Genomic DNA, 263,325 nt, shown 5'->3' with positions numbered 1-263,325 from the left:
ATACTCACCAAAACAAGAGCTGCACAGACCTCAGAAGAGCACTGCTGAGGGTATATTCTCACTTTTAAATCCATCCATAAACTTGGGAAGACCAAAGTATTACAGATCACAGGATACTCAGCAAATATACCCAAGTGTACAACACAGGGTGAGTCGTTGTCACATGGGAGACTTTTTGAAGGAAGTAACTGGACACAAGTGTTTATCTGAGGTTTGGGATCACTCTGCTGAGCAGCACGATATTTACCTACGTGTACTGCAACGCCCATTTACCTGACTAATCCATCAGGTCCTCTTTCAATGAGACAAATGTTAAAGGAAAAGCACTGAATATTTCTGCATTTCATCCGGGTTTTGTACTCCCTCAATCAGTGTTCCACTATAGATTTCTGGAAAGTATTAACAAATACATAAAGAACACTAACAAACAGAGCAACCAGTGACATGCAGCCTTAGAGGTGTCAGTCATTATTAAACCTTTAAATGAAAGTGTCCATGAAGTGCCACATTACCCTGTTTTACCCTTTGTCACACTTACTGAGGGAACGTAAAGGTGAACCAGAACCAGTTCTTCAGCAATTTAAGTATCACATACAGCAGCCTGTAATGCATACCCACAGATGGGCCACTCAGTATTTACTTTCTTTAGTTTGCAGCTTTCTTTGTTTCTTAACTTTCTGTCACTCCCTAATGGATACCCAGATACCCAGTTATCTCAGACTAGGCAGAGGAAGGTCATTGCTGTGAGTTTTCTGGTAGATGAATGACATGAATGCGAGATGTTTGGATGGCATCTGCTCCACAGTCACAGCCCCCAGTTTTCATCTGGGGACACTGGAGGTTTCTGTTATACAAGAAGGGCTGGCATTTATTTGGGGCCACATCATCATTCCTGGCATGTCTCCAGGCAGGTCCTTATGCAAACAACCAGCATCTACTTGGAATTTGCATTAACGTTTAACTGAAAAGCTGTTTCGGAAGACACCTGTTTCCACATCTTTGGGTTCTCCCTGTAACCAAACATCTCCAGGCTGGTTACGTGAGTGAAGGTTGCAGCTGGGCGTGATTCAGAGCTGCACATCTGCATTTAGTATTGACTTAAGTAACTGAGGGCTGCTGTGAGCAAACTGCGCATCCCAGATCCAAAGACCCTTATGTTCTTGCAGCGCCATTCCTTCTGCATTTAAATCAAAGCTCACTATGGATTCAGGAATGGATTTAAGCCAATGAGGGACAGGAAAATTTTGCATAACTTTCTCCAGCTGTTAGTGGAACTCGTGAAATCACACCTCATGCCAACAAGTACCCTCCTGAGCCAGCCTCAGCAAACTCCCATTCCAGCCAGCCAGAACTTACCTGGGTCTGAACTAAATGCACTGCAAAGTCCCCAGAAATGATGTGACATGCCATGCTTGGGTGTTAATCCATGGGACACAGCCAGCAGCATGAAATGCCAGCACCACGCCATCGATTCAGCTATTTCTGGAACCCTTCTGAAGCCTGCAGAGAGGACTGTAGGACCACTGCTCTGGGAGGCAGTTAACCCACATGATGGGTGAAGTTAAGAGATAAGCAAGTGAAGATACGCCAGCAGCAGTGCAGTATCACCCCTCACGGCTCCAGCTCTAAAGTGCTTCCTCTTCCCAATGTCACACTGCAGGACCAAAAAGCAAGCAGTTCATGGCTTTTCTCTTTCTTTATTTTTCCCCTAAAAACAAACAAACAAATGAACAAACAAAAAACTAAACAAAAAATAAAACCCAAAAAACAGTTCAATTTTCATTGTTTTAAAGGTAGGAAGAAGTGCCTTTTTAGCTCAGAGCAGTGGAGAAAAAAATCATATCATATTCCTGCATCTAACCATATTAACTGGAAAGGAAAAATCCCCTGCAGTTTTCAGAGAACCAGGCAAAACCAGGACTCTATAGCCAGCCTCTCTCCTCTTTAACAGATCCATGCTTCAAGGGTATTATACTACTCTAAAAAGTGGGTAAATAGAGGTAGAGAAGTGAGGGACTGCATAGTGACAACAGAGACAAAGGTGCTTCAGGATTGCAAGTTCTGGCTCAAAATGCCTGACCCCATTGCTATCGAGTATGAAACCACTTGGGTATTTTAAATGTGCTGCAACACCTTCACAGGGTAGTTCTGCTTTTTTTCTGATGCTTCTGGTGCCATTGTGGTCCCAGGGAACCCACGTGCACACGGCATCCTGGTCCCTTGGGGGACATGGCTGGCCAGGGGGGGCTTTCTAAGAACAAACTGGTGAGGGAGCACACTTGTTCCCCATGATTGCTGAACAAGATAGCTGTGGCATACTTAGGTGTCTAAATACTGATTTTCTTGCAAACAGCCAGCAATTGCATGGCCCCTTCAGGTGGTGGTTCCACCACTTATCTGCATTTCCTTGGGTGCCCCTTACCCAGCCATCACATGCCATGATGCATGGCTACTTATGGCTAGTTGCCTTATTATTTGTTGTAAATATTCATCATTGCATACTATGTTCACTGAAATTACAGCCTTTCAGGGAAGGGGTAGAGAAGGTTTGGGTGGTGTCAGTGGCTGAACTTCAGCAATTAAAACTTGCTTCATCGAAATTGGAGCACAATGAGCTTTCCCTGCCAGCAGCAATTAGAATAAGCATTATCAGATTACTTTCTGCAGCAATAGCACTTTGTTATTTTCCTTCCACAAGGGGCAGGGAAATGTCATCAGTGGTGGGGGTGCGATACCTGTCACAGATCTACTCTTGGCAAATAGGTATATTTCTTATAAACTCCTCAGAAATGCTTGATTCCAGTTTTTTGAAAGATTGTTTCATTTTTACTCTGAATTGCTTTCCCGTCTTCTAGTTCCTGACACAGCAACTTTTGTGAGGCTAAACCTGCACAGTAAAGCTCTCCTGAAGCTTCATTTAGCAATGACAAGGGATGCTGAGATTCCTTGGGAGAAATCTGAGTGAAAACCCTCTAGAAACAGAGTACATTCCAGTGGGGGGGGGAACACAGGCAAGGGTAAGTTTTATTGTGTTTAGGTCAGTATTGATATTAGTGTGAGTACTTTGAAGGCCAGTATTTATTTCCATGAACTATTGCTAGCAGGAAGCAGCAAAGTCCTCCCACCTGCCTTAGATGGGGAAAAGCATGTTATTCTTGAAACACCAGTCTGACTTTTCACGTTTGCGCTCTAAGTCCCACTACGTTTTTAAAGCCCTAAAGACATGATGCTGCTCATTGCCCAGCTCCTTTGGCTTACTGGAAACTGAGCCTCACCTTTCTACACTGCAAATGCAAGCCTCGGACCTTTTAAACTGCTGATGATATACTTGCTATCTTATTTTTGGGAGGCTTCTGGTGACTTCAGACACAGTCACGAGCCTTTGATGACTTTACTGGCAAACTTTAGAAGGCTCTCATAAAAGGAACACCTTTGACTTCAGGTTGCAAAAGACAGAGATCACTTCAGGAGATTACAGCCCCCACACAAATAGGCTTGTTTAGGGTGGTACCACTATTAATGACTTTACTGACTGAGACAACACTCTCACAGCGATAGTCTGGGCAAGCACTGGTTTTAATTAGGAGCACTCAGGCTTGTTAAGTGACCAAGTATGGTACTGAGTCACATCACATGAAACGGTATGGAGACTGCTTAGGGCCATGCAATTAAGTCTTTGCTTTTAAGACCTTTCCTAAGAATGATCCCCTGGGAGAAGGAAGCCAACAGGGCATGTGGCATCACAGCATGCTGTTCAAGTGGGTACCACAAACATGTCTGATCACAGGCTAAAGAGGAGGATTTTGTGGACTGCTAAGGACAGACATGCTGAAATATTACTTCAGTGGAAACACATGGCCACAAAAGGAGTTTCTTCCATTCTCACACAGTCCCTAAAAACCTTAACACTGGCAGCCCTTTAAACACTACACTTTAGTTTGGGATTTTGTCATTCGACGTAAGTGGAAGCAGTGCCTTCAGACAGTGACCTTACAATAGTCTCCCCCTGACTCTGCACAGAGCTCTAAATGAGTAGACACTGTGCTGAGGTGGATGTGGAACAGTAGGAGCAGACCTGCCTTGTCCCTTGTTGCCCTCCTGCCCAGGATGCCCACTGTAAGCCATTTGCTCCAGGAGGCCTCCTGCCTTACTCGCTCATTGCTGCTTAGGGAGGAGGAAGTGACGGAGCCAGTGAGCCTCGGTTCCTGGTTTGGGGGAAGATGTCTTCTGGGAGGTGTAGTTCCCAGGAAACATGAATCCGCAGCCTTCCTCAAAAGGCAAGCCAGAAAAGCTGGCAGCCTCTGACTGTTTCCATTGCTCCACTGCAAGGGAAAATGTGTTGAAATTAAAAGAGGGAATTTTTTATAGGCAACTCTGTGTGGAAATAAGCAGACTGCAGTCGGAAAACTCAAACTCGCTTAGGAGAATTAGACACAAGGAAGAAAATCTTTCTGCCTTGATGAGAGTTGGAAAAGAATGGTATTTCCTGAACTTTGCAGTCAAAGGGAAACTAGCCCTGACGTTCACTGGGAGATATGAAGGCTGCCTAAGGAGAAAGCATTGGCTGGCCAGAGACCCAGGCACAGCTAACCCCTCATGGTTGAAGGGGGGTGAAAATATTCTTGCAGAGTTGAAGAAAGGAGCTTTGTAAAAAGAGTTGGAGAGTTTGGACCCCAACCTCCACCTGCCCAGCAATGGCAAATAGCTCCTGTGCCTGATGCTTTTGCCTAGGAATGAGCCTCTGGGGCAATGCACGCTGCAGAGCTGTAAAACAGAATCTGCAGGTGCTGCTAAAAGAGCCTGTTGGTATGAACTAAGGATTACTGACAAAAAGTGTACAGCAGTTGTTTGTGGTTTACATATGTTACCACAGTGCTTGTGTACTGAAAGAGGTGGAGGAACTGTTTCTAAGGATGACTGTGGAGAACTGAACACTGCACAGAAGTCAGGCTGACAAATCAAAGAGCAGACAAAGAGTTTGCCCAAAGTTTCAAATACTGTTTTGGGGAAAGTGGTTTATATTTTCATTCTGAAGAATTTGTCCTTGTTTGTAAGAAGAAATGCAGTGTTCTGGCTATGCAAAAATCAGTACAATATGTACTGTGGAAAGTTTGAATGCAGTATCTAAAAGTCCTGGAGTGGACTCCATCTCATTAATCACTCCATCCACTAATTAATCACTGTTAATTACCCTGCCCAAACATTGGCACAGCCACCAGCCATGCAAACCCAGACCCTTTGCTCCCTGGCTCTTGCAGGAAAGCTGTATTTATATACATGCAACTCAGCTACAGAGGCCTTGGTTTGGTTACTGACATTGGTTCACATGCGTCTGCTTCAGCATGTCCTCTGCAGCCTCTCTGCACTTGGTCAGAGGGCTCCGTACACACAGAGCCATCTGGGAAACTGCTATTACTTACCCTGCTCTCCTGGTTTGGGGCACAGCATCGATGAGAGTATTGCACTTACAAACTGAACACTAAATAACTGCAAATAATAACTAGCAAAGACATTTATGAGCTGAGTGGGGCCCTAGGACAATAAAGGATTGTTGATGGTAGCTTACTCATTATCATCTGTACATATTGGCAGTAAAGCTGACGCGAGCAGTCAGAATCAGTCTTACAAAGACATCTTAAACATTACTTTGCACTTTACAAATTTAATTAGCCCTTTCTCCCTCAAGCAGCACGATACAAAATATGTTTCCAGGTAAAGTAGCCATTTTCTAGATAGAGAATTGGAGAGAACATTAAAGAAAAAAAAAACAACAAAAAACAAACCAAACAACCCGTGCCTAAATTAAACCTCCTGTTCTCATTTTCTACATGGACATTTTGGCAATTACTCTTTCTCTGAAAGGAGCAATCTTTATGTTTAGTGCCATAATTCATGGTCTTCTAAACCAGAACACTGGTAAATGAATTCTTGAAAGATGGAATTTAAGCCAAATCCCCCCATCTTTCTCTGGACCTACCAGGCTGGCATAAGTTTAGACAGCAACAGTCATATTTTCTTTTTCAGGAATAAGCTGTTGTGGTCTCTGGTTCTTCTTCCCCATGGCTGGCAGGTCCACAGGGCTCTTGCTTTTTAGGGAGGGGACATCTTGTTTTATAGGAGAGTGCTGAACGAAACTCTAAGTATGATAACAACATGTAGCCCAGAAGCAGCTCCTGGCCAAAGCATCCCAGAAATCAGAGCTGGCCACAAAGAGTTTGGGTTGAAGCAGCAGCCAGGCAGGGCAAGACACGGCAGAGGCAACAGCTCTGAGCATCCTGGTTAAGTTGCTGTTGAAATCATGGTTTTGGGATGCCTGTAGCCAAGTCTAGAATGTTCCCAGATAACAAACCCAGCCAAGGCACAGCACAGCCTGGAGCACCCTTCAAGGTCTGGGTTTCAGCAGGAAAAGCTATTAGTTTGTGTTGGTACATTGACTTCTACATGAAGGTAACCTGCGCTGTTAATGAAACGCAGCGTCTGGTTTCCAGAAGAACCTGGTAACTGAGTAATTCTTTTTGTTAAGTGTACTACTCAAATAGAAATTTATGGATCTGATTTCCTGCAGTTAGGAAGCTGAAAATCAATCAGACCAGCATACAAATGAAAAGATTGAATAAAGAGTTCGGTTATTTTACCAGTAACTCAGCTTGTCTTTCCCAGAAAGGAAATGTTTCATGTATCCCATGACACCGTCCCACCATGTAGTTTTCCTGGGGTCCTGATTTTCCCAATATTTTGATGCCTATCCCCAGTTTCTGGTGGCCAGTTAATTATTGAGTATATCATCTCAGAGGTAGCATTAATACCTTCCCTGCTCAGTAGTGTCATATTTCATGTGTAAGTGCATCTCTGCCATGTCCAGAAGGTGCTGAGCAAGAGCTGTCATCCAGATGCTGGAGATGCTCAACAAAGATGCTCCTCAGATGAGTTGGTAGCTCTGTGCAGCTCTGCTGCAAGAGATCTAAGGTGCAAGAAGACAGATATGGAGTTAAGGCTGACCTCCTGAGCCCATAGCTTACCTCTTCATCCTGCAAGCTGGACTGAAGCTTTTTTTACAGCAACACCTGCTCTGGGTTTAAGGACCCCAAGTGATAATGGTTCCATCATCCTCACTCAGAAACCGCTCTCCCTAATCCTTTCACCTACAGTAATTCAGCTTTCAAAGCTGAATATTCCTGTATCAGCCTTTCCTGTGAGATCCTGTTACAACTTCTTTTTCATACATAGGGACCTGCTCATACCTGCTTTCCCCTCACTGGGCTGCATTTGTGAACAAATCATCACTCTACTGCATGCACAGTTCCCTGCATGTAATTCCGGGGGGGTGGGGCGTTTAAAATGAAAGCATGGAAGTGCCTTATGAGATCATTGGATACAGGGTGAACAGGACCAGGAAGTAGGCCACCCACCAGCATCAGCTCATCCCATGGGCACTGCATGACCACCCCAGGGACACTCTGGTTTAGCCCTCCAGTGGTACAGGGACAGGAAGGACACAGGCACATTTGCCTTCTACAATGAAAGAATCACCAAAAGATCTGTCTTTTGTCGATAAAAAGGCAGCCAGAGAATTGCCCTCTCCCACGAGCCCCAGCGCTTAGCCCATGAGATAATACAGGCTGGCCTTTTCTCTGCAGCTGTATTGTTTCAGTGCTTGGAAAATAGCAGCAGGCTGAGCAATGAGTCATCTGTCACTAGATGGGGTTAAAGTAATTTCCGTTTTCTGTTGCCATGGGGAAATCAACGTCCTAAGATTTGTCCTTTCTCCCACTCAAACACGTGGGAGTAGAAAGCCTGAAACCCAGCAGGGCTAAACACTTTTGGGTATTTTTTATATATCCCCCCCCCCCCCCCCTTATAAACAAACTTCCCTCCATGGCCTTGCAGCTGACAGCCTGTTCCCGGAATCGTCCGGCTAACAATGTCATTCCCCTTGGATTGCAAAAAATTCAGAAGCAGAGTTTAAGTAAATATTTGACATTCATATAGGAGTTGCTTCATGTTATCACTTGCAAGAGGCTCTGCTGCTTGTAGAGTTTTACATGTACATTTGAGGGGCTTATAAACTTGATATTAATAAAGTAAATGAAACTAGCAGCTCACCCAGCACTCAGAATATAGTGTAGGACAGAAACAGGAAAGAGGAAATTGCAGTAAATACCGTTTAAAAGCCTTACTAATGTATAGCTTGTATGAGTAGCAGCATAGCAACATCTAGTGTTGATCAGGGATATAGCTGAAAGTTATCATCATACTTCATTAATGGCACTTTGATGAAATCTGCAGACAGGTTTTTCCTGGACCTGCACCCCACCACCCAGCCACAACCTCAGCTTCTTCTCCCTTGTGTTTCATAACCTGTCAGTTCTTCATGCTCTTCGTTAGCTTTGCAGAAGTCATCTGGTAACTCTCTCGGTCTGTCTAGTTCATTAGGAAAATTATTGGGGTTGAATTTAAGAGCTGACTTAATAGATCTACCTGTTTAAATGTGATTCAGTGCAACAGTGGCCAAAACTTTTAGCATCTGAACTGAAATTAAGAAAGCAGTTTCTACCTGACAGCTGATCGTGTTACCAACTGTATCGTAAAACCCAGGACCAATTAAACACTGCTGTCAAATGGTAGAGCGCCCAAAATTACCCCTTTCCCTAGAAATGAGCATGCAAGTGTAAGGCTGCAGTGCTAAGTGGTATTTCAGAGGAGGCTGTGTTTTCACTCTCCTGTATTACCCTGCAAATACAGAGATTACTGCATTATGCACAGTTTAAGATAATCTATAGAAAAACTGATTGGGGTACGTTTTGAATCTATCACCATATCCCATTGTAGACACTTAGTTTAAAAAGACACCTGGTGCTCAAAGTTAAGTTCCTTGCTATCTAGCTCTTTTGTAGTTACGGATTAACATTAGTTTAGTTTTGGTTAGCTAAATTTAGTTAAACTAATCAACTTAACCTTAGTTTAGGTTTAATTATTTTTAGTGGCTTTGTTAAACTCTAGCAGCTTTTTTTCACATAAGCAAGGTTTTATATCAGGGCTCACTGAGCCTTACTTTAATAAAATAATTTGTCTCCTTTGATTACAGCTCCTATTACACGGAGTTTGCTTCATCTTCAGCAAAATAACATCCTTTGGCTTTTCTCAAACAAAACAAAATTCATGAATGGCTGCTTTCCAAATCGAGCTCTGTCTTGCAACACCCTGTGAACAGATTTTTGCCACATTTAAGTTTATTACATGATCTAATTAGCATGAATGTGTAGGTGTGTGGAATGCACTGGGGGAGAGGAAAAATACGAGTGTACAAAATGCTCTTATACAATTTGCTATGGGGACACGCTTATTAAAGGCAGAGACCTGGATCACACTCCGAATACTTTTCAGGAGGATCTTGGAGTGAGCACTTACTCAAGGAAAAAGAAAGGATGTTCAGATCTATAGCAGAGGCAACGGGTCAAGAGTGAGGAAGACTGACTACCACCTGATTTTTGTGACTTAAAAATACAATTAGTTTTAAAAAGATATTAGTTCTATACTCACATTTGTTGCTTTTGGCTCCATACAAAACAATTCAGTAAAATTCAATGCATGACTGAAAGCTTGGACTGCAAAGTCGTCAGCTACACTAAGAAGCTCGCTCTTCATTGGAAAATGAAATGCAATTTCTTATTAGTAGCAAGAAAATACAGATGTTAAGCACTCCAGCCGTGAGAAAGGCGTTAGGGTATTTGAAACATGCAGCCAGACCAGAGATCAGAATTCTGCTTCATGTTATTAAGACATTCACAACACCCTAACCAAATTAAACAGAAAGCTAAGTAACATAAAACTATCAGGCTTTCATTCTTCTCCATGCATAAAACGACGTTTTAAAGTTATGTGTGATGTTTCAGAGCTTTTAAAGGGGTCAAGCACTAGGCGCATCTGGCATGCTGATCTTCTCATTCAGGAACATGAAGTCATCCTGAGAGTTACATTACTGAGTCAAGAACGTGTAATTTTCCACATGTCACTTTACTGACTTGCACGCTGAACAGACATTATTAGTAATTTCATTGAAGATTGGACATATTTAAGAAAATTGCAATTGTGTTTCAATTTAAGTAGAAGTGGAATAGTGTTTGGTAAAGAGCGATGAAGATATTTGGATAAACACACTCCACACAGCCTGCTGTGCTATGCCATAAATCAGTTCAGTGCTAAATACCACCTGATGGGGTCAACTGGGTACTAAAGGATCTTCAGAGGTGTAAGTTTAATGGTAGAATTACCACCTGTTAAATTTGTCTCTTTGCTTTCCCCAGCTGTGCAGAGGGGATGTGCTATCACAGCAGCCCAAGGAGCCACCATTGTGCAGGCTGGTTTACCCCGAAGGGTGACCGTCCCTTTCAAGTGTCCTTTAGGAGGATGGGGATGTGCACTGAGGCACGTGGTGGTACCCAATGCCAGCCTGGCTGGTGGCAGCACTCCAGCAGGGCGGGGGGGCGCATGAAATGAGTTTGATGGTTGCCAGCAGTGTGCCTCAGGGACTGCATTTTGTAAGGTACACAACACGATTGCTTTGGCTCTTGCAATCAAAATATTTGCTGTGTCAGGTAGGGAGAAACAGCGCTCCAGTCTGATGAGCAGTGGGAGGCACCTGGCCCTAATCCCTTTGAAATCAAGGACTTTCCCCCTGAGATGCCCAGGAACAGATCCTAGGAGTGACCTGCAGCCTCCAAAGTGCCTCTCAAAGCTCTCAGTGCCCTTATCTTTCCCATTTGGAGCAAAGACACCAACAGCATTAGCTGTGCCATTGTCTTGGTTTCAAGTTACAAGCTAGAGCCTATTCCCTCTAAATTTCTTTGTTACAACCACACTACATCAACAATAACTCTCCCCAGGCAGAAGGTGGTCCTGTTCTGGAGGACACCTACATGTACTGCAGAGGCTGCTGGCAGCCAAGGATCTGGTATCATTATACTGTGATGGGCAGGTCAGCACTGGAAACAACAACCCCAGTTGCTGTCAGCAAGTTTCTGTCTCTCTCTGCACTGGGAAGCAGTCTGTCCTCTTGGGAGGGAGCATGAAGGAGTAATTCAGAAATCACAGGATGGGCTTTCTGCAGCTGAAAGTAAAGGGTAACTAGTCTGGAAAAAAAAACCCAACAAAACACCCAAACATATTCCTGAGGGTGAAGGGGCCTTATTTACCACACTGTAATACCTCCTGTTTCTGTAGGAACATCTGAAGATAAACAGAATAGTGCTTCATTGTGCCAGGTAAACAGCTTTCACATGCCATGGCTACAGTCTCTAAGGAGCTTCTGTTTATTATGAACAGTCTCTGCCTCAGCTTTAGCTAAAAAGCCTTGCTGTGAATCCAGGAGGGAGAGGCTCACAATGAAAATGAAGAACTTGCATGAAGTTACCAAAGGAATACTTACTGCCTTTGGGATTATAACACTTTTTTTTTTTTTTTTTCTGGAAGTTTTGCCTTTTTCCCTGCTTTTTCTTGTAAGCCCTAGTTCTTCAGAGGGAGTGTTTGCCTCACCAGTCCCATTTGGAATGGAGCTTTGGTAGGCAGAACAAAAGCATTACCAAAAGAAAGGTGTTAGTGATGCTACAGAGACTTTAAAAAGTCAACTATGTCTGAATTATTTATTTCCTAACTCCTTAAACTATCTTTAAACAGAGAAATGCTTGGAAGTATGTGAAACTAAAGTGAAAGGCTTCCTGGAGGCTCTTGGTAAGATTTAAATTTGCTGTAAATATTGGTGTATTGATTATTAGCATGACCTGAGAATTTTTAATTCCACTTTACAGGGAAAACTCCAAACTTTCTCATTCTGAACCTAATTTGGATTGCTGACGGGGTATAATTGTAAATTAACATCCCCAAGGTTATGATGGTGTAACAGAGATCATCGTTTAGCTCTTCTCTTTTGTTCATTTCCTCATCTTTTGCATTTCTAAAGGGATGTTGTAAGTGATGCAATGAGACAAGTACAACAGCTTTACAGGGTAGGCATGGAACAGCTCAGGGACAGCTGAGGTAGGCATGGGACCATGAAATCCTAATCCTTCTCACTGAGAGCATGAGGCATAGCTGGTGCTTCCTCATGAAAACCGGGTGGTAGCACAACATCAAAACCAACAAGGTTTTCAGAGATGAGATCCTGTAGCTACAAGGGTTAAGAGGTGCTGGTGGCCCAGTGGCATCACGTGAAGAACTGCAGAAGCTGAGTCAAAATAGAGCTTGAAGGAAGAGTAAGTCTTCCGCTCTCACCAGAATGGTCAGAGGAGGAAGATCTCCAGGGAAATCTTTCCTTTGGTTTTCCAGTGGACTTGATAATATTGTTGGGATTTGAATGATAATGATTTAGTCCTAGATTTTATACCCATGTTATTCCCACTGCATGACTGGTAAATCACGAACCTTTTTTTTGTTTTAATCCAAAAGGAAAGAGAAAACTTTTTGTTTGTGGCACTGTCATTTTTGATGTCTTCATACCAAGGATTTCACTACAGCACTTTATGGCTTTCCTACCCTTCCATCAACCTTGGGATGTTTATTTTTCTTCAAACATAGCTGTTTGCAGCATGCTAACAAGAACTGAAGCTCTTAACACCTCTATTTGTTTACTGAAGACATCAAAGCTTTTTTTTTTTCCCCCCAAGCCGTCTTTGAGTTGGTACAATCTGCAAACAGCCATGTGAAACCAATGTGTGCTTTGTACAGAGCAAAATAAAACCACAGAGCACTGAAGATACAGATATTTACTTATCTGAGATTCTAATTTTAGCTCTGCTTCATCTCTCATACTCAGCTTCTCAAGCTATTTGTTCCCGACAGCCCTGCAGTTTCAGCAGGCCCTCCTATTGCCTTCAAGCTGGGTGGAAGAACACGACTACAAACATGGGCAATGGCAGGCATAGCAGCTAATCCAAAACAAATATTTTGTTACATTTATGAGCAGATGTATTTCCTTGTTTTCCTTTAATGGAAACCAGCACTAAATTTTTTGCTTTGGGTCCTGTCAGCTTTCGATTCAGACCCAGGTGTGGGTGCTGGGCAATACACAGTAGATGAACTGACAGATGCTGGTGGCAAATTAAGTAACAAGATCTGATGAAAATATGTCCTAAGAAATACAGAGGGATCCTCTTTACGGATTTCCTAGATGCGTTGAGGCTATTTTAAGGCCAAACAAACTCCCACTCCTTACAATGTAAACAGGATTACTCCTTGTATGGAACATAAGGCAGCTTAAACATCACTGAACATCACTGGTATTTCCAGTCATACTTCAAATATAGCCTTGCTCCAAACATGTATCCCATATGTTCAGAGCCCAATGGCAGTCTTTAGAGAGCATCATCTATTGACAATATGTCACGGGAAGTGTCTCCAAGGCGGACAACCTAAAGTCTCTCCATAGAGGAAGACCCACTAGAGTGGTACCAACAGATCATCCCCCTAGGAGTTATTCAGCTGGGCAACTATGGTATGGACAGCAGTGAAGAAGAGGGCAACAAATGAGGACAGGACAAGGACTAAACAATAGGGATTTTATTCTGCAAGGAAGGAACTTGTCCCAAGGTGCGTTGGCTGAAGATTACAGAGCAGGAAAATGCCCAAGGCTTTCTGGGAATCGGGAAGAGTGACGTGCAAAGGCAGTGGGGGTCAGTAAGGCAGACCTGTGTGACCAAAGTACAGGTAATGAGAAATGCTGACTCCATTGTTTGGGGAGGGATGGTACGTTAAGGGCATTTTCAGCAACATAACTTACTTTTTAATTACCTGGCAGTGGGTGTAGTTTCCCCCATCACAGCAGCGGAAGACATGCTGCATGACCTGGTGCAAGGAGGAGACCCATGCAGGAGGGGCTGGATGGGAAGAGGATGTGCTACTCAGCAGCTCTTAACCCTGAAAACACCAAAAGATGATGCAAGGGGAAAGCAATACAAACCATTCTCCTTTCACCAACTCTGAACGAAGCAAGCAGTGCTGGTACAACAAGGTGCAGCCAAAGGAGCTGTAAGCATGTGGAGGACAGCAGTTTTGGCCACTTGACTCAGGGTGCTGCTGAGCTTAGATATTGATTCTGCCTCAGCAAGGCAGGGTTCAGACTCCCAGAGGTAAGAGAAAAAAGGAGCAACTGCTCCCCAGTCCCAGGGGAGTGGGGACAGAGCCAGGCTGCTCCTCCATTCCCAGCAGTCAGGTGTCTCCTGCAGAGCACTTTCAGAGTCTTGCCTCAAGAAATAAAACAAAATGGCAGAGCCTTAAATAAAAAATAATAAAAAAAAAGGTTTTAAGCCCATCCAAATTCCAACTTTGGGATAGAGTGTAAAATTTCCTGCCAGAGAATTTAAAACAAACTGGAAGCTGATCATCTACTCATTTAAACGATGTGCCTGGAGCTAAACCAGCAAGGCTGAATAATCTCTGCATTGCTTTCATCCTTCTTCAATTTTTTCTTTGTTCCACCAGCCACATGTGCTTTAAGTGTAAATTGAAGTGCTCTTAGCTGGAAAAGCAGATTGTGAAAAGGGCTTGGCCCTCATCTTGTAATTCAGCTTCAGTATTACAATTACTCTTAATAGCACTCTTATTTTGTTGTATTATTTATTCTGGCTTAGAACCCTCTAGGATCCCCTGAAGGCTTTTTTTTTCCTGGTGGATTTAGCCAACATCCACTCATGAATCCAGATGTTTTTGCTTTTATCCATGGGAATTTAATGGTATGGATATGCCAAGATTATAACTTCAGGCTCAGCCTCAAGACAAGTATTTTTCAAATTCCCTAAATCACAAATGGAAAATGCCATGAAAAACCTGGGCCTTACTGCATTTACCATGCCAGAATAGAAATCAAACCACAGGACAATATTGCTCAAGGTTCTGGATCTGTGCTGATAGTCTCCTCCATTGCACCAGAAATTGCAGCTGAGATCATGCTGTTTTCTGTGTTCTCAGACACAGATTCTTGCCTTTAGCACATCTTCAGCTCTTTCCATTCAACCAGCCTGAAGTTAGGAGCAAAGATACATGTGGGTCCAAGATGCTTACATTGGAAAAAAAAAAGATTACTCACTGCAAGCTAGAGTTACTGCTCGTGTATTTAAATGAAAATGTGCCTGTGTATGTCAGCTCATCATTACCACTAATACTCTCCCCAGTCAAAACTGGTTCTGAAATAAGGGCAGTGATGAAATGTATGCTGTCCTGATGGGGACCTAGTGAATAGCACAAGTGTCTGCTGTGCTTTGACAGCACTTAGGAAGAATAACCAACCCCAAACTTATTCCTTCTCCAGAGGGACAAAAGCAGCATGAAGCAGACATTAAAATAACCTTAATAACCTTCCTTTCCGTACTGCCTGGGGTTTCCTTCAGGCACTCCCATTTGTGGTGTCCTGGGTTTCTTCCCTGCTCCCCATTTGTCAGGGGGAAAATCCTGATTGAATTTGCTGTGTAGTGGTAAACAGAGCCAGCGTGGAGGGTGGTGCAGAAGGCATCCCCTGTGGTGATAGCCGCATCTTTCCAAGTGCTCAAGGTACTTAAGGAACGCAAGAGCAAACACAGGAGATGCATAGAACAGTTTTCATTGGCCTTTTGGCAACAAACAGTAAATATCATCTGTGGCCATGCCGTGCACAAAAAGGATGCAAGAACTCATTATGCTTGAGTCCACACAAGGCAAGTTTTAGTTTTGCCTCCAGTTCCCAACTGGCTTTCAATGTGCATCACCAAGGCTCTGGTTCTGCCCTGGCTGAGCACAGTCCTACCCCTTTCGCAACCACTCTCTGTGCACAGAACCAGGGAGAAACACAGGGCCCCTATTCCAGCCTGGTAGAGAAGAGCTCTTTCCGCTCCTCAAGAGGCTCAAGCCCAGCAGCTAGTTATTGCATGTTTTAATAGCATTAGCTCTATACCTGCAGAGTTGTTGGATCAAAGGAAATTTAAATTATTCCTAAAAGCTCCTCGAAGGCTTCCCCCAGCATGGAAAAGCCTCTCAGCTGGCACACAAGATAGACCCGGTTCCATAGCAAACCCCTCTGGGGCAGGGATGTGCCAGGACAAGAAAGAGGTGCGAGAGCCAGAGAGTACATGCCGAGGGCTGAGTACCCAGTATCAAGACAGCCTGCACTGGCTCAAGCAGCAAAGTTTTTTACCTACTGACCCCAGAGCTGAGCTCAACCATGCCAAAATCCTGCTGCATGAAGCTGCTGAGGGCAGGGTAGGTGGTAACTCAGTGCAAGGGGCCATCAGTCAGGGTGCCTAGTCTAGGAGTCCCTATAGTGTTACATGCAGGAGGCAGCAGGGAAGCAGCAGTGTTAATTTGAATGATACATTTGAAGGGCTTTTGTAGTACCGTGGATCAAATGTGCTGTGCAGCGCTTGCAGAAGATGCACATTAAATATCCCACCAGCACAGTAGCTCTGCCAGCTCCTATCACATTTTCTCTTTTATAATGAGGGACTTTGTATTCAAGTATGCAGCTTAAATTTTAAAGGTCACCCACTGTATGTAGATGTCATACAAATTGCAGAAGTATACCTGTTCCAGTTTATTGTTCTAGTATTTTTAACAAAACATGGTTTTAATGACTTTGCCTTCTCAAAAAACCAAACAAACTCAACAACAAAACAAAACAACCCCCCAGAAACCCTGTATTTTTCTTTAATAAGATCATGACACTCAAGCTACTAATTTTCCTTACCATCACATCCGCTTTTGGACACAGAATAAAGGAGATTGAATAGAAAAAACAGTTGGCTTTTTTCCCCCAAGTTGGAAATGAAAAAATAAGAAAAAACCTGAGCTCTTCAGCTTCTAACTTGTTTAAAAAAATTCTCTCAGCAGGTCAGAAAAGTGATAAAATGCTTTTGTCTCTGTTTCCCCGGGAGGCTGGTTTTGCCTTCGGCATACTGAGCATCATGGGTGCCTCAGTGCAATTTGCTGCTGCCATTGCATTTCCTTTCCTCAGCCCATACTGCTACTGCTTGCTTGCTGGGATTGCTCAGATCGGACACCTGGGTTATGCAGTCCTGTTCCCCTTTCTCTACACTGCCTTTCCAAACCTCTGCAAAGACCCACAGTGTTCTGAGTGGCACCACCTCAGCCTGAAGGTACCAGCAAATACTGGAGCTGTGCTTGAGTTCAGCTATGTTCTGTGCATCTTTGGTTTTTGTGCTGGCTTTTGTGAGACTGCTCCAATTTGGACATTTGAACATGAGCAGCCGTCTTGACAGGGTAGGTGGATGCCACCAGTAATGCTGTTAAAGGCAGCCGTGAAGGCGGCACAGATGTTCAAGGACAGATGTTGAATGCACTCACATCAGGATCAGTAGCGCCCCTGAAACCATGTGCATCATTCCATTAAATTACTTTATAAACCAGTAACTTGGCCCTTTGTACCCATTACATCCCAGTGCCAATTCAAGTAAATGGACACACCTTTAGCATACGTAGCCTGGGCCTCTGAATTTAAAGGCTGAGCAAAATTTTATGGAAATTGTACAGTTTGCTTTTGACACTGCAGAAAGCAGAACCCAAGGGTTTGCCTTTCTGGTTTTTCATAAGACTGTGAATGTTGCACTACCATTAATGCAAGGAGACATTAAAACCTGCGCAGACATAGACCTGTCACCTGAAAAGAAAACAAGATGTGAAAGATAATCATCATCCAGAACATACCATCTCTGCTCCAAACACAGCCATAGAGCCTTAGGCAGCAGCACCTTGACAGTGTGGGAGGATGAGAGGCGAGGACAGGAGGAGGAACAGGCCTTTGGGTGATGCAGAACATAGCCAGAGCCGAAGGACCAAGAGGCATAGCACTGATATCCAGCCCTGACATACCTCCAGCTCACACACCTTGGAGGACTCACTGGTGGCTCAGACACTGGCAAATTTTGCTGTGCTGAGGAATACCTCACCTTCTGTACATCCAATCCCTTTTTTTTTGTTTTCCTTCCCTTTCACCTTTGTTTGAGGCTAGTCTTGAATCCCACAAAATAACTGTGTTTCCATGACAACAGTCCAGCAGTGGGCTCCTCTAGAGCATCTGAAGAATCAAAACATGGCCAATGTTTCCTCCTGCTCCAGCATCACACCCCACAGTATGATGGCCCCATTCTATCACCTCTCCTCATGCTGAAGAAGATTGCAGACTGCTTTAGGCAGAGCTCTGTCTGCTTTGGCATTACTGGCATTTACTGAACGATACGTTACACTGCCCAAGTGATGTACAAGGAGGTACCAGACCACAGTTCCAGCTAATGGCAGAGAGAAAGGCCAAGAGGGTCTGCGGTCTAAAGGACTGGACAGCTGCTGGATTTTGTAATCCCCTGAGCTTTACTAATAAAGATTCATACATTTCATTCCCTGCATAGTATTTCTCAGAGGATATGAAATGATCCTGCTTTGCTTCCAATAAACTGCATTTCTCTTATCTCCCTTCAGCAAAGCCCTGCTGAACCCAGCCCAGCAGAGCATTCAAAGGGCCCCACCAAGACCAAAAGCATCCCAAGATGCACCCTCTCTCTCCTCATGCAGGGCAGGATACCAACCCATTTGCAGAATCAGGCCTTGCTTCCCCAAGCGTTTTCTCCTGTGGTATCTTGCTCAGCTCCAGCTGAGTGCCCAGCTGATCCCCTACTCTTGAGGCTGTTCCAAAACCCCATCCCTTCCCTGTGGCACTTCTGTCTGCCCTCAGACCAAGATTTATGAGGGTTATCCATGGATGCGGTTGCAAGAAAAATCCAAAAGCTTTCATTACAACACCACAAGCAGCACAAGAAAAGCAAAATGCCCTTTGCATACCTGATCCTTACTGAAGGGGTATGAGCAGGACACTCGAACACAGACAGCCAGCTGAGAAGTAGGACCTGAGGAGGCAGCATGGATGCATGCCAACCTGACAATGGGGTTTCATTTAACAAGCGCAGATTTAAGTGTGGAAATCAAATATGAAACAGTCGTAGCCAGCATTGTCTGCATTCTTGGAGTGGCACTAAACTAGCAGAAAGAAAAGAACTGAGACACTGGCCCAGACATGCTCCAGCTGTCTGCGACTACCTCTTCCCTCCTCCACTGAATGTAACTATTCAGCTTGTTTTCATTTCATTACTGGATGTTATTTTTGCGACTTGGGAAAAGAATAGAAAAGGGAGGGGAAAAAAAATGTCCTTAAAATGCTTTTGGGTTTATTTTTATGAGTTAGACCGTTTCTTTCCTTTTTATCAGATATAAAGTACAGACTTTTAAAAGCTCACAAGGCCTATGGTATTATTAGTTAAGTATTTGTCTCTCAGATAAGGTCCTTTACCTTAGGGGCAGCAGCATTTGTGTTGCTGTAGCTGTTCATGTAAGTTGTACTCATTTGGTACTGAGCAACATGCAATTAAATAGCCATATAAAACACCTGCAGGGTGAGCAACAGATGCCTACAGGTAACCTTAAATTTCATGCACTCACTTGCCAAACCTTTCAGCCCTAGCCTTATAACTCCTCATTTGCATGTGGGAGCAGGCCAGTCCCTTTCCTCTGTCACTGTGGGTAGGTAAACAAGAGGCACTCTACCAGGCACAGAGCAAATCGGGCTTTTAATGAGCTGGTTAAAAGCCTGATGCTGCAGATCACTTAGCGGGAGTGCTTCTCACAACCCACCACAGGGTCAGCCCTTCCCCAGCCTCCCTTCCCTACCTTCCTCTCAAGAGCACAGCTTATCCATTTTTAATGTTAAAAAGAATTCACATCCAAGATCTGATAATGATTAATTTTCCCTCTTTTTATGCCAATTTTGCTTGACAGGGAAATGCACCACCCGCCCACCCCCCCACCCCCCCTGGGGACAGTTCACCCTATGAAAAAGTCAAATATTTGCCAAACAAAGAGCCAGGATTATATAGCTTCCCACTGAGCATAGTGGGAACTCTCAGTTTGTGCTGGACTTCTCTGGAGAAATCTTCCCTCTGTTTTAATGCTGACACGCTTCAGCACAAGAGCAAATCTTCAATGGCCCTTCAAGGGAGAAGCAGAATCAGAGTGTTTCTTGCCATTTTATCTATCTTCCTCTTCAGGACAAAGGCATATACGCTAACCCAAGAGCTCAATACCTTTTGCCCACTCCTGCAGTATACATGGCAGAAGAAAGTCTGATGTGCTTTAATGCAAGATGTCCCTCCAAACATGTTGTTTTGTGACAAACAAAGCAGATCAGTAATTCTGAATTTGGATATTTAAGCTCCAACTAACATTTCTGAAGTGCATGTGCAATAACTGCTTACTACATTGCTTCCTAATGAACAGCACTGCTTTAGGGAATCACGTGGATAGGGTAAGAACCCAATCTTTACCTTATCCCACCCAGTACCCCACCCAGCAAGCGGAGAGCCCTTCCTATCTCCTGCTCCATCACGATCCATCCTGGGCCTGTTAGACATGAGCACGACACTCACTAGCAGTACTGGAGGCATCGAGCTCGGTAATACACTCCACAAGGCAACAAGCCAGCCCTGCCTGGCAATTCTGGGGCCTAAAGAAGTTTTAAAGAAGACTGGAAGATGGGAAAGAAACTTTGGAACATTTTTTTTTTTAAATTATGTTCTTTCCATTTTATGGTATTCAAATTAGACAATTCCTTTTTCACCCAAACTGTTTACCTTCTAGTAGTTTTTAATATTTTGCTTAATGAAAATTAATTCTCATGCTAGAATCTAATTTCCATTCATTAGGGATAAGAGATGATGATTTCGAGCAATGAGTTTCTCCATATCCAGAAAACCTAAACATATGCTCAACACCAAGCCCATGAACAACTCCATTTACCTTAATGCATGCTTATCTCTAAGCATGTGCTTAAGTGGTTTGTTGGCAAAAGCTAGAGTGCTTATCCCTTTCCAGATGACGTATTTAATATTTACCAGTAATAATCTACTCAACAACTGTAAACACCAGGAAAAATAACCCCACAACAAAATCCACACACATTGAATCCTCTCAGAGCATTTGCAAATATGATTTCTACATTACCCAGGAGGGTCAAACTGTTCCATGCTCAAAGGCTTACCCCCAAAGCCATCGGAATCAGTGGAAGGGTGTTGACCAGTTACACCAGTTTGGGGATGGGATCCCCTGTGAGCAGAAACACCTTTTCTGTTTTTGGCACGGTGGCTAATAGAGATAACAAAGGCTCTATGCTGACATTAAGAAAATTTGTTTTATGTATTGACATCCTGTTAACCTCCAGGGCACTTAAAGGAAGCTATTAATTTAAGAGTTGCGTCAGAAAGATATGGTAAAACATGTATTGCTGAGCAACGAAGGAAATCTCCAAGCCTAATGTCAGCATTAACACCTGCACAGGACAGCACTGACTGCAGGGTTCTCTGTACAGATCATAAATTTAAAGAATCTGCCCTTGACAAGGAGAAAGTGCTCAAATCAAAGTGGTAGCAGCTGATACAGATTCCAGATACAGGCTTTGGTATCTGCCTCCACCATGTCCTCAGCAGCAAGGTGCCCCTAGATCCTACATGTCCTTCCAGTTTAATTTCATACAATCACAGAATGGTTAGGGTTGGAGAGAAACTCAAGATCAAAATGGATGGATTAATCCTCTCCCACCACCTGGAGGTAAGAGGCTGCACACAGTGTCTTATCTCACCTTGTTGTCAAGGGTTCTCAACCACTCTAAAGAACCAGAAAAGTTACTATTAAGCCTGAGCAATGCCTTAATTGTTCTGCAATTATATTTGACTGTAGATGGTACCTTTCTTACTCTCTGACTTATATCATGCATATATGCAAAGGCAAAAGTGGAAGGTAATGGTAAGACATTTACCTAAAACGAGTGACCTAAAAGTATAGAAAGATATAAAGGCCCTGACTCAACAAAATACTTCAGCGCATTTGATAGTAGCTTTCTTCTTGAAGTGACAAAGGGGCCAACAAAGAGAGGTACAATATTGGACCTTGTTCTCACCAACAAGGAAAAGCTGGTGGGGAATGTGAAGCTCAAGGGCTGAGCTGCAGGAATCATGAAATGGTGGAGTTCAAGAGCCTAAGGGCAGCAATACGGGCACACAGAAATCTCACTATCTGAACTTCAGGAGAGGAGGCTTTAGCATCCTCAGGATTCTGCTTGGTAGAGTACCATGAGATAAAGTCCTGGAGAGAAGAGGGACCCAAAAGAGCTGGGTAATATTCAATGGTCACCTCCTCAAGCTCAAGAACGTTGCACCCCAACAAAGAGGAAGTCAGGCAAAAGCGCCAGGAGGCCTGCATGGATGAACAAGGAGCACCTGCACAAACTCAGACACAAAAAGGAAGCCTACAGAGGGTGGAAGCAAGGACAGGCAGCCTAGGAGGAATACTGAGAAATTGGCTGAGCAGTCAGGGATCAGGCTAGGAAAGCTGAAGCACTGAAAGTATTACATCTACCCAGGTCAAGAGCAACAAAGAAAAGCATCTGTAGCTATGTCAGTGGTAACAGGAAGACTAGGGAAAATGTGGGCCCTCTATGGAAGGAAACAGGAGACCTGGTTACCTGAGACATGGAGAAAGCTGAGGTACTCAATAAATTATTTGCCTCTATCTTCCCTGTACAGAGCTCCAGACACTGCCCAAGTTGCAGAAGGGAAAGGCAAGGACCAAGAGAATGAAGAAACACCTACTGTGGGAGAAGATCAGGGTCAAGAACATCTAAGGAACTTGAAGGTGCACAAGCATGGACAGTGGGATTGAGTGCCTCAGCAAGTTTGCCAGTGACACCAAGCTGTGTGGTACAGTCAACAAACTGGAGGGAAGAGATGCCCTCACAAACCTCAACAAGGCCAAGTGCAGGGCTCTGAACCAGGGCTGGGGCAATGCCAAGCACAAATACAGGCTGGGCTGCGACTGGATTGGGAGCAGCCCTAAGGAGAGACCTGCAGGTGTTGATTGACAAGAAGCTCAACACAACCCAGCAATGTGTCCTCGCAGTGCACCGCCTCCATTCATCCAGTCTCCCCATCTGTCTCCCACGCAAACATCCTTTCCCCAACTCTACTCCCCAGTCTTCAACCCCTGGCTCAGGGTCAGCACCATCCTTTAATCCTTTATCCTGCTGCTTACAGTTTTCATCCTAACAAGAAATGGAAAGTTCCTTACAGCTTCAGCCAATTTAACCTCCTAAATTCTCTTTGCCCAGAGAGACAATAACTGTGGTTCAAGCCAAGATACTATCTCTTCCAGACAAGGGAAGTCTGGCAACCCTGATAGCTAATGACCTACGTAAGCCTGTGTTACAATTTCACTTTCCATAATTCAACTACAGTTTTAAACTGTGTGGAAATGCTATATAGTATTTATGGAAACATTAATGTTACTTAGATTTTGGAAACAGTAATGCTGTTTTCTGTGGTATTGGTTAACCACAGTCTTGAACTATCATTCACTTGATAAAGTTTAGAGATGCTTAGAGACATTCCTACCAAAATAGAAAGGAATAATTTGTGAGGCTTTTCAGACAACAGAATCACTCCTGAGCCTGGCTTGCTCCTCTCATCTGGCTGCAGTCAGTGCAGGTGTCCATCTGAACACAGCAGATTGCAGAATTAAAGCCTAAACCTGTATTAATTTGTCAGGCAACATTAGAGCAGCTGACTGTTGGCTCAGCTGAACTGAGTGCTTTATGGCAGGTAATCAGCACGCTCCTTCCCAACAACCTTTTTAATCTCTTGGGTTTCTAGTCAGCAGTTCTGCTCATGAGGGCAGCAAGCATACAAAAACTATTTTCTCTGCAAGTGTTATAATTTATTTCAATGCAGCATGCTTCTTTATTGAACTGTCGTTGTGCACAAATGAGTTGTCTGAGTAATTAATACTGCAGATAAAGATGTAGTAATGAAGATGCCACATAAGATTCTGCTATAGCAGATCCAGGTGACATTACCAGTCTGCCACCCTTTTCCAGCCCTTCAAAAATGTGATGCCTCCTTATCAGGACAGACCAGGACCTAAATAGAGCTACAGAACTGAGACACAGGGTATTTTGCTTGTTTAAAACCAACAACAACAAAAACAAACAAACAAACAAACCCCCAAAACCCACACACAAAAAAACCCACAAACAAACAAACAAACCCCCCAAAAAACCCAAAATAACCATGCAGCTCCACTGCTGGTAGCAACAAAGAAAGCAAAAATTAAGTGCCATCAACTCGTATGCTGACCAAAGCAAAGGAGACCAAGCAGCCCTCCAAAATAACCCAGCTAGTGTATGGCTGTAAATGGTAGAGCAGGAAGGGTGATAACAGTGTAAAGGTTTGTGAAGGGAAGGACAGGATCCAAATGCCATTGATAAACATTCGATGAAGAAGTCTGACCACAGATCACTTGCTCCTTGCACAGATGGAGGGGTTTAATACTGGTAAATAAGTGAAGCCAAATAATCCTTATACAGGAAAAGCACTAAGGAAGCTGTGGTTACCAAATATGCAGTGCTTACAGATTTCACTGCAGGCTTGGAAACATGGGCTTAAGAAAGTAGCAGTTAAGGGACATATTTTTCAATCATGTAAAGTGCAATTGTGTTTCTTTGTGCACAGAGAGGTTATACGAGTCCACATTCCCTAAGCCAGGCTCAGAGCACGTCTGGTTCTGCTGGGGGAGACATGCGGGTGGTTCACCACCACACAAGGCTGCCCACCTGGCTGCAGCGCTGGCTTCTGGGCCAATCCTGACATAGCCACCCCACTCCAAGCTTCTAGGTTTGACTTGCATTGGAAAACATCAGACATTAACCCAACTGTGCAGGTACTAATAACAGAGAAGAAAACATCATTGAAGCACCCTCATCAACTGTTTCCTCCTCAGGACACCTGATTTATTACTGACAAAGTGCTTCCTGCAGTGTGTTAACATCCGACTTGACTGCAAATGCCTCTCAGAAGTAAGGAGTTGTTCATCTCCACATCTTTTACCTTCAGGGCAGTTTAGGTTAAAGTCAAACCACATGAAAGGAGACTGTGTTTGCCTGATTTTACAGCTCTACAAAAATTGCCTTTTTATCAAATTGGATGGAATTTTTTGTAACTGGCTCCAATAATTAATTGGAAACTATTCCAAGAACAAATAAGTGAGCATGCCACAAACTGTATAAGGAGGAAAGACTACAGAAGAAATTAAAGGAAGACATTTTGGTGGCAAAGATCAAAGAAAAGGCATTAGTTAATAGCCATATTTTCTTATGACATGAAGACCTCCCTTTGAAGGCAACAGCTGATGAATAAGAATCTGATGAAGCTGATCCCTATAAACTTCCTTTGAAACAAGGTATATGTTCATGCTCCGAAAGAAAATAAATTCAAAACACTGGCATTATTATGCATGTCTGCCAAAATCTCTTTTAGTTACAGTAACTTCCCTATTGTCTGAGTAGCCTTCAAGGAGAAAAACATGCATCTACTCCACAGATTAAATAAACAATCCCATTAAAAAGTTGGTGTAACATTTTCTTTTTCAGGCAAGTTACAGCTATGAGATTTATCTCAATCCTACTGAAATCTTCAACTTGGGCTTCAGTTCAGCTAATGATTGGCCAATTCATGGGAGTTCAGACCTAGCAGAAAACCAAGATGCCAAGAGAGCTGGTACTAGAGTGCCTGGCTGTAACGTGTCTGCCTTCTGGGGTGAATTCCTATCCACTCCAGTAACACTGAGTTACTGAGGTCTTCATACATGACAGAAATCATGTACTTCACAGAAGTCCTAAAGCCCCAGATGTTGAGCTATGCAACACACAGAAGCAAGAACAAAGGGGGAAAAAGCAGGTACAGGATAGTAAAGTTTGAAATCCTGGCTCTTTCCACAGCTAAAAGACCTAGAGGGAAGCTTTAGGGTGGCACTGACTGAGAACAGTCCTGTGCCCACCTTGGGTGAGTGCTTAAAGCTGCCCTTGGGGAGGACTAAGCAGATCATACTCTTCTTTTAACTCCTAACTGCCAGCAAGGGGACTGATGATGCCAACATTTACTGCAGGCTAGAAGCTAAAGCCAAGCAACTGAGAAACACAAGCATTATACCCTCAATTTCTTGAATGGGGAGAGTGTCAACAGCAGCTGAATTCTGCTTAAAGAGTAGGGAGGAAAGGCTGTTTTGGGACACTGGTACCTCTGTTCTTATCAGAAACCTACTCTCAGCTTCAGTAATGACCGTTTTCAGCAGAAGAATCATGCAAGGTGAGAAGTTCCCACCTTGAATCCTGGCACTGATCTTATCACCTGGTGGAACAAAAACTGTAAGTAAAACTAACTCTTATGTGGGAGGACTACCTCAAGGCCCATCTCAGAGGGCTTAAATAGATCCTTATAGGATTGTTTCAAAAGGGAAGTTGACACACAGAATTCTTTCCACAATACCAACATCAGCTATTGCCTTGCTGTTTGGGCTGGGGCTTTAGCCTGCGAAACTAACCCAATCTATCTAACCAAACTAACCAAATCTATTCCTACATGCAGCCCAGTGACTAACTGGGCTGAACAAACCCTTAGTAATCTAATTTCTACCCAAAAGTGGGATGTGCTGAGCCCTGAAGGGATCCACCTCCCAGCTGAATGGGGGCACAGGGGAGTTGATCTCATGAAGCTCTAGGAAAATTCCTCAGGCTGGAACGCCTGCCTTGGTTGAACTTGCAGTTAACTTCAGCAGATGTGTCCTAGCTACCTTTTATAAGTGGAATATAACTACACAGAATGGTTTCTTCAGTGCAAAGGCAGTTTAACGATTTTTGCCACAGTCCACAGCTGTCTGGGCTGCTGGCACTGGTACAGAAATGCTTTAGTCTGAGAAAATACTCAGAAAAAGAACCTCAGAACAAGGGCAGAAGGTAGTACAGTTCAGCTTGGATTACCTCACTGACTGATAAAACTCCCAAAACAGCTGCATGATGTAACGAGAGTATAAAATACAGCTGAAGCACGTGTAGATATGGGCAGATCTGAAGTGGATGGGTGCCCTGCAATAACTTCCCAACAAGTCTGCTTGTTTTGAGACTAAATACTGTCTCTTGGTCTGAATCAGAAACGCACCTCTACTGTCTTCATCTTTCCCCTCTGTTCTTAAGCACACTGGTGTTTAAGGATGAGGTGTGTCATGAGGTACCCGAGTCACCTTAACAGCTCAGTGTCACCAAAACAGGCAGCGCTGCTTCCAGACAGATTTTCCTACAATTTCCTTGCACCTTGCCTTTCTAACCCCTTGGCAAGATGATTCAGCTTGCTAAACCATCCAAACTATTTAGTCCTGTGCTTTCAGAAGGCTCCTGCCCTACCCACGCTCCAGCAAAAGTATGCGACACGCATACAGCTGGTGGACTGGCTCCAAAACAAACGCAGCTTGGCTAGCATAAGACATACAAAAAGCTAGACAAATAATACATACCTCAAGCACATTTCCCTACCGTTGTGGGATTAAAATCCCTCCCTGCATGACTAGCCCTTTTCTCTGACGCTTCCTCCTTTTTGTTTCTGTAGGAGATCCCTGTAAAAAATGAACAGTTTACGATGAGAGCATTCCTGCCTCTCCCTCCCTCACCTGCCTGCTTCTCTTGAAAAGATCAGAATGCCCATTTCCCCACACCCCATTCCTTTTTCCTAAAAATACTTCAGAGAAAACCCCTTTTTATTTCAAAAATCAGCCTCCCAACATTTTTGCCGGTGAGCTTCAATACAGAGTATCAATAAGGCCTGGCACCCTCATAAAAACCTCAGGCCCGCCTCCAGCACCTTGTCTCCGCGTATCCTAGGCAAATCACCAAAGTTCAGTGATGTTTTTTGTCACCCCAGGACTAGGTGCAAATGTTGGCTTTCCCTAAAAATGTAAGGAAAAGAAGAATTCTTCTTCAGAAGAAAAACAGGCCCCAGATCCCAAACGGAGTTTGAGCTGGACACGGCTGCAGACACCCCTTACCGAGCTCTGCCAAGTGAGACTTCCCAAATTATCACAGGAGGCTCATACGTTTTATTTTATGGCGTGTGCCATCATCATCCTTCTTCCCAAGTGGAGGTTTGTTTTTGCTGGGAATGTGTTAAGTCTCACACATGTTGCTGTTATTGTGTGGCTTTCCCTTCCTCTCAGAGCTACTAAGCTCAGGAAGTCCTATATTCAGGTAATAAATATTACAGACTGAATGCAGTCAGGTATAGCAAGAGTATTAGAAAAGCCCCAGATAAACCTTCAGTGTCAGACATCTGTCTGTACTCACTGGGGGCCACTGACATAGGGGCTTGGAAAAAGAGAGTAAAAAAGATGAATATATTGGGTTTTATTAGTCTACACACACCAAGAAGGCACCAAAATACTGGGCTGAATTCATGAGGCTATCTAAAAGCAGATGTGCAGAAATAGCTCTGTGTTGAAGGATTCCCACAGATAGTTAGACAAATGCTTTATAAAAGTACTACCAATAAAATCAAAGTGAAATGTCTGTGTTGATACACTGAGCTCACATCATTAAGTAACAGTGCTATGAGGTTAGTGTAAAGAGATTCTTTTGTTTCAATCTAAACTGGAAGAGGTCTTTACAATTTTAAGAAGCCTGAAGGACTCTTTGGGAGACTCAGATACTAATAGCTCACTACAAATGTAACTACTAATTCTTTGTTGTGCTCTAGGCTCTAACTGACAGCATTGATAAAGGATCAAAGATTACATTTGTCTAAGTCACTTTTGTTGTCTAGTCACAGTTTTTGAGGACAACATTCAGATTTCAAGTAATGTCTGCTAAATTCAGAGGGTTTGGGGACTGAACTTTGGGGTAATATTCATCATAGAGCAGGGAACAACTAAAACATGAATTTTAACTTCAAAGTCCATTCCCATTCCTCCTTTCCATGGCAATGTTGTTGAGATTACAACTATGACAATTCAGAAGGGAAAGCATTTTCTTCATTTCCCCTCTAGGAACATGAAAGAGCAGAGGTGACTTTGTGCTCCACAGTGTCTGGCCACCAAACCCTCTCCCAGATGGTCCAGGAGGATGACAAACAGGTGACAGAGCAGCTGGCACAGTGGTGAAACACCAAGAGCATCATTTCGGCAACTGAGCCAGCAGCACAGCCCACCAGATCAGAGGAGAAGGTCTCACTTGCTGTGCCCCACATTTCAAACCAAGGTGACATTGCATCCTCTAGTGTCTTAGAAACTGTGCAGGTGTTCATGAGGGCAGAAATACATCCCTTCTCACAGTAATTAATATTGTAACTGTGGAACACATGCAAAGCTGCAGAGACAATTATTCAGAATTTCACATTCTTGGTAGGACAAGTGTAAGCAATGTAGATGGGTTTGTTAAACCCTCCCCAGTCATGCCACAGTACTATTTTCTGGAGAATTTCTGAGGTGAAACCTCCTATTTGGCTATTATATGAGCATCAGCTGCAAACATATGGAAACCCCCCATAGCACCACAAGTCCTTCAAAGCCCACACCTCTAATTAAACAGGATGCTTGTTCCCAGCTGAAGCAGAAGGGCTCTGGCTCTCATGCCAGGGAGCTAACAGGGCCTGGCTGCCAGGATGGTGAGACTCACAGGGCTCATCTGCACTGCATAATGGAGTCCCACAGAGGCACTTGCTTGCACAGTAGTCTCTGGACACAGTTAAAATGTGAGCTATGTTTTGCTGGGGATTACCATGTTGTTACTGGTTCCCCTGACAGCATCAGCTCCAAAGTGTAGATACAGCCAAAGGGAGCCCTTAAAAAATCCAGATGCACTCCTCAGCTTTAATGAGTTTTCCTTTCCCCAGAATATTACTATACATTTTCTACAGTGACAGCCATGAGTCAGATACTTCAGCAGAGAAGAGGATCAGTTTGTTTGGTGTGTGCTTGCATTTTTCAGCTGAATACATGAAACCATGAATAGAACACTTGGCCCTCAGTAAATCTTTTAATGGATACTATATGAATATACTACACAGTACATAGCAGCCTCTTGCCATCTAAGTGACTTAATAGTTATGCTAGTAAGGAAAATTAAATGTAACAATAAGTATCTTGACCCATTAAAAGGGATTTACAGGAAACCATAATAAAGTTTTGCACAAGATTTGACCCTGGACTGGTTCAGATAACCTCTTCCCCAGTACACCTTCCTTTAAGCACCAGAAAAGAGCTTCCACATGGACAAGGGGTGTCTAGGAAAAAATAAACAGACAAAGAGGCATTTATATGAAAAAGCACTTAAATAATCTAATCTCTGTAGCTAATTTAAGAACTCCTAGGGAAAGAGAATGTACAGATAAGAAATCTTAATGAGGTCAGGCCAAAAATCAACACATGATCAGCAATCAAATGCTTGTTGACTGCTGCCTGTTCATTATACGTGATGAGTTTGACAGTTTCTCAAGAGGGGACACCATTACAAAAATGGTAAAAAAATTCCACTATAAAACCCACTGAGCCAGTATTAAAGTCTTCGTAAACAGTGGAAGACTGGTAAAGCATTGTTAGCCATTGCTAAAGTATTGCTAAGCAACCCTTTATCCTCCTTAGGACTGGATTAGCTTCATCATGGCAATAACTAACAGCCCTTCATCCTTGCTTGCAATGCTTAGCTTGAAGTGCTATGTAATTTTCTTTGAAACTCAAGTGACAGTTGCCACTCTAATTCCCAGCCCCTGCCGAGGAATGGGGGGAGATGCATGTCTGCAGGAAAACCTGTCTGCAGCTCCCAGCAGCTTCAGAAGCCAGGCTGCAGGGCACAGCAACTAATTCATCTTGAAAGACAAGCAATATTTATTCATCCTCAGCCCTTAGTTCTTTGCTGATTGTAATCAGCAGCTGTTATCCCTCTTTAGTACTGATTTAAAGCAGCCCAGCCTTACTCTCGCCCAAAGCTAGGCTAGTTACTGTCAGGATTTCTACTAAAGTTCTGTTTAAGTGCAGTAAAAGACTGAAACCAGTAAACTTCTGGGAATGGACCTCACTCAACTATTACTCCAAGTTAACAACTTACTTCTAGGCATTGCTAGGATTTTTTTTTTTTTGTATGTCATTTACATCTGTATCATCTCAGTGAGACTTCCAAAATGGTCCTTCCTGGGATATTAGTGATAAATCACCTAGCAGAGTGAACTCAACCAGTGTATTAGCTCACCCAGTCTAGCCAGTCCCCAAAGGAAGACAAGAGTAATGAGGGACTTAACCTGCCTCACCCTGTTCTGAACCCCAGTGTGGTGAGGGGTCAATTAGAGACCAGCACCAATAAATTGATACTACAGGAAAGCCAAGGAGCTTAAGAAAAACAAGCTACACAAGTGTTGCAGGTCTTCCTTCCTGTGGTCACAGGTGCTGGGTGAAGCAGCATTCAGCAACCCATCCACTTTCCCAGACTACAGCCACAAAGGGTGGGAAGCTCCCAGACACCTTCCCAGCCTTCTTTTGTCTCATCTCAATTTCATTCTCAGATTACCACAGCTATACTAGCAATAGCACTTCTAAGCCTACCTGTGCTTTAACAAAGGTACAGCCACTTTTTCTTTAGTCTAACAGATGTGGTCTGTCACCAGCTAGACCCACAGTGCAGCTTTAATGAGTTGCTAGAACTTACTCATGTAGCTGTCTGCTTCAGTTGGTAAAATAATAATTTCCTGTGAGCTAGAATTGCTTGTTTACTCCAAAAGTTCAAGTCTAAACCTACAAGAGATGTCTGCTAAAAGTAATTTTAATAGCAGAAAAAAATCAGGTAGTAAGAAACATTGCTTTTCAGTGAAAACATGGTGACATTACAGAAACATGTCTTCAGATATTGTGGCTGTGTCAGCACGACCATATCAGAACAGAAAAAAAGTTGCCATCTAAATCAGAACAGATAATGTATCTGTTAGTTTCGACTTAGGAAGAGCTCAAAAAATTGATGCCCTTTCTCAGAGACTAATGTCTGGGGCAGATGGCATCAGCTCACATGCTCCTATTCACAGAAGTAAATAGGAGCATGTGAACTGGTATGTTCTTGCAGGATTAGTAGGACTACCATTAACATCATAATCTAGGGGAACACATTGTTTAAGGAATTAATCTCTCAGCTCATAAAGAAAAAGGGTTGTTTTTTTCCCCTTTGTTTCCTGAAAAGGCAATAAACATAGACAACACATAAAATGGTTTAGTTTCGTTACAGCAAAAGCTCCAGCTGCTCCCAGAGGAAAGGGAACCAAAGGTAATCCCAGTGGGGGTACTGCCTCACACCCACAGCACCTCAGCTCTGCAAAGAGAACCATCAACAGACCCAGACCCAACAAGGGATGAGTGGGTCTAGGGGCCACCCAAGAAGCCCAAGGAGATAAAACCAGATGAGTTACAATGCACATATAAGGTGTCATCCAGGAGACAGCTACTTACGGTGTCAGTCTAAGCAGCACAGGCAGCAACAGGGCTCCAAACCAGCACTCCTGCAGCATAGCTCAGGCAGAGAAAAGAGAAGCAAGTTCTACGCTGAGCTTAAATAGAGTCCAGGGCCTATGGTCAGGGTGTGGGTGAGGTCTCAGGTGTGGCTGCTCAGAGCCATTAAATCCAGACAAGGCCCTGACACATGCATCTGTTGATGACATTAAACACGGTGCATGAAGCCATATCGATTTATTCTGAAGGCTGACAAGAATCATATATCAGAACTTCTCCCAAAATGTCCCTATGATAAAGTCCCATGGCTCTGCTGCACCATGAAACGCTGGCCTGGCAGCAGGCAGTGGCAGTGCTGTCAAACTCTAAGGATCTTTTTTTTTTTTTTCCCTAAATTCCCAAATTTCCCAGGTTAATGCCACCTCACTCAGTTTAAAACCTAAGCCTCCTTCAGTTGCTTTGGCTGTCTCACACACCCTGGGACATAGCTTAGAAGAACAGAAACGCCTGGCGATAAGCAATCAGGTTTGAATAAGTGCACAATAAATTTATTTTTCCTAAAATCCAGCATGTATAGACAGTGTAGCCCACCCTTCCTTTCATATCTTCCCTGTCTGGGGCTGAGTCTTCTTCCTTATCTTCAGTGAGCAGTTCTGACATTCTCCAGATATGCACATGAGGTCATGCAGAGACTTTTTGGCCAAGTACCCTGCTTATCCACAACACTTGCAAGTAAAAGAGGTTGGGGACATCTTCCCATATTTGAACCAAAGGGAGAGCTTTATCTCTGCAGGAGCCCCAAAGACACAATACAAGTGTTTGCCTTGCACTGTTTTGCTCCTTAACAGCTCCCTTACAGCTTTCAAGGGAATAGATTGCAGGGCTGTGCCAAAACTGGCAGCTTCCTGGAGAATTTGCAGCAGACAACTTTAAACAGGTTGAAGGTAAAGAAGACACCCAGTAAAACATGAATCACAGTGAAATGGAATACTAAAGCAGAAGACTGGGGAAACTGTGTGCTAAAGAAATGGTTTCTTTGGCATAGCCAGGCTGGGGCTTTTTGCAAATAACACTGATTGCTAATTAAACTGCTCCTACTCTTTATATTTTCTTTTCATAAACTTGCTTCTCTCTGATATAGAGACAATGAGGAACTCGCGTTTTCCTAATGTGCCAAATTGTGATCTCAGTGAAACTGGTGGAAATGCATATAAAACATTCCCTTAGGAGAATGGGAATTGTGGGGTTCGGAAAAGAGCCCCAGTCACACAAATGGACTTTCATTATTTGGTATGTGAGTTCATTATACGTGGGTTCAATTATATTTCATCAGTGAAGAGAAAATAGCCTTTTCATCTAATGTATCTAGTTGAGTTGAATGCTAAGCACATCTGACACAGCTTTTTGGGGAAAAAAAAAAGAGAAAATAAGAACAGTAGCTATGTGAAAAAAAAAACAAACAAAAAACCCAAAATGACTAAGGCATCTCGGTGCCTCAGTGAGTTCCCTTTTCTCACGGAGCCATCGGATAAAGAAGTGAATGAAGTACAGTAGCTTAACATGCACCGCATGAGTGTGTGCGGTGCCACATTTGCTGATTTACTAACTCGTTTTGTTTAAGGGGCACTTGAAAGGCTTTGACATTTACAGCTCTGTAGGCAAATGTGAAAGGAAAGAATAAATGCTGTATCTCCAAGCTCCCAGCTGCTGGTAAATGTCTACTCAAAGTGCCAGCAATCCACATGAAATCAGGAGGCACTCTCAGCCACAGAGCTTCCCAGGTTTGTCTGTGAACACTATTAGAGCAAATACGTCAACAGTCAGCAGGGTTAAAAATGGAAATCGACCTCTCAGTGAGATGTGAAGTCTCTCAATGGAAAGTTGTAATGCCTTTACCAAGTTTTCTATTCAAATGCTGTGCAAGCTGGATTCAGAAAAAGAGCCCAGAGCCTGCGGTTAGCAGCCATGTATCAGTTACCAAGCATACATCGGGTGTCCTAAGATACTTAAGTCAAAGGGGTTTTAGGATGCTTTCCTGAACTTGAATTGCAAGGACAGTTTTGTTTCTATGTGAGTCTAGCATTATACAAATGTTTATTCTACTTTATGTCTCCTTCTTCACAAAGGCCTTACAGCTTTCAAGGTTGTAACACACACAGACATACTAGGAGCAGGACATGCAAGTCTCCTGAAGTTTCAAATACTGTACTCAGCAGTGTTATTTTTCACATGTATAGCTGTTACATTTTGATTTGTCAAGCCCAAAAGCTTTTTCTCTTTCTAAATCAATCAGTGGCAGCCATTTGACAGCATGGTTATTTTGAAGCTCTTCAATTCAGTCTTAGCAGCCTTGGTGTTGGATTTGTTGGTACAGCATAATTTTTCTACTCTGCCATGCGATGCAGCCTCTGTTTGTCTGCTGCTTGCTGACAGGCAGCACTTTAAGAGTCTGAAGTTGTCCCTAAATCCAGTTATTCTTTGTCAGTTCTTCCTGCCTGTTTGGTAGGACCCTGCCTATTCAGTTAGGATTTTTCATCCGCATGAGGAGTAGCATGGTAAAAACTGAAGGAAGCAAGGGAAGAAGCAGGGTGGAGCAGGAGGTTAAATGAAATGGGGAAGAGGAAAAAGCAAAGATAGCAATGGAGAGGGAAAGTTGTGAAAAGATACAAAGGGAATACAGTTATTAAGACCAGCAGGGAGTGAGAGAAAGATGATGACAACTGTTTTCACAAGAGGGATGGTGTGGTGCTGACCCTGGTAATGTGTAGACTGAGATATTCTGTACAGACTTTTCATATGGTCTTGCTCAATTGGAAACCTACATACAGAATAATTCCTTGCTTTTTCTTCCCATGGACCTCAGAACATAGTGGAAAAGAAAAAGGAGAAAGTCGTATGCTTGGATGTAATCCACAACTAGAAAGCACTGCTGTTCTGTAGTTTAGACATGGTCTGTTTTAAACACATTCAGACAGACAAGAAATGGAAGGCAGCCATACTCTCTGCCATGCTAGTTTGGAGAATTAATCTGAAAGACGTTTTAAACACAGTTTCAGAGGTCACTAATAATATCCATTCTTCCAGTTACACTTTGTCCTCTCCATCATCTCAGACTCATGTGAAAGACAAACTCCTAATCAAAAGTGTATGTAAATTTGCACTCCTCTTTCACAAGCAAGACCTCTGCTAAAACCACTCAACTACAAAACTCATTCAGCCTTCCACAGACTAGGAATCATTAAGATCCATTACTTTCTCCTGCATTCACATTCACAATGCCTACAGAATCAGTGTTGGAGGGATGCCATGGGGTATACAGGCATGTGTTCACCATCCTTTCACTTGTCCCATGAGGAAGGGTCACTGCATGCTGAAACAGCTGATCCCTGGTTTTAGTTTTTCAGCCTCACGATCTGGTCCCCACCCCCTGCCTTTCCTGTGTGCGGGGGCTCTGTGGAAGGTAATTCCACTTAACTGGTAACTTTTGGGGAGCATCAAGGGTGAAATTCATTCGCTTCCTTAAAACTGCCAAGACAAATCCTCCTGTTTCCCATCTCCCCCAAGAGAAGACAACAGAGGTCTTTGGGAAAGTACATGGCTCTTGTAGTGCCAGATACAGAACTGGTGAGTTGTTATATTGGAAAGTGTTGCAGAAAAGTAGGATATTTCATTTATACATACATAGTATTGTTTAACAAGTAAGGATAAATTCCCCAGAATTGTTTGCTGAAATATGAATCACATATAGCTTGGATTACTGTTAGAATATTCACTTTATTTCTCTTCTTAGAGGTTCATATTTATCATGTCTTATGCTCAAAATATTTTTAATTATAAAAAAATGCTGTCAACATATTCTTTTGAAAACTAAAACAATGCAGTGGAAGAAAGGCTGCTTTCCTCATTTCCTAGCTCATATAAATGACTATTGCCATTCTGTGAGAATGCCTTTTGAACAGTTGATCACTGCCACCCACCATGCACTCATCAGTTCTGATTCCCTCCATGCACAGATCAATTCCTTAGGCTTTATATTTCTTGAAAATCTGACATTTTTAGATTGGAGATAAGGTCAACACCGCATTCCTTGCCTCAGATGATGAGTTTCCAGGCTTGATTCATGTTGACTTCTATCAGAAGAGAATATAAAATAGAATTGTAACAGGCCTGCAAGAAAAAATAAATTAAGCAAAACAAATCATTCTTTTCTTCTGCTCTGATGCTGGCAATAAACATCACTGTAGCTGTGAAATGCAAATGAGTAAGGGCTTTCACTCACTGACAGCAGACATCACATCACCAGAGAGATGGCCTTGAGATCCCTGCCAGTCGCAGTCACAAGCCATCCCTATGGCAACTGAAGCAGGCTCTGCATGGAAGAGTAATACTGGGAAAAGGCTTACTTAATATTCTCTAGCAGCTGAAAATAACAGAAAAGTCAGCACCACAGGGGCAGCCTGGTTTCTGCAGATCACATCAAGGGCTTTGTCCCCCACAGGCAGTAAGGACAGCTACAGGGTGACAATTCAGCTGAGCTGGGGGGACATACAACTTGACGTCCAGGGGTCTTGGCCCTTGATTATCCTGGCTCAGATTCTGATTGTAACACAGAGTGACCTTAATATGGCTCACATACACAAATTTCCTTCCCATTGAAAGGAAAATACAGAGAGAATCCTGAAACTTGGGCACTGAGTAGACAACACACCCAGGCTGAGGAGCTGTTTGAAAGCTGTGAAGCCCATGTTCTTCTTTCCAGATATAGGCAGGGGACTAAAACTGCTTCCAACACATCCTTTTGCAGTCTGCTTTCTACCCCTTAAGATAAAGGCCTTTTCAGAACAATGCAAAATTGCTGAAATGCTGCACACTCTCAGAACTTCATGAGCAGGAAAAGAGAAGGTACAAGGGCAAGCGCAGCAACTAAAATCTGTTACAGGCTGACGTTGATGATAGAAGTTGCTGTTGAGAACTAGAAGAGTGGTCCCAACACGTGATGCCACCACTCTTCAGGGAACAAAGGTCTACCTTCTTTCCTTGTGCCTTCAAGCTCTTACAGCCAGTAATTGCTTCTTTCATGTCTCCAGTTCAATTTTGAATAACAAGCTCCTACATGGACCCCTTGTTTTATCAACATGTACCTCTCATTTTTGTATTTTTCATTAGGAATGATTATAGAAAGGTGAGCATCATTAAAAGAGTAGAAATATAGCAAAATTTATGCATTAGAAGCAGAAACAACAGACAGGAATTAATTGAACCTTAATAAGGAAACTGTTAGTTGCTCTAAATATCTTAAATGGAGGTTTAAATAAGGTGGAAGCTTAAATTTACAATCATGTTTCAATGTCATTTGTAGTCAATATCAACAGGAATTAGCTATTTAGAAGCAAGACAAGTTTAGCTATGGGAAAAATCTACAGAAGAAAAAAGAAGAAAAAAATCTATCAAGCTGAAGTATTTGTAGCAATTTAAAATCAAGAAGTGAGATGAGAAGTGTGCCAGTCACCACTACTGCTCTGGAGCTGTCCCTCCACTCACAGAGCAGCACTGACCCAGCAGGAAGGCAGCTGGTTGTGTGCTTATCGTGCTCCTAGCTCAGCCTTGCTTTCTGCAGGCTGCAAGAAATCATGGAGAAATTGTGACTGGCCAATAATGAGAACAGTTGAAAAGAAAGTACTGAATTAGGTAAGGAGCCCAGACGCATTACAAAAGGAAATGGAGAACTAGTATAAGTAATCTTCAGTGAATCACCAACCGGAGCAGCCATGGAAAAAGAGTTTATTATCTGATAGTTACAAGTGTTGGGGAGGGACTGGATCACCAGAGGACATCTGCACAGTGTTTTCATCAGCCTAATTGTGCCAACATTAACATTAGCCAACAGGAACTGAGCTCAATGTATTAAATAAACTTTGCCAGTATTAACCTGTTAAAACTCTCTGCTTGACTGAGCCAAGTTCTTCTTCAGCCCACCTGGAGCAGCATATGGCACCACCAACCAGATTAATCCTTTTAATCCATACATTGTGGCAACTTGTAATGAGATACAGAGTTTTCCACTGATTCTAATTCAACTCTCGTCAGTCATGGTTTTCAGTCGCTGCTGCCTCATGGAAGGCTTTTCTGAAGTTATTCCAGTTACTGTTGTGACTTCATTTCCTCGTAGACGTGTGATTACCATCGTGGTTGGCAAATTGGCTGGTAATGTCAGCAGAGTGTCTGAGGCTGAGTGGACCCCAGAAGTGGAGTATGAAGGCTCCAGGTCAGGACACAAATAGCAGGATAACAGCAAATGCAACTCCAGAGACATTTTCCAGAAACGGATCTGTGTAGGCTCTCATTTTTCATAGGAGAGCCATGCATCTCTGTGTCTTTTGTTACACGTATCTCAAGGTGCACCCTTGGCTTGGTCTACCAACCCTCCTCCTCTCATTTCAGTGATAAGTAGAGGTGTGCTCACAGGGAACAGAAAATGGAATTAGATTTTTCTGGATCTGCTGTTTTCCTTCTCTAATTGCTGGTTTATAATAAAGATAAAAAAGGTCTTTCTTCAAATGGCAAACCACAGAGCTCTGCTGTGAGCTGAGGTCAGAGAAGAAAATGGGGCTTCTCTTGAGTAGAGAAATTATTCTCAAATGCCATCTATACCTGTTACAATTTAGTTCAGTGGTCTCACACAGAGGTGCAGCCTGTGTGCAGCGAGACATCCTTCACAGGAGAAGCTTTGGGTGTGAGGACCAGCTTGGACAAACTTAGTTATCTGTGATGTTAAGTAGAGAAGGAAGTCGGCAAGGAGGAGAAGCAAATATTGAATCTGACTTCACTGTCCTTCCCAGAGAAACAGCTTTCTCCTCTGTGGCCAGGACTGGCACAGGCAACTTCCTTCCTAAGTCTTGGTTTTCTTGGCAAAAACTGTTTTATTGAGTAATTTTTCTCCCAATGGGTCCAAGCCCTGACTTGTTTCAAAAGTATTTGGCAATATCTTTCTCATCATCCTTTTTGTTGCCTCTGTGTTCTGGGGCTGCTCATGGGGTGATGCATTGCTGCTGGGTGACATTTGAAGACATGTTACTGACAGGAACAGAGAGCCACAGTGATTTCCTGAGGTGAAACTTCTTGCTAATCTGTGTGTGTCTGTGTTTGTGGATGTGTTGTTTCTTATTTTTCTTTGGTTTTCATGTGATGTCTCAGCTGTACAAATTACATCACCATCACCCTGATATAAATTCCAGTTATTCACACTCCAGACAGCCCCGCTGCTCACATCTCAGAGCCGGAGCTGAGGAGTTTCTAATGGTCTCACCCCAGATTCAGGTACTTGATCCAAGCCCATCATCTCTCAAAATTAACGGCTATGTATATAGATAATTTTGTAAACCATTTTAAGTATACATGAAGGAGAAAAATCTGAGCTCTTTTTTCAGGTGACATGTTTCAGACTTAATTTAATCTCTGTAAGTGAGCCTTCAGATATGATTTTCACTTTCCTTGAAAAATGTTCCCACAAAGGATATGTTTTATTCTTGACTTGACCAGGGCTCTGGTGAAACAAGGGTGGTGTTATGAGAGGCCGAGATCACATAACTAGGGGTAAGAGCAAAGGCTTTGTACATTGTCTGATGTTCAGTGAAAAGCAGTGGACAAAAAGAATATGTCAGATGCTCTATGTAAGCAGTGTCAGTGAGCTGACAAACTCTCCTGTATAGCAGCTTCCACAGCAGCTAACCTATAAATAGCCTTTAAATTGGAAGAGGGACTCAGTTCTCAGCAGCAAAAATAAGAGGACTCTTTCATAACTGAATTCACTGCACAGGTTTATATTTAAATGATAAATCAAGATGGTAGTGGTTTATATTTATATGTATCATGTATTGTATGTACAAAAATCTAAGGTGGGGAAAATGGCAAAAAAATGACGTTTTATTTTTTAATGTTTGCAACACAATTTAACATGATAAAACACAGTTTCCAGCCCTCTGCCACTTTGCCCCACATCTCTTCCAGCCCAACCCCATTAAACCCCACTAAACCCCTAGTCTCAGCCACAACCCTGAAGAGCCCCTGAGACAGACACCAAGACACAGAGATTAAATCACACAGAAATCAGAAGTCACCTCATGGTGAACTTGCTAGCTGAGAGATTCATTAAGACTTTAAGGACAAGGTGTATTAGGAAAGTCAGAAAACGTTTGGGAAAGCCAGAAGAGAGTTTCTTTAGGTTTATGTTGCTTGAGCATGGCATGGCTGCAGCATTTTGAATGTCTACGAAACTGCTGTGTCTTAAAGAAAACATTGGGCTGGTGGCTGAAAATAGTGAAGAAAAAATGGAAAAAATTATATATTACCATATTGCCAGAATAGTATTGACTGAACTAGTATTAAAGAGTATTGAACTATTGATTGACAGAAAGTATAAACTTGAGCACAGTGTAAGATACACTATGATGTGCATGAGAAGATATATTCATAGTCTTACCATCACTAACTGCACAAACAACACGCTACAGCACCCACAGCCACTAACCCACCATATATACTGTTCCATGCATACCGTCAGGATGTAGTGTGTGCCATAAAGAAAAATGACAATAACAATAATAAAATTATTAATATACAATAATAGATTAAAATAACACACTTTTTCACATGTAGACAGGTTGGTACAGAATTAGGAAAGTAAGTTGAAATGTCAAAGTCTGCCAGAGTGAGCTGGTGGTAACAAGATGAGGGCTAAAAACTGTCATGGATAAAAATCTTAAATGCTTTTCACTGCATTCTTCCAGGAACCAAGGCAGGCTGGGAATGAAGCTGCAATAATCAAAAAAGGCAGTATGCAAGCTAAGAAGAAGCTGCTGAATGAGAGCTGTTCTATGGCCATGTTCATTTGTAACTATAGTTACATGTTATAGTTTCATGGGTTTTATTGTCTGTACATTGCAATACAATGGATTTTCTATGGAAAAAGAACATCAACCTGGAACTGAAAGCCCAGAGAACTGCAAACATGCTGCACTAGTGGCACTGACTGTTTAGAATACAAACTACATTTCTGCTTTGGCTGCAGATCAAATTGTGGGGAGTTCAGGTCATTTCTCTTTCTGTCCAGACAAGTCTTCCATTTCTAGCTAGCTGTTGGCCTTACCATTTCCATCTCAGAGTTGCTAATACAGCAAAGTCTTCTGTAAAATACTTTAGATTTGCTGTCATTACTGCCTCTGTAGTTTGTCACTTGCAGCCCGTTGCTCACAATCTTTCCCATTCTGAGAGACTTTTCATAACAGAGATGATGGGTCAAATCCATTTTCTTACAGGCAGCTTGTCATGTTAAAATTCACGGTGTCATGATTGTCATCCATTTCTTCTGAGTATTATAGAAACCTTTGGCATTCCTTTGAATGCTCAGCCCTCAGACCCTTGCATGCACTTTACCCAACTTGGTAATGCAACAACAGTATCAACACTGCCATTATGGCAACAGTACTTTAAATGAAGAAGAGAATTCAGTACTGCATCAGTAGGAAAAAAGAAAAAGACTTATTTTCTTAATTTGATGTGTGGTGTGGGATGTTGACCTATGAATGAAAGCCAATAAACTTTCCTTCTTTGCAAGTAGAACTCTTATTATTTCATTTACTGTTAATTATTTTTATAAATGGAAATATCACAGAGGTACTACTGAGAACAGAGATATTACAAAAAGACATAAAGCAAGTATATGCTTTTTGTAATGTTCTTAATTAAAGTTGTAAAATTTCAGACTAGAAAATTTCCACTTGACTCACATTATTAAGTACAGGACTGTATGTTCCCATGGCTCAGGAACCTTAGTAAATATATCATTAGCGGTCCACACATACAGAATGAATAGTTTGATGTTGGTGTTCTTATTTTGAGCAGCTTAACACAGTAATGATACAATTGCCATTATTTTTTCATAAATGTTGTTGTTGCTCCTGCCACAGTATATTGTGTGATCAGAGATGAAAAAGGAAGGGATTCACATGATTGTCCATGATTCAGATTAAGACTGGCTTTCCATACGACCACATTATGGAAAGCTGAATACCTTCTATGTGTATATGTATGTATATATATACATATACACATAAAACGTATACGTGTTACATATATATAATATATAATAAAAATATAACACATGCTCTGTAACCTTAACAGGCAACTCAGACTCATTTCCTTGAGCCTATGTGTTAAAATCACACAATATTTTCCTGTTTTTTTTAATGGAACATGAAACATACCAGTAAGAGAAAAAATAAAAGATATTAGGCCTTTTGGAAATTTTCTGTTCTAGGAAGAGGTTAACACTGTACAGCATAACTTAAGCCAAGTCTTTTACTGGATCTCAGAAGCATGAATATATGGACCTGTGTGAAGTGCAAATTGTTGACTATGCCTATCTACAGGTGCTACAATTCCAGTCTATTGATCTGTTGATACATGTTTCATCTTAAGAACTTGGTCCTCATCTACTTGGATATTAAAAACCTCATTATATCGCTGTCCCTCTAGGCACAATAGTTGCTGAGGTTGGTACACTGTATGGTGGCTCCACACTGCCAGTAAGTTGTTAATGCATACATTCAGGTGTAGCTTCACATGATATAGAAAAAAAAAGACCCCACTCTCCATCAGTGGTGACAGTGCTGTCAGTGCTTTAGTAAGCTTTGTTGGATCTGAGTGACACCACCTGGGACCTCCACCCCACACCCAAGGCCCAGTAGCTCTATTTAAGCTCAGCCTGAGGCCTAGAACTGTGTTGGAAGGCTACAAGGTTTATATCTTCATAATGCTGCTACCTGTTTGCAGCACTTAGTCACCTTGACTGTAACCTGGAGACTGATTGCTTAACTTCAGTTTGCCTTGCTGCTATGTGTCTGCCTGGCAGCCACTGGATCTGATCTTAGCCCTGACATATGGGCTGGCTTATTTACCTGCGCTCATCACAGTGATATTGCCTGATGGTCTTGGACTCCTTCTTGGTTGAACCTGCCCTACTCTTCTTGCTCAGGTACTGTGGAAATGGGCTGTGGCTGAAGAGGTCTTGCTGGCCATGCTGTCCCACTTGGTATCCATCCTTAAGGAGCAGTAGGCCCTTGCTTCACTGGAAAGTAGTCAAGAGCAAATATTAATATAAAAAGTAACTGAGTGGGCATAAGGTGATGATAAAGTGGTATTTCCTCAATGCAATCCTTCAGTCTCTGACCATTTTAACCAAATTTGGTGCCTTTATATTTAATAACTGTAAATTAATTTCCCTTATCTAAATTTCTCAAGTCTTCCTTTGAACCCATGTAATGCTTTAACACCCATGGTGTCCTGTAGCAAGTTCAGTGACATAATATATGAAGTGAAAAGCAATATCATCTTTGTTTTGAACCTCTTATCTGCTATGACACCCATCACTTCTTGAAGTGACTTCATGGAACAAACAATTCATATTTACATTCTGCATGTCACTTTACACTGTAGACTTCTATTGTACTTCTTAGGCATCTCTTTTGGGGGCCAGAGAGTCATAGCTATTTATTCCATATTTGCATACAAAAAGGGATGTAGCCAGGAGTGTGTGTGCTTGCCCTTCTGCTTATTAGTACTGAAATTAAGATATGAGGGATGCTTAAGAATGCATGCTTGCATGGTTTTAGTAATTCAGTATATATTCATCGCTATGGGTTTAAAGTCTTACAAGCTCTGTTATGCTAAGCCGACTGAGAAAAGTGCAATGGTATAGCTTGTTTACAGATGTCTTGGCAGCCCTGCAGAGCAGCATTTAGGGAAGTACCCGTTTCTCCCCAGTCAATAGGGCTGCTCTGTTGAGATGCATTGTTCCTTTCTACTGTTACTATGTAAGTGAAAATAATTTAGAGAAGAAATAACACAAAGTTTTTAAACTTTAATAATTGATCTGTAAAATGTAAAATCATTGGTTTTGCTAGTAATTGGTTTCTGGTCTCTACAAAGTATTCCAAGTGCAGGACACACAGGGTTTGTAATTAAAACTAAAAAGGGTATAGACTGTGCTGGACAAAGAGCAGCTATTCCATTGTGCTGCCATACATATATCAAGGTTAGTTTATGGAGAATGCAGCGCAGACCAGATTTTCAAGCTGGATACTGAATAGGTTGGAAAAAAGCTTTTGCTTTGGGAGCTGCTCTTATTGGAGCCTGACCCTAAAGGATTAAGAAAGACTGTCTCATCTGTGCAGCCCAAACTGTTCCACATGAACACATGCATTGGGAAGGAGGTGATGGGAGATGGGTTAGCAATCAGCAGTGTGCTCCTGGTGGGGACAAACAATGCTCTCTTCCTGCTGGCAAAGAATGAGGAGAGGCAGGACAGATCTGTCGGCCTGTGCAGATTGTGTGTCATAGTAAATATCCACTAACATTCCAAAGGAAAAAAAATAAGACTTAGGAAAGAACCTATTTGCCACTGTAAATTTAGCTTCATGACTGAGCTGTGTCACATGAGCTCAACAGATCTCACAGCCTGAGGCTGCTGAAAGACCCCTTTTTCCAGTGACTTTACAACTGTGTAAGTTAAAGTAACTGCTTCCTATTCCTGTTAGTGATGACCCACAGCTCCTAAAAGGAGTAGGACCTTTCGCCCTGCTCCACTCCTGACTGCTGTTGCCAAGCTCAGACTATTAGTCTGTTTCTTCTGAGACACTTCAGATAAAGAAGAATATCCAGTGACTGCTAGCATGAAAATACTTTGCAAATGTGAATACAACTGCTTCCTGACCCTGGTGAGCAGGGCTGGTTTTGAGGTATTCTGCAGAAAAACCTGTGGATATGGAAGAACTATTGCTTCCTTCTCCATCATCTGACCTGCATTCACTAGCCAAACTAACGTACACAGGAGGTTAGAGCCATGTTATGATGCTGAAGGTGAACTCCTGTTTCTTGTTAGTTAATAGTAGCTAATGATGAGGGGAAAAAATAGTGCTATAAACAAAACTGCATCCATGGTAACATAGGCATTCACTCTTGAACTTGTTGAAATAGGAATAATTAGCTTTTTTCTTCAGTTCTTATATTTTAAAAGCTTACACAGGCAAACGTGGGTGTGTTCTGACAATAATCAGCTGAGTCAGAAGTCTTCAAGGAAGCTTGTAATGAAGTTCTAGGAAAGACCTTCCTCTCTTATAGTTAAGTTCTTATATTCAGAATGCGATGTGAATTGCTCAGTGCAAGGCTTGAGCTTTTTGGGCTATTATCAAAGAGTTCTATGCAATTGTTTCAAAGGAAATGCTTTTCTTATTGCCTTTGACAATAAAAATTAAGGGACCCGAGCTTTCATTTGCTGGAATACATGAATGTGCAAGTCTTACCAATCTAATTGGTTACAGCACTTCCCACCAGGGACTGTGCCACCAGTCTGGTTATATGATCCCTACAACTATACCAGATAAAGACTTTTGTTCTGTTTTAGAGTAAAAAATGAGCACAAAAATCAATTTGTTCATGTTGGAATAGGAAGTGAATACATACTGATGGGTTATAGCCTGGTTCCCCAGGCTACATTCTCCTTCCCCAGTTGTTAGGTGGGCTCCTTGACTGGAAACCAGATGGAGACATGTTGGGAAATATCTCCTTGCAAAGGCTACACTTCTGTGTCATCATATTAGGAAAATAAGATTACAACACTTCCAAATGAAGGGCTTGTTCTGAGAGACCTACGCTTAGGGGCCACAATGTGAATCCACACTTCCAAATGCACTAATACACCAATGGCTGAAAGCACTAGCAAGACTAACAGCAATACTACTAGTATCTACAGAGCAATTTGAAGTATATATCTTACTGTTTTCAGAGTGCAAGATCTGTATCCTCAGGTAACTGAGGATCCTGGAAATACACAAATTAAATTTGGGCTCAGGACTTTAATTTGGCTCTGTACTTCACTGACCTGAATAAAGTAAGAGTATGAAGAAAGTCATCACTTGGCTCAATAAGCTTACACAGTTCCTTACAGCCTTTATCATCCAGACCTCCTTATCTTGCTCCATCTGCTCCAGTGATATTTTTAGTACACATTCACTGTACAGTTTTTCCAGTCTGGCTCCCTGACCCTTTGGTCTCCTAACAATGCAGCTGCAGTAGAAGTGGTGCATGCGACGGCTGCCAGTGAGTGGGATTTTTTCCAGATCCCAGAATAACCCCCAAATTTGGCCAGTCTTGTCCCCTTGGAGCTTTTTTTTAACAAGTCGGGCTGGGAGGTTTTCTCTGTAAGGCTGTTTTAACCTAGAAATGGCTACAGCTCAGCTTTGAAGTTAACACTTCATTAAGATTAACTGGGGAAGTTCACACCTCTGCTGGGAGTTTGTCTAGCAGACTCTGTGAGGCAGAAGTCAGCTGATTTACACACTGATGCCTGGCTTTGTAGCTGTAAAAGCAAGGGCAGAGGCTGTGTTAAAGAACAGTGCAAGACCTGAAAAATGACCCTGCTTCCACAGGCTGGGCTTCTCCTGATCTTAATACAGTGAATGGATGCTGGTGACAAATGTCTTGAAATTGCACTACTATTTTAGGTGCCAATCTCGGGGCATAAATGACTGGGGATATATGATTAAATCTTATATTGCTGGTGGTGGATAAACAAAGCAGTACATTTTTCCATTTGGCTACTCCTGCCTGATATAAGCTGATTATTCACTACAAGGAAGAGAAGAGAAACTGGGCTGGCTCCTGCTGACACACAGGCTGTGTCCAGTGAACTGTGTCCATGGGAGAGGTCTCTAGGAGGATGCAGGGGGAGGAGGAAGAGCTGTGTAGTTCTGTCTCTTCCCTTTGTGTCAGGCCACATGATGGGAAGGAAGAACCCGGCAGCATGTCAGGTCCATCAGGACCAGGAAAGCTGACCCTTTTAGTCTCTGGACTTGGCAGTGTTAGGTTTATAGTTGGAGTTGATGATCTTAAAGGTAATTTCCAACTTAAATGATTCTATTATTATTCTTGGTGCTTTTGAACCTGTGGTGTTTGCAACAAGCAGAAATCTAAATTGGAAACAAATGGAGTATGGTTTAAATCTCTTGCTATGGAGGAAGTTTTTGAAAAGCAGTATCTGTCAATGTTTTTTATGGGGACAGAAAGAGGGACCCTCTCCTCTTCGCCCAGGTCAGTGTCCTAGAAAAGGAGCACAAATCCATTCAATTGCCCTTGCATCATATTTGTGAAGGAAAATGGGTTGAAATCTCTAGCGGCATTTCCATCCTCCCCAGCCCTGCTGTTGCCAGCTGCCCCTTGGTGGAATCCTGATGTGCAGTTTGGTGTCATGCATCAGTGCAGATTCTCAATGGTCTCTGTTAATGTGCCAGACCTTAGGCTGTGCAGTGCCGATAGGCGAGCTGTCAGCTCTGCTGCGAAGGCAGCAGCCTACAGCAGCAAGGTAGCACAAGTCTTCATGGCTTCCTCACCTCTGTCTTCTTTCTCCTTGTGATGATTCTCTTGGATCAACAAACCTTCAATGGTTGATTGAGGTCAAATAGTCATTTATTGAGGATTCCTAGATGATGGACAACCAGAGCTGGGATGACCCCAGGTAAAAGAAAGCCTCAAGTGGATGCTTCACCTATACATTATCTCAAAAGCTACGAGTTTGCATACCTCTGGGGTACACATGACCAGCTGTGACAATGTGTTTGTCCTAAGCAGGACAAACAGCTGTGTCCAGTAATGTCTTAGAATCACCAGTTTTTCTGATGGAGCCCTCCAGTAGAATAGCACAACGTTAACACCAGCCCTTGGGAAAATCTGCGATGAAGGCTTTTTAACTTGCCAAAGTACAGAGGAACAGTGTATCAAAGCTATGCTAGTACTGGGTAGAGCATTGTAAACAGGTCAGATGTTTGAGTGGGTCAAAGTTCATGTTCAGAACAGTTCCTGCCCATGATCAATTTTCATTCTTAGGAGCAGATGAGTTGCAAAGTCCTATACAACAATGCAACCACAGCTGAAGTGGTTTAAGTGAACTCTTCAATCTAGCAGTGATTACCTTCCACAGTAATGACAGTGCAGCACTTTCCATAATATCTCCTCAGAATTTTAAAAGGGTTATGATTAGCTGTGATATGACAAAATAAACAATGGTGTGCAGTGTTTGCATAGCAGCTTTCATACTTACTTCTTTGTGCAAGATAATCTTGTGGCCTGAAGCTAGGAGAAACATCCCTTGTAGCACAGTCAGCTTCTTTGATACATCTTTATCTTTTCACTGTGTTTATTGCTGGCAGAAAACAAGAGTAAATGTATAGATAAACTTCATGGTCTTATCATCTTGGCTAGAGGGGTAATCCTGACTCTACTCATGTAAACAGCTAAATTCCTTCTGATTCCATTTGGGTCAGGGTTTCATCTCTTTGAGTAAGTTTTTCCCCTTCTATTTGCAGTCCTTGAAGTAATTACAGACTGCTGTCTACCACCTGCATTCCACCAGGCACAGGGATTGCAGCTGGAGGCCCAACAGTGAGTGCAAGGACAAATTCAGTCCTTCTAAACTTTCAGATCTTTAGGCATTTCTGGGGCAGGGAGTGTAGAGGGATCCATGAACCAGGGGCTGAAAACACATCAGAGGGAGCAGCTGGGGCAAGTCTGGCTGGAAACTCATCATCTGTGGCTGCTAAACCAGGCACAGTTCAGCTGTGCTACCAGTGAAGCCTGAAGGCTTTTATCTGATGTTAGAGACACAGCAGTGAGCATTACATCATTACATCTTGGAGTTCTAGTACCTTAATCTTGTTTCTATGGTACCAGTACCTGGAATCTTCAGAAAAATAAAATGATACAATCAGACAGCCACTGTCCTACTTCTATGTGCAAGTCCTCTGTTGTGTTATGGATTCATCTCTACTAAGGGTGTCTGTAGTTCTGTAAAATGGTCTTTGGTGTCTATGGCTCATAGAGGTGGAAATACAACATGTACATTTGTAACATGTATATTTCCAAAATAAGTATTTTATTTTTCGGGACAAGTGTTTGTACAGATGAAGGTTAAGATACTGGCTGTCCTGGAACTGCAAATCTCCTCTTTGTTTACAGGTAAGATATAGTTGAGACATCTTCAGCACAAACCACCCTCTCATTGACCTTAGCTTGCCAGTGCTCCCAACCATGATCCAATTCAATGGAGCCTGGGCTAACGTAAGTCCTTATTAATTTGTCCATAAGACTCCAGGTTTCCTTAGTGTAGCAAGAGGCCCTGTACAACCCACAGTTCCATCGGAGTTTTAAATTCTCCTTTTTGATTTACTACCATCTTCTATCCAAAGTTATACTGGAAACAGCTTTCAGCAGTGAAACTACTCACATGGATATATCAAAGGGTCTTTTTATAGAAAAAATGTTTTACTACATAAAAACAGTAAGAAAGACTGGCTTTTTAGGAGAAGTAGTGAGCTTTACAAGTACCCCCTTTTTCTTAATGATTATGGATGCTAACAGTACAAATAATGATTGCCACTGCCTTTGAGACTCTATTTGTGTTTTGGTACCATATCTTTAATTTAGAAGGACTGGAGACCATGTAGTTGTATCTGTACCTCCATTGCTTGGAAACTGAAGTACTGCTAATTTTAGAAACAAGTTAGCCAAGTGCTTGATGAAAGATGTCAGTTAAGGATAAACAAAAAGTAATGTCCTATGTAAAATGTCCTTGGAGATGTAGGTTTAGCCTCCTGAATTTGAATTCATGAGAAGCATCTGGCTGTTGAGTAAGTTTAGACATAGCTATTTGCAAGTGAGGCTGTGGGGTTTACTAACCCAGGCTGGGTTAATAAAATTAAAAGATCTTTTCTGGCCTGCAGGAGAAGACTTTGATCAAGGAAGAAGTGTCCTGTGTACACAATCTATCAGAAAGACAGCACTTGCCCAAACAATACCCTTGGAAGCATAATGGGTGAACATCTTGCTTTTAGACTCCCTGGTGAAAACGGTCTGTAGGATTGCTTACAGGCGTTCCTACTGGGGCAACCACAGACGCTTAAGTTAGTGGAAAAGTCTCTTTCTGTGCCTTCTGTCTGGTGGGCAGTAATGCACTTCACTCAAAGTTCTTTCAATTTATGGGGCTACAGCAGAACTCAAGAAATATGACAGAAAAGTTGATTACTCTTTCTTGAAGATCAGACAGAAGGGAAGAGTACTGCCAAACTGAAATGACAGGTTGTCCAAACAGAGTCTTTAAGATGGTTTTCTTATTTCCAATTGTAAAGAATGAAAACAGTGGTGAAGGAGACTAGGGTTTCTTTTTTGGCTCAGTCAGCTAACCTAGACAGGTATGTCTGAAGTCAGTCAGTTAGAGTAGCAAAATTCCTGGTTGGGGCTCTTGGAAAGCATTGCAGAAGCAAAGCCAGATTATTTTGATAGAGCTTGTGTTATCAGAAATGGTCTGGAAAGAACATGTTAAGATCTGGGTTTGATTTATTCTAGGAGCTAGGGTTCCAGTTCAAATCAAAATTGGGATTAAAATGGACTAGAGTATTAAGCAGGAGATTTCTAGCTTCAAATGATAGAAACAGTGAGAGATCTAGCTGGCTTTGGTGATAGGCCAGGTTTTTAAATCACCTTGCTTTTTGCACATCTCCTCTTACAGTTAACTGAAGACACACTGTGTCACATATATGCAGCATAAATTTCTATTGGTAACATGTCTTATCCTGAGAAATTACACTCTTTTCCCTGTAACTGAGACAAAGAAGCTCCTTTCTTTGACCCCTGACATCTCCCTTTCAGGTCCTGTCAAACAATCTGGGTCTAATTCGAATTCCAGTGATGTGGAATAACCTGAAATTTTGCTTACCTTAGTGAATGAAAGGTTAATTCTGTACATGTATGTTTTATACTGTATGCTAGTTAAAGGCATTTTGCAACACAGATGATGAGGGATTTTCAAAAATACAAGAGAGGTCTGTATGTTATTTGTTTTAACTTTTCCTTTCAACTCTTTTTTCATGGAGTTCCCAGATGACTGCACACACTTGAATGCAGAATCTGTTTAATCTAGTTTTAGCCTTCCTTTTCCTGTTTTGCTGTTTACTTTTCGTTCCATGCCAGTAGCTATTGAGGCAATACTGTGGGTCCATTATTTGTTTCAGGCGTCTTGGAATATGTGTTGGCTTTGCTCTATGTGTGCATGCATGAGGGAGAGGGAATAAACATATATGTGGCCAATTAGTTAGTACACTTAAATTAATGAAGAGCAATCTATGAATCTCCTTTTTCTGAGAATTTGGAAATACCGAGAACGTTTGCCATGTAGCCTTCAAAAACTTCCAAAGCAGCTATAAGGTCACAGTCTAATACTCCCTTCAGTATAATCACGTCTTCTCTAAAATATTTCCCAACTTGATCTTCAGTATATGGAACAGGAGGGCAGAGGGGGAACAGCAGTGTTTACTACCAAAGTGCAAAGACAAGGAAGAAAATTAAACCCACAAAAAAGCAAATCTTTTGATCTCTGCTTCATTTTCCTCATTATGAACGTAACAGCAGTTACGCTTTAACTAAACACTGAGTTTATGGACCCATGTTTCTGTCTACAGATAAGGGAAGGTCAAGAGGAGCTAAACTAATGCTGTCTTTGCTCTTGCAGATTTTCCTTGAATTGGGACACCCAAACAAGTCAGTGGCAGTCTAAACAGCATGAGTGATTGGGGTGTGTTTATCCTTGTAGTAGGTAGAATATGATCAAAGATGTCTGCTCTGGATATACACAAACTTGATAGGAAAGAGCCCCAGTAATACCACAGGTAAAGGGGCCTCTAGGATCCATGAAACTTGAAAATTAAAAAACACTGTAAAAACAAGAATAGCAAAGAACAGCAAAAGTAACCCAGTTTGAAGAGCTTGGAAGGAGGTGTAGGGGGAAAAAAAATGCAGGGGTTTATAAGTCCTTGTTTTGTTTTTTTTTATTTTTAGCTCTTGAATTACGAAAAAACCCTCAGAAGTCAGAAAAGCTGCAAATGAAAGGAGGAAGGAGGACTAGGAGGATGTCTCTGCTCTGTAGGAAAGTGCCTCTCTCAAACCACCCTCTAGAGAAGGGGGAGAAACTCCTGCTTCCAGCAAGGTTTCTGGGTTTTTTTCCACAAAATAGACTCAATTTTGCTCTGTCTCTGTCATCATAACTGAACTTACTGATTCTTACCCATCAAAATGGTTCCTTGTCCAGTTGATAAACACATCTATCATTCAATAACTCTACAAAGAGATCGCATCCTCTTCATCACATTATACAGACCTGCTTTGTTTTCTGTAAAACCTAACAGAGTGAGCTGAGCTTGCATGGTGTCCTGATAGCCTACCATTCCCTAAAGGATGTCTTGAAGGGTCATTCCAAAACAATGACCTGTCAATCTTCATCCTCCAAGTGGGGTGACTTAAATCCTCAGAAAACTCATATGCACCAGAAAAGAGTTGAGGTATGCAATGAGAAAGTCAAAGAAAGACCAAAGGTCCCAAAGAAAAAATAAAATATGACCTAGTCTGTAACTAGCACTGACATAATCTGAGGAAAAAAAATATCTTCCTTTCTTTCTACGCTTTCTTATAAAGCACAGAAAAATACTGTAGACAGATTCTACCCTCCCTGAGAATACTGAGACATAAACAAACAGCCTGGTACTGGACATTAAGGAGAAGTTACATTAGGGCAATACCCAAAGGGGAATAGCTCAAACAGGTGTTATGTATTGAAGAAGTAAGGCATGTCCCTTATTATGGCTGGTCATTTATAATTTAAGTTCTAAGTACACAACTAATTCTGAACTAGTTCAAAATAAAAGGAAAATAAAAAATAATAGTTCCTGATAAGTCAGTGTGCTGGCTCTGAGTGACATTGGCTATGAACATGGCTGGGTGAACAGCAGTGAACTGAATATAGTTTGTGCACTGACAGGTCATTTCAGACAGTCCTGCAGTTAAGCAACACTCTTCACCCTAGGGAAGCTTCTCTTCCAAACACTTCCATTTTTCCACATGGAATTTCTTTCAAAGATGTTGGCTGTTTTCAGCAGTTTTTCTTCAGCTTTACTCTTTTTGAAGACTCAGGGATGTTGAGGGAAGCTGCTGTATTAATTTTCTCAGATGTTTTGCGTTCTGAAAGGGTTTCACCTGCAAAGAATTTATCCTGATGAGGAATTAATTCCAAAGAACTGTATATAAAGTGAAGGATTCTTGGTGGTTTCTCAGGCACACGAGCAATTCTGAATGGAGATCTGTTAGGGTGTTCTGGGTATTTGCATGTCAGCATACAGAAAAAGCAAGCAAATGCAAATGAATGTTCCTGAAAACAGCAGTGGAAAGCAAATGTGGTTTTTATTTTTTACACACCCTAAAGAGACCTTGTTATAAGGATCACGATAGTAAGAGCCCAATACCAAGAGACAGAAGTACTAAGCTTCCAGAGCAGGAGATAACTGGCTGGTTCACAGCAGTAGAATTGGGGACCCTTCCCCCCCCCCCCAGTCAGAACTGTACCCCAGGCCAGGACTCTATCACCAGTTGGCGCTACCATCAGCTTACCATGTGCAGTATGGTTCACAAATATATAGTAAGACAGCTAACATAAAATAGATGAACCACTAATACTATCAGATGAGAGATTCATTATTAGATTTCATCTACAGGAGAGAGTTTGTGGGCAGGGTGAATACTGGACAGATGGAGGATTTACCAAGTATCAGGATAAATAAGCTGAGCAGAGTGGAGGGCTAAGAGGCAGCAGAAGAACTAGCAGAGTTCTCAAAAAGGACAAATAATGGATAGAGGTGGCCAAGATGAGGACGATGAGGCACTGGACCAGTTTGCCCAGAGAAGCTGTGGATGCCCCATCTCTGGAAGTATTCAAGGTCAGGTTGGACGTGACTTTGAACAACCTGATCTCGTTGAAGACGTCCCTGCTTATTGCAGGGGGGTTGGATTAGATGACCTTTGAAGGTTCCTTCCATACCAAATTATTCTATGAAGTACACAAAAAATATGCAGCTTCTGCTGTGTAAAGACAGCAACTATTTATACTTGTTGTCTACATACAGCAAGCTAGACCCCCATGACTGGATTCTTCTTGCTTAGACTCCTCTGAGACCCTTGTTTTATTTTAGTTGTATCTCAGCATCCAGAAGCATTTAAACCTTAGAAAACTGCTTTAGTTGTCTAAAATTGGAATTTGGCTGCATATATCTGACTGCAGGAAGCCTTCCTGAACTGCAGTGTGTGGTTTGTGCACATATGCATGTGAGTGCATGCATGTGCTCATCAGGGAAGCAAAAACAAGGAACTGAGGCAGCAGACACATGACTCTGTGTGTGTGAGATTGGTAATATGACCCCAGTATTGCTGGATTATCAGCAAGTTTGGATCTTCATTCTGCAGCAGCTGGGCTACCTCCCAGCAGAAAATGCTGCAGGCAACATTTATGCTTAGTAGTTAATTATCCATGGGAGCAGGTAAGGGATTAGTGATTAGGCAGGGTTTCATGGCTGTCAACAGGGTGAACACTGTAGCTGCTCAGAAGTATTTAGCAAAAGAGGAAATAATATAGCTTTTTCTGCTCTAAATCACAAGTCCCTTGCATTTGAACTGAAGGAGAATTGTCTCCCTTTGGAATCTGGTATGTGACTTGCCTGAACGAGATGTGCTTCAAAGTTATGATGCTGCATGTATTTGACAGCAATGTTGGTTTAATGCACTAGCTGTCCTGCTCTTCTGTCCATGCTTGCCTCAGTATTGTTGCCCACCACCCCTGCCTTTGGTCCACAGCTTCTTCTGCCATCTAAAACCAGTCATGCAGATTACCTGGTTGGAAGAATTAAAAATAAACCCAAACATTTTTAGGAATGCTGCTTTTCAGGCAGATCAGTTTCCCCAGCTGATTCACAGCATTGATGTAAAAGCCATGAGGACCAGCACAACTGAGAGAGCAGACCACAGAGGTACCAGCTAGCAGTGGGGGGCATCAACAACTTAACGGAATTGCTGTCAAAGACTCTGCAGCATGCACCTATAGCTGGAGCTGTAGTTTGGGGAACAAAGCTCTGTCTAACCCAATTTGTATTCTGGACAATGCAGAAACACCACACGTTTAACTGGATTTTACCTCTGTCTTTGAATTAAAGTGCAGACTTAGGTTTGCATCTTTCACCCAAAGAAATGTTACGAAGCAGTTTGTTTCTGTCAATGTAATTAATCAAGAGATGGCAAAAGATCACTGTTTCATCCTAGATTTGAAACCCCATTCAATTGCTCTTCTCTGGCCTGTCAAGGCTCTGCTACATGCTGTGTGTTCTGCACAGTGTATGGTCTCTTATTTTTAGCTATAGGTGGTAGCAACACAGTTGCTTTAAAGAAATCCCACTTACAATGTCCATTAGTCTTTGAAAGCAATTGGGTGTTAACAAGATTATCTTAAACTGCCTAAAATTTCTTCTGCTCCCACTTTCTTAGTTTTCATTCTCTTAGCCTTTGTCCCAAGTAAAGAACTCCTATCATTTAATGGATTTATCACAAAAACATATGTACTTGTTTTTCTCTTCTTTAGTAATGTCTTTTGGCTTGCTCTTCCAAATGTAGCATTTGCATCATTCACTTTAAATACTTCCTCCATTCCCTGATTAACAAAGAATCATAGAATAGAATCAAGTATGCTGGAAAAGACCTTTATGATCAAGTCCAACCGTTACCTCAGGACTGCCGAGACCACCACTAAATCATGTGACTGAGGGCAAACTGATCTCACTTCAAGATCTCCCCTCCTAACTGACCCTCACGGTGATCCCCTCACATCCCATGGCTGCCCCTGCTTTCCTGTCATGGCCATCCTCATATCCCATGGCTGCCCCTCATGACCTGTGGCTGCCCCTTCTCCTCCCTCACAATCTTCCTTCACATCCCATGCCACCCCACAGGTAAGTTTCTGTTTAGCTAAGTTTTGGATCCAGAATTTACAGATTGCAAGAGTTTTCTTTTAAATTCAGTGAATTATGCTTAAAATACTTGGGTGCATTCTTTCTATTACTAAAGTAAAGCAATAAAGTCAATTGATGAATGGAACTGAGCAGTTTTCAGGATCAGGTTCAAGCTTTTGAGAAGAAACGAGTGACTGAGTCTCCAAAGAAAAATAAAATTATCTGAAAGTCACATCTTTCCCCAACAAGAGTATCTAGCTGCTGCTTTTCTCTTTCCACATGTACCATATACAAGAAATATAATGTAAGATACTGGCCTATCTTCAGTATTTGTTGAAGTTAGCATTCTGTTCATCACTGGCATTTTTTTTGTGCCAGACAGAACTATGTTTTTTCCAAGTAACTCCATCTTGGACCCTGGTCCTGCATGTGCTTACTTGATTATTCTGAATACTTCAGAGTACTCTTATAACTCTCTCATATAATGAACTGCCAAGTCTATTTTGCATATGTTAATCTCAGGGTAAAGTTAAATATAAAAACATACCCCAGTGCTCTAAAGGATTGATGCATTTTCAGGTTAATCTCTGAGGATTTTAGTGCCATTCAGAAGAAATTTTCCATATCAGTTCAGTATTGCTTCCAAGTAGGTATGTGCTTTTATGAGTTTATATGAATTCCATTACAGAAATGCCAGGGTCAGTATTTTATAGTTTCAGAAGAACCAAAACACCAAAGGACTAAGGGAGTGGTGTGATGACACAATGCATTTTTTTTTGGAGAGGGACAGGGACAGGACAGGTTTCAAAAGTGCTGCCATATGAGACTATTTATATGGTCTATGCTCCCTCTGCCAGTTCCAGTTTAGTTTAAAAATTCTGCTGGATTAACTTTGAACAGCTAGGCTTTATGCCAGATGTCAGTCACTTCCATCCCAGCTATACATTGAATCCCAGAGCAGATGCAAAGTTAGCCTAAAGGTGTCGCGTTGACACGAACTGTATTGTGTGCTCTGACAAATTCAGCAGGCATGCCTGTTCTGGGATAAATCTGCTGAGAAGAAATTTGGGAGTACACGGATTCAGTATTACTGCTCATGTAACCATGGCTTCACAACGTTGACTGAGATGTGCCTCGTGGTAAGGGAGACTGGCTCTCCTAGCATCTTTGCCCCTTCCCATTCTTATTCAGCAGCAAGCAGAGCTGGGAGAAAACAGAAGTTATGAACACAATGGACGTAGACTATGAGACCCTGAGGATAAATTAATCTTTGACCCATCAGCCCCCGGATGACTTGGGACCTATGCAGACACCATTTCACATCACTGCTTATCACATCTGTGGTCTGCCAGGGTGCAGTGCAGTGAGGCAGGAGCTGAGACAGAATGCTGCTTGTATTGCCTTGCTCATAGTAGTTTTGTCTCCCTTAGTAAAAAATAATTCCAGGTTTTGTTGATCTTTAGGGCAGCCTGCTAGATCTTCACTTTGTTTAAAAAAAATGTTGAAGGTGGGTAGAATTTGGGTGTGATTGTGTGACAGAGCATGACGGAGAGGTTAAGCCTTGCAGTTTATTGTAGATAAAAGAAGCAACAGAATTGTAAAATAAGCACTAGTTTTTAAATCATTCTAGCCAGAGGCACAGTTAGCAGAAGAGATTTTTCCAAGGCCACACCAAAACATTTATATTCCAGACTCAATTATTGATCAGCATGAAACATACATTTATATCAGGCATCACCTTTAAAGTCTGCTGAAGTTATAAATAAAAATGTGACTGCTTTTCAAAGTAACACTTTCAGTATTTCCATGCTGTTTTGGGGGAAGCTCTGGGAAAAGTCACTGATGGAGAGGAATCTGAGGTGAAATTTTCTTAAATTCTTCAATGTTGGGTTGTTTGGGGTTTTTTTGTTTTGTTTTTGGTTGGGGTTTTTTGGATAATATATTGTAACTTGATGATAATTTTTTTCATAAGGGCCTCCCACATGGCATAAAGGATCTTGCTTTATTGCAGATCTATAGAGCTTTTGAGGAGATTTGTCTTTCTTTGAAAATCACCATGCTTTGCCATGATGTTTTCAAAGAGGACTTGTACTTTGGCACGACTGGGCATCTCCATTCAAAAATAGTCAGTGAGCCTTCTGCTTCCACCCTGTCAGCCAGGGAATCAGAGGTGCTCACTGATGGCTAGGGGGAAAAATAAGATATTGTCTGCTTGTATTTCTGCTGCATTTGTAAGTAAAAATACATTTAGCAAAATCCTGAGGGGAGGAGGAAACCACAAGTGCACGGCAAAATGGCTGAGGCTCCCCTGGATAAGAAGCACTAGCAGGAAGGCTGGGATGAGGGCTAGCTTTTCCCTAGCCTCTTGCTGGGATTTATGGTAATCCTGTGATTCCAGCTTCAGAGGGGTTGATGACTCCTTTTGTTGTTTTAAAGTTTGTGTATTCATTGTATGTGTTATGAAATTGCTGTGAGGGTTTTTTATCTCCAAAAAGCCAGGCTTCTGAGACACTGGTGGTTCTGTGGCACTTCCTAATTACAGGTATGGAAACTCCTGAACTTTAACAAGCAGTGTTATCTAAGTAGTTTGTTTTTGTCTTGTTTTTTCCAGGTGATTAAAAAAAAAATTATTTTGGGGAAAAATCAGTAATAATGATTGTTTGAAAGGCTTATCTTTAATGCTTTACTGTTGCAGAGCAAACCTGCTGAATCACTGGTAACAGTTTAAATCAAGTTTCTCATCCATTTCCCTGTATACAAAAATCTCCACATTGCACATGTAATTATCATTAGATAAGGTTATTCTATTTAAAGGCTATGAAAAGAAGAAAAATCCTTCAACTTATACCCTGCTTTAAAATTCATGTTAATTTTTGACATCACTGTTTGTAGCATGCAGTATGAAGATTCCCAGTGTGCAGGAAAAGGCTTTCATGATACTGCTAGAGAAGTAAAAATAAAGAGCAGAAACTCCTTAGGAATTCACTAGAAACCTTGGAGTGAGCTAGGAATAAAACCCCCATTTCTTTCCATTTGGCAAGAAAAATAAATGTTTACCTACTGAAGTGTTTATTTCTAAATTGTCAGGTGTGGCTGCCCTTTACAGGAAAGCGGGTGCATGACTGGCAAGGCAAAATAAAAAATTAACTGACAAAATAAATAGTGTGAAGAGGAAGGAGATCTAGCACAGAGGAAAAGTACTGTGATAGAAAAGGGCAATGGATCAGGAGAAGCTTGCCGGTATGTGCAGAAATCAAAACATCTGATTATGTTTTGTTTTTTTTTTTACAGTGAAAAGAAACTATTAAGCACATTTTAAGTCATTCCTGCTTGTATTTTCTCTCCCACTTCTTCCTTTGTAGTGGTGCTTTCAGTTGTGTGGTTTTCTGGTTTTTTTTTTTAAGGAGAAGAAAGAAGATAAACTGCTAGTTGTAAATAGTGCTGCAGGGGAAACACTGGGGATATAACCACCTAATTATGAATTTCCTGAATGTGCAACATGACTAGGAGCAACTGGACAGGATTGGTGCTGTATGTTTCATCTCCAGCTGTTTCACAAATACCAATCTACAAAATCTCCCAAGAACAGCTTTTTTTTTTCATGGCCCTGCTTTTGGCTTTAACAATGCAAGCAATAGTGCTTTGTTTTCTTTAGAGCCTGAACTGAAACAAGAGCTTTCAACAAAACAAAACCAAAGCAAACCTAATGAGCCAAAGAACTGTAGAGTGTTAAGGAGACTTAGCTGAAATATTGGTTAAATATCAAAAGGAACATCCTTCTTGCTGGCAAAAGGGGAACTAACACTGCAGAGATGCGTGATTATAAGACAATAAATGGGAGTATGTTCTTCTGGTGCAGTGGTCAAAGTTATTGTTTTGAATAAGCACAACTGGTGTGTAATCTTCGTGGCAAGCTTCTTGAATTGGTTAAGTGCCAACACTTTGGAAGCTCTTGGCAGACGGGAACTTATTTAGACTTATAAAACCAACGTAGATGAAAAAATGTAAAAAATGCCCTGTGTAAGTCCTCAGCTTGCAATTGGATAAATTATGAAGACAATGGTGCTCCTCATGCAAGAGAGGGCAACAGGAACATCTTTTTTCCATGGTGCCTTTGTAAAGCTTTAGAAACAACTAATAGCATAATATCCCTGACAAACAACAACTTCTGCTGTGTCAGAAATCGCACCTTTAGAATAATGGCACTGACATTTAGAGGGCCTCTCCTAGCTGCCATAGAATTCCCTGGGCCTTTGGTGACTTCTAGTAGGGTTTGACTGGGCATGTTTATTGCTTAGGAGTAGGTTGAGAGATTCAAAGACCAAATTAAGGACTGGCCTATTGAATGTAATACAAGGATGTCCAGTAGGTAATTGTTTTTATCCCAAATTGTTGTGCAATGCAAGGTTACCATGCATCCCAGTAGCAAGAAGCAGGTAACTTTTATTTCAGAATCTTACAGTGATTAGTCCTTTGACCTTATCCCAAGAGTAAGACTTTGGGGGCTTAATTTCTGCATGTGTTACTGAGAATGAGTGATACTGACCTGTGTGTCTGAAGAGGGGAAAACCTGCTAATTAATACTGTGAATACAAGCTCCTCACCAAACTTGGTCAGTTCATGAATGCAACAACGTGAATATACACTGAGTGAATAACTAGCATTCATTTCCTCTAAATAGAGAGGTACAGATAGAAATCCTGGTTCATGAAAATATTTACATGCCCTAGTTATTTAAAAAGTGCCCTGCAGAATTTTTGATTCCTTGCAGTAAAAGTGACCATTATGAACTACAAACTACATACGTGTGCTTACCTAGATCTTCTTGCTTCTGCTAGTCTCTGGGCACCATCTTGAAAATAAAACATTGTCAAGATTGAAGGAATTCAGTATGTTTTAATCTGTATAGTTTAATCTGCATTTAGCTTTGGGTTTTTTTATTATTTTTTAGGTAAGAGTGAGAGAAGACTACTGTGATCAGGTAGTAATGTAGGATTTTGAGTACCCAGTTGTGCAGATTGCACTAACTTTAATGATATGGGATACATAAAGACAAGGGCCCCCAAAAGGGTTTATTAACAAGAAAAAACAGATTATATGGTCCTATCTTTATTCAGTGGAAGGAATAAATTGTGATCATAAGGTGGAGGGAGGAGAGGTACTATATCATTTTGTTCTGGATGTTTTCCTTAAGGACATCACCCAGTTGTTTGCTTCGAGCATCCTGCCCTTCCCACCTTGCAGAACCCTTTCCCTGGGAGAGTGAGGTGCAAGTGAGGGATGCTTCAGTGCCTACTCTCAGCCTTCCTAGGGGTTACCTAGGGTGTATTTCTTGCTGAGTATCTATTTTTCTCTGTTTATGTTGCTGCTGGTCCTGAGAGTAAGAATCTGAACTAGTAGGAGTCTGAACTTGAAGCTCTTGCTATGGGTAAATGTAACCTGTTAGACACCGAGTCCCAAGCCAGCCCACCCTCAGATGCTCAGAGATGTAATAATGAACATGAAGAGAAAACTTCTGTGACTACAGTCCCTGCCAGTGTGTGAGCGGAACCATACACCCTACATGCTGGTGCTATTAAAAATGACTGAGGGCAGTACACCCCAGGTTAAACAAAAAATAAAAATACCCCCCCAAACCAGTATTTGGCAAATAAATTCATCAAAGCATTCTCTGTATACTGTCAAACAGCAGTGGTGCCACAATCTCAGCCTGCCTGTCTGCCCTCTAGAATACAGAACGTGGAACTTGTGGGAATAGTGAAAGTTTACCTGTAATCCCATCAGAAACGGGATGGAAAGTATCCTGTGCAAATAAAGACTGTCTTTGCAGCCATTTCAATGATGTATAATCTCCAAGGCCACATCCTGACTGTATAGAGAGAGTTTCCATAGGCCCCTCTCTGGGATTTGTCAACAAATATGAAGGGATGGCTGATGGGGATGGTGGCAGAATACGGGGTTTAGAATTAGTTTGCATCCAGCCCGTCAGCAGTGACTATGTGATAGCTAAACAATTCTTGCTTGAAAGCAGATGGGTGCACTTGAAAGCAGATCCTGGTGCACTTCCAGTTTGGGAATGTCCTGAGGTCACGGATCCAAGAGAAAGACTGAGGAAGGAGACAGCATCATCCCTTCATCCTGCTTGTCTGCAGCAGGGGCACATGGGAAGGGAGGTGAAAGAGACATACGATTGCATTTTGATGCCACTTGCTTCCTGAATTAACAGAAAGATCTCACTGTGATAAAAGAAAAATATGCATGCTATTGAAAAAAACACAGACTCATCAAAACAGAGAAGTTAAGTTCATAGTTCTGGTCTGTATTTATTTAGATGGTAGTTGAGGTCAGTCATTTTTTCCAGTGTAATTTGTCTGTCCCTGCTGTGTCACCACTTAGCCTAACCCTTTTTCAGGGGCAAAAGATGATTTCCTCCAGGTCTGATTAATGCTTTTCCTAGATGAGCTAGTTCAGGCAGTAAGGACAGTTTTATCTGTTATTTATGTTGGAACCTTCTTAGGAAAAGTGGTCCTTGCTGCACTCTCCCCTGCTCCCTTCCTCAGTTTATAAGCCATGCCCAGTTTCCTTTGAATCAGCTTGGCGTTATTGCTAACCATGTCTGCTCATCAGTTCATCAGGACAGCAAGGCTGAATGAAAAGTGCTCCAGGGAGGAGGTATGCCTCTGCTCCAGGCCCAGGCTAGTTTTCCTCTTTTTTCATGTTTGGCCAATTCTGCAGTTCTAGGTGAGACTGGAAATGTCTCTGTGCCTTGGGCCTCTGTTTTGACTCTCCAAATGAGGACCTAGCTGCCTTCTGTCCCATTGGGTAGAAAAGCTACAAGTTAGTTGTGCGGCTTTGTTTCTATTTCTCTATTCTTTTCTGTATTCTCCTTATGAAAAGAAACACACTGGGGTGTTTTTTTGTTTTTTTTTTTTTTTTCATTTTGCTTTCTTCAGGTTTGATTTTTTTTTACACTTCAACTGAAATTTCATCTTTTTTTTTCTTTGGAATAATATTCCAACTTGGGTCAGTGATTATTTTTTCCTTTCTAACCCAACATCTTCACTGTCCCTTTTCTCTCTCATCTTCACAAAACAGTCTATGAGACCAAGTAAGGGCTTTATCACCCTAGTGAGTAATTAATCTCATCTGACTGTAACTCAATACACGATCATCAAAAAGTCTGTGTGTTTTGGGTCACTAATAAAACAAAACATTTTTTTACTTTTATATTTTAGTCATTACAAAAGGTTTTGCAATTAAGAATGAACAATACTTAGTGCTGGCTGGCCATTTTACATTGAAAAATCTTTCCCATGGGAAAATGCCGATTTGTTATTTTTGTAGGAATTATCTATTTCAGATACCTTTATTTTCATTTTTCTGTGTTTTGGTCAATTAAAAAAAAACAAACAACAAACAGGCTAGTTGGGCATGATGTCTTTATTTTACAGGACTTTTATGCCAAAGCAATTTTTCTTTAGTCTGAATTTCATCAAGAAGTAGAACATCAAGGAGTCCTATGAGAAAAACGTCATGTTGATATTTTAATGGAAGCTGATGAAAATGCACCTAAGACTTCACCAGGTTTTCTAGTTTCTGAAAGGAAGCCTTGCTCTCACAGGTAGGGGAGATCAACTGCTGGTAAAAGCTGTGAGAAAAAACAACACTGAAGTGACAGAATGTAGAGCACAAGATGTATGGGTGGTGAGCTTCTGCGGAGGAGGGTTAGCTACCCAAAGGCCAAATCAAAAGCCCCTTCATAGCACGACAGTAATCTGTGGTGTCAGTAAGGCCAAGCCCTATTTTAAGCTTTCCCTGTAAACAGATTAAGTCTCTAGTCGTGATTCCTACATCACCTGGATGCAGGACTGAGAGGTAAATGACCACTGTGGTTCCTTGGGGCTCTTTCAGAGCCAGCAGAAAACCCTTTCTTCTTTTGGGCTGCAACAACTTAATCAAAGCATTTACAAAGCTCTGAAATACATATCCTAAAAATTCTCCACACTCCCAACTGATGGAAACATAGGAACAACCACCCTGGTGGGACTAAGGGTTCTTCTAATGCCGTGTCTTGCTTTTGCAGCAGATGCTGAGGGGAGGACATAGAGGAGAGTGAGGCAAATCCCAGCCTTTGCCCCTTCGGACGAGGGGCTTCTGCGGTGAAAAATGGGATTTTCGTGACAACAGGGACCAGCCTCTGCCACGACGGCTGGGGGAAGGCTCGGTGGGTTATTTCTGCTCCAGGGGTGATACCTGACAATAAGGAACGATGCTGGAATCGGAGGAGCAGAGGGCGGACAAGGAGAAACGGGAGCTCGGACCCTGCTTGGCGGCGGAGCCGGCGCGGGGCGCGCAGCGAGGCGGCGCCGCCTGACTGGGCCGCGGCCGGGACCCGCCCCAGCCCCCACCGAGCCCTGCCGCCCTTCGCGGCTCCCCCTGCCCGGCTGCGGGGCGGAGGCGGTGGCGCGGGGCCGGTCCGGGGCGGAGCCGCTGCTCGGCGGGGCGGGTGCATCAGGGCCGGCGCGTCTCGCTGCCGCCCGCCTGAGCCGGCTTTTCGGCGGGAGCCTCTACTCCAGAGTGCGCGGTAGCGTGGGCCGTCCGCGGGCCCCATGTGGTGCCGACATCACTGACATGGCGGAATCCCCGCCGAGCCCTCCTGGCACTCGCTCTAGCTAGCCGGGACTCACCACCGCGACCGGCCCGGCTCCGCGTCCTGCAACAGCCCTCCGCCAGGTAAGAACGCGGTGGGGGACGGGGGACCTGGGCGGGGAGCCCAGCGGCTCTGGTCGTCTCGTCTTGACCGGGAGCTGCTCTCGGTTCGCAGCCCCGGGGAGCCGTGTCGCTGCCCCCGAGGCACCGCTCCCGGTCCCGGCTCTTTTGTTCGGCGGCGGGGCGGGATCGCGGGCGGCGACGGGACGCGGCCGCACTTGGCGGAAAGTTTCTCTCGCTGCCGCCCCCTCCTCTCGCTGCACTCCCCGCCCGGCCCGTCTCGCCCCGGGGCCCCGCCGGCTCTGCGCCTCCGCGGGTAGCTCTGCGGCGAACGGCGCCGTGCGGGCACGCGGGAGCAGCCCCGCCGTGGCCCTGCTTGGAGCTGGCGGCAGGACAGGCCCTCCAGCGCCGCCCGGTAATCCCGAGGGGCTGCCGGTCAGGGCGCTGTCATCGCCTCTCTCCGGCCGCCTGCCCGCCCCTCCCCTGCGTCCTGCGGCGGGCACGGCCGGTGCGGCTCCGGGAGGGAAGTCGCGGGGAGCGGCCGGTGCTGCGTGCGGGGCTGGCGGCACGCGTGGGTGCGTGCATGGCGGCCCCCGCCCTGCCGCGGCTGCCCCGCAGGAGCCGGGCCCGTGGGGCGGGAGGGCGCAGGTTCGCGTCCGGGGCCCCGCTGAGCAGCCCGGAATGCCGGGCAGGTGAGGCCACCGGGGCTGCTCCTCGCCCGCAGCTCCCTCTCAGAACGTCTGGATCCAGGGGGCATGTTGGAGAAAAAGCTGAAGAGAGACGCGAGCGACTTCTCCCGGCTCCGTCCTCCGCGCCCGGCTCTTGGCTGAGGCGGCTCTGGGAAGGAAAACCCTGGAAACTTTTTATTTTGCTTGCCAGACACCTTTTTAAAATGGCATGCTACCAGGAGACGGAGCGAAAAAAGAACAAGCCTTTTAAAAGCTTAATCTCGTTTAGGTTAAGACCACATCTGCATCCCTCCCCTCTGCCTTCCCCCCTTCCCGGTTCTCAGAAATGTTCTGTTTAAATAAGGTTTTGGCTAAGGTGGTGCGGCCTGGAGTTAAATGTAATGAACCATTTATCCCACATATATCTGTAAAATAAAAGGTGGGGGGCAACTGCCTCTCTCCATATTAGTATTTCATTTGCATTTTTTTGTGTACTTCGAGTACGTAAAAGTATTGGCTCAGTTCCCTAAAGTGGTGGTTTCTCCATCACAGATGGGGGAACTGAGATATGGAAAAATTGAATATTCTTGTTTGGTGGGTTTTTTAGTTATTTCGGATTTTTTTTTAATTATTTTTCATTTGAACTAGGTGCTAGATTTGTGGGAACAGAATCCACATATCCTGGTTCCCTGGGCCCTGACCACATTTGCTGTATCCCCTAACCGCTTACCCTGCAGAACCCAGGGCTCAACTCGTACTTTCCTGAAAGGTGCCAAACCAGTCTAACTCGAGCTTAGCAATGTGCTAGGTAATGGGATTTCAAACTTGCACACATGTTTTAAGTCTAAACAGTATTTCTCAACTTTTTTTGAGAAATACTCAGCTTGCTTAAAAAAGGGACTGCCAGGCCTGCTAGCTCCTTGGTGCCTGTACTGGTCTGGAGCTCCACTCCTTTCTGATGGGGAGCAGCTGCTCTGGACATGGATGACACAATGTGTGTGCTTGGTTGGAAATACAGGTAAAGGCATCTCTTCCATAAACCTCAGGAATGGGCAGTGGGCTGCCTTCTGAGTGGAGGAATTTTGTCCCTCTCACTTGGTCCACGAGTACCCTTGCTCATCTTCTGCCTGTGTCTCTCTGGTCAAAACACGCTGCCGGTGCTACCAGTAAGAAAATGATTCTTGGCAGTGATCCTGGGGTCATTTCAGGTCTCGCACAGAAGCAGTCTCTTAGTGCTTTTCTCTTAATCTTCACTTTGTGGTTCCCTCTCCTTAGTTTTAAAGCAATTGTGGTTGTTATCAGGGACCCTGCTGTGAAAGAAATGTCTGTTGTCCCAGGAGTATCGCATGTTGTTCTTCCCAGCTCAGCATCTTTTAGCTAGTTTATGCTCAGAGATGAGTCTGTGGAAGTTGATTTAGTCTATAATTTTTGAATGTTATTTGAACCATTGGGACTCACCTGGTTTGGGTTTGAGGTCACTGCTGGGATGGCGATGAGGGGGAGTTTTCATGCTGTTAGCCTATAGCTGGCCAAAGGACAATAAATGAAGACAGCATCCAAAATAAGCTGATATTCTACTATAGCCAAGAAGCTTAGAGGTGTAACTCCATACCACAAGCTCTCGGAAGTCTGTAACTTCCTATCTGAAGTGTGTTTATCCTGGCACTATTTTTTTTCCCCTCTACATGTGGCATTTAGTGAGCAGAAAGTAGATTTCTGCATCGTACCTCTTTCTTAACAGAGAATTTGTGGTTTTGGTGTTTTTTTCCTACTTCGTAGATTTCTTTAACTTCTCTGATGAGAGAGAGGAGCAGTTAAAGGTGGTTAAACTTCTGCAATTTATAAATTATGCAAGAAAACACATACAGACCATGCAGCAAACTTCTGTGTGTGTGTGGTTGTATTCATGAGCTTTCTAATTAGTATAATTGGCTTTTCCCTCCAAAATGCAGGTTGTCGGTCTGGTGAGTGCTAGCAAGGTTTACAGTGTGAATAAATGTTTGTAGTGTGAGGATCTTAATTCCTAAAAAATACAAATAATTACGTAAATGTCCCATATACAGCTGAATAAAACAAACTGTGCTCTGTAGTGCTTTTCTTCTCAATGCAGTTTTCTACTCTGCTCAAAAGGAGAGACATGAGGGAAGATGGAGTGGCCTGTAGGAGCAGCAGTTTGGGATGCTCTGGGAGGGCTTCCTGGCTCTCCAACAAGGGCACCATGGTAGTGGGTGTTAAGACTGGAAATCAAATGTCCTAGTGCAACAGAACAGTAACTTGCAGCACCCTGCACAAAACCAAAGTCCCGTTTGTTTGCAATAGCCCTTAGTGTACAGCAAATAAAATAAATAGCGGAGGAAGCCAGCAGCCCCTGTGTAAATCTCAGCTGTGCCAAATACCAGTGAGGCAAAGGGTTTCTCAAAAGTGTTGCACAGAGGATTTGCACCTAGGTGATCTTCTCTGCCGCTGAACGGCAGCGGTTGAGGATCCTTTGGAGACAGGAATATCAAAAGTCATGTTGTTTACGGCCAAGATTTAGTGTCCATGTGTGATCTGTCCCTGGAGATGGAAGGTATGTGGGAAGAGGGAAGTTCTTCAAACAAGGCACTGGAAATAGGAGACGCTCGATACGCAACGGTAACAGGCCATCTACAGGCAGGAATGTTGGTGTGTCAACGAGCAGATAACTCCAGTTTCCAGAGGGGATGCGGTGGTTTGCATTTTTACCAATTTATTCTAAGCACCTCTTTGCAAAATTGAAATTGGAAGCCTCCTCTTTGTTGAATTACAGACAGCCAGGAAAAAAGCACAAACTAATTAAACATGATTTATTGTGGAATTTGTAACAGTATTGGAGAGATTAGCTGCCTTTCAGAAATGCCGCTGTGGATGTTAAATCTGTGCTCTGCTCTGGATGAAAGATGACTGTGCTGTTGCGCAAGTACACAAGAAAAGCATAGTCTGTGTTAAAGTCTGTTCCTGAGTGGGAATATTCCCTGGAGGTCGCAGGTAGCACAGCTTTGAGCAAATCTTCACAGTGCTTTTAATTGGGAAAGGATGGCTTTCCTTGAGTTTAGAGATTAAAACATGCGGTTTCACCAGTGACATGCTTTCTGTGTTTGATCTAAGGAATCCTTTGTTTACAAGCAAATTGTGTTGTTTGTTGGCAGTTAACAGACAAAATGCTGACTACAACACCAACTGTATAAGAAACATACTTTATTTGTATTTCTAGTGGTGACAGTTTATAATGATGGTATATACAGAAAGTTACCATTTGGATACTCTCCTTATTAAATTGCAACTATGCATAATGTTATTTGTGTAATATGGAGTATCAGACAATTCCTAAGTAATTAAGTGTGTATTTTATATTATTTCTTGAAGAAGACAAAGATTGCAGCTAATACTGATGTGTGGCATTTGTTTCTTCTGGCATCTGCTTCCAGTTCCTCTAGAAGCTACTAAGTGGAGTGACAAGAAGGATTCAGTATTCTGCCTTTGTGGGGTTTTTTGATTAGTGCTTGTTTTTCGTGGTTTTTTTTTTGTTTTTTTTTTTGGGTTTTTTTTTTTTTGTTGGATTTATGATAGCTGAAATGAAACACTTGAAGTCTCTGGAGATGAATGTGATAGGCTTGTCTGATTTCTCTATATTGACTTAGTGCATAGCTATTCTGTGGCAGCAATGCACATACCTTAAAGCATGCTTTATATATGTCTCTCATAATTGCCTTATACGTAACTATGGACATTTCTATTATTAGGTTCTTGCACAGGACTCTAATAATAGCAAGTGTGTGTGTGTGTATATATATATGTATTTAAACATATACTTCATGCTTTCAGGAATGTTTCATATGCAATCTTGAGGAAAGAGACACTGCTCTCAAGAGGCTGCTAATAAAAACTTCAATAAGCAACATTTTTAGATGACCCTTGCCACCCTCGAAGATCCTTGGGATGTTTTGGGCAGATTTCCTCATGCTTTTGATGAAAACAGGCAAAAAAGAATGTGTTCTGCTTAGTTTGTAGGTGGTTCTCTGGGCCTCTGTGCAGCTGTGTCAATTTTACATGGTTGCTTCCTGTTCCTTGCTCACCCGCTAATAAAATGCTAACATTTGTAATATAAATCCCCATGTTATCTTGTGTCTGAAGTATTTCTGCATGATTCACTGTAGTGAAGTAAGATGGTGTGATCATTTTGGACCCTGGAGGCAGAAACAGTGTGGGAGTAGAGTTGTCCTGATTTGGTTTCAAGATCACCTTACCATTTTTGTTTAGTGCAAGATTAGTTAGCTGCTAGAATTGATTCCATTTTCTAAATCACCTTTATTGTGTTGCCTGTTCAATGGCAATTCCTGTAACAGAAGTGACCTTATGCTTGCTGACACTTGAGCTGATGTAGATATGTTATTAAGTATTATGCATTGCTCTTCACTTGTTACTTATTTACTGATGCGGAATAATGCAGCAGCAGAAAAAAAAGATGATAGCATTTATGGATAATGAAAGCATTGAGTAGGTTTCCTTCTGGTCAGCTTGTATTTCTTGCAGACTCATGTAATGTCATCTCACAGAGGAGAAAGAATTGCTTTCAGTGTCTTGTTACTAGCAAACGTATGGCAGACAGAAGCATCTCTTTATTAAGATAAATTAACAGAGCACAAGTGACACAGTTGGAACTGCAGAGGTTGTGGTTTATTCGGAGTGTGTAATGACTGAACTCAAAAGCCCGAATAGTGGCTTTTGTCTGTAAGTGCTGATAGATGTGGTAAGGTGGTAAAGCAAAAGCACAGCTTGGGCTTGATTTCCTTCATGAAGTATGTTGCTGTACCGTGTGAATTAATATTTCGCCTTTTATTTGATACTTCAGTGTATGGAATTAAAGGCTTATATTGAAGTGGAAAGTGTAAAAAAGCCCTGCTTTTTATCAAGATAAGGCATATTGGGATATACCACAGCCTGATTATTCTAGATCTATTTCAAGATGCAAGTTTGAGACTCAGCTGAATATGTGCATGTGTGGGGCAGTCTGTTCTCCTAGCCAAGGAGTGATTGCATGGTTGGTGTTTTGCTTTGAGTGTTTGGCTTGAACAGTTAAAATGTTGGTCTTTTTCTTCCCCAGTTCTTAATCCATGTTACTTAGAACATACTAATATCCTGTTCTTCTGTGAGGTACTCCAAGGAAATTACAGTCTAGTTTCAGTGGATACCTTCTTATTAATGGTATTAAACACTGAAGAAGTGGGTAAAAAGTAAGTTGACATGTTCCATCAGAACATGTTGGTGCTGTTCCTGTAGTATACATTGCTGCATTTAACTGTGACTACCTTGGACTCTATGGCTTTTAAGGTGAAAAAATTGTTCCTATTCAGTTGCACTGACTGAAAGATGACAGCACACTTTTTGAAGGCTGGTTTCCACTGAGTCATCCCGTGAGCTGGGCAAAGGGGCATTTAGCTGCTGTCAAATCTTCTGCTTTGGCAGGTTAACTAGGAAATTTGTTTTCAAAGCATGTCTTGGGGAGGGAAGAGCTACAAGTCCTGGTTTTCTGATGCTGGAAAGTGTTAAAAGATGTGTCATATCAAAGAAAAACAAATTAAGAAAACAACTGTTTCTTACGCTGGTTTTTTACAGGATTGATTTCCGCTTTAATGATTTTTCTTATTCCAAAGACTTCTGCTTTTCTCAGTATCCTGCTTGCCTGTCCTTTCTTTAGCATGCTTATTCATTAGCCACCCATGCTTTCCAATAGTGAGATAAGGTTTTCCTTTTAATTATACCTCTGTATGATTTATGTTGTTCTGTTGGTTACACAGTTGTTAAAGGTGATCCTCAGCCATGCATTGAGGTTACTTCTGCTGTCATGCTCCAGACGGGAGGCTCACAGTGAAGCATTTGGTGTTGCAAAAGAAACATCCCTCCTGAGCAGCCAGTGCCATCTGACAATCTGCCTGGGGATCTGAGCAACTAGATACACAATACTTAATTTGGCACAATGTTTGCTCTTTGCTGGCTTTTCTTGAATGCTTTAGATGTGGGCGAGGGAGGGGCTGTAGATCTGTGTTTGTGGCACACTGCATTCCTTTCTGTCCTATTCCTATTTGCTTCATGCTCTTGTTCATGCAGTGGGTGTGACATATGGCCTGTGCATGACTAAAAATGCAGTCATGTGCACACAGGGCTGTTGTATGAGAGGAACACATCCATCCACATGTGTAGTGGGGGTGTGCCCAGCACTCTAGCCAAGGTAACTGTGTCTTGGCTCTGAAGTGGGTACAGATGACACAGGAAGGCTGCGGTATATGGTCCCTGAGGAGTTTGTAAGAGGCCAGGTGGTCTGATCTGGCAGGATCAGAGGGCACCTCTTTTGGATCATAGTCACAGCTGATGATACCTGCCCGCCAGCCATGCAGAGGGAGAAAATCCATGGGTGACTTCAAAAGCTGTTTTTGAGGAATGGGTCAGGACTTTCCTGGCTTGTTTGGTAAGGGCATTCCTGGATGAAAAGGGAAGGAAATGAGAAAATGGGAATGTAGTGAAGTGGCCTCATCTTTCGGTTGTCATGTGCAAGAGGGGAACATTAAGGCACAGATGTGGCGACAGTGGAGCCAGTTAAGCTATGATGGCTTGCCGCATTGTGAATATAGAGGGCCTAGACTTGGAGACTAACCCAGAAGCAGGCTGAGCTGCAGGAAGGTTGGTAGTGTGTATGGGCAACAGAAAAGCATGGCAAAAAATACATCTTTAAATTAGAAATAAATCGTAACTTTAAGCTGCCAGTCTGTTAGAGAACAGTGCTTTCACTGCATTTGTGTTGATAGCAGACCATGCACACACTCCTCTTAACACAAATGACTTTATGTGGTTTGGAGGTGGAGAGGAAATGGCACCAATATCATAAATAATCCCCGTGTAAACTGTGGAGTCTTGACAGTTTTAAGATTTTGGATCAGTCTGATAGCTGGAAGAGTCATCTGCTGCTTGCTCTGTGCACCATGACCCTGCAGGCATTCAGCTCTATTCACTCAGGCTTCACTCAAGCCTGTTTTGTACTGTCAGGAAATGTATGTTAGATGTTTTGAGGATAAAGGGTTAATTTTATAGCAATTCCATGAACATATTGATAACGTTCAGAAGTGTAGCTTGTTTGACACAGTTGTTTTCTCACTGTTTCCTAATCGGAAGTGCTTTAGGTTACTGTTGGTGCTCTCCTGCTCTCAGGTAATAATGATGGAAGTTACTCAGAATATGAAAAAGTGAAACACAATTTTCTGGTATGTCTGTGCTTTACTTGCACTCAAGCAGGTGGGTAATTCCTACTGTGGTGCCTCATTGTGTAACTTCCTATTTGCATGGTGTCCTCTGGGGTTCTTTGTTATTAAACTAAATTATGTTTAGCTCAGCAGGACCTCAAAACAACAATGGAAACCCAACAAACAAAAACCTTAAAGGACCAAACAAAAATTACTTCATATTTCGCATCCTGGTTAACTTCAGCTGTTGTTGGGGTAATAGTGACTTATGTTCAGAAGTCAGAAATACCCTAGGGATTTTGTCATACGGGTAATACCTTGTTGCATGACTCCTGCAGAGTACTGTGTGGCACTAAGCTGTACCTGCAATGCTGGGAATATCAAGTGTTGTAACAAGGTAGCAGGTTCTGGCTCATTAGGTTTTTGCTACTCTATCATATGTTCCAATTTGCTTCATGAAGGTCTAGAACCACACTGTTACAGGACTTGGTACAGAACGGATGGGTTACATTATTTGTAGCTGACCCTGAACTGATACACACAAATCTAATGGCTAAAGAGCAAAAAGAAGTCAAATTCTGAGACATATTCTGAGACCCAATTAAGTGTCTTCTCCCTACAAGCTCTCATGTGTGTGGTATTATATCTTTACCCTTTCCCCTTTTGGTTAACAGAGCTGGACGTGCTCATCCAGATGTTCCAGCTGCCTCATTCAGTGGGCAGGAAATGGCGATGGGGTGGAAATTGGGCAATCCTACTGAGTACAGCTAAAAGGGTCTCTGATCTCTACCACAGCAGCCGCTTCTGGCTAAAATACAAGAGTCAAGTCATTCATATACTTCTGTAACCACAATCTATTTAATGTACAAGGCAAGTATGTTGTAATTTTTATGCATCTGAATAGGTTGCTTCAGTGGATGTGTGAGAGCTGCTATGTTACTGTAAAGAACTATTTGTGGATATAAATCACTGAAGGTAGACATCAACCGTTTTGCTTCCTTTTGGCATTTCTTGATAATACGGTCAAACAGGATGATATTATGCTCTAAAAAGTTGCTGTAAGAAGTTTTTCAGTTTCTCAGACCTTATAGACTTTTACAGTGTTGTTCCTGCTAGCAGATCTGCTCATCTGCTCATCTGCCTCAATCCTTATTTCTCTAGTGCTTTTTTCCTTACGATGTAGTCTAGAAAAATTTATTCATTCCAGTGCATTCTGAATTGTTGGGTTAGTGTCGGTGGACAAATGTGAGTGGATAAATGGTTGAAGTATCTTCTGAAATGTGAGAGTTAGGAGGTAGAAAATACAGCTACATGAAGACAGTGAAAATTATGAAGGGAACAGTTTGCAAGTGGATTGTATTATTTGTGGCCTTGTCATCATTTAATATTGTTTGTTGTTCTCTAAATGAAATATAAGCACATATAGTAAAATGTTTTAAGTGAATGAGTTTACTTGAACAGTGATAATACCACCTTTGAGCAAATTTGATCCTCATTACAGGCAGTGGTGTGATTTTTCCTGCAGCTGCAAAGCTGTGGGCAGTATTGGGAAGGGATGAGGTGCTGCTTTCTGGCTGTGGGTTAGCGACGTGGCAGTGGGAGATCTGTCTGCAAAGCTTTGGCCTGGTGCCTAGACTAGCCTCAGATGGTGAGAAGAGGTTTTGTACTCAAGTTAGAAAATACATGAGGATGGCAGATTGGATCTGTCAACTTTCCTCCTCTCATGTCCTCAGGAGAGTTATTTTCCATTAATTATATGGCTATAACTTATTTTTGTAAGTGTCTTAATTACCTATCGGTGTCCTGGCTATGTGGAACAAGTGAGGTTTAACTGTCTTCTGGAGGTTCTTTAATGAGTATTTTATATTAGGAGTGTACTGTATAAAGTATCTCTGGTTTAGCATTTGTGCACATCTCTGGTTTTTGAAGAAAACGTTTCTCAACTTTCGGCAACTTACGCATTTTTGAAAAATGCAGAGGGATTTACTAGGTGGAACGGAACCTGCCTCTTCTCTCCCCATATGCAGAATAGACTGTTGGGAGGAAGAAACAGAAAAATACCATTTTTATCTATTCTCTTCTGGTATATCGAAGATTTAGTGTGGCTTCTATGTTTTCATGCCAACATCGCTTCTTTGTGACCTTTATGATCAATATTAGTGTGAGGTTTTTTTAAAGTAGGTACAGAGGCTTTGCTGTGCAACTTCTCGCACTGTTTGACCCTACATAGTGTGAGTGTGGTCTGTTAGTGGTGATACAACCATGGCAAATGGCATGCACCAAAGGGTGGATTTTTATTTTGGTGTTAGTAGAGATGGGCAGGGAGATTAACTGCAAGTCCTTCTGGGGCTTCTTTGGGAAAACATACATTCTGATTGTCTGTGTTAGTGAAAGATGGATAAATTTGAAGTGGTAGAATTGCAGGAGAAGGTTACAAACATGAGTGGAAGTGTAGAAAGCTTTTATCATAAGATGGAGAAATATTTAACAGGAAAAAGTTTCAATGAACTTTACTATCTCTAAAGCCATCAGATGTAAACATTATGCAGGCATATGGGACTGTTTAAACCAAAAGGCAGTGTCAGCAGATGAATACATGATATTGATAAATAAAATCTTTTTTCAGAATTTGATCAAACTAGTCCAAAACTAGTCCAGCTATCCAGACAGGCAACACCTTATGGCAGGCAGAAAGACCTAACTAATTTTAATGTATAGAGCTTTATGCAAGGCTATGAAAGAATATGTGGCTGTAGTATTTTCATACAGGAATAAGGAGCATACAGGTAGCAGTATGATTTCAAGGAGGTGGAAGAACAGAAAAAGACCTTATGTCCCAGAATACTGTGTGATGAAAGTACTCAAGGCATTTGTTGCAACAGCAAAACTTATAAACCCAATCCTTACTTTTTAAATGAATTGGCATGATAAAAATACTGTTTTCCAAGTCTGCTTGCATTTGCAGTTATGTATGTGTGGAGCTGTACAGCATTGGTGCTGAAACTTCGATGTGGCTGTAGTCATGGTGTAATTGTGCTCCTATGTTCTGTTAACGATATTCACTTTTACTGGTAGCCCCTATGTAGCATAGCTTGATGAAAGGAGATGGGCAGCTTTCAAAGAGCTTGAACTATCAAGTCAAACAGTAAAAGTGCTTTCCAAAACAGTTTTATGAAAGTGGTGGATTGCTTCTCAGAGTAAAGCCAGAGGTTTGTATCCAAAACTTTACTAATGATAATCTCAAGGAAGGAGCATGTTAATTTCAGGATAATCACAAGCTTCAAAGTAAAAACAGAATACAAGATAATCTTTGTTTGTACTTTGGCTTAGGGGGAGAAAACCCCCAAGATCAGTGTTTCACAAATGTGAGTTTAAGTAGTTAAAAAACAAACCGTCTAAATTTATATTTGCTGATATAAGATGGAAGTGATCCTGAAATATAATGGAAAAGCTTAAAAAAAGTGAAATAAGTGCATAGATATGCAGTGCCAAAGAAGAAATATTTTCAGTGATATAGAAAGGAAAATCTAAATTGGGTCACCTGCAACTTCAGAAGTGTCTGTAAAAATAACAAATTACTAGTTATGCTTGCACCAGTACCCTCCAAAAGTACTGAAAAAAACAGCATGTAGTGAAGGTACTATGTAGCTGATTGCTTGGTAGCTAAACTGAAACTGCTTCAATAGTGACCCGTGGTGTTCTCTTTCTCAGCAGAAGCCAGCTTTTGTCAGGCAGTAGTTAATGTTTCTTGGAGAGAGGAGGATGCAGTGAGTCCTGCATCTGAGTGTTTTCTCTTACAACGAGGAGTCACAGGAACTTGTTGACAATACTGTTTTCTGTGACTGAACTGAGGTTTTGTTTTGGGGTGTTTTTTTGTTCCAAAGAGTCAGGTTTTACTTAAATAAATTCTTGACACTGTCTCATTTAAGCTTGTGTGATGTGCTTTCATTTCTGAGCTATTTGGGGGAGAAAATTGTTTTAATTATCTTTATGTTAATGCAGAAGACCTGGGAGCTTGTTTCCCTTCATCAGTGCTGTGAAGACTTGAAACAAAAGCCAAGCAAACTTCCAGATGGTTGCAGATCCTGGATCCCAGCCACTGCCCAACACAATTCAGTACGGCTGACTATCATTTAACTGCTTACAAAACAGCTGGCTGCCTGGCTTATAGTGCAAACTTTGTCTTTGTTAGCAGTCAGCTGAAGGAGGAAGGTGAAGTAGTGTGGTGGGGCAGGAATGGTCCCTATAGGGTCCTCAGCCTTTGGCCAAGGCTCCTTGCCAGAGATGTAAGGATTAGCTTGTGAGTTCTCCAGGGTTATCCAATGCCCAGCTGTTGGCTTTTGAAGTTGTGTGATTGGGCAGCTGGGAACTTGGATGGGTCAGAGGATGAGCTGTATTGACAGAGGAACAATGTCTTCACAAGCATGCACACACGTACTCCCCTCACCCTGCTTCTGGGGCCGTGGGTGTGCACTATCTGAAATCCTGTTACTAATTAAAAATCACAATAAGCTAGTGCATTTAAAGGTTGGTGTTTTTGTTTTGTTTTCATAGAATCATAGAATAGGTAGGGTTGGAAAAGGCCTTAAGATCATCAAGTTCCAACCCCCCTGCCATGTGCAGGGACACCTCACACTAAACTGTGTCACCCAAGGCTTTGTCCAACCTGGCCTTGAACACTGTCAGGGATGAAGCATTTGCAACTTCCCTGGGCAAACCCATTCCAGTGCCTCACCACCCTTACAGGAAAGAACTTCCTCCTTATATCCAGTCTAAACTTCCCCTGTTTTAAGTTTTAACCCATTACCCCCTGTCCTATCGCTACAGTCCCTAATGAAGAGTCCCTTCCTAGCATCCTTCTAGGCCCCCTTCAGATACCGGAAGGCTGCTATGAGGCCTCCATGCAGCCTTCTCTTCTCCAGGCTGAACAGCCCCAACTTTCTCATGAGGCTGATGCCAACCTCATGAAGTTTAACCATGCCAAGTGCAAGGTCCTACACCTGGGTTGGAGCAATCCCAGGCACAGCTACAGGCTGGGCAAAGAAGAGATTCAGAGCAGCCCTGTGGAGAAGGACTTGGGGGTGCTGGTCGATGAGAAACTTAACATGAGCTGGCTTCGGTGTGCACCTGCAGCCCAGAAAGCCAACCATATCCTGGGCTGCATCAAAAGAAGCTTGACCAGCAGGTCAAAGGAGGTGATCCTGCCCCTCTACTCTGCTCTCGTGAGACCTCACTTGGAGTTTTGTGTGCAGTTCTGGTGTCCTCAACATAAAAAGGACATGGAACTGTTGGAACAAGTCCAGAGGAGGGCCGCAAGGATGATCAGGGGACTGGAGCACCTCCTGTAAGAAGACAGGCTGAGAAAGTTGGGGCTGTTCAGCCTGGAGAAGAGAAGGCTGCGTGGAGACCTCATAGCAGCCTTCCAGTATCTGAAGGGGGCCTGTAGGGATGCTGGGGATGGACTCTTCATTAGGGACTGTAGTGAGAGGACAAGGGGTAACGGTTTAAAACTTAAACAGGGGAAGTTTAGATTGGATATAAGGAAGAAATTCTTTCCTGTTAGGGTGGTGAAGACACTGGAATGGGTTGCCCAGGGAGGTTGTGAATGCTTCATCCCTGATGAGGTTCAAGGCCAGGTTGGATGAAGCCTTGTGTGAGATGGTTTAGTGTGAAGTGTGAGGGGGTTTGGAACTAGATGATTTTAAGGTCCTTTCCAACCCTAACTATTCTGTGATTCTCTGATTCCCTCTGGATGGCATTCCTTCTCCTTAGCGTATCAACTGAATCACACAGCTTGGTGTCATCGGCAAACTTGCTGAGTGTGCACTCGATCTCACTGTCCATGTCACTGACAAACATGTTGAACAAGACCAGTCCCAGCACCCTGAGGACACCACTCGTTACTGGTCTCCAGCTGGGCATTGAGCCATTGACCACAACTCTTTGCGTGCTACTCTCTGGCCAGTTCTTTATCCAGTGAGTGGTCCACCTATCAAATTGATGTCTCTCCAATTTAGAGACAAGGATGTCATGTGGCACAGTGTTTAACGCTTTACACAAGTCCAGGTAGATGATATCAACTGCTCTACCCCTGTCCATCAGTTCTGTAGCCCCATCATAGAAGGCCACCAAATTGGTCAGGCAGGATTTGCCCTTAGTTTAACTTAGTTTTGTTTTTTTTTTTTAATGTGGTGTGTTTTGGGTTGCAGGGGGTGTGTATATATATATATATATATATGCATATAAATTTATTTTATTTTGTTTTATTTTGTTTGGGAAAGTCTTTGGCTGGGGAGTTAATGAAATGACTGGGAACAGCGTCTCACATTGTGGCCACTTGCTCAGTTGTAGGTGAGTTGGTGCAAAGTGTATTAGAGTTCATTTTTATTGCTCTGATGGGATTTTAGCCCAGCATAGAAAGAGTTAATGTTGGCAGTAGGAACTAACTCCAAGGGGTGGAAGTGCTGGTGGGAGAACAGGAGGGCAGGAGCTGGCTGGAAGAACCTGGCTAGAAATAGGCAAGATGGGGCAGAGAATGCATTCTTGTGCTGGGCAGGGGACCTGTGGGCAGGTTGGTAGAGCCAGTAGCACAGGCAGAAGCAATGAACTGTATGGTTTTATTTGTTGGTGCCTGTATGTGGGTGGCTGGGTGCTGTGGTTTAGTTCCAGTCTCACCCACAAACTGCTAAGCGTTTCCTAATTTAGGAAGGTCCGTATGAAAAAATTTATAGAGTGAGGTTGTAGTTGTTAATGTGGATAGCCAAACAGATCCTGTGATAATTTTAATTAGCATTACTAGCCAGAACTGGCCGTCAGTTTTAGGAGAAAATCATTAAATAAGTGTTGGCAAATAAACAGTGTGATTGTTCGTTTGCTCTTGGTAGATAGCAGAGTGCCTAACAGAGGTGATGCATTTCCTTATCCCCATTTCACAGCTGAGAAAACAAGACACAGAGGTGGAATAACTGGAGGTACTTGTTTCTTGGAGCTTGTGGTAGTTGAGGCTGAACTAGAGTTCTTCTTAGTGGTCTGCATGTATTGGGGCTTCCCTCCCCACCATGGGACTTGACGAGCCTCCTGGCAGTGCCTGAGTGCAGTTTGAGTACCTCGGAAAGTCTCTCCCAGAGGAGGGTTGCTGGCAGCTTGGCAAGAGGGAGGTAACTATTTGGCTTCTGCTTAGTATATTGTATCTCTAGGAAATCTTTCTAAAAGGCTGACTTGTTATGGGTAAGGGGGGTGAAAACGGTTTTCTTACACATGCCAACTAAGCTTTTGCAAGGTAATAAAATTGTCAGTAGGCTGTACAGCATACACTTAATTTAGTAAGGTTACTGTTCTTTTTTTAGAAAGGTTAAAGTTATTCTGGCTTACTTGTAATTTATATTATTGGTGAGCACATAAAGTCATATTTCCATAAGAGGAGGAAATACTATTCACTTCCTCTGGCTGATCCCATCTACTTCAGTAGCTAATCTTTGGATTTTTATTTTAATGTTGTGCTCAACTCTGGTTAGCCTAGCTCCTGCTTCTTCTCTCTGGTTCTTATTGTTCCTTAATGTCAGCTCCTTGTTGGCCCTGAGACCATATGAATAAATCTTTGCACAGTGCTTAGCAAATCTTGCTGGAGCACTGTGCATCAAGCAGTTGGGTAAGTCTGCACCCATGCATGGCTTATTCAGTGTTACCAGCTCACAGATTAAAGCGTGGTCAGTTAGCTGTCTGGCTCTTCATACATTGAAGATACTTCATTTTGACTGTGTGAGGCTAATTTGTCTTCACCAGTGTTGCACTTATTAAGTCAGATGCTGGCTAAAGAATATACACAGGCTAACATAGCTATCTTTCCAACCAAAGGTGTAATCTCATCAGAGACTGCACTTGGATTTGTTTGACAGGACCTGTTTTATATAGAACAACAATAGTGATTATGTTCATATCTTTCAATTCCTTATCACTGGAATCCTAAATTGGCTTTGGATTGTTTTAGCTGAATGCTATGCCTTACTAATGGGATGTAATTACACTGGTCATTCTGCTTTCCTCTCAGTTGAAAGATTTTGGGCCTGACTTGGCCACTGAGATAATTCATCAGTCTCTTTGATAGAGGTCCAATTTTTGCCTCTTTCCAAATACTGAGTGGAAAAGTTTAAGTGTTTTTTTTTTCCTGTATCGCTTGCCCTATTTGCACTTGTGTTTTGTAGTGGGGTTATACGCTGTTACATTTCAGTCCTTCCTAATTTATTTTAAAAAGCAGCTCATTTTTTGTTTTCATGTAAGTCATGATTTTTATTTTTTTTTTGGTCTGAATTGTCTTGACTTCAGTCTTGGTTTCACTTACCAATTTTATGTAGTTCTAGTTCGCTTTTGTCACTGTCTGTTCTTTCCCTCCTTTATGCTTTGTTATGCTGCATTATATTTAGGTTGTCTTCTTTTTACTGTGGGATCTGAGTAGGTTTTTAGACAAAGTTTTCCGTTTTCTCAGATGAGGGGATCTCTTCATAGTTGCCTGTCTTTTTAAAAAAACAAAAACCAAACATAAAAATTCAATGTAGTAAATTTACTTTCACATCGGTTTTCCCTCACTTCTAATCAGTTTTGGGAAACTAGCTTTTGTTCTTTTAAACCTAAATTGCATGATAAATCCAATTAATCTTCCTCTAATAATGTTTAAATGCTGTGGTGATTCAAAAAGTCAGGGGATGACCCTGACTGATTCTGTGGAGATGGAACTTCCAGCTGTTGGGGTTTGAGTGTGTAGAAAGTGGAAGGACAGGAAAATATTGGTTTTGTTCTGCTTGTTCCCCCCCCCCCCCCTTATATAGGTTGTATGTGTATGGTGTAGCAAAGTTTTGTTTGCTGTTGAGCTACGTTAGAATTCCCTTTGTGGTGTAAATCAAATAATTCTCTAAGTATGTTGTAGGCAGCGGGGGAAGGAAATGGTTTCACAAGTGTTTGCAGTACAGAACTTGGCGGATCACCTTCCTTAAGTAGTTAAACATCATGATATTAAAAAAGGAGGTGCTGTAATCCAACTCCATTTGAATATTGATAGATAAAATACTACAGATGTACATCAAAGTGCAAGTTCATGGCCTGATTACACAACTCTGAGTTAGTGCTGCTACTGAAAGGTCAGTCCTGCCTCCAGCTCCATTTATTCCTATTGCTTCTCTTGGTTGGGCTCAATGAGTTAGACCCCTGGGTTGATCTGGAAGTTAACTTTAAACCTGTCCCAGTGCAGGTAGAGGGGCAGTAGCAGGGGTCTGGTGTACTCTGCTGGTGTTGGCCTGGTGTTCGGCTTGCTTCAGCCTTTCCTGATCCTGTACTCACACAACCGGGCTATGGATTTCAAGCCAAGCCAAGGATGGCATGTGATCCCTCCTCCTGCCCTGGCCATGATGTGCCTTGGGGCACCTCTTGCAGCTGCCACCCTCAGCCATGATAGCACCTTCCTCCAGCCAGCAGGGATGGTCCTGCTGAGGTACAGTGCAAGGGGGAATCATCCTGTACGCATTTCCACGCACAGTGTCCTTTATATTGGCTTTAGCCTATTTAGTACTCAGTTCTGCTTGAAATCACAGAGTTGGTGATCATTCTCCCTTTCTGCTGGTCTTGCCACTTAAATCACCACCTTCCACACTAAAGGAAAAGGGTTAAGGGAAGGTAAGTGCAAAAATGTTACAGATAAAATTTCCTGGTCTTGTCAGTGTTCTTTCTCTACAGCTTAAAGAATTCCTGTAGTAGACCTTAGCAAGTCATGTGCCAGTTAAAAGGACAGTTTGACGACCTGGATTTCATTTACATAACTTTTTGTCCTTCAGTGTTCATTTTAGTTGCCTGTCCCAATACCTCAATTTCTTCCTACTTTGAAACTCTCTCCTCTTTGTTTCTCATATTTGAAGAGATGTGCTTTCACATCCTGTATATGAAAGGATGTCAGGAAAGGGCTTCCTTTTCTCTTCTGAACAGCTTGAGGTGGAGATCTTGTCTGTTTTTTATATTTACTCATTGCAAAGTGCTTTGCGCTGAACAGCAGCCACTTAGCCTTCCTGGAACAGTGTGTGCTGCAAGAACACAAATACCCCAGCTCTATTGAAATATTGTCTCACAGGTAGAGGTACAGCTTGGCTTCTCCCATGGACAAGGTGTCCCTGGCAGCCCCTGGGACCTGTGCCTCTCCTGTATGGTTTGAATTCTGCATTAACTCTGTGTGATAACAGTACCTCCTAATTACTGCTAAAATTTGGTTTTTAATAGCTACTTAGAGGCAGAACTTGTGTGGGACAGAAGAGTTTATAGATAAAAGTTGGTCATTGCTTGTTAATTAAAGTCTGTCTTTTGTCAGGAGTAATTAGTGCAGCGTTGGTAAGAGATAAACAAAAGTTCACACAGAATACAGCTGAACTGTAATCTGTTAAAGCCTGAAATAGTCTGTTTGACTTAAAGTGCTTGTCCAGTGATCTTTGACTTCAGCCCTTAAAGGGGAAGGGATAGTGAGGTCTGAAGCACAAGCACAACTCTAGTGCCAAAATACCACAGTATGAATGAATAACAGAAAGGTATCTGTAACAGAGGTATCTTGGTTCTATGCTGGATTCCAAGTGGTGTAAAGATTATTAAGATCTCCTTTTAGTAATATCTTGGTTGGAAATCTCAGCTACTAGGATGCATCTAAAAAGAAGCTTGCTGAGATACGGTGCAAAGCTTAATTAAGTCTGTTTAGTTTTTCCACCCACAAATGTAGCCCTCAGGTCATGTTTCCCTATATGTGTGTGTGTGTGTGTATATATATATATATATATATATATATATATATATAAAGAGAGTGAAGTCTGCCCTTAGACAATGGGATTGAGTGCAGCTGAGCTTACGTAGGTTAACCTACACTATGGCTACATTTGCGCTTGCTGTTTTTCTTCACTTGCATCATGGGAGACTTGGTTTCAGCAGTAGGCTTTGTCTTTCTGAAGGGTGAGGGAATGATTTAAATGTGGGCATGAGGGAGAGCTGGGATTCCGGACATGGAATAAGGAGGTCTGTGTAATGCAGAAGGAATTCCAAGCATCTTTTTGGTTAACTCTGTTTTTCAGAGGACTGCTAATGTGGCTTGATGGAAACTTTCATGACAAGTGCAGCTCAGGGTTTCTTGATTATTTCCAAAAATGGTTTTCTAAAGTCTTCCTGAATGTCTTTCTGAATTGGCAATACTCACACTTAAGACAAAACAACTAAAAAAAGCCAATGTTTTAACGTTTATTTTTTAATTAAACTATTGTTAACACCTTGGCAAATACACTGAACACTGAATCTATTTTGCTCCAAACAAAAAAGAGCCCTGATCCCACCTGATGCAATTAAATTTATGCTTTCCTACTCAAGGACTGAATTTTACTGTGCTTGGCATACTGCACTGGAAATGCCTTATTTTTCCTAACAATAGGTTTGATTTTATAAGGAAAAATATATTTCCGTAATATTTGCAAAAGCCTCAACAGCATTCCTTGGTAAGTTGTACTGTTGTTGTTTCCAGGACACACAGAAGGATTTTGGGTGCTAGTTTTTTGTTATCAAAGTAGTGACATATAATTAAATTAACTAAAAAGCAACTGACCCAAACCAACTTGTCAGAAATGGACATCAAAAATGTCCATTTGGCATTTGGTTTCTGTGGAACTGAATTTGGAAAAGCACTGGAAGGGACTTTATATCCTCTGAAATGCTCTGTTATTTTTTCCATTTCCCCCACCTTCCTACAGGTGCTCACTTTCTGTAATGATTATTCAGTTTAAACAGTGGGATTTTGACAAGCATATAGGTAGCCTTTTCTCTGATTCACAGCACAATAAATTCATCATTTTCAAGATATGTGTACCTAAAATTGTGAAGTTTCTAAGCTGTTAAAATGATGTCAGTGATCTGATAAGCTTCAGTCGCTTGCATTAAAATTGTGACATTCATGACTGATGTCAGCCAATAGTGTTAAAGAACCCTTTGAGGGACAAAGAAATGCAGTAGTGGGGATGGAGCTTTTTGAGGGAGTTTTCCGCTGATGAATTGGTACCTGTGTACACTAGCTTCTCAGTAGGTTTAATGGTTTACGTTGTGCTTGCCTGATCCCTGGCAGTGATCAAGGACAGGGTGGACAGGGCTTTGAGCAACCTGGTGTAGTGGAAGCTGTCCCTGACCATGGCAGGGGGTTGGAACTGGATGAGCTTTAAAGTCTCTTCCAACCCAAACCATTCTATGATTCTGTGATTTTGTAGATTGAGATGCTGCTTTGAAAATAAAAGCTGAGGATACAGGAGAGTATACAGTTTATGTGAATTTTGGAGAAAAACTCAAAAACCTTTTTTTTTTTGATGTTACGTCTTTAAGTTTTGTTGCATATGATTGTCTTGGAGGAAGCCTTGAATCTTGTGAATTTGGTTCATGTTTGTCAGTTAACGGCACTGAACTGAAAAGATGTTATTGAACCTCACCAGAAAAATTTTAAGTGTTGTGTTTAGTTTCTTAACTTTTTTTTTTCTCTTCAGTATTACTTGGCAGTGGTCTTTAGCTGGGTTGTTCAGATTAAATTAGGAAATAGCGTTTTTTTTTTTTTGTAGGTCTGTATTGTGTTGTACACCTGAATTGATGGTATATAATTAGACACTTCATTTTGCTTCCATTTGACATCTTTTAACTAATTAGTTATTTGGGTTGCTTTATTTTGCATTACTTTATGTTCGGTTAAGTATGCTTACTTACTTCTCTAAGGGTACAAAATTAAGAACATGCTAATTGCACAACAATTTTGGCATGTGTAGATTGCCTCAGTGTCACCTAAGGACAAAGACTTCTCTGCTTACATTGCTGGTTCTCTTCGCTCTGTGCCTTGCGGGCAGATGTGTCAGACCAGACACTGTGCTCTCCAAATTCTATTCCTCACTCCTGCAGTCTTGTCAAAGCTTGTTGGCAACATCTAATGTAGGTACTCACCCTTGGAAGCTGCTTGATCTCAGCTTTTAAATGTTTGGACCCACTAGCTCAGTGAGTCTGGAGGATTAGTAGTGGGACAGCAGAGTGATCTCAGAGAAGTGAAGACCAAAAGGTATTATGTATCCAACAGTGTGAGTTATGTCTGGAAACCAGTAGGCTTCATCTGGGAGCTGTCATGAGCTGAGTGAGCAGTTGTGATGCTGTTGCTGGTTTGAGTAAATTTGGATTGTGGGTATTGAACATCAGCAAAGTAATGCTTTGGCTGTGAAATACTTTAGTGTTTCCCCAGGCATTGAGTGCTCTGGAATAAACATGACTTCATTATGAAGTTCTTGCTCTGATTTGTGAGCAAATCAAGATGTAGTTTGTTTGGATTTTGGTTTGACATTACTTACTAATATGAGGGACTGGGTAGGATCTAACCTGTGCCAGCTAACAAGGCCAACAGGAATGAGAAAAGACACTAGTTTTACTTTTGTTGCTGAGGTGCTGACTGAAGCCTGAGCGTGTCCAAGCACCTGGTATTCAGACAAGATACATAATTCTTTCTCTAGAGCTGTTTTTCAAAGGGAATAGTGCTCTTATAAAAACTGAGTCTGTTGCCATAGTTGATTAAGTATCTTTAGGTGTGCTTTGTCACAAGAGGTGAAGGAGGTTTCTCTTGTGGCAGTGGTGATTTCTCTATCCTGTGTAGTGTTTTAAAACTGTATCTGTAATGTTTATATTTGAACTGTATTAATAAAATCCCCTCTGTGAGTTTGTGCTAAGGGTGGTGTCAAAGTACCTAGCAGGGTGACAGCCCTGGATGTTGTGGTGGTCACGGTGTTGAGTTCAGCATTGCATTAGATCAGCCAGGGTTGGGAGGGTGTGTTCATGTGTGCGTGCTATTGGGACACAGGGGTCAGTACACGGGGACGTTACCTTGTAATGGGTCTTCTGTGGCCATAAGCTGCAAGTATAATAGACAGAAATAAGAATATCCTTTGGCTAAAGCTGTATTAAAACATTCTAAACCACTTTGAAAAGCATCATCTTTATAGAGTACTAGGAATGGTAGCTGATACTCTGAGGTCTTATACAAATGGAGCATTAGCCACTTTTCTCTCCAGTGAAACCAGAGCGATTTGGTGTTCTTAAAAAACAAGATGTATTTAAATAGAGACTAGCAAAGATGTCAAGTGAAAGTACTGTTTTCTACTGAGGTTAGATTTGGATGAATCTTTATTAGAAAAATAATGAACATCACTTATAAACCTTTAGAGAAGTGTATTTTTAAAAGATCCAAGTGTCATAGCTGCAATTTTGTCCTGTCAGAATTATTTTTGTTTTTTTCTTGAAATGCTTGCTTTCTTTCATTGTACAGCTGCCCTCATTCCAGAGATGGCAACCTTGGCTTTACCTCAACTGCTTGTCAGTGTTTAGCTTTGGATGTTGGCTGTTCTCCTCAAAGGAAGAGACAGCAAGCTACTGAAGTGGCAAGAGTGCACTAGAAGGATGGAATCCTGATTTTAATATGAGTGATTTTTAAGATTTGCCTGCTTTTGGTTAAGAAAGGCAGCTACTGACTGCTGAGAAAGTGTTAGATGTAAATTGTCAACTTGGATATTTATTTTTTATATTTATTTTTTGGGGGTTTGAAGCTGGTCAGGCAGGGAAGGGTTGCATAGTAGGTTATCGTGTGACTTACTATCCTTCAGTATATGCACCATGTAATTTAGGTGACTTAATTTAAAACTTCAGATTCCTGTACAGTCACTGGTACCCCAGAAAGCCCAGTTCTGAATGTGTTTGGCTCTGAGTTGGTTGCATGGGGAGGTGGGATAGACACCAGTGGCTGCAGCACCACCCCCTGCCAGCTGCTTGGAGACCTGTCAAACTTTTGTTTAAAAGCACGTGCCTGTTACCATAACTTTCGGTCCATTTTGCTGAATGAACCACCTCTGTAATGAGGGTGGCCAACAGAGCTCTCTGGTGTGGGCTGGAGCTGTGCTGCTCATCCTTACTCCCCTCCTGCTTGTGCTGCGGGCAGCTGCCTGCCACAGCTGGGATCTGGCTCTGCAAATGGGACAGGATGTTTGCTTTTGTGGAGTGCAGTTGTTGAGGAAATTTAAACGAAGGGATTGCTTGAAAGGCCAAGTCACCTTAACCAGATTAGGCCCTTAAGATGAGAGTTACGGGCGTAGTTTAAAACACCTTATCAGGAGAGGCTGGGGAAGGATGTGCTCTTGATAGCCAGTGTTGGAAAGCAATGTTGCGTCACTTCTCTTTGGACTGCAGTGCGACAGCGGGGTTGAGTATGGCTAAAACAGAAATCTGAAGGAGCTGATCTGTCTGAAGGTGTGAGACTGCAACCACTGTGGGGAAACCTGTGGAGAGGCTCTGCTCAGCCCCCCAGAGGCATTACACACCCAAACCAACATTGTACATGCCAAAACCCAGCGTGCTCAATGACAGATAAGAAGGAATGCACAATATTTTAAGTATCATAAAGTTGGATATTCTTTGTGCAGGAAATATCCTGTCCACAGGAATTTGTTTTTCAACAGAAAAATCCACAAAATGGAAGTGGGGGAGGGAGACTTGCACATGGTAGATAAGAAGTTTCTAATTTTTCTATCTTAAGTGAAGAAATAGGAAGACTTTGAGAACAGAAAACCACACACCCTTTATGTATTGATAAACTACTAACGTGCTTAGTTGCTCATTGAATATTCCTTGTTTTGTGTCTATCACTGTCAACAGTGTACAGCAATTAACCGTTAGATTCTTTGGAAAAGAGACTTTTGAACATTTCAATTAAAAAGGCATTTACTTCCAAGGATGGCTGAGCCTTGAGATGGGGGCAACCAGAGTAGAGTCCTCCAGACTGACCTCCATCAGGGTCTGTTGCATGTTTTGTCTTCATGTTCATAGTGAATTAAAGCCTAAATCATAAAGCAGGGTTTATTGATGATTTGCAATTTGGTTAATCTCATAGTGAAACTGAAGTGTACTTTGCTAAAGCAGTGCTGCTGCTGCCTGCTCCCCTATTAACTGCAGGGTTTGCTTACAGTGCGGTGGGGTCAGCAGCTGCTGGAGCAGCAGAGGAGTGCTTATAGCTTCCTGCTAAGAAAATACTTTTGTAAGACTGTATATGCTTCCTTCTGTAAACTTCAGATATAATTCACTTGGTCTCGTGAATGTGGCTTTGTATTCTGGGATAGCTGTTGCTAACAAAGACCTACAGCTATTAAATACAATGAGAATTTATTGTTTACCAAGACTTTTTCCTTTTGTGTTTGGGGTTGTTTTGGGTTTTTTTGTGCGTGTTTTTAGCATGAATCCAATAAAGGATTCACTTACCTGTAGACGCAACTAAAAGCAAGATATATTTGGTAACTCAGTAAAACTTACAGAAAGAAGGCAGTGTAATGAGGAGGTGAGGCGTTAATGAAGTACCTCTCTTTCTGTCTTCCCTCTGCTAATGAAAAGAAAAGAATTTGGTAGATGTGTGGCGTTCTTAAGGTTTATAGCTGGACTTTGTTTTTGGAAATACAAGGATTATGGTGTGTGTTCAGTTTCTTAACCTATTTTCTCTGCATTCCCAGCACCAAAGAGAAGGCTTTCTAAAACAAAGCTAAACTTACCATGCAGAGATTGCACTTTTTGAGGCTGGAGTAACATGTTCTAACAGAAATCCCACTTGATGAGAACATTTTAGTTGTGGAATCTTTGGTATGTGCCAGTGGCAGGAGCTGCACTCCCTGGTACGCTGCTCTGTTCTTGAAGCAAGTATGTGTAAGGCTTTGGGATACAGGCCCACTGTGCTTTGAGAGTGAAGAACACACCATTGGCCTACAGGTTTTTTAGCAGGTTAAGTCCAGGAAAAAGTGAGCTTTTTCTCTTCACCATTTTGTTTTAAAGTCTTTAGCAATTCTTTGAACTCGCTTATTTCTAAACATGGTTTAAGCATTCTAAGGATTTAAAGGTAAATGAAGATAACTATACCTATCATGTAGATGAGCACATATGTTTGTGTTTACATGTACATATCTCATGACTTACGTGATGATCTTAAACCTCTATGAGGACAGTAAGACCCTGAATGTAGACTACAGGAGATAGAGCTACCAAGGGAAGCTGTAAAAGTAATTATCAGATTTATTGTACTGATGAACAGTGGCCTGATGCTACTGTACTAAACAGACCTCTCCCCCCTTGTTTTATTTTTGGGCCACTGGCATGCCTTTAAATGCTGTAATTTGAATCCAGCATAGAATTTTATGCACCTGTTCTACATCTTGATATCTTCTCACCAGTGATTAAGTGTTTTGGGTATGGTTTTAAAAAATCTTTTTGTGATCGCTATCTTGTGTTTGACTGTGCGTTGTACTAAATATAACATAAAGTCTAAAATAAATACTTTATCATTTTGTCTGCTATACCCATTTTTATTTGAGATAGGGATCACACTTGCTTTAATTCTTCATTACTGGTTTCCCAGTAGCTAAGTAACTTGATGACAAATGTGGATGCCTGTTACAGGAACAGTCGTAGACCTGGCAGCTGGCGTATAATGCATGCTGCATATTAAACTGCACTAAATCTTGTTTTTCCCATAGTAATCCTTCCTAGAGAGGGAAGGGTGACTTCCGAGAGTGGGTTTCGAGTCTGCTAGCTGGTTTAAAAACTACGTTGGCTTACCAGCTAAGTAGTTCTGCAATTAGGTACCACCACACTTCTGCATTTTTGATGAATTTTCTGTTAATCTTCATGAATTCTTAATCCTCTTACAACCCAATGATGCTTCAGCATTCGTGATATCAGCAGAATGCTGTCAGTGATTGTACTACTTTAGTTAGTAGTACATAATAGTTATAATAGTGCTTTATTATTAGCATAGGTACTTTCTCCATATTTAATGGTAGGGAGACTCAACCCACTTGTGTTTGTCACAGGAAGGAAACTACTAGTAAAGCAACTTTCCTTAATTTAATCAATTCAAGAAGTATTAAAACAGTGAAAGCCTTCAAGACTTATCTACCTCAGTGTATTCTTAATAATAAATATTGTCTGCTCAATACATGTGAGAACGAATGTGTCATTCATTACTTCTAACCAAGTATTCATCTGAGATTTCTGCACCACTAATGTATATGGGTGAGAAGGATTAAAAAGCAGAGCATCCACAGTTTCTTCAGCTACAAATTTAAAGGCAAAAGGTTTTAACAGGTTGAGTTTTTGATTGAAATGATAATAAATCTTGTTCTGCTCTTCCTTGAACAGAGAAGACGCTGAGAATGAAGTTACTTGTAATGGTGCTGAATTTCATATTACTAATTTCTGAGTATTTAAAACTGCAATTAGTGATTACTTCTTGGTGTAGAGCTGTAGCACTCACTTTAATATGTTGCACTCTAAGAAGTTGCTTTATGAATTGTAAGATACCTCTGGCACCTGTTGGATGGTGAGGAGATACACACAGAAATCTGTGATTTAGGTTATCCATACCAGGGTTTGATGCAATGCCTAGGAACACAGAACAGGATTAGAGAGAAATCTTATCATTGAAGTTTCATCTGAGGCAGTGGAAAAAATTAGTTAGAATTCATGAAGGATGAAGGAATTTTCTTAGTGAGCATCAGGAGGAAGATGAGATTCTGAACAGCTGTTTGGTTTTGGGGGGCTTCTCTGCAGTATGCTCCATTGCTGTGCACTCATCAGCACGTTAAAACATCTCTGAACACCTGGACTGTCTTTCTCTATCAACCTGAAATTTGACTGGGGACTAGAAAGAGAAGCAGGAGGAGGAATATATTAACATAAGAGAGAGTGGGAGTGCTTTTTTCTACATGGGTCCATTACTGTTGAGACTCTTTTTATTACAGTTGTTGCATGGACATGTCATCTTCTTTCTCTGCCCCAAGAAGAACATCCTGTGGTGTAGGTAAGAAGCAATGTCAGTTAGTTTTGTTCTTTTTTTTTTTTTTTAACCAGATAATTAGCATGTCAAATGATGGAAAAATATGTACCCTTCCTCTAGGAATTAGGGACCAAATGTGACCCACTTGAATTTTGGAGACCTGTAAAGGTTTTTGCTGGAAGAACAAGTGGGGTTAATGAGTAGGCTTTTGTCACTGATTAACTGGGTACTGTATTGTTAAGGTGGGTATCCGTATGGGCTCTGCTCTGCTGAGCACTGCCAAAATGTGACTGAACTGGGTCAGAATGTAAATATTAAAGAACTGAGATTATGCTGTACTTTTGGTGATAGCGCCTGGGTGTTCCAGTTTATTCACGCAAACTGTGTGTGTTTCGATAGTGCTCTCCTGGGTGTTAAAGCAGTGGAATAAAATCTCGTTGGGCCACGTGTCCGTTATAGCATTCAGGTAAACTTGAGCGGAACCAGATTCCACTGGGAAAGCTTATTCCTTGCTTGCATCCTGTGCTAATGCCAGCAGGCTGCCTGCAGAACTCTGCAGGCTAACTCCTGGTTTTGCTGGTATTTTGAACTTTCTGCCTCCAGTGCTGAAGATAAACTGCTGTCAACCCCCATTTTATTTTTTAAAATCTATTCATATACATATATACTATATTTCTATATTTGACGTGGAAATCGTTCTAAGAGGACGTAAACTTCGTGTAACATTATTTGCTCCATCAGGATTTCTGTGAATTTCTCTTGCAATAAGCAAAGTGAGGTGCACGTCCAGGAAAAGCTGAATCCTGAAGACTGTCAGGGTGTGGTGAAGTGTTTATGCAAGGTACAGTAGAAAATATTTTTAAAGAATTAGCCTTTCTTGTAGATTTGGTCTTTTTCGTGCTTGAATTCCTTCAACTTGAGTTTTGAGGGGGATTTTATTTTGTTTGAAGGACTTGCTTGTTTTGTGGTCATATGTTTATTGGAATTCTGTGGATGAACTGTGTGTTATTTGTACCTTCTCCCCAACCCTTCAAAACTACTTAGGTTTTTTTTAAGGTCATTTTCCCCACTCCCATACACTAGCCAAGTCAAAGTCCATTTCTTGAAATTCAGTTTTGTAGATTTTGAGACATAAAGCTATTTTTTTTCACTGCCTTTCTGAAACACTTCAAGTTTTGAATTCTAGCTAGAATTATAAATGAAATATTCTGGGGATGATGTGGAGGGTGTTTATACTTCTTTCCAGGAAGCTGCAGTCTTGTGAATGTTTGTTGCTAGAGGTTTATCTCTGACAAAATGATTTTGTTTAAAAGGACCCAACGATAAACTCGTGATTTTATTTTCACATGCTGCTAGTCTACTCTGAGGCTTGCACAATGGAGCTACCCCATGTTTTTAAGTAGTAAGCAGGTTGTTTATGCCAACTTGGGAAAAGAATGAAGTTTACCTTCTGAAAATGAGTGGAGCAGGGAAAGAGCAAAGGTGTTTTGGCCAGTGCCTGTGTTACTGGTTTCCCCCGGCTTGGCTCCAGGGCTGAATGGGAAGGGGGTGATCCTGATGCATGGTTTTGTGACTGCCACCTGCCTTTGCTTAGCCCATGTAAGGTGCATCCCTGTTTGTTATGACCTCCCATGTCGGTAGAGGTGGTGTGAAACATTCCTGAGACAAATATGAAATAACCTTTGGTAGCATTTTGGGCTGTGAGGGCTCTCAGCGTGGGGTTTGACAGCAGCATGCTTTCAGCAACAGGCAGGCCAGGAAGTTTATGGTTCCCTGCTGTTCTGCTGGAATAGTGTGTAGCATTCGTGGGGCTGGGGATGCTGTTATGGAGCCAGGGAGAGGGAGGGATGTACTTGGGTATCTCTCAGAGCAGAAATGAAAGTGCATTTGTCTTAAGTCAGGAACATTTTTTTTTTCTCTCTTGACTAAATCCCACGGTGCTCAGTAAGACCAGCCTTTGTATGGTTCACCTCTAGAGAGTACAATTTCTTCCTTTCTGTGGATTTCTTAAATGTATTTGAATAGACTCTAGACTCTTGCACTTCAGAAGTTTGGTATGAAGCTATGGAAATGAATTTATTCAAGTGTAACAAGGGAAAATGAAACAGCAGTTACATGTGGCATGAAGCTTCAAAGTTGGTTTGCTTTCTGCTGCTTGTCCATTCAGATTTTTTGCTTGACTAGAATTGTGTCATTTAAAGGATGCGGAAAGCTAACTTTAGTTTCATGCCTTTAATTGACTTCCTTGGAGCTGTGTGTGGTTGTATCAACAGGGAAGCATAAAGAAGCATAACTGACTTCTTTTTTCTTATTAAATAATAATTTTGCATTAAAAAATGACTGCAGTTTGTCTGGAGATATTTACCTTCCTTTACCTAGCTCAATTTCTGGTTCTTATTATTGTCTTGTGTATGTGCCTATTGATGTTCCCAAAAGAATGTTCTGTTGCTTTCTTTGGAGCACCTTAATTATTATTTGTCTTTAAAATTTTACTTTCTGCAGAGTTGTGTGGGCTACTTAGTGCATGAGGGCTTGTCTCCAACACCCAGAGATGTTGCCCCCATTGCTCTGTGAGCATGGGTGTCCTCTTTGGGTGCCTCATAAAGCACCTGAGCTGCCTTTCCTCAAAATTCAGGTTTTATGGTAGCCTGCAGCTTAATGCTGACTGTGTTTATCCTAAATGGAGTCTATTTAGGCTTGTATGGTCACAACTATGTCCATGAAGTTTTTTGGGTATCCAGCTGCAAAGCTGGTATAAGAACATATTTCCTCCTCTTTTTTCTCTGTTTTCATTTCAGCCTATGCTCACAGTAACAGCAAGTTGTCATGATGTTTTCTCCTGTTTTGGAGCTAAAAGCATTAGGAAGAACATTATGGATGATACTTTGTATTTAAACCCTCCTGAAGAGCCAAAAAAAGATAGATTGCCTTTAGATTGACTTTCAGGGGTTATTCCTGAAGGCTAGCAATGGCTGTTAACTGGAAGGTGTGTGCTGCTGTGTCTAGGATTTAGGAGGATTCTCAGCAATCTCAAGAAATTTTTTATTATGTGGAAAAAAAAAAAAGAGTGTGAAGTGTGTTAATAACCTTTCAGTACTGATACTACCTTTTCATGTTCTGCTAACACTGAAAGCTGTAGTATCAAAGTCAATAGGTGAAATATTAGGGGGAAATTCAGGTTAGATATGCGGAAGAAGTTCTTTACTGTGAGGGTGGTGAGGCACTGGGACAGGTTGCCCAGGGAATTGGTAAATGCTTCATCCCTGGCAATGTTCAAGGCCAGGTTGGACAGAGCCTTAGGTAACATGGTCTAGGGTGAGGAGTCCCAGCTCATGGCAGGGGAGTTGGAACTAGACAATCTTGAGGCCCTTTCCAACCCAAGCCATTCTATGATTTTAATGAACAAACACTTTTAACTTAGTAATGAGTAACTCCTTTAACTAGGATTTATAGGATTGAGGCTGTTGCCTTTTAACCTTACCCACAGCATGTAGGGGGGAGAGTATCTGTCTCCCTGGCACTGTGGCACTGTGCCACTGTGCCTTTCAACCAGCGCTGCTGGGTTTGCTGTGATTTTTAAGTGATGTTGGTTTCCCAGTTCATAATACAAGTTATCCAGTACTCCACTGTGTTACGTATTATCAAAGAAGAATACCAATTTATTTTTATTCATAGTAACTTTTAGCCTTCCATTGCCTCAATGAATTGGCAGAGCATGGGAATTAATTTAGTTATGAAGGTGAGGACTCAAAATTCGATATGTGCAAGCTGAGTGTTGGTAACCCCACTGGACTGTCTCCTGCTGTATCAACAGAACTTCATTTCTCCTCTAATGTGTGTTACAAGCTGTGCTATGTTTCAGACAGGTAACAAAACCCAAAGGTTTTCCTTTTTTAACCTATTTAATAGATGATGTGAGCTTCATAGCTGCATTAGTTGGCATATTCAGTGTGATGGAGATTCAGCATTTTCTGTCTAGATAAATAGAGAACCTGTGTCTTCCCACCTTAAAGAAAACAAACCCCCCAAGTACTCTGCATTTAAAGATTCAGTGTTTTTGATTTCTTAATGCTTTATTATCATTGGAGATAAAAATCAGGTACCTGGAGTAGGAGAGGCTTCTTTCCTGTAAGGGGCTGAATTGAAAATGGAACAATGGTTTGATGATTCTGTGTATGTGTGGTTTCTTTTTTTTTTTTGTGGTTTTTGAGTTGGTGGTGTTTGATGGGGTTTTTTAATACAAGTTCCTGTCTACCTCAAAGTAAGAGAAGTCTTCATAGGTAGCATATTATTTTCATTTTCATGAAGCAGTTCAGAAAAGTAAAAATCTCTTGTATGTTTTACTCTGTTCTGAGAAAGTGAGGAATGGTGAAACAAAACTTTTAACTTTTCTCTTGATGCTGAGAAGTTCTAGAGTGATGGGGTTTGGGTGGTGGATTTTGGGTTGGTTTTGGGTTGTTTTGTTGTTTGTGTTTTTTTTTTTTTTTTTTTGTCAGTCATGTAGTTTAGACAATTACATTCTATAATAATGGGTTCAACTTTCCTTCTACATGAGAAAGTTCTCCGGCAGCCATCCAGAGGTACTCCCTTGTACCGGCCGCTCTGTGCGAATGCCTGTTCTTGAATCTTAGGGCTGAATGGGAGATCTCTCTGAAGCAGTTTCCCACAATAACACAATGAGCCACTTTGTCAGCACAGCATCAGCCCAGAGTCAGGTTGGAGGTGAACGGTGACAACAAAAAAGTTTGTCTTGCACAAAGGTGTGCTGAAGCCTTGCTGCAAATGGAATTTGGTATGCGTGCTTTTCAAGCACTGTAGATTGGTAAGGTAGATATCCTTCTTTTTCATCGTAGTTTAATGATCAGTAAAAAGCAACCAACAAACCCACCCTATTGATTTCAGTAGATTCTCCACTGCACATGAAATCTAGAAAAGATAACCAGGTCTTTGTGATACTATTGCAGGGAGGTTATTATTTGAGAGAGCAGAGATGAGGAGGAGGGTATTTATCACCAAATGCTATGCCTATCAGCCTCTAACTGTGATTAATACTTTGGCTATTAAATGGAGGCAGAAAGCAAACAGATGAAGTATATGCCTTATCTGACTTGCACCTTTGTGCAGTAACTTCTCTTCATGTAGAGGTTTTGCCGGTGTCCCCAGGCATGTGCAGCCTTCCTCTGCAGTAGACTGCTAATAAAACTATTAAGTGTGCATAAAGATGTACTCTGGTGCAATGTCTGCAGGACTGAGGCCCAAATTATAGACAGGTGTAGGTCTGGATTGAAGGGATTTGTTCCTCCTCAAGTGAATAGTTGGAGTAACTTGCTATTTGTTTAAAACAGTGTTTAAGCTTACTGAATATCTTTTGTGACATTGTGAATTTAATTTACAAATTGCTTTTGTCAGAGGCATTATAGAGTGTAGAGAACCTGAAAGGATTATAATTTAATTAGGAAACATGCAACATTGTCTCTGTTGGACAGAATGGCCTTTTGCCATTAGGGGACCAGTTCAGATGGACCGTAGGGTGGGGAGATGTCAGGGCACTGTCATCCTCTACTACTCACCCTGGCATTTGGGGGGCTCCAGCTGGGAGGGTTCTGTCCTCGTGTGTTGGCCAGTGAAGAGGAGGATGTCAGTAAAACTGAAAGGTCCCGCTTTGTGCCTGTTCTTGTGATGTGGCTTGTGGTCTTCAAGAACAGCACAGAGAGGCTGAGTCCAGTTGGTAGTGTATTGTATAGCTGTCAATTGATCAGCACCCAGAACTCTTACTCAATGTTTCTGCGAGGGTGGACAAGCAGGGAAGAATTAACTTGAAATGTTGATTACTTATTGTATTTTTGGAATTGCATAAATTAATTTTCCTTTAAAAAAAATGTTTAATGTAGTTGCTATTTAATGCAAATTGTGCCAGAAGAAATTTTATAATTAAATGGGTTTTTAAAATGTAAAAAACTAACATTAAAAAAGTAAAGAAGTAGCAGTACAAAAAATCATGGAAACAAAATAATTGGCCCCCCCCATTGTGCAAGAAGAGTTAACCTCAGCCTATTGCTCTTGTCACTAACACGCAGAAAGGTGAGGAAAGAAATGTGTGAGGACTTGGAAGGAAAAGGATATAAATAGCAAAAATAACTAACTTAAACTGGTGGGTTTGCATGTTTTAGAATTGATTTTGAGCAGCAGATGAATTTGAGTGAGAATGTTATGGAGGGACTGGATTAGCTCATCTGTCTGTGGCTTTCTGCTCAGCTGTAGCTAATGTAAGCCTCATAAAACTTATGTTGATCTGTTTCTCTTCTGGTGTATTTTATTTCCTTAAATCCAGTGCCATTATGTCTTCACCTGAATATGACTGCCCTTTGGGGCACGCACTTGCCCCAGGTAGATGTGGTAGTGGGAGGAGGGTGGGTTAGCTTTTCCTACCCAACTTTTCACAACATTCCCCTCTGGAAAACTAGGGGAAAAAAACCTAGTGGCATGAAGTTTTCCTTTGATAAAAGACTCCTTTTGTGCACCAGCTTGCTTTATTCCGGTGTTTCATCAGAGCTATTGTATGCTGATGAGTTGTACTTGCCTTGTGAAATAAGACACTTCTGTATGATGCTGTTTGACCTCATCTCCCCATTCCTGATGCTTGGTTTTGGTATGCGTTTGAAGTTATTTAGTTACTCCATTTCATCCCAAGGTTGAGCTAAGGACCTTTTATATATATATATATATATATATATATATATATATATAGTTTGTTCTGAAGTGACAAACATTTCCTGTGAGGGCTGGTTGCATTGCCAAATTGTTGTTCTTTAAAAAGAATGGAGTTTCAAGTCTTGAAAACTTGAGGTCAAATTTTAGATTTAAATAAATGCAGACTACTGAAAATCATCATATCATTATGCTTTGGATAGCTTTAATAATCTTTAGTAATCTTACATCAGTGTGGGGGAAAACCCCATTAACTTTCCTTAATCTTATAGAATTGAATATGGCTAATTCCATCTTTAGAGATGGAATGCACCATGGACGTTGAAATGTGTTGTTACTTAAAATAAAGTAGAGGGGAATAAACCCACTGATTAATTGCACTGGTTAAGTTTTGAGAGGTTGTTTATGCTTTTCAGCTTGCTGGAGATAGGATCCAGCTACTGGTGGTGGTCTTGTCTGTGAAATGGCACACAGAACAAGCAGCAGGCATTTTACTGCCTCTTCATAAACTGCCTGTGAGCTTTGTAGGTATGCATTCCCTCTAATCTGATTTCTTTTGTCATAACAGATTTTTAAAATTGCATGTATTTCTTCAAATTTGTTACGAAGAAGCCTGTCTGTTTGGGTGCTTTCAAATTAATCTACCGTGTTTGCAATTAAACAGAAAAAGAACGCTTTCAGGTTTCAATCGCCCTTCAGACGGATGTGATTTAACTAAACTAATGAACACACATCAGACAAGACAAATTCCAGACTGTTTGTGCCTTGACCAACCATCTGTGCGCATACCTCCAGGTACTGCTCATGTCTCAAGAGGCTTTTCTACATGAGCAATTATTACCACTCCTTTTTGAATTCAAGTGGCAAGCCATGGCAAGAGTCTCTTGAAAGCAGCTATATTTACCACTCTGCTTTTCAGTGAAAATATAATTGCATTATGTATTTGTTAATTAATCTTAAATTTCAACATGTGCTGCACAAAATGCAATACGAAAATGTGGCTGTGTGTAAACTCTTTCACCTCTTGCATGCAAACACGAGCATCAACAGTAACATGCAGAAGTGCTTCTCATTGGGAGTTTTCCTAGTGGGTCATGTACTCATTTTAAATTCTTAATGTCTGTGTATGTGTGTACGAATAAATCATGGGGGTGTGTATACATATTCTGTTTGTACATACTAGCAATTTTTTCCTGGTTAATTTTTTCTTTCATTATTTTTGAGTTTGTTCAAAATATCTCTGGAAAAAGCACCCATTTCTTCAGCTACATAATGATCAGCAGTGACGTGATTTGACATACCAGACCTCAGTATGGTTCTTCAGTTCCACATACAGACTCCTGGAAAACAGCAAATTGTTCCAAGAATATTTCTTTTCATTGAAGAAGAATAACATGTGCTGCAGGTAATGGCTGCTGCAGATGCAAAAGGACTTTTATTCCCATTGCATTTCACTGCATTTCTTTGCAGAAGTGAGATACCTTCTGGAAACATTTTGAGTCTTCCCTGTTTTCGGGGCCTGTGTTTCTAAAGCCGTGTTTGACTTCACATTGGTGGTAAGTGGGACTCCTCTGACATGAGCCTGTGATTCCATACATATTTTTTTAACCATGGCAAAAATATTTTAAGTGATTCCTACTTCCTCCTGTCCTGGTTTTAACAACACAGGTATTTGAGGGTCTGTGTAGCGTGATGGATGGGGAAACTGTGTTCAGACTAGCTGTGCAGATAACACTGGAGGGTTTTCTTTGGTTGTGCTGTTAGGATGTGGTTTGGAGGGTGCAGATCAAGTATCACAAATACTTCCCTTCTGTGGTCGGAGAACTGCTGATTTCTGCATATCCTCATTGCAGAACTTGGTTTGCCCCAGGACAAAACAGGGAAAACGGTAGGTAGGGGGGGTGAAACACCTTTTAAGGGACTGCTGGGCATTAGATCCATTGCATCATCAAAAGTCTTTGACTTTCAATGTCACACCTGATCTAGCTTTTCCCATCATCGTAAGCTACCAAGGAAGCTCCTGGTGGGTTCTGATCAGTGGATCAACCGCTGTGCAGTAGAAGGTTACCCATTACATGCATAATGGTAGAAGAGGGCTCACATAATACGTACATATGTATAAAAATAATGCAGGAGATCATATTATCCTATATAAGCTGATATTTAAATAGAAAAAAAAATATATTTGGTTCTGACACAAGCCTCTCCTCTCCCCAGCCTCAGTGGGATGTTTTATGATTTTGAAGAATTAAAGGAGAAATTTTCTGTTTCAAGAAAACTAGGTTTTGTTGGGTAATAGATTCTATCATCTTTGAAGCCACTCTTAGTGTCCAAGTTTTCTTTGCAAGGAGTGTTTTAGGTTAATTTCCTTCAGGGAGGACTGGACATGTGTCTTGCCATACGTGCTAATACCATGTGATTTCTGGTGTTTGTTACAAAGGCAGGATAGCTCATGTTACTGATCATGACAGACATTTGTCCTAAATTTAGGTAAGGGAAGGTTGAGCACCAGTGCGCCTCTGGCTTTCTTTGACGGTTGCCATTGCATTTGAGCTTCATCTCATGGAAAGCAATTTGAGAAATTGATGGTCTTCAATGATGCATCTGGTGGCCAGGAGGGGCTGAGGTCACAGCTGGTTCAGGAGGTGGCTGGGCCATGGGCAAATGGCTTGTCATGTCTGAGGACAAATCTTGTAGAAAATCTGAGGTGTTTTTGTTTGCTTGTTTATTACTTGCTGCATGCATTGTTTGGGCTTGTGTGTGTCTGTGTATGTACATGCACCATCTGCGTATGAACTTCCTAATCTTGAACTTGTAAGGCTTTTTTTTTAAGCTGGAAAGATAAAATTTTTCCTTTTAAAATTTTATACTATGTGTGTTTTGAATCTTTTCTATAGTAATGCTGAGACTGTAGCTTCAGACTCTGTGCAGGATGTTCTTTTATTATCAGACAGAGTAACCTTAACTAACCACTGCACAAGTGCAAATGTGTGTTTAGTCCTGGATTTCTGTTGTATTTTAAATAAACTAGGATATGTGGCTCTAATAGGTATTAGAAGGCTGTCACCAGAAATCATCTTTGTAGTACAACTTTTGTAATTCCAGATGACTGATAAAAAAGCAGAACACACTGTTCAGTAGAGTTTAATGGTCTTCTTCAGGAAAATAAAAATTGAGCCTTTGCAGAGAGGGGTCACAGGACTGAATAGTCAGAACTCTTCTTGCTTTTGCCAGGTTCTCTGAATTTGTCTGCCATAGCTTGAAAAGGTTCTTCAGCTTTGTAATAGACAGTGGAAAAAAATCCCGAAAAGAAGAATGTTCTTGGCTTATAGCCCCATTAATATCATGGGTAAGACCTTCTAGGAAAAGCAGGACTTGGTTATCTTGATGTGGTTCACACTGCTTTTAGAATTTCAGGGGAACTCTGACATAACCTGTTAGGTCATATTAATTGACCATACATGGTCATTGGTTTTTAGATAGTTACAGTTTGTTCTTCTGTGTGTTTAAATTTTCTCTCTAATGCCATGTGCAACTAATTTATGTATTACGAATTCACATATTGAATTAATTTAAGGAAACTAAGTCATCTCAGTGATCAGTAGAAGGCTGCAGTTCTGAACTGGAAATCAGGTTTGTAACAGTAACTTGCAAACTTCAAAAGGCTTGCAAGTTTGGTTTGGAGAGAGAAACATCAAACTTGGATGGTTATTTCTTCTTGCTCTACAGCAAGATGGGAAGCTGTGATTTCCCATATTCCTGGAGATAGCTAGACAGGGAGGTGCAGCCTCTAGCTCCATGCTGGCATTGCTGTGGTCCGTTCCCGCCAAACCTAGGGAATGTAGACGCACAGGAAATATCTTTTTTAAATTTAAATATAGTCAGCTTTCTAGACAAAACCCCAAATTTGAATTAGTACCTGAAAAATAAGCTGTGGGTTAGTATTTGGAGTTCATATTTTAGCTAAGGAAGAGTTCTCATATCCTGAAATGTGACCTGGCTTTTTGGGTTCTTGTCTGGTGTTTTCTCCCACTGATGTTTCTGAATCTACAAGAAAAAGAAGGTGCTTGTGTTCAGACCTTGCCTTTGTATCAATCAAGTTTGCTTATGTGAGCATCCCCTGAGGTGGCGGGAATACTAGATTTTAGGAAGGGTGTGAATGCAAGGTGAATAAACCTCTTTTAAATAGGGTGGATGAGTAAATGAGCTAAAAAAGTGTTGTGAAGCCTGTTTCCAAAGGTTTTCATTTTGATGTGAAGCCTGCCAGTCTCACAGTAGATGTTTTAGCCATGTTTCATCTAGCTCTGCATGGAGTTCTTCTATGTCAAATACTGCTAAAAAAATATAATATGAATGCCTGTGGCCAGCTGTGCTTTGTAGACAGTACTGTTGCTGGCATTATCTCTGGTGGGGTCATACCAGACCTGACAAATAAAGGAAGCCCTTTTTATTTCTTTTTCCTTTTTTTTCTTCCCCCACCCGCTTTAATATGAGGCAAGTATAGACATGGCTGTAGTGACAAACCATTAATAAAGCAAAAGGAATGCAGCTGTAAAACTTTAAATAATGACATGTAGCAAATAAATGTCAACATATTGGTGGTTGTGCTTGGAATGGAAATATTACTAGGAAAATATGTAGCTTGAAGCTAGTCTGGCTTTTTTTCCTTAAGAAAATAGCATTGGTGTGACGCTTAAGCTCCATTAAAACCGGGGCTTTTGGATTTGGACTAGATGAACACGTCATTTGAAGGGGGGATATTATTTTACATGGGTTTAAAATAGTTTCTATGAATATTGCATTTTTTTAAAAATAGCATTTTTTTCCCTACATATGCATAAACAAATGCACTCTATAGATACATAACTACATGTATAACCAGTGTAGTTTGAGGTACAACTGAGTATCGAAAGTTGCTAACTCATAATTACTTTTATTATGCTTTTTTTGTCATTTTCTTAATCCCAAGTGTTTAAGAAATGGTTCAAAACTTCTTACTAATTTTAAGCAAGCAAATAAAAATGTCAGTTATATTGCTCTGCTCCTTCCCCTCCACCACCAAAACCCAATGCCAGTGAATGTTGGTTGTGGACTTGGATCTTTCTCAAAATTAAATCCTGAAGCTGTAAAGTAATGAGAAGCAAAGGATTTAGAAGAATCTCCAAATATTGCAAAACTTCAGGGGGAAATGTGTTGAGCAAAGCTTCTGAGCTGTTGGACAGATTCCTTAGCCCACATAATGGTTGGGTCAGAGCTTTGAATGACTAAAGCAGGGAGGCTTGGGTCATCAACAGACCCATGCCAGATCAGAGAGCTTGATTCTATTGTCTACAGTAGTGTTTACCAAGTGTCCTTATTCTTTACTCCATGGGTATATAGACTGCAGGGCAGATTATTCAGCATAGTGGTGACAGTAGGACTAAAACACAACCAGACTCTGGGATGAAGCAGTTGGTGCAGGCAGGAGATGGGACTTGAATCCTGGTTGTGGCCGTTCCATCCTCTTAACAGCTGTGTCTCAAGAACTTTCTGAGAAGTGCTGCCTTGTAATTGAGTCTCAAATGAAAGGAGTGATTTCATTTAAAGGTGGATGAAAATAGATTGCCTCTGTTTATATCCCAGTGAAGTGATGATTAGAAAAGTGGTGTTTTTGCACGGATAAGAACATTGGAAATTGCTGTGAAAGTCCTGCTAAATTTGGTACTGAGTTAAATTAAAATGCTGGTCTTGAGAGGTATGGCTGGAGGCAACAGGGCTAAGTTTGCACGTCTTCTGAAAAACAAGTACGCTTTTAGTCCTCTGGTATTACTCAGATATGAAGGGGGCTTGTGTGATTGATAAAAAGTAAAAGATAGACGTGACTCAGTCTGTGTGGGCACCACCATCATTTCCAAATCGCAAGTGGTCTTCTTCAGGGACTGGAATACCAGCTCCTGGTGAGGCTGATGTTTCTGATCATCAGGTTGCTGTGCAGGTGATAGGACTGTGATGAGCTCTGACAGAGACTGGTGGTAATGGAGAGTGTATTTCAACTAAACTATTTTTGTTGTTAAACTAAAATTATCTATATCTTTACAAAGTCTAGCAGCACCTGGGGGCAGAGCAGGTATGGTGATGTTAAGGTTGCAGCATCTGTGGACCACATGCTCCAACCTTGGTGAGGCTCAAACCTTTGTCTCCTCTGGAACAGATGAATTAAACTCCTGGTTACAGCTCTGTAGTGAAGTGCTCCATATAAATACTAGATCCCACAATGCTCTCCTCATGAATGGGGATTTTCCTGTCGTTCTTTGCCAAAAATTCTCTTCTTTGTACTCTGGTGGTCTTGTGCCAGCTAATTATCTGGCTGCTTACAGCCATCTAAGTCACAGTGTATGTTTTTTTTTTCTTCTAACTCAGATTTGTGATGTATATGAAATTATTCCGGAGGACTTTGAGATTCTCTGGTATAAGAGATACCGAGGAGGCTGCCTGATCAGCACTGGCCCTGTGAGGTGGCTTTGCTTGGGAGTTCTTGTGCAGTACTCTAGATAAGCTTATGTTATTAGGTCATCCATCTGATTCGCTAAAGAACTGGATTATTGCCCTATAAAACAGTATGATGTTACTCTTATTGCTGAATTAAGACTTGTTTTTACAAAGCAATCTCCCTGTGATTTTAGTGGTGCTTACATACCACATCAGTTAGCTGTGAAGGGGGAGGGTGTGCTCAAACTGATGTGTGATTCTTCACAAATATTTAAGTGAGACTGTCTTCTGTTGTCTTCTGTGTTATACAAGGTGTTCTGCCTGTGGGGATGTGCTGTCCCTCCCTGTTTTCTGCTTCACCAGAAACCTGGATCCTTTGGATCCCAGTTAAGTAGAATTCAGGTGCCTGCTCCTTGTGCTAGAGGTGGCAGTTCACACTGTTTGCAGGGCTGTAGCAACATCTAAACCACATGGATGGTGTAGTTCCAAGGGCTGTGGTAGCAAGCAGGTTGCCAGTCTTTAAGAACAGAGCAGATCTCCCTGAAAGTATCTTGGAACTTAAATATTTCAGTGGTGTGATGAGGACTGGGATTATAATTGTGGGAAAGAGTGGAAATCTGGCTAGTTGGGTTTTGGAAGTCTTGACTGGAAACTTGACATGCTCTCGATCTAACAGTTAAAACTTCCATTCAGTGCTTCAAGTTCCTATATGCATCCTATTCCAAAACCAAGTGTCTTGTGTAGGTTACTATCTTAGTGGCAAAATCCATGCAGATGCCAGTGACCTTCTGAAGTCTGAGTGGGTTTTCCAAGGTCTTTAACTGATGCTTCTCTTGCAGGAAACCCGTTGAGGAAAATCCTCCATGAATGTACGTCACAATGATGATGACCGACCAAATTCCGCTGGAGCTGCCACCATTGCTGAACGGAGAGGTAGCCATGATGCCTCACATCGTGAATGGCGATGGGTCACAGCAGGTCAGTGAGCTCTGCAGGAAGTGGCTGGTTTAAGTAAACTATTTCTGGGCCACCAAAGGATTCTGGATGGGGAAGAGAGTTTTCCCTAGGACTAGGGAGGGCAGAGTATTTCTTGGAAAGCAGAAATCTGCCCTTACACTGGCATTAAAAGCAATGCTTTAAGGGTACCATTAAATTTAATGTGATTATTTGCATGTACTTTCATTGACTATAAAATAATGGGATTGAAATAATGGCTGTAAATGCTACATATTTGAGGGCTTTCTAGAAAGTTAGTCTCATTATTTACTTGTACTAGCTGATGCCCAGACATCTTGTTATTATCTGTGATGAGATTTTAAGAAATGGAGAATTGAAGATGAGTCCTGTGATGTCTGCTGTTCATTGCTTACCTAAATGTACTGATCCTAGCAACCCTATGTTTTATCCTGTGCTTCATTAGAAGAAGAAGGGAATGGAAAGTTTATAGTTGCTTTCATATTCCTTTCTGGGAGATTTTTTTCTGATAAACTTGATCAGAAGTAGATAAAATGATATAAGGCCATCATGAAGCCTTCATGTCAGGATACAGCCTGGAGGTTCAAGCAGATAGTTGGTAGGTTCCCAAACCTGTCATTTTGAGTTAATATTTCTCGTTGTAGAACATCTGCCCTAGCAGGTTTTTGGTGTCACTCAGTTTGGTTCCTTCCTTATTCTAGCCATTTCAACCAAGGTATATCTAAGCTGTCCTTCATGAATCAATATAAAAAGTCATTCTCTTACTTCTCATACCCTTGATATTTGTTCATCCTTCCAAGCTGTGTTTTGAGTTAGACCAACCTCAAGAGGAAGAATAAATTCAGCTTTTCTTGTCAGCTTTTGTTTAACTATCTTGGTTCTCATTATAATACAGATTTTCACTGCTGTGATTCTTTTTTTGTAGTGATTTCTGCACAGTGTGCTTCAACTTGGAAAAATAGAAAAGAAAGCTTTTAATGGCTCTGTTTAATTAGTCCAGTATTAATATGCTTAACTGAAGGAACAAGCTTGCTGATACTGGATTGGAGAATTGTTGTTTAAATACGCCCTTTTCGTTCTTGCTGGAAACCATTTATCAGGTTAGACTGGCCTGTGGGTACTCCTGTATATGAGAAAGAATACATGAAACTTTCCGAGCCCTTCTTTGAGATGGGGCTCTTAAGTCCGATCTTTGAGTTTCCCCATCAGTGATGATTCAGAAGCCTTGCTTGGCAAATGTCTCCATTACCTTTAAGCTAGCTTTTCATCTCACGTTTTGGAGTAAAAAGAATGACTGGCGTACTGGAATTGAAATACTTCTAGCTTTTGCTGTGCTTTGCCAATGTGACTCAGAAAAGTTCTGGGCCAGAGTCCGTTTCTGCATAAATGTTTGTTGAATGCTGCTTGTAGACCTCATCACCTTATCTCTTTAAGTACTTGTAGGTGGAATACAATTTTCTGTGAGACTCTTTTTGGCCTCTAGTCTGTATGTGCCCTCATATGCTGCAAAGTGTAGCTGCCTTTGTGCATTATCACTTTCAACCTGTCCCTGAAGGTTTAGTTGATGTCTTTGCTTTTTAAAAGTACAGTTCTAAATGGAATGAAATTTTAGTTACTTGTAAGGCAGGTACGTCCTTCAGATTAGATTCACATAAGGATGACTTCCTTAAGAAAGATGGTTCATATTACTCCATGGATAGGTGCTGATTTTATAAGGACATGTGTTTTTCTAGGGTGTAATTACAGTCCTTGTCTCTATTAGAAGTCAGAAAGCATCGTAGCAGAGCTGGTGGGAGACATGGCGCATGGTGTTTTCCAGATAGTGAGTGGCTAGCATGCAGACCAATGCCTCGTGCTTTGAAGCTGACCGTACTTGCTTCTGATGAGATGCTCTGAGTGTGCTTGCTGTTGCTTACCTTTATATGTTATTGGATATGTGAAGCCTCAGCCATGCTGGCGTGGTAGAGTTGTCCTATAAGCTGCAGCTGGAAATGCAGAGCTTCAGATTTTCTCAAAAGACCATTCTTGCATATGTAGAAAAGAGCAGACTGAAGGTGGTGTAACACCTTAGCTTTTTTACCAGCAGCCAGATGGAGAGTGATGCAAAAGGCTGTTCTGCCATTAACAGTCCTGCACTGTAAGACAATTGCATAGAAACAGTCAATTGTTTTATCTTTCTGGGGGTAAGTGTGCAGGGCAGAGCTAGGAATGTCTGCTTGATAGTAATCCCTCTTCTCCAGACTACCCAAATTGCATTTCTAGCACTGGCTATTTTTGTATTACTTTTTTTTTTTTAATTAAGTTTCCCACACTTAATTTCTATTGCTGCTGACTGTATTGAATGCTTTCATGTCCCTTCCAGAGTTGCTGCTTACTCTCTTTCTGCGTCTAATCCACTTGTAGCTCCTGTGGGGATTCAGGGAGTGATAATTAACCTTTTGGTCCAAGAATTTCAATGGTTTCCTGTAGGTACTCGGCTGCAAGCACTGAAAAGCTTGGAGTATAAAGTGGAGGGGCAGCTCATAGTGCCATAGCACATCTGTACAGGATGGCAGGCAATTTAGTTGGGAAAGTTTTAATTCAGCTTGGTTCACTCACTGTAGCTGCAATGGCGTAGCAAGTTGTCTGCTTGCCTGCTCTTTGTAAAGGTGTTTTTACCAGACCTTGTTTTTATACTGTTTGGCTCAAGCCCAGGCACTGTATGTAGTGCTGTGTGTGCATGTTCTTGTCTGTTAGGGCCACACACCTTTCAATAAGGGAGACAAGAGTATGTCTTGAGTGAGTAACAAGATTTGGTATCTTCTGGTAGCACAATTCTGTGCACTTTGCAAAGAGCTTGGAAGTGTTTAGCTGTACCTGAACTGGACCTGAGCTGAGTCAATAAACTTTGTGCCAAAATTTAGAGTTACTTCTTCATACTTTCTTGAAAATTTTTATCGATACTTGCAGAAATGTCCTGGGGGGTGGGGGTGGGGAGAGCTGTGTGGAAATACTTGCTCACAGGAAGCTTGTTTGAGGAAGGAAATTGTTTCTAACTTATATACATCTAAGATACCTGAGTTGAGAAGCATCAGTCCATAAAAAATGGCCGTCAAATAAGGGATGATGTAACCACTTGTTTGGATTGTGTTTAGCTTGTGATAAATTAGGGGGTTCAGGATCTGCCACCTGTGGGCTTTGCTGTCAGTAGCACTCATCATACACTGAATTACTTCATGCCTCTATTTTCAGTACTATGGAAAAAAAAGGATAATTAAGCCCAGAATACTATCATCAAACTATTCATTTTTGAAAGTTACTGTTGTATTATTTAAGATGTAGCATGTTTCCTAGTTTTTCTTACTGAAGGGAGGTTGAAAGTATTCATCCTCTCTGTTCCTGTGTAGCTGAGAAATACATTTCTGGGAAGAATATTGCTCATGGAATGGTGTGAACTCTTCGGTCCTTCCTGCAGGACAGAGCTGTAAATTCATGGAGATCTGGGGCAGTCTTTCAAAGTAGAATAGAGATTGGCCCCAAGAGACTGATTTATTTTTCTTGTGTGTGTTCCTATGTGTCGTCCCCCCCCCCCAAAAAAAAAGGTTGTAATATATTCCAAAGGTTATGCACTGTAGAAATTGTAAATACAATAGATATTAGTAATTCATAGCACTTGTGAGGAACTGCAGGCCATGCCTGTGATGCTGTGTGTGTCCCCCCCCCCCGCCCCTGACTCTAGGAAGCATTTATCACATTGGGAAGTGCTTAAGGCAAGGTTTTAATGAGCGAAAGAGTGCAAGCAGCTGACCTTAGCAAGGAAAAGGTTCTCATAAAATGAAAGTATTTTACAGCAAGCACTGTATTGTATTGCATCACATGGATGCAAGTGAATGTATTCCCACTTGCTGCTACACTTGCTCTCACTAGTGATCTGCAGCAAAACAGCTAGGAGATGATGATCTGTTTTGAATATGGACTTCCTTCTGTATGCTTAAAAAATAAACCAATACTGTACAAAATAGACAATAGCATGTGGTCTTGGTCTTATCAGGTGACATTTTCTATCTTAGTATGAGACTGTTTACCCACATAGTACATAGTTCATATTTAGCTGAACCTGAGCTTTAAGCCTGTGCTGGACTTTGCTGGCAGGTTTGTTAGTCTCCTCCCCTGCTCCCAGCAGGCACAAGAGTCAGATAGTAGGAAAATGGGGGACAGGAGTGGTGTGAGTTTACCTCATCATGAAAACTTAGTCTGGACATAGAGCAATTGTTGCCAAATTGGGTGTGTGATTATAAATATTTATAGTAACTATGCAACTTAGTAACATTAATCAGTCTTAACAAACATGACTTTAAATAAAATATAATAACATTCTTAAATGCAAAGTAAATCTACAAATAAGTGTGTTATGGAGATAGCAAGCTGTCTCTGAGGATGCTGCAGGTAAGGCTGGGCTTCCACACTGACTGGATTAAACTGCTAAAGCAAAGACCTGAATACTTCTTAGGGGAAAAGAAAAAGCCTTTTTGGGACTGTGATGCTGACTCCATACTTGCAGCTGTCACAAGCTCTAGCTTTTTGGATGGGAGAAGGCCAGGGGACTGAAACAGAGCTGAAGATCATGAGACACTGGTCTGCGCCCTCATGATGCTGCCGGCCAACAGTCTGGGCTCAAAGTGACTTTTAAGTTCTCTCTCTTCTTACTTCCATCTCATGAATGTGCGTCCTTGGGATGATGAATACTGGAAGAGACACAGGGAAATTAAAGATAATCTGTGTTTGTTTTCATTAAAATAGACATTATCCTTAGCCTTTTTATTGCTTTCCTCAGATTTTTAATTACAAGTTTCAGAAACAAGGCATTCTCATGAAGATTCTTTGTGTGGAAAAGAAAGAGAAAAGATGCATTCTCAGCTGCAGACTACGGTTTTGTTTTTTAAGAGGATGTAGGGAAAAATAAATCTTTGAATTAGTTTGACATACTTAGTGTGTATTAACAAAAGAAGTCACAGTGTGCTTCAGTATTATTTGTCCCAGGCAACTGGGATAAACTGGGGGTGGTGGCTGGAAGATGCCCAGTATCTTATGCTTGTCATGTGCTGACTTTAATGGTTTGACCTCAGCTCGGCGGCTTGTTAGTTTTGCAAGCTCTCAGGGGGTTGTATGTGGCACAGGGTGAGTGCAGAGGGGTCTAGGTGGTGGGGTGGATTATGGGGCAGACCCCAGCACCCCATCTTTGGGGAGGGAGCGGAGGCTGGGGCTAGGCTTGCAGCCTGTTTGGAAGGGAGATGCTTGCAATATGGAACAAGTGTGGAGTCTTGCCTCAGGAGCACCATGATTGTTGCTGCTGGGTCTGAGGACACCCTTGAATATGAGTGCTGATGTGTTGGCTGTCTTCCCTTTGCATCCAGCACTTCCTCCACATCCAGCCCTTCCTTCAGCGTTGACCCACATAATTCACATGTTAGCTATTCCTGTTTGCTTTTGATATAGCTGCTCTTCCCCAGCAGCCGCCTGTGTTTTCTTCTGCTGCACAGGTGGCTGATTTTGAGCATCACTGTAGAAGAATGTCTTTTAGTACCTTCAGAACTTCTCAGAACTGCTTTCCTGTACCACTGTAGCCAGAGGTTGATTTCTTCACTGTTTAAGAAACCCTGCATAGCTGAAGGTGGCCTTTTTAGCTACACACAGAGGCTTGGCGACTCAGGGCCTCAGGTTCTCTTCTTGCTCTTTGGCCTCTTAATTCTTCTAAAATTTTGCTTAACTGAATGAATTTCAGAAATGTTTGGTATTTCTTCTTCTGTAGCTGAAGAGCTCAGGGCACGATCCTGGGTGAAAATATTTTGTGGTCTCTTGTCTTTATTGGGCTGTGCATAAAATTTAGGAAAGGCAGTATGGTCCCTACTCCAGATGCCGGGTAGAGGTGGCTGTTGTTATCCTGCAGCATGCAATAGACAAATTTGGTTTTTTGCTTCCTAACCAGCATAATCCATGCTTTGTGGCAGTAGCTAGTGCCTAGTTGGCCTTTTTCCTTTTTTTTTTTTTTTCCTTCTTTTTTTTTTAATGAAATCTTTAAGCTGTTGAATTCTGTGAACTGATAGCAGCTGCCCTTCATTTTAGCCACCATAAGCAGCAGCTGTTATTAGGGATATTATCTTTTTTAATGCAGAAACCCAAGGATTTTTCATAGCACAGCTACAGGGATGCTAATGCAGATGTGTGCACTAGCGAGCGACCTTTTGCAATGACTCGTTGAAAAGACATTTGTAAATCACATCCTTTTGATAACTGAGGTAGGCATATGCCTCATGTAGGAATCCCTCTCACACAGCCTTTAAACAGGCTGCCATCAAACTTAACTCCCTGCTGTAGGGAGAAGATGGAGCTGTTCATGTATGAGACACGGGTCTAGTTTGGGTAAGGAACACGGAGTTGTTGCAGGGTGTCCAGAGGAGGCCACGAAGATGATCAGAGTGTTGGAGCACCTCTGCTACAGAGGCACGCTGAGAGAGTTGGGCTCATTTGGCTTGGAGAAGAGAAGGCCTCATGGAGATCTCCAGGGAGCTGTAAGCAGACTTTCAGTGCCTGAGGTGGCCTGCAAGAAATCTGGAGAATTTTTCACAAGGGCATGTAGGGGTAGGATAAGGGGAAATGGCTTTAAAATTAAAGGGGGTAGATTCAGATTAGACATTAGGAAGAAGTTTTTTCCTGTGAGGGTGATGAGGCACTGGCACAGGTTGCCCAGGGAAGCTGTGGCTGCCCCATCCCTGGCAGTGTGCAAGGCCAGGTTGGTCGGGGATTTGAGCAACATGGTCTAGTGGAAGGTATCCCTGCCTATGGCAGGTGGGGTTGGAACTAGATGATCTTTAAGGTCCCTTCCAACCTAAACCATTCTATTCTATGTATTCTAAGGAGTTGGACCAAGTTCTTCCAAACCCTAACCCTAACCCTAATAAATAACCAGCTTTAGAGATGTTGATTTAGACATATAATGCAAATGAGATAATGGGATATTTTTGTTATTCTTTGCCTCTTTGTGTTCAGGTTTCTGAATTCTGGTTGGGATTTTTGTAAGCTGAATGACATTGCTTTGCTCTGCTCTTCTTTTGACCGGATGCCCATATCCTGTTGCGGATAATTCATGCCTATTCATAGCAAAAGCACACTTAAATGGTGTGACTTAAATGGTGATTGTTCAGAGGTTAGGGATGGGATGGCTTTTGCCTCTTATCTTTTCAGATCCATTTATTGTGCTCTGTATGCTGGATCAGATCCATCTTGTTCAGTGCTCCCCGAGAAGCGGACAAAATAATGGCTTTCATATGTCATTTTTCTGATTTCCAGCTTGTGCTTTAAAAATATTGCTGGAATAATGGGGTTTTGTAAGATTACTGTAATTCAAAGGTCATCTTGGTAATAATTATTTTACGTATTTAGTTTAAGGAATTCAGAAACACAACATTAATTCAAATTCTGTCTTTCCAGATTAAGTGATTAAATTCTGCATGCAGGTGTCCCAGAATATAAAGACCAAACCTAAATCTAGAGAGTGTTCACAAAAAGATAGAAATCTAATTTTAAATTCTACCAAAATTAAGCCAGATTTCTATCCAACTTCTGACAATGCAGAGTTAACAGAAGTGTGTTTAAAGTATTTGAGTAAAAGTTTTGCAAGTAAATGATCATGTTTTCCCAATGAAACTCTTCATTAAAGAAAGAAATATAAGCCATACATTTTAAAAACATCATTTTAGACACCTGAAAAATAATAAAGATGTGTGCAGTGTGCATTGAACTGGGATATGTTTTGGTGCTTCTTGGTCTTTGTAACATTCCTGTCATCTGCGGAATTCAGCAATGAGAGACTGAGGTGATACTTTGATGATTTACAAAACAAAAGTGATTGTTACTGAAGGAATAGTTTATCACTGGTTCTGTGTGCAGCTATTGAAGTGTGCGTCTGTCTGTTGGTTTTGTTTAACTGAGGTCTGTTATGTGTAAGACTGAAGGATAAATTCTTAAAAATGTAATGTTATCAACTCCCCTTAGACTGCAAAAGCCCTGTTATTCCTGTGAACTTGAAATCCCGGTATGGCATGGTGCTATGTGTGGGAGGTTATGTGCTCTCTGCTCTCGTGTGCCAGTGCTCTGAAGATTTATGTCCTTAGCTATCAGCATTAGGCTAAGTTAAACATGCTGTCAAAAGTTTGTTGGTGGAACCCAGAGCCATAATTTTCACTTGCGCACAACTGAGTTACGTCTTTATTTCATCTCTTAACATTTAGATGAGTAGATAGACTTTTAAATCTGTACTGACTTTTGGACCCTGTTGGTACCCAAAGATATGGTATGCCATTCTGTTTCTTAAGATCACAGTGAGACAAATGTATGCTTTTTTCTTTTTTCAGGTCTTTTTGGTTCAAGTTAATCCAGGTGAAACCTTTACAATAAGGGCTGAGGATGGAACCCTGCAGTGCATCCAAGGTAAGAGGGCACACGAATGTGTGGATGAGCACTGCTTATGTTGTGGAATACTTGTTCCCTCATCTCTATAAAAACACGATACACAGTTCTGAAAATACAGCGCTTATAAGAGTGAGAAGTTGAAGACATGGCTGCTGGACATATTATAGGACTTCAGTATCCCAGAATGAGTCATACGTTTCTTGAAAGTCCAGGAGCTTTCTCTCCATTCAGTCATTTATCAGCATTTTTTATTTTTTTGTATATATTTCCTTATAAGCAAAGAGTAAATACAAATGAGAGGTCCCAAGTTAGACTGAAAAAGTAGTAGCAAATTAAGTGAATATCTGTGGAAAAACTATTTTGTTTTAATACAGGCTTCTGGAGGGACAGAAAATGAGCAGAGAAGAACAGATGTTGCAGAGTGCTTGGGGAAGTCAGACTGGTTTTGAGGAGAATACTGAATTGGTTCTTTAGCAGCAGAGCCAGTTAATTATGTAGTTTTGAATAAAAACATGTAAGCAGTCATTTGACGTCTGTTTTACCTCTCTGTAAAATTGTGCAAATATGATAAATAATACTTGTGGTTTTTAGGAGAGAGATCCCACACAGTCTTTTAACAGGTCTGAAGGGAGAAGCAGTAAAGACCTTTCAGATTGTATATTATGTACTGTGGAAAGGTTTCTAACTAGTGGCAAATGCAGCTTTGAAGTGAAGCAGGTATTTCCCTAGGTATAACACTACCTACAGTAAGTACAGGAAGGTTAAATCAAACTTTAAAAGGAATAGACTTTGTGTAGCTGTCCTGCTAATATTGTTTTCAGTGATGTTTTTTTGAGCTTGTGTCGTTATCTTAATTTTTTGAGAAGGGTGGTAGGTGTTGTTGCCTCCCCTATCTTTTCCATATCTTATGCCATTCAGCAGCAATCTCAACGGGCTATTCATTCAAAAGCCTTTGCTAAATGTAATGGGGGGAGGAGGGGAGGAGGGGAGAGAGGTTTGGAAGTCTGTTTAATAACAATTGTATAGCTAGTGAGCTGCCCCTGTATTTTGACTGTGAATTTCAGATCTATCAAGGGAGACTGTTCCTTTGACTGCATCAAATACTAAAATTGTAGTGCTCAGAGGTAACTATGCTTTTTATTAAAACTTGGATTAGAAGGGACTCTGGAAGTCACCTTACCCAACCTTCTGCTGAAAGGAAGAATAGTATCAGAGGTGGATGGGATTGTCCTCAACATCCTGAGTTGTGAAGCTCTGTGGAGATGGAGTATGCTCCCTGGGCAAACTGTTCCAGGGCTGCACCGCACCCATAGAGAATAGTTTGTCCTTTATGTCTCTAAAATTTCAGATCTTGGTGTCTCTGCATCTTTTTGCTGCCCCCACCATTTAAACAGAGGAGGAGTTGGTGGTTGTTGCTTGAAATTTCATTCCCAGGGAATGATGAATTAATAGTTGCTTGAGATAGATGTTATAGAAGCTTCCCTGAACACCATCCAGGATTCTTCAGTCCTGATGAGCAATAATAGCAGCAATTTGAAACTGCTTGTTAAGATTTATAGCCAACATGCTGTGTGGTAAGAAATCAGTCCACGTGGCAATTAACATAGGAATAAAGCTGGCTACTCCCTTTATTTTAAATGAATTCTTTATATTGGCTAGTACATTAAAAATTTCCATTACAAATATAATTATGACACATTTATTTTTTTTTGTCATGCTTAAAGATACTGTTCAGACGGTGTATTTAAGTAAATGCAAGTTGAAACCTCCTGGTTCTGTATTCCCAGTAATTTAATATGTTTGTGCCAGTGAGGCTGTTTGGTACTCCTCAACAGTCTTTCACAGAAGTAATTTAGAATTTGTAGGTTGATTGTCTCCTTTTTTTGGTAGAGCTGCAGTGTTGCCTGCCCAAGCACAAGTCTGTACACTCTGCAAGTTTGGCCTGAAATTATTTTCATGCTAAAGCTTCAGCTCCTACTTTGTTACAAAACATTTGTGTTGCTGAAATCAGTACATGCTTCAAACACAAAAGAGCACCTGAGTGTAATGTTAATGATGATCTATTGCAGAAGAAACTGTTATCACCCAGCAAATATACTGAGATTAAGACTTGTGATAGTTCAGTTTTTCCTGGGCTCAGAGCTTATTGAAGACAGGGTTATTTTGTGTCCACTGTTTTTGGAAATTACACCCCCCCCTTGCTCCACAAAACTTATAATGTCTTTATTTTATTATTTCCTGTGTTAGAGTATTCAGTAGGTTTAAAGGTTAACATGTTCCATAGATGTGGGGTAGCATTCAGACAATAATGATGCTTTTCCTTTGCTCCCACATTACACTATGATTAGCAAGCTGTGGAATAATTTTAGCACTATGCTAAGGCAGCATGTATGTCTGTTAGCTGGTTGAACGGACGACACTCACTTTTTCCTTACTGCCACGTGTTCAGTGTTATGACAGAAGTTGTGGTTGTAAATAGGATTAATTTGCATTCACAATATGAAGGACTATTTCATAATAAATTCTCCGATTCCCCTGAGTCCTGGAAGAGTGAACACTGTTATTAAAAACTTGAGATGTCATGACTTGGTTACACTAAATGCTAAAAAATCCTATATCCTTTCCTTCAGGATATACAAAAGCTGCTCTTTTCTTTGGCCTGCATCTGTTCTGCAGAGGCAGGTAACTTCACTTATGTAGAGTGATTTTGTTTATTTTTTCTTTTTAATTTTTATTTTTTACATTTTTTAAATTTAGTTTTTATTTTTATTTTATTTTTAATCTTTGTGAAAGCTTTTTTTATATATGTGTCTTTTTGAGAAGTTTGTGCTCCTGGAGCCTGTTTTGGATGTCCTGTGAAGCCACCCAGTTGTATCCAGGACCCCACTTGGCTCCATGGTGTGTCTGGGGCTGGGTGATGATTAATATGTGTTGGAAGACTGATGCAAAGATAGCAGAGAAGACTTGGTCTTCATTTGTCTTCTCAAGGTTGGAAGAAAGACACTTGTTGGAGGAGAATCTCTGTGGAATACCCTCTGTTTTAATCACCATGAACTGTAATTAGCCACTAATTGAGTAGTTACTGTTTCAAAGCAGAAAGAACAGATGCGTATTTAAAGGTCTCTGATGTTTTTGAGTAGCGGAGAAATCCTAAATACAAGAACTTTTTCAAGTTCCTCATGGTTTTAGGAGTAAGATAGTGAAAATTCCCAGCTGAACTAAGCTACCCCCTAAAATACTGCAAAGGTGGAATAAATGTGTACTTTTAATTGAATGTGCAATATTTTACTGCAAGTTCTCTCTTCATTCTTGTTTCCTATGTGCATATAGCTGGAGGTGACTTGTTTAAGATGTTGATTTATAAGTCCTATAGACCATGGTGGGGAGCTGGATTACTCAGCTTATGGAAATGGTGGTGTCTGGGAGAAGTTTAGCTGGTCAGTGAGCATGAATAGGGTCTGTGGTTTCTTTGAGAGGTCAGATTTAGAGAGACTGACAAATCTGGTCTTTGCAGAAATCGGCCATTGAGTAAAGGTCTCCATGGCACAGTCCACACATTGAGTTACTTAGGGAAGCATCTGAGTGATTCCAGTGCTCTCAGCAGGACTTGTGTTATTGGCTGACTTTTCAAGGGTTTCTTTTCTCCATCCCAATTAATAGAAGAGATGTTGTAATATATAGTGAAGTTGGACAGTGCTTTGAGCAACCTGATGTGGTGAAAGGTGTCCCTCCCCATGACACGGGGTTGGAATTACATTGTCTTTATGGTCTTTTCCAACCCAAACAATTCTGTGATTCTATGTGACTTTTGTAACCTTTATAACAACCATCAAATAAAGGAATAAAGAAATGAGATTGGGAAGGAAGGGGAAATGGGGCTGAGGGGAATATTTTTTTTTCTTTTTTTTTTTGGTAGTTGCTAGAAGCTAAATCAAGTAGAAGACTGGAACCTGCTGCTCCCTATGCGGGCAGAAGGCATGCTCTTCTGGCTGCCTAGGCTGTCAAACAGTGGAGCACTTGCTGAATACTGGGGCTGGCCATCTGACGTTTATTATGAAGTAGAAATATAAAGCACATCCTTAATTTGCGTGCAATGGGATGACCAGTCTTTGTTCCTTTTAAGCCATGTGCGTATTAATGACACAGCAGTAGTATACTTCCTCCAAAAATGACCATATCCCTATGGAGCAGGGGAGGAAAACCCGTCTTGTCCTGTGCTACCAGCCGCTCTTGCTGAGGTTTGGGCTCTAACTTCAAAGCTGTACCTCCATGAGTGGTTAAAGGGGTTTGGAATCTTAATTCAGTATTTTTGAGAGATGAAATGTGTATATGTGCTGTATCATCAGTATTTTAAAATAATTTAAACTATATAAATAGCTCTTTTTACACAGTTTCGACAGATAATAAATACTTCATAAATACGTCAATACTTCAAATACTTCATTTCCTTTTTGTGTTTTTCCACTTACTTTTTCACCAACTCCGGACTTGACTGTTGCTAGCTCTGCAAGGAAAGGGCAAGGCATATCCTCACCCATTTCTTTGCTCAGCTATAGCCATAGTCTTTGTATTTCCTTTATATGAAAGATTGCTTCCACGTAGTGATTTGGGGTAACCACACTAAATGAAATATGGAAGAAAGGGAGAACATGAATCTGATCAACTACAGAATGGAACCAAAACAGCCCCCCTATATTTGGAAAAGAGATTATTCCGTTTTCTGATTTTCAGAATAAATAGATTCCAGGTGAATCTGATGTGCTCAGGAAATTCCCTTTTCCCTAGTGACAGATTGAAAACTAGTGTTTTTAGCCAGTATCTTAAGATCTTTTGTAGGAACTTCAGTTGCTGCATGAGAATCATGTCATATACTAAACTGCTTAAAAATACAGCATTTTGTTTGCAGTCTGGGGCAATGAAGCTGTGCCCAAGAATCTGATGAGTACTTTTTCATCCTGGAAGGCAGTAATGCCAAGCTGTCATGCACACTGTGGTATGAATAATACCAACTAAATGATTTTTCTGGTTCCACTTGTACTTGCTTGTCACCCACATATTGAAAATACGTATGTACGGAGTATGTAGGCTGAATAAAACCACTGGTCATCCATTGGTCACACAGAACTGCTTAGTTGTTGTTAAATGTACTTTTTGTTACAATCCATCTGAACGATATCTGAGTTGGGTTGCCTTTTCTGCCACAAGCAAACCAGACTGAGTTTTCTGTTCTGTAATTTTACGTATGTACATGTAGCATTCAAAAAGCCTGTGACAAAGATGCAGAAAAGAACAGGTAGCAGAAAAGCATCTGGTGTGATAAAAATTTAAATTCCCAGTATATTTTGTCTAGCTTATGCTGTTGAAAGCACTCTCCTGAAACTTCCTGTAGTCTTTGTTCAGTGTCGCAGCACTAGGTTTGGAATAGCAAAGCACAAAATTTGTGTGCGAAGAAAATAAATATGCTAATGAAAAGAAATTATGCTTTAATTCTAGCATAGCACAGGTTCTGCGTTAAGTGGGCTTTTGCTTTGTGATGTTTTCAAGGACAAGATACAGAGGTGCAATTGCATGGAGAGTTGTAGTTACGTTTAAGCATGAATATCCATATTGTATAGACATGGATCTGAATTGCCTTTGGGTGGTTACATTTTGAAATGAAAACAGGATACTATGCGTACATGGTTCACTAATACTGGTATTTGTTTCAAGTGATGCTTTCAGGTGCTTTGCCATTGGTGCTGAACTTCAGCGCTGCAGGGCCCTAGCTTGTTCCTCTTCTGTAAAACCAAATGCACGAATTAAATTTTGGTGCTGCTGTTTCTGATGCTCTGAAAGTGAGTAACTCAAGAGAAAGGCCAGAAGTATGCTAAAAATCTAGCAGTGGTTTCTCAAATGAAAGATTTCCTGGAATTATTATTCCCTTAAATTGGTGTGTGGGTGTGGTTTGGTGTGGTAATGCAAAGGAATGGATAATATTAAAGGCTAAATAGATGTAGATTTATGTAGGAAGAGTGTGTGTGTCAGGGAAATAAGGCTGTTCAGTCTAGTCTAAGCAAACCAAAAAAAGTCCTTATTATTTTTCCCTTTAGTATGAGATTGGAAATGAGGAAGTGAGTCAGTTTCTTGGAGGGAAGGAAAGAGTTGAAAATAGGTGGGACATCATGTAAGAGCTGAGTGATAACTGGGGGGTGTTAGTGGGAAGGGGGTGGGGGGATGGAGGCATCAAGATGAGAGGCTTGCACAAAGGAACTGGGGAATGTCGGATCTGAGGTTGGGATGGAAGAAGCCTAAGGACATGGAACAAAACAATATAGGTTCAGGTAGCTGGCTGGTTTTATAATGCTGCAAGCTTACCTGTTCCATCAGCTGCAGAGAGCACCTCCCTCCATGGCTGTGCAAGTGCAGAGGCTGATGATAGGTTGCTCATCAGTGTACATGGCTTGCTTTCAGCTTGAGGTGAAATAACAGCAGCACCCAAAATCATGTTGCTTTGGAGGGGTTTCCAGAAGGCTGGAAATATCCTTTAATCAAAGGGCAGCTGGTGGAATCTGAGGGGGAAGGTACACTGGACACTTAGCGCAGCCGCTGCCTGTGCACTGATGAGAGCCAGGGGCTGGTATCTGTTTTCCCTCCATAGTATCTCTTGAATTCTTGGAATTTGGTCCTTGGTCAAGTTTACAGAAATTAATTCATGATTGTTTTCAAAATGTGCTGCAAAGCATTTCCTTGATCAGAACACAGAATTCTGCAGAGTGGGAAGAAATGGTATCCTCTTTAGCATGCGTGTCTTCTGTCTGATGCTGGTTGGGTGTCTGCATGAGTTCAAGCACCCTCGTGGGAAGCATCTGCCAGGGTGCACCAGAGTGGGACAGGATGGACACGCTTCGGCTGTGTCAGAGAACAGAGTGAAATAACAGTCTGAGCACTGATGTTTTTCTTTCTTCTTGTTTCTCTGAAGCGTTTTGGCTCTTTCTGCCTACATGGTGCTGTGCAGCCTGGTTACATGTTATAGAAAACTTCCTATAGGGCATGTAGTTTCAGTTCAGGTTGTTTTGGTCATCTGGGTTTGGAGCAAAACAGTCTGTGTGGTGATGTTTTAAAATACATCTTCTCTTTTGGTATTAAATAGCCTTTGTTTGCCTTCTGTTTATTAAATTCTGGCTGATTTTTTTTACAGTAAGGGCCATTTAAACCCTAGTATGTGATACTGTATAAATTATTTACATAAAGACATAATTTTTACCGCTCATTTACATCATCTTACTTGACTTTCTGTTCAGTCAACCTTTGCTGTGTTGGCCAAAATATTTGTTTCTTCTATCAACAGTCAGTATTATCCTTTAGAGGCACTGTCACCATCTTATAGCTTTAGTTGCTTCAGTGTGTTGGCAGGTTCAGCTAGGTAGCCCTGGCATGTCCCCAGATCTGGGTTCAGTTGTGCCCTTCCTCTTGGGATATTATTCACGGTGTCCTCCATAGTTTTTCAAAGACATAGCTATAAACCACTAGTTGTTAAAACCTAACCATCTAATCATAACACATACTTTTATTTTAGTTTCCCATTGTTGCTCTGTTATTGACTAGAAAATAACAGTTTGCAGTGGAGCTTTTTATCCTGTGTTATTTTTGGTGACTCTACCTGTATTTCAGTTATGGGTCATTTTGACCTTTTTGTGTTTGGTCACCTTAGTAAAACTGAGGCCCTGATTGTGCGTCATGTGTTCCTTCCACGTGCAATAAATAATTTTCACGTTTTCATACTTTTGTGAAACTTGTTTTGAAATCTTTTAAGAGAGAGAGCAAAGGGATGTGAACTCAGCACAGACGTTCCCTTCTTATTGTCAGTAAGATCGTGGCACCATTCTCCTTTTATCTCATAGGTTTTGTTTTTAGCGCACTACAATAAAGTATAGGAAACCATGTAGGAAGCCAGAAGTAAACAATAGGATGCTTTGTTTACTGTGTGAATCATCTTAGCTTCTCAATTTTAAATCTGCTACTGCTAAGAATAATCATGGAAGTTTGTTTTGCATGGGTGCAGATTAAATCTTGAATAAGATGCACCTGCATTAGTGCATTTGCTGTATAGAGTATTTAGTCCTTTAAAAATCTGTTTTGAACAAAATATAGTGAATTGGTAGCTATTATTTAATGTAACTCCCCTGACAGAAGATGAAAGTAAGAAGAAGAAACTTGATACATAACTAAGTTTTAATTTAGCTTAATCTTCCTAAATCCTCAAGTTTGAATGTTTTACGGTGCACATTGTGAGAAGGGGAGAGAAATACCATGGAAACTGGAAATATTTTTTTAAATGCTTTGAAACGTGGAAACTCTAAGCATTTTGGAAGAACCTTTCTAACTGTCTGTGTCCACATATGCTCGGAGGGATGGCCGCAGTCTTTCCTGACCCTGCAGCCTCTTTCCTGGGAAAGCAGGGCTGTGCTGCTTGTGGAGCTGCATGCCTCTGCTCCAGCCAGCCTGGGATGTGACCTGGCAGCCTGCTCTGCGTCCTGCTGACGTGGCCTCCCAGCAGAGGAGAGGGGCAGGGGCTCGATCATAAGCAGGATGAGAAATGAATTAAGACACCAACTATTCCGTTTTGCAAGTATATAGAAAAGAGTGTCCTGCTTCGTAGCAGAACAACACGTAAACGAGCAGAGGAGTAGTAGTTCATGACGTTTGTCCTATGGTAAAATAAATTTTTTCTTTTTTTTTTTTTTTTGAATGCCTAAGAGTCTGCTGCTGGGAAACACGTTTATCTCTAGAATTAGGACAGCAGACTTAAAAGACAAATGTTAGAACATATGGTCTGGGCTATAATTTCAAACTTTTTTTAGTTTTGTAAATATGCAGGATTTGTGTTTGGGGTTTGTGTCTGTCCTTATTTTACTTGTCTGTGTGTATTTATATATATATGTATCTATGTCTGAAATGATCAGTAAGTGTGGTACATTCAAACCAATTTGAATGGCACTTGGAAAGGCAGTGTCTCATACCAGAATGCTATCAATATCTTACCCCAAAACACAGAGAACCTATGTGAATCCATCAGTATCTGCAGGAATGCACTAGTTGTCACTGTCTGGCCTGCTCAAATGCAAATAAATCCTCCAAGTGTGGACCCAGTACATTCCAGTCAATGGTGTCAGGATTTTAAAATCCAAGATCCACATTCTTTACCCAGTCGGCTTGGACTACAGACATTGCAAATACATTAGTCAGTGCTGTTAGGTTTTTTTAAAGTGTATTACTGCAGCTGTAGTTCCAGGTTAGTAAAGCAGTTATATTCAGCTTTTGTAATCTGAAGCAATTACATTTGTTCACCCGAAGAGTCAAGAAATTGTTCCATCAGCCTTGCTAAATTCCATTACCACTCCTCACAGGCAAATGTGTTTGTTTTCATGCACTTTTTATTCTTTATCCTTTTTGTTTTTGGTTCATGTTTATTCTATATACTCTTCATGGTACAATATGATGTTAGATAAAGGTTAGCATTTACAAAATAAAGCTGGTATGAGCTATTACAATCAGGAATAGATTGTTGTATAATTTTGTTGGAAAACTTTACCCAGTTTTTCAGCCTCCTGGGGAGATGAAAAAACCAAGGAAATAAGGAGAAGAACACTAAGGACACTAAGGAAGATGACAAATGTACAGGTGTCCTTACTTTATTATAGTATGAGATTTGTCTCAGATACCAATTCTGATAAGCCGCCAGGCATTTGGTGTGACATACAGTTGACCATTCCTCTTAAGAGGATACAAAGTGAATTCTGGTAATTGAAATCTTACCTGTTCCTCTTGCCAAGACCAAAAATAATTGGTGTGACAATTGGCATTAACCTTGATTTTAAGAGACTGTATTATCCAATTGAGATAAACAATTAACCCTCCAGGTAGGTTCTGCCACTGGCTCCTTCTACGAAGGTTATGCATGTGAATAGACTTAGCACCCTCAGATCACTTTGAAGAAGGACCTCAAGCTGGAGCAGTATAAATATCTTGTGTTTAATTTATTCTTTAGTTCAGATTTTCCAGTGGCAAAGACATTATTGTTCTGTCATGAATTTTCCCAGAGTCTGTTGTCTTGAAAGGACTAGAGGTGCGTATTTAGCAGATAAGTTCTTCAAACACCAGTGTCTAAGGTTGGGAAACCATTGCACCATACCAAACAGTGCTCCTTCTGCCTCTAATGATATATTTTCTGTATTTTAGCATATCAAGAACTATTTTCTTGGAGGAAAGAAATATTATATTGTCCACTAAGCAGGTTTTGCCAGTTTTATAACTTTTATTAACTTCATATGCTCCACTGTGACTGCCTGAAATTGGCACAGCAAATATTTTTATATTTATCAAAAGGCTAAGGTGGGCATTTCCTTCTGTATAATCAGACTGTTAACCCAGGAAAGCAGACATTAAGCAGCAGAGCTTTAAGTGCAGACATTTTTTGAGTTGCCTATTTGAGGGATGAAGAGGGAGATGGAAAGATGCTTGGTAGCAATTTCCAAATACACCTGGAACTTCACTTACGGAACTTCAGATGAAATTCCCTCCCTGAGGGAGGCTGAAGATGAATTATGTGGCAGCAAGGCAGGCTGTCTCTCAATTAATTGTGAAATGAAGGTAGGAGATGTGGATTGGGGATGGAGATGAAGCACACTGTCACTTGAAGTCATGACAAGGCTTTTATTTTGTTATGCTTCTTATTTCTAATTTTATAGCAAATCTCAACTTGGATAAGGATTGACTTGAAATGTCTCGATGGTAAAGAACGTAAATTGGACTGTTTGTTGGTTTTACTTAATTTTAAACTATATTTATTCCCACCATAAAAAGAAGAAATCTAAGTGGTTGTTGGAATCTGTATCTGAAACAGTTGTTGGTTCTGCTACTGTCAGATTTCTTGGGTTTAGTAGCTTTCACTTTCTGAAAGGTTAACCTCTTCTGTGTTTAGATCTAGTATGTGTGATCACATCCTTAAAAGTCTTATTTGTTCCTTCTGCACTACTAGCCTTTTTGTCTAGGGAGTGCAATATGGTGGGTTTGGTGCCTGTGGCATCAGTAGATAATTTTCTGTATCACAAACAGTTTCATTAATACAGGTTTGAAGAATGGATGTTATTAACAGAAACAAATTGCCAAGTCAGTGTAAGCATCACTGGCTTTAAAAAAAAAAAAAAAAAAAAAAGGAAATGAAAATGTCCACTCAACCACATTATCCGGTCTGGAACTGCATAACTTTGGACAACCTCAGAGGCTGTAGAGTGCCATCAAGTACTATCAGTAATAACTGTCTAAAAACTAAGTCTAGAATCTGAATATGTATTCTAAAATATTTAAGGTCAATATAATAGAAATAACAAACCTACACTGTTTCATTAATTTAAACACCACAAAACTTAATTTTAACTTTTCCTTTCTTTATGGGATGGGTCAGAGACCTTCAAATACTACTTAAAAATCAAGCTGCTCCTGGAGATGAGTGGTTTGTTTGTTTTGTCCTGGGTTGGTTTGGGTTTTTTTTCCAGTGTTCAGCACAAGACCAAATTCTGTCATGTTGTGTGCAATTTATTTTTTTACTGTTGTACCCCCCTGTGTGTTATAATGTAAAGCTGCAGGGTTCTGCAAGTGCTTTGTTTATAAAGTGTGTTTGATTATTGCTTACAACTTCTGCTGCTATTAACAACATTTCTGGTGCTGTGGGCTTCTGATCGGGTTTGGTTTTTTGTTTGGTTGTTGTTTTTTTTTGTGAGCTTACCCCTCTTGTTCCTGTTGGGGGTGGAATGGGGGAACATTTGAGTGTAGGTGGTTTGTCAGAAGCAGTGCTTTCTCCTCTTGGTTGCTGTTAATTCTTGGACGATACCCTCTATAAGAGGTTTTAAAAAACATTTAGCAGCACAGAAGCATGTTAATGCGCTGTGCATATAAAGCATTGTAAGTTATTCATCAGCAAGACTCATTTTTTTTTTCTTCTCCTGTGTCGTGAAGGGCTCGTGACCCTGCAGGTGTGAAAGAAGAAAGATGAGTAACCCATGCAGAAATCCTGGTGTAAGGCTTTGCCAGCAAAGTGTATTCTTGTTACATTATGGGAAAGCTTCACTATTGCCGGTGCTGACCAGGCAAGAGTCTTCTTTATTTTAGCTCAACATACTTGGCTTGTTGTCTCTACAGCTTTCAAGAAGTTTCATAAGTAACTGTGTGGTCTGTAACAGTTGCCTGTATCCTATTTATTCAAACTTCACCTTTTAAGTGATGTGCATCTTAAGCAAGGCTATGCTGTGTTAGAAAAATGGAGCCTAAAATTCTTAGAAACTCATATGCTTTTGACTATCATGCCTGCTGCTAAGGGTCAGTCTCTTCAAATGCCATCTTGGTTAGGTTGCTACAGATGACCTTGGCGTAACATTATAAACTATTTTTGTCTCAGCAGACGATATTATCTCACCATAACATTTTTTAACATTTCTAGCTGAATTGTCTTGAATGCTGGAGCTGTGCCTAGAGAGGGGACTGAAACACAATGCTGGTCATTCTCAATTGTGTGAGCCAGAGCCTTTGAGTTTGATGGGAAGTAGGGTGGGAGTGAGAAACTAATAAGGTCTTTCCAGTCCAGTTCCCAGCACCTGTTGAGACTTGTATTAGCTCAAGTGTTTAATTTCTAAAACAAGGATTTGTGCATGAGTATGTTATGTATGACTGATCTATTTATATGTAAAAGTATATGCAAATATATACAAATGTATAAATATATATACATATATACTTTTTTGTTTTTTTTTTTAATGTGGTCATTTCATCACCTTAAGACTGTTACTCAGCTCTCCAAAGCTGGTCCAAGCATGGCTCTCCTCTTGGTGGAAGTTTTTATAGTGTTTCGCAATAGCATAGACATGGCAAGTGAATGCCATTGGGTGATGTGCCTGCAGAATTTTCATTGAGGTGTCATTAAAATTGCCTAAGAAGTTAGAAGTAATTTTCCTCCCTTGAGGGAGAGTCCTGATATTTGAGTGTTTATCAGTCATCTGCAAAATGGAATGAACATAATTGGTGGCTAATTGTTTGTAAGAACTGTAAAATACAATTACGAAGAGTTAAGCTGAAACCAATTGTGTTTATGAAATGTAGCATAAGAAATACTATATTAATCCTGCCTCAATACCAGGAAATGCAATTAGTGTAATTAAGACTATCATATTGTAATTTTCTTGGCGACTAGATGCTTTGGCAGCCTCTTTCCTCTTCCAGCGTGGTTGAAGCAGAGCACGTTCCTGTTGGCGGTTTCTTCTGCTGCTGCTGCCAAGGGAGTTATAAAATTACTTTGTTTACCCGTGTCGTAGGACACGGGAGATGCGACTGCTGTTGCAGGAGTTTGAACACTATTTCCACTCATTTCAACTTCTCGGTTGTGGTCACAGTGTAATTTTACAGTCTGTGTTCATATGTGGTAAATACAGTTGGAAGCCCTGTCTGCAAGCTAAGGAAAAAGGAAGGTTTAGGGCTCCTCTGTGGTGTTTTCGAAATGTTCAGATTGCTAACTGGAGTTTCACTGGAGGTGCTCCTTGGATTGCAGTTTGCCACGCATGGCTGCCAGTCCTGACTCAACAGCACACAGGAACCTCCACACTTCATCCCGCAGGATTTTGGAGACTGTAACACCACCAGTGTAGGCGAGGAGGGTGCTGGGGATGCCATCAAATGGCTGCAATTAGGGGAGGTGAATAGGGTAGATGAGTATTGCAAATAGACTCTCTTTAACATTACACAGTATGTCATGAAAAGTATCACAGTATCACAGTATGTTAGAGATTGGAAGGGACCTCAAAAGATCATCTAGTCCAATCCCCCTGCCGGAGCAGGAACACCTAGATAAGGTTACACAGGAACGTGTCCAGGCGGGTTTTGAAGCTCGAAGGAGATCCACAACCTCCCTGGGCAGCCTGTTCCAGTGTTCCGTCACCCTCACTGAGAAAGTTCTCTCAGTTTAAGTGGAACCTCTTGTCTCAATTTGTACCCATTCCCCTTGTCCTTTCATTGTTTGCCACTGAGAAGAGCCTGGCTCCATCTCGTACACTCCCCCTTAGATATTATATACACTAATAAGGACCCCTCATCTCCTCTTCTCCAAACTATAGAGACCCAGCTCCCTCAGTCTTTCCTCATAAGGGAGATGCTCCACTCCCTTAATCATCTTAGTTGCCCTGCGCTGGACTCTCCACAGGTCCCTGTCCTTCTTAAACTGAGGGGCCCAGAACTGGACACAATATTCCAGATGAGGTCTCACCAGGGCAGAGTAGAGGGGAAGGAGGACCTCTCTCGACCTACTAACCACCCTTTATCTTCTAAAGTAGATAAAATAATAGTTAAAATAAACTTAAACATGTTTAAAATAGGTTTTTGGAGTAGTAATCACAGATGCCTCCGTGCTGGTAGGGAACAACTTGAGCAGTTATGGACCAGCACTCTTAAATTACCTTTTTGTTAAATGTATGTCGCTAATGGATGTGTTGTAAAATGTGTCCAGGTCAGAAAAAAATTAGTGGCATTTTGTATGTCACTGCTGTGAATGCATGCAATTAAGGATAATCAGCATAATGCCTACTCTGAGCTCTTCTTAATGGCTTAATTGCTTCTCTGAGTTAAATAAACACTTTATGCTTATTTTACAACATTTTCCGTTGGGAGCTTGTCACATGAAAGTGTATGTGCACATACTTACTTATAAAGCATGAAAAATAATTGGTTATTTAATTACACTTCTCCTGAAGTTCTCTTCTGGGATATTCTGTGTTCTTACAAGCTGCTTGAATAACTAATGTGTCAGAATAGACTAGGAAGAGAGAGAATGAATTTGTCAATTGGAAAATGAATGTGCTTGTTAATATTCCAGTTTATTATTCCAAGGGTGTCTGTCTTTGGGGACAGAAGTGCCAGTATATGTTTCTCTGCACTTTGTGAAATGCTTTAACGGTTTCCAGTTACTGTGATAGCTCCAGAAGTGAGGTTTGTCCTCTCTCCACAAAGGCAGCTGAGGACTGTCTCCAGGTAATGCAGCACTGCGGGTACCTTCCCGGTTGGAGACCCAAAGAAATGCATCCATTGCTTGCGTGCTGCTGGCTGCCTGGGCTGGTGAGCCCCCCATGGGCCCATCTCCCCTCTGCCAGGTGCCAGCTGAGGGGCTGTGGGACAGGGATTGGATTTGCCCATCTCACTGTCTGCAGAGATACAACTGCCCTATTCATGCTGGGAGGCTGTCCTCACACTCACAGCTTCCACATATGTTAATGTACTTGGAAAGCAGTAGGAAACTACAGTCTGATCCTTTTGATCCATTTTTTCTATTTACTTTCATTCTGGACAACTTTTTTTTTAAGATGCTTTCCGTTATTTCTGTGCGTGTCTTGTGTATCAGCATGCCCATTGGAACTGCCCAGAGCCTGCAGAAAATACTATATAACTATTCCTTCTACTGTTTAAAAGTCTTTGTCTTTGTTCCCCCACCCCAAAATACTTGTAAGGGATATTCAGTGTCGTCTTTTTTTTATTACCTGAGTTTCTAGAAACTGACTGCTCTGCCAGGGTACAAGAGTTCACTTCAAGTTTCATTGGAATTTACTTCTTCCAAAAGGTCTGAGCAGCATGTAGCCTGGCTAGCAGCAGGCTCTTCAGCAAGCCTGAGCCCCCTGTTCAGCAGTGACATGATTTTCTACAGAAATTGAATGTTTTCCTCATAGTTTCCCAGCCTAGGACTATTGGCTTACAAAATGCTTTTGGGGGAGGGTGCAGTTACTGCATAAAGGAGTTCTCCCATTCCTACGTATAGGGTATTTCATACGTTTCCCTTGAATGGTTTTAACTGCTGAATTAATTAATATGGTAGTTAAGACTGCATGTAAAGAAATCTGTCATAACTGTCTTGTTCCTCACTTCAGAGTGCAGTACTAACTGTGGTTGTTTCCAGATGTAGACTCTGCTTCATGATGCTGTTTGTAAATATCATGCTAAACAGCTAACCTCATGCTATTTTGAAGTCAGTTGTAATGATAAACACTTAGAGTAATCTCTCTAACTGAGGCTATGAATGTTTGTGTGTGGGTGGTGGTGCTGTGCAAATGAGGATTTTGGTGTTTATGATCAGAAAGGTATACTGAGAAATGTTATGCTCTGCTGGGTATAATTGCAGTGGGCTGCTTTTGAAGAGCACATAAACAATAGCAGAACTTTTAGTCAAACTCTTTAAGCTTAAAGTTGTCTTTGGAAACTCAGTTATATCCAAGAACATGGTAAGGTATTAAATTGGAAGAACTGGATTGAGAGCAGCTCTGACGAGAAGGACTTGGGGGTGTTGGTTGACAAGAAGCTCAACGTGACCCAGCACCGTGCACTTGTGACTCAGAAAGCTAACCATATCCTGGGCTGCATCCAACGAAGCATGACCAGCAGATCGAGGGAGATGATTAAAGTAGTTCCAGTCTCAGTCCTGCTGTCATAAGCTTTATTTTTCTCCTCCTCTCCACTTCAACAGTTCCACTGAAAAGAGGGGTGTGTTCAAAGGCTTTGTAGTTTACTTATTGATTCCTTGTCTTTATTTGAATTACAGCCTTTTATATGTTCAAATAGCATAAGCTTCTGTTTCTCTCTGGGTGAATCTGAGACTAAAATTGTTTTGCTGACAAGCACAGCAAATTAAATGAATTAGATGGAATTTGAGTTTTAAGGCCATCCTGGATACCTGAGCATTAAATTAGGGTGCTCTGTTTTGTGTTAAATCATATATACAAAAGGAAGTAAATGGAGGTTTACAAGCTGATACCTGGCATTTCCCCAACTGCTGCTCATTCGCATAGTTACTTCCATTCTCTGTATAGCCAAAAAGGCTTATGCAGAAAATGGGTTAAGTGAATTAGGCAGTTATTTGTGCCAGCTGCTATGCTAGAAATAGTACTACAGCTATTTTCTAACCCCAAGCTGTGTAGTTGCAATATTCCTTCTATATTACTGTATCTTTTCTGCTCGCAGCTTTATAAATCCCTTGTTTCATCATTTTTGGAGGTATATTGCAAGCACCATTTTGAATATCCAACTTGGAGCATTATTTTTCTTGCTTTATTTTTACTTCAAGATGGATGTGCCAGGCAGACCTAGTGGTTAGTCTTACCTGCCCCAGTTTAGTGAGTTGCTAAATGTAGTTTGTGCAAATGGTCTGGACATTTTAAAATTGAGCTGTTTATAATTAAAAATGTAATCAGAGTCATTAAAGCAGTAATCCTGTTCTAATTACAAATGCAGTTACAGACTGAAAAACTGTCCTTCAAGCCAGATAGCCCTTAAAAGCTGACAGCATGCAGCACTGCTGCTGAGGAACTAGAATCTCTTTAAGCCATGCATGCTCCACATTGCTGTCATCAGAGCTGTTAATGTTTTCAACAGTTTTTAGCAGAGGTTGCTATCCCCCCATGTTTTCCACCCCACTTAGTAAAAAGCAGCTCTTTAGTACATGGTTGTAGTTGCTGTGTGTGGAGCTGACATTTTGACTCCCTCTGGAGATGGCTGATGCCTGTCCCTCGAGAGAAGTGCCTTTGAAACACGGCCAGAATAGCTGTGGGCTCAGCAGGATGAGAGCCTGTGCCTGGCTTCAGGGAGGCCGGAGATCCCTCAAATTTCTGAACAGCCAGGGAGCAAATTTGCCCCCTTCAGAAGGAGTTTCAGAGCATGTACATGAAGTTTCTGATCCAAATAATTGCTTTTTTTTGAAGTGTATTTTTGAGTAAATGAGGTAAACTAGATGCTACAGGTCATAGAGCTTCAGCCATTTGTCAGCCAAAGTTACTTGCTCCAAAGATAAGAGGATGTAGAAGATGATGCTTGAAAATTGCAATTGTGTTTTTGAATTTGTAGATAGTGAAAGATAACACTGAAAATGCTGGTTTATTCCATATCTTCATTTTATTTGGTTTGCTGGCATCCAGCACTGTTTCATTGCACAAAAGAAACTAAAAGAAGAAACTAAACCTTTTCTCTCCCCCTCTCTGATTGTCTCTTTCATATATTACCTGCAAATTACAAGATCCTCAGGATCTCTAACCTATGTTCAAACCTTTCTTTCAATGGTATCTCGAAAGCTGGATGGTGATTCTTCTGACTTGTGATTGTAGATATGGTGGTACTCGTACAGCTTTCAACTCATTTTAATGGCTGCTCTGTTTTCTACTATAAAGCAGTTCTCTTCCTTGTCCTTTTTGTGTGAGTGGAAGAAAGCAAACCTTTACTTATGAAAATGGCAATTGTTTGGGACTTCGGAAAAGTTGCTATTTGATACAGGTGACCTAACCTGATGGGTAGCTGCTGCTGAAGGACATGCCCTCATGATGTTCTCTCCACCCCTTGTGTCATCTCTCACTGTTTTCTTTGCCTGATGCTGGCATTTGCCTGACCTTTTAACCTGGTCAGGAAGGGAAAACTGATCGTAATTTAAAAAAGTGAATAGTTTCTCTGCCATTTCGTCTCTGTTCCTACAGTTCAAGAGCAGAAAATAAGAGGAGGAAAGAAGAAAAGAGTTGGCCACATTGGTTGTACTAGCTCACAAACCTATTTACCCAGTCACCAATTATGCACCTAGGTAGGAACATAATGTGAGTTAGGAGTAGAAGCTGTATGTTACAGAGGTTTGAATTCGAGAAAGGCACTTGCTGAATTATTTAGTTTTGCTCACACAGGCTTTTAAGTGCCTGCTTACACTGCTTGTTGGGTGTGTGTGCTGCAGGCTTTGGACATCAGCACGTGGGCACCCCTAAAGAGCAGTCTGGGACCCTCCCATCTTTCAGATCCTTTTTATTGTTACTTCTGCATGCACTCTTTCTGTGGGGCTTTTGAAACCCTGCCTGTGAAGAAACTACCCATTCTACTTGGGGTCACCTCAGGCTTCTACTGTGAACCACAACAAACATCTGCTGAACTGCCCAGAAAGAAGTGGAAACTTCAGAAGCCCGAGGGGCACTTGAGCAAAGGAGGTGCCAGGCAGTCAGCTGTCGCTTTGGTCCTCTGGAGAACTGCTGGCCTGACCGTGCCTTTTCTTGATTGGGAACCACGGAATTTATTTTCAAGGAAAACTGAACAGAGTTGTCTCACGGAGCAGTAAGTTGTAAGGACTGCTCAAAGAAGCTGTCCATGGAGTCACTGCTCTTTCCTGGCTCTCACTCTGGAGCCCTTTCACTAAAGGATGCTGCATCAAGAGAAAATGTCTCCCTGATTTCAGAGCAATATGAATTCTTCAATTCACAAGCAGTGGTCTGCCTTTCTGTTGCTCATCTTGTTAATCTATCCAAATACCAGGAGAACTGCAGCTCCTTTTGGGTTTAGGGTTGCGTGGCACGTCTTACTTCAAATTCAGAAGAGGAATGCTAGATTGCCCTGCTCTTCCTGACTTGCTTGCAGCTTGATCTGCATGTTTTGTATTTTGTTGCTTCAGTGCACCCATCCTATGGGAAATACTTGTGACTTTTGTATTTGCAGCATTTTTCCACACTAAAAGTCAGCCTTGCCACTTCAGCAGTAACTGAAAGTAGTCCCATTACTTTAGGAGAACTTCTTCCTCAGCATTTCAGATGTCACGTTTTTCATTTCTCAGCTCTTCACCATGCTGTGGCTGAAGTTCAACAAGCAGAAATTCTTCTGATCAACTCAAATAACTAGAATGTTTAGGATTCCTGAGATGCTGTAACACTGAGTGGTGTGGGTATTTTTGTTTTGGGATTTTCTTGGGCCTTTTTTTTCTAATGTGGGCATCTACACCCATGTGGTTGGTGGAGTTGCAGGCAAACACAACTGACCATGTACTACTTTTCCAAAAGACATGGTTGTTTCTGGACAGCCTCACGCTGACTGTGGTGCGGATGAGGGTACTATATGAATCTGAAGACTGTAAATCTGCCTTTTTTTTTGGTCTGTACGTGAGGCGGAGAAACACCTAACTTGGTGATTGAGTATGAACACACATGCTATTTGTGCATGCATGAATTTTTGCCCAAGTGCTTCATTTGCATTTGTAAAGGTGAAAATTTGTTTATCAGATGTTTCTATTTGCCCTTAAATAAGAGAACCTCAAAAAAAGACATTCAAATAGAAGTTTTGTGTATATGATAATTAATTTTCCTTTCCAGTTGGCTATTCTCCCTTTCTCCTTTTTATGTTTCTGCTTCTGCTTGAAAACTGAAAATGTTGTTGGTGTACTGGAACTGATGGGTCTTTTTCAGTATATAATACCCACCATCAGCTTCATTTCACTGGCGCACACGCCTTCCTATCATGTTAACTGTTGTACTGTGTCTGCTGGAAGCTGAGGTTTTTATTACCTGTAGACAAAGTGAGTCTTCTCCGAGGTGTCTGCAGCAGCAGGACCCACCTCTCCACCTGGGCTTGCATACAAAGGGTCTCTGTCCTCAGGGTTTTCTTGTAGCTTCACAAAGTCTGAAAGCTGAGCTCTGTGGGGAGAACCAACACCAATTCCGCGTTTGGATTGCAAGTTGGGTGTTCCAAAGGGGAGCAGTGGTGCACCTGCAACCTGGTTTAAGACATTATCATATGGTTACCATCTCAGTAGATTTAGGGCTTAGTATTTTGTGTTTGATTTTCTAAGAGTGAACATACTTGGTGTCACATCACTCGAATGTGACAAGAGGGTAGTAAGCAAAAGATACAACCTTGAGAGCTGAGATGTTCTGCTGATTTGAAGTTACAGCCTGTGGGCACTGATAACCATTTATTTCCATGCAGGGATTTATCAAGGGGAGGAGGATATTTTCCTTTACCTGAGGCTTAAGTTGAAGTCTATGGTGGTGTAACTTCTCAGCCTTGCATGTCTTTACACTAAAACTTAGGTCAGCACTAGCCTTTCTCTCAGCTTAGACTGAATAAATGCTTGGCATGTCTTTGTGTTTTGCCAGTGGGCAGTTGCCTTAATGCCAGAACTGATTCTGATTTACAGTGAAAAATACATACATGGCAGGGAAAAATGATTTCTTTTGACATTCCTTGAAGCAGAAACAGCTGCATTCAACATTTTTATTTTTTTTTTAAATGCACAGTGGCATCTCCCTTGATAATCAGAATTACAGTTGAGCATGAACAGCGGGGCATAGTTCTGTACGGAGTCACTTAGTGGAGTGGTGCAACACAGATTATCCAGCGTGGAACAGCTGTATTCATTACTAATAGAGCAATTTGACAAAACACCAACATGGCTTTTTCCCACAATAACAGATGTGTGGAGCACACTGCCACCCCCTCCCCAGATTGCCAGCATCTGTGCGTCATGTCATGCTCCTAGGTGCGGCTTTGCCACACAGCCTGCCAGAAGGGATGCATTTATTTTAACCGTATGATGGAATAGTTATGTTGTGACTAACTGGGATCCATTGAGTGGAAAATTTTAACAATTTTGAAGAAAATGTTCCTGCCGTGTTATTATTTATCACTTAATAATAATGTTTTTGTGGATGCAAATGTATCTTGCTTCCCAGCGCATACCAAGCACATCTAAACTCCCATCTTTTTTTCTTATGCTCAGCTGTTAAACAGCAGTAAAGGGTTTCTAATTCACTGTGCCCTTCCAGGGTTCTGCCTGAGAACAGTGTAACTGCTGCTCCGCTTGCATATGAGAAAATACATGTTACAGTTAATTAGTCTGAGGTTCTGGACAGTGAGAATCTGTTTCCCTCCCTTCTTCACCTGTATAAATTTGTTATTACATGTTTTAAGTTTTCAGTAGAGGCACCTGTGATTACAATAACTTGTTTTAAATTAAGCTAGTATATAATAGAGGCCACCTAAATGAATTAAATAGAATCAGAAAGCATATTGTCTTGGGAAGGTCATTGGCCTTTGAAGTAAAAGGAAAGGGGGAGGAAGAGCAGCCAGGACTGTGTGGGGAGGCTGGGGGAGGCATATGTCTGCAGATGCTTCAGAAATAGAGCTTTGATTCATTTCTGTTACTTGTTAAAAATAACAAACAGTCCTCCTTGTTGAAATGCAAGGTATTGAATAGCAGAATGGGATCATAGTTACTTTTTTTAGAGGGCAGAAGGATACTTTTCTCTGCACATCAAAGTGCAGAGATGACAATTTCGTTTCCAGTGTCCCTGTAGTAATGCTTTTCTCATCTGACACGCTGAGGCTTGCTCAATATCTCAAGATTTGGGGATTTTTTTAATTTTTTTTTTTTTTTTGAGAGAGATTTCTCAGATATTTTGTCTTCATGCCATAGAAGCAAATAACTTGAAAACCCTGTTTTTAGTATTAGGCTGCCAGTAGTTGTTACTAAACGTTTCAGTGGAGGTGTATTTGTGGGAAAGAAATGAAGAACATGGAAGGTAAGAAATCTAAAGAATCTGAAAAATCCCATGGGCTCCAGGAAACCTAAAATGAAATAACTGAGACAGTTTTGCTGCTGGTTCACTTGTTAGTCTGATGAATGACCAAAGACTTTCAGTGTTTCATGTAACTTCAGGCAGCTACTAGCAGTAGCCAAACTGGACATCCAGCTGTCATGGTTCCCTCTGGAAGGATGAGGGCATCCCAAAGGGTGTGGTAGATCACCAGAGGCATGAATGTGGGTGTTCATGGGCACCTCAGCAAACCATGATTAGGTAGGATCTGGATTAAAAAAACAGGGTTTGTGTGAAGCTGGTTGAGATGCTCAGTCCTTGCTCTGCTCCTCAAATGGGGGCTTTTTTGGCAGGAGATGAGAAGCACTACCTAACTGAGTGTTTTGAGAAGGAGGTGCAGGTGCTGCTCTTTGATTGCCTGCTTTAGAAAGAGGCACCTAATTTTCTACAGTGGGTAGGGTATAGCCATGATACTCCACCAATTAAATGCAATAGAGTTAAGTTGTAAAAAACTTTATTGTTTCACAGGCTGGTAATTTTGGGGATCTTTGGCATGTAACCTAAAAAAAAAAAAAACCACCTTAATCTCAGTAGCTTGTAAAATCTTGAATGTGCAAAATGGAGGAAAATCAAAGAGGTTTCTAACAGACTTTTTGGTAGCCCAGCTCTTGCGGAAGCACATACGTTCTGGCTACAAAGGTGGCAGTTTTAGGCAAATGAGGTCCTTGCAACCTATAGATGATGCCTGTGACAGTGCTGGTGAGATGCTGGGGAATGGCTGGAGTAGCTGCTTCAGCAACTAGACGAGATCAGTAGGACAATACCCAGGCAAAGCTCTCAAGAGATCAAACGCAATGCCTGCTTTCATTGCAGCAGACAAGATAGCTATCATGATTTAGACATACAGTTGCCACAGGAATGCCAAAAGACTTGTCTGAAGGGAGGCTGAAAGGAACTGTCAGCATGGTAATTTTTCCCTCACCTTGAACTTTTTCAGCAGATGTTAATAAAGTTTTAATAATGCAAATATTTGTTAATAAAAAAACCTGACCGGGTCCTTGGAAGCAAAATTATGTGAAAATATTTTCCTCGCTATTCTTGCTTGCAGGTTTTATAATTCAGATTATTACAGTGTTCAGGTTGCCAGGATAATTTGCTGTATTCTTTTAGTAATGCCGTAAAAATGTGTCCTTCAGACTTGTTAACTGGACCTAGGCTTCATAAACACAACTGGGGAGACAAAAGTATGTTGTTTCAAAGTGGGATAATACCAAACCATTCATTTGAAAGTTAGAAAAAATAGGGAATATTTGCAGCCAGTCATTCATGTTTTGGTTTAAAGACCTAGTTTCAGGAAGGAACATGAGTAAGGTGGACCAGCTGTCATGGTCAATACGTACTGCAGGCAATATCCTGTGTTCACTGAGGTGCTTGGATTAATGTGTTTCTGTTAGAGCTCCCTTCCTTAATAGTGTTGTCAACATTTTGAATGTAGAGAAAGTATTAAAGGGAGAGTGCGTGCAGCTGGAAAGCAGCATGTCTGTGATGCTGTAGCATTCTTCTGACCTCTGGCTGATGTAAATAAATGCATAGCTATGCTTGTTTTAACCATCCGTTTATTATCTGTGAGAGTCATTGGGAGCTTGAAGACTTTATTTTTCTTTAAAAGCATGGCTGTTTCCTGCAGATACTTCAAAATCTGTTAGGGTTTTCTCTACTGCCTGTGTTTTGTTTGACCCTTACTAATAGCATTATTTAGCTTTGACATTCTAACTGTTCTAGAAGAATGCTTTTAGAACAAACTCTTAAAAAAAAAGAGTTTGTGTTTTTAATACATACTGATAGGAACCAGAAAACTGAGATTTTACTTTACTATGCCAAACTTTACGTCCATTTCCTTTTGAAGTATATATACTACATATATAATATATATTATATATATGAAATACTATATATAAAATATAATAATTTAAATGTCAGTTGCTTGACTTGAAGCATAAGCTGGTAAGGAGATTGTTTAATGACAAAGTAATGTTAAAAAATAACAGTTAGATTGCAGCATTTCACTTGTTTCATTTTATTACTTGACTGGTCTTTCATTGTGTTAAGAATTTGGGACTCCTTAAATAAATCTCTGAAGTTACTTTCTTCTTTCAAAAAATTCAGTGAGGTTGGTTTCTGCAACTCCTTCATGTATTCTTGAGACCATAACCTTATAGTGGATCGTGATCTGTATCTCTGATGTATAATCAGCTCAAAATACAAAATGGAAGCTTCAAATACATGCCTGTAGATTCATGCAATTATTAAAAAGCAAGGATCATAATTTACATTAACATAAAAATGCATTCTGTGAAGTCCAGCTTCAGAATACCAGACATTAACTTGACATTTGTGGGTTTATTTACACCTTTGATTTTTCTTTTCCTTCAGCATCTTGTTATAACCTTAAAAAAGAATTAAGATCTTTCATAGCTGTTTGCCAGCAAATACTTTGTTAGAGGCCCACCTAAATCATTAGACCAGTAGAGTAGAAAATGAACTTATTGGCTCCTCAGTTTATCCCATTCTTGGTTCAAAATTTCTTGTGTTTCATGACTGAAAGCTGAAAAGAGAGAATACAGCAACATTTGTATGGTTTTGTGTGTGGCTTGAGGGGGTGGACAAGCATGCCACAGGGTCAGTTACATATGTTCAAGAGAGAACATATAAAATCTTATTTACTATACTAAACTACTCAGCATAAAAGCCTTGCAAGAGAGCTTGGGGTGAGAGTTCCATTTTCCCTGTATCAGTTGATAGGAAATGCGTGTTGTGTTAAAATGCTTCATAATGTCTTGGCAAGAGAAATACATCTTTCTATTGTATGATTTTATGTATAAAGTCTGCATACGTGTCTACATTAGCATATTATGTATTATAGTTATGAAGATTTCAATGTTATAGACTCTTAATCACTGTACCTAAAAAAAGATCACTTGTTGCTTAGACTTGTACCAAGTGGTTTTGATGCCTCCTGGTAAAGAGGGAAGCACAAGTTTTTTGTTCCTTTATTTGTGGAAGCACAAGATTTACAAACATCGTTTGTGTATTAAAGCCTTCTGTCTTCAGTAATCCATTTAGTTGAATGAAAAGTAGCAACTACCCATTCATTTGCAAGCTTTTACTCTTTGAAAAGTAATCAGTAGTAATGTCCAGCCTTCTATAATAAAAAGAAACATTAGCAATAGTACTAACAATTTTAGGGGCTGCTTCTCCACTTTTGTTTATTAATCCTGTTAATTTTTAATCCTAAAATCTGATTTCAGCCTCAGGCTGTTTTTTGAGTTTTGTGACAGCACTGTATAGAATTGTGTTCTCGCTTTCCAATCTCTTTGGGTGAGTAGTGAGACTTAAGGATATCTGCTGTTCATCTGGGTGATCACTGGGGAGATTGTTTATAAGATTTTTCTAAGTTTATTTGTGTTTACTTAGGATCACTCCAAAGATAGTATGCACATCCTGTCTATATGCCAGTGTACCAGTTTGCATGTCGGTGCTGTGCCAGTGTAGGATGTATTGCAGACTGCTTGAAATTGGTTTTGTAGTTCATCCTTTGTGAGCTCATGAAGTCAAACAAAAAAATGTCTAACTGCATCTGTTTCAGTAAGTGCATTATCTTGAATGACATATTGCAAAGATATCTTAGCAGGCTGGCTCGCATTACATTAAATTCAAGCTGATTATTAGATACTGCAAAGGAAGTCAGGTTAAAGTATAATTTTAGCTGCTGCTGTAATAGTGTTTAACCCAGAAACACTTTATGAAATCACAAACTCTTAATGCTTTTCCATGTTGTCTCTGTAGTTCAGCATGTAGCATAATTTCTATAGCTTTCCTTTATCTCCTTTTTTTATTTTGGGACAGTGCCTTTAATTTTCTCACTCTGCACATAGTATGAATTATGTATGTAATTATCATATTGAGTGTGTCTGTATATATGCACAGCATGTATTTAGAACATCATGAAAATATTGCGCTACACTAAGGGAGCTTGAATACCTATTGAACTTTTAAGACTTTAGATTTTTCTCTTCTATTACATACCATTTCCTATAAGTACTAACATGTAAAATACGGTGCATTATGCCTTAGAACAGCTTGTGTATGTTTGTGGATTATTGTTTTTCCCCTCACTTGCAAATAGCGCATAGCAAATTCAAACTGGGACCAGCGTGGCTATTTCCCTCGCTCTCCAGTTAGATATCACACCCCGTTGACTGATTCAGCTGGGGATGCAATACTTTGTAGGCTGTGCTGGTTGTCCTTAGGTCCACAGAGTCATCTTAGGGCAGCTGAGCAGTGCTGGAAAAGGCCCAAATTAAAATCTCCACCCTGAATGAGAGACAGAATGGATGAAAATAAACAGTTCTGGTTGTTAGTGAGACTGTCAAAACATTGTAGCTGTATGGGAGCTCCACTTGTGCCCAGAGCAGCCCCCTCCCCTGATTTCTCTATTATAATTTTCTCTGTTTCTTGAAGATGTTGTAAATATAATTTAGAGAGTGGAAGTGTTTCATCTGGTGTTCACTAGTATCACTGGCATGTGATCTTTGGGCACTAATTTCAAGGGGAGAGGGCTTGTCTGAGCTGGTGGGAGCTCTCAGTCTCTCCTGGCATGGATCTGACCTCAAGTGTTTCACTTCCTGGGGGTAGGAGCAAATAACTTGTAGAAAATGGTACAGATACCACCTTCCCCTTCAAGGAGCACTTCTGTAATGACTGAGGCAACTTGCAAGAAAATGAGTGAAATAGGTGCAGCCAGTGGGTGGTCAGACATAATGCTCTGCCACAGCAAGAAAATGAATGGCAGAGAAATTGCTGCTTGTTTCTGTTTCCAGATGGGTCACTGGTCACAGTGGAAAACAAAATACATGCAGTCGTTCCACATAGTTAATAACAAATTTGAGAATTATTGCGCATTCAAGATTTTATTAAGAGGAGACCTTTCCATTAATGTTTTATATTATTTCACTGTAAAATCAAATGTCTTGATTTCAAAGTCTTTCAGGCTACATACCATTATTCTTGCAGGATGTTTTAAACCACCCTAATTGGGACTTTATTACTGTTGCCCTGATGCCAAAATGATGATGCTCAAGCATCCAAGGAATTCTAAACATGGACTGGGGACAGTTCTTAAGAACTGCATACTCTTGCCATGATTTTCTGTAGCAGCAAAAATTCCCTGGGATTTACATAACTGTCATGAATATTTGCATAAAATCTCTACTGAAATCTGACATTAGCTAGCTTTTAAAATAAATGCAGAAATACCCTTTTATTTACAGAAGAGACAAGGTGGTTGGTAAATGTTCTGCAGCATTACAGAAAGGCATTGGAATGGGACTGCTGAATATTTAATTTGTTTAATGCACAATTTTCACTGTTAATAGCTTTGACACAACTAAAAGCTTTGCTCATGCAAAAGGCAGCAATTAATAAATGAGATGAATTGTTAAATATCAGTTTTCTCTCCCGATTGTGTACGTGCAAAAGTAAGCGGTCATGTCTGGAAAAAAGTGTTTGTATACTTATGCCCATTTTTACAAAGTAACAATGATTTTAATATAATAAGAATTTAGGGGAATAATTTAGCTTTAAATAATTCTCCTATATGAAAATGCAGTTGATCTATTCTTTAGTACCACTTGTATAAAGAGTACTGCTTAGGAGAAGAGGACTGAAAATTCAGCTAGCTTTGTTGTCTAGGGGCTTTTTATGTTTGATTACAGGCCCTGCCTGGGGGCCGGTGGCAGGATGGAGGGAACCTGCAGCCCTGCTGTAAAACTGCACCTGCTGGATTTCCAGCCCTTTGGTTTTGCTCATTGCTGGCAGCTTTATCATAGAGATGATTCCAACATCTAACAGCTTCCACAGCTCCTGTGATTTGCCTGTCTTCTTGTATCATGCTTTGCCAGTTTGCTTTGGAAACGTGCCTGCTGCTGCATGTGCAAGATGATTGCAAATCATTCTCTTCCATGTCTCAGTAGAAACCAGGAAGCTAACAGAAGTATTTTATAAGAACTTGAATATTTTTCATGTACATTAAATATTCTAGCTGAGTGAAGTAACCATTTACGTGGCTCTCCTAGCTGGAACAGGGGTGCACATAGATAGCACCCAATAGCGCTGACCCAGTAGAGACAATTGTTATTAACTTCATACATTCTTATAACGCATTGTTAAAAAAAATAGTGTTGCCTTTTAAAACTGCTCTGATGGAGCTTCTGCTTAACACAGATAAATTACCATCTTGTGTTAGCCATAGACACAAAGCAGGATGATCTTGAACTCAGAGAAAAACTGCTCATCAAAGACTGATTTCCAGATTTGATTCTGAGCTGTGCTTGTATCCTGACACTTGAGAAAGGGGGTTGCTTTGTCAGTGTGCCTGCAAGTCTGAATGCCTTGTTTTAGTAACCACTAACTTATTTAACATTCATAATACTCAAATTAAACATATGCATGCCTCTTCTGGCTTAGCCTCTGTCTGCTATGGTACCTTCTACTGATGGGGCTGTAATGTTTTTTTCTGAGGATGAAGTACCTCAATCCAGTCATCACACCTTGTAAGTTTGACTTTTGAAGCCTGAAATTGCCTAGAGCACCTCTTCTTCTACAGTTACATTCCTCACAGTGATACCATGGCAATAAATGTTAAGAAAAATGAGGGTACTCAGTGCACTGTGCCACTAGCAGTTGCTTCTGTTGGAAACTGTCCCAAGCATTAGAAAAGTTGTGTAGAGGAAAATATGTCTTTATATACAGGAGTGATTGAACAGATGTTATTTGGATCCATCTCAGGGTGGTTGGTTTCACAGACACTTGTGAGATACTTTGGTAATGCTGAACTCTTAGACTGCCTTGATCTTCTCAGTCTGGTCTCTACTCCATCTTGTGAAATCTCATTTTTCTGTAGTACAGATTGTCAGACTTTTTGTTTGATGCAGCTGTTGAGGACCTCCATAATCAGCAAAGTGTTTTTTGAGGAATAAATATTTGTGTGAAGCTTATAGAGAAAATTTCCATATTTTAAGGGTTGGAGAAGTGAATTAACAAACCCCTTAAAGGTTTGCTACTGCATCTTAGTGAAGGCCTGGTCCTCTCCAGTCTTGCAGGCTAGGTTCTCCATCAGCTGCCTGGTATGTTATCAGCAATGCTCAAGCAGAAAAGGATAGACCCAACCAAGGCACCTGCCTGAGCAGGCAGGGCTTCTTGGTAGAGGATTTCAGCACATACAGGCATTGCATCACACTTCTGTTGTACTACTGCTGCCAGCAGACTGTTTCTGGTTATCATCTGTTGTTTGTTAAGAGCTTTTTTGTAATTTGGCCCCTGTTTGTTATTGAAAATAAAGATGTCTGGTATATTTTCAAATTAGGACATAGCAAAACATGGCCTGTAAGATTAGTTTCGATAATTTTATAATACTAATTCCTTCAACTTCAGTGGAGTTGCACCTGATTTACTGCAGCATGGTTAAGTCCCCAGATGGTAGAGCATGGTTCCCTAAAGCCCTGATTATGATGATTTTAATGCTGATCATGAGGAACAGCAGTATAAAGTATCCAGCTATGCTGTTTGGAACTTAAAAAGATCTTTCTTAATAGGCTTTCTTAATGGCACTTTTACAATTTAATAAGGCAAAAACAATTTCACTGTTCAAAGATGAATCCAGGCTGGATAATTTTATCCAGTGGAGTTCATTAAATAATTTTGTGCTGTTTGATCATATCAACAGTAACCTGCCAGGTTTAGGAGCTCTTGTTCATGACATGAGTATTTAAAAGCAATGCTTTCAAGAGCAAAGCTGCTTTACCTTCAGTGTTGCCTACATTGAAGGAAGACTAATGGGTAGCAGGATTAAGTTTCAAAAATGAAGTGGCTCAGAGTCTTGCTTTGCTTGATACTCTCATGCATTTCCATCTTTTCTGTATAAAAACATCACACAGAATTAGTAAGTGTTGGAAGAAATTGTGGCAGAAGAAATTTCCAGGTGTTTTCTACCTGATATTCTTCACATTCTTTTCATGCTTGGTGGATTCATAAATGGGCTGCCCCATAGTGGAGTAATTAACAGACCATAACTCACTTAACAGACATGAGTAGAAACCTTATACTATGTAAACTTTCTTGGTTATTGTGATACATTTTGTACTATTTGCAAGTCTTTTTTAATATTTTGTATTTTCAAGAAGCCTTTGTAGGTAGCACTTCCAAAGTTGATGTTCAACATTATAACTAAATAATGATTTTTACTGCTGAGTTAAATCATAGAGTAATTTAGGTTAGGTGGAACTGTGGAACTCAAAGGCCATCCAGTCCAACCAGCTGCATAAAACCAGAAAAGTAGAGCATGTTGCTCAGGGACTTCACCTGAGTCTCGAACACCTCTAAGGATGGAGATTGCACAACCACCCCAGGCAGTCCTGTTGATCACCCTCATGGTGTATTTCAATAAAAAGAAAAGAAAAAGGGGGGAAAATTTCCCATGTTTAAATTTATTCCTGTTATGTCCCTGGAAAGAGCCTGGCTCCATCTACTCCGTATCCTCAGTATTCTCTGTAGTAATGGATTTTCCTTTAGTTGCAAAAGCTATTTTATGCATCTGTAGTTAAACCCTGGGCTGTATTTCCTTGAAGACCTTTCTGAAGGTATACTAACAAATTCCCTCCTTCCTTTTTTGAAGGACAGGGTTGGAGCGTGGGTGGTTTTCCATTCCACTTACAGATGATCTGCTTCTGTCCATAACAGTCAGAATTTCCATTCAATAACATTTTCAAGTACTTTCCACCTGGCAGCATTGTGTGTTCTCAAACTTGTAATTTGGCAAGTCAAATTCAGACATTTACACAGAATTGTCGGCAAGCCAGCAGATTAAGGTAAAGTGTAATGATGTAGCAGAAGCTCTTGCTGTGTGCTCCTGAGGCACCTGCCCAGCACCTTGCAGAATCACTTTGAGAAGCAAGTTGCATATGAGTAATGGCTTCTCAGCATTGTTTTGCCCTTACCATTGGAAGGTGAATTGGAACAAAGTTTCCAACGCTTCACCAAACATCACATGCTTTTCAAGAGAATGTACCATTCTTTTAATCAAACTTTTTTGAGATTTATTGTTTACATCTCAAAGATGTAGACTCAGGGGTAGATTCCAGTCTGTGTTCTACTTGACTCCGCAGAGCTCATCTACATCTTCTGTAGAGGAGTAAGTTTCACTGTATGTATAGAACCTGGTTTGTTGACACAGCTTTGCTTTGAGATCTAGGCTACTGGTAGAAAACTGCATGTAAGAAGGATAGGCATGGGCTCCGCTCTTTGGAGGTGATCTAGTTATGCACATCACTGTGTGTAAAGTGTGTGTGACTTCATGTATGCAGCTCAACAATGCAGGGATGGTAAAGCCAAACCTGGGCGAATGCTTCAGTGCCAAAGTGCAGAGAGCACTTGGACTTCTGATTTAATGCTGTATTTCTGTCACTTCATATTTTTAGGTTACAGTATGTGTAACTCCATACTTGCGGGATACTGTATGTACTCTTGTGAGTTGCTCAGATTTCTGAAGTCTGAGAATTACATGTGTTAAGTATCTTGCTGGATCAGACTAATTGTATGTATTTATGAAAGCTGATTGACAGGTTCAGTTAGCATGCTAAAAATAATGAGGCTCCCTCAATTTATTCAGCTAGAAACTTGATATTCGTTTTTAAAAGAAGGGCAATGATTTTGTTTAAAAAAGAAATGTGATGGCATGTTATTATTTCTGGGTGTGTTTTTGTAAGTCTGAGTTGCAAAGCTTGTAGCAGCTTTCTTTAGATCACTTACTTCTAGTGCCTGAATAAAGGGTGTATATGCTGTCTTGAGCTGTGTATTGGAATTCCCCAAAATGTGATTTCAAGGAATTTGTGGTATCTGTCCTACTTTGCATGTTGTTTTCTTATTGTTCATTGTTAAACAGCTCCTGCCTTTAAACCCAGGGCCTGTTTCGTCTCAGTGGCAGGCTGTCACTGATACATAGGCTGGACCACACATCATTTGGTGGCAGTATTCCTATGGTAAAGGACATGGTTTCCTTCTCCACCCTCTCTCTTCTTTTGGGGAATATTACATAGTTTGGATTTCTGAGCAGTTTTTGAAAGCTGTTTTTGAGATGGGAAAGAAGATAATTGTCTATATAATAACAAGCTAATGTGTGTGTCCTTCTTAGCCAGGCACATGGTTTCTAGTCTCGGTATATATTAAAAAAATAAAAAGAGTCAGTGTTGAATCCTATACTAGAAATAAAGCTTCAGGTCTAATAACTTGGTATCTTCAGGGCCAAATAATGATCAGTAAGTGCTGCCAGACCTCTTTTCTTTCATGTGCAAAGCTGCTTTCTTAGTTGAAGTGCAGTAGCACCTAAATGCAGAAGACAGATAATTTAGGTGTTTGCATATGTATCTAAATGTCTGATTTGCCCTAGAGTAAATTCTTAGTGCTCAAGTGTGTTAATCTAAGCTAAATGCCTAGCATAATTTAACATTTGAAGAAGAAATGAGTAAAATGGGATGGCAAAAGATAGTAGGAAGAGAGGAACTAGGTAACCTTGCTTGTGAGGCAGGCTATTTATGTAGAATAATTTGGATTTTACCACCACCACCACCTTTCCCCTATTTCTATGTAGAAGTTTGATGATAAAGGGCTTTTCCCAGAGTTATTTTCTGTTTGAGTTTAATGTCAGTATGGAGATTAAAGATGTTTGTTTTCCATTGGCTTAGTAAGTCTAAATCCAGCCTTTGAAGTCAGGTCATTTGAGATTCTTTAGATGGAAAATCAACTCTTTATTTGGTAATCTACCCAACACCCTCAGATTTCAAGCTTAAATAAAATGCTGTCTCTGCTACAAATGATGTCAGTGTCGCCTGAGGTTTGTTTAAGCAGAAAGCTGAAGTCAGCTTGAACAAAACTTGGCAAAGGCAGGATGTTTTATTCATGTGGATGATTTGAATAATGTCCCAGAGTTTCCGTGGTATAATTTTGTTGCACTTTATGTTTAAAGAGACTCCCATCCCTCTCATTTGGAGAGAGCCCTTTTGTTGGGCTTCATTTTTAGGCTTACAGTGAGTGGTGTATTATTGCAGTGTAAATATAGACTTTTTCCGTGCATACATGCTCTCCTAATGTTTATGAAGCTCTGCTGAGGGGAGGAGGGCTGTACCTGAGAGACAAAGCACTGCCAATGAGAAACCCTGGAAATTGGAAGGCAAATGAAAAAAAGAATTCCATGAGTTTCTGGGTTCCCACTTACTCTTTTCCACTCGCTCCTCCTTACTATGGCAATGCCTTTTGGAGCTTCAGAGGAGGAATTTGCCCCTCTTCACTGAATGAGTGTGTCAGGGAGTTCATTAGAAGGTTCCTGAGACTGTGAGTGATGCTTTTGAGTCCTCCCTGCTTCTGCTGACTCCTTGTTTCCTTTCCCCAGCCTCTTTCTGCACCTCGTCCTCACTTACAGAGCACCACCTCCATCCCTTCTTCAGGTCCTTGCAGTCGCTTCTCCCCTTGTATGTCCATCACGCTTGCAGAGAGGCTGTACCTTGCGCAACCCAGGCAAGGTGGGAGTGGGGGAAATGTTAACCATGTCTAAGCTCAAGGGGTTTGTACTTTTGGCAGCTTGATTCTCAGACTCTGCATGCTGAATACTCCAGCTGAAGACTGTGAAAGACAAGTGGATTTTGCTGTTCATGGCTGATGGAACCCAACAGTGGGCTGTGACCTGGAAGCAGAAGCATAGGTCTGATTTAATGCTGCCCAGGTAGAATGGAGAAGGAGACCTGGAGATTCATAAATTCAGAGATTTTAAAAGATTATCTTGATTGCTTAGTCTGATACCACGTCATGTTGGCCATAGGATCAAATGCAGTTATGTCAAGCCCAGTGGTTGTACATGAACTGGGGTATATCACAGTAGAAAACTTCTCCTGGTTTTAATCTCTGCATTTGTCCCCTCCTCAGCTCACAACAGACAAACCACAAAAGCAAAAAACCCATCTCCAGCACAGTTACCACATGCACTGGGGATGAGCATCAGGAACAGGAGGTGGGAATAAGGTGTGGCAAGAACTGGGTCCATTTGACTTCGTAGCATAACCTACTGTGTCCAAATAGTGCTTTTCTCATGTAATTCTATAGTTGTGGCTTTCTTTCTCTCACTGAATCTGCCGCTATGCGAGTCTGCTTGAAGTTTGATTAAGTATGTAGAAGTTGCAGGCCTCTCTGTTACAGTTGTATTAATGAATTTTGCAAGTGCAAAATAGTAATAGTGAAGATGGAGCACACATCTGATGGAGGAAGCTAATTACTTCCATTGATTACTTGGAGGCCTGGTGACATATGTCTTAGAGAGACTTCTCAACTCTCTATGTAAGGAGCTAATGTTATCACCACAAATCAGGATGAAGCCTTGGTTCATTCCTGTAGGGATGCAGCAAGGCGGAGCAAAGGGAAGGGTGTACAGGCATGAAGATGCAGTCCTTATGCTGTCAGCCCTGCCAGATTGGGTGCTTTCTAACCCCTGACTGATGGGAGGCTGGCTTGTGTGTGTGAAAAACCTCTGTACTTGTTTGCAAAGCAGATGTGATCAGGAAAGGCAGAAGCTCTGCATCCATGTGCAGGTCTGGGAAGGCTTCCACCTCGGGTTTGTAATGCTGTGTAGAATTTGCACCTTGCTGTTGCTGTGGTCAAGGGTAATATTTTAGTTTTTAACATCTGCTGCTAATTTGCAGTAAAACTAGTACTTTCCAGTCCATTTGTCACTTGGTCATTTTTATTTATTGCCTTTTATTTTTTTCCCCAAAAAGACGTATCATTAGGAACCAGGTAAGTATCCAAAATATTGTAATATTGTCCAAAAGTTTAAGCTACTAAAGATACATCAAAGTATAATTCCATGGTATTTCCTCCCCGTTTTTCAGCTTTTTGAATATTTTTTTTGATCTAGACTAATGCTGAGTGGAGGGAGACGGCTTTTTTTGTAAAGCCTATTGAATTGTAAGCACGGCACAAAGAGGTGTTTGTTCTGGAGCCCTAACCTGATGGGTTGCGAGAGCCCTTGACAAGGGCCTGCAGTGCTCCTTGCTGCGGAGTCGCAGGAATGCTGGTGTTTGTGGAGGGGATGGCTGGGCTCACTGTCCAAACAGATCTCTGCTTGCCAACTGGGAACATATTGCAGTCTCTGTGAGGCACTCCATCACGGCTTGAATAGCTCCTCTTGTGCTCAGGCTTTCTGAATGCAAGAGAGAGAGAGAGAAATATTCCTTTCAGCCGTCTGCAATGTCAAAAAACCTTTAGTGACCGTATGAGAGCATTGCCTTAATGCAGGGGTTCAGAAAGGGAAGGAAGTCAAAAAGAAGGGATGGGATTTTTACCATTTGCTGCTATATTTTTAGATTTAAACTTTCTTTCGCAATAGAAGGTTGCTGTATCTGCTTCTTGAAAAAAATCTGTAAATGTGAATTTTTAACGTAACATTCAGCTTATTTTGAAAAAGTGTTTGCTGTCATGAACCAGTTCATCATTACTCTTTTCTAAGAGACTTAAACAATGCCTGTAAAATATTTCTTTTTGCTTCTAAGCCTTCAGCTGTAGTTTGTAAGCATGCTTTTGTGTTGGAAAATTAGCATAGTAGTGCCTGATTCTACAGCAGCATTTACATTAACTGCTCTATTACCTGTGCAAGCTCATCTGATGTTAAAGGATGTTAACACAAGCTTAATTCTAGACATCTGATACGCAGTTGTACAGTAGAGGTAACTTGGTAGGAATTTGGTGAATCAATCTGAAAATTGTAATAAGTAATGTGCTAACTTCAGGCTCTTCGCAGCACAAATAAAATTTCACCCTTGTTCCCTTCCCTCCCCCATTCCCTAACTATATTTATATCTAACTTAAATAAACATGGATTATAATTCCTTTAAGTGCTCTGCTCATCTATTTTTTGTTTTCAAAATGCTTCACAAGCAGTTTTACAATTCCAGAGCTAGAGAGCTTTATACATGGAAGGAAAAGCTGATGTGAAGAGCAGAGTTGCTGAAATAAAAAATGTGTTTTAGAACCAAATGAAAAAGGTTGAACTTGCTGAGTCCTGCTCAGGAGTTTACCGTGTGCACTCACTAAGAAATAACAAGAATGTGTTTGTTCCTAGGCTTTTGTGTGCAGGAGAGGGAGGAAGGACTTCATTGCTATCACTGTTTCTATAGTGATAGCTCATTCTTGAGGCAGTTTTGACATAGACTATAGCCAATCATTTGTAGCAAGAAAACTTAAAAGAACAAACTAACCACATCTTAGTATTTATAAACTCTTCACATATGTCTTAAATTGTATGTGGAAGTTAATTCACTCTCTGAGGTTTGCATAACTTGCTATATTATATGATACTGATAAAATATCCTGATGTAGTGCACAGTTCTACAAAGTACCCGTAAATATCCCTGGTGAATGGATTCAGTGTAGTATATTGTGGTATAAAATATCTGTAAGCGCATGACGTTAAGAAACTTCTATTTATCTTAGAGCAGGAAAAGTTAAATTGCAGTAGCAGTATTAACGTTATCTTTTGTCATGTATGTCCTGATAATCAGAAGCACATTTTTAAAGCAGATTAACATAAAAGAAAGTGTTTAGCTATGGCCACGTTCTACCAAAATCTCATTTGGACCTGGCCTTTGTAGGAAAAATGGGCTAAGTGTGAAACCTGAGTATGCAAGTTTATGAATTATCCACATATATTTTTGTACCACCAACTAATACAGAATCAGACTTGTGGACTCCAGCTGTGGCTCCTGCCTTTCCTAGCAGTAGTGCCAGCTATAAAGACAGTAATACCACATATTGTGCAAATTTGTGGGTTTCTCCATTTGGCATTTCAGATTACAGTATATTTTTTCAGAGGACTCATAGCCTGGGGCAGAGCAGCCCAGACTATCCTCCAAAAGGCAACTGGTTCCTCTCAGTTGGCCATGTTTGCTGTAGTAGGTAGAAGGAGTCTGGCTTCTCAGGTCTCTTAAATTCCTGGTAGCCAGTGGAAGGGCTGGTATGGTGGGTAGGGAGTGTCACTTGAAAGCCTGCCTAGTTCTCATCAGTGTCATTGGAGTTTTCCTGTGAAATATGTGGATTCTGGAAAACTGGTGTTTTTTATAGGAAGACCTTTGTTGGTAAACTTTCAAATTCCTTGCAAGTCACTGCTTACTGATTTGACATCATGATATCCTTTGTTTTGGGTGGATGTTAGAAAAGTGAAAATTTGCTGTGCATCTAATCACTATGCACGTTTTTCTAAATGGATCATTGCAGAGTATCTTATATCCTCCAGAATTTCTCTTAGGTGTGGCTAGAGCATTATCACATGGGATAGATGAAAATCTCTTACGAACACAAATTAAAGGGTTAAAATTTCACTGTTCTTAATTTTTCAGAATTGTTTATCTTGTGTATGCCAGCATAAAAGTATACAAGTACACACATATTTACGCACAGACATACAGAAATGAAAGAAAGAAGGTAAATCCTTAAAACATATGGTGTGGAACAATATTTCTATTATGCTGATGCAGCAAAGTTTTTATAAAAAGAATTTCCCTTATGGAAACTATATTGACGTAATTTAACTCAGATGCATGGCAAACTACAGAGTGACAAACCACGTTTTTCAGAGAATTCTTTGTCAAGTTGTTTTCTTTCGCTCTGGGTCTGGATTGTTCTATGACTTACGGAATCTTAGGTATCGAGGGAGACTGATGTAGTAGTCAGAGAGCTGAGCATCACTATGATTTATTTTCCTGATTCTTTCTTTTGCTATTTATGTAGCAGTATCTGATAGTACCTCTTCTTTTTGTGCTCTCTTGTAAATGGGAGTATTATAGCTTACAAGATAGTGTATGATGGGGTTTAGATGTTCTTTAATGCTGTTATGTGCAAGATGTAATTTTTGATGCTAAGCTTTCTCCTGGCAAATAAATGAGGTGACCAATTCTGTTGTGTTAGGCTGTTCTGCTAGCTCATGCCTGTGGTTCAACATAAAACATTTAAGATCTAATGTTCAGTTCACCTCAGACAGAGGTGTTGCCTACAGATCAGAAGCTACTTGCCTTCCAAGGCTGTGGTAACCTGGACATAAAATTCTGGGTCCAGGAATGTGATACATGGAGCATGCAACATAAACTTCAGTGGCTGCCTGGTTTCTCAGCAGACAGGAAATGAGGAGCTCATGGTCAAAACTTGTTTGTTGGTTTTTGTTGTTTTGTTTTGTTTTGTTTTGAAAAAATCACTGCATTAAGTCTTCAGGGATGCTGCAAATAAAGATAAGAAGCTTATCAAAGCAATGCATGTGGTGGGAAGGATTTTTTTTTCTGAATACATCCTCTTTCTGGCGCAGAAACCCATTTGTAGGTCTGAAATAAAAGCAGCAGTTTTAGAAGCAATATAGGAGTAAAACCTCTCTGAGTTTAAAATAACCGAGTTTACTTGTTAAACCCTCCAAATAAAAAAAGTAGCTAGTGTGTGAGGCGTGTTTCTTCAGGATGCTGTTTTCTGATATTTTGAAAACAGTTGCTGAGCATTGTTGCAATCGTAACATTGGAAGGGCTTGGGGTAAACAAAGCAGTCTTTAACCAGCAAGGTTGATGAGTTGTAATTTCTGTAACTTCCAAGGAAAATAACAATGGTTGGATTTGGGTTTTTATTTTTATATTCTCCAATGATATTAATTCCTCTAGATTTTCTTCCTTTTAGCCAGACCCTGTGATGCATGCAAATTTCAGTAACTTCTTGATGGATGAATACAGGGGAAAACAGTTGAGTCACGAGCCCAAAACCCATGAGAATAGATCTGAAGCCAGAGTGATGCAGCGTTACAGAAGCGATGGAGATTCTGAGTCACCAGAACAAATTGTTTTCATTATTTTTTTAATGTTTTTTTAATTGTGTACTTGGAGGGCTAATGCACAAACTCATCTGACCCAGTGAGTTGTTTTGCTCACTCTCAGACGAACACTGGTAGATGTGCAGCAGTCCTGACTCCAGGTATTCCAGGCAGTGCTGCCTGATTGCCAGGATCCCTGAAATGGTTTAGGGATAAAAAGGATGTCATGGATTTTTTCCTGCTTTTGATAAAGAAGCGATTTGGTTGTGTGTACAACACGTACATTGCACAGTTATGTCTGCGTGAAGGTTTGGGGGCACAGACCTTTCATTCAAACTTATGAGAAATTTTGAATTGAAATGACGGGTTCTGCATTAGGACATGAATATTAGGTAGTTTAGGTGCAGAAATGCTATAAAGAGAGATTTTATTTCTTTAATGATCAAAAATAATTTAAAGGAAACAAGGTGGGTGAGATTTGTGTTTTCATCAGTCAGATGAAGTCAGGGCACAGCCCTTGCCCTTGTTAGCACATGCACTCCTGCAGCCACAGGGACCAAAGTTATGACTCCAAATTTTTACCTTTTGAAAACTGTGTGTGTGTGTGTGTGTGTGTGTGTGTGTGTGTGTGAAATAATGCACTATATATATGCTTTTCTAGCTGCCACTTTCCCTCCCTCTCTTTGCTTGTAAGAAATGCTATAACACTGAATGTGGAAGCTTTGTTTACTTTACTAACTGAAATGTTGGATCCTAACAGTAGAGTTGAAATACCAAAAACTTCAAAAATTCAGAAGATAGTTTTTCAACCTAAAGTTGTTAAGAGGAAATCAAGAACATTCCTTGAATAGCTGCGAAGTGGCTAAATCCCTTATCCCTGCACCCCACTCACTTTCTTCAAATTCCAGACCCTGCGGGTGTAGTTGTCATGCTGGGCTCTGTTGTGCTGGGGTAATCCCTCTGGGAACCTCAGTAGTCTCGGAAGGGTCCCAGCGATGGGATTATTCCAATGCAACTGCACCCATGAAGGCTTCAGAGTGGAGGCAGCTGTGCCAGCCTGCTTTCCTGCAAGGCAGGGCTTTTTCCTCTGCTGGGATGGACAACGCTGAAGACCTGGGAACCATGGGAAGGATAACTTTTTTGCTTATGTTTGAAAACTTGCTAATAACCTCAGTGTTACACTGAGGTGTGTGTTGTTCCCTTAAAACTTCTCAGCAGCTGATACCCAAAGAGTGGTGCAGTTGAAATTCTTATTTCCTGGAGGATAGGGCTGCTTTAATCTCCATTAAGATACATGATGAATGTTTTGGATAGTAAATTAATTTCACGGTTGCTAGAGCCAACAAGAAACTCCCTGTATTGCATGTGAAGTTCAGAATATTGTACATGTACTATGGAGAAAATATCCCAGACTCTTTTTAAATTAGAAGTTATTTTAATAATTAGAATAATTTAGTTAATTATTATACAATATTTGTTTCCCATCACCAGTTAATTTATATACAAAGGGAAGAGTCTAATTCTCCCTGCTGTGCCATGCTATGTGATAGAATTACTTATCTGGGGACACAGAAAAATAAGAATTTATGGTTTATTTTTCAAGGGATGTGAAGCTGTCATTAGCTGAGAGAGGCATGTTTTAAAACAGAACTCAATTAGTGTGCTTCTTGCCGTGGCTCAACTTAGAAATATGAGAAATTAAGTGAAAACGAGGCGAGGATGATGGGGCCCTTCAAACATAAGTGAAGTCTTGGTGAGTCACAGCCTTCCTCCTCACCTTTAGTGTTTATAAATGAAAGCAGGCTGTGAAAAAGCAAGTTAGTGCCTTCTCTGGGAGAGGCACCGTGTAGCTGAGAGCTACAATAAGAGTCTTCTGGAGTAGAAAAGGTGAGGAGGGACTAAAGTCAATGCAAGAAGCTTTTTGTGGCTCTGGTAGGCTTTGCAATGGGATTTGAACATCTTCCTTTCAGTCTGGCATGACTGCAAAAGATATAGAGAACAGCAGAAAAGAGAAACCAGGCTGTCAACGTGGAGCTGTGGGAGAAGCTTGAAAAATGAATTTTCTTTGGTCTGTGGAAGGGCAGGCTCAAGGGAGACAGGGCAAAGTGAAGGGGGATGGCAGGGGCTTTCATAAAACATTGTTGGAAAGAAAATAATAGAAGGCTGCTCCGTCTACAATTGTGGATGGAGAAAGAATAAGTGAAAATTTTAAAGCAGAGAAAGTCATGTTGGACACCTTTCCAATGCAAAGGCAGGTAGGCAATAGAAGATGCTAGCTGGGGACTTTGTGGAACTTCGGTTGCTGGAGGTGCTGAAGAGGCAGTATCAGTCAGGAGAGGCTCAGGTAGAACTGGCTTTCTCTGGGGAGGGCTGTGTCCAGCAGCTCCCTGTTTCAGGGAGGTATTTTATTCGTCTGTTGCAGTCGCTGAAAAAGAACTAGATTTTGGTTGAGGCTTCTCTATGTAAGATGCAGCTTCTTATTTTTAATTCTGAATGAGCTGCTTTAGGATTACTGAACCATGGCTCTCCCCATGGCATGAGCAAAGCTCAGCTGGGAAACCCCTGGGCTCATAGAGGGCATCTCTGAGCACAGCACAGATTGTCAAACTTAAAATTTTAGTATGCATTTTTTTCCTGAATTAATCTGGTGTAAGTGCAGTGCTGTAATAAAACCTCCACAGAGAAACAGCAAATATTAAATATCTTGACATTTGCTTTTAATGCTTACTGAATAGATGTCTGTATTTTATATATATATATACATGTTGGGGAGATGGCAGTTGTTTGCCACAGCCTCACAAAATAGCCCAGCGTGTACCTGAATACCAACTGTGTTGATGATTCTACTTTACTTCCCCAACCTGCATGATAAAGAGTGCTTGTTTGTGGCATGTAGATATTAATTGCTGGTTTTGATGAGCACGCTCAAATAGAGAACTTTAGATGAGTCAGTGAAGTCTAAGATCCAAACATATCCAGAACAAAATTCATCAGCCCCTGTGATGATGGTTGGTGGCACCGTGTCAGCGCTAGGTGGGTGGTAGGGTTGGAAGTTTGCTGTAGTTTTCACTGGCTGGATGATTTTTCTCACTGTGGGTGGACAGGTAAAGAATAGCCATCACCTAATTGCTGCCTCATTTGGGGCAGGTGAAAGAAAACGTACTATGTAACTTCATTGTTGGCTAGGTTTTGGATCTGTTGCTGATTGTACAGTCCTCCTGGTGTTGCCATGGGAATGCAATAATCAGGTTATGAATAATTGGAGCATTTTCTTTTACTGCTGCAGAAAAGTGGTGTTGTGTAATTATCTCTTCTTCTAATGGAAGTTGTGCTCAAAGCCAATTGTTTAGTGTTTGTATAAACCTGTTGCAGAGAACAAAAGTTTTTGCAAGTGAATGTTGTTTCAAAAATGTGCCAGAAAGCCAGCACATGCACACACACTTCTCCAAAAGCATTACATCACTAGAATGTGTTGAAGAGTTTTCTCAAAATTGCAAAGGCAAAACAATGTCTACAGTTGAACTTCCATCCTTATGATGTTACTGTGGCTTGCTCTTTGTATTTCGACAAATAACCTCTTGATAGCAGGCAGATAGTGTTCTGTGTAAATGCTAATGCTGTTAAAAACTAGTGCAAAAAAGAAAATAATTTTCATTTAATGACATATGTTCCCTGTAAAACTGAGGTCTGGTTAAAAGTGCAGTGGCTATACAGGTCTGGTGGGAAACTTGGTTGGAGGATGCTAATTATTCTGTTACTGTTCAAAGCTTTAGCAGTGTAAAAACTTGATACATGAGGATTTTTGTGATTCTGAAATGAAAAAAAAGTTAGAAATGAGGAAGACTTCTTCCCTACCCCCCCCCGCCCCCCCAAATAGTGTATTTTCTTATGTGATGCCCTACCCTTCTTTAGCAGTCTGAGGTTCTATTCAGGCTAAAGTATTGTTTTGTGACCAAAGGCCTATTCTGGATTTGTGTCCAGTTACATTCCCACAAGCTTCCTGTGTGACCCTGCATCACACATTTAATTTCTTTGTCCCATAGTTTCACTTGTGAAGTGAGGAGAATAACAACCCCATTCCAGCCAGATGTTCTGGAGATGGATTCATGAGTCCTTGTGGGGTAACGTGGTGCTGGGTCATAGAAATGCTGTTGTGCTTCTGCTTCAGATGTCACAATGTTATCTTGAGCTAATATTCATCATGTAATGAATGACTCTCCAGTTTCAGGTTGTTGTGTTGTGGTTTGTGTGCTAATGGATTAATTTCAGATGTTTTCAACGTAGTTAGTTGTTCTCTTTGTTTCCAAAGTAGTCCTAATTTATTTAACAGTATTTGCCATTCAAGTCAACTGATTTTAGACAGATGTTTGTCTCTTATGTTTTAGTCTAGACATCTATGATTTACAGTCTGTAGCCCATCTGGTGAATTGCCATGGGAGTATGCTTATTTTCAATGCTTGAAGTATTGCAACATAGTCTTTGCAAGTGTTTTTGCAGTAGCAGCTGATGAGCCAACCATCAGAAAAGGTTTATTTTAGCAAAAGAATCCAACTTGTTTGTTCAGATTAGAGCAGGAAAATACTCCATTTCTATTCAAAATAACACCAAAAAATGTTCCACTCTAAAATGTTGCCTGTAAATTGAAACTCTGGAATAATACATGTGCTCAGTGCTAAAAGGTAGCAAACCCCACCTGGGAATGTGAAAGAACAGTAAAAGACCTGAAGAACCCATCTCATCTTTCTTTATTCTCTGTGGCAAGTGTGCTTGTCTAACCTTTTCTAAAGACTTCAGTGGCCCCTATGTTGTCAGTGTAAGCTTAATTGCTGCAAATGGTGATTGCTGGTGCTCTGTCACTGGCATAGGGTGGCCCTATGTTGTGGGACCAGATCCTTGTCCCTAGGTGCTTCCTGCTCCACTTCCAGCCCCACAGCAGAAGCAGAAGCTGTTGATGGCCATGGGGATGATGTGCCAGGCTAATAAAGCAGCCCATTAATCTCGTCTGGACTCTCTTCTGCTTGTTAAATCAGTGAAATGTGGTGAACCCCAAAGGTGCAGGATGGCATGTGAGGTCTTGCAGCTGAGGAGAGGGACAATTTTTTTTAATGCTCTCAGGATAAGTATCTCAATATGCAATGCACTCAATGTTTGAAACATCAAACATTTGATGTCTGAAAATATATTAATTCATAGTTCTGTGGGTATAAAAATGAGCATTTTACTTTGCTTCCTCTTCAAATTCAGATGCAATAGTACTGTGTGACAGCTTGTAGCATTGTGATAGCTTTGGACAGGGCATATTTGGTGAAACTGATATCTTTTTAGTTCATTTCCTGTTTTTATGAGTTACTGTATAATTTCTAGAATATGCCTCAAACCAAAACACAACATCTGGGAGACACACATTGCAAAATATCACCCTGCTGAGTAGGAACCTCTTGGTTCTTACATTTAACTGGAGAGTACTGTTGTTTAACTCCAGATTGAATGTACTTGAGCCTCCTGCTGTGTGTAGCAGGTCAAGTAGCAAATACGAGTAAAATAAACTGTTTTCAAGAGTCTCTAGTGTAAGCAGCAAAGGTGCTGTCATGTAAATAAGGCAGAATATGCTCCAGGAGCTGTCTGCTTGATGCTTTTGGCACAGATTTCAGAGTATTTTGATTTGATGTTTAGTTGAGTTTGTCTGCACATGTTGAAAACATCAGTCAAACCCAGACTCTAGACTGGATATTATTGTCGGGCCAGTGGCTCTAAGTACTAACCATGTAAATCAAGTGTACGTGATTTGCAGTTTAATGTTAGTAATGATAATGCACTGAAACTCCAATAGACTGATGTATTTTTTATAACTTTATTTTTGCATTTTATTTGTAATTATATTTACAGGAAATTAACTTGAAAATCTGGGGGAGCAGGTAAAAGCCTGCTATAATTTTAACCTTTCCTAATGTAGTCACAGGATTTAGAAAGAATATTTAAAAAAACAAAGCGGTCATAGAAGTTGCTAAAGATCAAAGGTGCTTCAGTCTCCATCTTCAAACACTGTGTTACAGGTTGAGGTACCTGTTCAGTGGTTAAGCCATGCAGGTCCAGGAGACGTCAAGCTGGTAACTTCTTTTTTTCAGATGTTACATTTGCATTGAAGTTATCAGTGGTTGTGGGATCCGACGTAATTTGAAATTCACAGAGCCATTTCTGTTAAACTTGAGGGTTTTGGTAATGCACTTCTCTGATGAAGTGAAGAAATTGCTTCATACTACTAAACTGTGATCTGAATAGAAAACAAAGAGGACAGTGTGAATGGTTGTGTGTTAGGCATCTTTTTCTTCACATCCTTATGTGTAGGTGAGGTTGTCTTTTAAAAAAGGACAAATGTATATGGACAGGCAATGTAAAGCGCTCTATATGTGTTGTCTTCTTCAGGCATGAGCTGGATGCTTTCATTAACCCTAACCATGTTATAAGATGTTACATTTGCACCTTTCACAACTCAACCTGTGGCAGGTTGAATGCAGTGTAATGGGATTTTTTGATATTTCAGACCTCTCCAAAGGTATTTTTTAAAGCTGTCATTTTACCCCCTCAAGCACTTAGTATTGTGAAAACTGCTCCTTCTTTTCTGTCTGATGTGGAGTTTCTTTAATCTAGAAATTTGCTTAATCTAAAGATACAGTATTTGGAGCTTGATCAGCAATCAATTTAAGACCCTGTGTCCTAATAACTTAAGTACCCTGGGAGTCTGCCTTTTACTGTATTGTGAACAGGAGTAAGTTGGCATCTGGGTTACCTTTTGTCTAAGATTGCACCTCAAAATTGTGGTGCTATTTATATGTGAAAGCTGTTTGCATCCTACTGTAAAGGTTTTTATGAAATGGTCTTGTTAGCTTGTGCTAACAAGCAGTTTTAGGCTCTGGCCGAAAGGCTAGGAAAAACACCACATCTCTGCTGCAGAGGAAGGATGATGAATGTAATGATCCAGGATTTGTTTTTCCTTGTAACCTTGTTTCATCCGTAAGCTGATTCGAGAGTAACCAAGTGGAGGGGAAAGATACTGGTCCCAACAGCATCAGGGAGCCTGTTTGTGCTTGCTTCATTGAGGAAATTGTTCCGGAACAGCTGTTCATCCATGTGAAAATGCAAACCCTTGAGTCCTGGCCAAGGTCAGCAAGCCCTGGGTCGTTCTAGCAAAGCAGGCCAGTTTGCCCTTTAATTATCTCTCCTTTTCATTTGGTCATACCTCTTGCTTCATAGATCTACTTCCTGAGAAGCACCCTGTGTGAAAGATCTGCTATTAGTTTTGTTGTGAATCCAAGGGAGGCATAGTATTTTTGTCATGGATTACTTAACTAGGTAACTGTTGAACTTTATAATGCATTTACCTGTCTGGATTGTATGTTTTTCTTAGCTAGTGCAGTAGTTTCTAGTTATTAAAATGTACAGGATTCTTAAACTTCAGAGTAAGTGGTGTTTCCCTGGTAATGCAGATATTGCAGTGTGAAATGGTAAGTTGGTATGTGATTGCTAGAAACAGGGTTGTGAAATTCCTGAACTTCAGAGAGTTTTCAGTAACAGGTCTCAGAATGGGAACTTCGTTACAATGCCTGGTAGGGTTTGCTCTCATTAATAAGCTATGCAAAACAGTAGAAACACAGAGCTAAACATATGCTCATAGGCTGGATGTGGAAAATATTCTACAGTGGACATAGTTTAGTAATAAAGAGAGAAAGGCAATGCTCTGTAAGCACTAAGGAAAGGAAAACAGTGTAGTGGAATTACTTCTTTGCCCTATAATGCTGTGTGGAAAGAAAGAAACAGGAAAGATGCATCACTATATCTGGAGGAACTGAATTGTCAGATTTTGGTTTCTATAAGGAAAAAACCCAATTAAACTAAAGTGATCTTTAATTCATGCATAAAAGGTCAATCGGGAACAAGAAAAAAATCTACTTATGCCCAAACTGGTTTTATACAAGAATTTTGGAAGTGCCGTGGATTGCAAGGCTATAATTAGCCTTGAAAACCTTGGGACAGAAGTTCCTCAAGTAGATTGCAAAATGATTTCTGAAAGAATAAAATTGGCCAGAAGGACTGGCAATCTCTTTGAGACAGAAGCATCCCCCTGGCAGGGTTAGTGGGAGGCAGAGATTGGAAAGGAGACTTACTTTTATCTGCAGCTTCACACAGTAAACCACAATGCAAGAAGGAATAGAATAATTTGTTAGATGGATGTGTGCAGGTATTCTTGAAAAGGTAATAGATTTGCAAAATCTTCTTGGTCATCTAAAATGGTTAAAATAATTTGTTGCCATGTCATCAGAGGAGTGACAGAGCAGCATGAAGGTGGGAACATGTGGCTTGGAAGAGGAGGACAGGCTCTTCTGGGGTGTCAAGCTGTTAATTAGCTCTGCCACAATATGAGGCTGAGTTGCTTACTGTCCCTTAATAATTAACTTATTAGAAATATGAAAACTTTATGCTCTTGCGGATGGGGAAAAGTGTGGTCTGTCACCTCCCTGGCTGGATGGACTTCAGTGCCTTCAGGCTGGTGCCTCCTCTGCTTTTCCTCTTATTTCAGAGGAGGAGGAATCGTTCCATTGCACCTGCATTTTGGATGGAGCCAGCCCCCGCATTTTGAGGGATCCCTCCAGAAGGTGATGGAGATGCTCTGTAGTTATGGTGAAGGAGCTTGGGGTGGAATTCATCCTCTTGCTTTGTCAGCAGAGGTGGCCAAAGGTCTTCTGGCTCAGATTCATTATGAACTCAGGAGAGAGCCAGCCTCAGTGTGTTAGCATATTTGAAAAGTACAAAAGCAAGTTCATTTCAGCGTACATTATCTGTGTTAGAACGGATCGACTTTTTCTCATTTAAATTAAGTTTTGTATTAAGCCACAAGCTTCAATTAAAATTTGAGAAGTTCTAAGTCCCTAGAGGACATATTACTTATATCCATCCTGTGGATACAAGCAAATGAGGAACATTCTTCTCTAAATGTCTGCTTTTTAACAGTTAAATAAAATTTGACATAACCAAAAACACTAAAAAAGAACCAACAAAAAATCAAAAACCCCGACAAAAAACCCAAACCCTCAAAGATATGATTTTGTTGTAGTGTTAATTGGGGCATGGTTTCACTGCAAGAATAGTCTTTAGTAATTCCTGGGAGTCATCATGCTGTGGGTCTGTATTTTACTCACTACTGCTTGAAGCTGATTTGATACCATTGATGAGAGAGATGAAATAATGTATGCTAAAGTCATTTGGCTAACCTTGAAATCAAAGCGCTGGAAACAAAATCTAGCTGCAAATCAGTAGGCTGTCATTCTTTTAAAACTTGTTATCCAAATGACTTTAACAGTTTGTGGGTCATATGCAAGGTTAAGAATCATCTTGCATGGTGCATGTTTTGATGATAAAACATGATTTTTTAAATTTTATTTTTAATTGGAATGGAAGTGTTACAGTCAACAGGATCGGTGTGGGAGTTTGATTTCTTCCTGCGAGAAGATTGCTACTCCATTGAGCAATTGGCACAAGGTTTAGAAAGACAGATATGAGGCTTGCCAAGCAAAGTGTTTCTCATTTTTTGCATATAGAGTATCTAGTCTATCTATATGGAGAAGCTCCAAAACTGTTCCATTTTTAAATTTATTTGCAAGTCAGAGTACCTATTTTTGAGGAAAACTCTCTAGGGTCAATAAAACTGTAAGTAGATAGCATTTTGGTGAGGGGCTGAAACAGGTTAAACATTAATGCTTTATTCTACCAAGCAACATTTGTGTAACATATACATTGCTGTCTGCTTAAATAGTGAACTCAGGATTTTTGATTTTAAAATGCCTTTTCTTTCCATGTAGTTGTTCAGGTTTGAGAAATCACTGACATGGAATGAGTCGTGTAACCATGTTAACTACTCATTTTACATAACCTCAGGCATGTTCCATTCTGAAGAACTGAATTACACTTGACAGTCCAGTGTGGATTGAATCCCCCCCCAAAAATATTATTGTTTTTACCAGTATTGGTTGTTACGTATAGATATACTGTCCAGCTCACTGTGGAGTACAATTTGGCAGTGTACATAGACCAAAGTAGCTTCAGAGAGAAATAAAAAACATATTCCTCAAAAGAAATTTGCAGATTTTTTTTAATAGGAAACCCGTGTTTACTGAAATAATATTTCTGTAAAGTTCCTTCCGAACCAGTTGTCACTTCATGTTTTTGATGGGTATAGATAGAGCCACTTACAGAGCCATTTAGGGGGTAGCTCACTCCCCATAATCAATTACTGCTCATGATGAATATTTTTTCCATTCACACTAAAATTGTTGATTATCTGAGGAGACAATGTTGAAAGAGCTATAGAATAAGGTGGAGGAACTCGTGTGAGATGAATAAGGTACCCTAAAAAGTAGCCTATACTTTACCTATACTAGCAATAGGTAGTATAGTACCTGTTGGTAGTGTAGGTAAAATTTCCCACATAGTTAAGCATAGGGAAGGGTGAAGAGCAGCAGAACCACACACCTAAAATGACTTCCTTTAATTAAAACTTTGGAGTTCCCATGTGCTTAATACAATTGTTGATAAATCACTGTATTTCAAATCTAGATGTGACTAATAAAAACAGTATGTGCTGATTAAACTATAAATAACTGGATAGAGAAAACGACCCAGGGTCAGAGGAGATACAAATAGCTCAGATGGATTCATGTGTGTAACTTGAATTTTGAGAGGTTGGGTGTTCCTGTTTATTGTCCAATAATCAGCCTGAGGAGTATTATAAAAATATAGATGGAATAGGGAGTGACTTTTTGATAATTTCATGTGGCTTGGTTTTGCTGATACCAGACAACAGACTGGTATCAGCAAACTTTGTTGCTGGGGATTTCATTAGTTTTAGCCTAAACTTTAGGAGCAGTCAGTTCTAAAGGCTATTACATCCCATCTATGCCTGTGCCTTCATATGTTTTAGTGCTTAGCTTCCCTACCTAGAATGTGATATGGTTTGGATATGCTTGATGGCTTCTCCATCAGAGAAGGTTATGAAGTTATCTTTTGTATTGTTAGTCAAAGCTGAAATTCAATTTGCAGCAGCAAGGAGCAGAATTCTCTAAGCTATTCTTGAGAGTTTGACCATGACTATTTTCTTAGACCATGGCAAATGGACTAGCTAACAGGCTAGTATAAATATTTTAATATATAATAAGGAGGTAATTAAATCAATTTTTCTTTTTCAAAGTAGTCAACTCTTATTGCAAACATTTGTCTGATGTTTTGGAGATTCATTTTATTGACTGCTGTATGTGATGTTCCTGATTTTAATGGCTGAATCAATGAGCAATTGAGCAAACTATTCCCATTTATCTAGAGGCTCTCTTTTAGCTGTGAGGCTCTGTTTGCAGAAGTCGAATGGTTATGGCACTTGCTTTGTTATCCTTTTATTCAGTGCCTCAAAATGGAACTTGCATGTTTCAGGGCTGGATTTCGGAGTGGAAACCATAAGCTTCTTGCTTGTATAACCACATTCCAAGGTTAGTCTGAATAGCTGAGATAATGAATTTGGTCTTTGTGTATTCTTAAATAGATAGATAGTTTTTCACATATGTGACTTTTTTTTGCTACAATTGGACGCTTTCCTTGGGAGCTGCCTAATTCCAGGCTGCACAGTTTCTGCTTTGTTCTCGGCTCTCATGCCTTCGACAAGAATAACTTAACCAGATTTCAATATAGGAATTGTGGGCTGCTAAAGGACGTATTGTGTTACTGCTTAATGCTGTATAAGTTGATCAGTGGGTAATATAAAGTCTATGTTTTAGCTGTTTTATGATGAAAATATTATTTCAACGGAATATATGGTAAAGTCATTGAACAATGATCTTATTCTCAGAGTGATGGCACAAGGTATTTTCCATATACCAGAAATTAGAAGAGCTGCTCATTTTGTTCTTGCAGGCTTCCAAAATAAAGCTATTTTTAGGCTTTTCTGAGCAGTTGTGCATTTTTTTAACTGAAAAAATATCTTCTTTGTTTCCTTCTATTAGGACCTGCAGAGGTTCCCATGATGTCACCCAATGGATCCATTCCCCCTATTCATGTGCCTCCCGGTTATATCTCACAGGTATGCTTTTTGAAGATTTAAAATTATACAAGAGCAATAGCATGAATCCATTTAGGCAGGTTTACTTGGTAGAAGTTTAGTTTATAAATATTAATGAGAACAGTAATACCTTTTCATATTCTGCCTCTTTACTGACAGTACACATACATTTGCACAACTGAGCATACGTGCACCTTCACACCCTGGTATGTATACCAGTTTTATTTATAACACTAATAAAAGGTATGCATGTAGATTGAGCCTATATATATGCAACTTCTTTCCCTTTGTTAGGTCATACTTTTAGTGAGACAGCTGGAAGGGTAGGGGATAGTGAAAGTCAGAGGAACCACTGTAGCTATAAAATATGCTGTTGATCCTCAGTATCTTCCCAGCAGAAATTCTGCAGCATATCCAGAACTGGGACACTTTGCTTTGTTTGCAAGAATAAATGTGATTTAATTATCAAGTTATGGAAAAAACTTTTCACTAATCTGTTTTGGAACTCTTGAACAGCTACTCCTTTTCTATGTGCCCTTCCTTCCATCTTCTGCAAATCATAGACTCTTTCTGAAGGAATAAAAGAAAAAAATAACGGTTGATGTAAGGCAGTATAGCTGTCAACAATACAATAAATCCAGTACCTTCATCACTTTCTTTGAGACCTGGACTGGACTGAAAACTTCATTTAAATTCTACAAGGTGTTTAAAATATCCTTGCTGAATAGTGTAAGAACCTTTGATACATATATTTTGGCATCTTGTTAAGTAGAAAATAGATGATGTTCTGGAATCCCTTCCCCTTCCCAGGAAACATGTGAGCTTGTGTAATTCTGAAAAATTGTGGATGGTGTCATACTTAAATCCCACAAAATACTGCAATTGCTCTGTGGTATTTTAACCTCTGAACAGAGTGAAAACAAATACAGGGGACACTGTGAGCCACCCTAGGAGACAGATCAGGTTAGCTGGTGGTCTAGCTTCCTCCTGCTCCTGGAGCATCCCAAGTTGAGTGGTTGGGGTATGCTTTGAGGCCACTTTTGTAGTTCTGCTGAATACTTAGTGCTTAGTACTCCTCGTGGGCTCACCTAATTTAATAAGCTGACCCATATCATGCAAAGGAATGTTTTAAAGATTTATGCTTCCTTTGAAATAAATTTAACACCTTTTTGTTATTAAAGTGTTTATACTTCTCAGTCCCTCTATTGAGATGAGTGCTTGGGGCGTGATTGAAATGCTTTACAAACCAGAGTGATGAAAATCTTCCAGTTGTATCTCTGTCTGAACCCAGTTCCTCTTTAATGCTTTTGGTGCGGTACCATTATAATTCCACTAAAGCCCTTAAGTAGTTTCTTAACCAAAAAATCCCCAAGCAAAAACCCTCTTCTGAAAATTTTTTTTCTGACAAGCTGGAATATGTTGTAACGTATTCAATTTACAACTTTCGTATGTTGTAAAGTTTTAGGGGAAAAGCACTGTATGCAGTGTTTTTAGGCAGCAGAATATGTGTTATGATGTCTTGCAAGTGAGCCTCTTGCCTTTCAGACAACTTTGTATTAAATGGCATTTGAAAGTGTGAGTAATCAAATTAGTTCTTCTTGTAATAAACGTTTCTGCCTTTTTTGCTCTTGCTCTCATCTACTACCTAAAAAAGTGAAAATCTCTATGATAAACAATGAAAACAACTTAAATTCAGAATTGCAAGCAAAAGGCCATAAAACAACTCAGTGCACTCAAAATACATTTGATTTTTGTGTTTGATTTGTCCCTGAACTATACATCTAACAGTCAGGCAGACAGCAGGTGGCCCTACAGAGAAATAAAGGCAAGATATCTTTTTTTTCCATTTTGTTTTACCAAGCCTGTTGAGCTGCAAGTATTAGCCTCAAATATCACAGTAGTTTATGTGGTGATTGCAACCCTGGATTAAAATAGTGCTTCGTTACCTCTTTGGTATTATGAAAGTGATCAGCAAAAAAAAATGGCAGGAGGTTGCCTGCCCTGCAAGATCAGCCCCATGGGAAGCAGCAGTAAAATAGTTAAACCCTATTGCAAGTTTTCAAGGACCATATTGGTAGTTGTGACCAGAAGCTGGGTTTGTTGATATTAAGATGTTCCTAATGATGAGGCTTAGCCAGGGTGGGAAAAAATCCAGGGGAATAATAGAAGACAAATACACACTATCAGTTCAGATCTTTCATGCTATAGTTTTGCTTTCAAAGGCCAATTTGATACAACCAGTTATTATACATTTCCTTTTCAGCAGGCAAACCTCTTTGTACCTCTGGCAGATATGAACTACCAAATCAGAGATCATGTCTCTGTAATTCTTTGTTGGCTAATAGTTAGTTAAATGTAAAAGAGAGAAAAAATTCCTTGCCATGCTTTGTGTACCATACTACTACTGTACAAGTTGTGGAAGGTGGAAGGGCTGTATTTAATGCGTATGATGTCAGCAATTCAAACAAAATGTTGAATGTTGAAGGAGAAGCTCCTATGACTTGTCAGGAGCCAGACACAACCTGTTAATGCCCATTCTAGTTCCGAGCTGCGGACAGAGCTGCTTCCCTGTTGAGTGAGTCCTATGGGGCAGGCTGTGAGCTCACCCTTTGCTGAGATGTCCACTAGAGGCTTCTTGCCATCAGGATCTGTGGCCCGATGCCGCCTTCTGGCTTCCAGAGCACTCTAGCTCCCTGGTGTTGGCATAATTTGAAGATTAAAGGTCACAATTTGGATGCTAAGCTGTTATATTTGGGGATATCCTCATGGGTTTTGTTTGCTTTTCACAGTGTATGTTTGGGAGAAGAGAAGGAGTATTTGGGATGTTCTAATGAGTAGAACTAGAAAAATGGAAATGTCAAAAAGCACGATGATGAACTTGTTTGCTTAGGGCTATTGGCTGAGGACTGCTCTCTCAAATCTGTAGCCATTCCACTGGAGTTTGAGGAATTACTTGTGTAGTTGGACATGAACATCTGGCATGGATCTCCACTTTTGATTTTATTTACAGAGTTGTTAATATGTGACCTTTGTTACAGGTATCTTAAGGCTAAAGGACTAATTTACTGCTTGGAGCATGAAGTACATATAGTGCTGATTAGACAGCTTTTGTCAGGAAGTAAAGTTGGGGTCATACAACTGAACTATACAACTCAAGCCATGGTCCTGCAGTTTAGTATTCCCATGTTTTTGACAGAACCAAAGAGGAAAGTCTTTAAATTGCATTCTACAAGTGGTAGAAAGTGCATCATATCCTCAGGAATCAGGATTTTGGTCTTTGGGTAGAGGATGTATCCGAGAGAGGTGTTTTTCTCCCAAACTGTCTAGCATATGCTTTTAGCCACAAACTGGTTTTGTATTGCTTACTGCTCTCTGTGTGTTTTGTAGACTGTGATCAGTCAAGTCATTCTTTTAATATGAATGATCATCCTAACACTCTGAATCAAGGAAGGTCGTGCTCATCTCAAGCAAACCATAAAGTGAGCATTGGTCTTGAAGATCTGTATCATTCTAGATTTGAAATACCTAACATTCTTGCCAGCATTATAGATGCTCAGCTGTTTAATTTCCAGGTTCAAGGTACAGATTTAATATTGGTGCTTGTATGTGATGGATGGCAAAGATAGTGATGCAGACTTCCCAGGGCTGGTGTGTTTGAATTGGCATCCTTAAGAAATTAAGTGAATAAATAAAATGTTGACATCCAAGTTCCTTGAGGGTGAGCTCATTCTGTACTGTTTCTGGTACAGATTGATTTATGAATGAACTTTCAAACTAGTTTATGTACTGGTTTTGGCCCACCAGTGGCCGTGCACCAGATGTCCTTGCAGAATCTGGCAAACTAAATGAAATAAGAATTTTTTTATTTTTTTTATTTTGAAGTGGGAAGTTAATTGCATAATACCATATTACACCCATTCAGTACACGTGCATGTTACAGAATGAGAGTGACTGTATTCCTTTAACTGGAAACTTAAAAAATATAGGTACAGTTTACCTGTGCAAAATTAATATGCCTGTGTAGTGCTAAATTTCAGTGGAGAAAAATGAGAAAATGTGGGGTAGTGATGTACCTTGAATATGGGAATTATCTCTAGTTACACTGAGTTTTGATTGCTGCAGTGATACCCTTAATGTAAAGCAAATAACATTTGAAATGGTATTCTCAAAATGTGGCAACTGACGGGGGAGGCAATTTTATTGTGTATGAGTAATGTTTACTCAGATTCTCCTGAAAGATCATCTATCTACCTCACTCAGCAATTAAGCTCCCTAAAATACAGAAAAAAATACACTGAACTATGCTATAAGAATATTGTTATTGAGGCAGCATGCCAGTCACACCTGCAAGCACAAAAGTAACAGCAACAATTTACCTAGTAACCGTATACAGAATAAAGTTTAGCTCTAGGTGCCACAGGACTGGAGATCTTTCTTTTCTGTAAATATAAACTGCTAAAATTAGTAATACCAATCACTTTTAATATTCTGATTGCATCCGGAGACCTCAACAGGGATTGGGGTTTCATTGCTGCTTGGCACTGAAGTAGAGGCAGTTTAGAAGACAATGTGTTTCCTGATTAATTTATGATCTTCATGACTAACGGTTTTAAGCAGATACAAAGAATTGCAGATTTCTTCTTTAAATAGAAAAGTTTTTCCTCTCTGGAAATTTACTTTATTTACATTAATGGATCAAAACTAATTGCTCTATCTTTGATGAATTGAAACAATGTCATCTCCCAGAATGGCACTGCTACAAGCTACCCATTGCAAATTCCGTGAATCAAGAGATATCTACACACTTAACCCATGATGGTTTTGTAGTTATCTAATGCATATAATAAATGATACATTGCATTGCCAAGTTTAATGGACTGTTAAGGACTGAATACCATACTTAAAGATTGTATGTGATTGTAAGTTGAGGAGGAAAATGCCCTGTAGAATAGGGAAATGAAGTCTTAGGGTTTCCTGTGGTTTTGCCTTCATTTGGAACATGGGCACATGAAGTAGCAGGAATGCTGTCAGCATCTGTGGCCTGGGAGGAAACAAATAAAAGATATTAGTCTCTTAGCTTTTTGCCCAAAGTTGTATGGAAGGCTCGTACATACTTTGAGTTGGAATAGATTATCATTGTAGGTCCCTTCTAATTGAAATACTCTATCCCCTCATCTGCATCTTTTCTCTCACTACTGCTGATATTTTAGTCTCATCTAGCAGGATGGTTTCATCAGAAAGGGCTTTGAGAGGACTTCAAGCTTTCGTCCCTGCTCTTTAGAAGATAAGTCAGGAAGAGGAATCTTTAGTTTTAAATACGGTTTATGTTATGTGGTGTTACAGTGCAAACTTTCTGTCTAAATCTGTTCCTTAATGTATTCATCTTTCATTAGAGAACAAAATACACATGTAGTCTAGTCTAGATGCACAGATAAGGGCTTGTACCCTCCTGGAAGGCTCAAGTTTTCTTTGAGGCTTGGACTAGTTAAAGTCATAATGAAAACTTTTCATATCAGGATGTAGGAACTTGCTGTCTCAAATGAGAGCATGATCCAAGCCTCAGAGCACTTCTGTGCACCATCCTAAATAAGTAATTCTGGTTTTCAAATGTTTGCTGAATGGAAAAGGATTTTTCTCTTCTCCAGGTTTCAGAGTGCAGGTTTGAGATCTGGTACCAGGATAAAGATGCTGTGGAGGTTGAACCAGTTGAAAACCAGTAACAGAGATGGGAGGCCAGAAAATGCAGCAGTTAAAATGATGTGAGAGTTTACATCTCTGAGTTTCAGCTGTTTTTGAGGGCTCTGTCTTCAAAATGTAAAGGTAGCAGATGACAAATTGCTAGCTGAAGTTGTAAACTTAGAGGTTAGGATCAAGTATGCTAAACAATTCCTATCCTGGTTATGCAGCATAGGAAGCTGTGCATTTTTTTCTTTTTTTTTTTTTCTTTTTTTTTTTCTTTTTTAATGTAAAATATCAGTTACAAAAGAATGAATTGACTTTCTATAGAACATTTTCTTTGGTAGGTGGCTAGCCAATCCAGAGAAGATGTCTGTGTCCATGGTTGCAACCCATAGCTAACAGATGTAAATTCATATAACCTAAGGACACACATGGAATAGGGAAAGAATTGGGTCAGCTAATACTAGTTAAATTTTACCCTATGCTAACTTGCTCAGCTGATGCTTGAGGCAGCAGTGCTTGTGGCTGTGGGCATTGCCACTTAGACAGGGCTCATTTCTCTTCACCAAGGTCAGCAGAAACAGTTGTGTTCCCATGCCATTCCTTCAAGGTATATCAGCATTAGCAAACTTTAATCTGTGCTTTAGGCTAAGACACTGATGTGAGAAGCATCGCTGGAGCATGGGGTTCTGTAGAAGGGTCTCTTCTGCTGATGCTCCTATGGGATGGAGTATATAACTACAGCTCAGGTTGCTGGTAGACAGTGGACAGTGGCAACATCTTATTGCACATGCCCTTGATGCACATTCACTTACCTCATACAACACATCCATCGCATATATTATTCCATCTGTGTGTCATCAGTCAGTATAGGGAAAAAAAAATAGGTTTTTAACAGCCTTTTTGTTGTGCAAAGCTAACTTAACGTTTCCTTCATGCTTTTCTACTTTATGCACGTCAATGCACAGAATCAAAGATAGTAATAGTCTTCCACAGTTGTATTTTTAAGTTCCAGAAATGGCAGAAGTTTTTTGACTAAGCTTCAAGAAAGTCTTGGCTTCTAAGCCTGGACTGAAGTTTGGCTGATTGACTGTTCTCCAGAAATATAGCTCTGGAAAAATTATAAGCTGAAAAAACATTTTTCAGCTTAAGCACATTTCCACCTTCCTACATCTGTTTTTACATGCTTTGACTGTGGCATTTGGGGCCAAGTTATGCATATTCCAGAGCTGATTTGGATGGACGTATAGACTAGCTCTGTAGCAGAAAAGCCTTCTGCCCTATGATTTGTCTGGAACAGATACCTGTTGTGAACAGAGCAATTATTTTGAAAATGTGTGTCAACACAACAGCTTCTTGCAAAGTACATGTCTCTGCGCACACACAGCTTACCCACAAGAGCAGTGCCAGCTGATTTCCAAGTGTTACTAATTCCATACTCACAGTTCTGTCAAAATTGGTGGTAGGAATTCTATGGGCAGAATGTAAGGTTGGTCCCAATGAGTGCTCTTATTTTGGTGCTTTGTGTTCCTTTTTCAATTGTCTTATTCCCTAAATACAGGTTATTCATTTTGGTTCTTACCCACATAGTTATCACTAGCAGTAGTAAGTCTCCTGGTGATTAGTGTGGCTATCCGAGTCTCCAAGAAAAGCCACATCACCACTATGATTACTTCTGCTGATATTAATTTTAGAAATGTGTTTATTAATAAACCTAAGGACCAACCATTTTCTAGTGGGAGAAGAAATAGTAAATACTGCTGTGTTAAAAATATGTTTTGTTCAGATGCTGTATAACATGCTCATTTCCCTGCCTTCCCTTCCAGGTGATAGAAGACAACACCGGTGTTCGGAGGGTGGTGGTAACCCCTCAGTCTCCGGAGTGTTATCCTCCTAGCTATCCTTCAGCCATCTCTCCAACCCATCACTTACCTCCATATCTGACGCATCATCCCCATTTTATTCACAACTCTCATACAGCATTTTATCCTCCTGTCACTGGACCTGGGGACATGCCACCACAGTTTTTCCCACAGCATCATCTTCCCCCAACAATATATGGAGAACAAGGTGAGCTGGAAGGAAGGTACTGGCATTTCAAACCTGTATTTAGCAAGTTTTAAGGGCTAATGAAACCAAGAGCAGAAATTGGAAAACTTGCCTTTGTCTGCATGGATGGGGCCTCCTTCTTTAACCTCCAGAACAGGGGGGTGTAGCCCTCCAGAGTGCAGCAATACAGGGCATGTTGCGACATTTAAGTTGCAGAAAACAAAATCCCACCAATTTTAGCTTAATTTGTAAATAAAGTGTGGAAAAAATGTCTCATCCCATCTCCAGGCTAGGGACATGAGTCATGGCAGTTGCTCTTGCTGTGTCACGATGCAACACTGTACATAAAACCCAGAGATTAAATGTGTTAGTCCTGGCTTGGGAATGAGGATGGATAGAGAGGGCTGAATCTCCAAGCATGGCTTGCCACAGTAATTTCCAGTGGGAAAACCCTGATACCACTTCCTGTTGGCTGTAATGTGTTTTCTGTCCGCCCCAACCCCCCCCATGGTTTTCCAAGAAACAACAGGCATTTTCTGTTTGTTATTCTGATTGAGGCTGTGGAGTAAGTCACTGAAAAGCATTGTCCGATACCAAAGGGTAGCATGGCAATTCTAATCAGGCAATGAGTAAATAATTGCAAGAAAAGGAGTGAAAAAGGCGTATTTCTACCTGAACTTTGCACTGTTGTGTCTCTGCCACCCTGGAGAGAAGGCTTCGTGTAATCTGGAAGAGTGCGTTAACAAAAAAAAGTAATCTGCAAAGCCATGTGAGATGTTTAATGTGAAAATCAGTTCAGGATTCATGGATTTACATTGCTGCCAACCTACCTGGACTTAAGAACCTTTCTAAAGAATATATTTAAGCCATATCACCAGAAATAAGTTTTGCTGGAGTGGAAAGGAAAAGGCAGAAAGAGGGGGAGGTATCTGTTGATGTTTCTGTTGGCCACAGACCTAATGAGGAATGAACCTTTACAGCTGACATTTAACTTCAGTATACTGGGTGAGTGGGAAGTGAGTAGCTCAGGAAAACAGTAGGACTGTGTAGCCAACTAGATGCATAGGGAAGGGACTTTTCTCTTGGAAAGGGAACAGGACAGTCTATTAGATTGCTTTACAAAGTCTTGCATGCAAAAGTTTCAGTGTGAAAATGAACATAGAGTTTCTAGTTAAGTAAATGTTGAATATTTCTTTAGCCTTGAGATACCAAGAAAGCAGTTCAACTTAAAAACAGAACAAAAATCCTGGGTTGCTTTCCTAGAATGACCTGTACGTGTGACACTGAAACAGTTGAAGTGGTGAATATTGTACCAATGAGTATTAATCCACCATTTCCCAGTTGCTGTACAATGGCTTATGCTTTAAAGATGGAATTTATTTGCAGCATGCTGGTTTTAGGCAGCTGGTTGCTGTAAGAATACAGATAGAATCATGTAGCTAGATAAGGAAAGACAAAGGCCAAGACTCACTGAAATAGCAAAGAAAATATGGCTAGTTGAAACAACCTGGAAACTTAGAGTATACACAGCAATCTCAGCCTACAAACAAGAGTTCAAGTGGCTGGATAGGATGTTTGCTTCAGAAGTTTGTACAATAACTTCTGAGTGGATGTAGGAAAAAGAAAATACATGAAGTCTGTATCAAGTATTAATTGTTATTTTTCCAACAGAGGAAAAACTATTGTTTTGAGCATTAATTTGTTCAAGCTTCAGACTCAAAGTGGAGTGAACTATGGAGAAAAGCAGAAAATGGTCTGATTCCTGAAATATGACCTGCTTTATGTTTAAGATAGTCATTCTTCTAAGAGGGAAGTGGGGCTTGTATTTAAGTGTATCTGAAGTGTACGTATTATATTTATAATGTTTCTCAAGCTTGTATTATACAGTTTTATTTATCCAAAGCTTCTACATCATCCTGTGCTTCTCTCCTTAGGCAAGCACAATTGACACGATTGTGAAGTCTATTTATACTGGGAAATTAAATTGCATGTAAACACTGATGGGACCTTGAAACCAGGGCATCTCAGCTTATTCTGTCCAGTCAGGTGCTGGGGAAGAAACTGTTAAATTGCTGTGAACTTTTGAAGGCTTTTTCCTAAATAGCAGTCTCCCTGGATCTTTGCTTGAAATCTGTGTCCTTTGAAACACGAAGACTAAAAGTAGGAAAAACTGTCACCCTAATTGCTGTATTTTACACATCCAAAGAGTTATGATGTCCTACCAGCAAAGGAGAATGCTTAAAAAATTGTCAGTCCTTCAGAGAAGTTTTCTTAAGAAAAAAAATTGGTTTGCTGTAAAATCTGACAACAGGAAAATCTGGAGTCGTTTAATTTAGAGATGGTCAGGAATTTGAGTTTCTGAAAAAAAAAATCAGTGATTTTGTTGTTCTGAGTTAATGTGTGGGTGAATTCTTCTGTTTCAGAAATCATACCACTATATGGGATGTCCAGCTATATTACCAGGGAAGATCAGTACAGCAAACCACAGCACAAAAAACTCAAAGACAGGCAGATTGATCGCCAAAACCGTCTGAATAGTCCTCCTTCATCCATCTACAAAAGCCATATAGGCAGCTGCGCAACCGTATATAATGGTTATGCAAAGAGTCACAATGGAGCAAGCAGTGGAGGTGGCGGCGGGGGGGCTCCAGTAGTAAAGAAACCGGAACGCAGAGCAAGAAGCAGCCCAAAGTCAAGTGAACAAGACCCACATGGTAAAGACAGTTTTATTTATTTTTAATTCCTTTTTATTGCACCTTTCTGGCTTATGACTGCCTGTATTTGGATTTAGTAACTAAGCCAAAAAACACTGCCACCCACACATAAAGACAGTGTTAATGCAGTGTGAACTTAACTATAAACGTTGAGCTTGCTATACTATATTTGTTTTGTAAGATGAACTTGTTGCCTCCCCATCTTTCTTGACTACTCCCTGCTAGATACACCATCATTCTCTTTTTATCTATTGGACAGAAGTGCATTTTATGGCCAAGTTCTTGGTTTTATTTTGCATTTCATACCAGTGTTCTTGGCTCTTCACAAAAACCCTTACAGAGAGTTGAGCTATAACCAAAACCTGACTACTAGATATTGCTACTTTGCATCTCCTGGGTAAATGTAGTAAATATATTAGAAACTTTAGAGGCACTTGCTGAAAAAAACAAGGTTGTTTATGTGGAAGTTCAGTGTAAGTATGGTTAGTTGAAACAGAAGAATTTTGAAAAAAAATTGCTTAATCTTAGCTACTGGAATTAGTAGTCAAATAAGTCTGTCTACTTTTGAAATAATGTTCTTCAGCATTTTCAGAGAAATACCATTTAAAAATTTGCAACTTTATAGTAAAATATTAAGTTATTAATCTAATTAAATTTATCATGACCCATTCTATACATAGCCAGTTCTACCTATATTTAGCTCAGTAATTTGTTATAATGTGTTAATACTTCTCAGCCTTTCTCTTCTCTGCCTGTCTCTTTGCTGACTGCTAAAGCTGCTGCTTGCTGAACAAACTTTTATGTAACAAGCAAGCTTAGGCCCAGCACATCTAGGTTATTTATAATGTGGCAGACTTTGAAACCATTTGTGTGAATGTATGTATACAACATAAAACATAGGCTTTCTGTTGCCTGTATATTGTGTGTATTTATTTGGTGTGTACTTTTACTTGTGAGACCTGATATAGATACTTACGAAAAGTAGCTTAATTGATAGCTGAAGGGGGAAAAAATGCTGCTGGCATGGTAAGGAATGAGAACTTGCAGCCGTGCTTTGGGGTCATCAGAATTGGCGAGGAGCTGTATTTAGGAATGCTTTCATCCAAGAAAATGAATCACTGCATTAGACTTCTTAATTATTTCTTGTCAGTCAGCTTATATGACCTTTAATATTCTTATTTATGTTTAGCTATTTTTATTTTCTCTAGTTCATGGTGGAATACGTGAGGTGCTTGGGAGCACCTGCATGGAAGACCTGGAGTATAGTATAGGCTTAACAGCTGAACCGCTCAATATAGCTTCAGTTGGTACCGAGTCAGCATGTATGATCAGATTTAATTTGAAAGTATCTAGTTTGAGGGTTTCTTGCAACCCTTGTGTTTGTCTAATTTTTTTCTCTTGGTGTAGTCTGCTGTGCTCCAGCTGACGAGCATGAGCGCTCTTAAAATGCCAAGAAACTTTGTGAAGTCAGGGCAATAGCACATCCAGTCTGTCAGCCAGAGAATGCCTTAAAACTGGGAACAGCAAGTGACAAAGAGTCTTTCCCCAAACTGTGGAAAAAGTTCATAAGAGGAGAAGGTGGAAATAAGCATCAGTTGTGCCACCCTCCTGATAAATCCAGCTCACTCGTGTTTTAAAAATAGGTTCTGCATCTGCGCCCAAAGATGGCAGCTCATCCCACTGTCAGACTGCTCTACAACAAATACACAGCCAAAGCAGGAATAGGAGAATTTTCTTCATATCAAAAGAAATGAAAAATACTGTAGGCTCAAATTTGAGGCTTTTCATATCAAAGCCTATTCTTACAGTCATACATGTGTACTTATACGCATATTTCTGCAGAAAGGTTGTCACAGAGGTTTTGTAAAGCCTCCCACCAAACAATGCCCTAAAATAAGTTCCCACTTGATATTTATTAGCTCCTAATTAGACCCAGGACATTTTACCTTCTCCGTTTCTTCTTGAATTATTTGGGGTTTTATTGATTGATGCCTGATATCATGGCCATACAGGTGAATTGGGGTGAGAGTTAAAAGCAGTCTGGGAACAGCTGATGATTTTTACTCATGTTGCTAAGATGACAGTGTGTTTAGAATAGCCAGGAAAAATAATGTGTCAGAAACAACAAGCAGCAAATGCATTTAAGCTTACACAATCTGTGAATGTGTATCAGTCCAAGCTTGCTAATAGTTAAAAAATTTACGGTGCTATGTGGCTGCTTCCAAAATTGCTGAATAGCCTGGAAAAAACTATTATACATAGGGAATAAGAGTATTTAGAAAACTCGTGAGATGCAAGTAGAAACGTTTGATTTAGAGTAAAACGTAAAGTGAAGCAGAGCTAGAGGGTTTATTTGCATGCATTTCTTAGTTGGGATTGTGATGTGTTTTATAGTATATTATTTCATATCTGGTTGGGGTTTGTGTGTGTGTGTGTGTGTGTGTGTAATAGTAGCTGGCATGCTTACTTCAGGTGGTTGGATGTCAGAGCAGTCCAGTGTGCCAGCTCCTGACAAGCTGCTGTCACCGAAACAGTCTTGCTGCTGCGCTGCCTGCCAGGGAGCGGGCTTTGGGAGCCCTGTACACAGCCGGGGCAGGCACTTGAACAGCCTAAGTTTTGGACTGGGCTTTTCGGAAGCAAAGCATTGGAAGCTGCCTTGGTGCTGGGAGCATGGGTAGGAGCTTGCCACTGGCAGATGGCATCTTGCCCGGTACTGGGTGTGCACTGGCAGTCCCAGCCACTCCTGAGCCAACGCTTTGAAAGGCAATTTGAATGTGTGTTTTAATCAGCGGAATAACATGATCTGCACAGTGTGATGGGGAAGCGGAAGATAGGCATTTCTTTCCTTGGATCCGCTACCCCTGTATTTAAGCAAATGCTTGTCCTGCTTCTTGTTTCTTGGTAGTAATGTCCTTGAGGGGTGCATTGCTCCTTACTGAGCACTGTTTTTAGAGAGTACTGTAACATTAATATTGAAGAAAATGTCCTGTGTACAGTGCAAGGACAGCTACACTTTTTTTCCCTGAAAAGGTTTGGTGTCAATCAAAGGGCATGAGATATTTAAGTTAACAATGTACATTTCCATCAAAACATACACTCATTGCATGTATTATCTCCATGACATTTCAGTAAGTAGTCAAGGAAAATTCTGCCATATGTCAATAACTTACTGTCTCCTTCCAAGATTAAAAGAACCAGGGGTTTCTTGAAAAGCTTATTCAGCATTGATGGAATAAATCGGGTGGTAGCCTCATCCACAGTACCAAAATAAAGGACTCTAGAGTACTCTTGGTTCCATCACCTCTTTAGTTGTGTATCCAGCACGTGCTCCTCTTTGCCACTCTGTGCTATGTACAGCGTAATGGTAAAAATACGCTGGTGGTTCTATTATGCTGGCCCTATAACATAGCATCACAACCTCTTTTTTTGTAGGAAAATTACAATTTCATTGTGGGGATATAAGTTCAATTCCTCTACCCTTTTTCATTGCCAGAATGGTGTCTTTATACTGGGAGGTGCTCTTGTAAATAAAGATTTTTAATTATGTTGGATGCTGGAAATACATATTTTAAAGCAAAAAAAGGAAAACTCATGGCTTATAATTGTCTGAAAAGTTAGCAGCTATTCTAAGTGATAAGATGGGTGGTGTCTTGTACAGGCTGAAAACTTGGAAGTATGATGCAGGGATTCTGATTTAAAATCCCATACAGTAGCTCTTCTGCAGAGCTGTTTTAAAAACTGAATGGGAGATGAGGGAGCCAGGTTGATTTTTGGTTTATTTTAATGAAGGGGCCTTGCCATGTAAAAAGAGCTGTAAGAGGAAATCCTGTCCCATTCATGCTGTCCTTTATGAATTTCAGTCTGAGTCACTTCCTTCTTATGCACTCGGTGGTTCACTTCTTGGTCATGTAGTGATCTGGTAGTTTGGGATGTTTTGTGTGTGGCTGCAAGTACTGTGGGAACATAAGCAGTTTTGAGCATTCCTTACAATACTTTTGCTAATAAAACATATTTTTTCCTTCAAATGAGATAATTTTTTTTTTATTTTTTTTTTTTAATTCTCATTGAAGTTTGAAGAACCTAAGATAGCCAAAACTAAAACACTTGAAATGGGTAAAAGTAGAAAGCAGCAGATGGATTGTTATGTGCATCCTGTCCAGGAGCTGGGTGGGTGCTGGGAACTGGGTGCCAGAATAAACAGACCTAGCCTGGGCAGGGAGGCAGTGCTGGGGGGATTGTATATAACTTTATGTAAACGTTCCATAAAGAATGGGGTTTTTTCATGGTGATTTGAGAAGATTTGTCCCTACTGGGTCAGAGCAGAGGCCTGTCTAGCTCAATGGTCTCTTTTCAGCAGGTGATGGAGATGCTGCTGGGGGCAGCCTGAAAGCCCAGCCCCGCTCCCTGCTCCAGAGCTGCTGGGCACGGTTTATAGTCGTGCCTAGTCCTTTGTAGACCTGTTGCCTGCGCACTTGTCTAACTCTTGTTTTGAAAAGCAGACTTGCTTTTCCAATCTGCAAAGAGAGGAAAGTTGACTTGGTGTCTGCTTTGCTTCTCCGAGCAGCTGGTTCCTTACATGTGGCATTGGCATTCTTTACAAATGGAGAAGGGCGAAAAAGGGATTAGAATGATTTAATAGTTTGAAGAGTTGCTCTAGATTATACATAGGTCATAAACTTTTGTAGTACCATTGTCACATGTATGTAACCACCTTAAGAACTCAAAAGATGTTGCTTTTCTGATCTTGTGCACCAAAGCAGCCTTCAGGTACTCCCAGAAGTGAAAACCATTGTATTCCTGTCTGCATTGTTGATAGATGTTTCTCAGATGATGTGGCTAGCTCTGTGTGCTCACTTCTTTGAGGTGAATGGTTCAAGAACACATGGAAAATTGGCATAGCACAGGACGTTCTAACTATGGTGCTTTTAATTTAAAAACATTTTAAATGTACTGAACTCTGCAAACCAGCAGTTCTGAAATGAAGAAGTAAATCTGAGTGGTATGGCTATCCTGGGCTGATGCTGCCAAGAACTGGTACCAGCAAGTATCCCTGAGCTGTGTGGGGTTTTGCTCTGCAAGCTGCTGTTACATGACATAGAGTGGGTGACAGTGTATGAAAAAATAGAGCTGACACTTTCTTGATACAACCTTATACTGCTATCTCCCTCTCTCTCTTTTTTTATGACATTTAAATATATTTAGGAAAAGGGGGGGGGGGCTATTTTTACTTTTCAATTGAATCAAGTTGTTTTGTTGGGGTTTGTTTGTGTTTTTTTTTTTGTTGTTGGTTTTGGGTTTTGGTGGGTTTTTTCGTGGTGGTGGTGTTTGGTTGCTTTGGGTTTTTTTTAATCCAGAGTGTGTGAATTAAAGGGAAATTGAGGGAGCTGTGATTCAATGCAGACAGGAACCAGGTGAAGTTCCTCTACTTACTCATTCTAGATCCTGTTAATTCTTCTCTATTTTGGTCCTGAATCTGTTTTGAAAGCTTATTGGGTCATATATTATGTATGTATGTACATTTTATCCTATAGATTTAAAAGTTCAAAAGACTAATTTCATCACTTCTAGTCCATGTGTGCAGAGAAGCTGAGAAACAAAAACTTAACACGTTCTTTTAGCCAGGTACTGATGATTTGGTACATATTAATAAACACCTGTGTTATACTGATTTAGAAACATTCTGTGGACAAAATTTATCGTAAATGGTTCTGCTGACATACAAAATACCCCTGTGCAGGTGCAGCTTCCCTGGTTTCTCAAGGAATGTATTTGCTTCTATTTAACATGATTGTCTCCTGAAGACAACCCATCAAAACTGTCACACTGATTTTATTAGGAACGTGGAAAAAACCACTCTAAATGCTAAAATACATCTCTCAGGCTATATGAATTTTAGTATTATACCAAGTAATGTAAATAATCATAGAATAGTTAGGGTTGGAAAGGACCTTAAGATCATCAAGTTCCAACCCCCCTGCCATGGGCAGGGACACCTCGCTCTAAACCATATCACCCAAGGCCTCATCCAACCTGGCCTTGAACACTGCCAGGGATGGAGCATTCACAACCTCCCTGGGCAACCTATTCCAGTGCCTCACCACCCTGACAGGAAAGAATTTCCTCCTTATATCCAATCTAACCTTCCCCTGTTTAAGTTTTAACCCATTACCCCTTGTCCTACCACTACAGTCCCTAATGAAGAGTCCCTCCCCAGCATCCCTATATGCCCCCTTCAGATACTGGAAGGCTGCTATGAGGTCTCCATGCAGCCTTCTCTTCTCCAGGCTGAACAGGCTAAATAATATTTAATGAAAACAGAGATGTGTTGAATCTTGTGAGTGTAGATCAGCATCATGTATGAAATCTTAATAGTATTACTATTGCTACTGCATTTTTAGTAGTTAGGAAATTATACTACTGGGCTTAGTTGTTTAGTTTTATATCTGATTAGAAATATATCTTGTGTGTGTGTATGCTCTTTTTTTTTTAAGTTTTAATAAGTGAAAGGAAATAGGATGCATTAATTAAGGCACGAGTCTGAACTTGAGAAACCACAGTTAATTTGTGACACCAGGGAATTTCCAGTGTGATATTCTTGTGTCTTGACCTTATCTCTCACGTCATGACTGAGCTTGTGGTTCTTTTTGTTTCTACTTGGAAATATGCCTGCTTCTTAAACATTCTTTATCTTTTGTATTTTCTCTAAAATAGCAGGCTGTGAAATTGCTCATCCAGGCAGAAAACAAAATGGCTATGAGGGCACGTAGATTCTTTACCAAAGAATATTTAATTGTCACGTAAAGTTACCACTTAAGTGAGCTCTATATAGACTGATTAATATATTAGAAAAATACTGACATTATGTAGGGTTCAGTCAAAGTCCATTCCCAAGGTCATGTCAATCTGTATGCATGCAAGAATTTATTCAGACCAGGCTTAATGTATGGCTTCTCTTCAGCAAAAAGAATTACTAAAATGTTTATCCAGCACCACCAACAAAAACACTGTGTTGAGGGAGAAAAACAAACCTCCGTTTCCTCTGCTGTCTTGAAACTTGACTTGCATCATGGGGCTTTGATGGAGAAAGGTGAAAGCTAAATGTCTCAAGTGGTGCTGAAAAGCAGCTCCATGCCCAGTGCTAATGTATTCTTTCCCTCAGCCATTGCTTTGCCCAGCTGCAAACCCATCAGTGTTTTGCTTAGAGGTGCCTGTTGTGTCATTCCTTGTAGTGCATCTTGACCAACTCTTTCCTAGACATCCTCTGTGTGCAAAATAATTTCCAAGAGTTTATAGCCTATGAAATCTTGCCTGAATGTTGGAATGTCATTAGCATGGTGGTGTTCTCCTGCTGTATCCATTCTACAGGAGCAAAACCAAAGTTTATGGGAAGCCTGAATATCATGGGTGTCCTACCTTCCTTCACACCATGTTGGTTCTTTCTGTCTGTTTTTTGCTTCAGTAGCTGAGTCCTGCAAGCTGGGGCAGGGGGAGAGGGGGCAGTCACACTCTATGCACTTCTCTTGAAAGAATCAGCTTCATAACTTAGGCACCAGAAGTTGTTAAGATATTTTCTTCATCGGCTAAATGGAAGCATCACTTCTTAATTTAGGTGCACAATATTCTCCCATCTTCAATGTCAGCTACTTTTAAATGAGTCAAACTTGGCATTATCCAGACTTTTTGTAACTGGAAATGTGAACAAAACATCAGGGTAGTTGTGGATACATGTGATCCAGCATGGTTATAAGCTGTTCTTAAAGTTGGGTGACCACAATTCTGGTGACATTCTTCTGTCTTGTCACAAAAGCTCAGACAAAATAAACCTTGGTTGAAGCTCCTTAAACTTCGTAAGTGTGCCAGGCTGCTAGAAACACAGCCCAAAGTCCACATGGGAAAGCGTAGGGCATATCTAGTAAGGAGTGGAGAGATCTGTATCCAGGACTCTCCTTTGACCTTATTGGTAACTTAAAAACACTTTTGATAGTGCCTGGAGTTTTTCCCCAAGGCTTTTTTTCACAATTGTGACCAACCCCTATAGACTTGATTTTTTTTTTTTCTCATCTTCTTTCATACCTCCCTTGTCTCATTTTGCCAGCAGGACCTCCTTGGTAGGGGGAGCTGGATAAGCTATCTGCTCCCTGATTTATCAGGAAGCCAGTGCTGAATGACGTAAGGCACAACCTGTTCCACCAGAAGATCTTCATATTATCTCAAGAATTTGCTTCTTCTGCTGCAACTGACAGTCAAATCCAGAAGACTGAGTCTTTTTTTCTATCAGTTTATACAATTTATAGATATCCAACCAACAGAAAAAAAAAACCCATAATAAGTACATTTTCTTCCTGCTCAAATGCTCAGTGATTAAATATCTGTGCTGGGGAGAAGAGTTACACAAAGGTCTCAGAGCTTCAGAGCAAGATAAACAGCGTATTCTCATCAGTTAGAGGAGATAACGTGGACCACCAACAAAGGAAGGGAACTATGCTTCCCTTATTTGGCAATATCTGGGACACTGAGCCAAAAGGGAGAGAGGGCATTTATAGGGAAGAGGTAGAAGAACGTTTCCTCCCTCTGGAGTATAAAAAATAAAATGCCTTTAAGTGTAATAATTTAGTGAACAACCCTGATTTGTATACCCAGATGTTCTGAACAGTGTCCGTCTGTATATTCATCTGGATTTGCAAAGGGGGTGAAATGAAACTTTGTGTCCCACTGAAGTTAATGTAATTTGTTTATCCAACTCCTTTTAGCTGTGCTTCAAAACCCATCAGTTAGTTTTCCTTTTCTGAGGAAGGCTGGGATTTGATTTCAAAAGTTTTTGTGAACTTCACTCTTGTTTTCTTTTTTGGAGTTTTTTCTGGGATTTGGGTTGAGGTTGTTTTTTTTTTTTTGACTGAGTTTCCCCCCCCATTTGGTTTTCATTTTTTTGTTGTTGTTTGAGGGTTTGTGTGTGTGTGTGTGTGTGCGCGTGTTCGGGATTTTTTTGTTTTCTTCTGTAGGGAACTGTGCTCAGAGGCAGCTGCTTTGATTTACTGTGATTCATGTGACTTTTGCCTGAATTTCATCTTGGCAATGAAATCCAGATTGAGTTGAAATTCCTGTAGCTTTGCTGAAGCCTTCCCAGTGAGCTGTAATCAGGTGGATATTTCTGCAAACTATTTTAAATGTTTGGAAAGATTCTCAGTGGCAAAACTGGTTGTGCAAATATCCAGATCGTATTTTGCCCTTGTTCCATATGGGACTGCTAATTGCACAGGGAGATTTTCCAGTTCATTAGTAGTGAATTGGTACAGACATGATAGGTCAGGATTTTTTTTAACATTCTTGGCATTTCACAGGCATGGGAAGGCACTGATAACATCAGGTCAGCCTCTTCTTACTTTCATGTTGTAGGAATGTAACACCTGATATTTGTTAAATGTTCTGTTTAATATAATTCTAGCTCATATACAGTTCATTATTCAGATTTGACTGCAAAACAGTTTAGGCTGGAATTAGTAGAGTAAATTGATTGTTGTCTGTCACGAGGGAAAGAAGTTATTTCTCTTCTGCTATCAGTTTGAAGGTGTTTGAGTTGGTTTAAAGAGTGGGTTGGAACCTCTTAGTCTTCCCCATCTCTGAGCGGAAAGAAAGAAATGTTCCTTGATTTCCTGGATTACTGTGATCTCCTCCACCAGTCATTGCAATCTGATTATTTCTTAGTTTTCATCTGGAAAAAAAGAGGTTAATAATTTGCATTGCTAACAAAAAAGCTAGGTTAGGGTTCAATCAAAAAATGTTGTGACTCCGCAGCCATCCGGTAGGTTGACACTGGAAAATCCATCATACTGTTGTAGCACACTCAGTGGCTTTACAAAGTTCATTGTCAAAGAGGTGGTTAATTTTGGCTGAGGAGCTTTGTTTAATCCCAACCGAGTGTGGAGGTCCTATGGAGTCTGTTCTGGCTCTGCTGTCTGATTGTTTTTCTGTGCAAATATGCAGTTTTGCAGGTTATTTTGATAGATTTGTGTTTGATCAGGAAAATGTGGTTATTGTGTATAATGGGGAGAGTAGCAAAAGCTTTTGTTGGCCATTTTTCGTATGGTCATAGATTTGAAGGTCAAGACAAGTTTTATTTGGGTTCAGTACTAATACAGTTGTCCCCCTGTACCTGAGATAGTACTTCAGAGGAAATTATTTCCACTCATCATGGGACAGCAGTCACCCTAAACTGGTGACACTGGAGACTTGTCAGATTCTGTGTTTGATAGGGATTGTGCTTTTCACCTCAGTTCTTAGAGGGTTTGAGTATCACCTCTGCCATGGGAGGATCTGCTGTGTCTGTCTGAGGAGTGACACCGAAGACTGATGGAGACAAAAGCGTGCCCATGCTGGCTGCTGCTTCTCAGGCTGGTGGTGAGATGCCGTGGAGCCATCAGTGACACAGTTAGGAACAGAAGACTGTAATTTTTGTTGCTGTCAAACTTGTGCTTTTCATCAATTTAAGGAGAAGTTGTGAGACTCCTTTCACTGTTCGTATTTGTAGGGCTTAGGCTCTTGCTTTGCCTAGCAGCTGAGAGTCAGTTGTCATGATTGAAGGGAGCCTTTTCTTTCCAAGATGAAATCTTGCCTCTGTAAATGCCAGATAATGTCATTTCACAGCTGGCATCAAACATCCTTGTGAGTAGCTATTGAGGCCTTTTACATTTTAAGAAGTGTGCGTATCTTGGCTGCCCAGTTGAGCATCCCCTCCTCCTCCCTTGGGCTGGAGAAACCTTTAGGGCTTTTAAGACCGTGTCACTTGTGACAACCTGGAGTAATAGTAATAGTAAGGTGGTGATCTTTGCAAGTTACTTCTCCTTTTGGATGATCAGACTGAGAGTGCTGACAGAGGCTGCCATGTCAGGTTGTACCCTGGCTCTTGAATACTGAGGAAGGCTGGACAGGCGATCACAAGGAATGAGGAGAACCAAGAAAGGGGGAAGATGAAGCAATACAAAAATAAATGAAAGAAATTAAGGGTAAGGCATCCCAATTATCATAGAAAATTGAGACAGTTTTGAAGAACTTCATTGTGTCTAGGAAAAGATTAGTGTCTGCTGGCAAAGTTTGTAGTGGGAATGAAGCATCAGGCTTTCATCTGGAAAGGGAGTCAGGAGCACCAGAAGAATTTTAGGAGGGCCTTTCAGTCTCCTTGTCAAATAAAAAATTCTTATTGTTAGAAATGAAAGGCTCTAATGGCACAAGAATAGGCAAAGTTACATATCCAAACAAATCAGAAATGACAGACAAAAGACAGTCAAGAAAGAAGAGAGGTAATATTTATTTTTAAATGAAGAAAACCAAATTATTTCACTTACATTGTAACAGTTCTCTCAGCTGTCCTTAGGTACCTTCCTGCACCTTAAACAAGGTGCATAAAGGAATAATGACTGATTAAAATAATCCCATATTTGAAAGGTTTGAAGTGTTTTGGTGAACTGCAGTGTGCTTACAGGGTAGTGGTATCTAATGCTCATACAGAAGGATGAGACTAGAGAAGAACAGCTTGTTTTCAAAGTCTGCTTGTTCTGAGTGGTGGCATTCAGCTGCTGCCCTTTCTGGTGCAAATTCAGCATACAACCCGTGGAGCAGTTCTGTATGTCCCTCCTGGGGCCAAAAGGTGAGCCTTTTCTAACTCTGGGATGAGAAGAGTAACATCTAGATCTACCTGGAGAGGCTCAAGAATTTTAGCCACAAAGGTTTGACCATGTTAGTAGATGTCACAGATATGAGGATTTCTCAGAAGGAGACACTACCACACAGCGTATCTCCACCTCTTTCTGGATGCTCGCATGCCTGCTCAAACAGGAGTGTTGTCTGTGCCAGCATAACTTAGAAGCATGCTCTGAGACTGCAACCTGTAGCATTTAAATGATTCCAGTAAAAATCAGCAGAATTGTAAATAATTAGTTTTGGTTATCTACTTTTGTATGATTCAGTATGCCATTTTTTAAAGCCTATTGACAAGAAGACAGAGGGGTGGCCGCTGCCTGCCAGCCCTTGTTTACTTGCAAAGCTTTTGCTGTCTTCTCAAACCCACATAGTTTGTGGGCTGTGCCTAGAGGATAGCAGAAGGGAAGCTGCTGAAAATAAAGTAAAAATATTTTGACACAGAAGATAAGCATAAGCAAGTCAAAAGTACAAAAGAGAGCACTCCAGGAAGAGATCATGTGTGTAAGCAGTTTGTTGTTCCATCACATTCAGCTTGGGCTTTCTCTGTTTCTGTGGGTTATGTCATTGTTTAGTTTGGTTTTCCTTCAAAACCAGCCAGCTGCAGCCATATACAGTGCATTGCGTCTGTTATCTTCTTGGAGAGATGTACAAAGTGCTTTTTTAAGATGTAAAATGTATGTGATAGAGATGGGGGGTTGCTGTATTTAACTAAGAAAGCCCTTTTCTGCCTTCTGATGGACCGACTGTGTTCACAGCAGGAATTCACTCAGATCTTTAGCCAATAAAACAGGAGTTGTTATTGCTGTCTTCCTGCAGTAGCAGCAAAGAAGCAGAAAATAACAAACCCAATATGTCACTTATGCTCCGTTTGTCCCTTGCATCCAGCATTTCATTTCCCTTATAGGTTACTACTGACCTTATTTAACTTGCTTCATCCCAACTGAAAATATACATCAAAACAATATTGGGGACAGGGAGGATTGAATGTACTTATATTTATTTGTAAAACACACTTTAGCAGAAATGACTTCATTACTTGTATCTGAGTGCTTCCGCAACTGCTTGATGTGAAAACATCTAATGCTTATCCAAGTGATAGCGGGTGTCTACTGTTTAGGAAGTATGGCTTGAAGCAGGGGCAGACTATATGATGTAAATTTGCAGTCCAGGTATTTTGGAGTATCCTGCCCAAACAGCAGAATACTGAAGCAGCCAAGGTAAAACTCACAGGTTAATAGATACGGAGTATGGCCAGGACATCTCTGAAACACGTGATTAAATTCATGCCTAAATTACAGTGGTGTGGATGCAAACACTTCACTTGCTTTATGTCCTAGTGAGTCAGGGTGCCTAGAGATGTATTTTCTTTTTAATTACTTGAGATCTGGAAATGTAAGTTTCTGGGGTTTGTTCAGGGTTTTGTTTTGTTTGCCTTCTGTTGTTTAGGGAGTGGCTTGATTTTTTTGCTAGCTGCATCTGATTTGTTCTTTAAGGTCAAATACTGAAAGATAAGTTTATAGACAACAAGTAAGGCATTTTAGCAGAAGAATTCAGATAGCAACAGGGGGAAATTTTTTAGAAATGAAAACCTTCCATGAGATGTTCATGCCCAGCATTTTTTTAAGAATGAGAACATGTTTCAACAGTTGAATCTTTTCTTGACATTGGACGACATCTACCTCTTTACCTTGGGCATGGAGCTGCAGTCTTGATTATTGCTGGTGTTTTTATTAACTGTCATGTAATTAGCAGAAATATTTAATAATATTTAGAAATCTTATCTGGGTATTTTTAGGGGTAATTTCTTCCGTAGTGTATTACATTTTAGCATGTTGTGGTTGACTGTTTTTATATATAAGTATTTCTGTCTCAAAGGGCTGCCCATTTTGCCCATTGTGGAAGTGGTGCCAAGAAAAGTTGCATAGGACATCATGTGTTCACTGCAATGCTGGATTTGCTCTTCCCAGTATTACATCTGTAGCCAGCACATGGCCCTGCAGTTTATCCGTGACCCTGCCCTGCCCTGTGCTGCCTCCCTGGCAAACTGTAAAGATGCATCAAACTGAATAAGGCAGAAATCTGGGTCTAATTTTATTCAATATTTTCATTAAGAACTTGAAGGATGAATCAGGATTGATGCCTATTAAATTATAGTCCATATTAGCTCTGATACAGGAGAGTGCTTGTTGAGTTAAGGGGGAGAAGACAGGAGGAGAGCTCAAATGGCCTTGAAAGAAAGTGATCATGACATTGAGCAAAGTACTACATTTCAGCCAGTCCTTCCCAAACCTGTTTTTGTTTTTTACTATATAGTAGTTCTTCCCAATAGCTCTGGGAGGTGTAGTAAGCTACAAAAAGCAAGATTCAAGTTACTCTGTAGACCGAGAGTAACAACAGTTGCTCCTTGGTGCTGCTAGGGCCTCAGATGGAGTATGGTGGCCAGGGCTGGTGCTGCATTTTCAGGAGGATGGAGACCAATTTAAAAAACATTCCAAAGGACAGCAGTAAGCAGAATCTGTGATCTGATAGAGGTGTGGAAGAAATGAACTTGCTTCATTCAAAAATAATAAATGCCTTCAAGTAGGTGAAAGGTTGGTGGTGAACAAGGAAAGTGGTGATGAGCTCACCAGTGGTGAATGTGCAGGAAAGAGGTAGTAATTTATGGTGCAGCAGGGAAAGCTGAGATAATCTGCCCAGTGATGAGGGGAGTTAGATGTTGTGGTAGATTGCTTAGCCAAGGAAGTTTTGAGATTGTCATGTTCTCAGGGTGGGAGATTTTTGTTTGTTTGGTTGGCTTGTTTTGTTTATCTTAAAATGGACTAGGCAGACATCCCTAAGGAATGGTTTAGGTATAGACGATTATGTTTCAGTGTAGGAGGATGGACTCCATGACTGTGTCACATCTCCTCCAGTCTTGCTTTCTGTGACTCAGCTGCAGTGTGGAAACTCCAGGTTTAGGTTTGTTCCTGCAAGAGCTTTTAATATATATTTCTATAATTCTCTGAAATGAAAGTCTATATGTGTTTTTCTTTGTGTCTGAAGTTTTAATGCTGGCAGGCAGTTCTCAAAGGAGCTGGACTGTGTACTGAATTCATTTTCTTGAGTGTTGTAGGTTGTACAGTACGTGACTGATAAAAGATCATTCCTAGCGTTAAGGCCAGTCACAGCTCAAATAAATCTGGAACAAATTCTGAGAAAGCATGTCATGTTATGACTGGCATATTTGTGAGCATGGAGCTCTGCTTGAGAATTAGACTAAAAGTTTGCAAAGTGCTAGTGCTGATGTCACTCCCTTGGAATTGAAAGGCTTTTGAAACAGTAAATATTTCTGTGGCCAGAAGCTAAGTCTTGAGCCGGACCTTTTCCTCTCTGCGAAGGAAGGAATGCAGAGCAAATCTAAAATGTGTATTTGCAATGGGAAAATCTTAATTAGTTTAGAGCTTTTAGCTATTTCAAAGCATTTACAGACACAGCTGCTGTTCATGCAAATGTGAAAACTATTCATGGAAACTTCAAACTCACCTTGAAATGACAAGTAATTTTTCCTGTTTTTTAAAGCTGTGCTTGGTGTTCAGAAGTATGGTTGGAAAGGACTGAAAATTATATTTGTACTCTACGTGCAGAAAGGAACATAGACACAGGATAATGGAAGCATATAATAAAAGGCTTTAGTTCAGAATGACTTAGCACTGAAACCTTATTAGCATCAAACAGCTGCTAGGAAAATGTTTGCATTTTAGGGGCATTTACTCTTGGTTTTATCTGTGGAGTTTTGGTTATGATCCAAAACTCTGAAAAAAAGAGAGATGACCAAAATACAAACTTAGATGTTCAGATTTTATAGCTGTCTTCTCTGCTACGAAAGGTTAATCTGAAATACTGCATCCAGATAACCCACAAGGAATTGGAACCTAATGCTGTAGCTAGGGACAGTTACAATAGCTTTTAGACACTGAGATCTACAGGATAACTGAGATTTTTGTAGTGTCCCTCAGAGGACCCCATTGAGCATTCACAAGGAATTCATCCCCACCCCCAGCTTCCTCCTAGTTGGAAGAGGTTTGCCATGACAGATGTGGGGAACAGATGTTGAGAGGAAAAGTTATAGTGGGACAATGACCTGAAGTGTTAGTTGGGCTCTTCCTTGACGTGACTGAACTTGTGTTCCCGATGGCAAAGGAGGAAAGCAGCATGTATCCCCTGCTTGTTTCTGCAAGCCCCAGTGTTAATGTTGGGAGAGTTTGACATACAGAGCTTTTATGTGTTCATGTCAGATACTCTGTGCTCAGTTAGCTGAGGATGAGAGAGGAAGGGACAAATATTTAAAAGCAAATGAGCTGTGTGTTATTCAAGGACAGTTAGCACAAAGTGGGTGAATCATGCTCAGCCACCCACCACCTTTCCTGGACAGCTGTAGGTAGTTTTTTCTGAATTTTAGTCTCCTATTTTACATAAGGATTTCCTCTTTCCTTCTTCCTGTTCTTTCCCATCTCTTCACCGCTGCACCTGTGATGTCTGGGAGATGTTCATGTTCCTTGTCCCTAACTGCTCCAGTGAGCTAGTGTAGTAGAAGAGTCCTCAGTTGGCTGATGGTAACAATAATAGTGAGCTAGGAAAAAGGGCCTTTCACCACTTCTGTAGTATCAGCATAGAGCATCTAAGATTTTTTTATTCCCCCCCCCCCCCCCCCCCCGCTTTTCTATTTCAGAAGGATTTCAGGGTTTTGTTGGCTTGGGAGAAAGATGTTGAGCTTCATATTTAACCTGTTATGAGAGGGGTTAGCAGGTAAGACTACTGGGGAGGGACTCAGAACATGTCCTGTTCACTTTAGCTTAGTTTAGCTCAGGAGGCTGTGAATAATTATATTTATTACCAAAAGCAGATCAACCATCCATAGAAGCCTAAGAATTTTTTCTAGCTCTTGAAATGGGAAACTAAGTATTTGAAATACTATAATAAGGTGACAGCTCTGTGAGCTACTTTCTCTCTCGAAAAAGGTTGGCTTCCGTTTTATTAACAAGTTTTTCCATGGGGCAGTTTTGCTCTGGTTTTTTCCTAGTTTTCAGAGGTTGGGCTTGATGACCTCTCTTGAGGTCCCCTTCCAACCTGAGCTATTAGCTGGTGCTATTATAGACATCATTCATATATATTTACTGCTTCCTGTATTTAATTTTACATTTACTCTTATTTTCATGGGGCATTGCCTATTCATAGTGGGTTTTGTTTCAAAGTCAGTGGGAAACTCAAAGTCATACACTGTCCTTTCCATACAGTTCTGTTCTTTCCTTGCTGTTTTTCTTGTAAAATGATTCATGGCATTAACAAATCAGCAACACAGGTCACATCGGCTCTGTAGGTGTGAAGAAGTTGGAGTGTGTTGCATGTGCAAGTGACCACAAGGGAAGCTTAGCATGGGGGATATCTGGCATAGTTGGTCAGCATATCTGCAACATCTGACCCATATTATTCTTTAGAGAATGCGATGAAGCACCCATTCATATATGCATAAATATTATTCGTCAACTTAAATTCAATTCTTAATTTATTTGCACTCACAATGTCACCTTAGGTCTGTGTATGTCCCACTCCCTCCTTCCCTGTCCCCAAAATCTTTAAGGACATTTCTTCCACTTCAAGATTATCTAAATAAACTCTTTGTGACATAAATGTCCAAATTGTCCACATAAATGTCCATGTGTGGTTAATAACCCCAGACTTCAGTCTTTCTGGTACTCAGAGCTTTCTCCTTTTGAATAAGCCACGTATTTGGGGAGCTAATATAAAAGATACCCTTTGTAGGACTTTTCATTGAGGAGTCTGATTAAAGTACATTATTATTATTATTATTATTATTATTATTATTAGGTTTATTATTAATTTGCTGAGTATATCCAACTCCCTTAGGTCTTAAAAGTCAGTTCCTGTATTTGGAGCAGTTTGAACCCTCAACCCTGACCTGTGAGGGTCAGAGGACTTAGTTACTATACAAAGCAGTCATTTTTCATGGGAGCTGGAAGTGAGATTTCTTTGGGCTTCAGGGTTTATTTTCCTCCCCTGCTTAGTGTAGCAGAGATAGCATCCTTGCTAGAAAGCAGAGAGAAGAAAGAAAATTCAGTCCACATGTTTGGGATTTAGGATTGAGAGTGATTCACGCTTAGCTTCTGGGGATTGTAATTAGGGGTGACATAATAACCATAAACTTTCAATAAAATAGTAGCAGCATTTTTGTTACACTCTATAGTTGCAGAAGCTGCTTCTGATTAACATCCCTTCGAGATAAGCCTACAAGACCTCTGCAGTTTTCAGATCTGGATCCAGGCTCTTGTGGCACAGTCCTACTTCTGTACTGATGCTAAAGGGAACCCTGAATTCTGAAACACCCCAGACTTTAGTAACATTTTCTCTTGGATCAGCATGTCAAGCTTTTCCTTTGCCATTGTAGACCATCTGTGTAGTTTTCAAGTCAGTATTATTATACTGCCTAAATCCTGCCAGTTTATACACTTGATAATACACTCTAGGGTTATCCAGTGTGGAAAAAACCCAATCATGCTATCCTCCTCTTCTCCTGAATTATTACTAATCCTTTTCCAAGTGGAAGAGACTAAAAGGAATCCAGGAATGCATGAAGCAGATTTGTCATTCCCACTCCACACCAAGGTGCATTCTTGCAGGGAGAGATGGGCATTTACACTGGAGTTCTGCCATCAGCGTTCAGCCAGTTCTAGTTTTTGGCAGCTAAGCACATGGAATTTTGAAAAAGATGTACTTTTTTAAAGCAGGTCACAGACAAAAATAAAGACACATTCTTGGGCTACGAGAAGTAGGTCAGGCTTTGGGGGAATCATTTATGAAAGCTGTTGACCTATCTTACCAGTTTTTCTTTATTTATATTCCTTGCTTTCTATGCCAAAACTGTATGCTTTTTATAAAGAGCTCATTTTGCTTTAGGTATGATGTATTCTTTTGCTTTGGTGAGCAAACTTTTTACAATAACATAAAAAAAAAAAGGGTAAAAGAAATACAGAAAAAAATATTTTCCTAGTTTTCTATTAGAGGATACTGTAGTGGAAAGTGAGGCCTCTCTGTGCTGCAGTCCAAAAGGAATAAAGCTGCTTTGTGTCACCTCATTACTCTAAGCTGATGTTTCATCCCAGTATCCAAAGACGTTGGCTGGGTGGACAGATAGGATGGGGAAAAGGCTGATTTTACTGCTCAGACAATTACTTCTGCATCACCTTCTTTGCTCAATCAATCTGTCTATTTTAGGGGAAGTATTTCGTACCCTGTCCAGTGACAATGCTGTGTAGCCCCTGCAAGAGCTGCTATACCAGGCACAAGGCTCAGGGAGGGAGGATGGATTACTGCTTGCTGGGCATCTGAATTATCCTTGCATGACATTATTACTTCTAGAGTTGAAAGGTGGCTGTTAAGAGTTTTGAGCATTACACAGTAACAGCATTAAGAATAGGTAGCTGTAGGGTGGATGCCATGGCTTGGTGCAGTCACCCTGCAGTGCTTGGCTGGGCTTCCCCAGCATGGGTTGAGGATGCTCATCCTCTCCAGTACTGTTGCTCTGGCAAGCAGGCAGATGGTACAGCACTACAACCAAAGGAGTAAGGGTGTGTTTGATTAACAAACAAGGACCAGGTTCAGCAGTAACCGAGCTGTAAAAACCCCCTGGGTTGCTTCTATGGCTGAGCTTTGGAAACAGGATGGTTTTGCTCTGTGAAACCAAATCCCAGTTAATAACATTCTGGAGGACACCTCTACAAAGAATCCCCCCTCTCTGAATATCTGCAATTACTGGAAGTTTTATTTCCTCCTTTTTCTGTTTTAATTTTTGTTTTAATATTAATCCATGTAACTGTGTAGCTTAAATTCACAAGAGCAAAACAGCCGATGTGCATGTGCAGGTAATGTCTGTCGCCTGTTTATGAATTCATGAAGAATTACTGACATAGCTGGCATTTTTGTTTAATTTTGGTAATTTATTTTTCTTCCGGTTTCTACATTCTCTCTTTTACAGAATTTGATTCAGAAACAAAAAGGGTTCAGGACATTCTTTCTGGAATGGAGAAACCACAGGTATGTGATCCCAAATTACTACACATGCATACAAAATACTAAATGTGAGAAGTTGCTTGTGTCACAACATACTGGTCATTTCACAGAGGATCACCTCTGAATTTTTTCATTAGTAGATTGTTGCCTCTGTATATATCTAACTCATTTTCCTGGGATATAAATTTGAAGCATCTCTTGTGCTTGTGGGTGTTTGTGGGCTCTGTCCACTGCAGGAATGGCACCAGTTGCTTGTTTCTAGAGCACAACTCCCAGAATTCATTTGGTTCCCCACTGTGGTGATTTACGTAGCTCTTCCCTGGGTTTAATTTTATTTGTCATGAGCAATTTATGTCTGTAATCATGATTAAATTAAGATAATTCTATTATTTAATGGCAATTACTATATTCTATGTTTATCTGAGCCATAAAAACATGTGAATTGTAATGGAATTGAATCACCATGTAAATAACCATAATGCTGGGTATGACCACAGTCAGGTAAGGTTATTAATAAATCTAGTTGCAAGACCTTTGAATGTGATGGTTTTCTAGTTTGGTGTATCAAATTAAAGGCAGAAGAGTATTGTGGATCTAAATGAACTGTTTCAACAAGCACTGGATGAAGCAGTCACGGGGCAGAGGGAGATGGTTGTGCTTTGGGAGTTTTGTCTCTGTTGCTTTGTCTTTATCTGTTGAGGTAGAAGGCTAGTAAACAAGCAAATTAACAAAAACAGCTGGAAAGCTCGTCTAAAGGCTGATTCAACAGTGGATGATAGATGATATTCTGCAGTTGGAACATGTAAAGATATCTATCCATTGGATGCAGAAGCAGTGGAGCCCAGGGAAATGCAGGCATGAGCATGGACTGAGTTTTATTTTTAGGTTCTGTTCTCTTGGATGCCTTTGTTCTGAATAAATACAAAAGATGGCCTTAAATTGCTCAGTCAGTAGGTGTTAGCATCTACAGTGTAGTAGCATCTACAGGAGCAGGTTCAAAGCCAATCAGAATGTAAACCAGGCCTGCAGAGATGATAAATACCAGAAGGCTACAGCTGGAGTTTCTGTTTGCAAGAAGGAAAGTTGCTTTACTTATTGCAGAAAAGTGATAATACTAAGCTGAAGACTTGAGAGAAGAGTTTCTGGTAGATCAGAAGGGAAGAAAGTGCTCTTAGAATTAGGCTAGTTTATTTTACAGTCAGTCAATATTTTTGTACTGAGAACTATCTAAATGTTTCTCAGCTGGTAAAATGCCACAGCTAGATGTCTTTGACAAAGATCTAGATAGCTGACATTAAAAATCAGTTATTTCATACTTATATCTATAGAGGTAGGGAGAGAAGCTATTTGAGTAGTTTGCAGAATTCTGAGCTCTGCACAATTAGAATTATGGTAACCAAAGTGTTTAAAGCAGAGGGGAGCAAAATGAAAAATAAAAATATTTTTGTAAATTTTGTAGATCTGAATAATTTTAAAAATAGGATATTTTTTAGTTTTTAGCTTTTTAGTGGTTTGGGTTTTTTTTTAAATCTAAACCATGAGAAATTCTAGTTCCATATTAATAACATTTAATGAGAAGATGCTGAGGATTATCTCTCTTTGATATTTGTGAGTAATAGAACTCATAGGAGTCTCCCAAACCATTAATTGCTATGAATGATTATGTATGTGTGTATTCAATATTACAGCTGATAGAAATATATTATTTGTAAGTTGTCTGCTGGGCTGTGTTTCTTGATGAGCCTTATTCATATATGAATGAAAAACAAAATTTTCAACAATGTATACAAAATTGCGTGGAAAGAAATTAGGCAACTGAAATGGAAGGACACAGAGCAGTAAGTTTGTGGCAGGTGAAGTGATGCTGTGCCTGCAGCACATGGCTTTGATGTCAGCAGTTTGGAAGCCATCTGAAGGGATTATCCCACTGAGCAACCCCTGTGAGAGAATCTGCAGCCGCAGTATCACTTGGAGTTGTCTTTAGTCTAGCTTGTCCAGGTACTTCTGTGTGACAAAGTCTCTCTCACCTTTCAAAGTACAAACTAGACACATTTTTTAAATTATTAATTATAGAAAGTCTGTTTTTTATGATAGATGTTGTTACCTGCTTTGAGAGACATGCAGACAAACTGTAAATTTAATTGTATTCTTATCCCTTTGACAGCAGAATTTTTTAAAGAAGCCTTTTGCTTTTTTCCCCTGTTTTTATTTAAAATAAAGTATGTATTTAATTTGCTTTATCGCAAAGTAAGCAGTCCCTAAAATAAATACATCGGTGAGGAAAGGGAAACTTAATAATGGGTTTCTGAAATGGCTGGGGGAAACATCGCTGTATGCAACAGCGTGGCTGCCAAGTGGCTCAGGGGGCATCACCTCCCATGGGGAAACATGGTCCACAGAGTTAGAGCTCAGGCATTAGTTTGACTCTCCAAAAGGCAGTTTGCTCCCACTGACTTGCTCTGCAGTGAAAGTCATATTTAATCATTAGGATTTTTGCCTAAAATTGCAGGATTAGAGCCACAGTTTAAAAGCAAAATCTAGACCTGGTAATAGCAGTGAATTCATTTGACCCACAAGTCTTTCAAACGTTGCCCTCCAGGGAGTAAATGAATGTTGCTTGCAGTGTAGTTCTCACACATACAATAAAGCCCCAAACCACACGATGCCTGTGAATGCTAACCCAGAATTTGAAAGATAATGAAAGTTATACAGAAACATTGTTCATTACCTGAAAGACGGGAAGGGCCAATATTCATCAGTCTTGTAACCTTATTAAAGTAGTGCAGGAGCTGGATTCTTTCCCAGGGGCTTTTATAATTATTTACATCACCAAGTTTTGATAGTGTAGAAAGTAGGCATTTTCTGTGTAAACTGAGAAGTTTTCAGAAACTAATCAACTGCACTTTTCACCAGACATACAAAACTCCTTATGGGAGAATCTTTTGTTACGTCTCAGCTAAAAGGCCAAGCCAGTCCTGTTCAAAGCAATCATAGCAATTCTGGGGACAGCTGAGACAGGCTGGAATAACAAGAAAGTAGCACAAAGGCGTACCTGCGTAACCTGTGAAGAGGTGCTTTGGCCACTTATATTTTGGTTGAATGGAATTAGGGCAACATTAATGAACACTTATGTTTGCATGTTCAGTAGTGCCATTGAGCTCACTATCGTGATGTTAGCTGTGCTATTCCTTACAGCATGGATAGGGCTGGTCCAGATCTGTTCAGTGGTTTTGGGTAAATGTTTGTTTTGCCAGGTGTAAGCAAGAAAAGTTAGAGTTAAAGGTACTGAGCCGTTTTTCCAGTGTTGGCTTGTTATTCTCAGACTACCATAACCCTATTTTGTTTAACTCAGTTTTTCCACAGCAAAACTAGTGCTTCCAGCTCCAGTTAGGAGTTCCTTCGTAAGGCTAAGTGATATCTTTGGCAATTAAATCAGATACTGGAAAGATACGTCTTTGGCTGATAAACGTGATAGAGTATCAAGCCTGTTAGTCGGTGAGAAGCACGCATACACATAATCATAGAATCATAGAATGGTTTCGGTTGGAAAGGGCCTTAAGATCATCTTGTTTCAGCCCCTGTGCCATGAGCAGGGACACCTTACACTAGACCATGTTGACCAAGGCTATGTCCAATGTGGCCTTGAACACTGCCAATGATGGAGCATTTACCAGTTCTTTGAGCATCCTGTTCCAGTGTCTCACCACCCTCACAGTAAAGAGCTTCTTCCTTGAATCTAACCTGAATTTCCCTTGTTTAAGTTTAAACCCATTGCCCCTTGTCCTGTCATTACAACTGGGAACAAATCCATTCCCAGTACTTGAGCTGATGTGCACAGTATTATTCTGCTTCCTATAGAAGTATATAGATTTGTGTTTTCTGACTCTGTCATTCAGACAGTGACCCTTCACTTGCTTTGCTACACTTGCTGTGTGTACTCAATGCAGCTAAGAATTGTATTTAATGATTTCTTGTGTTTATTTTTAAACCTGCCCCAGCTGTTACTGTGTGCATACCACCACGAAGGCAGGCCAGAAGCCACTCTGTATCAGTAAGAAATTAATGGTATAGCTGGGAAGGCTTATCAGCTGGGTTTGGACTTCTATAATTTGCATTGAAATGTCTGCACACTGACTTCAGAATAATAGTCTAACAGTTTCTAGCAGTTAGTCTGCAACGTGCTTTCTCTTGATTTAAGAAAGCATAGAAGACCTAACTTTTTACAGATTTCTGAAGTTCATGAAAGGCCAGAGCTTTTGCCATACGCAGAATATCTACGTGTGTCCTTGTGAGTAGTCATAGAGAAAAACATTTCAATAGAACATTGGCAGGATATCATGCCTCCAGCTCCAACTCTGTCTGAATTTACGAAAAACAATTAGGCAAGCATATTTCCATAATAAAAGAAGCTGTGTGTTGACGGGCTGAGCTGTCGTCGTAATAATGTATGTTTAAAAAAAAAAAAAGGTCTGTTTGGATCTTACTATCCAGTTTTCTGATCAAAATATTGTTTACAATATAGCTTTCTAGCTCTATGTATCTTTGTCACAATTTCATTCACATACATGTGCAAATACATATCTCAAAAATTTAACTTATCTGTCTTATTTGGATCATTCAGGATTCTTATAAACTATCTAATCCAGTATTGGTGTTTGCTGCTCCAAGTTTATGAAGCAAAAATTAATTTCATAGCATCAGAAAAATGTGGCTAGAGCAAGAAATCACGTGAAAATTCATACAAGAATTTGCATATTAAAAAAAAAAATGCTTGATACCACTTAAAACTTCTTGCCTTACAACTTGTTTTTCACATTAGGTTGAGCAGGTTTTCTTTTCAGCGAGACTTAATTGTGCTGCTATAAATTAAAATCTTTAAGAGCATGGTGTTGGAGTTAAGATGAGAGATTTTGTGGTGTTACCTACTTGTGTGTCTGTTAAAAACAGATTTATTACTTGCTCAGAAGGAATTTGTGTGATATATGGGTAACACACACAACAGTTGCGGTGCTCTTCAGCTGGAAGCAGTGTGTTTTCATGTGAGAAGCCGTTCTATGATTCTATGATTCAGAAACTGGATTTGTAAACAAGAATTCCCCGAAAGCTGATGGCTCATATTTTATTACCAAATCATTTATGGGTAAAGTGTTTCAACTGTTTTAAGAAAAGTGTAGGAAATATGTAACCAAGCACCTGTATCATTTATCTTACACCTTCTGAAATAACATTTTGCTCTGTGTGTTAGAGAAATCTGTTAAAATGATAGAACCACTGAAATTTGACCTGTAGGAAAAATGGATAAAGAATGTAAAACCTTGTGCATTGATTCCTCCTCATGGAGGCTAGCTAAAAACGTTTTCTTTAGATTTTCACTAAAATTAAGAAAGAAAAATGTAGCTGTTTTCATTACTAAAAGTGAAGAGTTTGTGGTAGAGAGCCAGAAGCTATGGAGGACTTGGTGCTTCCCTGGGCTTTTCTCCGAAGGTATACATAAAAAGTTATGCTGTCTGTGATGCCTCTGCCACCGTGCCAGTAGGCTGTCCTGGTGAGAAAGGCGATGCTAGTTCTGTAAGCTTGGTCAGTCTACAGTTATGTGACTGTTTTTCCAAAAGAATACAGCTGCACTGGTGGGGTGATAAAGTTGTTTTGGTGCAGAGCTTTGAGGTATTTTTTCTGTGTTTTATTAGAAGAGAGTTCTCACCCATCTGACATTGAGGTGTTGAGCCCATGAGAGACCACAGATCATACATGCTGTCTTTCAGGGCACAAAGTGATTGATCTGCAATGTAATTTTTAGTTGACAAGTTGACAGATCTGTTATGATTTTCCTTTGTGCTTTTGAGTCAGTGTAACTTTGCAAATTGAATTGTGGGTTTTTTTGAGGGTAGGGAGTTATTTGCAGTTTTTGGGGGTAGGGAGTTATTTGCAGTTCAGTTACTGCAATTTCAAATTGCAAGAAGGAACAGGATGACTAAAAAACCTATCAGAGGTTTATTAGATAAGCTCCCTAACAAAAGCTTTAAAAAAATAATTGCAGCAATCCACAGGGTAAAGTCTTTGTTTCACTTAGTTCTACTTCCTTTCAGGTAATGGCCACGCAACAGGTACCTCCAGGATGGCGCAAGGCATCCTTAACCAGATGGTCAATGATGAGCCATTTCACAGCAAGGGGGCATCTCTCTGTATTCCTCATCTGTTAAAGATTAGTTTATGCCATGAATATGTAATTTTTTGTGTTGTTGATGACTGTTTCTGACCCTGTACTTTTTACCTGTAGCTCTGGAATTCCCTTTTCATGAGAAATTGATTGTAAAGATGCAAGCAGAAAGCAAGTACTCACAGGGTAGTGTTTTTCTAGGAATTCAGAGTAACTGTTCTTTCTTTTATAGGTTACAAATATTCAAGCAAGAACAGTTTTACTTTCCTGGTCACCTCCCACTGGCCTTCTAAGTGCAGATAGACACAACAATGGCTTGCCTTACACCTGTACCTACGAGGTTGCCTTATCAGATAAAGGGAGGGATGGAAAATACAAGATAATTTACAGGTAACAGCACCATTTTTACGCTTGTGTTTTTATTAAGGATAAACTCCCTGTGCTTCTCAGTGTGTATTTTGACATGCTTATCAGTCACAGAGAAGAGGCATATTTGAACACCCTGTAATTGCTCCCTTGCTGTCCCATCAGCCCCCCTTGTTGCAATAACTTACATCGAGCTGTTTGAGTGCATGTTGCAAGGTGCCTAATTGCTTTCCCTTCGCACGTCACCAGCATCTGGCAGATCTTGCATGGGATGCTGTGTCTCCTGTGCTGATGAAAAGGTTACTTTTTTCTCTTATGCTAAACGTCAAAACCTTTCGTGTACACCATGCAGGCAGGATAGCTGCCTTCCTAATGGGCTAAATTTATATGGTCTTGCAGAATTAAGAACAGTAAAGCTTGCTTTTTGAGCTAATGAGCAGAAGTTTGAGGGCTTTACTGCTCCATAGCGTCTTAAATGAGCAGAGGACAGAGTACACCAGCACTAGACTGTATAGGCTACCCAGAAAAACCCAAATATTTGGCTCTCAGAAGTCTTCAGTAAAAATTGAGGGATTGCTCTCTCTCTCCTTCCAGTGATCCTCTGAGCTCATTCTCTGATCAAGTACATATGGTGTTATGCCTTTCTTTTTCCCCCCGCTAGTCTAGGAAAGAAAATTTTGAGATGTGACTGTGGCTATTGTGAAATAGCTAATCCTTCCCAAATCTCAGTAAATAAAGTCCAGGTGATGCAGCGTTTATGGAATTACCTCTTGAGACCAAACCATCTCCTCTTAAGATGTCCTGTGAATTAGTGTATTCCTCTTGGTATGCCAGAGGCAGGGAACTGAGCAGATTGAATTGTTTGGTAATATATGAAGAGGTTATTAACCAAGAAAATGCTGCCTGAATTTTTGTTTTTTTCTTCTGCTATTTACACTAGCTAAACTAACTGGTATTTCAGACTAGTGAGCCAGTGTGAGCATCCCTAAAGGTTAAAATGGGCTGCTGAGCTCTTAAAATGGGAACGGCACTTTCTAGTACTACTTGTGCTTGCTGGTGTGATGGCTGCACATTTTCTCATTGTTACGAAATTTTGTGCATCTGTTTTAAGGCTGCTATTAGTAATCTGTCTCCTGCTGCTGGCCAGAGTATAGCCATTAGCTTGAAACGGTACTCTCCGTCACAAGCAGCAGTAATCATTATTACTATAGGCAAACGAAAGTCTGCAATATGTTGAAGACATTGTCTTTGCAAGGACGTGCACTCATTCAGAGGGGAAAAACTGAATTTGCAGAGCACTGGATTATATGAACTAAATAAGGGGATTTTGGTCGATTTCTGGCAACCCAGCAGGCATGTGCTTTCTGGTTGGTTTTGTTCTCTTGATTTTTGAGAGATCTCCCTGTATTTGCTCAACCTCCTATGAAATCTTTATGCCTAATTGAGAATTTTCTTGCTTCCCATATTTTAATAAAATCATGAATAAGCCAAACAATGAGATGGATATTACTTAGTAATTACTGACCTGTACCTTCATTTTCACTGAACTGTCAACACACGACTGAGCCCAGACTTCATTTACCAGCAAACAAACCAAGAGGAAAAAAAATAGCCCTGACTATGTTGGCTACATTTGAAATTAATAGATTATATGCTGTATTTTTCCTAAAATGTCTGTAACTCTGTGCTTTTACTTTTCTTGGTATTGAAAGAGATCTGGGTCCAGCTGTTAGGGCATTAATTAAACATCTCCTTGTCATGGTCCTCACAGAGACTGTTCTTCTGAAAGAGAGAGCAAACAAGTGAGAGGATTGTGCAAGAAGCTATACTTTTTCCTCTGAAGTTCAGTGACTCACTTTTTATAAAGTATTTTGCAATAATGAATGTGCAGAAGGCATGAAAGTCATGTATCAATTTGGCTCTTTTTAGCTCTGGGAGGGTTGAAAACCCTATTTGATTATCAACAAAATGTAAGGATAGCATTGAAATAAATCAACATAACTGGTTTATTGTATAAATTGGGATGATTATTACTTTTCTCCTATGTATACAGAGCTTTGTGAAGTTTTCAAGAAACAAGAATTGCATCAACAAATTATTGGTATATTGTTTACTACTGTTTTTCTGGAAAACACCCATTTTCTTTCAAATCATATGAGGGAGTTGCTAGTCACTGAAAAAATCACTAGCTGTGCTAAGTGTGATACCGTTTTTCATTATTTTTTAATTTGTTGGGTTTGTTTTCTTTTACCTGCAGTGGAGAAGAATTAGAATATAACCTGAAAGACCTTAGGCCAGCAACAGATTATCACGTCAGGTGAGTTAGTCTGACTATGAAGGTCACTTAAATATAAAATCTTCAATTATATGAGAATACATGTGCAAGTCTTCTATCTAACTCTACAGTGTAGTTCAAGAATTTCACGGGCATCTCTGTAAGTATGTTTTCAGTGGCTTCTGAATACTTCTCACAGATTTTATCCTGAACTTTAAAGTTACAAGAGTATTTTTTGAACAATACATTTGCTGTCATATTGCTGTCATTACTATGGTAAAGAGGAAAAAAAGACATCTGCATAGCTGTATTTCTGCCTGTGCGTTTAACAGGCCTAGAAGCGCTTGTGTATGAAAGTGGGATTCCTCAGGCTTCTTAAAAATTTGACTCAAGCAACTGGCATTTCTGTAGTTACTGTACCAGAGATGTGCTAGCACCAAAAGTACTCCAGCACAGTTTCCTCATAAAGACTCCTTGCTTCATGAAGTACATCTGCTGCTTAGAAATGCATCTGACCCTAATTGCAGAATTTATTAAAAAAAAAGCTTTGTACTGGCCTTTCTTGGTATTTTCAGGGTGTGTTTCTCTTTGATTCGAAAAATGTGATTTACACATTTAGTAACTGTTAACACATTCTCAGTTTTTAATACCGTCTGTGGTGTTATCTGCTTATGTTGCCTTTTTTTAAAGACTTTCCGTATGAAGCAAGGTTTCAAATTCACATCCTGTTCACTTAATATCCTTTAAAAAGAATCCTTTCACTCCTGTCTATTGTTTTGCTCTGTTTTTCCAGACAAGGGCTGGATTTGCTGTGCTTTTTCACATCAGGGCTGCTCCTGTTTGTAAAATTTTAAAGAACATTGTGCTTCTCAGCTATTAAAAAAACCCCACCAACCCAACACCAGAATGTATCTGTCTTGCTCTGGTGCTGCAGCTTATGTTTTTCTAAGAATACATTCTAGTGAAGCTTTAAAATAGGCTTTTCAAGAATAAGCATAAGACCAGAAGTAACTTCTTGTACATAAGTACAAGACTCAGACTCCCAGGTCAGCCAGTAGTCCCAGCCCTAGGAGCAAATGGATGGTAGCGAGGAGGAGGCAATTGTATAAAACTGCTGAGCATCCTGCTGTAAGCAATTGAGCATCATGTTAAAAGCCAGCTTCCAACAATAAAGTGGTCGCCATGCACAGCATGGCATTGAGGTCTGGTGCGATTTTTGAAGGCATTGTGAGTATTTGTCCTGTGTCCTGGCTGACTTCTTTCTTCCTACCTACAGCTCACTCCACCTTCCCGGATGCTTGTCAAATTAAAGATCGTTTGTGAACAGTTAGCAGTTAACTTCATTTAAAAAGGAGAAGCAACTGCTAAATATAAAAGTCAGACATAAAAAGCAGCAGCATGTGTTTGGAGTGGAGGGAACCAACACTGAAAAGACGTGCTGTTTGCTTTCCATGACAATTTTTTCCTTCACTGAAACTGCATTATGTATTAACAACTGTGAAGAAATAAATCTGTTAAGTAAAGAAATCTATTGGGCAACCGTTACTCGGCAGATTGCCTTAGGTCTCCTTAACCTTGGCAGAATCTTTCAGAGCTTCATCTCCACACAGACAGGCTGCTCGTTCTTGGTCCCGCCTTGAAGAGCGCCGACACCCAGGACACCCTGGTTTGCTCTGAACCTCTTGCCTGCATTTCTTCCAGTAGTATTACTTTGGTGCTTGCAGAGGCGACCGTGCTCGGTGTTTCAGTGACTTGCAGAAGACGCTTGTTAAGCTCATTTTCACATGGTTGTATTCCCTGGTGGTATGTGTTTGCTGCTTGGCTACACTGATTCCGGCACGGGTACATACCACTCACCAGCTTCAGACTCAATTAACTACATTTGTTTTCACTCCTGACTAACAGGTGGTGGGTAAAGCAGCACTATAGCAGTTCTTGTGAACTTCCCAAAAGGTTTGATTCTATGTAGGTGGCCATTGTACATAAATTACTCTTATCTACTGAAAACAAATTTAGAAATTGCCCTTTCTTAAGCTCTGCATTCAAGCGCACAATAGCTACAGGGAGCTCAGAGGTCATCGTCTGGTCATGGTTTGAACTTTTTTTTGAGTAGAAGACTTGCAATTTGCACTTTTATTTTGCTGCATAGAAAATGTGGGGGGGAAAAAATATCATTATTTTTTTTTCAGAGAAAAGGACCTTGTGAGGAAGTGCTCAACTACATTGTGTTCACTTTCCAATATGCGAAATATTATATATCCCCTTCTGTACTGATATATAGAGAAACTGCCTGAAGATTTTTAGTTTAACCAGAGCTGTGTAAGTTCTAAGTGTTGACACCTAGGCTATGTAGAAGCTTGTAGCCATGGAAGGAGACCAGCAGTTAGCACCACTCACTTGCTTTACATGTACTCTTTACATGTACTCGGGCATTAAAATTTTGTATTGCAAAGAGGATGTTAGCACAGTGTGTGTGAAAGTCTGGCAACAGACAAGAAAGTAGTGGCAGAAAGAAAAAGTGATGATGACAACTTAGTGGTCTCTGGGAGTATTTGAACAAAACGCTGTAATATTTCTCTTCTGCTGTGAATTCTATTGCATATCAAGTGAAGTAGAATATTGATAGCCACTGGTCTGTGAGAAATCTGTCATTAGTGGATGGTATTGTGGATGCTTTGGAATTCAAATATTGTGGCTGAGGCAGTGCTGTCTCGTCTTGTAATTGTCAGCTAGTTTATAACCCATTTGAATGTTGTTTCCAGGGTATATGCAACGTACAACTCAGTAAAGGGTTCCTGCTCAGAGCCAGTAAGCTTCACCACTCACAGCTCAGCACCAGAGTGTCCCTTCCCACCCAAACCCTCGCACAGGACCAAAAGCTCCTTAACCTTACAATGGAAGGTAGGTAATGCTTGGATCAGGCAGGAAAGCAAAGAAAAATACAGTTTACTGACAGTGAGCGTAACTGTTGAAAATAATTGAAAGCTGAGACAGTTTTCAGTAAGGAACTTGAACTTCTTGTAATCTACAAATCCCTCCCCATGCACTGGCTTGACTTTTAAAATGTATGTGTTTCATTACATCCAGCTTCCTCACAGTATTTGTTAAGAGGTTGCCAAGCTGTGCACAGCCCCCAAGCTTTGGCTTCAATTTAAACTTTAGTCATTTGCTGGGGGGGGGGTAGTTTTCTCTTATTCCCCAAATCACCATTGTTTATTTTTCTTCATAGGCGCCCATTGATAATGGTTCAAAAATCACCAGCTACCTTCTGGAGTGGGATGAGGTAAGGAGTAACTGGTTGAAATAAATACATAAATAAATGGCACTCAGACTTTACAAGGATTTGCTGAGTAAAGAAAAATAATTAAAAACAGGAGAAAGTAGAAGTAGGAAAATGAAATCCTGATAGCATTAAGTAAAGAGCTGGAAAGGTTAAAGGGACGGGGACGGGGACAGGGGGACCGGGATTTTAATTCACTGTATTTTATGCAGGGACAATGTTCTGCTTCTGTGCTCTTGAAATCTAAATTTTATTGCGCATGCAGTGCACTTTATTTGTTAATTAGCATTACTTGTTATTTAATTACTTGATGTATCTTAGAGTTCTATTCATGATCTCTTTTTCTGGCCCATATCTGAGTGCAGAATAAATCATTGTTCTTGCCTCAAAGAAGAGCCGTGATCTTGCAGCCCTTTCATCAGGGAATGTATTCAGGGTCAAAATAATGATGCCCTTTACACAGTGGCAATTAGTCCCCTTCTAGTCACAAAAGGAAGTAAGTTCTCTGTCCCAAATATTTACATAGTTAGTGAACAGCTTGCTTTTGGGGAGAGTGCCATAAGCAAGAGATGTGGACTATTTTCTGGAGGTGGGCTCTGGTTGTGAGTCCTCCCTTCATCCCCTAATTCCTTTCCATTGTGTAAGCCTTATTTCTGCAGAAAGCATGAGTCAAGGAGCATCATCTTGGAAGGGAAAAAAAAAATGTGATGTTTGGAACCATTCACCCTGCAAATATTTCAGTATTGCAGCAAGCGAGGTCTACGTGATGAGAAACCTATTGAGCTGAACTAAAATAATTAATAATTTTAGAGTGGCTCACTATCCCTCTCTCCATAATTAAGGAGGAAAGGTCAGTGAAGAAGAAAAAAAATGGAGCGTGAGGTCAGGGAATGGAGATTAAAAAGACATTTCTCCAAAAGTATGGGCTAGGGTGATCCCATTTCACCTCCTGTGACACCTTGACTGTGCTGTTGTGATCTCTTGCAAGGCTTTCAGTAACTTGGAGCCATGGGAGTGTAACAGCACCAAGCAGTGAAGTAGTGGAAAAACAAATGATTCCAGCCTGCAAAGGGAAAGGAAGGAATAGGTCTTGTCAGAAGAAACACCAACACAACAGACCATCCACACAGTGCAAATACTTTTGATGTTAATTTTGTCCACATGGACCCTAGTCATAATTTTGGATATACACTAGGCAACTCTAAAATGCTTTTGTCCTTTAAACCATTTAATACTGAGTATCTATGTAGACTTTCATCTTCAGAAATAATTGTTCCGACTGTTTTTCACATGGCAAAAGTAGCTAGTAGGCTAGCTCGTGTACCAATGGTAAAAATGAAGGCATCCTGATTCCCTTACACTGTACAGTTTAATTACCTTGTTTTATCAGTAGCAGTCCTGAAATCTGAGATCCCAGTGGGTAGCTAGCCAGTAAAGATGAAAGAATAATGGCCCTGCACAGATTAATTTGGTACATCTCCAATGATTTGACAGGACTCCTGACTGAAAAGTAATTGTCAGGTTGTTTCCTCTGATATGAGACCAAAATGCAATTTTGAGTTGCTGAATTAAAAACTTGCTATTAATGCTTACTAAAGAAAAAGTCTGAAGATGTAGGCTGGCTGTACCTGCATCTGTGGGAGCCTCATCTACCTGCAACAGCGAGCTCAGCAAGCTGTTCTACCCACTTTTCCATGTGCCCTTGCAAGTTGTGCCTCTGACTTAGGGTGCGATTAGATACCGGAGTTAGAGCAGCCAAGTACAAAAGAGAATTCACTTGTAATGCCCTGTACCTTTGCACTTGGTTGTGTGAAATTCACATAAGCAAAAACACTGTTTTACAATGCCACACTGTGTCCTGGTGAAATCAAGTAAATACATCAGTGAGGAGGAGAATGATTGCCAGGCAACAGGACATGCTCTGCCAGATCTCAGCTAGAGCAACATTCATCAGCTACAGTAAAACATCATCAGCTACAGCTTACAAAGTAAGATACAAACATAGGAAAATCAGCAATCAGAATGAAATTAAGTTGTGGCTAAAAGGCAGAGAGGACTTTGCATGAATGGAGACCAAGAAATCTATCTGTTAATGAAATGAGACAAAACACCCTAAAACAGCAGTCTGCCTTAGGAAGTTGAGTCCCTTCCTAAGGGAGGATGGTGTGTGAGTGAGCCATGGAACCCAAGCTGTGCTACCCACTCCCACTAAGGAAGGGGCTTCAGCAGCCCATTCCTGCTCCTGCACAGTGCGTAACAGATTGTCTCTCTTTGAGGCAATTCAGATCTTGGAGCATGATGCTCAACAGTATCTCAACTCGTTCCTCCTGTTTTTACAGTGCAAAGGCATAGTTTATAGCATCTGAAATTCAGCCAGAAGTGTAGGTGGCATCACTCGTATATGCAAGAAATAAATTTCCTGTAAAACAGCAGCAGAACCAGCATGTTTTACAGCCCTGGGATTAGGTGAGGTTCTAAATTGTAACAACAGGACAGCATCTCATCTCTTTGTGGCTGTAGCTGGGGAGTCCCACAGGGCTGAGGTGCTGCAGTGCTAGCTGGGTGCAGGGGGGTCTGCCTGGGATCCTGGGTTCAGTGCTCCTCAGCAAACCCTGTGCTACCACACGTACCTACTGCAGGGTTCCCCACTGCTCTGGAGGGTCACTCTAGAGACTGGAGAAAGGTGGATTTTGTTTAGTTGGCATTATTATTATTATTATTGTTATATTTTCTTTATTGTGGTTTTTTTTTGTTTTGTTGGGGGTTTTTAATTATTATATCGTGCTGACAATAGATGCAGTACTGTCACCATTCTGTGGTTTAGCTGTCTTTTCTTAGATGTACTTTAATTGCATTCTCTCACCTCGTTAGATTAGCTTTAGATGAAGCACAAATGAGTTGCTTTCGTTTCTTCGTTGGAAGTAGGTGTCTTCTGACCTGTTTTGATGAAAAGAAGGTTATACTGCTTAACATGTCACCGTGCCAGTCCTACCCAGCTGCTGCTTCTTCAATTTAGTTCTGAGTTTCAGGGATTTCCCTGACCTGCAGGCTCTGGAAGATAGTCAATAGACAAAGCTATTCCTGCTATTCCACCTTTTTTTCCCCTCCCAATTTGAATTAAATGGTTTGTAATATGACTGGTGTTACATTTTTGTTAGAAAACACAAATACTTTCTTCCTCAGTACTGACATAAGTCTTTGACTTATAGTTGTAATACCTTGCTAATAAACTGGTATAGTTTCAAATGCCTGAAGAACTATGGAGGATGATCTTCATTCTTTAACAGTAGAGTAAAAGATCAGTTCAGTGAGTTGTCACCTGGTAACATTGGATGTACACTGGGAAAGTTTCCATTGACTTCAAAGGAGATAGGATCAGCACCTCTCCTCTGGTATTTTGAAATTCAGTTGGATTTGAACATGCCTGCATGTCAGGTGCTGGCATTACCAATATTAGCCTGGCAATAAAATCAGTTAGAATTAGCATCTAAGGAAAACTCCACCTTCTGGCTCCTTTTCTATGAACTTTACAAACCTGAACTAGTCACTTGATGCCTTTGTTCCAGGATTGATTATTCGGGGTAAGCAAAAGGCTAATTAGAAAAAATAATGTTAAAAATATGCCAGGCAGAAAGCAACACTGTAAATGAGTTGATGCTTTCTCCTGTTGCCAGTGTTCAGCAAAATCAGTAAACTGTATCTGCATTGAAAAATGCCACTAACACTGCTTTCAGAATCAGGCCTTTGTTACTAATCAGATGTGAAATGCTGATTCTGTGATTAAGTGGCAGTAAATACATGTTTCTCTTGTATTTATGGATAGTGAGAGTATCCTGTTCATTCTCTATGGAAAGTGTAGGACTGTTCCTGAACCAGAGAGGGCATCCCTCTCAGGCAGTGTGTGTTGCTGTTTTGTGTATAACTCAAAAGTAGCTTTCTCATCCATTAAGCATCTCAATTTGCTCAAGAGACTGATAGAGTACCACAGTATTTAGTGATCTGGTGACAGGTAGTTAATAAGTTTATATAGAGATAAATGGAGATGCCACCAAGTTTTAAACTGCTTGAGGCTAGCAGAGGTTTTCTTTGTTATACTAGCTATAATCGGGCCATGCATATCATTGATGGTCCACCAAAATTCAGTACACGGAGCCCCACGTTGTGCCTGGTTTGTGTCTGTTCACCTGCATGCGCTCTAGGTCTGTTCTGTGGCTGTGCTGCTCCTGTGAGACATACAAGAAGAGAGTCTTGGATGAAATTGGATTTTGTGCATGTATTAGGAATGTTTCATAGGTCCTGTCATGTCTTCTAAATGTTTGTATAGAGAGAAAATTCAGTTACGTGTGTAAGAACATGCACAATAAATGCTTTGCAGAGATTGATTTTGCAGAGATTGCACTAGGTTGTGTCATAGTAATTGTTGACAGTTTGCTCCGCAGCTTTGTGTCAGATTGAGTATCAATCTGCTGCTTTTTATTGCCAATATGAGACAAACACAGAAGTTAAGGCTGGCATGGCCTGCAGCATATTGCCATCTTGCCTCCTGGTTGTGCATCTGATGCTAACAGCTTCTATTCAGATTTCTGCACTGTGATCCTGTGAAGGACTGTGCTCCATTTCTGTATCCACTATACCTGCAGTGACCCATTCCTCATCATGTTTATTTACTATGTCTGCCACAGGGCATGTGCTCAACAAAACCCATTTAAAATCCCAAACCCCTTGTCTTCTCCAGGAGAAACTTAAGCACCCTGTGTAGCTTGAAGTATAGCTGAAATAGCAAGCAAAATCTTAAAAATGGAATTGTACAAATTCTAATGGATTTGTGGAGCGGAATTGTGCTTGTTTCCTTGGACAGGCTCTGATCATCACCCTGTGGGTGATTCATGGGTGAATCTCTCACAAAGAACAGGGAATGCAGGCTGCAGAAAGGGCTAGTGAAGAAGTCAGACAGTGCTCTTCCTCTGAAATTTGTGGATTAGAAATAGTTGCGGAAGTGATACAGTGTATTTTAAGCAACTTACAAAACATTATTTGAGGGATTAAAACTTGGATGCTGAGTGTACAAAGAATAGGGGAAGGATTCTGGGAAAGCTGTAAGACTCTTGGGTGGCAGCCAGTACCAGCCTGCCAGTTGTTCCTGTCTATAATTATGCCAGCATTAGTGCTTTCATAAATCTTGGGAGAGAAGGAGCAGAGAGACTATTTCCAGGCTATTAATGCCAGGTTAATTAGAAATATCGGCCAGCCTCTCCAATTAGTGCCAATAGAATCCAAAATACCAGCCAGTCTGAGTAACTTGAATACCAGTTGGTCTGTGTGCAAGTCTGGGGAGGGTACAATACCAGCTCAAGAAGAAAAATATATACAATATCAGAACTTGTACTGTTATGAAGATGGACGTATGTTAAATGTTTGGCAACCTCTGCAAAGTTTTAATCCACCAGTTGACAAATTAGCATTTTCTTGGCCCACTGCTCTCACTTCAGGCATTGTGCTACAGATGAGAGAGATTTTCCAGGACTTGCCTTTTTAGCCAGCCGACTCTGTTCATTGCTTTGTCAACTACATGCTTAGCATTTGGTCGCTTTGTTCTTTTGGAAAAAAATCACACAAAAAGAATAAAAAAAAACCCAAATAAACAAGCAACTGTTCTTAAGAAATCAGAAAGAAATGTTTTCAAATGCTTTACAAATAGTGAAGTCATTAAAGACTTAGAGAAAAATTAATTTAATGCACCGGAACCTATAAAAGAGAGTTTGGGGGGGGGGCCCCCCCCAATTCTGTGCACTGATGAATGGATATTCTACTAAAAGATATTATTACTAATTAAGTTTTAAATATGTTATTGCTGAGCTGGGAAGTATGGTGACCTATTATTTTTGCCCAAAAGGAATTTTATCAAGGATTTTAGATCTGAAAAAGTTTTCTCTTTTACGAAAGACTTTAAGATTCATCATTCTGTTCCAATTCCACCCCATAATTTACTTGAGTCACATAGTAATGTTACAGCTGGAGCAGGTGGATGAAGTTGCATAAAACAAAGTTCTAGAACAAGTGTAGGATCACACCTTATAAATAGAAGTAAGTTATGGCTATCTGCCAGTGTACTAAATGACCCTTCAGTGTCCTGAAACGGTGCCCTGCTGGAGGTCTGCATGCTTGTTTCTAGTTTGATAAACATATTTTGGAGAGATACTGCAACCATTTTGTCGTTCTTCCGTATGGTCTGCAATGCGAGTGAAAAGAAGTGGAAATTTGACAGGGACTGGTAAAAAACGTATGTCCCACTCAGGCTCTTTTGAGATTTTAGGGCATTTAAAGATTATGTATTGAGCGTGGAGGAAGAATGGTGTGTGAGAGGGCACACAGACCCCAAGGAGGCAGCAGCAGGTGAGGCTGCAGTGAGGAACATCCGTCTGAATTATCTTACTGTTAGTCTGCTTAGGCATAGAAACATCAAATCTTCTTTCAAGCTGTGTATGCCGGGTGAAATAAGTAGCTTTGTCTATGGGCAGATGTTCATTTTTATTTTATCTCAGTGAAATAGACCTGTAGATAGGTGCCAAAAATAGCGAATGCTATAGCAGAGCTCTTAAGTCAGAAGTTGCGGAGATGGCTATAACTGTCTCCTGCACCAGTTCAAGCTCACGGGTGTGCTTTGTTAGGTTTCTATCCTGGTGTCCTTTTGGGTTCTTTGTAATGTGATTATCCATTAATTTTGTGTTCAAGTATTGAAATTAAAACTCCTTTAACCTGCTTCAGCTCAAGGAGATATTATTTATGTGGAGTTGAGCAGTCTATGCCCTTTCCCCAAAGGATTTCAAATTGACCATTTCCCATGTGTTGCACAGGTTGAGACCAGATATTCTTTGTTGTCCTGTGGTCTGTGTCCTGCAAAAAGCTCAGCTTTGTTTTTACCCCAAGGGTACCAGGTTGGGTGGGATTGAAAAGGGTCTTGGTTTCTTTCAAATGTGGGAGGGAGGTAGAGGACTTCTGAATGTTTGTGTCCTCAGTTGTACTGGTTTGTACCTGAGGAAGGACTTAGGAGCTGGGGAAGTGTCTCCATACCTTCTCTCACTGCTGCCCCATCTTAGCTTTGTCAGGGATCTTCATCGCTCTGGGTCATCTTGATGTGAAGCTCCTATGAAAGCTCCGTCATCCAAGTTTCTTAAGAAAGTTACATGCTTTCTAATAAATCCTCTTTACTCATCCCATGCCGCATGCTCTGAGAAGTGGGATGGTTACAGAACCTCTGGTACCTTAAATTTCCTTCCATCTATTTTGCCCTGAAGAGCATGGGGCTGGGGTGGGGTTCGAATCCAGGCATGTCCTTCTCAGTGGCAGCAGCTGGGGTTGGCCATGGCCTGGACTGTGGGGAGCGAGAGCCCTCTTGTGGGATAGAGTGTTTTCAAAGGACCAGAGAGAGTTTACATGGGATTAGAGTGCAGAGGGTAGCACTTCCAAGAAATGTTGGTTGCAGCTTTCCTATGCTCCTGTGACCAGGTCGGTTGAGAGATTAATTTTACCTTAAATTTGCATGCTTTTTCGTTAATTAGTAGGATAAATAGCATCTCAAGCAGAGTGGCAAAAGATGTAGGTACGTCTCATGAAGATGGGAATCTGGCAGCAGACTGACTGTGTTGATTCATATTATTTTAGGGAGCATAGCAGTGCTGTCAGTGGCTTGCACAGCTTTCTTTGTACATTGTCTTACAAAAGCATCTAATTCTAATATCATTTAACAGCTTTTTTTAAAATAAGAACCATGTGGTTTTGTTTCATAGCTATCCGATTACAGATTTCTCTCTTTCTAGGGAAAGAGGAACAGTGGTTTCAGAGAATGCTACTTTGGAAGCCAGAAGCATTGCAAGTTGACTAAGCTTTGTCCAGCTTTGGGTTACACCTTCCGATTAGCAGCTCAGAATGATGTCGGTACTAGGTAAGTTGCCCAAGGTACATGCTTCTTGCAGAAAAAGTGGTAATTGAAAAGTTTAACTATCAATGACAGAGTAAAGAGGAATTTCTGGGGATATTTGGGGAGGGGTGGTGTGTTTTTTTCTCTTTATGGTTTTGTGTTAAATATCTGACATTTGCTTTATTATTAATCTGTTAGTCACAGCTTCCCTGGTGGTAACATTCATCTCCCAGGGAATTGCCGTGTACCTTCAGAATGATGAGGTTAGCCTAAGAAGATAGGCTTCTTTTGAGGTGTTAAATGGTGTTTTGTGGTCTATTCCTAATACAAAAAGAATACATCTGTTATGTAAAATCTCCACTAGGGACCTCTGTGAACCAAGAAAAACAAGCAGGAGGAAGTTAAGTTACAGATTTTGAAAGGAATCTTGATATATTTATTTTTTCTGGTTTAAAGCAAAACCCTTCTGTCTTTTTTCAGCAGTACAGTCCCTTCTTTCTTCCACAGGACTGGCAGGTCTGGCTGATGGGGTGGGAAAGAAGGGTGAGAGAGCCAGGACCGAGAGAGAACAGGCACATCCATAGGCCTTGAAAGATGGGTTTCAGGTTCTGCTTTTCTTTGCACATGAAGAGATGTGCTGGAATGAAGATGATGAGCAGTCAGACTTACTGCAATCCTCCAGGAGCTTCTGGGGAGCCCTGGGCTAAAATGTTACACAGCTGGGGATCAGAGTTTGCCCAAAGAGACATCAATCATGCTGGAGGGGCTGCGCACTCCTGTACTTACAGAAGGAAAGTAAGCCAGGAAGAGTTTAGCTGTGAAGAAGCTAAACATCCAGTGCTCTTGTTTACTTCTTTATTGTCCTTCACAGCTAAACAGGATCTAATCATTATTACAAGGACAGAAAAAGAAACACTGGTGCTATATAACAGTGTATTTTGCTCAGAGAGATTCCTGTATTGTTTGCTTTTCCAGCACACAAGCCTCTTTGTAATATGTAGTTTTAAATAGTTTCTTCATTCGTGTTCCTGTGTTCTCCCTATGAGTTGCACTGGGACTGCTCATGTGTTCAGAGAGTCCTTTTTGCCAATTTCTTGCAAGATTACTTCCCTTCTTATTGAAATAATTTTTGATCTATAGAGAGAAAGAGGCTTGAGCGGGATCTGCTCAGTGTAACTGGGACTGCCGTTTTTGTGCAAAGTTCCCCGCTTTAGCATCTCTTTACCATATTCCAGATTTTAAAACATCTTAGGGCATGCTTCAAGCCTCCCTCCCTTTCTTTGTTCTTCTCTCTCCCTTTTTCTTTTTCCTGAGGCTATTGGGGGGAAAGTGAACTAACAACTATATTTATGGTGAGCTGCTCTGTGTTAATCTGTAAAGATAAGCACCAACAGCACATGGCTTATTTTTATAGACAGCACTCAAAATTATAACATGATAATGTCATCCAGCACTTTGTGTCATAAGACAGGTTTGATTGGTAGTACTGCTTGTGGACCTACCATTTAAGATGGTTATTGCCTTGATTTGGTGTTAGTGGGTGGATTTTATAGCTATATATATAAAATAGGTGAATTTTACATATATATATATAAAAAAAATAGGTGGATTTTGTAGCTGTAAGAATATTTCAACAAATATGTTATTTTTGCAAAAGAAGACTCAGAAAAAGGAGATGTGGCTTTTTGTATTTATTAGACTCATGCCACGACTTCAACGAACGAAATATGTTTGTATTTTGGAAACAGAGGTTTGCAAATTACAAGAATGTTACGTTCAGTTGAGAGTTCTGATGTTATCCTCCTGGACATTTGCCAAAATCTGTCCATTTTTAACTTCCGTTCTCAAATTTCCATTGTGTGTAATACATTCAGAATGGAGTTTTAAGAGAACTCTTCCTACACTTGCTTGACACAACTGCCTATTATGTTTTAAGGCATTGTGTGCTGGGATTTAGACAAAATAAGAGCATGTATCTCCCCTGTCGCAGATGTTCTCTGATTGCGACCTGAGCTGTGCAAAAGAGGAACTTTATGGTCAGCTTAAAATGCAAAGAAGTTTGGTCAGGGAGAGTTGGAAGGGAATAGAGCCAGCCTGGGAGGTTGGAAGGCATCTGTGCCTGCACCAGCTCCTACATGATGCTGAGCATGTATGGTCCTGACTGGATAAATTTTTCCTGCTTTCCTTGGAGGAGGATGTCTGAAACAGTGGAACCTGATTTGCTGAAGGAGGCTGCTTTCAGAGGTGTAGCTTAAACATAAGTTGTATTCTGCGTTTATAAAAGGTGGAAGCTGTATGTCAAGTTCCACTTCTGCAAGTTGAACACTTGGGACTTTATTTCCTAAGTTTAGTTCCCCTTTGTTACATGAGATTTTCCTGTACTTCACAGTTCATTGTAAATATTTTCAGGCATACAAATATTATTTTTTCCAATGTTATTGGGATGAAATCTGTAAAAATGACCATGAGGACACACACAATCCTACGGGTTTTGCTATTATTAGTTCTAGCATTTCCTACCCGGGTGCTCATATTTTAACATTTTTAACACTGTCTAGATTTTTTGAAAATGTGAAATACTTCTGTAAATACACTGAGGTTTGTTTATTTAGTTCTCTTTTGTTTGAATATTTTAACATTTCTCTGTTTCTGTGCAGTGGGTACAGCCAGGAGGTGGTGTGCTATACTGCAGGTAATATTCCTCAGACCCCTTCAGCTCCAAGGCTTGTTCGAGCTGGTGTTACATGGATCGCATTGCAGTGGAATAAAGTAGAAGGATGTACACCAGAAGAAGTGATTTCCTACACCCTGGAAATTCAGGAAGAAGATAATGTAAGTACCATGTTACTATGAAGTATGGTGCGCAAGTTAGTGTTTTCACTTACTAATTCAAGATCACAGAGAAATTGTGGATTGCTGCTTTGGAGGGTCTTTAGGACTACTGGCTAGTTGGCAGGACAGAGCTGTGTGATTTATTCTGGTCCACAGCAGAATTGTGAATCCTTAGCTAAAAATCTGTAATGTCATCCATGATCACAAAGCTTTACCCAACTCCATAAGGTACTGGGCAGCTTGACCTTAACCAGTTCAGTCTGCTGTGTCCTCACTGCTGTGTGGTGCCCTTGTGTTCTGTCATCTGCCACTTCTATTTCTGTAACGTGTGTTAAACTGTCACGGTTGGGTTTGTGCTTATTTTACAGAAAAATTGTATTATTCAGGTCAGTTGCAACATCCTTCTAGAAGGAAAATTATTAAGCCTTGTGTCTTAGAAGTAATAATAATAATAATAATAATAATGAGAATAATAATAATAAGCACTCAAATGGAAAGGCCCTTTGCTATAATATAGCTTCAGACTATAATAGAGAGAGCACTTTCTCAGAATCCTTAGTTATGGATATTTGTCTGGTTTGGTTTTTTCTAGGATAGCATGTTTCACCCAAAGTACACTGGAGAGGAGCAAGCCTGTACTGTGAAGAATCTCAGAAGAAGCACACAGTATAAATTCAGGGTAAAATCTTTTTCCTCTTGTCGCTGTGTAGTATTTTCTGTGTTGGGCTTTTTCCAGGAATGGTAGGGATCCTTTAGTACTACCTGCAAATTGGAGTCATCAAAAGCAAATTTACTTTATACTGTGACTTAATAGATTAAACTGTTGTATTTTTACTTTTATCACAGGGGAGATGCTTATTGCTCAGCCTCTTTAAAACAAGCATAGTTCTTGGTACCACGTACTGTCAGGTGTTATGTTGGAAAAGTGCAACTTGGGATGTGAAGTGCTTGTAGTTGGCTGCATTGCTCCCCAAAAACCTGACCCATGGTCACAAAACCAATCTCACTTCTACACAATGGAGCAAGCACTGTAAGCTCCATTGTTGTGTGCATCTTCCTTTCACAGCTCACTGGCCTGTCCTCCCCTGACATGCAGAAATTGAAGCTTTTCCATCTCATAAGCACATGTGTCTGGTTTTGGAGGTGTTTTTTAGGAGCAAGTGTTGGATCTCCTGTTCTGTGGGTGCTCCTTCCCAAGAGAGAATGCTCTGAAGTCTTTTTGCAAGCACAAAATTAAGTCATCTGCGTCACTGCTGCCAAAGCAATCAAGCACAACAGAAGTGCTGGGTGCTGCTATCGAGGAGCAGACGGTGTGTTTTTTACCAGACAGGGTGTGGTGTGGCTGTCTGTCCATCCCCACAGCTGGCCTGTCCATCCGTCCGTAGCAGCTCAGCAAAGCCAGGAGTTGTGCATGGCTCCACAAGGTAGTGTTTGCCTGTGCTGTCCTGAGTGCTGGCATCCCTCCAGAGATAACAAGGAGCTGCCTATAAAGCCAACATCCATCATGCTCCCATACCTATCATGCCAACACGAAATGGTATCTGGAAGCACCTTTATGTTGTTGTAAACAGCAGGGACTGAAGGATGCCATGGGTTTGTGTCAGTTCAGTCATTTGGCTTCTGTAGGCTCAAGCATATTCAGGGGTAGCAAAAAATACAGCTTTACAGATAGACTCATTTAAATCATTAAAACCAACTTTGGATGTTCTTTGACAGAAACCTTGTGAAGTTGTGTGAAGAACTACCCAAAGAATTGGAAAGTTGTTGTGGTGTTGCTCAAAGATGGTGCCTTTAAAGTTTAGCATTATAAAAGCTTCAGTGGCTGTCTTACAGAAAAGAGCAGTTAGCGCTTCTCTGCAGCCCTGCTTTTGAATTAAACATGAATTTTACAAATCTGAGTTGATACCAGAACAAACTTGTCATCTCATGTCAGTGGCTACAAGCACAACTCTGATCTGACTCAACACGGAGGTGTTCTCTTGTTGCATGCATATCAGCATTAGCTACAGGACTTGGGGAAGGATCCCCCAAACTATAAGACAACACCAACAAAACCAAACACAGACACCATGGGATGACAGCAGTGTTTTAAAACTTGTGGTGGGGGCTACTGGCTTGTCTTTGAACCTGGGCAAAATACAGTGCTTTGTAGAACCCCCTTAACAGTAAAGAATTATGGGATAATTTAATTCATACCAGACAGTGTTTGCTTACAGAGAAGACACCTTGCTATGATTTTTGATGAAATAAAGGTTGGTTAATTAAAGTGGCAATGGCAGTGTAGTACACTGTTGTAAAGGCATTTGTTTGATACCAGGTGAGGTTTTGGCACAGAAGGGCAAATGATACCAACAGAAAAACGTGCAGTAATTTCATTCTCTGAAATGTCTGAAGTGTCAGCACAGAAGGGAATCGCCAATGGCTGTTTCTATTGAGATTCCACAAAAAGCAGTGCTGGGTATACTGTTTCATAACTTTATCAGTGACCTGGAAACAAAAGTTTTATTTTTATTCCATGTAAGAGGATGGGGGACTCTAGGCTGGGGAGGCTGTGGCTCCGACAAGTTCCTCCTTGAACAATCAGTTTAATTGGAATTTTCGGCTCCTGACAGGCTAGTGCAGCCTTCAGCTGTATACATAGGGGAAATGTTTAAATATTGCATTGCATTAGCAGCTCACACTGATTCCCTAGAGCTGTTACTGGGATATTTGTCTAGCTCGTGTATCTGGTGTTCATGGCAAGATGTCTTAAAGTGGAGAACAGCCAGAGAAGAACCAAGAGATGATATACAGGAGTTGATAGTCGCTTTAGTGACTTCTTTAAAGCAAGCATACTTTTTGGCCTTAAAAGTTACAAATAGTTTCCCTCAGATGCCTGTGTTAGGAGAGAGGATAGAAATGACTGCTCCTGAGAATAACAGAGCTTCCCAAGTAGAAAAGTTCCTGCTGGCTTATATTTACAGTTAGCAATTATAATACATATTTTATTACTCACTTCCTGGCAGTGGATCTTTGTCCCAGAGACTAGTGTGAGCTAATAGAGCTCTCAGCAGCCACGAAACATAGGACCATTTGGAGTTTCTTGTATGATCTTGATCTGTTCAGTCTCCTGACCAGGTCCTCATGTCTTAGCTTAGCAACCTTTTCCTGATGTCAGGAGAAGGTGCTCTTGAGACAAAGGATTTGGCTGAGAGTTTTCTTTGTGCACATCCTACTCATTTCAGTGGTTGTAGATTATGTGTTTCTTGTTTGTGTGTCATCCTATTTAAGCCTTTAATTGTGATTACTGATACTGTGAATTAATTTATTTTAAATAGCAATTTGAAATACAACCAAAACAAAAATAGCATGGTTATTATCATTTTAATCTTTTATGAGTAAATAACTGCTACATGACTTTAAGGAAAAAATAGCAGTGCTCTTGTCTTAAACATGTCATGATCTATTGCTAGTGGAGGGAAGGAAGAAATCCATGTGGTTTGTAAGGAAACAACATGGCAATTTTACATCTGTTATTATATCCTACACACTTTGTTGGGATGTGACGTACTTTTCAGTTTAATGATATCTGTGCAATTGCTAAAACAAGTCTCATCCAGAACCGTCAGAAAAACAGTTACAGTAAACAATGGTAAACTTGTGGTGGTTTTGTTTCAGCTGTTTGCTTCTAATGTGGAAGGAAAAAGTTCTCCCAGTGAAGTGTTGGTCTGTACAACAAGCCCAGACAGGCCAGGACCTCCAACCAGACCCATTATTAAGGGGCCAATAACATCTCATGGCTTTAGCGTGAAGTGGGGTAAGCCAGTTCAGTTTGTCTTAGTAGAGCTTTTCTGGGTCATAATAAGTTCTAATAAAATTATGTAAGTATGAAATATGTATTAGAACTTTGTTTTTTTCATGCTGCTTCTCATCCATAGTTAAACTTGGAGAGCTTTCCAACTTAATTTGTTTCAACATCTTAAAAACTGTGTGGAGACTCTTACCTTTCAGAATAAGAAAATGTAGAATGTTGTTTTTGACTAACTGGCACTCAAGTGCGTCTTCAAGCTTTTCACCTTACATTTCTTGTCCTGTTGCAGCATCATTCTAGCTGCTTCCTTCATCGATAGACAAGCCTCTATGCTGCATCTTTTTCAATGCTTTTTCCATAATTTTGTCTGTGGTGTTATTATCCAGCTGCCTTATTCTGACTCATGCTGAAAACTAATGTCTGCTATATACTTCTAGTATAAATTCCTTGGTGTAGTTACTGTGGGGGATTTTATGGAGGAGAAGGAGCAGAATCAGAAAAAGCTTCTTTATCAAGTGTTATATTTCACTCCTAATCTTGACAAATTACCTTATTTTTTCAGATCCTCCACAGGATAATGGTGGCTCAGAAATCCTAAAGTATCTACTAGAGATTTCTCAAGGAAGCCCAGAAGGTGATGTTGAAACAAGTTGCCTCCATTTCATTCTGTTATGGCTGCTATAAAGAATTTCTGACCCTTTGAGCTATTACTTTTATTAATGCACTTATACTCTACATATGATTGAAACTGAGTTATGTACATGCAGGTTTTGTGAGAGAGTTTGGGTTGGGTTTTGGGGAGGTTTTGGTGTGGCTTTTTTAATAATGCTATTTTTCTTTTCTACTGGTAGAATTTTAGGCTCTATTGATGAGCCTACTGTTTGATTTAATATATTTAATGGTTTTAAAAATACTTGTATATATGTCTATGTGTATGTATGTCTTTTAGGATGGAGTACCATTCATAGTAATATTAACACTAATGACTTCCCTGAAATACATCAGTTGTGGATGACTACATTAAGGATTTTCCTAGACACTTCTGAACTTGTTACATTATAGTTATCTAAACTTGGATATATCTCCTTTTTTAGCAAATCAGTGGGAAGTGGCATATAGTGGATCAGCTACAGAATATACCTGTACTCACTTGAAACCAGGCACTTTGTATAAACTCCGGGCATGCTGTATTAGCACTGGTGGACACAGTCAGGTAGGTATTGTTTAACAGTAAGGACTATTGGGTTTATATTTTTCAGAGATCTATCCCCTGTTTTTGGTAAAAGATTTATTCTTTAAAAATAAGGTGAATACTTTTCCTGTAGCGCAGTAAAGCTACACTTTACTGATTACATTTAATCTTATGTTGCAAGTTGGTGAATTTTGTAAGGCTTCTGTCTGCCTGATGGGATTTTTTCAGGCAGATTGCAATTTAATGAGATTAGGTTTCTTCAAAACCAAACTGTAGGTGTTTATACTTACACTAGAAAAGACTATGCTGTTTATCTGATCTGGCTACTTGCTTGAGAAAGGCCATAGACTTTCATGTACATGAGCCTGTACTGACAAGCTGGGCATGCAGTAGGGGTAGTTTGTTGTAATAGTCAATTACCTTTCACATGGCTGAATTCTTCTTTAAAGTTTTGGGTTCCATTTTCCAGATTCTGATTCCTGTCATTCGCTCCTTTGAGGAATAATTTCAGTGCCTACACTTGTATTCCTCTTGCTTGCCTTTTTTTTTTTTTTTTTTTGCCTTTTTTAATGATTGAGTACTTTAGGCTTGATATTATTATAAAAATAAGGAAAATTGAACTTAAGAACCCAATAACATTAGCCATCAAATTTTCCTATGCTACAGTTGTGAGTATGCTGATGAAAGAACTCTATCATAAATTGCATTTATAAGTAACATGCTTGATAGCATCTCCTAGCCTTTATTGTTTAATACAAATTTCTAATAAGTGGTTGTTTTAGGAAACAATTTCTTGTGCCACTTTCTAATCCTGTGTCACTTTGTAGGCAGTAATTGTACCAGAGAGGTGACTTCAGCTCTTGTTCTCTTCCAGTGTTCTGAAAGTTTACCTGTCCGTACACTGAGTGTTGCACCTGGTCACTGTCGGCCACCAAGAGTGTTGGGGAAGCCGAAGCACAAAGAAGTACAGCTACAATGGGGTAAGCTGTTAGAGCATTTCACTGCTGATGATGTGATGTTGATGCTTTGATCTTGATGGTTAGTTGCTGAACTTGCTTTAGTTTTATTTCTGTTGTTAGACCTTGTGAAAAGTTCCAGTGTATTCTGTGCACTGAGAAGTACAAAGTCAAGTGAAGTTTGTGCAAGTCAGAAATACATCTTCTCATCAACTGCTGTGTCTCTGTATTGGGTTTCTGAACTTAGCTGTCCTGCAGCTATCTTATAGGCCTGATACTGTGCTCCTATTTTTATTTTAGTTGGGACCTGTTTCTATACCAGATCTATAAAGTATCAGCTATTTTAGAATATCTGTCCTTTTATTGCAAAAACACCATGTGATTCAAGATGTTTTTTATTCCTTTGTAATACTGACTTAGCAGAAGCAGGTTGCTACTTCTAATATAGGACTTAAACAGGAGAGATTTAGGTTAGATATAAAGAAGCTCTTTACTGTGAGAGTGGTGAGTCACTGAAACAGGTTACCCAAGGAAATTGTGAATGCTCCATCCCTGTCAGTGTTCAAGGCTTAGTTGGATGGGGCTTGGAGCAACCTGGTCTAGTGTAAAGTGGCCCTGCCCATGGCAGGGGGCTTGAAATGAGATGATCTTAAGGTCCTTTCCAACCTGAACTATGATTCTATGACTTCTCTCAGAAATTCGAGTTAGAACATTTTGAGGATTTTGAGTGGCTTTTAAACCCTGATCCACAGTATAACATGCACAGTCCATTGGTCACCTGCAATTTTGCAAAGAACTTGGACCATGGACATGACACTAGACTGCAAAAAAATAATGCACATTTTTAGAATACAATGTTGTCGTGGTTTAACCCCAGCCAGACAGCTTTTCACTCACTCCCCCCCACTTCTTTCCCTCTCCCTATTCCCAGAGGGACAGAGAGGAGAATTGAAAAGAATGCAACTCCCAGGGGTTGAGATAAGAACAGTTTAGTAACTAAGGTATAACATAAATCACTACTGCTACCACCAGTAATAATAATGCTAAAGGAAATAACAAGGGAAGAGAATACAACACCTCACCACCAGCTGACTGATAACTCATCCTCTAGCCCAGCCAAGCACCAACTGATATCTCCTCCAACCCTGCAGTCTCCTAGCCCTTCCGGATAACTCTCCATTACCTCCTGGGCATGACGTGCTGTGGTATGGAATGCCCCTTTGGTCAGTTTGGATCAGGTGTCCTGTCTCTGCTTCCTCCCGGCTTCCCCTCCTCCCTGGCAGACCATGAGGCACACAAAGTCCTTGGCCAAACCAAAACATCATTGTTATCAGCTCTGTTCCCAGGCCAAAAGTCAAAACACAGCACTGCACCAGCTACCAAGAAGGAGAACTGCTGAACCCAGGACAAATGTACAAGCCAATATCCAACAGATTTTTTTTTCTTTACCATGATAATCTTGCAGCATCCAAGATTCTTTGTTGCATCATTCATTAAGCAAAATTTTAGAGCAGTACGATTTTTAACTGACAAATGTATCTCAACACCAGCATAAATTCATCTGTGCATCCAAGATACCATATTGTTTCCTGAATGCTTACGCTATCCCTGTTGTGGTGGAGCATTGCTTTTCAGAACCCCAGGCAGGTTGATTATGCGGTACTGGCTTGTAAAATAACATGCAAATAGTGTCAAATATATTGTTTTCATGGAGAAGAAGGTGCCCACAACAAAACAGATACAGACATAGAAAACAAATTTAGCTTTCCAAAAAGCTTGTTCCAGGTGAAGCACAGGGATGTAGAATCTCATAAATGTTAGCAGTGTGACTAATAAAGTTCAAGGATGGCCGTTGTTCGTACTTTTATTGGGTGTTAGTGGGGCTTTGCCAGAAATCCTGCATATGAGTAGTAGTTTCAGAGTGTTCATGACCCACCTCCTCTGCTGTTTCCAGCTGTAGCCAGCAGCTAAGATTGGGTGAGAGAGCTACCACATGTGCTTCCTCATTTTTCTATCCCAGAAAGGGTGTATTCAGCACTAGCCCTATGCTTCATGCAGCTTCCTATACATTTGTCTCCTGCCTCACTGGCAATTTCTTTGCATGCAACACCACCTTTGAGACTGGAGAAAAGCAGCAGAGTACTTTCTTTTTTCATCCTTAGAAGATGATAGTAACTATCATGTTCTGCTTCAAAAGTAGGTGGGCACCTCCTGGCATCAAATATGACTTATCAGGTTAACAGATCATTGCTTGGGGGAGGTGCTTCTCATGCATGGAATAATATGACCTGGTGAATATGTAGGGCTAAGAGTAATTTTATTAATTTGCTTTAAGATTCTCAATCATGTACATGGATGAGATACTGCAGGTAAGGCATCTATTGAAGAGGATAATCATTTTTGGTAGTGTGTGTGTGTCGATATATGTGTGTGGATATAGCTACGCACATATACTTCTGTGGTATAGGAAATAAAAAATTACCTTCCCTGGCATGCGTCCTTTATTCTTAATGAATGATATGATTTCTTTCTAGATGTCCCTCCGTCAGAAAGTGGCTGTCCCATCTCAGAGTATAGTGTAGAAATGACAGAACCTGAGGAAGTAGTTTCTGAAGTGTATCATGGGCCTGATCTGGAGTGCACCGTCAGCAACCTTCTTCCTGGAGCAACATACCGGTTCAGAGTGAGAGCTCTGAATGATGGTGGGGTACGTGCAGCGTGCCAGAATGTGCTTTGGCTTTTTCTCACTGTGGTACTGTGTCCAAGATGGAGAGTGACTGTGTTAATGCTGGTGATCAGATAGGTAATAGGGAGATAGCCAAAAGAAAATGAAGTGAGAAATGCTTAAAGGAACTTTGGAGGAAGAGCTGCAGTTTTAACTCTGGTACTCTTTTAAAAGGAAATTTTAGCTAGTAATATGATTTGACTGGCCAAAATCAGCTGCACCAAAATGTGCAAAACCCCTGCTAAAAGTCATACCTGCTTATGAGGAGACCTCTATATATTCCTCTTCCACCACATTCCTTCTTTTTTCTTGGAAGATCTTGTTGATTCAGTCAGGTTTGGATCAGTTCTGCTTGACTTTGTAAGAGCATCTTTCCCAAGAGCTTTTATAAAGGCAGCCCCAGCAAGAGTACATGCATGTTGATGTGTTTATTCCAAGGGAATCTTTATGACAAAGATAACAAGAAGGTTTAAAGTATACACTTACTTGGGGTTAGTATCATAGAACAGTTAGGGTTGGGAAAGACCTCAAGATTATCTAGTTCCAACCCCCCTGCCATGGGCAGGGACACCTTACAATAAACCATTTCACACAAGGTTCCCTTGAACACTGCCAGGGATGGAGCATTCACAACTTCCCTGGGCAACCCATTCCAGTGCCTCACCACCCTTACAGTAAAGAACTTCTTCCTTATATCCAATCTAAACTTTCCCTGTTTAACCCTTTACCCCTTGTCCTATCACTACAGTCCCTAATGAATAGTCCCTCCCCAGCATCCCTGTAGCCCCCCTTCAAACACTGGAAGGCTGCTATGAGGTCTCCTCACAGCCTTCTTTCCCCCAGGCTGAACAGCCCCAGCTTTCTCAGCCTATCTTCATACAGGAGGTGCTCCAGTCCCCTGATCATCCTCGTGGCCCTCCTCTGGACTTGTTCCAAAAGTTCCATGTCCTTTTTACATTGAGGACACCAGAACTGCACACATTACTCCAGGTGAGGTCTCACAAGAGCAGTGTAGAGGGGCAGGATCACCTCCTTCGACCTGCTGGTCACTGCTTTTGATGCAGCCCAGGGTACAGTTGGCTTTCTGGGCTGTGAGAGCACACTGAAGCCGGCTCATGTTAAGTTTCTCATTTACCAACACCCCCAAGCCCTTCTCCACAGGGCTGCTCTGAATCTCTTCTCTGCCCAACCTGTAGCTGTGCCTGGGATTGCTCTGACCCAGGTGTAGGACCTTGCACTTGGCATGGTTAAACTTCATAAAGTTGGCATCAGCCCTCCTCACAAGTGTGTCAAGTTCCCCCTGGATGGCATCCCTTCCCTCCAGCGTATCAACTGAACCACACAGCTTGGTGTCATCAGCAAACTTGCTGAGGGCTCATTCAGTCCCACTGTCCATGTCGCCAACAAAGATGTTGAACCGGATTCTTACCAACACCGACCCCTGAGGGACACTACTCGTTACTGGTCTCCAGCTGGACTTTGAGCCATTGACCACAACTCTTTGTGTGCGGCCATCCAGCCAGTTCTTTATCCACCGAGTGGTCCACCTATCAAATTGATGTCTCTCGAATTTAGAGACAAGGATGTCGTGTGGGACAGTGTCGAATGCTTTACACAAGTCCAGGTAGATAACGTCAACTGCTCTACTGCTGTCCATCAGTTCCATAGGCCCATCATAGAAGGCCACCAAATTGGTCCGGCAGGATTTCCCCTTAGTGAAGCCATGCTGGCTGTCACCAAGCACCTTGTTGTTTTTCATGTGCCTTAGCATGCCTTCCAGGAGAATCTGCTCCAAGATTTTGCCAGGCACAGAGGTGAGACTGACTGGTCTGTAATTCCCCAGGTCATCCATTTTCCCCTTCTTGAAAATGGGGGTTATATTTCCCTTTTTCCAGTCGTAGGGAACTTCACCTGATTGCCATGATTTTTCAAATATGATCGCCAGCGGCTTAGCAACTTCATTCGCCAGCTCCTTCAGGACGTGTGGATGGATTTCATCAGGACCCATGGACTTGTGCACGTTCAGATTTTTAAGATGGTCTCGAACCAATTCCTCTCCTACGGTGGGCCCAAGGTCTTCATTCTCACAGTCCCTGCATCTGCCTTCCAAGACTTGGGTGGTGTGGTCAGAGCATTTGCCAGTGAAGACGGAGGCAAAGATGTCATTAAGAACCTCAGCCTTCTCCAAATCCAGGGTAGTCAGTTCTCCTATTAGCTTCTGCAGAGGGCCCATGTTGTCCATAGTCTGCCTTTTATTCTAAGTGTACCCATAGAATCCCTTCCTGTTATCTTTCACATCCCTAGCCAGATTTAATTCTAACTGGGCCTTAGCTTTCCTAACCTCGTCCCTAGCTTCCCAGACAGTATCCCTGTTTTCTTCCCAGGCCGCCTGTCCTTGCTTCCACCTTTTATAAGCCTCTTTTTTCATTTAAATTTTCCTCAGCAGCTCCTTATCCATCCAAGGAGGTCTCCTGGCCCTCCTGCTGCACTTCCTTCTAGTTGGGATGCAACACTCCTGAGCTTGTAGCAGGTTATCCTTGAATATCAACCAAGAGTCTTGGGCCCCCCTGCCCTCTAGGGCTATATCCCATGGAACCTTACTAAGCAGGTTCCTGAAGAGTTCTGTTAAAACTTAAGTTAGGTATTAGAAATATATGCAAGACTATTAAACTGCTTTGTCTTTAAAATGTCCACGTTTGTTTGGGTTTTTTTGTGAAACACAAAGTAAATACATGTGGAAAGATTGGATTTGCTTACTGGAATGGAAGCCATTGCCCACCCTGTAGTTTTGGATATATGATGCTTTGCCCTTTTTGTTTTTTCTCCTTTTGCTTTAATGGTAAAACACTGTTTTAAGTTGCAAAGCATTTCTAATCCTACCGTTTATTAAATGAGGTGGCTGGTTTGGGTTTTGATTGGGGTTTTTTACCAACCAAGATGCAGAATATAGGGGAGTGTCCTTTACCAGTTGCAAACACCTTTCTTCCTCCCATTCAGTGAAGAACACAAAAGTAGTCAATAAATGAGATTTTTTGGAGTGTGCATTCTTTGTAATTCAAACAAAGTGAGCAGTTTTAGCCTTTCTTAATAGCATAAATACTGATACATCCTGTTGAGGTTCATACATTTCTGGGGTTCATAATTTCAGTGTTCAGCACTTGTAGTGGCTCATTTTTTTCATACTTGCTAGTATTGCATTCCAAAATAAGTAAATACCAGTGTTTTTCCTCTCATTGATTCCAGCAAAGTTCCTTTGTTCTGGAGAATGATTTCTAATTAGCTTGGGGATGTGCTGAACAAACTTCATTTTCCCACTCAAGAAGCCTCAGAAAAATGCTATTTCTATTGTTATCTCTCCCGTCCTCACAGTGCTGGCTGAAGACAGTTTTCCAGACTCTTGAAAATTGTCTTTTCTTTTGCTAACATGCATTTAAATTACTCTCCTACCAAGGGCTCAAAAGTTGTCTGAGCAGGTGGCTTAGCTGCCTGTGGAGCTAGGCCGTAGACAGTGTGTGTGCATCATGCCCCTGCATGTTGAACCCAGGGCTCCATCACATGCTGTCTTTTTGTAATTAACATGTAGCAGGCATTTTATATAAAAGAAGCTGGATTTGGAGTCCAGTATGTGCTTTACCGTTGCTGTGCTCCTTATATCCACGAGAAGCCAGTTATGCTGGACTATGGCACAGACATATGAACACATTAAGGTAAGGTAGAGAGATGCAAACTGTTCCTCAGTTGCTGAGTGCACATTCTCACTTTTAGGTAAGTTGGAGGTGGCTTAGGCTTTCATGGGCACTCATTGCCACACAGGAGGATTTACATGCTATCTGCTCATACCTGAACTTACCTCACCTTTTAATGTTGCAGTAATTCACCTATCTCATACTGAGCTCTGGTGCCGAGTGTTGGAAGCCTGGTCTACCTTTGAGAAAGTTTATTGTAGTGTGCTGTTCTTGGAAAGCCATTGAAGAATGTGAGATGGGTGTATGCTCATATATTAATGTACAGACACCTTGTTCCCCTCTAGTACGGGCCATATTCAGAAGCTACAGAAGTCACCACAGCAGCAGGACCGCCTGGCCAGTGCAGAGCACCTTCCCTCTCCTTTCTGTCCGACACATGTGTACTTATAAGCTGGGAGGTAAGTTGGGTGCCCTCATTGTTTTATTTTTGTCTTGCTTCTCCAAACTAATATGGCCACTTGAAAGCTAGATTGAGAGCTAGTCACTGGTTTGGAATTATCTTTTGTATAAAAACAACCCTTTGTGGAAACTCTTCTGTTGGTAGAAAATCATCTTCTCTACTTTTCTCCTTAAAAAGATCACATGAAGTTGATTATGAGTCATCTGGACCAGGATTTAGACATGAGACCTCCTTATACTGGCGTCAGATGACAGAGGGCTGATTGGGTAGAAATGCTCTCTACAGGCTTTTAGCATGTCGGCATGTCCTGGGGTGGAATTGTGAAGGCAAATATTTGATTTTGGCTGCAATTGGAGTCTCCAATATGAAAATAACTGCAGAAATGCTTATGATGTATGTTTTTTTCCTCAAAAAGTGTTTGTCTCTTCCCCAGATATTTACTTTTGTTTTAGTTTGTGTTCATTCCTTCTCCATTCTGCAGAACCTTGGACATTGGGCTCTTAAAATCAGGCTTATCTAAATACTAAGAGGAGTTAATAAGTGTCACCAAAAAAAAAAAAAAAAAAAACAGAAAATCATGTAATTAAGGAAGAAAGGAAAAGATGTTGTCATAAAGAACATGCTATGGAGCAGTGGGGCTGTAGTTCTGCCATAGACTGCCTTTGAAAACCTAGCAGCCGTTCCAGCCCTGCATCAGTTGGGTCCTTCCATAAAGGGATGCCCCTAGAAAGTTGTTAACATTCATCAGATGCTCAAATAAATAAATTTTTCTAACAACCATTTCTAGATAAAAACATAAACTGAGTTTAATTTTATAGTGAAATAGGTGCAGTTTGTGTAGGTTGAGGGTATTTGCTAATATTTCTTGCAACATTCTGTGGCACTAAGCTAGAAGTCACACTGAACCTTTAAATACTACCCTTTAGTAAGAGTATGAATGTACAGGCATTTGCTTTTCCCAGCCATAAGCCAATGCAGCTGTGTTTCTGGTAGGCTCTGTGTTTATATGCAGGATATATTTGTTTGTTCTAGCTAAAAATGAAGCTGTGGAAGGAGTAATGTGGTTTGCAATGGTTATGTTTTCTTAAAAAGTCTACCATTTTTTGGCTGATCAAATATGAAGGAAAAACAGTGGAGGACTGTGGAGTTTTTTGTCTGGCTACAGAGCACACCGTGGTGCCCACTATACCTTTTTTGCACCTTGATTTAAAACACTGGCTTAGTAGTTATGAATGCTGCTACTAAAATAGCTAGATGCTCAGAGACAGAGCTAGAGAAGCCCATGTGCGTGCAGAGGGTGGTCATTGTGGCGTGCAGTGATGCCCTGGATCTATTTACTGAAAATCACTCCTTGTATGCCGTAATCACAAAGTCTTTGTTGTATCCTAGGCCACAGTTCTGCACGTAGAGCAGTGATTCTTTGAGCTGCTTCAAGCTGCACAGTGCGGTTCTAGGTAGTTCTGGTAAAAACACTAAATATTTTGGTTTTGGAACCTTGTCATTATTGCTGCAGTAGCTCATCTCCAGCAAATTCAGTATTTATTCCATGTTCCCCTAGACTTCAGGATGATAAAAGCATTGCTGTGAGGACATATGGAACCCGTAGGAGTGTCGTTGTGGACGTTAATGTACCCAGGTCCACAGTTCCATGTCCCATCCTGGGACCATTCGCTTGATGGGTGACTTTCACTGAAAACTGCAGACAAGCTTCTCAGTTGTTGAGGTTGTTCTTTTCTCAGAAGTTTTCTCAGTGAGTGACTACTTCAGCATTGACAGGTAGCTCTTCCACAGCTGTGTTTTGATCACTCAGCTAGACTACACTAGATTGATGTTTTTGTGTGTTCTGCACGGTTGTGTTTCTGCCAAGCCAGTGGAGAGACAATTTATTCCTGAGTATCCAGATGAAAAGCAAAGTAGCTGTGTACACTTTCTCATTTCTGTGAATTCCCGTCAGGTAATTTCTGCGCAGAATTGGACTGTTTCAGTAACCTAGTAGAGAACATGTATTAATTTAAAAAACAGGTTGGTTTGTTTCCTATGTACTTTATTCTGTACTCAGCGAAACACAGAGATCTGAACTGAACCACATAAATATTTGTGTTGCAGAGTCTTGAATGTTCTGGTGCTGACATCTCTGAATACAGATTAGAGTGGGGAGAAGACGAGGAATCTCTAGAACTGGTATATAATGGCACAGATACCTGTTTTGAAATAAGTGACTTGTCAGCGGCAGCGCATTACTGCTGTAGGCTACAGGTATGGAAGTTACAAGGTTTTGCATGCGTTTCAATCTAAGCCGTAAATGTTTTCTTTCCACCGTGTTTTTATTTTTATCATTAGCCACTATGAGGTTATGTGCTTTGTGAGTCAGAAGGTATGTTTATTTTAAATAATGCAGACTGTTGCTATATAACTGAACAGTTTAGATTCTGCGCAATTCAAAGTGATGAACAAGAGAGTCAGTGTGACTTTTACCTCTCAAAAGTTGCTCTTTTGTATTGTGTGATTTATTTCAGTAAACAATGCTTTTAACAGCCACTTTGCCCTCTGGTATTAGACCAGAATTATGTTTTAGAAAAAAAAAATATTTTTTTTCTTGGCAATGAGATGTAACATCTACCTCCCAACTGGATGTTGAAGATTCTCTTAGCTTAAATAGTAAACTCAACATCTGTTTCATTTATCAAATAAAGGAAACCATCTGAGTATATTCCAATGTATATAGGAGGTTGTAACTGCCAGAAAGTGAGTCCTCATCGTTATAATTTTTCCTCTTAGGTTTGTAAGGTAGGATTTCATACAGAGTCTCTATATGATTTCTTTTTTCTTTGATCTCTTTCTCTCCTATTATTTTCAATAAAAAGTACCAGAATATATTTCTTACATATATATATGAAAATAAAAATACAGCATTTCTCCTTTAAGTCTACTGAAAAATAAATGAAAAATAAAGAAAGTGGGAGTGAAGTAAAAATACTCTTTACCCAAGACACTTTTCCACAAGATTTATTTGTATGTGAAGACAGAATACCACCAGTAACTCAACCAAAAGTTCATGTATCCACCCAACTCGCAACATGTGGGCCACCCAGGATTATTTCTTTGATCAAGGACAACATGCTTCTGTCGAGTGTTTCATTCTTGGGTTTGGTTGGGGTTTTTTTTTTAACAGGACATAGATTTTTTTACTTTTTTTTTTTTATTTATGAAGTAGCCTTTGAGCAGCTGGCCAGCAGCCAAAGAGCTAAGGCCCCACAGCTCTAAGTACACTCAACTGCATTTTCTGGTCATAGCTGAGTGTCTACCTTGCGCTGGCACTGTTGAGGAAGGCAGACTGAAAGAGCATGTGTGAGTGCCTTGGAAGCGTGAGCCAGAAAGTGCCTCTTGTTTGCGCAAGAGGGAAAGCATTCAACATCCACTGGGCAGGAAGGAGACTGTGAGACCACTTCTGCGGTGAGCAGCAGGGAGCTGAAGGAGATTTTCATGTTAAAAATGGAAACAGCTGACTCTATAGCACCTTTGATTTTGAGTGGGCATTCATTTTAAATTACCTGCCACAAAAATGTTGCACAACTGTAGCCGGTTCTTAACGCAGCCGATATCTAATTCAAAAGCAGAAGTTAAATCAAATGTGCAACAGCATTAAGATATTTTCTTGAAGTCCATCAGTGACCCCTGCATTACTTTGTAGAGGGCTTGATCCTCTGGATCTCGTCTGTGTATCATGTGAAGAAGATTTGTTATAAGATACACTGGAACATTTAAACAATTACACAGAAAAGAAGAACCAACTATGTATAGCAGACAAAGATGTAAAGTTAAATAGTTACAGAAATTTTAGTCTTTTAAAACAAAAATGAGAGGTTAATAGCTTGTTTTATCTGTTAGCAGCTTTAAAAGAAAAATCTTTTGCTTTTTAGAAATAAAGATACTTCAAACCGCATTGACTTTGCCTTCCAATAAACACACAGTATTGCTACCTCAATCTACAGTAACTCAATAAAAAAGAGAGAATTGAGCAATCAGGCATATATAACTGCAGGGCAGACAATTGTCTTTACTGTTGCTCAGCTTTTCTCCTGTAATGAATATTCCTGAAAAAAAATGTGACTTCTGCAAAGGGAAATATTGTGTCATTTAGGGGTGGTGGGGAGAAGTATCTAGGAAGAAAAGAATAATGAAATTCCCACTGGTTATGATGATGAGATTCACCAATAAAGCAGTTAAAAGCACCACTGAAAATAAATTGCTTCGAGCAAGATACAGATTGCCAAACGCTGTTTTAGAGGTAAGACAAATAATATCATTGGCAGACCACAAAACAAGGCTCACTTTTAACAGCTCTAGGAGTGCTTCACTAAATAAAAGATGACCCTGGAGCAGGATTTGTTTTGAAGGGCTTTTTAAAGGCTGACAGATCTAACTTCATTATCGCTTCTTCAATTGAACAAAATGCCTCCTGGAGAAACAGAATACAGCTTTGCGTTTGCATTATGCATAACAGAAATAAGTCATTTACTACAGTTAAGCATAGATAAGAAATCAAACAATTATTTGATGTGTCCTTTCATTGCCATCATAGTTCTACTGGCAACGTTGTAAACCTGGATTTTCTAATTAATTCTCACCTGGTGGGAGAATCTGGGCTCACTTTTCCAAGAGCAGAGGAAGTAAGGATGGTGGACAATGCTGGGCAATGTGGAAGCTTCTTTTGAAGGTCTGTGCCTTCTGGACCTCATTGTAGCTCAGCCTACACATAATATGCTGTCATCAGGTCTGTGTGTACCTCGTGGGCTAGCAGCATGCTGGACCGTATCAGGACAAACCGAGCTCAAGGGAAGGTAGTATGGTCTCTTACATGCCATTCATGAGAACCTAGTGTGTCTAAGTAGCGGGCATGAGTCCTGCTTTAGAAAATAAGCTAGCAGTACTTCTCCTCTGAAAAATCCATGCAACTCTTCCAGGTTGCACAGTTCATTATTATGAACTTGATAGGCATGTGAAAGAGAATACTTTTTTTTACACACAGGCTATTAACCAGGCAGGAGCTGGACCTTACAGTGATGTGGTAACCTGCCGAATCCCTGCATCTGTGCCTGATGCTGTCTGTACGCTCTCCGTGCTGGAGGATGAGCATGTGGATGCCTGTCAGCATTCACCTTCCGTGTGCCTTGTACTGAACTGGGAAGAACCATGCAATAATGGAGCTGAGATTACATCATACAACATTGACCTGGGTGACATCAGCATTCCAGTAGGAAAAGTTACAAGTTATGTTATCACTAATTTGCTGCCAGAAACCTCATACCGGTGAGTACAACTTTTTTTGATGTGGTACAGAGCTCTGAGGATGAGATCACGCACTTTAATTTTATGTAGAAAATGTTTATGGCATATGGATTCAGTTAAATAAACAAGTAAACCAGCAACCAAACGAACCAACCTGGGGAGAATGGAAATCTGCAATAATTCCTTTATGGAATGAATTGAGGTAGTTTGTGTTTAAATATTGCTTCATCCCCACCTTCTTCCTTTTTCTCCTCTCCTTGCATATTTCTGACCTTTCTAAGTTTCTGTTCGAAGGTGAGGTTATACTGGTAGGTAAATAAACTTTAAAAATGGGAAAGTATTAAAATTACAATGTGACATCTTCTGGTCTTTCAGATGTATAGCGTTACTGTTTCAGGGGCTTATACTACTAACTATATTGACCCCAGTGAGGGGATAGCAATGTGCACGCAATGAACTTTTATTTGTATGGCAACAGCTATTTTTTTTTTTGGCTTAGCACATGGAGATTAGTAAACAGATAATGTGAATTTTAAACCAATTTCTTCATATTTCTTCAGAGTCTCAATTTCTAATTGACATTGCCAACATTTTAGTATTATTATTATGTTCGGGCTTGTATGTTTTTTCCCTAACTGCCAATTAAAATAAAAATATGGTTCCATGCAGACAGTGAACAGCAGTACAGCAGAAGATGTGAGAAAAGAAATTCTATTTTAAGTACTGCTCTAATAAAAACTGAAATCTGGTTATCTGATTGCCCAGTTGTGAAATTAGACATAGGACAGATCTTCTGTAGCATGTTTCTTTTTTGTTTGTATTCATTGTCAAAATCCCACAGGTCTTGTGAAGTTTCAATCAAAAGTTAATTCTCAAACTTTATCATGTACCCAAAATAGAGAACTTCTTGTAGCAAATACACAAATATGTATAATTAGAAGTTATTTAAAGTGTGGAGCTTATGTTGCTTCCGGTGTGTAGTACCGTAGTTCCTGATCTTTGCCTAAGATATTTAGGTTTTTAAACCATGTAATAAAAACTAAAGACATAGATTTATTTATGTGTGTATATATACATATATATATACACACCTCTAGAAATCTGGAAAAAAAAAAAGGCAGAATAGGAATTTGGTGATTCAGAACCCCTCTGTTCCAGATCACTCATAAATCCAGGACATGTCAGTATGTTATCATTGTTATTGCCAGTTCTTCCATGGCCTGTAATGCTGTGATCCTTTTTTGCAAAGGCAGTAATGAAGTAAAAGTTTTTTTCTAGCAGTCTTCTGTGTTTATTTAAGATCCTAATTTTGTGGTCAGTTTAATCTGGCAGTGTTGTCAAAGGAAGCCTCTTACATCCTTGCATTGTGTCCTCCTTTATGCCATCAAAGGGCTATTACGCCATTCCACACTGTAAAAACTGGTCTTTTTGAAAACCAATCATACTTCTTACATTGTAAATGAACAAAGAAGAAAGGAAGGGGTAGAAAAGGATAGGACCACCTCTTCTAGTAGCTGTGCTCTAAGCCAGTTCAAAGTGCTTGTGAAACTACTACACATGAGTAAAGCTGCACAACAGTTTGAGCAAATTCAGGTTGCTGTTGTTATGACTATTCCATCTGTATGTTCTCACACGTTTCTCACTCTCTGCTTTGCCATTGGCACTGGCACTGGTACTGGTACTTATGTGATCTTACTCTAAGCCAGACCAGGGAACCCAACTGATTGCAAAAACCAAATAAATCTAATAAGAAGTTGAAGAGTTTGTCTATTGACTGGGCACTGGGCCATGGAACTTCATCATCTCTGGGCAGTCTTGTTACTCCCTGGTTTCTCCTCATAGCAGGAGTCAAAACATCTAAAGCAAAATGAGAGCTTTGAGCAACCCAGTCAAGACAGCCAGGCTGGACCATCTAAGTTCTTCACTGAAGTCTTCCTACTTCAGTCTCATTTTTAGCTGGTTCTTGGTTGTCTACAGCTTCCTTCAGGGAAACATCCTTGTCAGGATGGAAATGGAGATACAGAATGAAAGGATGGGCAGGACATTACTCTTCTTTATAATCATGCTGCAGTCTTGTCTGTGAAACTCTTACTCCTGTTGCTGTGAAAAGTTGTTACACTAACATTATACTGATTTTCTTTTTGCTTTCTTATTTCATTATTTTGTAAAAAGCATCATAGCAAATAAAATAATGTATTTTTAGTCAGGGAGTGTGGTTATCTCTGATCCGAATGAAAAGGCTAAAGCACACGCATTAACTGCAACTGTTCTATATATTATTGTAAAACAAAGTTCCTACCAAAAAAAAAAAATTATTATGAAGAGCACAAACCAGTAGATTACTCAGAAGTAATAATATATGAAGCTCTGTAATAAAATAAGAGAAAGAAACCCTCAAATCTTGCATCTCATGCCTATCAAGGAAGACAAATGACTGCAGTAGAGTTGTAAAAGCATCTCACCTATAGTTTGAAGTATTTTTCTCCTAATAAAAATAGGCATGTCAAAGTGGTTTTGCTATCAATTGTTAACTCGTTTTTCTTTTTCAAGCCTATCTTGACACCTGTCTTTCACCAGGGAACATCTGTATCTGTAAGAAACATGTTTATCAAGCCGTATGCTAAAACATGATGGGTTTTTTGCCATTCCTGTTTTAATCAAAGGACTGATGCAGAACATCACTGATTTCATTCTCTAATTTTATTCACCAGTGTTTTTTCTTCTCATGTTAGCTTTGTTTACCTCAACAGTCTCTTTTCTCTGTCACAAGTTTATTCCCTGCTGTGTTTAAAAGCAGCAAATGTGTTTTCTTCCAGGCCATGTTTTTCCTAGACTAAACAAGCCAAATACTGGCTTTGAGACTCTGAACTCTTGCTGAAGTTTCAGCAGAAATTGAAGTAAATCAGCAAAGGGCTAATATGTTTTGGTTGCATTGGAATTTCACTGTCAATGCTTTTGTGGGAACCTGAAATTGAAAGCAAGTCTTGGCTATTAAAAATTCAAGACCGAAATTGGAAATGAACCTTGTTTTACATAGTGGTGATTCTAACATGTCTACATGTGTCCACCCTGTTGAACTTGAGGTCTGGTGTTGCTTTGCTACCTCCAGCTTCTGTATGGGAATAACCCTACATGAACAACTCTGAGTATACCCCAGCACACTCCAGGCTCTTTGCTGAGATGGGCTCAAAGTTTGATGGTTTCTGTGTCTTAGTAGAAAATCCAGCCAACATGCCACAAGAAGGATTTGCATCCCAAAATACATTCAAGGCAGGAGGAACTGGGACATGCTTCTGCCAATGTAGGGCTGATTTCAAGAGCACTTCTCCGATGTCAGACGCAGATCAGCACTTCTTTTGCAAAAAGCAAATGCCTCACAAAAGCACTGTATAGACATGGTGAGCAGCTTCAGAAGTATGTCTGAGAATTCCACAGTCTTTTGGTTTTACTGACATAGGCATGTAGCTCTGTAAGCTCAAATTGTAGGGTAATAGTACTTGGACCTGTTTTCTGTGAACTGATGTAACCAAAAGTGAGTTAATAAATATTCCACAATAAATAAGTATTCAACAGTAACAGAAATACCAATTTTCTGTTACACTCTGTTCCCAAGCTTCACTTAATGCTCTCCATAGTTAATTGTGCTGTGCTGTTGAGATACTTCACTGCAAAATAACTTCCGATTTTTCAGAATGCTTGTTTTCTGCTGAAGTTACGTGGTTTACAGAAATACATAGTAGCCTTATTAAATTTTAATAGAAACACTTAATTTGGTTCAGGAATAAAAATTCTAGACATTTTAGATTTCTAAACAATATTGAAGAAAAGATATTGTAAGATGGAGAGAGATAAGTGCACATGGATGCTCATGTTAGCAATGCTTAAGTGGGTTATAAAACAAAATTTATGCTGTAGAGTGTAAAATTAAGTCTTGCTCCAGCCCCAGAACAATGCAGTCTGAGTGGGGATGGCTTGTCCTGATTTGTTACAATCAAAATAACTAGCTATGCCAACCACAGACAGTTCTATTTACCTTCTTCTTTCTCTGAAGCAGGCAGTTGTAGGGGTATACCATGTTCTGCCCTTCTCCCTTCTACCCCTCTCACCTTTCCCAGGGACTTCTGCCTTCTTGATGGCTAATAGTTTTGCAGAGAAGCAACACTTCTTGCAGAGTCCTTTCCCATGAGAAAATATTGGGCTGCTGTGCACAGGATTTCCAGTGTAAATGGCATCTATCCAGCTATCTAAACTAGGCTAAACTGTCTAAAAAAAAAAAAACCCAAAAATAAAAGCCTAATTTGTTTGCCCATCCTGTTTTCTCTTATTTTCAGTTTGATTCAACAAACTTTTGAAACCTTTCAGGCTCATCTGTACCAATATTTCTGTCCTCAAAACTCTTTCAAAATGCATATTTCACATTTTTGTGCCATATGATTGTTGATGTTACCACAGTAAAGATGACGACTCTTCACTCACTCCTATAAGCAGATTCTCATTGTGCAAATTCTTAAACTGAGGTGCAGACAGGTAAGAGAAAGTGACAAAGCAGAAGCCAGGAGTCATTATCTTAAGAAAGAAATAGAATTTAGAAGATTGGCTCAATCTTAAGAATATTTCTGAATTAAAACTTCTTATGACTAGGTAGGTAGTTGGTGTGCTTTTCCCTTCTTCTGAATGTCCTTAATGCGATTCAAATGGCTTGAGAGATTTTGTGCATCTTGTGAGAAAGTGGCTTCAGTCCAACTTTTATTTAAACTAACATATAGTTCACTGATGGTTAATATTTCCACAGTTTGTGTGAGATGTGCAGATGGTTTGTGAATTTAACCTTCTTGGTTAGTTCTTTCCAGTAGAGTTTCATGTACTTAAATAATGTGCTTTGTGAGATGCTGCACATGCCAAAATAATACTGTTCTTTGGTCTTCAGAGATATTTACCAACATGGAGATGGGTTTCATGGCAATGACACCAATGCTTTTGCTTAATGATTTCACCTAAATTTGAAAGGTCCATCACCTTTGTTAGGCAGCCACAATACACTTCTGCATTTTATTTATTCATAGTTACACACTTCATGTTGCCCAGGTTGCACTTGTATCCAGTTGTTACTTGTTCATGTGGTTAAAGGGACTGTCATTAGGTTCTGAAATTGCTTACCCAAATCTCTCTTCCCTCTGCCTCTACTGCAGTTCATGGAATCATAGAATACCATGTTGGAAGGGATCTCGAGAATCATCAGGTCCAACCTTTCTTGACAAAAGTACAGTCTAGACAAGATGTTCCAGCACCCTGTCCAGCTGAATCTTTAAAGTGTCCAATACTGGGGAATCCACCACTTCACTGGGGAGATTATTCCAATATCTGATTGTTCTCATTGTGAAAAATTTTCCTCTTCTGTCCAACTGGAATCACCCCTGGGCTAACTTGTGCCCATTACTCCTCTTAAAAAGGGACTCTCTGTTTTCTTTATACCATCCTTTAAATACTGGAGCAAAGTTGTTATCTTCAATGCAGCTCTTACAATATAAACAGGATGATAATACTTGTTATGTTTACAGAGCCTTGTATTTTGCCAAAGCAAAGCTTTCGTAGCTGGGAGTGGCCAGTGTGTTAGTGATGAAGAAGGCTGCTTTGTTTACTGAGACTTTTTTATACCAAGAATCTCATAAAAGCACTTTATTTAACTTTTTTTTTGTTGTTGTTTGTTTTAGGATCAGGATCCAGGCTGTCAATGAAATAGGAGCTGGACCATTTAGCCACTTTATTAAAGCAAAAACTAGGCCGTTACCACCCTCACCTCCTCGGTTAGAGTGTGCCGCAGCAGGTCCTCAAAGCCTGAAGCTGAAATGGGGAGACAGCAGCTCCAAGCTTCATACTACCGATGATATGGTCTATATCTTGCAGATAGAAGACAGAAATAAAAGGTAAGAGAGATGAATCTTTTCCTTGTGTTAATGAAAATGAATTCTGGTTCATCATAGTGCAGTTGTGATTCACAATAAGAAAAATGTTGTGTTCCAGCTACTCCTTGCCTACTAATATATATGAACTATTGTCTTAACAGGGATTCTGTGCCTGTAGTCTAACTGAGCAAATTATGTAACAAAGCTCCTGCTATAGAACAACATAAAGCTGTACTGTTGAAATTTTAGCAAACCCCGCTCCCCACCAATAAAAGTCAATACCAGTTTTTTCATGGTCATAGTACTTTACCCATTGGAATATATAAGACAAAGATATTACACCCAACATGCTGTGTGTATTCATAAATCAAACAGTTACAAAATCAGGTCTAGGAAAGGCAGAACTGAGCAGAGCAAAATTTTTGGGCAACATGATGGTCAGGATTTTAAAGCTCTAATATTTTTGAGCATTAGGAAATATGAGCTTGGCATCAGCTTGGTAGCTACACAGTAATTATGAAATAAGGATGCAGCAGAGCTCATCCACCATGTTTCATTTCCCTAAAAATTTCTTCAAAGGCATGAAAGCTTTCAGTGTGCAAAAAACACAAAAATGAACATTAATCAGTCATGCTAAGCCAAAAGTACTTTCCCATGCAGACTTTGTATGGGAAAGATTTATAATGTAGCTCTAAAGTTGTAATGAGATATATCAATAAAAAAGGGAATGAAAGAAAGACAATATGTGAGTATTGCCTAATGGTCTGAGCTCTTTAATGAGTAAATATCATAGAGGGCTTATAATTTACTAAGAAAGAGTCTTAACTAGTTTAATTAAGTAAAATAACTGATTTATCAAGTAGGTAATCCTTAGAGACTCTGAGAACAGAGCATAATTTGGTGTGAATTAGCATGATGCCTTTAATTTAAATAGAGCTGTGCTGAGTTTATGCCAACTGAAGATCTGGCCCAAAAGCTCTAATTGTAAGTAATAAATCCATGAATAATGCCTAAATACATCCCCTGTATCTCAGCTATACTGATGCAGAGAGGGTGCATGCTCCTCTGTATTAATACCAAGAGGTGTCCAATGAATATAAATGCCCATTTCAAAGTCTAACTGATAAAAACAGTTTTTTCAGAGTGCGGTGATGCTTGGCAGGAGCCCATCACCTGCAGCAGCATGTGATCAAGTTAGCTCTAAAGAAACATCTTTTGTTTGCTTTCATGTAGCACCGCAGGTAGGATAGTGAAGAACTATAAATTGTTTTAAACCTGTTTTGATGTTGGAGAAAACAATAAGTTTCCTTGTAAGAATCAAACATGTTATGTTTTCTGGCAGCAGAGAAGAAAACCTCTTTCTCCTTTGCTCTTGCATAGGGCTTTAACATAACCCTTTGCACAAACTGTTCCCACTGCAAATAGTCTCTTAAGAGCTGTTTTTTAGGAGGAATTTGAGCTTTTTACTCTGCTAGGTCTTCTTAGCTTTAAATTTGGCTTAGACACAATACCAGCTGCCACAGATGCACAGAAGCTACTCCTCTACATTGCACTGTCTCCTCCTTCTTGAATGGAATTCTTGCATGAAATGGCTTTATTTGGTGGCTGAGTTTATAACAATTAGTTCAGATAATACCTAAAATGAGCCATAGCCCTGAGCCCTCCAGCTGAGGAAACATGCACCCTCATGGGCACAGCAGAGTAGAATGGGTGTGCTGCTGTCTGTGACAGGTGCTGTGTTTGAGAACAGTTGGAGCTGGCAGTTCTTGGCAGTAAGTTCTGTTTATTTTGTTCCCTGACAGTCCCTTTTAGCTCCCTGTTGTGTCCACCAATCACAATGAGAGATGTTCCTAAAAGAATACAGAGCAAAGTTTTGTACATTCAGGAGAGCTATCATTCCTAATGAACAGAATGACAGCCCACACATGAATTGGTAGCAAAAGCAGTTAGGTACAGAGTTAGGAGTCTTCTCTTAGATCATTCCCATAAAATGAGCCCCGTCATCACTGAAGGGTTACTCACTCACGTGTATGCTTGTGAAAAATATTGGAATATGGTTCTTTGAAACTAGCCTCTAGCTAGTTGTGCAGTGCTTTAACGAGCTAATGCAGGTAAACTGTGGACATCTAATGGAATAATTAAACAGAATAGACTATTTCAGTTGGAAGGGACCTACAGTGATGATCTAGGTGATCTAGGCCAACTGCCTGACTAATTCAGTGGGACCAGAAGTTAAGGGTATTGTCCAAATGCCTCTTAAACACTGACAGGCTTGGGGCATCAACTACCTCTGTAGGAAGCCAGCCTCTGGTGAAAAAATTATACTGACTCAGTGATCTAGAAGGATGTTTTGGAGTCTTTCATGGTTTGAAAGGGTTATGGGAATGTTCCATGGTGTCCCTTCCCTCTGTTGATCGATGACATAGAACCCAACTCAGGGGAAGAGGATGTGGCGTAAAAATGTATAACTCAAAATTGACCTCTGTCACATTCTTCATTCAGAAGATATTGTTACTGTATTCCCTGAGATATTTGAAATAGCTTTTAACAGCTTTATGGTGAAGTCCCTCAATTCAGTATTACAATTTTGCCTTCTTCAGTAAATCTGAATATGCAGTTTGCTTACTGTAACATTTGTTACTGACGATGCTTAAAATAGGAATTAGCTTTAAAATGCTGTTGAAGCATTTGCACAAACAGCAATATAAAGCTGAGCAAATGCTTTAAAAGACCAAAACAAAAAAAAAAAGGCAAAAAGAAAATCATCAGTAAGTCGAGTTCTGACCCTGATAGCTTTAACGGCCCTTTAGTAAAGATTGAGCTCTGGGTTTATGCAGTGATAGTCAGCCAGTGCTCTTGAATGTGTCCTGGTCATTAAGAATTGTTTTTAACTTTTCCATGCTGTAATGAGGTGTAACAGGCCAATAGCTGGAGACTAAATGTTTCATCGATTGCAAGACCTGTGAAACAAAATACTTGGAAATCTCCTGACACTGATTAATGTAGGGGCTTGAAAAGGTGTGAACATCAGAAATGTACCTGCTTTAGCTCTCCTTTGCTGTTCAGTGGGTGACATTTAGGAAGATCAAATTAGCATCTCTTGTCCTTTCAATTATGTGTAGCATTAAATGGAAATGAAGAAAAGCCTGTTTCTAGAAAGCACAGTACATGAGAATGTTAGCTGAGAGTAGTTGACCTTTCTGTAGAGGACTATAAAATTTCTTTTTTTTAAGTAAGCTATCAGTTGTGACTTCATTTCCTAACTCTAGTAATGTCAAAAAAATCATGTTAATCAAGTTGCACTATTTTCCAGAATACTGTGGATTTTTCCTCTCCAGGTGAAACAAATGAACCTAATTATAGTAGTGCTTTTCATTTATTTTTTTTCCTGTACGAGTAATTAGTCTTTAGTTGCTCCTACAACTAATTATACCTCTTTAGTGTCTTAAAATGCTTACATTCAAAGAGAGAATTAGCAAGTACATTATTAGTGGGTCATTTACCAGTTGCCTGTGTTTCTTTTAGATGAATACGTATTGCAGCTAAGATGAATTCTGTGATTTTTGTGTGTATACAGAATCCAAATAAAAATTAATGTTTTAAGGGAGAATCATTGGTAAGGTTGGCTAAGGAGCAACCTAAACCTGTTCTTTAATGATACGAATGGATGAATTGACAATTCTGAAATTCACAATTTTTAAGTGAATTGTATGACATGGTGTTTACTGACATACCAAAATATAATTGCTTTTGTTATGGATATGTATTAAATAAATGACTTTTACCCAGTGATAGGAGATGATCAGTAGCAGCCCCCTTTGATAACTTATGAAACATTATTTATGTGGGTATTAAGCTGCTGGAAAATACTTAGCTAAACTGTATGTGTTTGCCATTAATATAAATGAAAAATCAGTCACAAAATAGAACTTCACTATTAATATTGGTACAGTCATTGTGCACACACTGTTCTTCTGGTTAACATAAGAATGTCTCAAAGGTCATAGCCATACTTCAGTGTAGCCGTGGAAACTTTAGTGACTCCAAGGAAGGAATAACATTTGTTTTTCTATTTGGAGAATTTTGCCTTAACTTGAATGTTTATTTCAAGAGGCATTGCCCCTCATATTCCTCATATCAGGTGTGCTTGTTACTGTGGTGCAGGCAGCAGAGGTCATCTGAGCTGTAAGCTATATGAAGTCTTAGTTGCCTTTCCATGGCTGAGGATTTCTTTCCTTGCTCATGTATGGTAGGTTGTGAAAGGAGCCTGTAGAGCCTGAGTATGAACAGGGGGACCTGCATGTTCTTCACTGTATCCAGGGGAGAGGTATTATCCCACCTGTTTCAGTGCTTGTAAACCCAGATGTTGCTGATATTCGTGGTAGTGCTCTCTTTTTCAATTGTCCGGAAAGTTACTTCACTGTTTAGAGAAAGCCTATAAGAAAGGGAGAAAAGTATATTCTAAAAATCTATGCCAATATTTTCCAAGCTGAGAGGAACCAAAGAGCACTTATCAGGAGGTGGTTTCCAAGGAAAATAAAAACATGTTTTGAACAGTAAAGCTAATGCAGAGAATACAGATGGGCTCTTTTTTTCTGCAGAAAGGTTCATTTTTTTGAAGCTCCTATCTCTTCCAGTGATTCTCCCACTCCTGTTATCTTCACCCAGTGGTGCTGGAAACCTCCCCTCCCCAAGCATGCTGAAGTTGTATATAGCAGAAGAAACTGTTTTCCTTTCCAGCAATTTCCGTGACCCAGTTACTCCTTGAGGAAGCGTAATAAATGGCAGAGAACACACAAATGAAATGGAGACTGTCGGTCACAGTGTCCAGTGCCATTTCCCTGGCTGTCGAAGTGGAATATAACATATGATGATTTGGTCTAAGCAGCAGTCTTTGCAAAATGATTAGACAGTTTCTGTATGTTAGAAAGTAGTCATATGTATGAGCCTCAGTATGTATGCTCTGCATTGACATGAAGTAAGGTAGAATAGAGACACAGAGAGATAAATTGCTAAATGTGCTGTCTTTGCCTGATGACTAGCATAATCATTATCCAGTTACTGCAAGTTTCAAGCAGTCTAATTAAAAATTGCTTAATGGTTTGATCAAGACAATTTACACCCATTTTAACAGCAATTACAGATATGTATCAGGCTTACTGGCTTGTGAAATTCTATTAAAATATAAAATTAGATACGTTAACACATCCTTGCAAAAAAATCATTTTCATATTGGGCAAAACAGTGATGAAAAGCAGTTAAGAATGAGCACCAAGACATATGGCATGCTGCAATTTACTCTGCAAGCCTGGCTAAATAGAAAGTTGACATCTAGAAGTCTTGTAGGCAGTCGGTCTTTGTTTAGTATTGTTTGTTGCATTCTGTAGATGAGTGTTGCTAGTAACAGTATTGATATTAAGAGCATTCTGATTAGATACTTGTGGGTTTGCAGTAAGGGCTGTGCAAATGAAAAGAGGAAGAACTGTTTTGAGTTCAAAAGCTTTACTTGTTAATGCATTTCCGCTTTGTTCCTGGAAACATGAGTAAACCAACATTTTTAGTAGATACAAGTTAACTGTGTACACATCTTTTGAGGCAAAGTGAAATGTGAGCAAACCATGTTAAATGTTGGAGATGAGATGTTTCAGCTATTAGGAATCTCGTGAGACACAGAATTAGATGCTATTCCATCAGTATTTTCAAAGAATCCCTGATTTGGTGGGAAATTTAGTAATTAACTGCATAGAAACACAGTGGACCAACATTCTCTTGTATTTTGATCAGTGTACACTGCAGGTACTTCAGACCTCATGGATGTAACTGAGTATTCTAGGTGACAGATCAGAAATAACAGCAGCATCTGAACCAAATATTGTCACTGTAGTGAAAGCTGTTTTATGAACACCTGTGACAACCTCATAAGAAAAGTAATGCCTTAATCAGAGTAATTATTGTTTAGCATCTAAAGTGGTAATGGAGTTCAGCTTACAGCAGCCAGGATCATGTTAGCCAGTTTTCAAAGAGCACATCTTTAGGTTCCAACTTCGTTTTGCTGAAGTTGGTGAACTAGCAACAATGCTTGACTTCCTTAACAAGCTTTGCTGAAACATATCACCTAGACTACTGTCATGTCAGTAAATGGTTGTGAAGATGAGGTGCTGAAAGACTTCATTTTTAAGGTTCATAGACACTGTTAGTTGCTGCCATGCTGGAAAAGGGGATTGTAATGCTGCAGACAGAAGATAAAAAATAATCTGTACTGTAAAAACATTTCTTTCCCACAGTTGAATGATTTTGTTCTCTTCTGGTTTTAGCTTTGTTAAGCCCACTCATATCTACTGTTAATAATTAATATGTTCACAAATTGTGTAGTTGAGGTCCTCAGTGACATGGTTTAGGTGGCCTTGGCAGTGCTGGGGTAAAGATTGGACTTGATGATCTTAAAGGTCTTTTCCAACCTTGCTGATTCTGTGATTCTATGTTACCATTGCAAGCCATGGTATTGGTAGGTGCCTAGTCATCTAGTTCTTACTGACTACATAGTTTCAACAGGCCATTGGATGCTCTCCCTAATTTCTCCCAGATCTTTTATTCAAATGCTGTTAATTCACGTTAAGTTGTGCTCAGTATTGTCCTTCCTATCAGTTCCTTGGCCTCTGATGGAGTTGCACACAGGAATCATCTGTCAGGCACTTTTCTGACTTGTCTTCCATTCCTCCTGAATGTGCCCAGGAGTTTCTTACAAGAAAGTAATTTTTCTTGTTGTGGGGAGTTTCTGTAGGTTAATGCATTTGCACATTTTCAATAATTCCAGACATCTAACAAGTGACTATTTGTGGTAAACACAGATTATGTGTCAAATTCAGCAACAGATAAAAGATGATCTAGTAGAAGCAACTTAAAAGTCAGGTTTTGGCCTGAAAATGTGCTAGGTAATTAGGCAAAGAAAACCATACTCTTCCCATCTGACTACTATCTCTATTCTCTTCCTGCCTTTTTCTGCTGTTCACTAAGTTTTGCTTTTCTAAGTATAAAGATGTAGAAGTTGCCACCTTCAGTGGCTCCTGCTGTTGTTGTTATTATGATGCCTATAAACAAAAATTATGTTGACAGTGCATTGTGGAGGTTGGTGTCTAAACATAATATGAACAAGCATACTTTAATAAGTTTTCCAAAAGGTGTCTTCTAGAAAAGAGATCTTCAGATCAGAAGGACCAAGGCATCCTGTCTTTTTTGTCCACAACTCCTGTTAGGACTGGAAGTCAGGATTAGGGGAGGTTGTCGGAGCACAAAATTCTTCAGTACCCCCTTTCCAGATATTTGCCTTCCCTGAGCACCTGCCTGCAACAAGAGATGCCAGAGAGTAGCTTGGAAAGGTGCCCCAAAGCTGAAAAGATTGGGTCAGCTTGGTAGTGGTTATAGGGACACCAATGGGTGTGCGGATGGGGTAAGTTTTTCTCTTCATGCTGAACATTTTAAAATACAGAAGAAGTGGAAAAAAGAATGTGTGTTGACTTTACTCATAATTACATGGTTTTGTTTTGAAGTTTTGTTTTCCTTGGTGCCACTTTGTAGTATAGGGAGTTGCTACTGGGGAAAGAAAATCAAGTAAATCAGTGAGTGTTTGATAATGTTCTTTAAACAAAATAGAGGAGTAGTCTAAGGAAGTGGGTAGGAGCTGTAATTGTGCACATAAGAGAGGTGTTGCAATAATAATATTAAAAGAGCTGTTGGTCTGTGAAATGCGTGTACTTCAGTTTCCAATTATGCGATTGCCTTTGTATGCTGAAATGAAGCCTCAGGTTGCCAGGTCAGACCAGCGCTATATTAGTAATTTTGCTCCAGCCAAGACTGTGGCAGATGACCGTGTTTTTCTGGGGGGCAGTGACAGAATCATTAAGATGTTCATTCCAGCCTTTGTACCTTGGCTCGAGATTGCTGTCTTATTTAATGCTGTACCGTAGATTTTCTTTCAAATTTAATTTTTGTAAGGACAAACAGGTTACTAAAATATAAATTAAACCCAGGAGTTTGAAAGGGAACCTGCCAATAAAAATGTGCTGAGAACTAATGAGCAGAGGTAGAGCAAGTACATTCATATTCCTTTGCTTGACTGGAAGTTACTAAAGTGGAGAAAACAAAACAGCTGCAACATGTAAAACATTTCCAAGAAGATCTTCACGGAGAACAGAAAGGTATTGATGAAAGGCTAACAGCAATGGTGTCTCCCAAACACTCCTTCTAGCACATTGTGTTCTCTCTCCTCCACAGTGTGTAGGTAAATGAATAATCCGTGACTGACATGAGAATGTCTGGAAGAATGAGATGAGGGGAAGTAGCCTCTGGAGAATGTCTTCATCACTGGAGAAAGTTGCTTTCTTTTCAGTTTCTGCTGTTAATGTAGTGGAGAGGAGAGCAGCACTGCAGCAGGTTAAATTTGAACAATACAGTGTTACTTGTGCATGGTGCAACCTTTAAAAAAATCATAATGCAATTACCTTGGGAATGCCATTAACCCACAGAGACAATAATTTTTTCAAAGGCAGGTTACCAGTTTAGGATGTGCAGCCTACTGTCTTTTAATATCAACAGGGCACACCTCTGAGAACTGAAAGTTTCTTGGTGCTTATTTAGCACACTTTTAAGATTTACCTGAAAGCAGGAGATCAGGGAATGAATACATCTTGGCTGAGACACACTTGAGCATAGAATCATAGAATAGTTAGGGTTGGAAAGGACCTCAAGATCATCTAGTTCCAACCCGCCTACCATGGGCAGGGACACCTCGCACTAAACCATTTCACACAAGTCTCTGTTCAACCTGGCCTTGAACACTGCCAGGGATGGAGCATTCACAACCTCCCTGGGCAACCCATCCAGTGCCTCACCACCCTTACAAGAAAGAATTTCTTCCTTATATCTAATCTAAACTTCCCCTTTTAAGTTTGAACCCATTACCCCTTGTCCTGTCACTACAGTCCCTAATGAAGAGTCCATCCCCAGCATTCTTATAAGGACCCTTTCAGACACTGGAAGGCTGCTATGAGGTCTCCACGCAGCCTTCTCTTCTCCAGGCTGAACAGCCCCAACTTTCTCAGCCTGTCTTCATACAAGAGGTGCTCCAGTCCCCTGATCATCCTCGTGGCCCTTCTCTGGACTTGTTCCAACAGTTCCATGTCCTTTTTATGTTCAGGACACCAGAACTGCACACAATACTCCAGGTGAGGTCTCACAAGAGCAGAGTAAAGGGGCAGGATCACCTCCTTCGACCTGCTGGTCACACTCCTTTTGATAAAGCCCAGGATACGGTTGGCTTTCTGGGCTGTGAGCACACACTGCTGGCTCATGTTCATTTTCTCATCGACCAACACCCCCAAATCCTGTTTTGGTTTTGTCTGTCTTGGACAGTAAGAGTAATGAAAAAATAAGACATTAAAGTGTAAACACTTTTAATTCTGTGTGTTCCCATATATGAACAGGAGCACTTCTGGCTTGTTGAAACCACTCATGTCCTCATTCAATCCCCACAATTTTGCCAATCCAACTGTTTTAACACAACATTGGACCAGCTAGGGAACTTATCAGTATAAGACTATCCTACTTAGAGATCTTTACCCTCTATCAGTTCTCAAATCCAGTTCACCTTCTAGCCCTGTAAATATTTGTATTAAAGAAGAAGCATGGGGAATGGAACAGCAAGTTCAGGGAGGTTGGGGCAGGCTTAGCTGCCACACTTCCTAAGGGACCTTCACTGCAAACATTGGCATGTTAATATTGGTTGTTATTTCATTAAAGGTTAAACTAGCCTTTTCAACACTGCAGCTAAAAGCATATCCATTTTGACTGAAGGGACAAGAAGTGGCTGTTTATTAAGCTGCAGTATTTCAGTCATGTCCAACCATGTGCCCATCCCTCAGCTTCCACCTAGCCATGCCAGGGAGGAGGCATGGAGAGGGCTCTGTTGAGCCATGCACTTGCCCCCTCCACTTTTCAGCTCTCAGTTGCACTGATGCAACTTGTGTTGCTGCCCTGTGGAGACTGGGACTTGGGTCATGCCTGCCCATGGCAGGGGTGTTGGAACTAGATGATCTTAAGGTCCTTTCCAACCCTAACTATTCTGTGTTCTATGATCTTGTGTTCAATTTATGAATGATGTAAGCTTTTGTTAGATAAATGAAGTGGGATGTAGAAAAAAGGCGAGCCCCACAGCGTAGTGCAGCTATCACCCTGAAAATCCAGAAAGATTTTTGATGGCTGTGCTTTGTTAGTGACCATGCTTAATGGCATTCCATAGCATCTGAGCAGGAAAATTCATTGTCTGTGTTCTGATGAAGAGCTCAGTAGAGGCTGGAAGAAGTTGACAGGGAGATAGAAAACATGGGATCTTTACCATACACGGATTAAGTCAACTTTTAAATGCATAAGAGATTAAGCCCTTGGAAATAAGCTCAATGATGGCTTATTCTTAAGCAAATGTGTGGAATAGGGCCTGGATAAAGCACAGTGAACAATGTCAGGCTTGCCAAGAATGGAAAGGTTCTCACATTTAAATGTGCTTTTTAAATTAAAGTTAGATTTAAATTTACATTTTAAAAATGAACTTCCTGTGATATGAGCAGACTACCTTACTTTAGACAGTTTTTAATGTATGCAAACATCACAGTAGCAGTGTGCAATCACACTGATTGATTCAGCTTTAAGTTCATTGTGGTCGTTCAGCAGAAAGCCCAGGAGACTGATTGTAGGATATATTTCTCCAAGTCATCTTCATTAGGTTTCTTATGATCTGCATCTTCAAACACAGTTGTGAAGTGTTATTGTCATAGTAAAGCCTAACAGCAATTGCATTTGGTTGACTTAGTAATCAGCTTTTCTTCTTCCAAAATTGAAAGTCCTCTTTTCAAAATGGCTGAATTTCAGAAGTTTAAGTGTGCTTCCATTATAGTTTTGTGTTTTGAACATGGATGCAAGTTTTTCCATAATGGTTTTTGCTTTCATTACAGATGGGGTTTGAGACAGAGAAGTTAAAAGCAGTGGAGATTTCTGTCAGGATTTTTTTCTAGAGAAACTGGATTCCATGGACCTGGAGTATTAGTCCAGTTCCCAAATGACAGGAGGAGCTCAAGTGTTCTGCCAGATTGTTTTTGCAGTGTTATGGAATCTTAGTCCTATTCAAAAGGAGAAAGTGTGATTTGAGGACTAGGTTATTGGTATTAATCATATAAATATGTCTAGCCCAAACTGGGGTATGGGTGTGCTTGTCTGCTAGCTGGTAATGTGTATTTATCCGTGCTTGCTTAGCTGGCTCCATAGATGATTACAAAGTGGTCAGTAGTCTAAAATACTGCGTCAAAAAATCTTTCTTTTGCTATCTGTAGCCCTTAGAGCAGCGTCAGAGACAAATCTCCGCACTTCTGTGAGTACTGCAGTGGTTTCTGATCCAGCCACCTGATTGAGCTACAAAAAGTGGAGAGGGAGAGAGAGAGACAGTAGTCATGTCTCTTTGGTCTTAATGCTCTCCTAAATACATGTGCTTTGTTCATCACACAGTGAATCACAAGAAATTTTATGCCATGAGAAAGGTCTGTGGCAGTCTTTTAAAGCGTGCCATAGCTGTTTATGTGAGCCTAAAAAATGTGGAATAGCAAGCAGTCCTTAAAACTGTATAAGGTTGAAAAACTAAATTCTTCTGTGGAAATCTGCTCTAAAATATCCTTTTACAAATTTGTAGGTACAGAACTTTGTTTTCCAATCAAGAGGAGGAGATCACTAAAACTCAGTGGGGGTAGTAAATCACATTAGTCCTCAGAGTACGTTTTAAGCGATTTAAATTATCTGAACATTTCTTTTTATTACAGATGATTCTTTATCTCTTTGTACTTCTGTGGATTTCAATCATAATGTAACATGAATTGATTTCTGTCCCTGAGAGCTAATGACAGACTCTGTTTCTTTGAAATGCTCAAATTGGTTATACTGTGTATCTTATGCAAAGTCAAAGGATAGAGCTAGCACCTAGACGTGGAGGTCAAAACCAAATCTCTTTGTTGGCTTCCTGGTGATTTCAAATCCACTGAAATGGATAAGACGATTTGAGTAACTGTGCATCAATAAAAACCCATGTGATCCTAAGCAGTGTATTTTATTTTCTCCACATCCAGGGCTATTGCAAGTAAACCTTGTTCCCCAGTAGAGACTAAGCAGATTTAATGCAAGATGCTGGGTGTTTTCTCTTTATTTATCCTTACCCCACTCTGCTCAGCACCTGGAGGGTTGGGATCTTAGTTAGGAATTGCTGGCTAACATATGGCTATTACTGGAAAGCTTCTATCTGAGCAGAGCAACTGAAAATCAAGTCTGATTCTTTTTTCTTTTTTTTTTCTTTTTTCTTTTTTTTTTCTAGATTAAGTGACACAGATTTTGTTCTGCATTACGTTGCTGGAGAATTTTGGGTGCTGGTGTTTGCTTTGGTCAATGGAAATATTATATAAGTTACTTCCTTAGTGTCATGTCTTTTTCTTCTTCTCAGCCTGCTCTCAAAACAGCAAGGGCATTCCCAGAGCTCCTAAGTGGGCACCCTTTTCTGTCCTCCATATCCCTCTCATGCTTTCCCTGTGCTTTCTCATTCATACTGTCTTTGCCACTAGGCCATCTTCAGTCCATGAACTCTTCAAAAAACATATTACTGTGTTATATAATCCATATGTTCTGATTTAAATACAGTTATTCTGGTTCAAGATGGCGTAGATAAGTGTAAGATATAGTCTTTGGATCTTAATGTGTGAATGAAGTCCAAAGCAAGCAATTAAAGGGTTCAAAGTATTTATCTTGTTTTAAACTTACTTTTAAACCAACAGGGCACACAGTGTATTGTAGCAGAGCACAGGTTGAATCCACTTTGATTAGTAGGTAGTAGGAAATGCATTGACAGTTATTTTTCTGATTATTCACGTCATCGTTTTGCAAGGTAAGTAGTAGCTGGAAAAGGGACCATGAACTTCTGCTTCCTCCAACCTACTAATCATTGTTAGTGTGCTAATAACATGCCATTTTTATACTTGCCTTTAACTGCTCAGAAAAGCACATTATGCCAGTTTTCACAATACAGATACCTTGTGCCGATATCTGTAATAGCCAGAAATGTCAGAGGCATGCCCACGTAACTGCATGCTCTCATTTTATTTTTTCCAGGTTTATTCCAATTTATAGGGGACCAAGTCATACATACAAAATACAAAGGCTGACAGAATCCACGTGTTACTCGTTCAGAATACAAGCAGTCAATGATGCTGGGGAGGGACCTTTCTCAGACATATGTACCTTCTGCACAACTAAGTCAGTCCCACCTGCAATCAAAGGTATGTAATAGATTTTTTTACCTATATATAAGAAACACGTAAATATTAAAGTAGTTGGTGTGTATGCAGTGAGTTTGTAAGGGGTTAGCCTGAGTATGCAATAACACGTGAAAAATCAGTTTGTGCTGCTTGTGTATTTCTGTGAATTGTCAAGTTATATTATGGTGGGAAACTAAATTACCACCAAAATATTTATAAAAACACTATAGATGTTGCACCAACCAGTACTATTACACATAAACTGTTAAAATGCTGCTGCTAACAATAGTGTTTATCAGGGATTGCTCTGGATTACCACAGCACTTCTATAAGGAATGTAACAGCTGTAGTATATATGTATACCTACCAGCTTAAACATTAGTAAAGTTTAATGTTGGTTTTAGTTGTGTAAATGACGTTCAGCATGGAACTTGTGTTTATTTTTCCATTAATGTATAAAATTACTTATGATACTTCACATACATGAAGTGTTAGATTTAGAACTGACTTAGCTTGTGTTCCTTCAGAAGAACAAAAGGCCTAATTAAATGAAGTTTTATAATGAAACGTCTTTTACTGTGTTTAAATTTTGGCCTAAGTAATTTTGTTCCTTCTTTCCAAGGAGAACTACTGCAGAGGCAGTGGATTCTCTGTATCAGCTGGCAGATAAAGTGAGCTGAAATCAAATGCACCTTTTTTTCCCTCTATGTTTGAATCTCCTTTGTCAAGCAGTACCATTTGCTGTGAGAAGTGGCAACTCTTAGATTGTCAGAGAGGTTTTGTTTGTTCTGCTGTATTTAAAATCTGGTTTTGGTGATTTTTTACATCGTTTGTAATCAGAGATTTAGAGAAGGGAGAACACTGCTGGGGTGCAATTTCCCCAGTCCCTAGGTTAGCTGCTCTGAATTTTCCACAGGAAAAACAACACTTGAGCACAGAGAGAGAACATTGAGAGACTGGCTTCACTATACTAAAATCAGCATATGCAAGAATCCCACCTCTGTTTCTACCTGAGTATCCTTTGGATTTTGGCTTTTGCTTCAGTGCTGCTTCTATAAGAAGTTACCTGTATGTATGTGTTTGGTGTTAAGTTTGAGGGTAAATATACTTGCCCAATGGTGAATTGTCATGATTCACTCTTATTAGCAGTTGTGAGCTATGCTGCCCAGCAAAGCTAAGGGAGCCCATGCTAGATGAACCAGACTGGTGTAGGTGATAGTAGCAGGGCGAGTGCACTTCACAGCTTTAGCATATGCGAGTTTTCGAAGTGACTGGGCACAAGAGTATGTCACTTGCAGATGCCAAGCCCATGTTGTCGTTGCTTCTCTTAACTGCACTAAATGCATAAAGCTATAGCACAGGGATGTGCTGTAGTCACATTTTCATTCTGCTGGGTAGAAATCCATTTTATTAAATTCAAATCTCACCTAGGTTTTGGCTTTGAGCTCCCTGCCTATTTAGATTCTCTTAAATATGACTCATACCCTCAACTGAATATCAAGCAGTTAATACGGTGCAAATACCACGTCATGTGTGGGCTGGGACGGCAGGTACATGACAAAACACTGGCTGTAATGGGGAAAAGGGCAAAACAAAAACTGCATTAGTGAACATTGCCAAAGGGAGGCAATGCTACAGGGAAAAGAGATCTGTTGAGGCAAAATTATAATGTTGATTCCTGTCTGTGTTTGGAGGAATACAGAGGAATGTATGTGATAAACTTACTATAGTTTTTCATGCACATGTTTATTCTCCTATAAAGTATCCTAATTGGTCACTTAGCGATGCCAACCCTGAAATAGTGTTATTGTTAATAACAGTCAAAAATCTATGTATGTTGGGGTGAGGGATGGAAGAAGGAGGGAAAATAATTGAGAGTGTTGTTGTCAGCTGAGACGGAGTCATCTATTATCAGTCTCTCGGCACTGGCAGATGTGCAGAGAGAAGCAAATGGATATTGATTACATTTGGGTCCCAATATGATTCATATGTTCCTCTTGGGTGGTAACAAATTAGTCTAAAATTCATGTAATGTATGCAGCAGCAGCAGCATTTGTTTCTTTGATATACACTCTTGTTGTCTGTTTTCATAGGATTGGGAAGCTAGATTGCCATTAACAAGCTCATGTTCTTGCATGTGCACATGTTAACCACTGGGTAGAGTATTCAGCACCATTGTTTCTCCCAGTTCTGGCTTTTTGTCATGTTCTTGCTTACTGTGCCTGATCAAGAGGTTGGTGGACCTTTGTTGCTGTTGCAGTTGTTTAGATGCCTTCCAGTGGCAGATGCTTAATTGTACATTTAAACATGCTGCCGCCGTTAGTACTGTGCTCGGCTCACCTGCAAGCTTGCTGTTGGGCATAGTGCAGCATCTTTTGGCTTTCAGCTGGTGAAAGGCCTTTCTCCCAAGGACAGCAGCATTGTAAGAGCTGACTGAATTTCTCTAGAATTCTAGTGAAAGTCCTAGTCTAAGCCTGGCTGGCACATCTGATCATCTGAATGTCAGGCTCAGAAGCAGATGTGAGTCCAAGTCTTTAAAATTATGCTTATAACTTTTATTTCCTAGGCTGGACTTAATCTCTAATACAGAGGATTATTTAGCTTCCCTTTCCACATCCCTTCTTCTATTTTTCCTGAATGAAGTGTTTGATATTATTTCTCTCTTTCGATGATGTGAAGCATGGGAGGAATACAGAGGCATCTCCACTGGCACAGGTGTTTGGTCAGAACTTCATGAAACTGCTGCTTCTAGTAACAATAGTGTAATTTCTGTGTTTGTTTCTGCTTTGAAAAGATCAGTGTACAGCACTGCAATTGAATTTTAAAAGTTCAGAGTTTTCTGTCATGTCCACTCACACTTTCCAGCAGCTCACACAACTGACGGGTGAGACATGGTCTAACAGCTAGTTCTCCTTCTGCAGAAGTGATCTGGATCCTACAATAAATGTCCTAGGAGCTTGTTAATCAGCTCTAAATTTCACTCAGTTTTCTGTGGATAGTGTTTGTTACTGTTCGGTACCACAAGAATCTTATGCTTAATCAGGCAAGACTGTGCTGAAATAAATGAGAGTTTTGAGTGACTTTAAAGTTTTGCTTCTTTCATCCAGCCATGACGGCAATTTGATGTTTTGGCCACATAAATACGGTGTAGAATATCATAGAATCATAGAATAGTTAGGGTTGAAATGGACCTTCAAAGGTCATCTAGTCCAATCCCCTGCAATGAGCAGAGACATCTTCAATTAGATGAGGTTGTCCAGAACCACATCAGCCTGGCCTTGAATGTCTCCAGGAATGACACATCCACCACCTCTCTGGGCAACTTGTGCCAGTATTTTACCACTCTGGTTGTAAAAAATTTCTTCCTTGTGTCCATCCTGAATCTCCCCTTTTTACTTTAAAACCATCTCCCCTCATCCTATTGCAACAGGCCCTGTCAAAAAGTTTCTCCCCATCTTTTTTATAGGCCCCTTTTAAGAACTGAAAGGCAGGAATAAAGTCTCCCAGGGTCTTCTCAGGGCTGAACAGCCCCAACTCTCTCAGCCTTTCCTTGTAGGAGAGGTGCTCCATCCCCTGATCATTTATGTGGCTCTCTTCTGGATCCTCCTCAACAGGTCCATATCTTCCCTGTACTGAGGACTCCAGAGCTGGACACAGTACTCTAGGTGGGGTTTCACCAGAGCAGAGTAGAGGGGCAGAATCAGCTCCCTTGACCTGCTGGTCATGCTTCTTTGGATGCAGCCCAAGATACAATTGGCCTTCTGGGCTGCAAGCACACATTGCTAGCTCATACCCAGTCTTTAATCCACCAGTACCCCCACGTCCTCCTTGGGGGTACTCTCAATCCCTTCATCCCCCAGCCTGTACTGATACCGGTGGTAATGTCCCAAAGGTCTTTTTTTAACTGTTCTCATATATATTACAGTGCACATAAATGAATGAGATTTCAATGCCATCTTTGTATTAAATGCTGACACATTTCATTTTATTGTAGCTCCTCGAGTGACACAGCTAGGAGGAAATACCTGTGAAATTACCTGGGAAATGGTCCCACCCATGAAGGGAGATCCTGTTGGTTATGTTCTGCAGGTACTGGTTGGAAGAGAATCTGAATACAAGCAGGTAGGAAAGCAGTCTCGTTTTAATATTGCTAAATTGATGAGATAAAGGAAGAGTTTTTGAACATTTGCTGTGCTGCTTTGTTCTACTGTATTGAATTGCACCCTATGGTGATGTGTCAGGGGAACTTTGGTAAAGGCTGAGTCAAAATTAAGGGCTGTAGTAGGTTGGGGTTTCCCCTGAGGAGGTACATAGAACATGGTTTTCTGTTGAAGTGATTTGCACTCTGTCCATAATTAATCACTATTTCTAAAGGATCTAACCTTTGAAAAGCTACGGTTCTGTCCACCCGTGCTTTCTTCTCAACTGATAACCAGCCGTGGAAGAGAGGGAGAGTTCCACTATTTTACCTTCTCAGAAATCAGTTTTGCCCATCAGAATGAGTTATCTTCATCATGATTGTGGGTGCTGTGTCATCACTGGGTCACATCACTGACCTACGGTCTGTCAGCTAAGCTGCAGTAGCTATATGCATGCTCATAGTTCCTATTATCACAGTATCACAGTATGCTAGAGACTGGAAGAGACCTCAAAAGATCATCTAGTCCAATCCCCCTGCTGGAGCAGGAACACCTAAATAAGTTTACACAGGAACGTGTCCAGGTGGGTTTTGAATGTCTCCAGAGAGAGACATTATGTGAAAAGGAGATGAAATACATGTCTTTCAGTGATATTCTGGTTAATGCATTTAACTTTGCTGTGGCATGGGTGCAGTCACTTGCCACTATTTAACTGAAAACTAATGTTAATGATGTTAACTTAATTAAAGTGCAAGCCCTAAATTTACTTTAAATCAGTTTTGTTCCCTGCAAGTGAGTATATATTTTGCATGTGTATCTCAAGGGACATACTATATTAGAAAAGTTTTGCAAATTGTTTTCAACTGTTGCACAAATGAAAAATATTATAGCTTTTCAGGCTATTAAATACACCCAAGAGAAAAAAGAGTGTCTTAAGTGACTGGAGTTTCTATAGCAGTTGCCAGAGCATTTTGCATGATCCAGGGATAGTACAGCTGGATAAGGAGATAAATAGCTGCATGAAGTAATTTTTTATGTCCCACTGTTATGGGAATAAATGCAACAAATAGCTATTTCAAGCTATTTATGCGCTGTACAGGACTTCGTATCACATGTTGGGTCACTCATCCTCAGACGTTTTCCTTTTCACTCATCTTCCAGGACACAGCTGTCTCTGTTCTGTGGCACAAAATCATAGAATATCTTGAGTTGGGACCCATAAGGATGAAATGTTTTACACCAGCCCAGATGCAGATGTTTCGTAGAATAAAAATCCACTTTTAAAACCCCTGTTAAAACTGAAACTTTTCAACTAATGAACATGTAAAATTCTCCATTACAATGCTGTAATTCTATCATCAGATCACTTTGCAGCAATTTAAAGGCAACTATTTAAGGGAAGGCATTAAACAGTTTAAATAGGAAGGCATGTTAAAACCCCATGGAGTCTTTGTGTCTAGTCCCAGTTGATTCACTTCAGATGAATACTGCTGATAAGTGACCAAAACCAGTTTCCTCATTTTGTCTTAAACCACTCGTCTTGTAAAAGCTTATGAGTGTAATTTCATGTGCAGCTATATCCTGGAGCAGAACAAACCAGTGAAACGGTAAAGCATTTACAAATGTCACCATCTGTAGAAGTGACTATGCACAGCAGAATTCAAGATGATGATGCTTGTCAATCTATTTTTTGTGTAGGGAATGGGAGAATGTTTGAGATACGTTTGTGTTTCTCCCCCAGGAAATTTTGCAGTGATGTTTGTGTTCTGGCAGATATTTGTTATTCTGACAAACTTATTAGGAATATGACAATATGACTTTTGTGATACTAGCTTAGCATTCATAGTCTTGTGCCTTTTAAAATGGTGTGATAGCATTTTATTGACAATAATGTTGTATGCTTTACGTAGTAGATTTTAGTCTTTTCATCCAAATAAAGGCTTGGAAAAGGAAGATTCTATCATCATGAAAACTCGGAACTTTTTAATGATGATTGTGTTTGGGGTTTCAAACACAGCTGTATCTTGTGGTTATTTGGGGAACAGTTGCGCAGATGGTGTGGTACAGTGTTGAGCACAGAGTCTCCCTGGACTTGATAAGAAAGCTTACAGAAATCCTTAGGAAGCACAAATGTGACACTCAATTCCTGTTTCTGGGAAAATTTCACATTACAGATCTTGACCCAGGTCTTCGCTAGGAAGACGTTTAGAAGGTGCAGAATGCGATGTTCTGCCATATTAATTTCATTAATAGAAGAAAAATTTCATCTGGGCTCTTTGTGCTGATTAAGCATGAAGTAGTCTGCTTCAGCTTATTCTGGCAGAGGGTCAGGTGCATGCTAAAGTAGCCATGTTTCACTTCCCTTATTCACACAGCATGGCTCCTTAGTACACAGCACTGATTTTTCTGGAACTGCCTGTGAATCAGTATAAAGTAGGGCATGGTAGCACCTCTCTAGTGTGTTTTGAATCTAAAGTGAATAAACATAAAAGCCTAATTATGAAATAAAACATTAGTAGGAGGAAACAAAGTCTTATTGTCATCTCTTAACTCTCAAATCTTGAGCTCCTTGTAAATCTGTTGCTGTGTATGCTATCCTAGAGATGAAACTCTTGAGAGATGAACACCTAGGAGCAGACCACTGCTCTGTACTTGCACCTCGCTTATGTTGTAGAAGCAAATTCAAGTTACAGAAAATACTCTTCATTAATTTATAAAATAAACTAAATCACTTTAGCATTTCCTTCCCCTGCTGTGACATTAGACATTTACATGCTTTTGGGCAAAGCTATAGTTTCTCTCTAGATCATCACACCTGAGCTGAGCTCCCTCCCCTGGTAACCCAATGTATGCAGCCCTCTACATCGCAAAAGTCACTGCTGTTCCACAATTTGTCGGAGCAGAGTTAGTATCAAAGTACTCAAAAGCTCTGTGTTTTACAGACTCAGGCTATAGCTGTCCCTGTTCTCCCCCGGGGGAACACGTAAATGTTTCTCTGATGA

At 40.5% G+C, this 263,325-nt stretch overlaps 1 protein-coding gene across 1 annotated transcript; it reads left to right on the top strand.

Annotated features, from left to right (window-relative positions):
• Positions 1-64,932: 64,932 nt before the first annotated feature.
• FNDC3B (fibronectin type III domain containing 3B) lies at positions 64,933-260,634 on the top strand. The gene is made up of 25 exons (XM_061374824.1): positions 64,933-65,024; positions 105,817-105,955; positions 114,343-114,418; positions 165,763-165,839; positions 173,324-173,567; positions 175,970-176,260; positions 195,984-196,042; positions 202,408-202,565; positions 204,799-204,858; positions 207,579-207,717; positions 208,046-208,099; positions 215,914-216,038; positions 218,672-218,846; positions 219,439-219,525; positions 222,504-222,642; positions 223,199-223,270; positions 223,731-223,849; positions 224,703-224,808; positions 227,319-227,491; positions 231,540-231,653; positions 233,762-233,911; positions 236,685-236,965; positions 242,656-242,868; positions 256,039-256,205; positions 260,179-260,634. The coding sequence occupies exons 2-25, from the start codon at positions 105,845-105,847 to the stop codon at positions 260,349-260,351; spliced, it is 3,363 nt and encodes a 1,120-aa protein (XP_061230808.1). The 5' UTR covers positions 64,933-65,024; positions 105,817-105,844; the 3' UTR covers positions 260,352-260,634.
• The last annotated feature ends 2,691 nt before the right edge of the window (positions 260,635-263,325 follow it).

Source organism: Neopsephotus bourkii, unplaced genomic scaffold (assembly GCF_033783945.1).
Source record: "Neopsephotus bourkii isolate Nb327-2 ecotype Australia unplaced genomic scaffold, CSIRO-AGI_Nbou_v1 NB_1654, whole genome shotgun sequence".
NCBI lineage: Eukaryota > Metazoa > Chordata > Aves > Psittaciformes > Psittacidae > Neopsephotus > Neopsephotus bourkii.
The sequence above is the reverse complement of the archived record's forward strand: the minus strand, read 5'-3'. Positions and strand labels throughout refer to the sequence as shown.

What these genes read in the sequence shown, in the direction of transcription:
- FNDC3B (XM_061374824.1), top strand. Translation starts at nt 105,845, where the DNA reads ATGTACGTCACAATGATGATGACCGACCAAATTCCGCTGGAGCTGCCA. An exon ending in AAATTCAGGAAGAAGATAAT is followed by an intron (nt 218,847 to 219,438) that starts GTAAGTACCATG and finishes GGTTTTTTCTAG; the next exon opens with GATAGCATGTTTCACCCAAA. An exon ending in CTGCCAGAAACCTCATACCG is followed by an intron (nt 236,966 to 242,655) that starts GTGAGTACAACT and finishes TGTTTGTTTTAG; the next exon opens with GATCAGGATCCAGGCTGTCA.